Source organism: Xenopus laevis, chromosome 7L (genome assembly GCF_017654675.1).
Source record: "Xenopus laevis strain J_2021 chromosome 7L, Xenopus_laevis_v10.1, whole genome shotgun sequence".
In the NCBI taxonomy this organism is placed as follows: domain Eukaryota; kingdom Metazoa; phylum Chordata; class Amphibia; order Anura; family Pipidae; genus Xenopus; species Xenopus laevis.
Window position 1 is genome coordinate 109,980,065 of NC_054383.1, and position 274,014 is coordinate 110,254,078.

The 274,014-nt window shown below is 40.8% G+C and overlaps 8 protein-coding genes and 1 long non-coding RNA gene across 32 annotated transcripts; 4 read left to right on the plus strand and 5 right to left on the minus strand.

Annotated features, from left to right (window-relative positions):
• Positions 1-19,129: 19,129 nt before the first annotated feature.
• On the plus strand, positions 19,130-60,821 carry cnot3.L (CCR4-NOT transcription complex subunit 3 L homeolog). 22 transcript variants are annotated; one of them, XM_018226248.2, is made up of 21 exons: positions 19,130-19,524; positions 27,304-27,360; positions 32,586-32,616; positions 32,734-32,808; positions 33,844-33,918; positions 39,094-39,161; positions 42,093-42,167; positions 42,255-42,344; positions 42,563-42,691; positions 43,566-43,661; positions 44,888-45,107; positions 46,298-46,440; positions 46,552-46,611; positions 47,743-48,076; positions 50,601-50,706; positions 52,645-52,825; positions 57,605-57,704; positions 57,900-58,098; positions 58,745-58,877; positions 59,149-59,274; positions 60,015-60,821. In XM_018226248.2, exons 5-21 carry the CDS (start codon positions 33,894-33,896, stop codon positions 60,111-60,113), a joined length of 2,184 nt encoding a protein of 727 aa, XP_018081737.1. In that variant the 5' UTR covers positions 19,130-19,524; positions 27,304-27,360; positions 32,586-32,616; positions 32,734-32,808; positions 33,844-33,893; the 3' UTR covers positions 60,114-60,821. The 22 variants fall into 22 exon arrangements, with proteins under 22 accessions (XP_018081737.1, XP_018081740.1, XP_018081749.1 ...); XM_018226251.2 differs by having other exon boundaries at positions 46,298-46,431; XM_018226250.2 differs by having other exon boundaries at positions 19,131-19,524; positions 44,885-45,107; positions 46,552-46,602.
• Positions 60,822-65,143: 4,322 nt separating this feature from the next.
• leng1.L (leukocyte receptor cluster (LRC) member 1 L homeolog) lies at positions 65,144-68,174 on the minus strand. Its single transcript, NM_001174022.1, is given in 4 exon segments — positions 65,144-65,414; positions 65,619-65,872; positions 66,711-66,896; positions 67,974-68,174. Coding segments are annotated over 4 exon segments (786 nt in total). The 5' UTR covers positions 68,106-68,174; the 3' UTR covers positions 65,144-65,200.
• A 3,337-nt stretch (positions 68,175-71,511) lies between these two features.
• tmc4.L (transmembrane channel like 4 L homeolog) lies at positions 71,512-92,109 on the minus strand. 3 transcript variants are annotated; one of them, XM_041569507.1, is made up of 17 exons: positions 87,703-88,061; positions 87,549-87,625; positions 86,760-86,982; positions 86,038-86,186; positions 85,737-85,898; positions 84,818-84,897; positions 83,893-84,038; positions 82,657-82,804; positions 81,918-82,091; positions 81,410-81,567; positions 79,957-80,083; positions 78,114-78,211; positions 77,310-77,493; positions 76,822-76,952; positions 75,007-75,162; positions 74,588-74,666; positions 71,512-72,499 (listed from the first exon to the last, which is right to left on the minus strand). In XM_041569507.1, the coding sequence occupies exons 3-17, from the start codon at positions 86,870-86,872 to the stop codon at positions 72,458-72,460; spliced, it is 1,947 nt and encodes a 648-aa protein (XP_041425441.1). In that variant the 5' UTR covers positions 86,873-86,982; positions 87,549-87,625; positions 87,703-88,061; the 3' UTR covers positions 71,512-72,457. The 3 variants fall into 3 exon arrangements, with proteins under 3 accessions (XP_041425441.1, XP_018081750.1, XP_041425442.1); XM_018226261.2 differs by lacking the exons at positions 87,549-87,625; positions 87,703-88,061 and adding an exon at positions 91,742-92,109; XM_041569508.1 differs by lacking the exon at positions 87,549-87,625.
• LOC121395604 lies at positions 88,195-89,799 on the plus strand. The gene is made up of 2 exons (XR_005962584.1): positions 88,195-88,922; positions 89,477-89,799. It is a non-coding gene; the product is annotated as an uncharacterized LOC121395604 (long non-coding RNA).
• Positions 92,110-94,660: 2,551 nt separating the features above from the next.
• On the minus strand, positions 94,661-122,719 carry mboat7.L (membrane bound O-acyltransferase domain containing 7 L homeolog; the record flags this gene model as incomplete). The annotated part of the gene is given in 9 exon segments (NM_001095137.1): positions 94,661-95,313; positions 95,314-98,860; positions 109,132-109,314; positions 110,212-110,572; positions 112,299-112,455; positions 114,511-114,637; positions 114,911-115,040; positions 119,727-119,812; positions 122,700-122,719. Coding segments are annotated over 7 exon segments (1,425 nt in total).
• Positions 122,720-128,396: 5,677 nt separating this feature from the next.
• On the plus strand, positions 128,397-137,375 carry LOC108696677. The gene is made up of 5 exons (XM_018226262.2): positions 128,397-128,891; positions 130,657-130,825; positions 132,789-133,042; positions 133,745-134,272; positions 136,292-137,375. The coding sequence occupies exons 1-5, from the start codon at positions 128,778-128,780 to the stop codon at positions 136,814-136,816; spliced, it is 1,590 nt and encodes a 529-aa protein (XP_018081751.1). The 5' UTR covers positions 128,397-128,777; the 3' UTR covers positions 136,817-137,375.
• Positions 137,376-139,159: 1,784 nt separating this feature from the next.
• Positions 139,160-146,415, minus strand: rpl18.L (ribosomal protein L18 L homeolog). The gene is given in 7 exon segments (NM_001089214.2): positions 139,160-139,277; positions 139,638-139,707; positions 141,954-142,077; positions 142,332-142,430; positions 145,198-145,305; positions 145,400-145,486; positions 146,372-146,415. Coding segments are annotated over 7 exon segments (567 nt in total). The 5' UTR covers positions 146,375-146,415; the 3' UTR covers positions 139,160-139,201.
• A 3,300-nt stretch (positions 146,416-149,715) lies between these two features.
• On the plus strand, positions 149,716-175,286 carry sphk2.L (sphingosine kinase 2 L homeolog). The gene is made up of 6 exons (XM_018226264.2): positions 149,716-150,226; positions 159,982-160,810; positions 168,641-168,790; positions 168,889-168,983; positions 171,290-171,405; positions 173,904-175,286. Exons 2-6 carry the CDS (start codon positions 160,402-160,404, stop codon positions 174,913-174,915), a joined length of 1,782 nt encoding a protein of 593 aa, XP_018081753.1. The 5' UTR covers positions 149,716-150,226; positions 159,982-160,401; the 3' UTR covers positions 174,916-175,286.
• Positions 175,287-199,699: 24,413 nt separating this feature from the next.
• Positions 199,700-245,463, minus strand: LOC108696680 (D site-binding protein). The gene is made up of 4 exons (XM_018226265.2): positions 244,822-245,463; positions 235,892-236,224; positions 204,477-204,697; positions 199,700-203,630 (listed from the first exon to the last, which is right to left on the minus strand). The coding sequence occupies exons 1-4, from the start codon at positions 244,985-244,987 to the stop codon at positions 203,415-203,417; spliced, it is 936 nt and encodes a 311-aa protein (XP_018081754.1). The 5' UTR covers positions 244,988-245,463; the 3' UTR covers positions 199,700-203,414.
• Between the last annotated feature and the right edge of the window lie 28,551 nt (positions 245,464-274,014).

A 274,014-nucleotide genomic window follows, 5' to 3' on the forward strand; every position in this document is an offset into this window, starting at 1 on the left:
AAACTGAAGAGCTGCATGGGGAAAACATTAGCAAGTTTGCTGTGCTTTTGAAATGCTCCAATGAAGGGATGAAGGGAGGGATGGAATTTTCTGCTGCTGTTCTGCTGTTTCCCCCCTTGCCCCCCCCCCCAACTGTACAGAGAAAGGGCAGGTAAGAACAACTACTTCCTGCTACTTAAAGTGATACTGACATGAAAAAATACACATACACACACACACATACATATAATACTGTTCATCTAAAAGTTATAGGTTGATGATTATTTTTTGCTTAAACTTTTGCTTTGCTAGTAATTGATACCTCAGAACCTGAAACCCAACTGCTTTGGATCCCGACTGCCACTCATCCTATCTGTTAAACAGCATCTTCATTGATATGGGTGGATCTATTTAGTTTTTCTCTAACTTCTATGCAACTTCATTATCTCTGCATGTGACTATGTACATTTTGAAATCTGCACTGTGTGAGTTAGCTGTCTATTAATCATATAAATGTTGCCTTATATGTTAGAAAAAAGTGTTTTTAGTTTATTTTTGGGAAAGAATTCTTCATTTGCACCTGTGTAGTAACAAATTACTTGTGTCCTACAGATATATGTGTAGCAATAGTGATATGGAGCAAACAGTGGTTAGGAGGAATTAAAACATTCTTTATTAGATATACTTTAAAATCATCAGTACATTATGTGGATATGACTTCTCCCCCACACTTGATGCGTTTCGTGGCATCTCGCCACTTCCTCAGAAGCATAGGTCTATGCATATGCCTATGCTTCTGAGGAAGTGGCAAGACGCCATGAAACGCGTCAACTCTGTTATGTCATGATACTGATACTATCACTGCACAGTTTAATTATTCACAGCAGTCTTGCCCTGCTTTATGGCAGCTGAGATTCTAGCTATCTATGTGCAGTTTTCTATGCAGGAGATGGCAGGCTTTGGGCATCTGTTCACAGATTTTTATCTAATATTCCCCTGTATAATTGTGTCCAAGGAATGGATTAAAAAAACTTGCTCCCAATAAAGACTAATTATATCTTAGTTTGGCTCAAACTACTGTTTTATTACAGAGAAAATTAAATCTTTTAAACATTTGGATTGTTTGAATATAATGGAGTCTATGGGAGATGGCCTTTCCTAATTTGGAGCTTTCTGCAAAATGGGTTTCCAGATAACCAATCCTATACCTGAAGTGGGCTGCTTTGTTTTTTTTTGCCAGGGCTGCTTTTTTCTCCCAGTCCGGCCCTGCTTCACATACTTCTTTAGGGCTGAATGTGTAAATAGACGTACTGACGTGCCAGTACAGTAAACTATGTGCCAGTATGTGTCTATTGCTAACACCTTCAGCACACAGGCAGTAGTATATGACAGATCATTTCACTAATGTGCCCAAATATTACTGCTACGATTACTGGATTCCTTGTTTAAATGTGTTAAATTATGTTAATGGTTCAAAGAATGTCAGGCTGAATGGTCGGCCCCCACACATCTTCACCTCACCAAATCTGGCCCTTGTTGCAAAAAGTTTGGACACCCCTGCAGTAGCTCTATACAAAATGAAACTGTTGCCACAAGGAAATAATTTACCCTCAACCTGTACAGAATAGCTGGCTATAGAACACCTACCAACTACTGGCATAAGCCTTCCATAACCCTATCATTAATGGGCAAAAATCAAGTTTGGATTGTATTTTGAAATACATTGTGCCTGTGAGTATTTAGGCGGGAGGGGGAGCACTGTGCTGGACCCTTACCTGATACATAACTCACATTTCCTTATAATTGGTAATAGGATTTTGAAAGCTTTCAACTATACCATTTGTGATACACTATTAATGTGGGCATATCAGGGAGAGATCCAAACGAGCGGATCTCCCTGTGTATGGCCACCTTAAGAGCGACACCCTTTGTTTGCGTTTCAGTGAATTCTGATAAACTTTCTCCGATTTTTCTCCCATAGACTTTAAAATTTTTAAAAATGATTTTCCTTTTTCTCTGTAAAAACAGTAGCTTCTACTTGATCCAAACTAAGATATAATTAATCCTTATTGGAAGCAAAACCAAACTATTGGGTTTATTTAATGTTTATGTGATTTTATAGTAGCATTAAAGGGTTGTTCACCTTTTGAGTTAACTTTTAGTATGATATAGAGAGGGATATTCTGAGACAATTTGCCATCCGTTTTCATTTTTTATTATTTGTGGTTTTTGAGTTATTTAGCTTTTTATTCATCAGCGCGCTAGTTTACAATTTCAGTAATCTAGGTGCTAGGGTCTGAATTATCCAGGGAACAACCAGGGACTGATTTGAATAAGAGACTGGAATATAAATAGGAGAGGGCATGAATAGAAAGATTAATTATAAAAAGTAGCAATAACAACAAATCTGTAGCATTACAGAGCTACAGTAACCCCCATTTAAAAGCTAGAAAAAGTCAAAAGAAGAAGGCAAACAATTTAAATACTATAGAAAAGTAATAAAAAAACAATTAAAAAGTTTCTTATAATAATATAATTGCACCTTATGGTAGAAGCACTAGTGCTACAAACACTATATTACTAGCTAAGTTTACACGTTGCAGTTACACAGGCCAAAGATCATGAAAAAGGTTATGGAGTAGAAAAACTATTTTGAATTTGTTAAAAACGTGTACTTTCCAGACAAATATGGTTTTCTGGGCTAATTTTACTGCCGGGGGTTTTAATACACATATGTCTTCATTGTGTGTTATGAAATACATTTGGGAACCTTTCAATCTGTCGTATTATTTTAATGTGGATGTGAGATGATTTCTGGAAAGCTGATTTCTAGAAAAGTTGGCTTGCAATATAAAATATGTTGTTTTCCTAGTGCAGTGCTTTAAAAAGGTCGTTCATTTTTGGGGTTTATGATTTGTGCAAGTCAGGAATCAACATAAAACTACACATTTGCTATGGACAAGCTCAGGATAAATGGGCCTTTCCGTATCACTTGAATTTTCACACATATATTAAAATATGTTGATGTGTTTACACATAGATTAAAGAGATTTATATTTTAGATTTGTCCTGAATAAAACCGTTTATTGTTATAGTATACTCTCACTCTACTTGCAGTAAAATAGAGGAGCTGAACTACAAATTGGTCTCACATTGAGAGCCCCTGCCATATAAGCAAAACTATAGCTAAGCACTTCTCCCATTTGGATGTAATGGAATTCATGTCTTCTGGGGATGCAGAGTTCTTTGCTGACTATTGAGAGACAGTAAAAGATAGAACCCCTGCTCGTATTATTGCTTCTTAAAGAGAAGATAAAAAAAATTCACAATATTTTCAAATCTGTACCCACTGCAATTGAGTGTGATGGGTCAAAACGAATGCAATTTTGCAAGTTTAGAGTTTTAAAGTGGGTGAAAGTTGCGCCTAGAGTGTGCATTGTGTCAATTCAAGAGCTCAATTTAAAAATGGTGTCCAATTTGCTGCGCACAAGCCTAATGCACTTATTGATGAAATCCACTGTGGTTTTAGGGTGGCAGTAGCTCTAGGACAGGGGTCCTCAAACTTTTTAAACAGGGAGCCAGTTCACTGTCCCTCAGACTGTTGTGGGGCCGGACCAGGTCCGGACTGAGAATTAAAATAGGCATTTCAGGTACACAAAGGCCCAATCAGCCCACAAAGAAGCCCAAACAGCCCCTACCAGCCCACTAAATACTGACTTTCTATGGCACCTTATAGCAGCCCCTCTGGCATTTGCCAGAACCCACAGATTGCCGGGCCGGGCACATCACGTCACTACGTTCCCTTCTTCCAATTTTCAATTAACTCCCATCAATGGAAGCCACTGCTCTCCTCAGAGCATCATTATGGACAATTATGGAACTACTGTACATATTCAAGGTGCATACACCAAGACCGCATCATTCTGGGGCCCTTAAATACAATAATTTGTTTTGTTTGTGATTTACATAGGCCCCAAATATAGAACTTGTTCAAGGCCACAGGTGGTCACAGGGTTGAACTGTGCCAGAGGGGCACAAGAGAAAACCCAGTTGGCCCTGCCACCCTAAGCCCCCTGCCTGCCCAGGACTAGGGCAGGGGAAAGGATTTTTTGGTGCACAAAGTGGGAAGGAATTTGCAAAGGAGTGGGGAGTTGCCACGTCTAGGGTGGTGATGTCTTGAGGAGGCGGAAACTCCAGTACATCACTGAATGTCCATGCATATAAGCAGCTACAATCATACAGTGCTGTATTTCGGTCAGGTGCTGATGTAGGCACCTGACCTCAGGGCACCCCAATGGCGCATGCTCAGAATGTGTGTAGCATAATGCGCATGCATGGAAGTGACCTGACACACGCACACCTTACATCGCTTCTGGTTGCTCAGGAGCCCACAGGTACCCCCAATCCCTTCGGGGCCAGATTTAGTGAGGGATGTGGTGTCGCTGGACCAGGCACAGCTTCGCTTTCGCAGCTGGGGCCAGGTAAATCACTTGGAGAGCCGTAGTTTGAGGACCCCTGTTCTAGGATTTTCCAGCGTTTCCAGTTGTGCACAATTCCTCATGGGGGGGTTATTTATCAAAGGTCGAGTTTTACAGTATGCAAGCTTTTTAGAAGTCACAACTGGAATGGTTTCCGATTCAAGAAAGAACTGCAATGGAAAAAACCTGAATGACCGTGTTCGGGGTTAACAACACGAAAAATCGAATGAATCGAATTTTCTGCAGGAAAAACCTCTAATGGATTGGATTATTCAAGTTTTCGTGCGGAACCCTCCAAAAAAAAAAACTCGAACATCATGAAGGCCATAAACATTTTTGGTTCAAGGGACCTCAATGCCTCAATGCCATTGACATCTATATGACCTCGACAGGCTTCAGATGGTGTATTTTTGGATTTGAGCTATTTCCAGGGTCAGGGTATATTAAGGGGCAGATTCATTAAGGGTCGAATTTCGAAGTTAAAAATACTTCGAAATTCGACCCTCGAATTGAAATCCTTCGACTTCGAATATCGAAGTCGAAGGATTTAGCGCTAATCCTGCGATCGATCGATCGAAGGATTTTTCGTTCGATCGAACGATTAAATCCTTCGAATCGAACGATTCGAACGATTTTAATCCAACGATCGAAGGAAAATCCTTCGATCAAAAAAAGGTTAGCAAACCTATGGGGACCTTCCCCATAGGCTAACATTGACTTCGGTAGGTTTTATCTGCCGAAGTAGGGGGTCGAAGTTTTTTTTAAAGGGAAAGTACTTCGACTATCGAATGGTCGAATAGTCGAACGATTTTTACTTCGATTCGTTCGATTTCATTCGAATTCGAACGAATTTAACCAATTCGATGGTCGAAGTACCCAAAAAATACTTCGAAATTCGAATTTTTTTCATTCGAATCCTTCACTCGAAGTTAGTGAATCTGCCCCCAAATGTTGAACATTTATTTATTTTTTCGAATTTTTCGTGGAAAACACAACTCGACCCTTAATAAATCTGCACCTAGATGTAGGACGAGCGCAGTGTCACATAGTGCAACTATTTGGAAGTAGTGTTTGGAAGCAAGTAATGAAAACAAGTAACATTTGCATTTATTTTAGCAGGACCACACTTGCACTTGAGGATGTAAATCACCCTTGAAGATTCCTAAAAAATGATAAGAGATGATATGAGTCATCAAATCACTTCCCTCCTCAACAACGTCTCTGCTTTTCCTTTATTCCCCCTTTCTGCCTACTTTATCAAATACTGCCTGAATGGCTGTGTATTTGGGTTTTCCATTTGTGTATTATTTTATTATGTCTGTACTTCCTCTGATAGAATTAAAAAAAATATCATTTAAAAATATCATCTGGCAGAATAAAGTGTAAAATTTGTCTGGATTTGAAAAGGGTTTATATCGCTAACCAGTTGCCTAGTTACTCGCATACCGGAAATAACCAACTGGATCTACCAAGTGGAAGATGGATGCGACCCGATGAAACAATCAGAGCTGTGGAGGCGGAGTCATGAGTCGGAGTCAGAAGCAATTTTGAATATTTGGAGACTCTGACTCCTAATAATTTTAAATATAAGCACTGAAAATAAATCAGATTTAAGAGCTTCTATGAAGTAGGATATGGCAAAAGCAATTATATTTATACAAACAATACTTCAGTCAATTTTGGATTGTATTTAACAACTATTCTACAGCTACAGTATATACCAGGTTCAATTAATATATAAGTTGTTCTAGGTTTTGCAGTTGTTTTTGGTTTATGTAGTTTAACTTTGATTTGATTTAAGAACTAGCAACGGATATGGTTTATATTTTTGAGCTTTGGCAGTGATAAAATGCCTTTTATGTTGTCTACTTAACTTCTTTCAACATGGAAAATATATCAGGGTAAGGGCACACCTGGCGATTCAGGGAGATTTAGTTACCTGGCGACTAATCTCGCCCAAACGGCTTCCCCTGTCTAACGCCGGCTATAAAGAAAAATTGCCTGCGGCATGGCACACGTGGCACTTCGTTTTCCAGAGTCGCCCGAAGTTACCTCACTTCGGAATATGAAGCGTCGCGTGTGCCATGCCGCAGGTGATCTTTCATTATAGCTGGCGGAAGACAGGGGGAAGCCGTTCGGGGATATTAGTCGCCCCAAAGAAGAGGTGATTAGTCGCCAGGTGACTAAATCTTCCCGAATCTCCAGGTGTGCCCTTACCCTTAGAGGAGCCATAGATATCATACATTGAGGAGTCGGTGTCGGAATCAAATGATTCATGTACTCCACAGCCCTGGAAACTATACGGCTGAGTTTTTGTGGAGAGTTCTTCTTCTGCAATTAAAGGACAGAGACAGATGAGAAGATTCGGGGAGATTTAGTTGCCTGGGGACAATTCGCCTCTTCTTCGGGAGACTAATCTCCCCGAACTGCCTCCTTGCCGGCTAGAATATAAATCGCCAGCAGGATGGCACTCAGAGTGCTTTGTTTTCCAAAGTTGCCTCTCGGGGGAAACTTCGGGCGACTTTGGAAAACGAAGTGCTCCAAGTGCCATCCCGCCAGCAATTTAGATTCTAGCCGGCAGGGAGGCAGTTCGGGGAGATTAGTCGCCCGAAGAAGAGACGATTTGTCGCCAGGTGTCTAATCTACTCAAATCTCCCCATGTGTCTCTGCCCTAAAAGGGAAGAGAAAAAAAATTGCGGTTGCTGTCCCTTTAAACAGTATAACAGCAGCTTCACAACACAGCAGAAGGATGAAAGTGTACGGTGTTTGTACACAAATGCTATTATTGTGGCTGGCTTCCCTTTGAGATTAGTCGTAACCTGACATTTGCCTTCATACAATGTACACTGTCTGCTCTTTGTTCTCTGCCTTTGTAGTGACTAATTCTCACACTAATGATTTTGTATGCACAACAACAGCAAATGAAATGTAAACCACACGAGGTCTATTGCAAAATCTGATCATAAAAGAAGATCTGTTCAGATTGTGTTTAGATTGTACATTAAGGCATTTAGGTGGCACGACAGGGTGGTGCAAGTACCAACTGAATTCCTGTTGTCATAGGAAAATAAAAAGCACAAGCTCATCCACTACAAGATAAAATCTGCCACCATAGCAGTTTTCCAAAGATAGAGGAAGGGATCAGAAAGTGACCCACTTGGTGGCTATTAGTAATGTCTTGTACAGCCATATGGCTCTAGTGCTATAATAAAGATTGGTGAAACATGTGCAAGTTAAGGCAATTTTTAGAACCTCATAGCAGGTTAGGCTACAGTGCTTCAGCGCTCTCCACAATTATTAGCAAGTAGGGCTGCACCGAATCCAGGATTTGGTTCGGGATTCGGCCAGGATTCGGCCTTTTTCAGCAGGATTCGGATTCAGCTGAATCCTTGTGCCCGGCCGAACCTAATCCAAATTTGCATATGCATATTAGGGTCTGGGAGGGAAATTGCATGACTTTTTGTCACAAAACCAGGAAGTAAAAATCTTTTCCCCTTCCCAGTCCTAATTTACATATGCAAATTAGGATTCGGTTCGGTGTTCGGCCGAATCTTTCGCAAAGGATTCGGGGGTTCGGCCGAATCCAAAATAGTGGATTCGGTGCATCCCTACTTGCAAGTGTAACTTTACAGGGTACCCTTTATTAATTGAGGCAATGTATGCTCAGTTTGCTCCATTTTAGCTCTTTGCACTTGTATATCATACAAGGCATCAGTTTACGAAGGTGCTATAAGCAGCGATAATTGTCTGCGCCAGAAAAAACGCCAAAAAATCCGCAAGAGCATATTTACTTAAAGGACAAGGAAAGTTAAACTAAAGAAGTACTCTAGAAATGTTGTACATTGTTTTGTGCTTCTGTACCAGCCCAAGGCAACCAAAGCCAAAGATCTGTGTCTCCAAAAATGCCCCAGTAGCTCCCCATCTTCTTCACATGCTCGGTGCTGCGGTCAGTTACTGATTTTAGGGATGGACTCAAAATATACAGTACACATATAATATAAATGTCACAGTATAAGGCTGATTAGTAATTAATATGGATAATTACTACATGGCAGCACAGAAACCAGTACAATTAGCATCAGAATTTAATAATCAGCCCTGTAGCATCAGCTTATATTACAGACCAACCTCATTTTCTGCTGGATAATTAGTGACGACCCCTAAGCTTAGCTTCTCAACAGCTGCTCAGAGCCCACTGAGCATGTGAGTGTCACAGACACTTTCCAAAATGGTGACCCCCTGTGACAAGTTTGAAGTCCTGGATCATTGCTGCTATTGACAAGCTGAAACTTTAGGCTGGTGCAATAAATTCAGTACATAAAACATGGCATTTTTAGCCCTATTCATTTTTAGGGTTTAGTTCTCCTTTAAGTCCGAGCACTTCCGTCATTGCAAATATTCTGGCAAACATATATATTAATGCCTATTATCGCATTCCTGCTACGTAAATTGTCTCGCAATGTTTACTAAAGATTATGACCAGAATTGTCGCTGTCAAGGATTAGGTAGGGGGCGCTGTAGAGTCTGAAGGGAAAGGGCGAGTCCTTGAGGCAGGGGCTGTATGTGCCAAGGGGAAACTTGAAGGGAAGCAGGAACAGGTAGATGAGGGCGAAGAGTCAGACTGGAACAGGAAGAAGAGGGCGACGACTCAACAGGAAAGGACTGGACGTGGCAGGAGTGGAACGGCTTGGATGGGACAGGACGGTGCGGGCGTAGATCAAACTGGGGGATAGCAAGAGAGGGAGACTGGAGCAGGATAGCAAGAGAGGGAGACTGGAGCAGGATAGCAAGAGAGGGAGACTGGAGCAGGATAGCAAGAGAGGGAGACTGGAGCAGGATAGCAAGAGAGGGAGACTGGAGCAGGATAGCAAGAGAGGGAGACTGGAGCAGGATAGCAAGAAGGGACTGGAAGCAGGATAGCTAGAGAGCTGGAAGCTGGATAGCAAGAGAGGAGTACAAGGTAGGGTTGGAACAAGGTCGAGGCTAGAAAGGTACAAGATAGGAAAGGTAAGCAGGACAAGACAAGGCAGACTAACAAGGGAGAAGGGGCAAGAGCTAGAAACCTAGTTAGGGGCGATGCCGCAGTACTAGAAAACCATGCAATGCTCTGGCAAGGAGTGGTCTGAGTGCTGCCCTTAAATAGGAAGGAGTCAGCCCTGATTGGCTGATAAAGATAGGCAGCAGCTGAGCTGGGGCTGGAGAGGCCAATCAGGCGGCAGCTGGGCTGGGACTGCAGAGGCCAGGTTACACATAGTGAGCAACCCTACAGGCTGCTCACCTGGCCAAATGGTTAGGGCATCGAGCCAGAAACCCAAAGGTCCCCGGCTCGACTCCCAGCAATACCTGACAGTATCCCCCCCCTCACAAGGCGACTCCCAGGCGCCACAGTGACCAACATTTTTGTGCACCTGGGGAACTGGCAATGCTATGGGCAGAACTAACCACATGGGTGCCCAACTAGAAGGTAATGCTATTGTATTAGCCACCCTGGAACTTGGCAGAGCCACCCTGGCGGGTGCCCTGATGCTCGGCAGAGCCACCCTGGCGGGTGCCCTGGGGCTCGGAAGAGCCACCCTGGCGGGTGCTCTGGGACTCGGAAGAGCCACCCTGGCGGGTGCTCTGGGACTCGGAAGAGCCACCCTGGCGGGTGCTCTGGGACTCGGAAGAGCCACCCTGGCGGGTGCTCTGATACTCGGTTGAGCCACCCTGGCGGGTGCTCTGGGACTCAGAAGAGCCACCCTGGCGGGTGCTCTGGGACTCAGAAGAGCCACCCTGGCGGGTGCTCTGGGACTCAGAAGAGCCACCCTGGCGGGTGCCCAGGTGTTTGGCAGAGCCACCCATGCGGGTGCCCTGGGACTTGGCAACAGTATAGGCAACTCCACCCTCGCGGGTGCCCTCCACATGAGTGCCTGGGTTTTGAATGTTATTTTAAGGGTTGGTACAGTCACTGTGTTAAGACACTGCAGAAGCCCCACCTCTGAGGGCACAGGACAAGGCAGAAGCCCCCATCTCGGGGCACAGGATCAGGCAGAAGCCCCACTTCTGGGAGCACAGGATCAGGCAGAAGCCCCCACTTCTGGGAGCACAGGATCAGGCAGAAGCCCCACTTCTGGGAGCACAGGATCAGGCAGAAGCCCCACTTCTGGGGGCACAGGATCAGGCAGAAGCCCCACTTCTGGGGCACAGGATCAGGCAGAAGCCCCACTTCTGGGGGCACAGGATCAGGCAGAAGCCCCACTTCTGGGGGCACAGGATCAGGCAGAAGCCCCACTTCTGGGGGCACAGGATCAGGCAGAAGCCCCACTTCTGGGGGCACAGGACAAGGCATGGGTACAGGAGGCAGCTGCTGTTGAGCCGGCACAAGTGCAGGAGGCAGCCAGTGGGGAGCCAGTCGCCGGGGAAGCCTAGCTGAAGCCATGGGCAGCGGAGGCTGCTGGGGAACCGGCTCTGGAGCTGAAGGCAATGGCGGTTGCAGGGAAGGCCCCACTGGAACTGTAGGCAGCCGATGCTGCTGGGTAGACCCCTTTGGAGCTGTGGTCAGCCGATGCTGCTGGGTAGACCCCTTTGGAGCTGTGGCCAGCCGATGCTGCTGGGTAGGCCCCTCTGGAGCTGTGGCCAGCCGATGCTGCTGGGTAGGCCCCTCTGGAGCTGTGGCCAGCCGATGCTGCTGGGTAGGCCCCTCTGGAGCTGTGGCCAGCCGATGCTGCTGGGTAGGCCCCTCTGGAGCTGTGGCCAGCCGATGCTGCTGGGTAGGCCCCTCTGGAGCTGTGGCCAGCCGATGCTGCTGGGTAGGCCCCTCTGGAGCTGTGGGCAGCCGATGCTGCTGGGTAGGCCCCTCTGGAGCTGTGGGCAGCCGATGCTGCTGGGTAGGCCCCTCTGGAGCTGTGGGCAGCCGATGCTGCTGGGTAGGCCCCTCTGGAGCTGTGGGCAGCCGATGCTGCTGGGTAGGCCCCTCTGGAGCTGTGGGCAGCCGAGGCTGCAGGGGAAGCAGTTGCTGAGGGGTGGCAGGCCCGGGAACCGAAGCAGACTGCAGAGGGATAGCCGGCCCTGGAACTGGAGCAGACTGCGGAGGGATAGCCGGCCCTGGAACTGGAGCAGACTGCGGAGGGATAGCCGGCCCTGGAACTGGAGCAGACTGCGGAGGGATAGCCGGCCCTGGAACTGGAGCAGACTGCGGAGGGATAGCCGGCCCTGGAACTGGAGCAGACTGCGGAGGGATAGCCGGCCCTGGAACTGGAGCAGACTGCGGAGGGATAGCCGGCCCTGGAACTGAGGCAAATTTATCTAGGAATGCCAACAGAAACTGAGCAGTATCGTAGATTATAGGGGATTTACTGCACAGTAAGTTCTCGGCCCAGTAACGAGCTTCACCTTCTAGCAGGAAGAAAATGATTTCCGAAACTTGCTCGACTGGAGGAGCACTTAGATCTGTGTCTCCAAAAATGCCCCAGTAGCTCCCCATCTTCTTCACATGCTCGGTGCTGCGGTCAGTTACTGATTTTAGGGATGGACTCAAAATATACAGTACACATATAATATAAATGTCACAGTATAAGGCTGATTAGTAATTAATATGGATAATTACTACATGGCAGCACAGAAACCAGTACAATTAGCATCAGAATTTAATAATCAGCCCTGTAGCATCAGCTTATATTACAGACCAACCTCATTTTCTGCTGGATAATTAGTGACGACCCCTAAGCTTAGCTTCTCAACAGCTGCTCAGAGCCCACTGAGCATGTGAGTGTCACAGACACTTTCCAAAATGGTGACCCCCTGTGACAAGTTTGAAGTCCTGGATCATTGCTGCTATTGACAAGCTGAAACTTTAGGCTGGTGCAATAAATTCAGTACATAAAACATGGCATTTTTAGCCCTATTCATTTTTAGGGTTTAGTTCTCCTTTAAGTCCGAGCACTTCCGTCATTGCAAATATTCTGGCAAACATATATATTAATGCCTATTATCGCATTCCTGCTACGTAAATTGTCTCGCAATGTTTACTAAAGATTATGACCAGAATTGTCGCTGTCAAGGATTAGGTAGGGGGCGCTGTAGAGTCTGAAGGGAAAGGGCGAGTCCTTGAGGCAGGGGCTGTATGTGCCAAGGGGAAACTTGAAGGGAAGCAGGAACAGGTAGATGAGGGCGAAGAGTCAGACTGGAACAGGAAGAAGAGGGGCGACGACTCAACAGGAAAGGACTGGACGTGGCAGGAGTGGAACGGCTTGGATGGGACAGGACGGTGCGGGCGTAGATCAAACTGGGGGATAGCAAGAGAGGGAGACTGGAGCAGGATAGCAAGAGAGGGAGACTGGAGCAGGATAGCAAGAGAGGGAGACTGGAGCAGGATAGCAAGAGAGGGAGACTGGAGCAGGATAGCAAGAGAGGGAGACTGGAGCAGGATAGCAAGAGAGGGAGACTGGAGCAGGATAGCAAGAAGGGACTGGAAGCAGGATAGCTAGAGAGCTGGAAGCTGGATAGCAAGAGAGGAGTACAAGGTAGGGTTGGAACAAGGTCGAGGCTAGAAAGGTACAAGATAGGAAAGGTAAGCAGGACAAGACAAGGCAGACTAACAAGGGAGAAGGGGCAAGAGCTAGAAACCTAGTTAGGGGCGATGCCGCAGTACTAGAAAACCATGCAATGCTCTGGCAAGGAGTGGTCTGAGTGCTGCCCTTAAATAGGAAGGAGTCAGCCCTGATTGGCTGATAAAGATAGGCAGCAGCTGAGCTGGGGCTGGAGAGGCCAATCAGGCGGCAGCTGGGCTGGGACTGCAGAGGCCAGGTTACACATAGTGAGCAACCCTACAGGCTGCTCACCTGGCCAAATGGTTAGGGCATCGAGCCAGAAACCCAAAGGTCCCCGGCTCGACTCCCAGCAATACCTGACAGTATCCCCCCCCTCACAAGGCGACTCCCAGGCGCCACAGTGACCAACATTTTTGTGCACCTGGGGAACTGGCAATGCTATGGGCAGAACTAACCACATGGGTGCCCAACTAGAAGGTAATGCTATTGTATTAGCCACCCTGGAACTTGGCAGAGCCACCCTGGCGGGTGCCCTGATGCTCGGCAGAGCCACCCTGGCGGGTGCCCTGGGGCTCGGAAGAGCCACCCTGGCGGGTGCTCTGGGACTCGGAAGAGCCACCCTGGCGGGTGCTCTGGGACTCGGAAGAGCCACCCTGGCGGGTGCTCTGGGACTCGGAAGAGCCACCCTGGCGGGTGCTCTGATACTCGGTTGAGCCACCCTGGCGGGTGCTCTGGGACTCAGAAGAGCCACCCTGGCGGGTGCTCTGGGACTCAGAAGAGCCACCCTGGCGGGTGCTCTGGGACTCAGAAGAGCCACCCTGGCGGGTGCCCAGGTGTTTGGCAGAGCCACCCATGCGGGTGCCCTGGGACTTGGCAACAGTATAGGCAACTCCACCCTCGCGGGTGCCCTCCACATGAGTGCCTGGGTTTTGAATGTTATTTTAAGGGTTGGTACAGTCACTGTGTTAAGACACTGCAGAAGCCCCACCTCTGAGGGCACAGGACAAGGCAGAAGCCCCCCATCTCGGGGCACAGGATCAGGCAGAAGCCCCACTTCTGGGAGCACAGGATCAGGCAGAAGCCCCACTTCTGGGAGCACAGGATCAGGCAGAAGCCCCACTTCTGGGAGCACAGGATCAGGCAGAAGCCCCACTTCTGGGAGCACAGGATCAGGCAGAAGCCCCACTTCTGGGGGCACAGGATCAGGCAGAAGCCCCACTTCTGGGGGCACAGGATCAGGCAGAAGCCCCACTTCTGGGGGCACAGGATCAGGCAGAAGCCCCACTTCTGGGGGCACAGGATCAGGCAGAAGCCCCACTTCTGGGGGCACAGGACAAGGCATGGGTACAGGAGGCAGCTGCTGTTGAGCCGGCACAAGTGCAGGAGGCAGCCAGTGGGGAGCCAGTCGCCGGGGAAGCCTAGCTGAAGCCATGGGCAGCGGAGGCTGCTGGGGAACCGGCTCTGGAGCTGAAGGCAATGGCGGTTGCAGGGAAGGCCCCACTGGAACTGTAGGCAGCCGATGCTGCTGGGTAGACCCCTTTGGAGCTGTGGTCAGCCGATGCTGCTGGGTAGACCCCTTTGGAGCTGTGGCCAGCCGATGCTGCTGGGTAGGCCCCTCTGGAGCTGTGGCCAGCCGATGCTGCTGGGTAGGCCCCTCTGGAGCTGTGGCCAGCCGATGCTGCTGGGTAGGCCCCTCTGGAGCTGTGGCCAGCCGATGCTGCTGGGTAGGCCCCTCTGGAGCTGTGGCCAGCCGATGCTGCTGGGTAGGCCCCTCTGGAGCTGTGGCCAGCCGATGCTGCTGGGTAGGCCCCTCTGGAGCTGTGGGCAGCCGATGCTGCTGGGTAGGCCCCTCTGGAGCTGTGGGCAGCCGATGCTGCTGGGTAGGCCCCTCTGGAGCTGTGGGCAGCCGATGCTGCTGGGTAGGCCCCTCTGGAGCTGTGGGCAGCCGATGCTGCTGGGTAGGCCCCTCTGGAGCTGTGGGCAGCCGAGGCTGCAGGGGAAGCAGTTGCTGAGGGGTGGCAGGCCCGGGAACCGAAGCAGACTGCAGAGGGATAGCCGGCCCTGGAACTGGAGCAGACTGCGGAGGGATAGCCGGCCCTGGAACTGGAGCAGACTGCGGAGGGATAGCCGGCCCTGGAACTGGAGCAGACTGCGGAGGGATAGCCGGCCCTGGAACTGGAGCAGACTGCGGAGGGATAGCCGGCCCTGGAACTGGAGCAGACTGCGGAGGGATAGCCGGCCCTGGAACTGGAGCAGACTGCGGAGGGATAGCCGGCCCTGGAACTGGAGCAGACTGCGGAGGGATAGCCGGCCCTGGAACTGGAGCAGACTGCGGAGGGATAGCCGGCCCTGGAACTGAGGCAAATTTATCTAGGAATGCCAACAGAAACTGAGCAGTATCGTAGATTATAGGGGATTTACTGCACAGTAAGTTCTCGGCCCAGTAACGAGCTTCACCTTCTAGCAGGAAGAAAATGATTTCCGAAACTTGCTCGACTGGAGGAGCACTTAGAAAGTGTTTTTTCTCTGAAAGGAGCAGGACTTCCTCTAGAAAGATAGGAATTTTACTTGGGGAGCCATCACAGTATCTGCGGGTCAAAATAGAATATTCAGTCTTTTTGGGAATCCGGTCAGAAGGCACAGGAACAGCCCTTGCAGACTCTTTTGGCCAGAGCATTCTGTCAAGGATTAGGTAGGGGGCGCTGTAGAGTCTGAAGGGAAAGGGCGAGTCCTTGAGGCAGGGGCTGTATGTGCCAAGGGGAAACTTGAAGGGAAGCAGGAACAGGTAGATGAGGGCGAAGAGTCAGACTGGAACAGGACGGATAGGACGACGATCAGGACTGGACAAGACAGGAAGAAGAGGGCGACGACTCAACAGGAAAGGACTGGACGTGGCAGGAGTGGAACGGCTTGGATGGGACAGGACGGTGCAGGCGTAGATCAAACTGGGGGATAGAGTGCAGAGGGAGACTGGAGCAGGATAGCAAGAGAGGGAGACTGGAGCAGGATAGCAAGAGAGGGAGACTGGAGCAGGATAGCAAGAGAGGGAGACTGGAGCAGGATAGCAAGAGAGGGAGACTGGAGCAGGATAGCAAGAGAGGGAGACTGGAGCAGGATAGCAAGAGAGGGAGACTGGAGCAGGATAGCAAGAGAGGGAGACTGGAGCAGGATAGCTAGAGAGCTGGAAGCTGGATAGCAAGAGAGGAGTACAAGGTAGGGTTGGAACAAGGTCGAGGCTAGAAAGGTACAAGATAGGAAAGGTAAGCAGGACAAGACAAGGCAGACTAACAAGGGAGAAGGGGCAAGAGCTAGAAACCTAGTTAGGGGCGATGCCGCAGTACTAGAAAACCATGCAATGCTCTGGCAAGGAGTGGTCTGAGTGCTGCCCTTAAATAGGAAGGAGTCAGCCCTGATTGGCTGATAAAGATAGGCAGCAGCTGAGCTGGGGCTGGAGAGGCCAATCAGGCGGCAGCTGGGCTGGGACTGCAGAGGCCAGGTTACACATAGTGAGCAACCCTACAGGCTGCTCACCTGGCCAAATGGTTAGGGCATCGAGCCAGAAACCCAAAGGTCCCCGGCTTGACTCCCAGCAATACCTGACAGTCGCCAAATATAGACAAAATTGTTGGCAATTTTTTTCGCCAGAGAGTGGCGTTATGTGAAAAAAAAGGCAGAAATTTTATAGTAAAATAGGAGTACAGTCAGTTTTTTTAAACATAAGCAACAAAAATTAGTAAATGCGCTGGGGAAGAATGATACTCATAAATGTACTTTTAGTGAATTGAATAAGAAATTATTTTATATAATTAAACAATAATTTATTCCTGATAGTACTTAATTGGTCATCATAAGTATATTTAATAGTATTCCTTACCACTTTATAATGTATTATTTTATATAAACTCATCCGTATATATATTCATTAGTGTGGCCATTGGCAGTGGTGCCAAACAAATCTGCAAGATTTAAAGCAGATTATGCAGTTAACCTAAATGAGCTCCAAAAAAACTCGCAATTCGCCAGAAATAATGCTGTAACAAACTGCTACGCATACATAATTAACTGCACTAACGGCAAGAAAAATCTGTCTCATCGCACTTTAGTAAACATGCAAACGGTGTTGTTTGTCACAAGAATATTCTCATCAATAATGGGTGATGGGTTATAGACAATTTTTACGAACTTTAGTAAATGGATCCCATACTGTCTTCATATCGCTTTCCATGCATCAGTCATTGCCATGTCTCCTCATCCAATCTCTAATCTCTTTCTAACATACTTTTTGGGTTGAAGACCTGCTTTGCAGTACATCATTTTCTCAGGCACCCTTTATCTTGCAATAAGGATACAAAATATTATATGATAGTGACAGTTCCCCTTTAAGGGCAAGCCATCTTACTCATGACAGGGTCAAATATTAATTTGTTCTAAGTTGCCTTCAGGTAGGGTCTATCAACCCATCAATTATGGAACTTCTACCATCAGCTGCTCTACTGGATCAACATGGCGGAAAATCCCATTAACCAAGTAACCATCAATAAGGAACAGAGATAACAAGGAATAGGAACTAAGAAGGATTATTTTTTTATTCTCCAAGAAAGAATATAATAGATACAAGAAGCATGACTAACCCTTAGGGCAAGGCCAGACGTGGCATGGTTACATTGCTTTTTTAAAAAAGCTCCGTTGGGCGTAAATATCACACTGAAAAATGTTTTTCATGCATTTTTCAGCACGTAGGTTTTCCCAACATGCAGTTCTCAGGAATGATCATCAATACGCAAGGTAATTATGTCACCGGCCTAATACGCCGTAATGTGCCATTTATCTCGAGAGAATTTGGACGCCATATTTAAAATACGCTGTGTATTTACGTAAAGTGTGGTTTCAAACGTGCAGATCCCATAGAGTCTAATGATTTGGTAGTTTCTTGACATATTGGTGTTTCTGCTGAAAAACAACCAATACTGGAGCCCCGTGGCGGATTTCGGCTTGCAATCGACCTGTGCGAATTGCCATAGTGCGTTTTGCATTGATTTCAGTGGTAGTGCAGTTTATGCGTATTTACACCTGACTGAGCTTTTTTTTTTTTTTAAAAAAAAACAAAAAAAAACGCCACGACTGTCCGTGCCCTTAGGCAAAACAACAGCAACATTACACGTCCATCATTGACCCCCCCCCAAAGAGGACCGCTAGCTCTTATTCTCCCTTTCAGAATATATTCTCATACCAGGCTCTGGAAATAATGATTCGATAAGCCCATATAATACACAAGAGCCATGAATATCCTGTAAATTATATCCTTATCAATGGTGACTAGTGATGTCATCAGTTATAAACGGTGAGTAGTGATGTCATCAGTTATAAACGGTGAGTAGTGATGTCATCAGTTATAAACGGTGAGTAGTGATGTCATCAGTTATAAACAGTGACTAGATGTAATCAGTTATAAACGGTGAGCAGTGAGGTCATTTTTGTCACATGACTCACTAAAACTTGTGTATTATAATAAATAATGTAACCCTTGTTGGAAAATATGAGGATATTAGAAGTAACCTCGGAGTTTCCAGTTCATGGAACTCCTAAGTGACTTAAAAATATCCTTATATTTTACAATAGGGGGTACTTTATTCACTATATAAAAGATGCAGCATCAGCGTGTTTCTTTGCAAGGTAGTATTTATCAGCCAAAACAAGCTACTGTGACACAATGGTTTGGTCCAACTTTTTGCTCCACTTGCAGCCACGCATTTCATACAAACACGGTTAACCAATAGCTTTGCGTTTACCGCTCTTGGTATGCTGCTGAGTCCAATCACAGCTCTGCCCAGCCTTCCGTGTGATTCTCGGAGAAGTCATAACACTTCGGTACCCCTGTTTCACCAATCACGCTGCGCTTCCTTTTCTCGATTTTTTTGATTGGCATGTCTTTCATCAAATCATCGCGTCCGCTGACAACGTCTCCCTAAAATGACGTCCGCATTCACCAATAGCAAACCTCGCCCACCTTCACGCTCGCTTCCACATTTCACTGATTGACACATTAGTTATCCAACAGGATAGTCGAGACACGCCTACTTAGCTGTCTTTGCCATCCAATAGGTATAAGTTAGGGAGGCGGGATTAAATGATCTACAGCAGGCTTGACTAACTAGATTTCGGGATTCCAGAGACTGACGCCCGTGGCAGCCAATAATGTACCAGAACACGTGTGGAGGGGGTGTGACTCGACTTCTCCGCGGAGGAGAGTGAAAGACAGGGAAAAGGGAGCAAACGAGTAAGAGAGGGGGAGGCCGAACCCGTAGCCGCCATTTTGGATCCCACCGAGCTGTGGACGGAGAGCAGAAAGAGGCATTTAATAAGATTCGCCAAAGCCTATGCAACGAACCAGTTCGTTAACTCGCCCTCCTCCAGGAAATGAGCGGACCCGTATTTAGAAAACAATTACTGAAAATACAGTAACGTTGGAAAAATAGACCCCAAAACAACCCTGAAGCCGGAAGCGGCTCCCTCCACCATTCTCCATCCTTCTGGGGGCGGTGAGAGCTTCTTCTTCTCTTATGTGTGCGTGTGGGGAAGTCGTACGGCCGAGTGGTTACGTTGTGTGATGTGAGGGAGCTTGGCGGGATGTTGCACAGGTGTATGGGCCCTTGGCACTCAGGAAGTGGGTGTTGTTGGCCCCCATGGGCTACCTACATGGTATATATGGGGGAACAGGCGGGCGAGACCATTATATTATCGACGGGGGTAGATAGCACTTCATTTCAGTACTTAACCCTGGTGTAAGATGGGCATGACTGAGCCCTGAATCCAGTATAGTAATACTATTCTATAGTTAGGCATTAAGGATTAAATCAACTGCTGTGATTAAAAAAAAAAAAGAATTTAAAACAATTGTAAATTTCTTTTTTGATTTTGTAGCAATTAGCAGCAGCACATTCATTTACATCTCCTTCTCTCTAAACCTCCTTGTTTACCAACTTCAATTACAATGGCAGCCCCCTTTACCACCACGTTGAAGTTAAAACATTGAATAGAAACAATATATTTGGCAGGTACTTTTTCCCCCGTCTCCCTAAAATTGCATCCCAGCAGAGGATCGGTGCCCCGTGTTGCTTATGTAGCGGTCCAAGTTGGCTTTTAGTTGGTATTGAGACGATTCTACTGCGTCTGGGCTGCTGCTGCGATCTTAATTTATCCCCCTAATCAATACCAATAGATTGCATAATGTTCAGAGGCCTCCAAAGTGTGGCCCTTCAGCTTGTATTGAACTACAACTCCCAGGGATGTTGGTAGTTCAGAAGCTGAAGAGCTACATGGTGGACATCCCATGCATTAAATGTATGAACTCGGGCACTTTGTTCTTTGTTGCATAGATGTTGTTGTTACAGTTCTGTATCTTTATAGAGAACAATATCGCTTGAGCCTGGTTGTAGTCTCACATGGTATCAGACTTGCTAAGGCTACAATTGAAGATGTCATTTAGTGTTGACATGGAAACTATTTTAATTGGCAGTGACTGCATCTCACAAATATGGTCACTGTCTGAGATGCGGGGTATTCCACAACCGGAGTGTTCTGTATGGCTCAAAGCTAGACTTTATATCGGTTGCTGAACTGCAGCTTCCTGTATATATATTGACAGCTGGAGGAATGTAAGCGACCCTTAATAGATTAAAACATCTGTGACTCTTATTGAGTGCTGGCACTGTGGATATCAAAAAGAGCAGTTGTATTGTTAATTATTGACATTGTGGATCAGTACTTTATATTGGGAGGGTCAAACTCTGAGCAGCAAATCGTTACAAACTTCGATTCCCAGTGATATCCTTGTCCTCAGCTGGCACAGGATGCTGGGAGTAGCTGTTTCCATCTGGAGGACCATATGTTACATACTGGATCTGGTAAAAGCGTAGCACTTGCTTTCAATAATGGTCATTCTATTGTTAAACTAAAACTTTCAGCATCTTGTTACAAGCCTACTGGGTTGAACAACAGCTGACTGGGCTGAGGGATTTCATGCATTGATGAACTTCAGCTAGCTAGAGCATACTCCCCATACACATGCATGCAGCACAGACGTCTGGAGCCAGTGCTTCAAATATGCATTGTACAGCTACTGGAGCATTGACTTTGTCTAGTGTTCAAAGGTAAGGTAGATAAAGCCTTCTGATTGGCAACTCCTTCCATGTGTTTAAATCTTTCTGTATTGCAATTTCATAAATCAGATTTACAAAGCAACAGATATTTTCCCTCCTATTAGGGGGAAATAAACGTGATGGCCGCTCTTTTTTATATCTTTTTCAAACTCATAATCGCATGTTTCATTGAAAACACACATGTAAAACTCAGCGAGGAAGTTCTTTAGCAAGATAGCTGGATCTATCTATTATCTAGCTTATCTATACATTTTTTTTCTACTGTTTACAAACAGCACACATTTAATATGCTGACTTCTGATCAGCGTAAGCAAAGGAGCAGGTAACCATTTACATGTTTAGGGCCCTGGCGGAATTATAGCAGTGCTGTGAGATACATCTGAGCATCGAGGTAACATTCTTGGTTTGCACACTGCCAACCTTAAGGTGCAGCTATTGTAATAATTTGGAGAATATAGTTTCTTTGGGTAAGATATTGGTTTTCTATAAACATCTAGATCACTCTCATTCCCATTGCTGTGTTGATGCAACAAATGGAAAGTGCCACCCATGGGAATGAGATAATCCTAATGTTTAATGTGTTGGCTCGGTATTTATAGCTTCAGTTGATAATGTAGTAGCGGAGATTAGCCAAGCAAGATATTTAAAACTAGAAATGGATCTGGTGAATCTAATTTAATGGTTCATAAATTAGATTGCTTTAAAAACATATTAAATAGACTAGGTGAACCTCAAGTATAATGTTTTCCTTTATAAGAGTACCCTGTTTTTTTGTTTTTTGTTTGTTTACCTTCTGATCAGGTGTCCCACGGATGTGTTGTAGATGTCCTTGCTTATAGGGCTGCATTGTGTGTCAGTTCTGCCTCCCGGAATATAAAGATGCCCCTATATGCACACAGGTGTAACAATTGCTGGTCATTTAAGCTTAAATCACCTGTGCTCATGGGAGGAATCCTTAAAGGGAAAATATCCCTACACTAATATAAAAAGTTTGATTAAAGGCAACTTCTTTCTATTATAGATGATATATCATGAAAGTTATACAGCAACCATAAATATAACAGGGATGAAATAACCAGTAGACATGCACCTTGTATGATATTTCATACACAAGCTATGTTTCTCTGAATTATCAGGAATAGCCGATCACGTTTATTTCATACAAATAAGACGTTCAATCTGGTTCAGCTGTTGTCGATCTACATCCTCAACCTTTGACTATATAGAGTTGTAGTTCAGCGATAGCTGCAGGGCCTTCGGGTCGACATCCCTGATAAATGAATGTGTACAGACAAGGTGCTGGATGAGTCTATAGCAGAATGCCAATAAATACATTTTAATGAAGCATGTTGTGTGCACACCTATAAGTTTTGTTGCATCCTCTGCGTTCAGAGTGAATCTGCTCCTGATGTAACTTGCTAAATGAATTAGGCTGATGATCTGGTATCAGCTTGTATTGCACTCATCCATTCACGGCCAACTGTACAAGCAAGAAGAATGAAAATGGTAGACATGGGCTGCTGACCATGGCTTCACTGGTATGGATCACAGCAACGGTTACATAGTTTTATACTTGCGTAGTCTTTGAGGTTGCATAAAGCCTTAGGGTCATTAAAGGGATTCTGTCATGATTTTTATGATGTAGTTTTTATTTCTAAATTACACTGTTTTCACTGCAAATAAATCACTCTACAATATAACATTTTATTCCTGAACCAACAAGTGTATTTTTGGTTTAGTTGTAATATTGGTGTGTAGGAGCCATGTCAGGTCATTTTGCCTGGTCATGTGCTTTCAGAACGAGCCAGCACTTTAGGATGGAACTGCTTTCTGGCAGGCTGTTGTTTCTCCTACTCAATGTAACTGAATGTGTCCCAGTGGGACCTGGATTCTACTATTGAGTGCTGTTCTTGGATCTACCAGGGAGTTATCTTGTGTAAGGGAGCTGATATCTGGTTACCTTCCCATTGTTCTTTAATATAAAAAAAAAATCTGTTTGCTCTTTTGAGAAACTGATTTCAGTGCAGAATTCTGCTGGAGCAGCACTATTAACTGATGTGTTTTGAAAAAAACATTTTTTTCTCATGACAGTATCCCTTTCACCTTTCTAAACACACTCTACTAAACAAAGGAGAAAAAGAATAGTAGCACATTCGTCTGCTTAGTCTCATAAGTGAAAATAATTACTTCTTGACTTGGCAATAGGATAGCATTCTGGATAAACCAAAGCTAGTTTTATCAGTCATAGCTGCACTTTTTTTTTTTTTTTTTTTTAACTAAAACATATCCCAGGGATCATTTGGGTTTGCACCTTAAACAGCTGTTTCCAATAGTACATAAGTAGTAACACACACTAAGGAAATAAATCACATTTTCTGCAATTTTTATCCGTTCAGACACTACCCCAAAATCTTAAAGGAACAGTTCAGTGTAAAAATAAAAACTGGGTAACTAGGCTGTGCAAAATACAAAATGTTTCTAATATAACGAAACATTGTAAGATGTACGATCGTTCGAATCCCACTAACCGCACAATAATTTGACGGATTGGTTGGACTGCTTTGAAATCGGTCGTTCACCAAAGAAGAATCGGTGCATCTATGGGGACCTTAACTGACTATATTAAAAACATTTATTTTGCACAGCCGTAATATTTACCCAGTTTTAGTTTTATACTGAACAATTCCTTTAAATGCAAAACTGAGACACAGTAAATGGATCCATGACGAGATGTGGCCCTTGACTAACACGGTTTTTAGTGTGGCATGGTTATGTATTGACTTGAGCTAATATATCCATAGGCCCATACACGAGTCGGTGTGCGGTAGACTATTTGTGACTAGATTAGCAGGCAGTATTTGCAGCATGCTTGAGGCAATGCTCTGTTGTTTGTGCATCAAAACAAAACATAAAACTTGTTTCTCTTTAGGCTAGTGGCACGTGGGTTTGTTGTATCATGGTTTTCCTCTGGGACAATTGTTGCTTATCAAGGAGTAATTGTCTATAGCGTCTTGAGGTTGACTGAGATTCTTCTATAAAACATGTTTTCCCCTCTCCCTGTAATAATTGAGCCAATAGCCTATCATTTTCCAATGCTCACAATTGGAAAGCCTCGCATCAATAAACGGGTTTCAAATACAAAATCATTCTTCCAATCACATGTGGCATTGTGACTAGAACCACTAGAATGGGGCAATCAGTTTTATATCTGTGATTATAGCTGCATTTATCAGTGAGTGTAATGAGCAGTACCCCACTAACTGCCTGTCATTGCATCCCAAAGTAATCTATGGAAAACCTACTCTTAAAGCACGCATGATGGTGACAGTCTGAGTGGTATTCATTGTTGCGATTTTCCCGTTTGATTGAGCAGAGTACAAACTGATCACTGTCTGCATAGAGTATGTATGTTCCCCCCGTGTCTATGTGGGATTAGTCCAAGTACTCTGGTTTCCTCTCACATTTTAAAAACATACAGGCTCATGATTAAATTGACCATAGTGATAGTATGCTTAGTCTGTAAGCTTTAATGGACTAGGGACTGATGTATAATCTGTGTAATGCGTTGTGGAATTTGTCCGAGCTAGATAAATAAAGAAGAAGAATTACAGTGACCGTCAAAGTGCCATTAGTTTTAGGGCAAGGGCAGACGGAGTGTAGGCCCTGCTTCTCTCAGCCTGTGAATTATTTGCAGGCCAGGAGAGGAGGATCCTCTCTGTGTTCCATCTCTTTTGATTTTAATAAGATCTGCTTGTGTGCAGTCACACGCAACGGAGTTGTACTGGGGTCGGCCCAAATATGTGAAAGCAGACAATTTCAGGCCAACCTCCATTGTGTGTGACTGCACAAAAGCGTAATTTATTGACATTAATAAAAGAGATGGGGCACTGAGTAGATCCGCTTCTTTCAGCCTTCAAAAAATACGTAGACTGAGAGCAGCGGAGCCTATGCTCCATTTGCCCTTAGGCTAATGCCAGAAAATCAGCCGGCTGGGGTACACAAGCCAAGAATCAGCCCCTACATTTGCATTGAATCCAGGATTCGGTTCGGGATTCGGCCAGGATTCGGCCTTTTTCAGCAGGATTCGGATTCGGCCGAAACCTTCTGCCTGGCCGAACCGAATCCGAACCCTAATTTGCATATGCAAATTAGGGGTGGGAGGGAAATCATGTGACTTTTTGTCAGAAAACGAGGAAGTAAAAAATGTTTTCCCCTTCTCACCTCTAATTTGCATATGCAAATTAGGGTTTGGATTCGGTTCGGTATTCGCCCGAATCTTTCACAAAGGATTCGGGGGTTCGGCCAAATCCAAAATAGTGGATTCGGTGCATCCCTATTTGCATTAGACTCCTGTCCTGCCTGCACCCAAAGCAATTGTCAGCCTGTGTGCAGGCACATGCGGCTGGTTTTGCCGCAAGAATGAAGTATCTCGTGTTTCTTCGCTGTGTGCTTTCACATTTCAGTCTCTGATCATTGCTATGAGTGTCCCTGGGTCTATTTCACTGAGTGGAGGTGTGAATGGAACAGATGGCAGCTGCGGACTGCACATGAGAAAAATATGTGGGCCAAAGGCTTAACACTCTGTGTTTTCCAGTTTAAAGAGATTTCTGGGTGTTATTAATGGCAGAATGGAATCTAATTATTTTCAAGGCAGAACTTGGGGGCACCGAGAAGGACTTGAACTTGACATGTAAAATTGGAGTATTTCCAAGAATTGTTGCAAGTATGTTTGTATGTGCCATATGCTGATAATTGTTTTAACCCTTTGCCTTCCAAGTACCTAGGTTATACCGGCCAGGTTGCCTATGGCTAAATAGCTCTGAACTCTAATTTACGTATTTACATTTGAGCTTATTCCTTGAATCATCTAAATAACTGTCTGCTTCTTTTGTGCTAAAAAGTCACATCCCATTTGTGAGTTTGCTTTAGCAGGTTGGATTTAAATCCTGCAAAAAGTGCTGGGATTTAGGAGAATTATGGATTTGGTACCTCCCTACTTTTAAGCGATATCATCGAGTATTGCATACAGATGGTCCTATGAAATTTGTTCTGATTCAGTTTAAATATGACATCATTGAGGTCCTAGGCAGTGTGATTGTTTGGGATCAGTATGGCCTCGGTTGAGCTGTTTGGGAAAAGAGGTTAACTCCAGGTTGCAATTAAAATTTGTGTAGTTGTCCCTTTAATGTTGTGTTGGGTTTCAGCTGGGGCATGTTCCTGTACATATACAAGGTTTTAATTGGCCTGGTCATTGAATCTGTTGGTGACATACAAACATGCATCTGTAAATCTTATTTGGGACTAAGCCCTCAGCAGAGCTGTTATCAGAGCCTGTTATCTGGAATAAAAAATGTAGTGGCCTGTATTGAAACACTTCTGACTGTCGTACAAAGGAGCCTGTGAAGAACATGGGTAATTTGAGTCGAAAAATGTTGCTTTGGTGGGCCCCACCCAGCCCAAGATCTTTTCATTGGAAGCCTTTTATTACTGTGTCCAATGTCTCTCTTTAGTTTTTCTTTAGTTTCTAGTACTCGGTGATGTTTCTGACTTGTGAAAAACCTGAGTGTCCTGGCTGACCATATTCACTCATTTTGAGATAACCAGCTGTATTGGGTTTAGTTTTCACACTTAAGCATTAGGGTAGAACTACATGACTTCTATGCGTTTTTGGCAGATCCGACGCGCTGCGACAAAACGCAGGAGTCAAATCGGATGCGATGGAGAATAAGGTAAGCAATAGCAATGTCGGATGGTGTTGCAGCGTTCATCCGACACGACTGTCGGATGCAGATGCAGCTGATTTGACGCCTGCGTTTTGGTGCAGCGCCTCAGATCTGCCGAAAATGCATAGAAGTCGTCCGTATAGTTCTACACTTATTTTTTGCCCTTGAGTTTTAACTCAGGGGTATTAAATAATATTAAATTAAATCTAAAACGCAGATTATATTAGATACGATTAGATTGTTACTTCACAATTAACAAGTGGTATAATGTAAACCATGTTATTCTTAGGGGCCTAGAGTGTAGGTGGCTTTAAATTTACTTGGTGAATAAATTAAATTAATTAAATTTTTTAACTAACCCAAATTCATTCCATTCAGTAACAATGGCTTTTGTTCATTACTTCAACTTAATGTCTTCTCTGTTTTTCTACTCTAGGTAGGCTGTGTCCCAATGCACTTAGGAGACATATTATCCATGCACCTAGAATCACAGGTAGGTATTCGTTTTATTTTTTAAAAAAACTGTGGAAAGTCCATATTCAAAGCTCTGTTTTATTGATAGGTCATTAATTAACTATACAGTAATAAGAAATGTATTAGGGATGCACCGAATCCACTATTTTGGATTTGGCCGAATACCGAACCGAATCCTAATTTGCATATGCAAAACATTTGGATGAAAACATTTTTTACTTCCTTGTTTTGTGTCAAAAAGTCACTCCGTTTTCCTGCATATGCAAATTTGGATTCGGTTCAGCCAGGCAGAAGGATCCGGCTGAATCTTGCTGAAAAAGGCAGAATCCTGAACCGATCGGTGCATCCCTAAAATATATACATTTTTGTACAACTGGTTTGGATGGTCAGTGAAACATTTAACCCCTTCATAACCACTGCATTCTGTGCAAGCAAAGGGATTTCTCTGGGATATGTTCATGTGCTGTTGCAGTTCTATATAGAGGCCCTAAAACAAATGTTAACAGTCCTGGTCTGCAGCCATATTTGTTTAGTTTCTGAGGCCCTGGATTCTGTTCTTTTTGGAGTTGCCACCAACATGGCAGTCCGCGTTATTGTACGTCTGCCCTTGAAGAATTAATATGTGCAGCACAGGGTGATTATCGGTGCTTTTGCTTCTTTTTCCATTCACTAGGACTGTTTGCTGTCTATATCCAAAGTACCAAACCAAGGATTGTACTGTACATTATTCTATAATTATATCTTTGCAGAAAATGGAATACATGTATGGGATTCTTTATCCGGAAACCCATTATCCAGAATGCTCCAAATTACGGACAGGCCATCTCCTATAGACTTCATTTAATCCAAATAATCCAAATTTTTAAAAATGATTTCCTTTTTCGCTGTAATAATAAAACAGTAGCTTGATCCCAACTAAGATATAATTAATCCTTATTGGAAGCAAAGGTTTATTTAATGTTTACACCATTTTCTAGAAGACTTAAGGCACGAAGATCCAAATTATGGAAAGATCTGTTATCCGGAAAACCCCAGATCCCGAGCATTCTGGATAACCGGTCCCATACCTGTATTACCTCTCATGTTTTATTATATAAGTTATCCTTGAGGAAAATACTCTTTATGATTTAAAGGGGTTGTTCACCTTTCACATTAATTGTTCACATTAATTTATAGTATGATGTACAGTGATATTCTGGGACAATTTGCAGTTGCTTTTCATTTTTTATTAACTGTGGTTTTTGAGTTATTTAGCTTTGTATTCTGCAGTTCTCCACTTTGCAATTTCAGCAATCTGGTTGCTAGCATCCTAATAATCCTAGCAACCATGTATTGATTTGAATAAGATACTGGAATATGAATAGGATAGGGGTTGAATAGAAAGACGAGTAATACACAGTAGCAATAACAATACATTTGTAGCTTTACAGAGCATTTGTTTTAGATGGGGTCAGTGGCCCTCATTTGAAAGCTGGAAAGAGTCAGAAAAATAATTGAAAAGTTGCTTAGAATTAGCCATTCTATGACATACTAAAAGTTAATTTAAAGGTTAACAACCCCTTTAAATGAGAATTCAACCTGTTATAACCCCCCCCCCAGGCAACTGCCCCTAATTTTTTACTCACCCCTCCGTGCAGATTCCGGCTTCGGCATTCACAGCAGCCATCTTCATCTTCGTGTCTTGACGGCATTTTCGCCGCATGTGCAGTTGGAGTAAATTTCCGGTACCGAACCACTGTGCATCTGCTGAAAGTCACAAAAGTTTCCGTAAAATTTTCGGAAATTTTCGTGTCTTTCAGTGCATGTGCGGTGGTTCAGTAACGGAAATTTACTTCAACTGCGCATGCGCCGAAACTTACAAAAAAAGACCGAAGAAAGAAGATGGCGCCTGTGAACTCCGAGGCCAGAATCTCCAAGGAGGGGTGAGTAAAAAATTAGGGGCATTTGCCCGGGGGGGGGGGCAGGTAGGCTGGGAGGGAGGGGGTTCTACCCAGGGTAGAGGGGAGTTTTTTTTTATTACTAGTTGAATTCTCCTTTAAGTAGCTTTTTGCCTGATGCAGACTATATGCCCTTGGACTAAGCACTATTAAACGGTTCAGTTGAAAGGATAGTTTCTTTAGGTGTCTGCTACAGTGTCTAATTAGCTTTCCCGTAAACTGTAATATATTACCCTAAACTCTCAAACCCGATTCATCTGCTTCTGTGGAAACATATCTAGAGATTTGTCAATGGAAGAAATTGTGATCTGTTGCCTTGTAGTTTGACCATTGGTGTAGCTAGATGTTACTGGCCCCACAGCAACATTATTGTAGGGCCACCCAAACTATGGGATAGTACTTTTAATGAAAATAAATTTGAACCACTGAGTTCTCTATAACTCTGGGCACCCAAGTAGTTGCAGGGTCTGCTTGCTCTATAGCAGTGATCCCCAACCAGTAGCTCGCGAGCAACATGTTGCTCTCCAACCTCTTGGATGTTGCTCCCAGTGGCCTCAAAGCAGGTGCTTATTTTTGAATTCCAGGCTTGGAGGCAAGTTTTATTGCATTAAAACCAGGTGTACTGCCAAACAGAGCCTCAATGTAGGTTGACAATCCACATAGGGGCTACTAAATGACCAATCACAGCACTTATTTGGAACTCCAGGAACATTTTTCATGCTAGTGTTGCTCCCCAACTCCTTTTACTAATGAATGTTGCTCACGGGTTGTAAAGGTTGGGGTTCCCTGCTCTATAGTTACACCCCTGCTCGGGTCAGTAATCTGTTCCATCGAGGGTGGTGTGTCTGCATGATCCCTTTTATGTCGTAAGCTCAGTTGCATCATTAAAGAACTAACTCTTTTGCTTCCTATATTTTGGCCCACATCACAAAACAATTACAGATTCACAGTCATATATATATATATATATATATATATATATATATATAAAGTTTGAAAATCTAAAATGGAATCATAAGATGGGTTGGCTTAGGAAAGAATCGAAAGATTGGTGCTTATGATTTGCTAAATCGTTATCATTTGACCCTCAAAGTAGCGGTTCCAATTTTCTATTCCCTGCGCAACCCAAATCAGATTTATTAAAGGGGTTGTTCACCTTTGAATTAACTTTTAGTATGATGTAAAGTGATATTCTGAGAGAATTTGCATTTGGTTTTTATTATTTTTGTTTTGAGTTTGTATTAAGCTCTCCAGTTTGCAATTTCAGTAATCTAGTTGCTAGGGTCCAAATTACCCTATTAACCATGCCTTTAATTGAAAATAAGAAACTGGTATTTCAATAATGAGTAATAAAAAGTAGCAATATAAATAATTGTGTAGCCTTACAGAGTAGCTGTTTTAGATGGGGTCAGTGACTCCCATTTGAAAACTGGAAAGTGTCAGAAGAGAGGCAAATAATTCAAAACCCATAAAAAAAAAAAAAGAAAAAAGGAAAACCAATTGAAAAGTTGCTTCGAATTAGCTATTCTATAACTTAATAAAAGTTTATTTAGAGATGAAACACCCCTTTAAAATGTGAGATTAGAGCTCACCACAGAAAAACTCACCCACTTTCTGTTCATTCCTATAGGGTTTTTAAAAGCATATTTATCAAATGGTAAACTCTAACTTTCACCCATTACTAAATACACTTCTAAATTCCATAGGAATGAATAGAAAGTGGATGCATTTTTCAAACTCTAATCTCACATTTGATAAATCTACCGCTTAGTATGTTTTAATAGAAGACTTTTCTTCCCCTGTGTTTATTAATCTTGTGGTACAGTAACATCTGGAAACAGGGCCTTAAGGGTCTGGCCACACGGCGACTAATTTCGCCGATCTGCTTTCGCCGGCTAAAATGTAAATCGCCTGGGGGCAGGCAATCTGAGCTCTTCGTTTTCCGAAGTCGCCCGAAGTTTCGTCGTGAGGCAATTACGGGCGACTTCGCAAAGCGAAGTGTTCCGTGTGCCTGCCCCCAGGCGATTTACATTTTAGCCGGCGGAAGGCAGATCGCGGCGATAAGTCGCGGCAAAGAAGAGGAGATTTGTCGTCTGGTGACTAATCTCCCCGAATCTGACCGTGTGGCCAGATCCTAAAGGGGTTGTTCACCTTCAAACAACTAGTTGTTTCCTGATAGATCACCAGAAATAATGACTTTTCCAACTACTTTCTATGTGTCACCGTTTTTCTAATATTGAAGTGTAAAGTTTAATTTTTCACCTTCTAAAGCACCTCTGGGAGGGGGGGATTGACCCAATAAATTGTTCTAAATTAATACATTGAGCTGATACATTTCTTATTTTTGTCCCTGCTGAGTAGAATCCCTGGGTTTCATTTTAGGCAGCTGTTAGAATTGATACAATAGTTGCTAATACTCCAGAAAGTCTGCTGAGAAATTTATCAACTAAATATTGAAGAATTGTAACAGTTTAGAGTCTGAATGAAACACCAGACAGGCACATTCAACTTTAAACTTAGTTCTTGCAAAGACAGTAAAAATGGAAAGTAATTGAAAAAGGTCGTTATTTCTGGGGAACAATCTGAAAACAACTGAACTGAAAAAAAAGTGTTTGGAAGGTGAACCTTTAAGTTAACTTTAAGTATGTTATAGAATGGCCAATTCTAATCAACTTTTCAATTGGCCTTTTCTAGTTTTTGAATTATGTGCCTTCTTCTTCTGACTCTCTTCAGCTTTCAAATGGAGGTCACTGACCCCATCTAAAAAAAAAAAAATGCTCTGCATGGCTAAAAATGTATCATTATAGTTACTTTTTATTACTCATCTTTCTATTCAGGCCTCTCCTAGTCATATTTCAGTCTCTTGTTCAAATTGATGCCTGGTTGCTAGGGTAATTTGCACTTAGCAACCAGATTTCTGAAACTGCAAACTGGAAAGCTGTGGCATGAAAATAACTCAAAAACCACATAAAAAATGAAAACCAATTACAAATTGTCTCGGAATATCGCCCTACATCTTATTAAGAGTTAATTTAAAGGTGAACAACCCCTTTAAATGTTAAAGCTGCATTCTTTTATTTCCTTTCATTATTGCCTTCTTTATTGATTATGTCTTCAAAATCATGTCAGAATGTTGCTTTTCCTTCAGTTAAGCTCTTCGTCAATATTCCAATGTTTTATGACCTAATCTGTTTTACTTGTACAAAGTAGTTCTAAAATAATTGTCAGCTTAGCTTTCAATTCAAGGGGCCTGTGATGCTTTGCAGAGAACAGACCTCAGCTGATAGCTATTTTCTCTCGCTTACAGCATCAAGTGTAAGACCCTGCCTGTCAAATAGGTAGGTATAACAACAAGTTGCTTAATAAAAGGTCCATTTTAAATCCAATAAAGTAATGTCCAGTTATTCTTATAGAAAGGAAAGCTAAGGAGGATCATTCTTTTTCTTTTTTGTTAGGCTATCATCGGCTCTCTCTCTCTCTCTCAGGTCCCTGTGGTCAAGTCACTTGGCTTCTGCTGAGCAAGAGAAAAGGTAAAGGCAGAGAAGCCAAGAGAGTCAATTTTTCAGAATAAGCCATGTGGCTGTATTCTAAGGTTGTGGGTTCTACACGAGCATTTTAACGTGCACCTTTACCTCTTTTAGGGGCAGATTTAACAAAGGTCGAATTTCGAATTCAGGTGAGTTTTTAAAAACTCCCCTAAACTCTCATAAATTTGAAATTCAACCAATCGAAATGCATTAAAAAAGAAATCAAATTTTTTTTAAATGCGGATGGATTAAATCGACCCAAAAAATCGAATCGAATCAAATTGACTTAAACAGCAATTGAGCTGGTTTTAGGTGGCGAATAGTCCAATTTGAATTCTTAGAGGACCGGTAACATCAGTTAGTACAGAATGGAAAAAAAACACAAAGACAAATTAAACTTTTAAATCGCTAAGGCTTTATTAAGAAATAACTTCCCAAAACTCCACTTGCGCTCCTCTTCAGAAAAGGCGATCCATCGCGTGGTGCTTGATTTCTCCTCCCTGCCTTCCTTATAGGAGATACCCAGGGAGGAGAAATCGAGCGCTGCATGATGGATCGTCGCCTTTTCTAAAGAGGAGCATAAGCGGAGTTTCGGTAAGTTATTTCTTAATAAAGACTTAGCGATTTAAAATTTAATTTGTCTTTGTTGTTTTTTTCCCGTTCTATACTAACAAATTTAATTCGTGTTACTGGTGCTTTAAATGGCCAGAGTATGATAAATCTCAAAAACTGAATTTGACAGTTTTTAAATTGAAAGTTTTGAATTTTCAATTCGACCCTTGATAAACCTGCCCCTTAGTGTCTGGGTTGAGGAACGCATTTGTTCCTTGACCAGCCTTCAGGGACTTTGAGAGCAAAAGGAAATGCAACTTGTAAGATTAATCCTCAAATTAATCTGGACATTGCATTTATTATTATTCATATCTATTTATGTCCACACGTATTTGTGCATGTTTTAAGTTTATACAGTTTGTAAGTATTTTTTATAAAATACCTGTATAGTTTAGCAGTTTAATATCTGCCTGTTTTGTTTTTCAGAGCCCAGCCTTCTTAAAGTATGAGGAGAACCTATCTCTAGTGAAGGAAATATGGCAGATAAGCGAAAACTACAAGGTAGTTTTTTCCCTGCAATCCAGCAAATTCACTTTCTTTATGTTTAGCAATTGTCTTTATCATTAAAACATACAGGAAAATACTTTAATACATGTATACACTAGATATGAAATGTGGAAATGGTCTTTGGCACGCCATTGTGCTTTCCTGCAATTCTAAAGGTGTCTTAAAAATGTCATTGGTTTCTGCATAACTGATCTTTCCGTTATTTGGATCTTCGTTCCTTAAGTCTACTAGAAAACCATGAAAACATTAAACCCAATAGGGTGGTTCTGCTTCCAGTAAGGATTATTGGTGGTTCTTCACAGTCAGGACAGTGAGGTTGTGAAATGCACTGCTGGGTGATGTTGTTATGGCTGATTCAGTTAATGCCTTTAAGAATGGCTTGGATGATTTTTTGGATAGACATAATATCAAAGGCTATTGTGATACTAAGCTCTATAGTTAGTATAGATATGGGTATATAGAATTTATGTGAAAGTAGGGAGGGGTGTGTGTATGGATGCTGGGTTTTCATTTGGAGGGGTTGAACATGATGGACTTTTTTCAACCCTATTTAACTATGTTACTATGTACTTATATCTTAGTTTTGATCAAGTACAAGGTACAGGTATGGGACATATTATCCAGAATGCTTGGGACCTGGGGATCTCCGGATGAGGGGTCTTTCCGTAATTTGGATCTTCATACCTTAAGACTACTAGAAAATCATATAAACATTAAATAAACCCAATAGGCTGGTTTTGCCTCCAATAAGGATTAATTAAATCTTAGTTTGGATCAAGTACAAGGTACAGGTATGGGACCTATTATCCAGAATGCTTGGGACCTGGGGATTTCCGGGTAAGGGGTCTTTCCGTTATTTGGATCTTCATACCTTAAGACAACTAGAAAATCATATAAATATGAAATAAACCCAATAGGCTGGTTTAGACTCCAATAAGGATTAATTAAATCTTAGTTTGGATCAAGTACAAGGTACAGGTATGGGACCTATTATCCAGAATGCTTGGGACCTGGGGTTTTCCGGATAAAGGGTCTTTCCATAATTTGATAATTTGGATCTTCATACTTTAAGACTACTAGAAAATCATGTAAACATTAAATAAACCCAAGTTTCTGGTTTCGCCTCCAATAAGGATTAATTATATTTTAGTTGGGATCCAGTACAAGGTACTGTTCTATTATTACAGAGAAAAATGAAATCACTTTAAAACATTTCTATAATTTGATTATATTGGAGCCTATGGGAGACTGCCTTTCCATAATTTGGAACTTTCTGGATAACGAGTTTCCGAATAACGGATCCCATACCTGTACTGTTTTATTATTTGGATAAAATCGAGTCTATGGGAGATGGCCTATCTAATTCGGAGCTTACTGGATAAGTTTCCGGATAACGGATCTTGCACTAATTTATATTATGTTTATTATTAAAATTGTTGAACACAATATAGGTGTGCTTTAAGACGCAACTTGAGTGATTTGCTATGGCATATATGTGCTTTCAAAGAGCTGTGTATGTGCACAAATAAACGTCATTTAATGTGGTTAAAATAATTCCCTGCTTAAATATAATGTTGCTCTGCAATTACCATGGGACTTATCCAGTGAATGGAGTAGGTGGGTTGTGATTGAGAGGTTCCTTAGCCAGGGAACAGAGAGGTGTGGGAGCTGAAGTGGGCACAGAGGGAAGCCAGTACTGTTTGCAAGCCTAAAAAGGCAGAAATTATGATGGCTGACACTTTAAATTCCCAATACAGGTTTTTTTTTTTCAAAAGCTTCTCAAAACAGCGGTAAAAGCTTCAGATAGTGGTATTATTATAGCATGGACATATTCTGCATCTCTTTTTAGAGTTTATATCTCATTCTCATCAGTACACACCCCTGGAACTAACAATCTTAAGTCACTACCGCATTCCCACACACTTTACTGTTTGGAATGTTGAGGGAGAAAAACATTTTTTAGACCAACATAAGTAGTAAAGGGGTTGAGCTTATGTAAACGTTCACAGATTGAAAGGAAACTATTATGATCTGTCTGTGTGTTTGCCAGTTCACCCACCCCTAGACCTTCCTTCACCGTGTGTAATTGTGAAGTGGTCTATCCTGGGACTTAAGCTGGCCATAGATGTAAAGATCCGATCGTACGATGATTCGTACGATCGGATCTTTGCATCTATGGCCAGCTTTCCCATCTCCCGACCCTCCACTAACCATTCAGATCAAAGTCTTACCAGTCAGATTAGTAAAAGAACAGACCAGCAATGTTCTGCCCCTGACAGCAATCGTACGATATCTATGTCCAACCAAAGCTAGTGACAGTCTCCCACTGAAAATCGTACGATCGGCAATACACAGAGATATTATCGGCAGCCGACAGAAATTTTCTAACCTGTCCGATCGACCAAACGACCGATCTCCGCCGGACGAAAAATGTCGGGACTCTCCACACACGGTCCGAAAATCGTACGAATCCTCGATTCGTACGATCAGATCTTTGCGTCTATGGCCAGCTTTAAAGTCTCTCTGCTTTCCATAGAATCCATGCATCACCCCCTATGGGAAGCAGAGGGACTTCAAGTCCCATAATCCATCACTACACATTTGAACTAGATGTGGGCAGGGGTTTGCATAGACTGCATGGTCCCCCAGGTCCCAAGTATTCTGGATAACAGGTCCCATACCTGTATTTATTAATTTGTGGCTGTTCAGATAGTGTTTATGCACCTTTTCTAGATTTTTTCCCTTTAAAGGAACAGTTCAGTGTAAAACTGGATAAATGGATAGGCTGTGCAAAATAAAAAAAAATTCTACTATATTTAGTTAGGCTAAATTTCAATATATTAAGGCTGGAGTGACAGGATGTGTAACATAACATAATAGAACATAACTTCCTGCTTTTCAGCTCTCTAACTCTGTGTTAGTCAGCAACTTGAAGGGGGGGCTCAACATCTTTGGCATAGACGGTGGGGCTCAACATCTTTGCAAATTCTTGTTGGTCTATTGATGGGGCAAAATGTTTTGTCCAGCAAAAATAAAAACATGCACAACAAGTGCAAAATGTAGAAATCTTGCTGTATGCTTTATCTTTTCTATTACCCTGCTTAGACATGACTGAGATCCTGTGAAAATATTTTAATTGCATTTAATTTGGCACAGTCCTGTTTAGTTGGTTGAAAAGACAACTGATAGCAGTACCTCCCAAAAGTTGCATCATAAAGCAAGACATCCACATAATTAACCTGCCAGGTGCCCTTAGGAACATATTGTACATGTTTTTGTAAGTGCAGATCTGTCCGTCACCTTCCAGTTGTTACTCAGACTCATATATATATATATATATATATATAGAGATAGAGATATAGATATATATCTATAGATATATATATATATATATATCGTGGCCAGATATTGATCGGGAAGACTGTCGGAAGCCCCCGTACATGGGCAGATAAATTGCCGAATTGGTCTAAAGGACCGATATTGGCAGCTTTATCTGCCCGTGCATGGCCACCTTAACTCTCGGTCAGCGACTTTAAGGGGGGCTACATGGGACATAAATGTTCAGTAAGTTTCCAATTGATCTTTAGCATTCAGCTCAGATTCAAAAGCAACAGTTATGACCCATGTGCCCCCCCCTCAAGTCACTGATTGGTTACTGCCTGGTAACCAATCAGTGGAAACCAAGTAGTGTTCTGGCTATTATGTTAGACATCCAGTCACTCCAGCCTTTATACATTACATTTTTGTCTAACTAACTATACACTTAACCATTCATTTAAATGCAGCTGTAAACTGAATAGAATCTGAACATTAATGTGCATATGCAAATCTAAACGCAGCTGACAACTGCATTGTCTGTCAACAAAAAGGTTGCTGCCTTCAGTAGTCCCATGCTTTGAGGTCACGTGACCAGAGATTTTGTGGGTCAAATTTTGTTGCATGTTTAATTCACAATGCCAACAACAAATTAGCCAATAGGAAGCTTTACTCTGAGTTTACACACAGAATCCACAAACGCATCAGAATCTGATCAACAGAATTATTGGTGCGCCCAAGCACTTATTGGTGCAATGTGGCTGCACACTTATAAGGTTTGTTCTTCTAGGAAACTGGAAAGCAGCATTGTTGTATCAGAACAAAGGTGGTTCACCTTTAAGTTAAAGCGATACTGACACGTTCCTGTAAAAATCATAGGAACGTGTCCTTATCAAGTAGGTGCTGCACCCGCAATAGTTCCCCCTCAAAGTCGCTCCAGCCCCTCGAACCTGCATTAACCTGACCCTTCGCCACTGCTCCAAGATCTTCTGTGTTGCTTCAGTGACACTGGGTTGTGGGTGGCACGATCCTTCCATAGGCCAATTACTAAAGAAAACAGGACTTCAGCCTATGGAAGGATCGCTCAGCCCGAGCACAGCGTCACTGAAGCAACACAGAAGATCCATTAGTAGTGTCAGCGGTTTGGCTGCACAAAGGTTTGCCGGGTGCTTTGAGGGAAACTATTCCAGGTCCAGCAGCTACTTGATACTGACACGTTCCTATGATTTTTAACTTTTAGTATGTTCTAGAATGGCTAATTCTAAGCACTGTTTCAACTGGTCTTCATTTTTTCTTTTTTATAGTATTTGAATTATTTGCCTTTTTTCTTTTGACTTTCCAGCTTTCAATTGTGGTCACTGACCCAATCTTAAAACAATTGCTATGTTAAGCTTAAATATTTATAGTTATTGTTACTTTTTATAACTTACCTTTCTATGCAGGCTCTCTCCTATTCATATTCCAGTCTCTTATTCAAATCAATGCATGGTTGCTAGGCTGAGTGGGACCCAAGCAACCAGATTGCTGAAACGGCAAACTGGAGAGCTGCTGAATAAAAAGCTAAATAACTCAAACCCCAAATAATAAAAAATGAAAACCAATTGCAAATTGTCCCAGAATATCACTCTCTAATATCGCTGCACATGCTCTGAGCTGTTGTCTGTTAAATTCTCAGACTCTACAGCAAGACACGTGATAAGAGATATATATATATATATATATATATATATATATATATATATATATATATATATATATATATATATATATATATATATATATATATATATATATATATATTTCCAGTGTGCTAATCACAGTTCTATTTTTCCATGTGTTTTTTTATTTTTGCAGGCGAGATTGATCGGTGTTTGAAAAAGGTTACTGAAGGTGTAGAGCAGTTTGAAGACATCTGGCAAAAGGTAAGATGTTTTCTGTGTGGGACTTTTTACCCAACTTGCTATATGATTTGTTTGTTGTTTTCTGGAAGTATCCCAGGTTGAGCTGTTTTGCTGTATGCTAATAATACTGTGTGCCTGAGGGCATTTACGGGTTTCTACTCTGCTATATGTGTTGGCAGGACTTATCTGCCTCTTTTCTCTATATAACATACTATATTCTTATACATCAGAACTAGAATAGATGGTATGTTCAAGCAGACTTTTGTTTCCTTTTAGTCTAGAAAAAGCCTCTCTCACCCATTTTATATGCCAGCTTCTTGTGTGACAAACAGACCACTGAGTAGGCAGCTGATATCAGACTTGGGCAAATTGTTTCACAAAAATAGGAGTGTGAGAGTAGGGATCTGTAATTCACAAAGGCATTGGCCAGAAAAGGTGAGACAAGAGGAAAATGAGTTATGTCTGAGCTGTGCAGATGTGCTTAGTGTTTTTTTGTTCTTTATTATGCTTATAGCAGCCTGCCCCAGCAGATTGTAAGCTACAGTAAGTAGGTTCTATGAGTGTTAACAAGGGGGCTAGATTTATTTCCTAAATATTTATCTAATTGTCGGTGGATCTGTACGCCTAGGTATTTAAATGTGGGAGCCCACTGTAAATTTGCTTGAAATCTTTGGTTTTATACTTGAAAGTAGTGAATGGGGAAAAGTATAGATTTAGCCCAATTTATCTTAAAGGGATTCTGTCATGATTTTTATGATGTCGTTTTTGTTTGTAAATTACACTGCAAATCACTCTACAATATAAAATTTCATTCCTGATCCAGCAAGTGTATTTTCTTTAAGTTGTAATATTGGTGTGTAGGCAGCCATCTCAGGTCATTTCGCCTGGTCATGTGCTTTCAGAAAGAGCCAGCACTGTAGGATGGGACTGATTTCTGTCAGGCTGTTGTTTCTCCTACTCAATGTAACTGAATGTGTCACAGTGGGGCCTAGATTTTACTATTGAGTGCTGTTCTTAGATCTACCAGGCAGCTGTTATCTTGTGTAAGGGAGCACAAGTCACGTGACTAGGGGCAGCTGGGAAACTGACCATATGTCTAGCCCCATGTCTGATTTCAAAATTAAATATAAAAAAAAGTTTGCTCTTTTGAGAAACTGATTTCAGTGCAGAATTATGCTGGAGCAGCACTATTAACTGATACGTTTGAAAAAACCTTTTTTCCCCATGACAGTACCCCGAATACCTAGTGTGTTGATTTATTACAGTTAGTGCAGATGTGAGGGCATCATCGGGGTTTTTCTAGGAACAGGATAGTATCGTCAGCATACATTGCTACAATTTCTGTTATAGGACCTAACTTCAAACGTTTGACCCCTTTCATGGATTTCAAGAGCCAGGCCAGGGGTTCCATTGCAAGTGTAAAGAGCAGGGGGGAGAGGGGGCATCCCTGCCTTTTACCCCTACTGAGCGAGATTGGTTGAGATATATTTTGATTGGTTTTAATTTTTAATACGTGCTTTAAGATTAAGGCAAACGAGCGTTTATATATGCGCACATTGAGGTGGGTGATATGGGGCTGTGATCAGATCATAATGCTGCCAGTACGGGCGGTCGGATTGCGGGACTGCATCTACGAATAGATCCAACCGCGATCTGATGGGATTTTTTTTTACCCTGCCCGGTCAACATCTGCCCGATTTTCAGCCATATATTGATCGGGGGAAGCCCGTCTGAGTGCCCCACACACGGGCCTTTTATCGGCCTGTGTATGCCCACCGTAAGGGTTATGGTATAGGGCTTTGTACCTCACCTCTTTTATTGTGATTGCAGAAAGGCACACATTCTCTGTTGTGGTTCTGGTTATCTATTAACCAAAGCATGAGCAGCTCAGCACTGATGTTGGAAAATTATTTGCTATTCCCTTTTTGATTTAGTGTTACAGTGTGTATTTCTGTTGGTCATGGACTTTAGCATTATCCCAAGTAACAATGCTGTTTGTTTTGTTTTTGCTTTTACAAACAGTCGTAGGAAGGAAAACGAGAAAAACAGATATAAAGGATAGAGTAAAATAGGGGGGAAACGTATATTATTGTATCATGTGATTTCGTTTTATTCTTGCAATAAAAACAAGTTTTAAAAAAAACAAAAAAAACAGGGGGGCTGTATTCACTGGAGCCAGTGAGTCATATAGCCATTCACATTATACAGTTGGATCTATAGAGTCATGGAAAGAAAACCAAGGGCCCCACACTGCCAGTAATCTATTTGGGCAGCCTTTCACTAGATATGTCAGCTTTGGGTTTGGAAGGATATAATCAGCCAAGTTCCTTCAGAAGGGAAGAGATGGAGTAGTTAGATTTCCAAGTAAAATATCCTCTGAAGCTCATGTATATGTACCACTTTTAAAGGATCTTAGCAAATGGGTCTGGATGAGCCTGCCAATGGATAGTGAAGGACCAGGACAGGGGCTAACTATTTCTGTTGGTCTAGTATAAAATTGAGTCCAGAAAGCAAGTAACTTATTTTGGCTCAGATTTTGTTTTGGTAAAGTTTGTGCTAAGATCATAATTTCTGATAATGGACCAGTTACCCCAAAAATGTAGACGATTTTTACTCTATTTAGTATTTATTTTTCATGTAAATGTAAGAATATATTAACATGTTTTTATTAAAGTTGATTTGCAATCTGCTCTGTTCAGCCATCTTTTATATTACCAGCTACAAAACATACCCCCCCAAAAAAAACAAATGTATTTTACAATGCAAATATCATGTTTCATAATCATTATGCACTTAACCTTCATATGCTTAACCAATACAAACCTTGCTATATCACCTGTAGGTTTATCTGATGTATGGTATTACATACTGCTTTCTGTACCTGCTGTGTTAATATCCATTGTGCATATATAGAATGCTCGGCTTACCCTGCTTGCATTTTTTTTATTATAGCTTCACAATGCAGCTAATGCAAACCAGAAAGAAAAATATGAAGCAGACTTAAAGAAAGAGATTAAGAAGCTACAGGTAAGAATACATCCTCTTTTTTTGTATGAGTTTGAATGTTTAGGGCTGTCTGACCTAACAATTCTCCTACGTTCTTGCTCTGTACAGAGAATGCGGGACCAAATAAAGACATGGGTAGCATCAAATGAAATCAAAGACAAAAGGCAGCTTATTGAAAATCGCAAGTTAATAGAAACGGTGAGGGTAATTTGTTTGGTAAATGTAATAAGCAAGACTGGGAACTGCTATTGTACAGTGGAATTGTAGGGTTGCTATGGCCAATGTTGTATCTGTCATAATGTAGTAACACCGCATCTGAGCTTTCCACTGCTGGACACCTCTGCTCATGAACAGCTTGTATTTATTATGCATTACAGAGAGTATTGTTCCTCAAGTGAGCCTTTTCTTAATTTCAGCAAATGGAAAGGTTTAAAGTGGTGGAACGAGAAACAAAGACAAAAGCCTACTCTAAGGAAGGACTAGGTCTGGCTCAAAAGGTGGACCCAGCCCAAAAAGAAAAAGAAGACGTTGGCCAGTGGTTAACGGTAAGTTTTTAAAGACGTTGTTTTATGCTAAAGCATTTTAAGCCTCTATACCCTGTGTCCATAAATTTGAGATTATATTCTGTAGCAGCATACCTGAAGTTTGCTGCATTTATTGAGCATTATGTCCTGAGGCCTTTCATAAGAGTTGGCTCTGCATTTATTCAGCTACACATTCTAGGGCAGTAACATAGTAAGTTAAGTTGAAAAAGGACATACATGCATCAAGTTTAACCTTTTAACTCTATTTTAACCTGCCTAACTGCTAGTTGATCCAGAGAAGGCAAAACAACACAAAGCCTGTCCAATGTGCCTCAGAGGGGAAAAAAATCCTTTCTGACTCCAAGATTGCAGTCGGACCAGTCCCTGGATCAACTTGTACTATGAGCTATATTTAATAACCCTGTATTGCTTCACTTGCCACATCGTCACAGCTCTCACTGTAAAAAACAGTTGGACAGTGATGTCTAACTCTTTCCATATAGTGGGCCAGTTTACATACTAAATGGTTGTGGGCAGCATTATATAGAAACAAAAATTATCATATGGAGCAGTCTATGTAGTTCATAGACAACAGCCGATCATAAAAAAATACCCTGGAGGGCTACAACCAGCCCATGGATCTCCAGTTATTCAGCTGTGTGGTTAAATATCCATGCATTTTTGGGTATTGTACATTGAAGCGTGTGCACCATTGAATCTATTGTTTTAAAGATAAAGTTGGTGATGCACTTAATCTTGCATACGTTTTGGGTGTACTGTGCTATATAGTTCTGGTGATGATATACATAGTAGTTATGTTGTGGTTTGGGTGGTGGTGCACTGAATTACTAATGAGCAACAAACTATCAAAAAAGTATTTTATCTCTCCTCACAGAACACGATAGACTCATTAAACATGGGAGTGGATCAGTTTGAAAGTGAAGTGGAATCGTTGTTGGTACACACAAAGAAAAAGAAAGGAGATAAGGATGTAAGTTTAAAATTTCTCATTCATTCAAGTACTTGATAGCTTCGTTTTCTTCAAAGGGCAGTTCACCCCTAGCTCAACATAAGTTGATGAAAATGGCTTATGTTGAACATACACTTTGCCTACTGTTTAATTGCAAGGAATCTGTAGCTGTGTGACAGGCTATGCTCAATATTTCAGCAATAAGTTTCCTTACAGGTATATGTATTTTATGCATATCAGTAGGACTGCAACAAAGCATACTAAAAATGTTAGAGCAGAACATGTGTAGAGGTTGGGATGCGAAGGTGGCATATGTATCAGAATCAACAGCAAGGGAGAATGTGCCATATGAACAGTGGAGGGGCCAGAAGAGAGGTGAAACTGATAGGAGAAGCGCCGTACCTGTACAAAAATAATATATGTTGTGAGGAAAGGAAGAGTTGGGAACTGGCAGTGGGTAGAAAAGCAGAAATATGAGGCACTTGATGGTGTACAATGGAGGACTGGAGGGAATGCAGAGATCTGGCAAATAGTGAGGAGGGAGTGAAGAAGGGAATTACACAAGTTATTTTGCAAAAATCAGGCATACTGATCCTGTGTGGTGGTGAGGGACTTGTATTAAGTCATCAGTATAGAAGGGCTTGTAAATTGAACAAGGCTAAATTGCCTTCTCCTGTTTTTTTCAGATGATAATTAACTGGTTTTCAAGTGCCCTTGATTAATTGGGCAAGACATACGTCCACAGTGATGAGGTGTGCAATGGTATTAGAGTAGTGTGAATTGAATAGGTGGCATTGATAATATGCATTGCCAGGGGAAAGCAAGAAAAAGCACTGGGCTGGTAAGGTGTAGCCAGGGAAGTGGTACTGTTAGGAAGGGTGAGCAGAATAGAGGTTTGTTAAATGGAGAGACATGATGACAAAGAGCTAGTAACCGTAAAACTAAAGGTATTGACCTATATATAGCCACTGTATGGAGTTACATTTAATGGAACACATGTTGTGTTTGTGATACATTTAGTGTGGCTATCATTCAGTGGTGTGTTGGCTGCAGACTCTATAAACCAACACATCATACTTATAGTAACTACAAAGAACCAGTCATAGGGCTACTCACTCAGGAAGCTCACACTTGTTACAGTTCTCATTAAACGGTGTTAATCATTTGTTAATTGGGTGCAGACTACCCTGCTCTGTTTTGCTTTTATTCACTTCTTTTTGTGGCACTCCTGGTGCTCATGTTAGCAGAAGCAAGACAGGATCGAAGGATTGAAACGGCACATAGAGAAACACAGGCATCACATCCGAATGCTGGAAACGATTCTGCGAATGTTGGACAATGACTCCATTAACGTTGATTCCGTTCGGAAGATTAAGGATGATGTAGAGTATTACGTGGACTCCTCACAGGACCCAGACTTTGAGGAGAATGAGTTTCTGTACGATGACCTAGATTTAGAAGACATTCGTAAGTAGTTCTAAAACAATCATTTAAAGTCTGACTTTTGCTTCAATGTATACTGTAGTTCAGTAACCTTCGAATAATGTTTAAAGGCTGCTTATCACCACCCCCCTAAAAAGATGAGGCATTACATGTTATAGCCCCAGATGCAAGTACAAAAGCACTAAGAGGTGAAAAATCTTCGCTCTGCAGTTATCGGATTAAAAATCTGGTACATGGTGCAGAGCACAGTCTAGCTCTATACTTGGCAGGGAGTAAGTATATGACTTTTGCTTCTGAATGCTACTCAAGTTCGGTTGGATTGGGACACCTGCATATTCAGACACTCAACTCTTTTCACTTGCTTTGGTGCACAAGCTGTATAGACTAGGGCAAAGTGCAAAATATGGCTTTGCTTACCTTGCCAATGAATAAAGAATGAGGCCTAGTTATCTGTTTGTAGCATTAAATGGATTGTTCACCTTTGAGTTAACTTTTAGTATGATGCAGAGAGGGATATTCTGAGACAATTTGCAATTGGTTTTCATTTTTAGCTTTTTATTCAGCAGCTCTTCAGTTTGCAGTTTCGGCAATCTGGTTGCTAGGGTCCAATTCCCTCCAGCAACCAATGATTTGAAGACTGAAGAGACTGGAATATGAATAGGAGAGGCCTGAAGCGGAGGAATAAAATGTAGCAATAGCCATAAATTTGTAGCTTCACAGAGCATTTGTTTTTTTCGTTTGAGAGCTGGATCAAACGAAAAAAGCAATTAAAAAAAAAACTATAAAAAATAAATAATGACCAATTGAAAAGTTGCTTAGAAGTAGCCATTCTATAACATACTGTAAGTTAACTCAAAGGTGAACCACCCCTTTAATACTGATGTGTAAACATGCTTGACATGCTTCTTCTATCCGGACTGCTGATTGAGAAATGGACTGGACAGGTGCAAGATTGTGAAATTATATATATATATATATATATATATATATATATATATATATATATATATATATATATATATATATATATATATATAATATATATATATGATTTCACAATCTTGCACCTGTGCAGGGCTGTCTTGTATTTCACATGGGCTTCTTGAAACATTTTTAATACATTGTTTTTAGCCTCAGTGCTCGTACATGTGTTTTTAATATTCAGTAAATTTTCCTTGTATCCTTATCAATTCTTTTATTTCTTTTTTTTTTAGCACAGGCGCTGGTAGCTACCTCCCCAACAGGTCACAGTCACATGGAGGATGAGATCTTTAATCAGTCAAGCAGCACTCCCACCTCCACCACCTCTAGCTCTCCGATTCCACCTAGTCCTGCCACGTGTACCACAGTAAGTGCTGTAAGTCCGGGAAAGCTCCAGTTCTATGGTGGCGACTTCAGGGGAAGTCAATATGTCTTTTTGGTCAATTTTATGGGCTTAACATTTTTTTTTTTTTCTTTCTCTCTTCAGGAAAACTCTGAGGATGACAAGAAAATTCGTGGTCGATCTACTGACAGTGAAGTAAGTCAGGTGAGTTTAAGATCCTTCCAACTGTTTCTATTTCTTAGCTTTCTCTGTCAAACTGTCCTGGTCAAGCACTGCTCCAATGTTTAATATATCTACACGTGCCTTCCTGCCCCCTCTTGTGAGGTTGGTGGGCCGGTGTAGGTTTATAAGGAATGGTGTTGTATCTACCCAGGTTGGGAGAGGGCGAATTAGGGTCGACATGGGTTGACAATTTGTTGGCCTGCGCATCACTACTACTATTCCCCTTTTTGGTTCTGTTAAAGGAAAATTATACCCCCGAACAATGTAGGTCTCTCTAAAAAGATATGGCATAAAAAAAAGCTTGTGTAAAACCCTTCTTCATGTAAATAGACCAATTTCATAATAATATAATTCTTTAATAGTATGTGCCATTGAGTAATCCTAAATAGAAAATTGACATTTAAAAAAAAAAAGGGGGGGGGGGCGCCCCCTGGGATTGTAGGTATCAATTTGGTAAGTTGCCACTTAGTTTATATCATGTTATCTGTTGATTTAATATTCATTTTGGGGGTAAAGTTTTCCTTTAATTATAAAACGTTCAAGGCTTTGTGAAAATTGGAGACTTGGTTAGGTGCAAGATTACTACTGCAACATTGTTTCAATGTTTTATATCATTTTGGAACAGCAGCAAAGAGAATAGCAATTGTGTTTCCATAGAATTTAAAAAATTTAACATTTTAAATGTAATACATACTAAAAATTTGCTTTTGTCAAGCAAAATAAACATACTGAATGATGCATTCCACTACCCACAACTGTATTGTGATGCACCTTCATCAAAAATGCAAACCCAAAAGTAATTTTTTTTTTTGCGTAATGAAAGAAATTGTAATTCTGGGCCACTTTTCTCTATACATTCATTGCATATTGGCAATATAAGCAAGTAACAAGATAGATTAATTGGTTAATGAGATGCTTGACATGCCATTAATTCATGCATAACAGAATGGCATCAATCTGTTTTAAATATGCCAACTTTTATAGCAAATTTTACATCTTTTTTAGGCACACAAATAGTTTATACACCTTATAAATAAGGCCTTGTAAATTCAGCTTCTAGAAGCATAGTTTAGCATAGTTAATGTTTGTGGGGTTCTTTTATTTGTTTTAAAGTCACCAGCAAAGAACGGTTCAAAAAGTGTCCATAATAATCATCATCCACAGTCCCCAGTGACGCCAAGTTACCAAATAGGAAGCAATTCCAGTACCTCCTCATCACTTGGAAACGGGCCGGGTACAAACAGCAACGGAGGAATGTCCAGCAGCAGTAGCACGAACAGCAGCAGCAGCAGTAACAGCAGCAAAAATAACCCAACTTCTGGACACACGCCTGGCACACCAACGCCTTATGCACAAGCAGTGGCTCCCCCGTCATCCAATACAAACACTTCTCAGCCTAGGCCGCCCAGTGCTCAACAAAATACAAGCAAGCAAAATGGAGCCACCAGTAAGTCCTTGCAGCAATGCATATTTTACTTATTGCTTGTTCTATACATTTTAGGTGATTACACTATACCAGAGGCTTTCAAATATGAGACTTACCCTCCGTAGCAAGCCCGAGAGTTGTAGAAGGGGCCAATGCTGGACACCAGTCTCCCCTTGAAGGCATTTAGCGTGATTTTTTTTAGCATTGTTTCGTATATATCATTGCAGTGTGCAATGTTTTCCTGTACGGTGTATTTATAACCCCAAATAAAGGGGGTCTTGACAAATGTTAGACCACAGAGGCAGTGGTTTGGAACAAAAAAGGCTGTAAACCACTGAATTATACTGTAATGATTTTACCTATGGCTAGTGAACTAAGCAGGTGGGTGCCAACATGTTGTTTAAAGGGGAACTCAAAACACACACACACACACTCACTCTTCATGAAGACCTGTGACCGGACTCCTTCAGATACCCCTTTGCAGATGGTATTTGCAGTCCTTAAAGGAAAACTCAACCCCCCCCCACGGCCATTACACCTCCCAAGCTTCCAGTCATTGCTTCCCTCCCCGCAATGTGCTTTAGTGTAAAAAAAAAAATATTAAAAATGTTTCACCCTTAAATGAAGAGAAGTGCAGCGGAGCTTCTGGTAGCCATCTTGGGGATCTTTGTGTAGCCTTTGGATCTCATCGCTGATGCGCAGTTGAAGCCGAGTTGGTCCCACAGCACATGCGCCGGCAGGCTTCGTGAAGGCGTTGAGACCCAAAGACTACACGAAGATCTGCAAGATGGTGACAGGGAGCTCCGCTGCTCTTCTCTGCATTTAAAGGAGAATTCAACCATTTTCCCAAAAAAAAACCCACCCCACGTAGTCCCCTCTCCCTAGCTGCCCCCCAGAGAAATGCCCCTAACTTTATACTTACCCCTCGGTGCAGATTCAGGCATCGGAGTTTACCACAGCCATCTTCCGGCAGCTAGGTTGGGGGGGGGAGGGGGGTCTGTGGGGGTAGGGGTTATTTTGGAAACCAGTTGAATTCTCCTTAAAGGGTGAGGATTTTTTTTAAAGGGTTTTTTGTTTTTTTACACTAAAGCCCGTCTGGATGCTTGGGGGGGGCTTATGGTGGAGGGGTTGAGTTCTCCTTTAAGGACTGCAAATACTCTCATGTAAAGAGGTATCTGAATGAGTCCGGTCACAGCTTGGCTAAAGGCTAAATTTGCACCCAGTAGCAGGTCATGTGTTGGTACATTTTAGACAAAGTATATGAAACCTGCATGCCTCTACACTTTGGCATGTGTAAGTGAAATACTGTACAGTTACATAGGTTTAGTTTTACATGTTTTAATCAGATAAGTGTAGCTATAGCATTCCAGTTGTATTCTTTCTGCCAAGTGACATGTTGGTTGATGTGTTGCTCAGTGTCAGATGTGCACATTTGTAGTAAATAAAGGGGTAGTTAAATTATTTTGTATCACCAGTTTGCAATTGCTCTTGGTTTTTTATGCTTTGTGTTTTTAATAATTATTTAGCTTTTTGTTTAGTAGCTCCAGTGTTGGACTGGCCCACCGGGATACCAGGAAAACTCCCGGGGGGCCCAGGTGTCAGTGGGCCTCTTGCTTCTAACCATTTGGTCTTTTTCATGGTCATTCCCTATTTCTTTATAGGAACAATGAGGCTTAATAATGTAATAATAGAGTATAGTATGTAGAGAAAAGAGACTAGTAGATAAAAGTGGTAGAATGAGGAGTGGAGATATAATAGTTTGGAAAGTGGGCCCTCAGCCTAAGTTTATCTGGTGGGCCCCTGGCATCCCAGTCCGACACTGAGCAGCTCTCTTTCTGCAGCTCTTTGGTTGCTAGGGTCCAGTTTATCCTAGCAACCAAGCAGTGGTTTGAATGAGACTGGAAGACACATAAGAGAAGAGCTAAATAATAAAAAAAAGTTGCTAGGGTCCAGTTTATCCTAGCAACCAAGCAGTGGTTTGAATAAGACTGGAAGACACATAAGAAAAGAGCTAAATAATAAAAAAAAGTAATAAGAAGTAAAAATTGAAAGCCTTGCTCCTGAGGATAGTGGATCCCTATTTAAAAGCTGGAAAGAGGTAGAAGAGTATGACATATGATACAGAAACTCTAAACATATATTATATTATAAGACTGATTGTCCCATTTTCTTTTAAAGCTTTTCATTCTATAAGATCCTAAAGGTTAAAGGTAAAAACCCCATTTAAATCATGTCAGCACTTTAATAAAAGGGGGTTCTGCATCAGTGCAGTGGTCTGGATTACATGTAATAGCAGGTTGTCAAAGTTTTGGGTGTTGCTGTCTCAACAAAAGAACATTTTGGGCAGTGTCTTTTTCGCAGGTCTACTGAATAGCATTAGATTTTTGCTGACCACACCCACTTCTGTCAGGTTGAAATAGTCAGCTTAACGAGCAGCATAGTTCTGCGGGGGGGTGTGTGCCGGCAGTTGCAGCAGGAACTTTCTCCCTAATCACAGGAGAAAATGTAACCTTACAATCAGTGGCTTCTTTTCCTGCCTTCACAGGTTACAGCTCAGTTGTAGCAGAAAACTTCATGGAATCTTCACTCAATAATAGTAGCCAGACACAATCAAGCCCGTCTGTCATTCACAACCCACCAACCAGCTCTCCGTAAGTACAACCAGCTTCTTTCATTGCCCCACAGATTGACTCCTTCCAGATCCAAAGTAACATTCATATTGAGATGCAAAAGGTGCATGTGCACCGTGGGCTAAAGATCATATCCCTATAGGTAGGAAACTTAAAGGAACAGTAACACCAAAAAATGAAAGTGTTTTAAAGAAACAAAAATATCAATTACTGTTGCCCTGCATTGGTAAAACAACTTATGTGTTTTATGGCACCCCAGAAAAGATTCGGAGGATGGGCGGACAGACTGGAGGTGAATGTCCAAGCTGTGGGGAGGCAGAGGCGTCCTTTTTGCATTTGGCATGGAGTTTCCCCCGAGTGCATATATTTTGGGAGGAGGTTATAAAAATACTTAGCAGACAATCTGAACCTACCCCAAGTGTGCTCCCCTGAGGTTTGTCTACTGGGGCTGGTAGAGGATCTGCTCCCCCTGAATAGGACTTTATTACTCATGAGAATACTGCTGCACTATGCTAAAAAAGTTGTGGTGATGGGCTGGATGGGAAAGGTTACTCCGATAATAAATGTCTGGGTCAAATTAGTAAATAATAAAGTGCTACCATCCATTAAACTTACATATGTGGCTTGGGCTGCCCGGCAAAGTTTGATAGTATATGGAGCCCGTGGTTAGAAGTAAACCTGGTGGAGATTCCAGATAAGCACCCTTTGACAGAGCAGGAACTAGCTTCATCCTTCAGTATAAGATCCTCAATGCCCAGGGCTAGAGATAAGATAATAGTATTGCATCCTTAACACAGGTTTGTTGTGATATTGTACTGTGGTATATTGAGACACTGAGAAAAGATATGTGTAATACAACTATGCTTGTGAACCATGTTATGTTTTGTTTGGTTTTAATCCCCTTGTACCCTCTTTCCTGGAAAATTAAACATAAAAACTTAAAAAAAACAAAAAAACTAATGTTTGCTTCAGAAACACTTCTATAGTTCATATAAACAAGCTGCTGTGTAGCAATGGTGGAAATTGAAAAAAAGGCTGTGGCACAGGTTAAATAGTGGATAACAGATAACATCATTATGTTTTGCTGTGTAACTGGAGCCTTTTCTCCTTTGAATGGCTGCCCCCATTGCTACACAGCAGCTTATTAATATAAACAATAGTAGTGCTTCTGAAGCAAACACAGCAGTTTTACCAGTGCCGGGCAACACTGTATTATATTTGTATTACTTTAAAACACATTTTTTTAATGTCGATGTTCCTTCCTTTCTTTATTGCATAACTCATTACTGCTGTCTTTGTATAGGAAAAGTCAGGGTCGGACTGGGGAGCCCGGGGCTTCTGCCTCAGGGCCCCCCTCCGGACCCTAGGGGCTGCTGCCTCAGGGCCTTCCGTCCGGCAACAAACCCAGCTGCGTGTGTGCGTGCAAGTGCGCTGATGCGCTCGCACATGCGCGTCAGAACGCGCACTCACATCAGTGCACCTACTGCTAATTGCCGTAACTGGGGAAGGAAGAAAACCAGGGTGTGGATCTGGGTCGGCGGGGCCCACTAGAGCCGGCGCCCACCGGGTTTTTTCCTGGTATTTCGCCGGCTCAGTCCGACCCTGGGCCATGCAGTGTGTATCATTCATGCATAACTATGTAGTAACACACAAGGAGATTACCTAGTGATTGCTTTCCTTCTCCTTTATGCCTCAGGCTGCTGCGTTTTAATACAGGATGGGAAATATGCTGTCTATAGTATAACATATCTGCTAATTCCAGAGGACTGACTTACCATAGAATCCCTAGCCTCAAGTTGCTAGGAAAATTTAATTCCAAAATAACTTTGATTCTTAACCTTGTTTTCACTAGTGTGTTGGGTCTGTTAGTGAATACCAAGAAAGTAAACGGTGCCCTTTATTGTGATTGTTTCCCAGAGTTCTGCAGAACAATGAAGTTGCATTTATTTTTGTTTTCAGGAAAGATATCAGCAGTTCATCTCAGCCAGCTAACAGCAGCAGTACCAGCACTGGACCTAGTTTATTGTTACCATTAAATGTAAACCCTCCTAGTTCGCCAACACCAAACTTCAGTGATCCAAAACCCAGTCAGCCATTGCTAAACGGGCCACCTCCGTTTGCATCTACAGCAGAGATTAAGGTAAAGGATTATGTCCTGTTCATTATGTGTTGTCCTTAACATCGACGACGCGTTTGAGATTATTTATCAATATCCGTTCCTGCCTAAGAGGATAGATAACTTATTGTATGTTTTCACGGTTATCATTATTTACAGCATAACAAATAAATCCGTGGTTCAGGGTTGTCCAGGTTGGCGGGTTTCCAGACAAATTTGGCTACTAATTTAAAACCCAGGCGGGTTTTGTAAGTACAGACTAGCCAAGGTACAGGTTTGGGCTACTTTTTGGGCTTTTAGCTGGTTTGTACTTTGGAAACCAGCCAAAGTTTTTTTTTTTTTTTTTTTTTTTTTTTTTTTTTTTTCTTGCCCTAATGTGCCAAGCCTGCGTCTTCCAGTGCATGTTGGGTAATGTAGTTTTCTTGGGGGACAAAGGGACAGTGGGGTATAGTTGGTACATCCAGGAGGGCAGGACACAATAGTAGGAAAAAACTAGCCCCTCCCCTACTGGCTATACCCCCAGCAGGCGGAGCCTAGACCAGTTTTTGTTGTGTCCTCAGGAGGATAGGACGTTATTCTACCCACTCTTCATTATTTTGTTTTTTCTGTTTGACACCTAGGGAATGCCCAGGCCCTCTACACAGAGCAGAGGTTCCCCATAGGCATTCCCCAACGTGGGACCTGTCTCCGGGGTCCCTGATATTCAGGACCACCCAGTCTTATTCAGGTCCCCCCTTTTTCCCCATAGGTGGCAACTGACTGGCCAGATGACAGGAGAGTATTCAGGACACCGTGAGTAAACTATCTGTGCTGCCTTCTCTCCTCACATATCCCTCTCCCTACCTTAGGGAGCGGGTTTCAGTCTCCTAATGGGCCCCCTGCAAGCCCTAATGCACTGCCTGCATGAGGGGAGAGCTTAATGGAATTGTAAAGCCTTTACCTATATGTAGCTGTTTGCCCTTATCCCTTCCATGCCATGTGAGTGCAGCCTCCTACTGACACGGGTCTGTGGGGAGGAGCGCTAATCCTAAGAGGACGCATTAGGCTGTGAGTACAGGGGGAGGACTGTATGGACTTTTCAGTTCTGACAGATATTTATTAGGTGGAAACGGGGACACTGGGGCCCAGGGATGGTAATGGCCACTTGAGAGGGAGCGCCGACGAGCTGCTGGTGCGCATTCGTTTTTTGGCGCATAATCTCAGCGCGCGCCCTCAGTCGCGGCCGCCATTTTGACTCCGCATTCAGTACTTAGTCAAACAACTGTTTATTGTCTATATTCTATAGTGCCTGTCACTACCATGTCTGAGGGAACTACTGACAAGCCTTTTTCCAGGGGGGGCATCTACTGCACAAGTGAGATATTTTGCCTGTGCTACGTGCCACAAACGTTTGCCCTCTGCGCACAAAGAACCTTTATGTAGTAAGTGCAAACCACCTGAGATTGGTCCAGAACCTGCTCCTCCCCAGGAAAGCCAAGTCTGTCAAGGAGAATCATCAGCTTTGCATAGAGATTCTCCACCTCATAGACAACCTCCCACCCCTGAATGGGCATCACAACTGGCTTCTGGGATACCAAAATTAGCCCAGTCGCTGGATAAATTGCTTTCCCGCCTTGACAAGCCCAGGGCAAGAACTTCTAAGCGCAGCGCTCCTTCTCCATCCGAGGATGAGAGTCTTTCCCCTCCCACTATCTCTACCAGATTCTGGAGAGGATTTTGATCGCTCAGAGGGTGAGCTTTCATCAGACTCAGACAAGGAGGGGGAGGATTCACACAGGAATTATTCAGAGTCAGTGGATGCCTTAATTTCCTCGGTACTTGAGACCCTTCATCTCCAAGACCCAGGAGCCTCATCTGACACCGCTAAGAGCCTGTTCAAATGTCACAGTAAGACTTCACCAGTTTTTCCCTCTCACTCGCAACTAGATCTGATCATCCAACAGGAATGGTTTAATCCAGAGAGACGTTTTCAAACAAATAGAAAATTCCAGAGACCCATTTCCCAAGGAGCTTACTTAAAAGTGGTCAATGCCACCTTCAGTTGACCCGCCGGTATCCCGGCTCTTCAAGAACACTGCCCTTCCCGTCCCAGATGCCTCTTCTTTCAGGGACACGATGGACAAGAAGTTAAGTCTTCTACAATCCGCATTCTCTGCTTCAGGCACCTCTCTACGCCCTGTCCTAGCCATGGCATGGGTTAGCAGGGCAGATCAGTCCTGGTCAGACTCTTTACTCACTGCCATGACCGCCGGGGCAAACCGACAGGAGCTTTCTCAATGGGCATCCCAGATAAAGGAAGAAAACGACTACATCTGGGAAGCTTCACTCAATGCCGTTCAAGTCATCAGTAGATCATCGTCCCTCTCAGTGGCAGCCCGCAGATCACTCTGGATGAAACTTTGGTCAGCGGACGTTTCCTCCAAGAAGTCTCTAACATCCATCCCCTTTAAAGGCAAGCTTCTTTTTGGGCCCGACCTGGATAAGATTATCAGCCAAGCCACAGGGGGCAAGAGTACCCTCCTGCCTCAGCCCAAGGCTCGCCCCTCCTTCCGCAGGGCTACGTTTTTTCGTGGCTCCCAAACCAAGCAAACAAGATCGTCACCACCACGAAAGTCATTCGCAAACCGAGGACAGAGCAAGAAGCACACTCCTAAGTCCGGGTCAAGACTGCCTCAGCATCACGGTGTCGAACCGCTGTCAGTCACAGTGCCGATAGGGGGCAGGCTCGGCACCTTTGCTGAAGTGTGGACCACACTCCTTCAAGACTCCTGGATCCACGAGGTGGTAAAGCAGAGCTACCACCTGGAATTTCCCCCCCCCCATCGGTTCTTTATGTCCAGAATGCCACAGGACTCAAACAAAAGGACAGCCTTCCTAGGCGCTGTTTCCAACCTCCTATTATCACACCCGATCATTCATGTACCAGCCGCAGAACTTTTCAAGGGCTACTATTCAAACCTCTTTGTAGTACCCAAGAAAGACGGACGGTAAGACCCATTTTGGAAAATTCAAGATGGAGTCTCTCAAATCAGTCATTGCAGCCATGTCCCCGGGGCAATTTCTGATCTCTCTCGACATAAAGCAGATACTTGTGACTTAAGGCATCTTTTATCAGTCCTTTTTCAAAGACGGCTTGCTCTTTTGCCTGATGTCAAAGACTTTCATGCAAAGAGTAGCACATATGGCTCCTCCAGATCGAGCACCAGCTCCTCTATGGGACCTCACCTTAGTTCTACGAGCCCTTCAAGACCCTCCATTTGAACCGGATCAGTTACCTGGAAAACTGTTTTCCTTCTGGCTATTGCCTCTGCAATACGTGTTTCAGAACTCGGCGCACTGTCATGCAAACCACCTTTCCTCGTTTTTCACCATGATAGGGCGGTCCTACGCACTATTCCAACTTTTCTGCCCAAAGTAGTATTTGACGTTCATCTGAACCAGGAAATTACGATACTGACTTTCTGTCCTTCACCTTCCAATCCTAAGAGTCCGGGACATTCGCAAGGTGGACTCCTTATTAGTCATTCCTTCAGGCCCCCACCAAGGAAAGGCGGCCACAAAATCGTCCATTTCACGCTGGATCAAGCAAGCGATTCAGCGAGTGGCAAAACGCCACCAGCTAGACTCACAGCCCATTCTACTAGGGGGATGAGTACGTCCTGGGCGTTCAGGAACCAAGCATCCGCAGAACAGCTGTGCAAGGCAGCTACGTGGACCTCGGTCCACTCTTTCTCTAAATTCTACCATTTCGATACCGTTGTGGCTTCTGACACTTGATTTGGCAGAAAGGTGCTTCAAGCAGCAGTGGTCACTTCCACTTAAGCCTGACTCTCCCACCCGGAGGTATTAGGGGACAGCTTTGGTACGTCCCAACTGTCCCTGTGTCCCCCAAGATGACTTGGAGAAAAAGAGATTTTGTATACCACTGTTAAATCTTTTTCTCTTCAGTCACATGGGGGACACAGGGCTTCTCCACCCTGGACTGAGGCCTCATTTTTCCGTCAGACATGTTACGTTTTAGTATTAAGTTGTTTACGGTTAATAACATTTTTCCTGTTGACTTTGGAACAAACTGGTCTAGGCTCTGCCTGCTGGGGGTATAGCCAGTAGGGGAGGGGCTAGTTTTTTCCTACTGTTGTGTCCTGCCCTCCTGGATGTACCAACTATACCCCACAGTCCCTGTGTCCCCCAAGTGTCTGAAGAGAAAAAGATTTAACAGTAAGTTTACAAAATCTCCTTTTTAACAATTTGCCAACTGCTAAGTTTAATCTAAGACTACAATACCCAGCATGCAATGGGGACTGACGATTTTGTGCTCTGTACCCCAGTCTCCAGTCACGCTTAAACATTTTCCGGTGACTTTCCTCAATTCCAGACAATTTTGGGGCAAAAATCTGCTGGCCACCAAAATGTCTAGAGGTATGGCTGTTTTACCAATATTTATTTAAATTGTATATGTATTAGGGCCTTATGGGGCCCCCTCTGTAGTTACGCCCCTTGTGATGGGTGAATCTGTCCCATTTTGCTTTGTGGAAAAATTTGCAAAGCAGTGAAAATTTTAAAAAGGAGTTTTCACATGTTCATTTATTTTTTTAGACTTGTTTCTATATTGGGCTACTTTTGAAGTGCCTCTTGGCTAGTTTTGGGCTGGTTTTGTAGCTGTCTCTGGTTGGTTTTAAAAATTAGACCTGGCAATCCAGCAGTGGTTAATATTTTGTGTGCTGGAATTCCAGCATTCCCTAGCAGGAGTTGTTTGTTACTAGGATGGAGTACCAAATTTCTGTTCTTTTTTCTTCCATTAAGGCTCCAGAGCCATTAAGCACCTTGAAATCCATGGCTGAAAGAGCAGCTATTGGGTCAGGTTTAGAAGACCCAGTTCCTACTATTCACCTGGCTGAACGAGGTAAATGTTCATGGCTTATTATTTCTGAACTAAACTAATAGTCATTTCATTCTTAGACTGATTACTGGTGGATTCTGAATTCAGAATCCTTTCAAGTATAAACAATTTACACTTTGATCTTTCAAATGAGTACTTTTTTAAATGCATACATTTTCTTTTAAAAGTGCCCTGCTTAATTTTGTATCTTCCTTATAGAAATACTTATCACTACAACAACAGCTCAGCCGCCTTCCAGTCAGCCACCCACGCAGCTTTCAGAAGTGAACATCCCTCTTTCGCTGGGCGTCTGTCCTTTGGGTCCTGTCCCCCTCACCACAGATCAGCTTTATCAACAAGCAATGGAAGATGCAACATGGCATCATATGCCCCATCCATCTGACTCTGAGCGAATACGGTATGCTCTTACATAAATATATTATATATGTATTAATACAGATTAATAGCCGGGCAAAAACAGATGCCATTTTTCAAACTTCGGTTGGAGAGAGTCAGAATAGACATACCCTAAATAGCAGAGATGAGATTCAAAGCTGATTAGTTTACATATTTCAGCAAGACTTTAAATTTGAAGGGAAACTTCCCTTTTTTAGAGTACAGGTATGGGATCCGTTATCCAGAAAGGTCCGCATTACGGAATGGCCATTTCCCATAGACTTCATTACGATGAAATGGTCCAAATTTTTAAAAATGATTTCCTTTTTCTCTGGAATAATAAAACAGTAGCTTGTACTTGATTCAAACTAAGATATAATTAATCGTTATTGGAAGCAAAACAGCTTTTTGGGTTTGTTTAATGTTGAATTGATTTTCTAGTGGACTTAAGGTATGAAGATCCATATTATGGAAAGATCTGTTATCTGGAAAACCCCAGGCCCCTGGGTAACAGGTCTCATACATGTACAACATTTATCTATGCACAGTTCTGGGTGTATTGAGATATTTTTTTATCATTGCTGGTATCCATTCTGATGTGCCCCATAATACTTGAAAATCAATTTACCATGTAGTTAAATAGTGACTTTTTTTTTTTTTCTCCCTAGGCAATACCTCCCAAGGAATCCATGTCCCACACCTCCATATCACCACCAGATTCCACCTCTGCATTCAGACACCGTAGAGTTTTATCAGAGGCTTTCCACCGAAACTCTCTTCTTCATCTTTTACTATCTTGAAGTAAGATACAAAAAATTATTTAGCTCTTTAAATTCAAATTTGTATAGTTACACGTGGGGGGAAAAAAGAGCAGAAGCCATTATAACCAAGCCAAAATACTGCTTTGGAAAATTTGGGTTAAAGGTTTAAACTGGATTGTGACATGTTTGTTCACTTCTCAGGATTCTGTGGTTGATCCCAAATCTGTACATTTTTGTTAACCCCACTGTAACTAGTATGGAGCTGTCTATTCCATATTATTTCATCCTGTTTTACCCATGTTGTATTGCAGGGCACTAAAGCACAGTATTTAGCAGCCAAAGCGCTAAAGAAACAGTCTTGGAGGTTTCACACCAAATACATGATGTGGTTTCAGAGACATGAAGAGCCCAAGACAATAACGGATGAATTTGAACAGGTATGTTTGTATCAGTTATTGTCTCTTTGTATAATGGCTAAAGGTAACATGGGACCGATGCAGAGTGCTGTTAAAGTGGTAGTTCATCATAAATCGGACTGTTTGCAGTTGGCCTACTTTATATTTTGTTTTCCTTTATCAAAAACCGCTCCATCTGTTTGAAATTTCAGCAGCTATCTGGTTGCTAGGTGAAATTGTAGCTTCACAGTGCTGTAGGTTCTTGGCTGCTGGGGCAGTGACCCCCGTTTGAAAGCTGGAAAGGCAGAAGATAAAGGCAAATAATTCAAAAGCTCCAACAAATGAAGACACTATAAAAAGTTCTAAGAATAGGCCATTGGATAACATATATACCTTACTTAAAGGTGAACTTTTTTTCAGAAAACCCAGGGCAATTCTGGCAGTTAGTTTTGCAACCCTCGAACTCGTTTAGAATGCATTTTATTCATTTTCATTGCAATTGTCTATTGAAGGAAGAGTTACTTTATTAAAGGGATCTTGAAATATTGAGTATTGGCGTCTAACCTTTCTCATCCGCTCTCCTGAGATCACACGTTTTCTGTGGATGCAGCCAATGTATACATAAATAAGATGTTTGACTTTTTTTTCTGCTATCAACATGTGAACCTTATTAGAATAGTTAATTGCCATAGTTGTCCTTATTGTCTTTTTTTACTGAACCTCAGACAATTTAGTAATCTGTCAATTTGGAAGAAAAAAAAAATGATTTGTTCTTTTTCCAGGGGACATACATTTACTTTGATTATGAGAAATGGGGCCAGAGGAAGAAAGAAGGATTTACATTTGAATATCGTTATCTTGAAGATCGTGACTTACAATGACCTCTGACCATCACACTCAGCCTTCCAGTTTCACACGGGCAAACAGCAAGCGGGGGAAACGAGGGGAGGGGGCAGATGATTCATTTCTGTCCCATACCCAGGGGGAGTTGGGAGGAGGGAAAATTTGGACAAACACTTTAATGCATGCAGTTACAAAAAAAAAAATGTAATAGGATTGAGGTTGACCTTGAAGGGAGAATGGAAGCATGAAGAACCAGGAGTCTAAAACCTTTTGAGACTCAGACCCTCCTCATCTGCAGAAGGTTTTAAGGAAGCGAAGTCCATTTTATTGCATTTGGTTCAAGAACAAAGTGCGTAGATCTTTTGCAAGAGGAAGGAAAAGCTAATCTTCCCCCTCCTGGATATTTCTGCAGGCGGGAAGTACTTGTCTCCTACCCAGAGGGGTTTCTACTGGCTGCCATTTGGTTTTTTTTTTCCCCCCTCTTTAAAAACTTTTGTTTTCTATTCTAATTTTGTCCTTTTTTGGCAGATACTGAATTTTTTTTTTTTTTGTTTTGATAACAAGTGCATCAAGATTTAAAGTGTTTTATTTTTTATTTTTTTTCCACCTGCCCTTCCCAACCCCTCCCTTTCCTCGATACATTTATCTGTACCGATGGAATTTATGGTATGGAAAGCTGGTTTAAAATATTTTTCGTAACCTATTTTCATTTTGGAAAATATTTATGAATAAATAGTTTTATATGATGTCTTCTCATGCAAGAATATTAATGTGGTTGATGTTTTTTCCAGTGCTCACGAACAGGTGGCAGTTGGTCATAACCTTCATCTCTCTCATGTTCTAAGTGGCCTGAAAGGCCAACGTATCTCAGAGCTTCCCTAGATAGACAGTTACTCTAAGGCAGGTCTGTCCAACTGGAGGCCTGTGGGCTGGACGAGGCCCTCCGAAATATGTTTATTGCCCCCCCCAATCTAAACAAGGGATACATAGACTTGATTATATGACATCGCTTTAATTAAACCAGGCCCACAAATATTCTCTGAGACAATTGGACCATGACGTGTAATAAGTTGGACAGAGCTACTCTTTAAGGTATGCTGTACTGGAACACTGATGATCTATTACTGGTTAAAGCACTATTCTAGTTGTGGGAACATACAAGTTATTATGCATTAATGAAACTGCTAATGTCTACAGGAATACAGCTAATGCTCCACTTTTTTCTGCTCTTATCTTCCACCCTGCAGGAGGATTTGTGGTGAAATGGTAAGATCTTTCTACTCAGATTATAAATGTTACTTCCTTGCTATCTGTTAGCACAATGCGGTATTGCCCTACACCAGTGATCCTCAACCAGTAGCTTGTGAGCAACATGTCGCTCTCCAACCCCTAGGATGTTGCTCCCAGTGGCCTCAAAGCAGGAGCTTATTTTTGAATTCCAGGCTTGGAGACAAGTTTTGGTTGTATAAAAACCAGGTGTACTGCCAAACTGAGTCTCAATGTAGGCTGACAATCCACAAAGGGGCTACCAAATGGCCAATCACAGCACCCCAAGAACATATTTCATGCTTGTGTTGCTCTCTAAAGGTGGCCATAGACTCAAAGATCCGCTCGTTTGTCGACATCGCCAAACGAGCGGATCTTTCCCCGATATGCCACTAACGGCATGGCTATATCGGGGGTAATTCGAACGTTCGGCCGTAAGGCCGAACGATCGAATTACGATGCGCCAAGGGGCTTCGACGGGTCAGTCGGTTAAAAATCAAACCATCCCGATCAATATCGTGGCCAGATATCGATAGGGAAGACCCGTAGGAAGCCCCCATACACGGGCAGATAAGCTGTCAAATCGGTCCAAATTACCGATATCGGCAGCTTTATCTGCCCGTGTATGGCCACCTTAACTCCTTTTACTTCTGAATGTTGTTCATGGGTTCAAAAGGTTGGGGATTCCTGCCTTACACTATGCATGGGGGGGGGGGGGGTGCTGTACTACTGCATAGTAACAATACCCATGCTAGTCATGAACTCTTACTCTGAGTGGGCTCTGATCTGTGCCTTGTTGCCATGTAACCCAAAACAGTAAATACATCTAGCTCTGCTATATTGTATAGACATCAGCTGACTGGTTGCAGTGAGTCCAGCTCTGCTGCTTCCTCCCAACAATGGACCCCAGTTTAGACAAATATTAATTCATGACAAAACCAGAAGTAGATAATTTGTGCTGCCAGAATCACACCAATGCATTTGTCAGCAACTATTTCTGCATGCTGGCAATCACTGTGATACTTTTGGAGCCCAAAATTTAAAAAAGAAAACCCGTGTAAACGTTAAAGAATACTAAAAGGACTTTACATGCAAGGCCTGGTATGAGGGTCATATAGAATGACTGTATAGTGACCATCCGTTGGTGGCTTGGAATAAGCAGTTTCTATTTCTGAAGCTGTACAGACTCCTGTGCCTGTCAGTGGGGTGCCAATAACTTATTCAGGTTGTCTTCCCAGTAAATATCAAGGTACAGGTATGGGACCGGTTATCCAGAATGTTCGGGACCTGGGGTCTTCAGGATAACCGATCTTTACGTAATTTGGATCTTCATACCTGAAGTCTACTAGAAAATCATGTAAACATTAAATTAACCCAATAAGATTAATGTTATCTTAGTTTAGATCAAGTACAAGTTACTGTTTTATTATTACAGAGAAAAAGGACATATTTGATTATAATGGAGTCTATGGGAGACGGCTTTTCCGTAATCAGGATCTTTCTGGATTACAGATCCCCTACCTGTAGCACCATATTATGCGCAATATGAATCAATATAAATGATGTGAATACGTATGCATTAGCAAACAAATGTTAGGCGACTTTATTGGGTATGAATGTGATTTAATCAAATACAGATTCATATCCCTCTAATGGGGTTCTATAGTAAAAGGTGCAACGTTTACTAGAACTCTAGTTACCTATCAGCAAGCACCATTTACTATTTTGTGTAGCTTCTTTTGACCACATAGAAGGTAGTGAAACAAAGTGACTCTTGCTAATACCTGTACAATTTTCCGTGGATGACTGCTACCCGTTGCAAGAGAGTTAATATCAGGCTGGGTGCAAGAAGAGGCCCATCCTAAAACCCAATGAGGTTAAAAATGTATTACGTAAGCACAACGGGAACCCTTCTTTTTACAGTGTAAAGCTGGCCATAGACACAAAGATCCGATCGTACGAATCAATGTACGATCGGACTTTCCCATCTCCCGACCCTCCCTAACCATTCGGATAAAAGTCTTACCATTCCGATCAAATAAAGTAGTAAAAGAACAGATCAACCAATGTTCTACCTCTGACAGCAATCGTACGATAGTTTTGTCTGACAAAGCTACTGACAGTCTCCCACTGAAAATCGTACGATTGGCAATACATGCAGAGATATTATTGGCAGGCAACAGAAATTTTCTAACCCGACCAAACGACCGATCTCCGCCGGGCGAAAAATGTTGTGACTCTCTACGCAAACGGTCTGAAAATCGTACGAATCCACGATTCGTACGAACGGATCGTTGCGTCTATGGCCAGCTTAAGATTGCACTTGAAGCAAGGCATGGTGGACGAGTCAATTGAAGATGGCTACAGCATGAACAAATTTTACAATTTCAGAATGCAGCCGTATGTGAAGCTACAACACATTTCACAAAAGTTTAAAATACTTTGTGCACAATCCATTTATTATGGAATAATTTTATTCCACAGATCCTACACATGCAACATCAGTATTCTTCCCAATTTTAGTAGAGCACTTACAGATTTCCCCATGGCTAGGGAAAGATAACTGATGGGATTTTTATTCTGTTTAAAAGAAATAACCAGTAAATTAACAGATTTTATAATATGCTTTATGGTGTGTTCAACTGGAGCAACCCAGGATTCTCTAAGGACAATGATACACAGGGAGATTTGTGACCCTCATTAAAGATTCGCTATCACAGGTGACAAATCTCTCCAAAAATGCCTTGCCCTTTAAGTAATGTAATCCTCTTGTGGCAATTACAATGTAAGCAAAGGGCAAGGCATTTGTAGGGAGATTTGTCACCTGTGGTAGTGAATTTTTAACGTGGGGTAACTCATGTTCTGTGTCATTACCCTAAAACATACTTCTCTGAGAAAAAGTCTGGTATCCCCAAGTTTGAGAGATTCATTTTCAAATGTCAAGTGGAGAAAGACCAAACATCTGTGCAGTTTACAACCCTAATTTTGGGTTGATGTACCTCAAAGGGCAATTCAACCCCAAAATAAAAATCTGTCTAATAAAAGAAAAGCAACTTTCCAATATACATTAACTTTAAAAGCACCGAACATGTTTAATTATTTGTAAAAACAGTTGCTATTGAAACAGCATTGGCTTAAACTCCTGGTTGTTACTTTGAAACACTGTTGCAAAACTCTTAGTTCCCCAGCAAAGCAGGTCTGTTACTCAGTTGCCTTGTCTTACATTGTATCAACAGTTTGACATCAGGGCAGAGAATAGAAAGGGACAAACACTGCTTGCAATTCATATAAAAATAACTTAGCAACCATATAAAAATTGTAATGAATGTATATTTCACAAGTTGCTTAGAATACATTTTTTTTTCAATAGGCAGTTTTTTGCCCCTTAAGCCCTACATAATGTCTTAGCTCTTGTGTTTACTGTGCGCATTCTTCCTAAGACACTCAGCCCTAGGTAATTAGCAACCTCCCTGGATGTGCCTGCTTAGGTGTATCAATAAACGGAAGTTTTGATCCATCTTTCTAGTATCAAACAGCCAGTAGAACCCACACAAGTTGTAGCGTACCCTCACTTTAACCTCATGAAGAAACAGGCATAAGAAAAAAACATTGTTTTCTGCAGGGGAAAAAAGTCAAGGACCAGTTAAATAATATGACTGGATAAAGTTTTACTCCACTGCAAACAAGAAGACAGCCTTGGTGTAAGTAATCGGTGCTTTACAACCCTCCAGAGTAGTTTAAAAAGCGAGTCCTCTTTCTATTCACAGTCCATGAACCCCACTAGGAAATTAGACTCTGCACAGGGGATGCATTAATTTATTATGAGACAATTGACCTATAGAAACATTGGCATTAGTCTTTAATATCGCCACTCCTGCTCTTCTCGCACCTTAGGTTTTCGTGCCAGCTTGGGGTTAAACTGAGAATTGTAACTGCGTTTTCGGTCATCCATTTCTTGTTCTGGTGCTGCAGGCTCCTTTTTCCCTGACAGCAAGGCTTCAGTCCGCGCTCTCTCTGCTTTCTCTCTCTTCAGTCGTTCTTGTCTCATTTGCTCTAAGGATTGCTTGTTGGGTCTACAAGGCAGAAAGATAAAAAAAAAAACCACTGTAAATTATGCATGATGTTTATGTCAATAATCAAACTTTCTATTGCAAGGATGTGATAGGCCGGAGGCCCTGCCTGCATCACTACTGCAGCCCAACTGATTCTTTTACAATAATGAGCAGCAAGAATACCTTATCTAGCAGCAATATATCATAATATACCAGCTTTCTTGCCTGGATTCATTAGCTTTGCCTTTGCGCTGCTTTTCATCTTTGAATTTCCTCTTTTCTCCAGATTTCTTCTGCAGATATTTCTCCATGTTATGTAAAGGATCTAGCAGCTTTTTCAACTTTTCATCCTTTGCGGTGTCATCTTTTTCCTTACAGTTACGACCAGGGACTTCCTGGTACCATGGGCGACTGGTTTGGGCTTCTGCAGCACTTTGTCCTAAATATGTAAGAATGCCCAGGGCTTTTTCTTGCCGCTCCTGTGTAAAAAGAAAATCCACGGAAAAGCAAAAAACACCAAGAAATTAAAGGAGAAGGAAAGGTTAAAACTAAGTAAGCCTTATCAGAAAGGTCCATCTAAATATACCAGTAAACCCCCAAAGTAATGTTGCTCTGAGTCCCCTGTCAAAAGAAACACTGCATTTATTTCCTTCTATTGTGTACACATGGGCTTCTGTATCAGACTTCCTGCCTTCACCTTAAACCTCATTGCCCTGGGCGTGAGCATGCTCAGTTTGCTCCTCTTCCCCCCACCCCTCCCTTCTCTACTGTAATCTGAACCCAGAGCAGGGAGAGACTCAGGCAGGAAATGATGTCACACCACATTAATACTGCAGCTCCTATTCTAAACAAACAGAGAGTTTCTAGAGCTTTTTACTCAGGTATGGTAAAACATTCTACAGAATAAATATAGCATTCTAGCTTGCACTATTGCAGCTAATCTATTGGCAATACAATGCCTCCATAGCTTTCCTTCTCCTTTAAGTGAAAGACACAAAGTAACATTTAAAATACTTTTAAGGAAACGTTAGGAAAAACTATCCTATTCTGCAGAAATGTACTATAAACTGCTACTAATAGATATCAGTCTGGGCCACTTCTTGAGTCTCTGCCATCTTATGTTCACATTGATATTGTGCCGGCAAGGTGTATACAGTGGCATTGGGGAAAGAGTGGTTTAAAGAGGGGGAATAATGTGGATAACAGCACTTTTAAAATACGTTCTAGTTGATGAAAATAAGACTCGGGACACAATGACTGGCAGTAAAACAGTTGTGTATAGGTTGAATTCCCCTTAAAAACATGGCAACAGCAGACCTTCTCTTTCCGTTTTTCCTCTTCATATTCTTTGTTGCCTTTGTTGGTTCCTTTGCCCTCTTCCACTTCTTGAAAAAAATTGATGTGGGCAGAATCTCTGGAATGTTCCACCATGGACGACCCATCGCTCCTGTACTCATCCGGCAAGGAGAGACGAGCCTTTTTACGCAGGAAATCTGTCCGAGCCTGAAACCGTAAACAAAAGGTTGGAAATGAGCCCAGATAACCTCCGTCTAACACAATGGCACATATTGTAATATGTACTGTGTAACAAAGATAAATATAAATGAAGTAATGTGCTACTGGCCAGATCAATGACGCTTGCTATTTTATTTGAACCACTGCAGCCTGAAAATAGCAGAAAATCTGCAATTATTATAAACCAGCATCAGGCAGATCCGGGGCAGCTGTTTTCTGGAGCCAGATCAGGAAGGGGGAGCTGTGCAGCTGCTTTTTGCTTACAGAATCTTTCCTGAAAGGGTTGTTCACCATTGAGATAACGTATGATGTAGAGAGTGATATTTTCAGACAATTTGCAATTGGTTTCTATTTTTTATTATATAGTTTTGGAGTCATTTAGTTTTTCATTCAGCAGCTCTCCAGTCTGCAGTTTCAGCAATCTGGTTGCTAGGATCCAAATTACCCTAGCAACAATGCATTGATTTGGATAAGAGACTGGAATATGAATAGTAGAGGGTCTGAATAGAAAGATGAGTAAGGAAAAAGTAGCAATAACAATAGATTTGTAGCCTTACAGAGTATTTGGTTTTAGGAAGGAGAGGGGGGGGGGTCAGTGAACCCCATTTGAAAGCTGCAAAGAGTCAGAAGAAAAGGACAAATAATTAAAAAACTATAAAGAATGAAAACCAATTAAAAAGTTGCTTAGAAGTGGCCATTCTATAACAACAATAATAAGGTGAAGGGTAAGGGAGGACTTGGGTGGTGACAAGGCCTTAGTTATTATTAACCATGTGAAGAACAGAAAATGTCGCAAAGCAGGATCCTTGTCAGAATTGAACCCAAATCGTTCCTGCGCCATTAAAAAGACAAACTTTAGGCTAGAACCTAATAAACAATATCAGGCCGGGTTTTAGTAGCAGTTTAAAGATCACAGGGATCCTGAGCATGTTGCGCCCTCACATTAAAGCTTGACTCAAGGCGCACTCGCTGTCAGTATGCGGTAGAACATGCACATTCTTTGCGATGCTGCCCAGTGTAGCTTTCGATCATGGTACTACCGTATTCTCCCAGCACTGCGCTCACCTCTTGCTCCGCTAGTTCCACCCGTTTCCTACGCACTCGCTCCTCTTCTGCAGCTTGAGCCTCATCCTTTCTCACTCGGGCAACGTTATCTTTGTTGCGCACATGCCAGCTCTTCTTGGGCAAGATATTCATGTTGCCTGTGATTGCTTTCTCCCAGCCTGCACTCTCGTAACACTGTTTGCCTAAAGTCTTGATTCCTTCCGGGCAGCTAAACCATACGTCACAAATCTCATCTCGCGAGTCATCAACGTCACACTATACGTGGGCACGCTGTGCTGTTGGAGGGGAGTGACGAGGTGTGATGGCGTCCGTGACGTTACGTGAGTGTCACATAAGGATAAATTGCTGGTGACGTCGATGATAGGTCCTGGCCACGCCTACCGAAAGCTCCTAGTTTTCTAGTTCAGGGCAAGAAAAATACCTGATTCCACCGACTGAAGTGATGTGTTCTCTGGACTTGACATCCCTCTGTTTTCCTGGGAATCTGAGCAACAGCCACTATAAAACTCAAGTCCATACCTCGCTCCAAACCCCACAATTCACATGTTTATTTTACACAGTTTGTGAAAGTCTGAACACATTTCTGTGTTTTTTACAGTTTTGCTAATGAAGGTGAATTGCCCTTTAAGCTGCAAGTCACAGTTTCCCCAAGAGACCTGATTATCTTAAATTGTTACAATTGTTCTATGCTTATCTTAAATCATTCCAACAGTATCTAAATGCACCTGCCATGTATTCTATGCTCTCTGCCAACAAGCCAATTGAGTTTTAGAAACTTTGTATCTTTTTCTGGCTGTTCAGTGTAGGAGAGCAAAGACAAAGTCAGGACAATTCAGTAACAATCCGGCACTGTGGGTTGAACTTTCAAAATGGGGACTGTCCCATGAAAAAGGGACAATCCCACAAAAAAACAGTTGGGAGGTATGCAAGTCCCTGAATTCATCACTTCACAATGCAAAGTATAGGAGGGGTTGTATGACACTGTGAGCCTAAGGGGGGTGGAAAATAGTTGCAGCAGGGCGGGTTAGGGTCGGGTGCGGGACAGGAAAACCATGACCCGCACATCACTACTGGCAACCCTATTCCTACAAGTATTATAAATAACATTTCTCTACCTTATTTTTTTCTGGTTATTTCAGCCTGTGCTACAGCTAGCAGCAGCATCCCAGTAATCATTGACACTCACACAGTTCTGAAATCATTTATACTCCACACCGACATCTTCCATAAAACGGGGCTATTAATATGAGGGATTTTATGGGAAATATTAGAACGACGTAACTAATTGTTTAGTAATAATTTTGTATTCACAAAATGAATTTTGCTGTTGCTCATAAACTCTTTTTTTAGTTCCAAATTTATAAATGTAATTATTAGCACAAAATGTAAATGTAGTTTTCTTTGCAAATGGATATGTTTGTAGCAAATATGTAGTCGACAAACAGCAGACAGAGAAATTCAACTTTTATTATGTGGAGTTTTTCCTTTCACTTGTCCAGATACATCTGCTAGAAACCTGTAGTGTAAAACTACTAAACCTGTTGCTGGACTTACAGTATATATTTGTTCTCAATTCTATAAGCCAGAGGCAACTTGTGAAATCATGACAAACTTTAACATTGTTATCCAACAAAGTAAAGGGCAATCCCTGCCTCTCCTTACCTGGAGCCTCTGCCAGCTGCAAACTCTTGCTTTTTTTTTTTTACAGCGATTCTTTTCCATGCAGAGGCAGAAATGAATTTTTTTATAAACACAGGAATAAACACAAATCTTAAAATTAATTTATTTCAATAAAAAAAGCATAAGGAGTATCAGTTACTCAAAATTATATGTAGTATCTAGTAAATTATATACAGGTATGGGATCTGTTATCCAGAATGCTTTGGACCTGGGGCTTTCTGGATAACGGATCTTTTCGTGGGATCCTCATACCTTAAGTCTACTAGAAAATCATGTAAACATTAAATAAACCCAATAGGCTGGTTTTGCTTCCAGTAAGGATTCATTATATCTTAGTTTGGATCAAGTACACGGTACTGTTTTATTATTACAGAGAAGGAAATCATTTTTAAAAATTTGGATTATTTGGGTAAAATGGAGTCTATGGGAGATAACCTTTCCCTAATTCAGAGCTTTCTGGATAACAGGTTTCTGTATAACGTGACCTGAATATGTACACAATGCCTAATGGAAGAGTCAGACATTAACCAATTTTACTGGATAACAAATCTACATTGGCATTTTGTTTTTGAAATGATGAAATCGCTGTGAAATGGATTGGAATCAACGGGAAGGCCAAATTACATTGCAGTTAAGGGGGATTTCTGTTTGCAGTAGCATATACATTGCCTTACATTATGTAATATAAGTAATTTTAAAACATTGCCTTACATTGTTAGAGAATTTCCTTTTCACTATGTCACAGTTGTTCTTCATAGGAAAAATGGCTCCCACTTTGCCAATTCCTTCCAAACACAACAGTGACCTCTCCATCAATATTGTTTAGTATCAAGTCTGGACTGGGATTTAAAATAGGCCCTGGCATTTCAAGTACATAGAGGCCCAAACAGCCCCCACCAGCCCACTAAATAGTCACTGTCTATGGCATCTTACAGCAGCCCCTCTGGCATTTGCCAGGACCCAAGTTTTCTGGCTTTTGTCTCAAATGGGTTGTTCACCATTCGCTTTTAGTTAGAGATGCACCAAATCCAGGATTCGGTTCAGGATTCGGCCAGGATTCGGCCTTTTTCAGCAGGATTCGGAATCCTTCTGCCCGGCCGAATCCTAATTTGCAAATGCAAAATAGGGTCAGGGAGGAAAATCGCATGACTTTTTGTCACAAAGCAAGGAAGTAAAAAAATGTTTCCCCTTCCCACCCATAATTTGCATATGCAAATTATGATTCAGTTCGGGCGAATCGTTCGTGAAGGATTCGAGGGTTTGGCCGAATCCAAAATAGTGTATTCGGTGCATCCCTACTTTTAGTAGGATATAGATATTGATATTCTGAGACAATTTGCCATAGTTTTTCTTAGAGTTATTTAGCTTTTTGTTGAGCAGCTTTCCAGTTTGGAATCTCAGCAGGTTATCTGGCTGCTAGGGTCTTATTTACCTTAGCAACCAGGCTGTGGTTTGAATGAGAGACTGGAAAATGAATACGAGAGGGGCATTCATTTACACGACTACAGTGAAGTAAGGGGGAATTTGCATTATGCTGCAGGGTTGCTTTTCATTAGCAGGGAATGGGCATTTAGTTTAAAATAGAAGGGTTAATGGACACATCCAAAGCCAGGTAACTACTCAAGAACTGCCCAAGCACAAAAAAGGTAAATGTCCTGCAATGGCCCCAGTGAACACTGATTTCGACAAATAGTAACTGAAGAATGAGGAGTACAAGTTGCATCCGAACCTAAAAAGCCTGGAGCAAATCTGACGGTAAGAATGGCCCAACATCACCACATTTAAAAATATTGAGTTTTAGTTCTTTGGATTATAAATATGATCATATAATTTCGGTGTAGAATTATAGAATCAGTCATGGTATGTATATTTATTTAAAAACATCCCAATTATATTTCATTTTAAGTGCTGTAATATTTGTAGGGATGCGGTTTGGGATTCAGCCAGGATCCAGCCTTTTTCAGCAGGATTCGGCCGAATTGAATCGGAATCCTAATTTGCATATGCAAATTAGGGACGGGGAGGAAAATCGCGTGACTTTTTGTCACAAAAGGAAGGAAAAAATGTTTTCCCCTTCCCATCCCTAATTTGCATATGCAAATAAGGATTTGGTTTGGTATTCGGCTGAATCTTTAGCGAAGGATTCGGGCGGGTTCAGCCGAATCCAAAATAGTGGATTCGGTGCATCCCTAAATATTTGTAATATACCTGTACACCTGCCATACTGATGCTTTTGTTTTTGAAATGTGTATTTTTCTTTATGGAATTATCTCCTACAACCACAATTAATATTCAATTGCGCAAACAGTTCCTCATTGCTCTTCCATACTAGTATTGTTTAGTGTCATGGAGAACGGAAGCTGTGAAAAGGGCGGGGATGTGGCTGGTCACTTTTACCGGCAATGCAAAATATACAGAAGGAGAACATAATAATCACCCTGCTGCCTGGATCCCCATTTCTGCTGCTTTGGTTCCCACTAGGGAGGCAGATGCACAGTTTGGGAATCAACGTGCAAGTGACTTTTATGGAGCAATGTTTATAAAAAGGATCTATGGGTGAAATCTGCACTGATTTGCCATGCAGCTTTCATGCACCAAACAATCCCCTAAATTCATCTCAGGGGGGACCCCAGAATCACAGTTACAGTTAACCAAAGCTGCAAGTTGAACATCACTGATGTATATATGGAAAATACATTTCTCTAACGATCCATAATCTGTATATAATTCTGTGCTGCTAATAATTGTATTTCCTCTATTTACAGCAAATACATAAGTACGACGGGTGAAGTCCAGAAGCTTCCTCAGTAAGTCACTTGTCTTAGGAACATCTTCCTGCTTCTTTCCTACAAAGTAAGAACATTATATGGAGTCACCCTGGGAACTAATAGGCTCTATAGAGGCATTAAAGGAGAACTAACCCCTAATAATGACTATGACTAAAAATGCCATATTTTATATACTGACCTTATTGCACCAGCCTAAAATTTCAGCTTCTCAACAGCAGCAATGGTACAGGACTTCAAACTTGTCACAGGGGGTCACCATCTTGGAAAGTGTCTGTGACACTCACATGCTCAGTGGGCTCTGAGCAGCTGTTGAGAAGCTAAGCTTAGGGGTCGTCACAAATTATCCAGCAGAAAATGAGGTTGGCCTGTAATATAAGCTGATGCTACAGGGCTGATTATTAAATTCTGATGCTAATTGCACTGGTTTCTGTGCTGCCATGTAGTAATTATCTATATTAATTACTAACCAGCCTTATATTGTGACAATTATATTCTATGACAGCAGCACAGAGTGAGTGCAGTAAATCAGCAGAAAAGAAGATGGGGAGCTACTGGGGCATCTTTGGAGACACAGATCTTTACCGCTAAAGGGCTGTGGTTGCCTTGGGCTGGTACAGAAGCCCAAAACATGAATTACAATTTACAACACTTCTAGTTACTTCTTTAGTTAGGCATTAGTTCTCCTTTAAAGTATAAAGACAAGCTGCTCAGGTTATGACATTCAATGATATACAGTACAGGTATGTTATCCGGAATGCTCAGGACCCAGGGTTTTCAAGATAATGGATCTTTCCGTAATTTGGATCTTCATACCTTAAGTCTACTAGAAAATCATGTAAACATTAAATAAACCCAAGAGGCTGGTTTGGATAAAATGGAGTCTTTGGGAGACAACATTTCCATAATTCTGAGCTTTCTGGATAACGGGTTCCAGATAACAGGTCCCATACCTGTATATTCCAAAGGGTTGAACTGTACATTTATAAAGTTCTATTTTTGCAGTTTTAGTAGACGGGAAATATATGTTGCAAGGGTTTCCTATTAATCACATGGGGGGTCAAGTGTGCAGGGTTGGGCAATAATATACTAAGAAGCACATTTATTAATGGAGAAGGAAAGGCTTGGTGCACTTGCGGCTGCCAAATGTTAGGCACCCCCAATGATTGTATTGACTTACCTGAAACCTGAAAACTGCACCGGCCCAGGGTTATACCAGTGAGAACCACAGATTGCTTTTCTTCCGCCTTCCGCTTTCTTTGCGCGGCTGCATATGCGAAGTAGAACAAAAAGCTGAACTTTAACTAAAAAGTCCGCTATTTTGTTCACCTATGCACGCGTTTGCCCCGGGAAATTTGAAGCAAAGAGAAACCGGAAACAGGATCGCTCCGTGGTGCTCACTGGTATAACCCCGGGCCGGTGCAGTTTGCCTTTCCTTCTGCTTTAAAGTAGAAGGAAACCCCCTGGGCGCAAAAACCCTCCCCTGTGTTGCTTCCCCTCCCTCCTCCCCCCTGGCCTACCTGTCCCGCTGCGGAGGTCCAGTCCACGGAGTTCACAGGCACCATCTTCTTCCACGCGATCTTCTTCCTGCTTTGACCGGCATTTTGGCGCATGCGCAGTAGGAGCATTTTGCCGGTACAGATCTACTGCGCATGCGCCAAAAGTCACAAAGTTTTCCGATTTCACTTCGTGACTTTTGGCGCATGCGCAGTAGATCCGTACCGGCGAAATGCTCCTGCTGCGCATGCGCTGGTCAAAACAGGAAGAAGGTCGCTTGGAAGAAGATGGCGTCGGTGAACTCTGTAGACTGGACCTGCGCAGAAGGGTAAGTAACAAGTTAGGGGCATTTGCCCAGTGGGACAGGTAGGCCAGGGGGGAGGAGGGAGGGGTTTTGCACCCAGGGGGTTTCCTTCTCCTTTAAGGGTCAATTTTCGAGTTCATGTGAGTTTTGAATTGAAAATTCTAATTTTCAATTTGACCCTTAAAGAATCTGCCCCTAAATGTTGAATCAAAGTTTAACTATCCCTTTAACTTCCACGATGGCTCACAAGAAAGCAGGAAACTGGTGAATGAAACAAAAACCATATATTTGTCATGATTAAAACAAAAGGCAATATGTTTTAATAAGATTGTATGTGCTCTGCTTACCATCTGTAGCTGATCCTTCAGGGTCTTCACCAGTTCCCCATATGAACTTGCCAGTGCAATGAGGTAGAACATTAAAATGCTTGTTCGATAAGAAGAGTGAGAAAGAAAATGTACATTAACATGACAGTTTTGAAACTGAGAGATAGAGAGGCTGATTTATAATTTGTTGTTATTCTATTACAAACAAGCATTACAGCACTAAACTGCTATAAAAGCCAATATTTGTAAGCCAACTGCATCAAATGGGTGTTAGTATCTAGCACTGCTGCTGAGCTCCACTGAGCACTAACAACATATTGTTGAAGAACTGACACAGGTATCTTCTTTAATAAATATCTAAGTTAAAGAACTTTACTGACTGTCAGTAGGTATACATCTGCCCCAGTTATTTTGTATTCAAAGCACCTGATCAAGCTTACCAGCACAAAAAGAACAAGGGCACAGCAAAAGCCTGTGATCCGATGAACAAAAAGAATTCTGCCGCAGTCTTGGGGAGGGTTTGGATGGTTATAGGAATTGTGTCCCAGATGTTGGTCTGTCCATTGAATGGCCCACAGGCTCTTGATGGTGTCATTCTATTAAGAAACAAAAACAATAGATCTCCTGTGTAATGCACATGGTTTATGACGATATGTTGTAAAACCTAGCAAGGATTTTACCTTGACTTTTCTCATAACAAACTAACCACAAGCAGCATCTCTTTACATTAACATAGACAAAATAATAGTGAAAATAAAACCATATGGTCATTCGTATTCCTAAACTGGTTTAAAATGGTTCAGGCTCCTGTGGGTTAGGGTTGCCACCTTTTCTGGAAAAAAATACCGGCCTTCCTATATATTTATCTTTTTTCCCAATTAATAACATTGGGATCAACCATCATTTTTACTGGCCAGGCCTGTAAAATACCGGCCGATGGCAACCCGCTGTGGGAGAAGTGGTTGTACACATAGGTTTAGTTCTAATTTTTCTATTAAGCTAGGGCCACACCATAAGGACGCAGGCCGAGAATCCGCTCCCCTGCTATTCCTCTGCTGTTGCTCTGTCTGCACCCAGAAACATTACCTCCGCTTGGGTGCAGGCAGACATAGTGGATTTCTGCACTAAAACACAAATTTTTCATTTTTAGCCAAAATCCACAATGTCTGCCTACAACCCAAACGGAGGTAATGTTTCTGGGTGCAAGCAGAGGACCAGCACGGAAGCAGATTCTTGGACTGCGTTCTCTGAAGGCCGAGATCTGTATGGTGTGACCCTAGCCATATTGAGCATTTTTCTTAGGCACCTAGAGATATCTCATCTCGTTATTCAAACTTTTGTTTTCAATTATTATATTTTAGTAACCTTTATGTTTTCTGTATAACCTTATTCTTTAGTAACCCAAATGTTAAGCCATCTTTTCAGTCTCTTTTAATGGCTACATCTGTTTTATTAGGGACCACACAGAAAAGGGGCTGCAAGAGAAGAAAAAATGCAATTTGCGGTTTATGAAGGGGCAGGGCTTGTGCATGGAGTGCAGATCGTGGGCTCTGTTTTCTCATATTTGGCATAACTGCATGTAACAGGGTAATTTTTTTCCCACTGAGGCCCCGTTCTTGTAAGTATGCAATCCATTTTCCAGAATCCCATTATCTAGAAAGCTCTGAAGACAAGAAGGCCAGCTCACCTAGACTCCATTTTAATTAAATAATTAAAACTTTTTTAAAATAAGAAAATGGAGCCTTACTGGAGTATTGGGTTTAATTAATGTGTAAATTATTTTAGTAGACTTAAGGTATAGAGATGTAAATTACAGAAAGATCCCTTATCTGGAAAAGCCCCAGGTCCCCAATCATTCTGGATAACAGATCCCATACCTGTAGTCTGTACAGTGTTCCTTCCAGGTGACCAGTGAATTAATAACTGTGGCCCCCAGGGTGTGGCCAATAAGATATGTCACAGGGTAAATCTGAGCTTTTTAAGAGTCAAATTGTAATCTCATATTGAGCAATTTTATGGCTGCGAAGTATTATGTGGATATTTGTTGTGGCGCCTAATTAAGTAAACGTAATGGCATTAAGGAAATGACATCTAGATATGTGCAACTCGTATAAACTTGCAGTCACCTGATATATCACTTTGTCATTAACCAATAACCAGTGCCAGAGCAATGCTGAAATGTTGGCCTTTTATCAGTGAAACAATACACTTATAGACTAGTTAGGTTTCTCTTATCATACAATGAATATACTTACGCAAATATGCTGTACAGGACTGGCACCCACGATATTGCGAGGCCCAGGAGCAGAACCAACATGAAGAAAAAGTTGGCACTCGACGCTCGGAATGTTCGATCAGCAGGGCGACAGTTGGTAAAAAGCGTCAGCTGGAAATGTTGATTAACATAAAAATGTTAAAAGTGCATGTTGGGGGTTAAGAGTGAATAGGTGAGTTTTCATGTTCACATGGTAGGCAATAATGACATATTATTTCAGTAGGGGGTCCCCTGATGTCTAACAATAAATACCAAAACATAATATCCCTCCTTTCTGATATTTGAGAGTGTAATTATCAGTAAGTCATAATATACAATTATTATCAGTGGAGGGCAGGATTTTCACTAGAGAAAATAACATTGCATATGATAACTGAGAACTTGAAAGAGAAGAGTTTAATGCCCTGTCTGCACTTAATAAAAATAAATCTGAGGCCATGCTGAAAGTACAGTAGAATATATATGTACCCTCTTCATGTAGAAGATGATGAAATATTTAACAGTGTTGAGAAGGGGAAGTAGAGGGCAGAAGAAGGTTCCAATCCAGCAGACAGTCTGCCCATAAACAATGTCCAGCACGTTCTGGGGCACCAGGAACTCCTGCTGGCCCCAGAACTGAATGGGTTTGCACGAGCAATGGTCAACCATCATTCTGTAATGAAGTGGAGAAAAGGGCATGTTAATCCCAAAGGAACCCAGACAGTACAGATGACTGCAATATATCTTTAGTGCTTTGGCAAAAAAAAAAAAAAAAAACATTCTAGTTTATGAATTAATCTATTCATGAGGATTTGTAAATGTACATTTATTCTATTGGAATATGCAACATGATATCTCTGAATTGGAAGCAAAACATGCCTAAAATAAGGAGTGCCTCATGTAAAATTATTATTATTACTGGCCCCACCAGGGCTGACGAACCCTGTTGTGCTACTTTGCATTTCTTAGACTGCTAAAAAGATGGTGTATTTGTGCGACTCTCTGGTAGGTCTGTTTGGGAGAGGGTGAGGGTCATGGAGTTGTCAGTAGGCTTTAGTTCTTATTTAAGTTAGGGAACATATATAGTAAAGCATGAACATGTGCAAACAGCACATTCTTTAGTCTTGGGTTTGTTATTATGTGAGGGCTGAAGAATTGGGGAAAATAGAGGCCAAGTTTTGGGAAGTGGGTAGATGTTAACATGGCAGCAACTGCTTGGTCATCCCTAATAAAACAGCTATACTTAGTGTTTTTACAATTAATAAAGTATGCCAAGGTACAAATGCTTCTTACTTTCTGGGAAAGTCCACCAGCAGAATGACCACAAGAACAGTCAGAAAGTCAAATATCAGCAGCTTGTACATCTCCTGCCCCACACGTGTCTCCCAGCACTGGAAGACAAATACAGTATATAGTATTGCAAAGGCATGGAACTATGGAGACATGATGAGGCACTAGGTGCTAATGTGCAGGATCCCAGGCCATTCCATACCAAACAGACTCTGCTTTCAATAACAATTACATTCACAAGTACTTTATTATTGAAACCATAGCTATTTTCCTTCCCCTTAAAGGACAAAGAAAGTTAAAATGAAAGAAATAGGCTAGAAATGTTGTACATTATGTTTTGGGATTATGTACCAGCCCAAGGCAACCACGGCCCTTTAGCAGTAAAGATCTGTGTCTCCAAAGATGCCCCAGTAGCTCCTCATCTTCTTTTCTGCCGATTCACTGCACATGCTCTGTGCTGCTGTCACTTACTGAGCTTAGGGACCAATTCAAAATATACAGTAAGGATAGAAAATAAATGACACAATATAAGGCTGATTAGTAATTAATACAGATAACAGCACAAAAACCAGTGCAACTAGCATCAGAATTTAATAATCATCCTTGTAGCATCAGCTTTTATTACAGACTAACCTCATTTTCTCCTTGATAATTTGCAACGACCCCTAAGCTTAGCTTCTCAACAGCTGCTCAGAGCCCACTGAGCATGTGAGTGTCACAGACACTTTCCAAGATGGTGACCCCCTGTGACAAGTTTGAAGTCCTGGATCATTGCTGCTATTGACAAGCTGAAACTTTAGGCTGGTGCAATAAGTTCAGCATATAAAACATGGCATTTTTAGGTCTATTAATTTTTAGGGTTTAGTTCTCCTTTAAAGAACCCAATGAAAATATGTGTTGCTTTCCCTTTGCAAAGTGTTACACAGCTCTGGTAAAGATGCAACACTGCTGTAAATGTTGCTGCTACTGAGTAAATATAAGGTTCTGCTGTGCCATTGGTATAATACTTAGTCTAACAACCTCCAGTGCCCTGAGCAAGCACACCATTCTTCTCAACTAATGGAAGGCTCAGAATGTTGGGGCAAGGGGTATAACCTGTGTCCTACCTGATTTAGGGCTAGTCCACATGAGGAGATCTGGGGAGATTTTATCGCATGGCGACTAATCGCCTTGTCTTTTGAGCGACTATCTTCCCGAACTGCCTCAGCGTTTTTCCCCATAGGCTACAGTGAAAAGTCGCCTGTGCGAATGCAAACACGGCGATGCGTTTTCAATAGTCACCCAAAGGTGCCTCAGGCAGTTCGGGGAGATAGTCGATCAAAAGACGAGGCAATTAGTCGCCAGGCGACAAAATCTCCCCGAAACTCCTCGTGTGGCCTTACCCTTAATAAAAGAAATACAAGAATTTGCTAATTGACTCTGGTAGTAATAAAAAAAAATAAAGGTGGCCATAGACGCAAAGATCCGCTCGTTTGGCAACATCGCCAAACGAGCAGATCTTTCCCCGATATGCCATTAACGAGCATGGCTATATCGGGGGTAATCTGATTGTTCGGACCAAAGATGTCGGCACACGCCACACATTATCCGAAAATCGTACGAATCCTCGATTTGTACGATAGGATCTGTGTGTCTATGGCCACCTTTAGCCTGACCAGGTACAGTAACACATAGCACCCAATCAGCAGGTAGAATTTACTGACCATCCATTTAAATGCAAACATAAATCACAAATTGCTATGGTTTACTGCAATTGTGCAAACTTAGTGCATTTTATTACATACAGTATATGGGGGCTGAGCCCACAACAGCAATCATGCAACTAGTTTAATAGCTCTTTTCTTACTTTGTACTCGTCAATGTTGTACCCACAGGTCACGCATTTAGCATCGTGAGGTTTTCCACTGCACGTGATCTTGTCCCAGAGAGAATAGAGCAACATGCCCAGGCTGGTCAGGCGAAGGAATACACACCTGCAATGAGAGGAGCCCCACAATAGCAGGTAACAAAACTTGGTTCCTAGGTAGTAATGAGAAAGTGCTGCCTCTGCATTTATTGTATTTAGAGTGACTCCGAGTTGGCGCTGGTACTGAACACAGTGGATTAAGTGGGCATTAAGTATTTGCAGGGAATGGCTCCACGCTAGAGGCTACGGTTAATACACAAAAACTTTGGCATTCCCATGTGTTCACCCATGTGTTCACCCATGTCTACATGGGCTGTTATATCATGACTGTCCTCAGAATTAAATGGTCCTCAGAATAAAGCTTTCGTTTTTGCTTGGAAACAACTGTTTAAAGCAGTGTTATTTGGGCGGGGGGAAGGCAAGTAGGTTCTTCAAATTTCAATTAAAGATAAAACATATTGGCATAATCCATATCCTGTTGCATATGTGACTTCCTTTTTCGTTTAAAATGATTTTTTATTGTTTTTCCAAGTTAAACAAGCAGAAACTTTGACAAAAGATGAAGGCCGAACAGTGAAGCTCATTCAGTTATAAAACAGTAGATGGAGCCATCTTGATTGTTCAAGAGATTAAGACACATGGGTTACACCAATCATACAACCAAACTACTAAACTACCTAACCTTAAAGTGTGACTTCCTTTTTAGCATACAACATAAATGTGGCCTTGCTTTATGGCAAGGAGGCACCCAAGACACTGCAGGATAAATCACTATTGATCTGAATGGCTGATTAAAGTTTACTGTACTGCAGTTTGGAAATGCTTGCGGCTGATTTAACAGTGAAAGAGATGAGAAAGCTAAACTGGGACAGAATTAAACGATTGTGTTGGACAATGCTTGTAATACATTGATGGGCAAACCAAATTGTCTGCACAGCACTGCAGAGCAACGTGAATACTGTCATTCATTTTGCAGCATAAAAGAAACTGTAAGTCTAAGCAACTTCCCTGTATATATTTACTAAGAATGTTGTACTACATTTAGTTTTCAGTTAAAGTTATTTGTAAATGTAATTGCTGCATTTGTTTAATGCTGTTTTAATTGTTTCAGGCGCCAAAAGCAGCAGTGCGGACAATATAAACTCAACTGCTTTCCGTGCCAATTCCATTTACAGATACTTTTAAAGCCATTAATTATTTTCAGTGGAAAGTTGGTTAGAATAACATTTTCTTTCATTATGAAAAAAAATGGTTTTGGGTTGAAATTAATCTTTAATTGGGTTTTAGTGTCTGATTATGTGAGGAAACTGTGGCACAGGCTCTTTATGCCCAGTGTCAGCGCTGGAGCAATGTATTCTGAGCATTCGGTGCCATGCAGTGAGCTTCTACTTACCTTACTAGTGTGAGCCTGATCTCCCAGTTGAGTGTGTACTTCTCCCATAGGATAATGATCCCAAAGACAATGGGGAGGAAGAAGTTAGCGGCTGTGATGGTAATGGAGGGAAGGTAACCAACCAGTAACTCCAGGATAAAGTTCCCTTTGACCGAACTCTAAAACAACAAGAAATAACTGTTATTACTAATAGGACCCCTACCCCCAACACTGTTCCAAAATGTATTGCAGGTCTATCCAGCTAATGCAACTTCTGTACTGTTTTAGCTTCTCTCTTATTTAAATGCCAGGGCCTATATTGAATCCCAGTCTGGGCCTAATGACAGATAGTTGCTGCCTTCCCCATATTCCCAGTATACCGATGGTTCCACCAGTGTGTATTATAAATAAATGTAAAAGGAAGATGGCTGGTATGGTGGCATAGTTTGCACCTACTACCATGGAAACCAAAGTTCCTTGTCCCCACACTGCCTGGATTTATATCTTTGGAAGCCTCTTTTGGATTTACATTTATGAGCAGCTCTTGGGAGTTGACAGTAGACAGGTAGATGCAGTAGAAAGCTGCTCCTGTGAGACAGATCACAACCAGGTTGAGGAAGACCCGCAAAGAATAGATGGCGGCGAGCTGAGATGTTGTGCGCTCGGCATGCTTGCGCCTCATGTTTTCCTCTTCCAAATCCATCTGTGGAAATCAGGGATAAATCAGTATTCACAACTAAGCTCAGATTTGTTTGTCATGATTTAAGGGTCAAAGCTTTACATTTTCAGTTCATTCATTTGTCTTTACTATGGGACTAGTGATAAACAGCAGTTACTGTATTGTGAGCTGCATATTTATTTAATGGGTCCTAAGAGGGTAGTGCAGCCCAGGCAAGTTGGGGGCCTGGAGATGTTGAAGTTCCAACCTTTGTTCAGGCCCCCATTAGCTCAATTAATGGGTACAGTGTATCAGTCATTAAGCCATAGTTTCAAGAATATGTAGGACAACAAATACATTTTCACCCCAAATCTTACCCTAACTGCCCTGCAAACTGGGCTTCGTAGTATATCAAGGAGAGCAAATACCCTAACTGATCTTCAGATTGAGCCCCCCTGCCACAACAGTTTATCTAGGGGAAGCCAGTAGGACACCTGGTCCTAAAGTCCCATATAATTTGGAGTGACATTCCACTAGAGGAGGGTGCAGCAAAGACAAATGAGCATGAATGATCCCATGAGCACCGTTCCCGCTTCCGTTCCATACTGACCTGCAGCTCATACCGGATGCTCTTTTGTTTCAGTTTTATAATCCTGGGGTCCTTAATGCAAAAATCCCAACCCACAAATATTTTGCTGGTGTAGTTGCTTAGCTCTGTGTTCTCGGTCAACAGGCTTTGCTTAAATCCCTTGACAGATCTAGGAGAGAGACAAGTGTTTTTATACAATACAGGCCTCATTAAGGTCCAGTAATTTCTAGCTACATCGTAGTTAATTGCATAACTGCACTAAAACCAGGGCAGTTTGTAACATTTATAATTGCTAATTAGCTATGCAGTATGATGATTTAATACACATTTTGGGTGGGCAATATGTCGACCATAGTTCATAAATCAAACATTGGCATTTTTTTTTAATAAAGTGCTACCACGACATGCATTTCTTTTCTACTTTCACACCACTTTCCCTGAACAATAGGGTGTGTGGGTAAAGGTTTTGCTAAAGTTAGACATGGAGAAATGCTGCCTGCACTGAAACCAAGCTTTTCCTTTTGCCACTGGTGTCTGATGGTATAGAGGATAATTTGGGCTTAAATGTTCTATTAAACATTTTTACCATCATTTTGTTAAAAAATGCATCATTGGTCCATAAGAGTTTGAAATATGTGTATATGATATATCTTCCTGGAGTAATTTCCTATTGTGCTTTATTGTAGTGTTACATTAGGACCATGGTTATTGGACTTTTTTTATGGTTTAAGAACCCTTGGAGGACTGTTTTTGTTCAGGGGCCTCCTTAGCGCAACAAGGTTACGGGAAAACATTGCTTGATTAGTCATTCATCAGTGATATTTAGGGCAGCAAGTATTCAGCTCTAAATCTTAACTGACGTTGTGATGGGCTTTCAGGGCAGGTCTGGACTGGGAGTCCACTCCACAATGACTGTCTATCGCAACCAGGTCCGGACTGAGAATTAAAATAGGCCCTGCCATTTCAGGTACACAGAGGCCCAAGCAGCCCCCACCAGCCCACTAAATACTGACTTTCTATTGTACCTTATAGCAGCCCCTCTGGCATTTGCCATAACCCACAGATTGCCAGTCGGGCCTGATGGCAACTTACAGCAGCCCCTCTGGCATTTGCCAGAACTCACAGATTGCCAGTCCGGGCCTGTTTCAGGGATAATCTAAAGTAGCAAACAGGCCCCCATATTTTACCCTAGGTGAGCCCCCCAACTTGGTACTAGTGGAAGTGAATGTCCTTTCAGGGGCACCCCTTTCCCCTTACCTGACTACGATCCACACCAAGCTGAGTAGAAAATAAAACAGAGTAGTAGTGAGATATGCCAGGGGTAAGTTGTAGTAAAATGCAGCCAGTATTACTAGCGTATTCTTGTAGAAACCATAGAACATATAGGTGAGCTCCATGAAACCCTGCAGAAGAGAATTATACATAACATCAGTTTACTAATATCATTTTCATTATCTGAGATGAAACTGACACAAAGAAAATGGCACAAAAAGACTTTGCGGTTTGTAAATTATCTAAAAACAGCCCCCAGGCAGTACACTAGACAAAGTCCTGCCCTCTGACACTATAAAGAACCATCCCCTAACGAACTGTAGGAAGACCTACCAAAAAAGGCCTGAAGAACAGAAAGAAGGCACTATAGCAAAAAAGGCATGCAACCCAACACTCTGAAAATCAGAAAGAGGATTCCAGACCAAAAGAAGACCTTCATTCTATTCTCTGAAGAAGAGAAAGAAGATTATACTAAAATAAGATCTTTAAATAATAGAACTACCAAAAAAATGCCCTCTGTCACTTTGGGGAAAAGCCATTGTACCAAAAAATATGTGCATGTCTCCATGCAGTTCATGTTTTATATGGCCTGTCAAACACAGTACAAATCCAACTGCACAGAACATTCCTCCTTAATATATTTGTATTTAGGAACACTACTGATACACACATTTCCATACATACACCTACATGTCAGTGTTTGTACACAAGCCTTCCATTGACAAGTAAGGATATTCTGAGAGGTTTAGTAGTCAACCTCTAGAAGAACATCACTGTTTCTTCACTACAGGAAGGAGATTAAAAAAAAACAAGTTGGAAAGTTTTTGGTCAAGGAAGTAAACCCTGTGTTGCAAGTGGAACATTAACTTTGAGTTATCTAGGTGCAAGTTACTGATTAATAAGTGCATACCGTTCCCATCAGGATGTCCATGATGAAGGTGTAATATCTCTCGAGCCCTTGTGGGTTTGGACTGTATTTCAGACACAATCCTGACAAAAGAGGGAGTGTAAAGGACAAAGTTGTAATGAAATTATTAATGTCAAACTGTGGGTCTTGGAATGGTAACATGTGGTCATTTTTGGTCTGCTGAACCACTCATAATAAATGCTCTCAAGCTTCCCTAAAAGTCCAGCCTTTGGTCAGTGCCCCCTTAGTGCATAAGAAGATTACTTCTACAGGTACTTCTGGTGTATCAGCCACTCAGCCACTATCCCAAGAATATCTAGGTCAGCAAATAAGTGTTTGTCTCAGATTCTAACTGACCTTCAATAAGAGTTTTGCCCATATCTCCCCCCAACTAACCTTCAGACTGGGCGGCCACAGCTCAAGGGGGCACCAGTCCCACAGTTTGGGTACCACTGATTTCCATCATCAATATAACACCTTACACCACCTGATCCCCTGATTTAAAAAGCTGATATGTTTATATTCTCTATTCTAATGTCTTAATGGAAATATTTCAGCGTGAGAAAGGGGTGAGGTCTTCAGTCAGAAGGATACAATAGATCTTTGAGTGGGTAGATACATTGAACTCAGAGGAAATATCCACATTATGACCTGTAGTTATTGTAAAGAGAAATCTACACAATTCCTGTAGTTCTCAAACCAAGTAAGTCAGCAGTATTTATAGGCGAAGAGAGAGGGGACATTGTCCTCTAACTATTGTGTAGTAGCCCCTTGTACCCATAGCTAGCACTTACATGAATGATGTAGATATGCAACAGCTCTAGTACAGCAAGTCTGAAAATGATGGATGCTGAGGTTAGGCACTGAACAACCACAGCTAAAAAAAATCCCTCGAAAACAGCATTTTGTGTCATGGACTTACCGGTTGTGTTGGAACTTTGTGATGTCTGGACCACATTCAGCTCTTGGACAACAATGTTGGGAATTACGATAAATCCTCCAATCAAGAGAAATGTCACAAAGTTCATCAAGATCAGGAATCGAAGGAAAGTGAAGTAGGAGGCGATCCCTGTGCCAAAGTTCCCTGCAGAACAGTGTTAGGGTTTAACAACTCATATACAGTGCGAGGTTACATTCTAATACATGGCTTCTTCTGCAACTGGTGCTAGAGCCACATGTTTACATTCTGCCATGTTTTTTTTTTTAATTTGAGACTAACTTGCCTCCTATGGTATTGATTGTTCTCCTCCATAACACCAGGAACTGTAGGGACTCAGATGCTTTGCTTTGGAACTGCCGGAAGGATCGTTTGTAATCCCGACTCCATGTCTCCCAGGTGTTTTTCTTTGCACCCTGCTTCTCCTGTTTTATCCTGTAAAGAGTAAGAAACTAGAAGTAGAAACAGAAGGTCTTGTGCTGTACATGATTGTCATATCCATATGCACAGCAAAGACCAGCCCCAACAACATTACTGGTGACACCTTTCTAAACTTTTCAAACCCCCTTTAATGCACGCAGAAGATATAACTAAGCTAGTACTGGCTTTAACAAAAGACCATTGAAGACCCTATATTGGAGATCTCCAACCAGTGACTTGTGAGTAACATGTTGCTCACCAACCCCAGTAACCTCAAAGCAGGTGCTTATTTTTTAATTCCTGGCTTGGAGGCAAGTTTTGGTTGAATAAAAACCCAGGTGTACTGTCAATCACAGCTTTTTTTGGCACCCCCAGGAACTTTATTTTACATTTGAATGTGGCTTATGGGTACAAAAGTTTGGGGACCCCTGCTCTATATATTGTTTCAGGGGATTTCCAAGGTTCAGAACGTGCAAAGGTTGTGGACCTCATGGATGTAAATTCTCTATTGGCTTCTGCAGGACCTTCTTAGACCTTTTGCAAACATTTTCCAAATGAAACACTTGTACTGTCGTGAGGATATTTTACCTTATTTCCCTTTTCCTTTGCATCGAGAAGCAAAACTCTTTCACGGGTTTGTCCTCATCCTCATCTTGCAGATCTGTATCTGACCAGGGCTGGAATGACCTGCTCTGCTGCATGGGCTGAATGTCTGTTGCCCCCCACTGAGACTCACTGCCGCGGTGGCGGAGTCCGTTTTTGGGGGAGAATTCATTTGCAACTGGGGATTCAGAGGTTTTCCAGAGCACCCCTGCCAAAGAAGCAAAATTAGCAAAAAAATTCATTTAGTAGAGATATTTGTGTACCTAATTATGATGGCAAAAGTGCTGTGTGTGCAGTGTTTTTGCCCAAAATGTTGAACTGCAACAAATTATGTCTTTCTCTAGGAGCAAGCGATGCATAAAATCTGCACCCAGTAGTAAATTGCTAGCAAAGTGCCTGTGTCTTGCACTTGAATGTAAATGGTTGTCACTATGGTTTAGGCAGGTAAAAACTACAATATTGATTGATGTAGAGTGGCTTGGTGCAAATGTAAACTCTAAGACTTTCAATTAAATTTCAGTATGATGTAGCGAGTGATATTTTGAGACAAATAACAATTGATTTTCATTTTTTATTATTTGTCATTTAGCTTTTTATTCAGCAGCTCTACTGTTTCAGCAATCTGGTTGCTAGGGTTCAAATTAGTAATTCAAATGTGGTAGGGTGCGCTGAGGCAGCAGTGCATCTGTCCCAAAAACCTGAAAGAAAAAAGGATCTGATAGTGCAGCAAGCCTGTGAAGGTAAAATGTACTGTTTTACAGAAAAACTACTCACAATATTCTTGTGATAGTTATGCCAATCAGGTGTTCTCATACAGCAAAAACGAGGCAAGTCTCCTTTTCGAATAGTACCTACAGGGAAAAAACCTCGGATAGTGCAATAAGGTAAGTAAGAATGTGTGGGACTGCAATGTACAGTCCACGCTTACCCCTTAAACTTGTAAGATAGGAGTAAATGAGTAGTGATGATCCGATCGTCCGGGATCTGCCTGTGTGTAGGTATATATTCAGAAGCGCTGGGGAAACACCGGTTAACCCTCCGTAGGACTAACAGCGCTGAATCAGAAAGGTTGCGCCGAGGTGCCGGATGGAACTCCGATTGGCTCTCCACTGGGCTTCACTGAAACGGCTGCACTGAATTAGGAGCGGACCCTCTGGACACTCGGATCGGTAAGGCCGGTGGTAATCCTCTGGACTGGCTGCACTGCATCCAATTCGGAATCGCTGAACAACAGAAACAGCGCCACCGGTGGGATTCTCCAGTCAATGGCCGCCTCCTCTAGCGCAATAGGTAAGCGCTTCAGCGTGGCTTCTTGTAAGACGTAATTTCTTTAACAGGTTCTGCATACACTATCGATTGTATGGAATATAGGGACAAAATGTACGATGCCAAATAATTTAAATATATTAAGAAGTCTTTATTTTGACAAAGTTACAGCCCAACCTTTGCCCCTGAGGAAGTATTAACAATACGAAACGCGTTGGGCTGTAACTTTGTCAAAATAAAGACTTCTTAATATATTTAAATTATTTGGCATCGTACATTTTGTCCCTATATTCCATACAATCGATAGTGTATGCAGAACCTGTTAAAGAAATTACGTCTTACAAGAAGCCACGCTGAAGCGCTTACCTATTGCGCTAGAGGAGGCGGCCATTGACTGGAGAATCCCACCGGTGGCGCTGTTTCTGTTGTTCAGCGATTCCGAATTGGATGCAGTGCAGCCAGTCCAGAGGATTACCACCGGCCTTACCGATCCGAGTGTCCAGAGGGTCCGCTCCTAATTCAGTGCAGCCGTTTCAGTGAAGCCCAGTGGAGAGCCAATCGGAGTTCCATCCGGCACCTCGGCGCAACCTTTCTGATTCAGCGCTGTTAGTCCTACGGAGGGTTAACCGGTGTTTCCCCAGCGCTTCTGAATATATACCTACACACAGGCAGATCCCGGACGATCGGATCATCACTACTCATTTACTCCTATCTTACAAGTTTAAGGGGTAAGCGTGGACTGTACATTGCAGTCCCACACATTCTTACTTACCTTATTGCACTATCCGAGGTTTTTTCCCTGTAGGTACTATTCGAAAAGGAGACTTGCCTCGTTTTTGCTGTATGAGAACACCTGATTGGCATAACTATCACAAGAATATTGTGAGTAGTTTTTCTGTAAAACAGTACATTTTACCTTCACAGGCTTGCTGCACTATCAGATCCTTTTTTCTTTCAGGTTTTTGGGACAGATGCACTGCTGCCTCAGCGCACCCTACCACATTTGAATTACAGATCATACAAGTGGATTAGTGGATCCACATACCAGGGGTGCAGCGTAGTTAGGTCTAGAAGCGCGGTCTTTTCAATTTTCACTTGCAATAGGGTTCAAATTACCCAAGCAACCATGCATTGATTTGAATAAGAAACGGAAATATGAATAGGAGAGGCCTGAATGGAAATATGAGTAATACAAAGTAGCAATAACAATACATGTTTAGCCTTACAGAGCATTGTTTTTAGATGACCCCCATTTGAGCTGGAAAGTTTCAGAAGAAGGCAAATCATTCAGAAACTATAAAAAGAAAAAATGAAGGCCAATTGAAAAGTTGCTTCGAATTAGCTATTCTATAACCTACTAAAAACTAGCTTAAGATGAACCCCTTTAAATTTGAATTATTATTATTATTAATTTTTGCATCTCATCCTTTTATCAGGACTCTGGGTGTCAGTGACAGCTGCACGGATCAAGTTCTGTCCCCTGAAGCTGCTGTTTGGTTTAGCCCGGGGGGCTGCACAGTACAGTCCCATGAAATTCATAGGAGCTTCAGCCACAGGAGTCAGACTAGTAAATGTTGTGGGGACGGGATAATAAATGACAAATGAAGGTGTAATGGTCATAAGTAATGAGATACCAGGAAATAAGATGAATTAAAGTCTCCATTTCCTGTATGCAGAGGAGGCGTGTACTTGCCACAGCCGCAGTGAGGACATTTACTGTAAATTTTAATAAACACAACCACAGCGTTTTTGCTATTGAGCAGTGCTCTCCTCATTCTTTAATTTTTGACATTTACTGTAAATGTAACTCTGGGGTGGGGGATTTGTGTATTTTGCGCACATCTAATAATAAGAATATATTATATAAGGATGTATAAGATGCTGTAATACAGTATATATCTGCAGTGTTACAGGCTGTGCAACGACATGATCTTGCTTACTTTATAATAGGCAGGGCTGCAGGAAAGTCAATAAATTACAGAGACATATAGAATTAATGAAAAACCTTAATTTTGTAGGCAATTATGAATAATATATGGTGTTGCTTTTACATGGTGATAAAAATTAATATTATCTTTAAAAATCCAGTTAATCCAGTTGCCGTCGGCTGTACTGTTTTAGTAGTCAGAACCAGCAGTGAAGAGAATGTAAGGGCAGAGACACAGGTGAAGATTCGGGGAGATTTATTTGCCCCGGTGACAAATCGCCTCTTCTTCGGACGACTAATCTCCCCGAACTGCCTTTTTGCTGGATAGAATCTAAATTGCAGGCGGGATGGCACTCGGAGCACTTTGTTTTCCGAAGTCGCAGGAAACTTCGGGAAATAACAACGTTGAAACCACAGAAAATGTTCAACGCATGAAAGTTGCTTAGCATTGAATGTTTCATTATGCAAAAAAAAAAAAATATTTTGGATGGACCCCCCCTTTAGGGTGAAGACACACAGAGCTACTAGCAGCAGCTACTTGTTACAGCTACAAAATACCCTGTCATAGACAATACTGAGAATTGCCGCTGCTGAGGCACACCTAGGGGCACATTTACAAAAACTCAAAAAAATCTAATTTTTTTCTGAAAACAAATCCGAGCAAACTCCCTTCCACGATTTTAACTCATTTATCAATCATTTTTCTTGAAAAAATAGGAGGGAGAAAATGTCACGGCAAAATCGAGCATCAATTTGAATCAAACGATTGACGCTGATTTTTTTTAGAGTTTTCATTGCGAAATCGTTTTTAGATTATCGCCCAAAAACCCTGAGTTTTTTGGATTATCCGGAGCATATGACGATGTCAAGAAACAAATTCAGGGACATCTACCATTGACTTGTACATGACCTCGACACATTTGAGATGCAGTATTTTCCGAGTTTAGCAGCTTTTGGATACAACAAATCTCTAAAAATCGGAGGGTTTTTTTCCATGAAAATTGGAGTTTTCCCCCTAAAAACCTCAACCATAAAAAATCACGGTTTGATAAATGAGCCCCATAGTGTCTTAGCAAAGCCATTTATCACTATTGTCTATTTTGTAGCCGTGACAAGTAGCTGATACTAGTAGCTCTTTGTGTCTTCACCCTTAATGTTTGACGTTTATAAGCAAGGTTCTTTAAAATGCTATTCTGCGAAAAATATGAAATTCATATTTTAGGGCAAAATTAACAATACAAATGTATCGACTTTTCTACTAAATGTTTATATGTCCCCCCCATTCCCTAACTGTACGATGCTACAGAATAGCGTGGTGTTTCCCCGAATATAGTACAGGTATGGGATCCATTATCCAGAAACCCATTATCCAGAATTACGGGAAGGCCTTCTCCCATAGACTCCCATTTTATCCAAATTTTTAAAAATGATTTCCCTTTTCTCTGTAATAATAAAACAGTGCCTTGTACTTGATCCCAACTAAGATAGAATTAAACCAGACTATTGGGTTTATTTAATGTTTACATGATTTTCTAGTAGACTTACGGTATGAAGATTCTAATTATGGAAACCATTATCCAGGAACCCCAGATCCTGAACATGTGGATAACAAGTCCCATACCTGTAGAAAGACTGCCCGGCCTTCACTAGTTGAACCTCCATATTTAGCGCAACAACAGCCGGACTTTAATCTTGTCCATTAACACATTTTTCTTTTACACAATAAACAATCACCCCTTTCTAGCTAGCGAGCCCTTAATAAACAACCCCTTACCTGTACCCAGTGGGTGTATGTCCTCATCTGTGATGCCATCTTCAGCATAATACATGGTAATAACAAGCTAAATCCCTTTCCCCCCTGGGTCGGTAGAAGTGTCACCAGCAAACCATACGAATCTCTAAACAAGGAAGTTGATCCCCTGTTGGGGAACGTCTGTCATTGTAAAAGTGTTCAGCGATTTGTTCCTGCTATTTACTGTGATTGTAAAACCCTAAGGAGTGGCTCTTGAGTCAAACCCATTGCCCAGAAGCCAAGACAACATTTATAAACAGACAAGTGCTAATAAAGGACTGAGAAGAGATTGACAGTGGGCGGGAACCACCCAAACAAAGGCAAAGAATGTAAAGAGAGCGGCATGTGTGAAACCGCACACCTCTAAAATCATCCACAGAACTTCATTTTATACCAGCCTTTTCCTCAAGAGTAGCACAGCTCCATTGGCTTATATATATATATATAGGTCCGGGATCCATTATCCTGAAACCTGTTATCCAGGAAGCTCCAAATTACAGGAAGATTGTCTCCCATAGACCCTTTTTTCCAAATAATAATTTTTCTTTTCCTGGTATCCCGGTGGAATAGAGACAAGAACCAAGGCTCACTTCATAATGGTCTAGAAAGCATCAAGCGATACTGGCGGAGAGCAAATGTTTGCACTAAGGTTAATAAGTATCTGCTTTATAGATCCGTTTCTGTTGTATTCTATTCATTATCATTTAAAGAGATACTGACACCAAAATTTAAACCCTTTTTTTTACGTCTATCATAATATCGCCCTTGAAATCTACTTATAACTTTGCCATAAAGTGTTTGCACAATGCTTTTACATTACCTGTCTGATGCCCCATGTTCCTGTATGAGGGGGCTGCCATATTTGTGCAGCAGGAGTCCGTTAGCATTAGAATCTCTAACTGACGGGCTGAGATGGGACAGTCAGGTTGGCAAATACAGTCAGGTTTAGGAACTTCAACTAACAATTACTTACAAAGTCAGCCCTCTCAGCAAAAAGCATGACAAAATCAGCATGACCTATAGGTAACTTTTAATGTACTTTCATATTTTAAAAAAAGTGGTTTTTTAGTGTCTGTATCACTTTAAAGGGTGCTCTTATCTGTGTAATGGCAGTGGGCCCATTTTCCCACCTATTGTTGTAACTAATGGGCTATTGCATAAAAGTTGATTCTTACCCTATTTGCAAAGCATTTTGGTAGGTTGAATATGGCTGATTCAAACATCTGAACCTCATAATAACAATCGGATCTCCTAAATGAGCTGCCTCTGACTGACAGTCCTACTTGCTTCTTGTAAGCGCGGTTTCCCAAACACTTAAAGGTGAGGTCCAAATGGTCTCCTTGCACCTCATCATTTTTCATATCTCTAAGGGTAGAACCACATGGACGATTTCCCCGCGATTGTGCTGGTTTCCGATGCGCTGCACCATAACCGCAGGCGTCAAATCAGATGCGACGGAAAACAAGGTAAGAAACACAAGTGTCGGATGGTTTCGCAGCATTCATCCCACACGACACGACTGTCAGATGCAAACGCTGCATCCAACAGTCGTGTCGGAAGAACACTTAAACACCATCTGACATTGCTATTGCTTACCTTGTTTTCCGTGGCATCTGACTTGACGCCAGTGTTTTGGCGCAGCGTGTCAGATCCGGCAGAATCGTGTCCAAAATGCTCGTCTAGTTCTGCCTTATACTGCACTTAAAGGAGAACTAAAGCTTAACTAAAGAAGTAGCCACAAATACTGTATCTCCAAAGATGCCCCAGTAGCTCCCCATCTTCTTTTCTGCTGATTCACTGCACATGCTTTGTGCTGCTGTCCCTTACTGAGCTTAGGGACCCACTCACAATATACAGTACACATAGAATTGAAATGTCACAGTATAAGGCTGATTAGTAATTAATACAGATAATTACTACATGGCAGCACAGAAACCAGTGCAATTAGCATCAGAATTTAATAATCAGCCTTGTAGCATCAGTTTATATTACAGACCAACCTCATTTTCTGCTGGATAATTAGTGACAACCCCTAAGCTTAGCTTCTCAACAGCTGCTCAGAGCCCACTGAGCATGTGAGTGTCACAGACACTTTCCAAGATGGTGAACCCCTGTGACAAGTTTGAAGTCCTGTATCATCGCTGCTATTGACAAGCTGAAACTTTAGGCTGGTGCAATAAGTTCAGTATATAAAATATGGCATTTTTAGCCATATTCATTTATAGAGTTTAGTTCTCCTTTAAATGGCTTCACACTGGATACTATAATAGAGATTGCAGCCTCATTGCTTGTAAGATAAAACAGTAGTTTGGTAACCCAACTGAACCCCTGTGAGATGAATTGAAATGCTGACTGCGAACCAGACCTGACCCCCAACATTGGAGCCCAATTTCACTAATGCTCTTTTGGCTGAATGGAAGGAAATCCTACCAATAAGGGAAATCCTTCCCTGGGGAGTAGAGGGAAGCAACAAAGGTGGAGCAACTTTATATTAGTACGCTTGGTTTCGGAATAAGATGTTGAGCTGTCAGGTTTCTGGATAATTCTGGTCATACAGGGGTCATTTAACAAAACTGTGCAAATGTGCCCATGGGCAGTAATCCATGGCAACCAATCAGATTGCTGCATTCATTGTTCTACTTACAGCTAGCTTTAAAAAACTAATCACTGATTGGTTGCTATAGGTAACTGCCCATGGGCAAATTTGCCCAGTGTTAATAAATGAGCCTGTGTGTGTACACTAAAACATTCATCCATACAAATCAGCACAAGAAGGAAGGCTTTCCACTAGATGCTGGAACCTTATTGGTCAGATTGGTTTCCACTTAGTTTAATCTACTCGCAATCTGTCAACAGAATAAAGAAATCTGCCGGACCCAAAAGACAAGTCAAAATACACGGTTTATTGAGAGATTTTTCTTTTTATATAAAATGTATACTTTAGCAAGAAAAAAGTTCCTGTGATATCACCAGTACTTGACATATACAGTGTGTCCTGGTACCGCACTCATTCCCTTGATAAACAGATTCCAAAACCTAAGACCAAAATCTGTCCTGTGCACATGAACCAATGAGCAGCTGGGGGAGGAGGAGGAGGAGAAAGATGGAAGGTCACAGTGTCTCATGTCCCTGGTTTATGTCCATCCCTCCGACAGCAATACTAAATCACAGCATTTTCCTTGTTTACTTCTTTTACAAATTTGATCAAAATATAACAATTTAGAAGAAAAACTGGACCTCGATTTACTAAAAGTAGTTTTGAAGGATTCTCAAAAATTCGTCCAGCGTAATCATGGCAGTTATTCTGCAATAAGGGAATAGTGCTTACAGGTTATTTTACAAAAAAACACAGAAAAATTTACATTTCCGGATTTATTTTGCCAACTGCACATCTGGAGGCGTTCAGTACGGACTATTGATGTAATCTAAAGGGATGTACAACTACAATACCCAGCAGCCACAGTGCATCTTATGCAAAACTTATGGGGAGTGATTCATCCCCCCTCAACAGGCAGCAGAGTTTTCCAAGCCTAGTGCTTCTGAGGTGGATCCGCTTAAGGATGTCATATGTAGTTTTTGGCATGAGGTTTACTTCTTCGTGTAAAGATAATGGAGGAACTAGGCAGCCCCAGTTGGCCCTCAAATTAGAAAACCCTCCTATGAGCAAGGTTGGCTGCAATGTTTTTTTCTCATCTAACAACCTTATATTAGTTTATTTATGCCCCTCCTGTTGGACTAGATTGTGCTACTAAAGAGCTGGAAACCAAAAGAAACACCTATGAATTCCATCTACTTTTGGGTAATCTTTCTCTATGATAAAAACAAACTATGCCTAAACAGTCCTAATGCTGAGGTGCCCAGATGGGTTTAACGTAACTGGCGTTTTCATTTCAAGATCACTCCTAGTTCCTCAAGGCAGGGAGCTATTATGGTGCCATGACAGCGGGTTAGGCTGAAAAAACTAAGAGAAATTCAAGTTCAATTCTTCTAAATCTAACTGTTCTCTCACCTAAAGGTGGCCATAGACAACGCCAAACTAGCCGATCTTTCCCCGATATGCCACTAACGGGCATGTCTACTGTATATCGGGGGTAATCTGAACGATCGGATTAAGATGAGATCGCAATGGGCTTCATAGGACAAAATCAAACCTGTCCGATCGACCAAACGACCGATCTCTGCCGGAGGAAAAATGTCGGGACTCGCTACACACAGTCTGAAAATCATACGAATCGTCGGATCCTTGTGCCTATGGCCATGTTAAGTGACCTACCTACCCAGCTGCTGATTCAGCCTCACAGGGAGGATAAAGGTCTTTCCTGACCCCCCAAAATGGCATTGTTCCCACAATCAATTACTTATTAATTCATGCTTAAAAACATAATTATGTGGGCCCTCTTGTGCTAGAAATGCATCCAAACTGGTTTTAAAACTCATGTCCATGTCTCTTGGTAGGGAATTGAAATACTTTGGCCCCTTCAGTACCACAGTTATATCTACAGTCTACTCTGAGCTGCCATGTAAACAAATGCAGACTGAAAAAATGACCAGAAATGTAGAGGGAGGGCTGGCAATAAGCTCCTTTTTATGTGGATGCATAAGTCTGCTAGCACTTAAAGGAGAAGAAAAGTAATTTTACCTTGGGGTAAAAGGTTAGGCACCCCCAAGTGATTATATTTACTTACCCGACACCCAAGGCTGGTGCTCCTATCAGCAGAAAACTGGTCCGACCTGGGGGTCTCTGCCAGCGAGCACCACGTTTGATCGTCTTCGTCACTTTATTTTTAAAATTTTCCGAGGCAGACGCATGCGCAGTAGAACAAAATAGCCGTCTTTTTTTATTTAAAAGTTTAGATTTTCACTCTAATGTGCATGCACAGCCACAAGAAGAAGCAGGAAGACGATCGCTCCGTGATGCTCACTGGAATAACCCCGGGCCGGTGCAGTTTTCTGCTGATGCAGAATGAAACCAGCATGGAGGCGCATGTCTCATTCCGAATATTACCGAAGTGGCTGAAGATGGCTGCCGTGAACTCTGATGCCTGAATCTGCACCGAGGGGTAAGTAAAACATTAGGGGCATTTGTCTGGGGTAACACTTAGTCTGGGGGGAGGAGGGAGGGGTCTATTTAGGGTAGGGGTTTTTTAAGTTTAGGGTTTAGTTCTCCTTTAAAGGTGTAAAAAGTATTATGGTCTATTTATAGGCAGTAATAACCGTTACATTTGGCATTTTTACATTATTTCCCAGTATTATTTAGCCCCCCCCCCCAAAAAAAAACCTGCCTTACAAATACAGCCGATTTGGGAAGTTTCATCCTATTTACACAAAATATTAGGACATTTTGCAGAAAATTACATGTTCTCTATTTCAGAATTGGCAAAAGCCAAAGGCTAAATCACCATAGCGATCACCACTACTTTACATTTCCCTTGATTCAGAATGTTTTTTGGATTCTTTATAATTACGCAATTCTTCTTCACTATTAAATGTCGAAATATAATTCAAATGTATCTCAACCATTTATAAAAAGGGCCTTTTATGTTTAAATATAGATCTATTTCTTCCATTGTGTTGGGTTCTTTGGCAATAAATATGTATTATTAGCTAAAGCTCAGTTGAAAGCAATGGCTCTGAGCCTTATTGGGCAGGGTTTGCGGCAGGACCAATCATACAGTGATTAAGCAAGTCCAGCAAGAGTCAATTTAACTGTGATGATTAGTAAGGATGCACCAAATCCACTATTTTGGGATTCGCCCGAATCCTTCGTAAAATATTCAGCCAAATACCGAACCATACCGAATCCAAAGGGCCAGGAAGGGTGAAGAGAAACATTTTTTGGCTTCCTTGTTTGTGTGATGGACAGTCATGTGATTTTAAAGATTCGGATTCAGGCCAGGCACTTGGATTTAGCACATCCGAATCCTGCTGAAAACATCCCAATCCTGGCGGCATCCAGAAACGAATCCTGGATTCGGTGCATCCCTAATGATAAGACTGTATGTGATTATATATATTTTTTGTCATTATTTTTCAGAAACGTTATACCTGAAATAGTTAACGGTTCCCCACTGTGATGAATAAGCACAAGGCATATATGTTCATATGGTGAAACAGGATACAAATGAATCTACAGCATCATGTACCTTCCTTATTCTCCAAGTATCACTTTTTGTTCCTGGGCTTCACTGCGAATTCCATATACAGAAACGGCCTTTCCGTTGATATGTTGAAACTGCTGAAATGCCAAAAACAAGCGGAGTGTCCCAGGTTTGAATAGCTATAGAATTGGTAAAGAAACCCCTGTCCCAGCCAACTCCTTGCTGAAAGAGAGACCAGGGGCACTTTATAGCGGACTGAGGAAGATTTGGCTGCCAGCAGAAATACATTTTTTTGGATGATAAAATGACAAGCATTTGGCTTAGGATTTGCCAATATAACGCAGGCAGTGCTCTTGCCGAAAATCCTGATGTGCCGCAATCCAGGACCGTAGACATGTGACTTCACGAGGAAGCATAAAAAAGGATGATGTGAGGGACGCTCGCAATACACTGTAAGACCGGACGGTATTCCTGTAGGAGGAACATATGAAGTATCGGTTACATTCCGGGAATCTGAAGCAGAGGAAGTGGGAGAGGGCTGTAAATCATCAGTTTAGCACGAGTCACAGGGTTTTCTATGGCCGACAGGAGGATCCAGGTACTTTACTGTGTTTATTCTTGGAGCCTGTTCTCTTGTTTGGCCTCTGCCTTCTCCTCCTTCGTGTTTCTTGGCCTTCGGGGAGACTTAAGTGCCAGCACGCGGCCTAGAAGGAATAAGCTTATAGCCAGAACGTGCACCGAAAAGTAGATGGACTGCCAGTAGCGATAGGTGTCGGTGAAGGTCAGCAACACAAACCCCATGCACATGTAGTCATAGGCTCTCATCTTAAGGAACCAGTGCACCCAATCAAAAATCATCTTTCCAGAATCGGACACGTGACGCCTCAGGCCAGCCTCCATGGACCCCTCTGCTGCCAAGCATAATGGTATGGTCAGGAAGCTCATGTAATATCCAGGGTGGATTCCATGCCAGTAGGCACTTACAAGCATGGTCCATGCACTCCTGCAATGGGCACAGAAAATGTGATGAAGTATAAATAATGAGGAAATGCACTTACTTTCTTTAGATATTCTCTAGACACACTGGGAAATTCACCTGTAAGTTACCTTTTTGCAAAGGCTTAGAATGGCCTTTTCTTAGCAACTTTGTCTTTGAATTATTTCCCTTCTTCTTCTGACTCTTTCCAGCTTTCAAACGGGGGTCACTGACCCCCGCAGCCAAAAAACTATTACTCTGTAAGGCTACATTTTTATTGTTTTTGTTTCTTTGTATTTATTATCTTGCATTCAAGTGTTGTTGACCTTTAAATTAACTTTTAGTATGATATTGACATTCTGAGACAATTTGAAATTAGTTTTCATTTTTTGTTATTTGCGTTTTTTTTTTAGTTATTCAGCTTTTTATTCGGAAGCTCTTTAGTTTGCAATTTCAGCAATCTGGTAGCTAGGGTCCAAATTACCCTAACAACCCTGCAGTGATTTGAATAAGAGACTGAATATGAATAGGAGAGGCCTGAATTGAAAGATAAGCAATTACAATAAATGTGTAGCCTTACAGGGCATTAGTTTTTTTGATGGGGTCAGTGACCCCCATTTGAAAGCTGGACAGAGTCAGACAGAGTCAGAAGAAGAAGGTAAATAATTAAAAAAAACCTATAAAAAAATAAATACCAATTGTTAAGTTGCTAAACATGCTAAAAATTTCCTTAAAGGTGAACCACCCCTTTCAGGCCCCCTTCTATTGATCTTTCAGTCTCTCATTCAGACCACTGCCTTGTTGTAAGGATAATTTGAACTCTAGTGATCAGATAAATGGCCACAAAAATAAAAGCCAAAGCTATAACGTCTTTGGAGTTTAACCAGTTAATCTCTCTGGAATATTTACAGACAACCTTCTAGATCAGTGATCGCTACCCAGTGGCTCTGGAGTAACATGTTGCTCACCAACCCCATGGATGTTGCTCCCAGTGGTCTCAAAGCAGGTGTTTATTTTTTAATTCCAGGCTTGGAGGCAATTTTAATTGTATTAAAACCAGGTGTACTTCCAAACAGAGTCTCCTATAGGCTGACAGTCCACATAGGGGCTACAAAATAACCAATCACAGGCCATATTTGGCAGGAACTTTCACAGGCTTTCGATGTTCTCTAACTTCTTTTACATTTGAATGTGGCTCACAAGTAAAAAAAAATTGGGGGTCACTGTCCTAGATTAACCCTTTAAGTGCCACAGAACGTAGAATCTACGTTCTGTGGATCAAAGGACCAAAGTGCCACAGATCGTAGATTCTACGTTCTGCAGCACTTCCGGGTTTGCGAGCGGAGGAGCGGCTGTTAGAGCCGCTCGCTCCGCTCCTTCACGATCCCCTGCCCCTAGACAACGAGCAGAGCAGGGGATCGTGTGGCCCCTGGGGCGCGATCGCCCAGGGGCCCCAAAGCAGCAGCAGGGACGCGTTTCCTATGCGTCCTGCTGCTGCCTGCGCCGCACTTCCGCCCAGCTCCGCCCCCACATGGCTGATGATCGTTGGAGCTGGAGATCTGCTGCGTGGGACCCTTTCTGATCGATCTGCAGCATCTACCCCAGGTAAGTGTAACATTTACACACACAAAAACACACAAACACACCAACACACACTTATTACAGTAATATACACTTACATTCACACTTACACACACTCACACATAGATTTTTGGGGATTGGGGGGGTCACACACACTCACAGCACCCATGTACACTTGCACACGCGCACATGCGCAAATAACATGCAATTTACCCGTTGTGCACACGCATATGTACATATATGGCTTTGTGGCTTTTTTTTTTTTTTTTCTTATCGCATCGTCTCTTTTTGGGCTAAAAAAAATGTTTTATTGCCGTTCCGAATAGCGTATTCGCTAACCGTACTGTGCAATAGCTTTTGTATGTTATTTTGGTGGTTATATTGCAATTTTGGGTATTTTGGTGCATTTTTAGCCATTTTATTGAATTTTTAGCCATTTTATTGCATTTTCAGCTCTGCATTTGTGTTGTTCACTTGTTTCTGCCCGTATAATCGATTTGGCCCAGCTAAAATATTCAAACGGTAATTCTGGTGGCCGATTACACTAGTGTGAAAAAAAAAAGCATTGATTTTTGTGGTTTTATTAGTTTTTGGTGATTTATTTGCATTTCACACTGTTCTGTGTTATTTTGTTTTGCCTATGTAAATTTTATCTACTATATATCCATTTGGGGGTCTCTGTGCGCCACATAGTTTGGTATATCTATGCATATTGGGCATCAAAGTGTTCAGTAGACCCCTGTCATTCATATTTAGGATGTTTTATGCTGATACGTTACGAAATGTGGGGCACATAATGGGGTAAAATTCAAGCTTTGTGACGATTTTCAGAAATTTGATAAAAACCGTTATGTTCAGCATTGCTTTGCAGTTTGGCAGTTTGCTGTAGAAACACTTATTTACCCATTTTGGATTCGTCAGAATGTGTACTTTCTGAAAATATATGGTTTTCTGGGGTCTCTGTACTGTTAGGGGGGTCTAATGTCGCATAATACACACACCAGGTGCTTATATTGCAGCAGCCAGCGCGTCAGCTGTGAAAATGTCTATACATATTGTCATTTGGGGGTCTCTGTGCGCAACATAGTTTGGTATATCTATGCATATTGGGCATCAAAGTGTTCAGTAGACCCCTGGCGCTCATATTTAGGATGTTTTATGCTGATAAGCTACGAAATGTGGGGCATATAATGGGGTAGAATTCAAGCTTTGTGACGATTTTCAGAAATTTGATAAAAACCGTTATGTTCAGCATTGCTTTGCAGTTTGGCAGTTTGCAGTAGAAACACTTATTTACCCATATTGGATTCGTCAAAATGTGTACTTTCTGAAAATATATGGTTTTCTGGGGTCTCTGTGCTGTTAGGTGGTCTAATGTCGCATAATACACACACTGGGTGGTTATATTGCAGCAGCCAGCGCGTCAGCCGTGAAAATGTCTATACATATTGTCATTTGGGGGTCTCTGTGCGCCACATAGTTTGGTATATCTATGCATATTGGGCATCAAAGTGTTCAGTAGACCCCATGCGCTCATATTTAGGATGTTTTATGCTGATAAGTTACGAAATGTGGGGCATATAATGGGGTAAAATTCAAGCTTTGTGACGATGTTCAGAAATTTGATAAAAACCGTTACGTTCAGCATTGCTTTGCAGTTTGACAGTTTGCAGTAGGAACACATATTTACCCATATTGGATTCGTCAAAATGTGTACTTTCTGAAAATATATGGTTTTCTGGGGTCTCTGTACTGTTAGGGGGGTCTAATGTCGCATATTACACACACCAGGTGCTTGTATTGCAGCAGCCAGCGCGCATCAGCCGTGAAAATGTATACACTATTGTCATTTGGGGGTCTCTGTGCGCCACATAGTTTGGTATATCTATGCATATTGGGCATCAAAGTGTTTAGTAGACCCCTGGCGTTCATATTCAGGATGTTTTATGCTGATAAGTTACGAAATGTGGGGCATATAATGGGGTAAAATTCAAGCTTTGTGACGATTTTCAGAAATTTGATAAAAACCGTTACGTTCAGCATTGCTTTGCAGTTTGACAGTATGCAGTAGGAACACATATTTACCCATATTGGATTCGTCAGAATGTGTACTTTCCGAAAATATATGGTTTTCTGGGGTCTCTGTACTGTTAGGGGGGTCTAATGTCGCATATTAGACACACCGGGTGCTTATATTGCAGCAGCCAGCGCGCGTCAGCCGTGAAAATGTATACACTATTGTCATTTGGGGGTCTCTGTGCGCCACATAGTTTGGTATATCTATGCATATTGGGCATCAAAGTGTTCAGTAGACCCCTGGCGTTCATATTCAGGATGTTTTATGCTGATAAGTTACGAAATGTGGGGCATATAATGGGGTAAAATTCAAGCTTTGTGACGATTTTCAGAAATTTGATAAAAACCGTTATGTTCAGCATTGCTTTGCAGTTTGGCAGTTTGCAGTAGAAACACTTATTTACCCATATTGGATTCGTCAGAATGTGTACTTTCTGAAAATATATGGTTTTCTGGGGTCTCTGTACTGTTAGGTGGTCTAATGTCGCATAATACACACACACCGGGTGGTTATATTGCTGCAGCCAGCGTGTCAGCCGTGAAAATGTCTATACATATTGTCATTTGTGGGTCTCTGTGCGCCACATAGTTTGGTATATCTATGCATTTTGGGCATCAAAGTGTTCAGTAGACCCCTGGCGCTCATATTTAGGATGTTTTATGCTGATAAGTTACGAAATGTGGGGCATATAATGGGATAAATTTCAAGCTTTGTGACGATTTTCAGAAATTTGATAAAAACTGTTACGTTCAGCATTGCTTTGCAGTTTGACAGTTTGCAGTAGGAACACATATTTACCCATTTTGGATTCGTCAGAATGTGTACTTTCTGAAAATATATGGTTTTCTGGGGTCTCTGTACTGTTAGGGGGGTCTAATGTCGCATATTACACACACCGGGTGCTTATATTGCAGCAGCCAGCGTGCGTCAGCCGTGAAAATGTATATACACTATTGTCATTTGGGGGTCTCTGTGCGCCACATAGTTTGGTATATCTATGCATATTGGGCATCAAAGTGTTCAGTAGACCCCTGGCGTTCATATTCAGGATGTTTTATGCTGATAAGTTACGAAATGTGGGGCATATAATGGGGTAAAATTCAAGCTTTGTGACGATTTTCAGAAATTTGATAAAAACCGTTACGTTCAGCATTGCTTTGCAGTTTGACAGTTTGCAGTAGGAACACATATTTACCCATATTGGATTCGTCAGAATGTGTACTTTCTGAAAATATATGGTTTTCTGGGGTCTCTGTACTGTTAGGTGGTCTAATGTCGCATAATACACACACCGGGTGGTTATATTGCAGCAGCCAGCGCGTCAGCCGTGAAAATGTCTATACATATTGTCATTTGGGGGTCTCTGTGCCCCACATAGTTTGGTATATCTATGCACATTGGGCATCAAACTGTTTAGTAGACCCCTATGTTTATATTTAGGATGCTTTATGCTGGTAATGATACATGGACAATACGATGCTGGAAAGTTGAAGCTTTGAGGCAATTTTCAAAATATTTTACCAAAACCGCCAAATTTGGCAAAGCCTTGCGACTCAGTAGTTTGGGGCAGAAAGGCATGGGTACCCATTTTAGATTCTGTATAATGTGTACTTTCCAAAAATATATGGGTTTGGGGGGTAAACATATATTTCTGTGTTTTTACCCCACAAAAATGCAGTCAATGTGTTGATTTTTCATTAGCTGAAGTTACCCACAGGACTATTTGTATGCGCTAACTTCATTTTGGGGCCTCTAACTGCCATATACTTTGGTAAACCTATGCACAGTGGGCACCAAACTGTTTGGAAGACCCCTGGCAATCATATTTAGGGTGTTTTTTTTTGGTGCGTAACGATACGTGGGTGATATGGTGCTGAGAAGTTGAAGCTTTGAGGCAATTTTCAGATATTTCACCAAAACCGACAATTGTGGGAAAGCCTTGCGACTCAGTAGTTTGGAGCAGAAAGGCATGGGTACCCATTTTAGATTCGGTAGAATGTGTACTTTCCAAAAATATATGGGTTTGGGGGGTAAACATATATTTCTGTGTTTTTACCCCACAAAAATGCAGTCAATGTGTTGATTTTTCATTAGCTGAAGTTACCCACAGGACTATTTGTATGCGCTAACTTCATTTTGGGGCCTCTAACTGCCATATACTTTGGTAAACCTATGCACAGTGGGCACCAAACTGTTTGGAGGACCCCTGGCAATCATATTTAGGGTGTTTTTTTTTGGTGCGTAACGATACATGGGTGATATGGTGCTGAGAAGTTGAAGCTTTGAGGCAATTTTCAGATATTTCACCAAAACCGACAATTGTGGGAAAGCCTTGCGACTCAGTAGTTTGGAGCAGAAAGGCATGGGTACCCATTTTAGATTCGGTAGAATGTGTACTTTCCAAAAATATATGGGTTTGGGGGGTAAACATATATTTCTGTGTTTTTACCCCACAAAAATGCAGTCAATGTGTTGATTTTTCATTAGCTGAAGTTACCCACAGGACTATTTGTATGCGCTAACTTCATATTGGGGCCTCTAACTGCCATATACTTTGGTAAACCTATGCACAGTGGGCACCAAACTGTTTGGAGGACCCCTGGCAATCATATTTAGGGTGTTTTTTTTTTGGTGCGTAACGATACATGGGTGATATGGTGCTGAGAAGTTGAAGCTTTGAGGCAATTTTCAGATATTTCACCAAAACCGACAATTGTGGGAAAGCCTTGCGACTCAGTAGTTTGGAGCAGAAAGGCATGGGTACCCATTTTAGATTCGGTAGAATGTGTACTTTCCAAAAATATATGGGTTTGGGGGGTAAACATATATTTCTGTGTTTTTACCCCACAAAAATGCAGTCAATGTGTTGATTTTTCATTAGCTGAAGTTACCCACAGGACTATTTGTATGCGCTAACTTCATTTTGGGGCCTCTAACTGCCATATACTTTGGTAAACCTATGCACAGTGGGCACCAAACTGTTTGGAGGACCCCTGGCAATCATATTTAGGGTGTTTTTTTTTGGTGCGTAACGATACATGGGTGATATGGTGCTGAGAAGTTGAAGCTTTGAGGAAATTTTCAGATATTTCACCAAAACCGACAATTGTGGGAAAGCCTTGCGACTCAGTAGTTTGGAGCAGAAAGGCATGGGTACCCATTTTAGATTCGGTAGAATGTGTACTTTCCAAAAATATATGGGTTTGGGGGGTAAACATATATTTCTGTGTTTTTACCCCACAAAAATGCAGTCAATGTGTTGATTTTTCATTAGATGAAGTTACCCACAGGACTATTTGTATGCGCTAACTTCATTTTGAGGCCTCTAACTGCCAGATACTTTGGTAAACCTATGAACAATGGCCACCAAACTGTTTGGAGGAACCCTGGCAATCATATTTAGGGTGTTTTTTCTTGGTGCGTAACGATACATGGGTGATATGGTGCTGAGAAGTTGAAGCTTTGAGGCAATTTTCAGATATTTCACCAAAACCGACAATTGTGGGAAAGCCTTGCGACTCAGTAGTTTGGAACAGAAAGGCATGGGTACCCATTTTAGATTCTGTAGAATGTGAACTTTCCAAAAATATATGGGTTTTGGGGGTAAACATATATTTCTGTGTTTTTACCCCACAAAAATGCAGTCAATGTGTTGATTTTTCATTAGCTGAAGTTACCCACGGGACTGTTTGTATGCGCTAACTTCATTTTGGGGCCTCTAAATGCCAGATACTTTGGTAAACTTATGAACAATGGCCACCAAAATGTTCAGAGGAACCCTGGCAATCATATTTAGGGTGCTTTTTCTTAGTACGTAATGATACATGGGTGATATGGTGCTGAGAAGTTGAAGCTTTGAGGCAATTTTCAGATATTTCACCAAAACCGACAATTGTGGGAAGGCCTTGCGACTCAGTAGTTTGGAGCAGAAAGGCATGGGTACCCATTTTAGATTCTGTAGAATGTGTACTTTCCAAAAATATATGGGTTTTGGGGGGTAAACATATATTTCTGTGTTTTTACCCCACAAAAATGCAGTCAATGTGTTGATTTCTCATTAGATGAAGTTACTCACGGGACTGTTTGTATGCGCTAACTTCATTTTGGGGCCTCTAAATGCCAGATACTTTGGTAAACTTATGAACAATGGCCACCAAAATGTTCAGAGGAACCCTGGCAATCATATTTAGGGTGCTTTTTCTTAGTACGTAATGATACATGGGTGATATGGTGCTGGGAAGTTGAAGTTTTGAGGCAATTTTCAGATATTTCACCAAAACCGACAATTTTGGGAAAGCCTTGCGACTCAGTAGTTTGGAGCAGAAAGGCATGGGTACCCATTTTAGATTCTGTAGAATGTGTTCTTTCCAAAAATATATGGGTTTGGGGGGTAAACATATATTTCTGTGTTTTTACCCCACAAAAAATGCAGTCAATGTGTTGATTTCTCAGTAGCTGAAGTAAAGTCCTGAACAATTTGGATGCGCTAACTTCATATTTGTGTCTCTAAATGCCAGATACTTTGGTAAACCTATGCATAATGGATATCAAACTGTTCAGTGGACCCCTGGCAATCATATTTCAGGTGCTTTTTCTTGGTACGTAATATAGTTTGGGATATGCGGAGCAGCAAAATAAAACCTTTGAAATGATTTTTCAAAATTTTGAATTTTATTTTGAAAAACCGCTATGTTCAGACAAGCTTTTCTGTTTGGTAGTTGGGAGTAGAGAGACATAGTTACCCATTTTGTAATCGGCAGAATGTGTACTTTTCAAAAATGTATGGTTTTCTGGGGTAAACCTATGGTTTCAGGATTTTTTGCCTTGGAATCTAAAGCATGCCGTTTTCTGCCTTAGTGCTTTCAAAATTCAGTAATATACTGCCGGGAGTTTTTGCTGTACAGAAATCCTAAATCTCCCTAAAACTATACATATCTGGTATTGGCACGTTCGAGAGACATAAGGCTTTCCAAATCAGTTGGATTTTCATCTGTAAAATGAAATATTTTTCTGGTATAAATTGATATACAATGAAAAATGGTAATTTTTCATTTTTTTTTGTTATTTAGCACTATAAATTTTTTTGCACAGGTGGAAATACATGAAAACTCAGGCAGATTTAGAAAGCTCAGTTTCTACCGAAAAAAACAATGTATAGTTTTCCTAGGTAAACTATAGGTTTCCCCTCAGAAAATGCCCCTAAAGTGAGAGAGCACAAAATGCTTAAAAACGGCTGGCATTTCGCGTAACCAAAATGTGAAATTCTGCTGGCACTTAAAGGGTTAAAAGAGACACACTGCATATCTTGATTGATATGTGTTAAAATTAAGTTTGTAGCAAACCCTTTGGATCCAGTTTCGCCATAAAGGCCACCACTCACATGGAGAACATGCTTTTTTGTCAGTATCCAATAGCCGGTATCAGCTGTCCGTCAGTAGGTATCTACAGGCAATTGTGCAAGTTACAGCTGGAGGGCACCGTTTACATGGAGGAATATGTTATTATCCAATAGTACATCAAAAAGTGGCCCTCCAGCTGTCTCTGAATAATATCTCTCAGGTAAAGGTGAGGCAGTTCTGATTGGATAATGAGAAGAAACCATGTTCCTCCATGTGAGCAGGTGGTCCTTCATCTTTCACAGAGCCAGTTTGTTGTTGGAAAGGCCGACATTTGGAAGGGCCCCTAGTGACAGTTTTTTGCCCATGAGCCACATTCAAATATAAAAAGAGTTGGGGAGCAACAAAAGCATGAAAATGTTGCAAAATAAGTGCTGTGATTGGCTCCCTATGTGGACTGGCAGCCTATAGGAAGCTCTGTTTGGCAGTACATATGGTTTCATGCAACCAAAACTTGTCTCCAAGCCTGGAATTCAAAAATAAGCACCTGCTTTTAGGCCAGTGTTGATATTTAATCACATTTTCTTTAACTAAAGTTAAATGAGAATAAGATCTAAAAGCCCGAATCCAAAAATCTGCACTCTCAGACCTGTCGAGGTCATGAATAAGTCAATGGGAGAGGCACCTATCTCAATTTGAAGTTATCGTGGTTTGCGCTGGGTTTAGCCCGAAAATCCGGGGTTTTCGGGCAAAAACACGGAAAAAAAATTGAGCGGGGAAAAAAGTCAAGAATCAAATGATTTGAGTTTTCACTCGATTTTATTGGGTTTTCCCCCCGATCCGATTAATTCAAGTTTTTTAATTAATAAATAAGTTCAATCTGGGCAGTGGAGTTTTAGTAAATAAACCCCTAAAAGTTACGGGGGGAATATAATACTAGGAGGTGAGGCTGAAACTATATGTCCCTTAAACGTTTCTTAACAAAAGACCCCGGGAACCATACCAGACCAAACGTTATACTTTCCCACAAATAAGCACAGGCCAGTTAGTCTGAATAATTGGGCCACTAATTACATCATCCAAGATGATCCGCCATAGGCTAATATTGTGCCCCCTCCCCATGCTATAATGTAGGTTTAATTGAACGTGGCCCTGGTGAACATTCTAGGAAACATGGCATCTGATATATAAAAGGATTTGCTGTAGCAAATGTATGATCTATTCATAGCACTGTTTATCTTACTGATCCACTTTTAATATTTAGTAACAGCTTGTGGTGCTAAATTGGAGTCTCTGCAACTTACCCAAACACCAAGGATTTAACAGGAGAATTTTTGTATATATATTGTGCCAGCCACCACTGTACACTCATGTTCCAGTAGCGCATCCCGTCCTTCACTTTAACACAGAAATCTGCCCCATAGCAGTCGATGTTCTTTATTGTCTCATAGTCGTACTCCAGCTCCACCTTAGCCCCCTCAGCGTTTCTGTTTTGGGACAAAGCAGAAAATGCATTAGACAAATAAAATATAAATAAAATAATGGATATCAAAGAATCTTTAGGCAAGAGTTGTGTATTTCCCATGAATGTAAAAGGGACTCTTACAGGTATGGGATCCCTATCCGGAAACCTGTTATTCAAAAAGCTCCAAATTATGGGAAAGTCCATTTTAACAGAGGTGGTTACATTTTACTATGTTATAGAATGGCCAATTCTAAACAACTTTTCAATTGGTCTTCATTATTTATTTTTATAGATTTTTTTAATTATTTGCCTTTTTCTTAGGACCATTTCCAGCTTTCAAATAGAGGTCACTGACCCCAAAATACAAATGCTCTGTAAAGCTACAAATGTATTGTCATTGCTACTTTTTATTACTCATCTTTCTACTCAGGCCTCTCCTATTCATAGTCCAGTCTCTTGTTCAAGCCAATGCATGGTTGCTAACTTAATTTGGACCAGATCAACCAGATTGCTGCAACTGCAATCTGCAGAACTGCAGAGTAAAACGCTTAATAACCACAAACGATTAAAAATCAAAAAACAAATGTTAATTGTCTCAGAATATCACCCTCTACATCATACTAAAAGTTAACTCAAAGTTGATAAACCCCTTTAAGCAAATGCCCTTCCCTTTCCCCTTTCTCTGTAATTATAAAATAATTTTATATGATTTTAAGTATAGGGTATGGAGATCCAATGGAAAGATCCCTTATCTAGAAAACCCCAGGTCCCAAGCATTCTGGATAATAGATCCCATACCTGTACTAGTGAAGGTACATTATTGCATCCCCTTTAAATTAGAAATGTAATCAAAATTACACATCATAATCAGTTGTTTGATTAATTAAATTTAGTAGCCCTCAAGGTGCTCCCCTCCTACCTCTCTAATGGAGCATATTCCACGGTTGGCCCTCCTCCAGACCGTGATTTAGCTGAAACAGGATAGGCTCCAAACGCAGCAGAAATACAGCCGCATTCAGCAAATATCCAGGCTACGTAGAATCGCATACGGAAGATGAAGAAGGTGGGGACCATATAGAAGAGACGATACAGGAAAGCCTGCTCGTAGAATTCATCAGTCTTCACATAATCCAGAGGGAAGTACTGGGAAGCTATAAGGAACAGGACTCCAAACACTGGAGCTGGTTTAAGCCTGGAAACCAGTGGCTTCCAGCTTGGGATAGAGGCCGGGTCGATTTGGTGCAGCCAGTCATAGTAGGTCTTGTAGCGATAAAAGGGACCTGGAATTCAGAATATATAAAATATTTACTATTGGGACATTTATTTTTCACTTACATTGTGTTCACTGGATATACATTACGTTTAGGAACTCAAGGAGAACTAAAGCTCAACAAAGAATAGGTCTAAACATATTAAACCATGAGCCTCATTCATGAAAGGGGTGGTTTACCTTTAAAGGGGTTGAGATAACTTTTAGTATGATGTAGACAGTGATAATTTGCGACAATTTGCTATGGTTTTCATTTTTTATTATTGAAGGTTTTTGAGTTATTTAGCTTTTTATTCAGCAGCTCTTCAATTTGCATCTTAAACAATCTGGTAACTAAGGTCCAAATGACCCTAGCAACTATGCATTGATTTGAATAAGAGACTGGAATATGAATAGGAGAGGCCTGAATAGAAGGATCAGTAATAATAAGTAACAATAACAATTTGTAGTCTTGCAGAGCATTTGTTTTTTTAGAAGGGAGTCGGCGACGCCTATTTGAAAGCTGCAAAAAAGTCAGAAGAAAAAGGCAAATAACTATAAAAAATAATGAAAACCAATTGAAAAGTTGCTTAGAATTGGCCGTTCTATAACATAATAACCTTAAAGGTGAACCACCCCTTTAAATTAACTTTTAGTATTTTACAGGTTACTGGCAACTTTTCAATCGGCCTTCATGTTTTTTTTTTATAAATATAGTTTTTTTTTAATTATTTGTTTTTTATTTTACAAATGCTCTATAAGGCTACAAAGTTATTGTAATCGCTACTTTTTATTATTCATCTTTCAATTTTATTCTATTTCTTATTCAAATCAATGCATGGTTGTTAGGGTAATTTGCACCCTAGTAACCAGATTGCTGAAAGTGCAAACTGTAGAGCTGCTGAATAAAAAACCAAATAACTCAACAAAAAAAAACACATAAATAATAAAGAATTAAAACGAATTGCAAATTGCAAATCTCTACATCGTACCAAAGGTTAATTTAAAGGCGCACAACCCCTTTAATGCCCACAGATGAGTGCTAGAGCGATAAGGAGAGCTAAATCACGCCCCATAGTGTTCTATCAGAAAGCATTTGCGTTTGAGGAATACCTGCTCCAGATTAAAAACGATTGTAAGGTACAGAGCCTGGTGGCGGCTGGTGTAAGTCTATCATGTTATTACCGCTCTCCATAGGGCTGTCCTTCTGCATCAGAATTTATTAATCAGGCCTGTAGCATCAGCTTCATTTTCAAAGGCTCGTGAGCTTAGTAACCCGGAGCACTCTGAGCATGTGCAGTGTCACTGGCACTCAAAAGATGGCCTAACAAAATGTAAGATAAGGAGCTCCTGTGGACAACGTTGAATCCATTTTTGTCAATCAATAACCACCAAAATAAAGGGGAGATGCCATCAGGCCCGGACTGGCAATCTGTGGGTTCTGGCAAATGCCAGATGGGCTGCTATAAGGTCCCATACAAAGTCAGTATTGAGTGGGCTGGTGGTGGCTGATTGGGCCTCTGTGTGGGCTGATTGGGCCTTTGTGTACGTGAAATGCCAGGGCCTATTTTAATTCTCAGTCCAGACCTGGATGCCATACTGCAAAGTAACAGGTGACTCCGTCTCCCGCATTAGGTTTAATCATCATCAAGGTGTATTTGCATGGCTTTTGCAGGTACAGTGCTCCTAAACGCAGTCAGAACTAAAAGAATATGAAATGTAAAGGCCAAGAGAAGCCTCTCCCCATTCAGGTGTACCTGTCATCAATCCAATATAACAGTAGCTGTAGTAAAACATTTCCCGCAGACTCGGAATGCTGGGAATCGTGCTGATTGCCGAGGGCTTTGAAAACGACGTCACCTCCTGTTTTTTCGCTCGGTAAAAGTCCTGCACTTCATTTGCTAAACTCACCAACTGCAACAAAAGAGCAAGTGAATCGAGACTGTACTTACATTCATTCAGGAGTTATTACGTGAAATTGTTATCAGCCGGGGGGTTAGGGCAGAGAACTAGAGCATTATTTTCAACTGGTAAACACAGATAATGACGGTCGGTATTATGGTTGTCATTATTGACCCTATTAAACTGTAGAATGCAGATACAGGAAAATGTACAATATTTGTAACTAAGCATAACTAAGTGTCATACTGCTTCATGTAGGAAATCTCAGCCTTCTAAAGCTTTAAATCATCAAAGACACAGTGGGGGTCATTTATAAACAATGGGCAAATTTGCTCCTGGGCTGTAACCCATGGCAACCAAGCAGATGATTGCTTTTAGTCTTTAACTTGCAGACTGAAAAAAGCTAATCACTGATTGGTTGCTATGGGATACTGCCCAGGTGCAAATTTGGCCAGTGTTTATAAATGAGCCCCACAGTAACTCCCGGTACCAGAATGCTTGTTCTTTAACATAAAATACATACATCGTTCAGAATTGGTCATTATAATATCCCTTTAAAAGAGAACTAAACCCTAAAAATGAATGTGGCTAAAAATGCCATATTTAATATCCTGAACTTATTGCACCAGCCTAACGTTTCAGCCTCTCAATAGCAGCAATGATCCAGGACTTCAAACTGTCACAGGGGGTCACCATCTTGGAAAGTGTCTGTGACACTCACATGCTCAGTGGGCTCTGAGCAGCTGTTGAGAAGCTAAGCTTAGGGGTCGTCACTAATTATCCAGCAGAAAATGAGGTTGGTCTGTAATATAAACTGATGCTACAGGGCTGATTATTAAATTCTGATGCTAATTGCACTGGTTTCTGTGCTGCCATGTAGTAATTATCTATATTAATTACTAATCAGCCTTATATTGTGACATTCATATTCTATGTGTACAAGTGGGTCCCTAAGCTCAGTAAGTGACAGCAGCACAGAGCAGGTGCAGTGAATCAGCAAAAAAGATGGGAAGCTACAGGGGCATCTTTGGAGACACAAATCTTTCCTGCTAAAGGGCTGTAGTTGTCTTGGGCTGGTACAGAAGTCCAAAACATAATGTACAACATTTCCAGCTACTTCTTTAGTTAAGCTTTAGTTCTCCTTTATGGACCTGGTTATAAGGATGGTTCATCCTTCTCTTGTATTTAGTGGCATTAGCATGTGGCCTGACTGAATGCTGCAGGTAGGGGATGGGCAGGGCCTATGGAAAAGATAAGACATTGAGCTGGTATACAATATGACAATGTCCTCTGTTTGATGCACAATTGAGCTTATTACACAACTATACATTAATGCTAGATCTCTGTACAGGATATGAAATCATATAGGCAGTTGTTCCTGCTATAGAGAACCACGAAAAACGAAATTGATTTGAATAAGAGACTGGAATATGAATAGGAGAGGCCTGAATAGAAAGATGAGTAATAAAAAGTAGCAATAAAACTTGTGGCCTTTCTGAACATTTGTTTTTTAGATGGGGTCAATGACCCCCATCTGAAAGCTGGATAGAGTCAGAAGAAGAAAGCAAATACTTAAACTATAAAAAAAGAAATAATGAAGACCGATTGAAAAGTTGCATAGAATTGGCCATTCTATAACATACTAAAAGTTAACTCAAAGGTGAACCACCCCTATACGTTTCCCTTATACAACCCATATGGGAGTAAGTTAGAGAGGCCCTGAATTTACATATAAAAATGACATTATAGTGGCCCTTAAATTAGGCTTTAATATTAGATAAAACTATAAATGCAATGTTTACTCCCACCACTACCCTGCTTTCTACAAAGGTGTTTCAAATGATATTTATGCTTCCTTGTATCCATCAAATAAGAATCCATCATCCCATTAATATGAGAATAAGAAAGTTATAGGAGCAGTGGCTGAAGTATTTCCCCTATACTAAACAAAATAAGCAAAGAAAAGTCTGTGTTTAATGTCCCGTACACAATCAGTACTTCAGTAAATACTATGTATAAATATACTATTTATCATGCCTAGGAGACATATGGATAGCCCAGGCTCACCTTTAATGTTAAAAGCAGCTGAACTGCATTGGTAAATGGGGTTGGTGCTGGAATATCAAAGTACGTTATAGTCCTGAAGAAGAGCAGGTAGGTGAAGGTCCAGCCCAGTGTGGGGAAGTGGCAGGATCTGAAAGCAAATGGAAGAAATACAAAAAAGCATTTGTACATTATTTCATTCAGGAAAACTGACAATTTGCCCTTTAATTTTGGTGAACTACACCTCCCAGTATTACCGGCCAATAAAGCAGATAGGTTGGAATAGCTATTAAATATGGAGTTAAAAAAATAAATGCACACAAAGTCTTTCTTCTTACAGCTGCCTGTGGCTTGTTTTAGCATAACATTCATAGCGTTGTGCCTGATGGAAGTGACATGACAGTGGCTGGAGCATGTAACACACCTGGGGAGTATTTTTATGATGAGCCATGTGCCCAGGATAGTGATGGCAGAATGCAGGCTGTGGATGTGACAGGTTATCAATGTGAGAGCCACTCCAACTGCCGCTGATCCTCGCTGTTTTACTTGTGGGCCTGACAGATAAAGAGAGAGAGAGGGAAATTAGCCATTTGTTCTGCAATTATCATCATTAGTAGAACACATTTTACCAAATGCAAGATCTGCAATATCTGTTTGTCGGTCCCCTGAGCTCAGTAATGGCTAGAAAGACAACATACATAGAAGATTATTACAAAAAGACCACCCATTGGTATCATACACACTAAAGATATGGGACAAACTGAAAACAACATATTTTCCAACTAAATACCCATCGTTACTTATGCCACTTTTAAACAACCCAACCTTCCCAGTTAGCCTAAAGGTGGCCATACACGGGCCGATAAAAGCTGCCGACAGACCGTGTCGGCAGCTTATTGGCCCGTGTATGGGGGCCCCCGACGGGCTTCCCCGATCGAGATCTGGCCGAAAGTCGGCCAGATCTCGATCGGATGGGATTAAAAATCCCGTCGGATCGTGGCCGCATCTGTTCGTTGATGCGGTCCCGCGATCCGACCGCCCGTTTGGCGAACGCTAGGATCCGATCGTTGGGCCCTAGGGCCCACGATCGGATCAGCCCGATATTGCCCACCTCAAGGTGGGCATATCGGAGGGAGATCCGCTCGTTTGGCGACATCGCCAAACGAGCGGATCTATCCGTGTATGGCCACCTTTAAACCAGGATACTTTCAACATTGGTTCATACAAGGAAACCTACAAATAATACATTTTATGGAAAAGGGCGAACTCATTAGTAAGCAACAATTTCACAATTTCAAACCCTTCACTACCCTTGACCACCTAAAATGTACACAAATCACTCGCTACTTCCATACCCTAGGAGGAGCTAAAACACTTTCACGTCCATTATCAACATTTAAAGGAATAGTTCAGTGTGAAAATAAAAACTGGGTAAATAGATAGGCTGTGCAAAATAAAAAATGTTTCTAATATAGTTAGTTAGCCAAAAATGTAATATATAAAGGCTGGAGTGAACAGATGTCTAATAAAACAGCCAGAATCCAACTTCCTGCTTTTCAGCTCTATAACTCTGAGTTAGTCAGCGACTTGAAGGGGGGCCACATGGTACATTTCTGTTCAGTGAGTTTGTAATTGACCCTCAGCATTCAGCTCAGATTCAAAAGCAACAGAAATGACCCATGTGCCCCCCCCCCTCAAGTCTCTGATTGGTTACTGCCTGGTAGCCAGGGTAACCAGTCAGTGTAAACCAAGAGATCTGAAAAGCAGGAAATAGTGCTCTGACTGACATGTTATACATCAAATCACTCCAGCCTTTATACATTACATTTTTGGCTAACTAACTATATTAGAAACATTTTTTATTTTGCACAGCCTATCTATTCACCTAGTTTTTATTTTTACACTGAACAATTCCTTTAAAACATATTGCACTTTAGATGACCCACCTAGGCACAACATTACCATGATTTATACGTGATCCATGCATGGAACACCGAGCTAAACCTTGCATTGTCAGAGGAACAAGAACAATCTTGTGCTAAAACTTCTCCGCAGTTCTAGGTGCAGTCGCCTCCAACAGTTGAATTATAAAATCCTCATCAGATAGTACAAACACCTGCAAAGCTCCAACGCTTATCCCCTCAGATCTCTGATTAATGCTGGAGGCAAAGGGCACCATGATACACATTTTTTGGGAATGCCCATTAATAAAGACATATTGGGATGAAATAATTACTCTATCTGAAGTACTGTATGTTAGATAGACATCAGGCATACTACTGGTTATTCCACGTAGAGAAACCTATCTCCACTTTTAAAAACTCCCTAGAACCATATCTATTTAATGCAGCAAAATATCAACAATAATCAGACTGGTTCGCAAAGATGGAGGAGCTCTATGTCTTTGAGGAACTCTCAGCGGGCACAGAACAACAAAACACAATTTTTACTGCCATTTGGTGGAGATGGTTAGCGTTTAAAAAAACAGATTGGTATAAATCGCTCTTCCCCCCCCCTCAAGAAAACAGAGAGGTTTTTTTTTCCCTCCTTGATATAAAAAGTACAGAGTCATTCTATTGTATCTACGAAAATATACGTTTATTATGCTGTACTGTATTGGAAAATTCAATAAAAATATAATACGAAGTAATGGCTAGAAATGGGGAAGGGGGAAAGTGCAGCAACCGATTTAGTCAACTACATATACACACACACACACTCACTTGGCCAGGTAGACAAAAAATCCCCATACTTGGTGTCTCATAGATTGTAAGCTCTTGAGCAGGGCCTATGAGTAAGTGCCCCTATTAGGCATGAAACGCATTTGGCTCTCTGTGTCCTAATAAATCCTTTTTACTTTTATAATCATTTGTTTCGAACACTTTTTTTCTTTCCATATTCCTGTTTGCAACTGTGATTTCACCCTTTAACAGGGGCCATGTACACTGGACCTCAAGTATTCTCTTCTTTTACTTATTGACTAATTGCTATAATTACAATCAATTTTTTTGACTACTTCAACACCTTCATTATTTGTAGTCCCTCTTTACTGTGTGAATATAATCTGTACGATCAGTGTATTCAGCCATTTCATTTATTATACAGTACAGTGGCATATGATGTTGCTTTATAAATATGTGTTGTTAATAATAATAATAATAATAACGATGATGATAAAACACAGACACAATATTGTTCAGACTTCGTTATATGGATTTATTGTAGCCGCAGAAACATTGCACTATAATTTAATAGCGGGGGGGGGGGATATTGGCTCAACTTCATTTAAAAGTTATTATTGTAAATGCTTTAGATCATTCAAAAGCTTTAGCTGGAGTTGCTAGATGGCTCCCACTGGACACACTGCTGGGCTCTCTTGTCCCATTTCTGTATTACGCTTAGTCACATGCAATCAATAATTAGTGTCACTACTTCTGATCTGTGCTATAGATAAAATAGTGCTGTACATGAGCCACAATCAGTTATGCTTAAAGGGAAAATATACCCAATCCCTGCACAAGGCTTATTATCACTTATGTTACGTGTTCCTAAAAATGATTAGTAGAACATAATGAATAGTCTATATGAGTGATCCCCAGTGGCTCATAAGTAACATGATGCTCTCCAACCCCTTGGATGTTGCTCCCAGTGGCCTCAAAGCAGGTGATTATTTTTTTATTACAGGCTTGAACCAGGTCTACTGCCAAACAGAGTCTCCTGTAATCACAGTCACTCCACATAGGGGCTACTAAATGGCTTATCGTAGCCCCTACTTTCCCCCCAGGCACTTGCTCTCCAACAAATAATTTGGGCACAAACTGCCTATGGCTGTTGGGTGGGCCCCTCAGGTGGGGCTGCTTTAATGCACTGATCCTATTGTTTGCTTCCCACCACCCACACACGGATCAAATCTGTATCACTACTAGGGTTGCCACCCAGCCGGTATTTTACCGGCCTAGCCGGTAAAACACCTGCCAGGGCCGGTATTACAAATTTACGGGCAATGTAGCTGCCGGTAATTTGTAATACCATTTACAAAATTCCCTGCCCGCCGATGAAAACTTACATTTTCGTTGGCTTTGGGTGGTGGCCCCGCCCCTTTTGTGACACTACTCCACATGGATCCGCCCTCATCGGCTCTGCCCCTTTTTGTGTCACACCCCACCCCTTTCCTTTCCGCCCCCCGGTAATTTTTTTTTTAAAAAAGTGGCAACCCTAATCACTACTGCCCCCAATACTCCCTTCACATATTTCCATAATACTTATGATAGAGAAGAGCTAAGCTATAAAGCAATTCTTTAACCTCTAATGTTGGACCAGATGGCACTTTGTATGGCCAACCAGATGGCACTTTGTATGGCCAACCAGATGGCACTTTGTATGGCCAGGTTTTTACACCTGCCTTGTTAGCAAATTAATTCCCTGTTAGCCTATTCTGATCCTTTTTCCCTGGCTGAGCTTTTACTTTGACCTGTGAAATAAACACTAAGCTTGTGTTACAGGTCCTGGGCTTTACAAGTCCTTTATCAGCTCTCACGCATCCCCGCAGGTAATTATATCTAGCTCTAAATAAAATATTCATTTGCTACTAATGAAAGAGATAAGAGCTTTGTCATGGAGTGGTCTAATGGACTTCCTCAGTGACGTTTGCAGCTCATTCATCCCTTGAAGGTCCAGCTTTTTGGTCAATCCCCCCCTCCCAGTTTATAACAAAGTTACAGGTAAAGGAAAATACTGATTTATCATAGTCTAGGAGAGCAAATAAGCAATCAGTATCAGGCCCAGATTTGTGAAAAGGCCACATACAGCCCAGCCAAATGCGACAATACACCCAGTTTCTTCTACATTTATGAATATTGTAGAATTAGGTGCGCAGTATAATAAATCTCCTGTGCATGGTCCAGAAACTGGAGGAGTGTGTATTCACAAAGGGGAGCAGAAGCGAGCCAAGCGAGAGTGTGGGGGCAGATGGACCATCAAAGGGGGCTTGGCCTTGGGGAGCCTGACTGGCAAATCTGGGCCTGATCAATACACAGAGGGTCTGATTTACTTACATATGTGCTAAACTGCAATGCAGTTACCAATCAGCAGTTGAATTCGATCAATCTACTATAAGTGACAAATTACAGGAAAAGTTTGGACGCCTTACTATGGTGCACTTCTCCTTTAAGTGGCAACAAACAGAGCATAGCTAGCTTTTTAAAAATCTATAGACTGAACAAAAAAAACTGGTTACTCACTTCCATTCTTGAAGAGAAATCCAAGTGGTGCGGAACCGAGCAGGATAGCAAGATAGGTCAGCTCATTGGGAGACATGCTCACACTCCTGCAAAAGTCACATTAGTGCAAGTGTCAACAGTGCATATTTACTTAGGTCATTTAACCTGTTTGGCTTCACTCAGCATTGTGTCTCTGGATTTGTGTTAGGGCAGAGACACAATGGCAGATTCAAATTCTTTCAGGTTGTGGACAATCAGGCTCAACAACTGCAAATACTGTGTTGCAAGTTTATTTAACACAACATGTTTCGAGCGGTGGCTCTTTTTCCACCGCTCGAAACATGTTGTGTTAAATAAACTTGCAACACAGTATTTGCAGTTGTTGAGCCTGATTGTCCACAACCTGAAAGAATTTGCAGCTGCTCTAGCCTCTAAGGGACAGAGGCCGTGGCACAGGCCTTGAATCGTGGGTGTTGGTACACTACCTTTTTTTTTTTTCCAGTACAATGGCAGATTCGGCGAGATTAGCCGCCCGGCGACAAATCTCTTGTTCTTCGGGGCAACTAATCTCCCCGAACTGCCTTCCACCGTTTATAATGAAAATCGCCAGCGGGAAGGCACTCAGAGCACTTCATTTTCTGAAGTCATCTGAAGTTGCCTCATGGGGAAACTTCGGGCGACTTCGGAAGACAAATACCTGCAGTATTTTTATACCATTGGAGTGTGAAGGCCATTAATAATAAATATATATCATACCTCCCAACAATTTGAAAATAAAAAGAGGGACAAGAAGTTTTGCCACACAGAGTGTGGCGAACATTTTGACTACGCCCATTTTATGTCCACACCCCCTAATTATCATGTACATTTTACAACATGTTTTTATGTGTTATTACAGTTTTGCTTATAAAGGTGAATTGCCCTTTAAGCTGCAAGTCACAGTTTCCCTAAGAGACCTGCTTATCTTAAATTGATACAATTATTTCTTTGCTTATCTTAAATGGTAACAAATGTATCTAAGTGTACCTGCCACGTATTCTGGGCTCTCTGCCAAAAACCAATTAAATTTTAGAAACTGTCTATTTTTCTGGCTGTTCAATGCAGGAGATCAAAGAGAAAGTCGGAACATTTCAGTAACAATCCGGGACTGCAGGTTGAGCTGTCAAAATCAGGACTGTCCCATGAAAAACGGGACAGTTGGGAGGTATGGTATATAGCAGAATGAGAACTAAAATAGGAGATGGTAGTATGTCTACAAATGTTCCTTGTTACTGTTAGTATATAGGAAGCTTGTTTAACTTTATGCTTACATCACTCTTGGCCATGATAAACAAACTAGTTAAACAACAGAAAGCAAATCATTGTTCAGAACACCATACATTCAGAATAAACGACTAGTGGTTGTCTGGTTGTTGATACAAACTTATAAAGAACTGTTTGCCAAGTAAATAATGATTCTTGAACAGTGGATTGTTGCCATGGATAACAGGCAGAAAATTGAGACGGACGAGTATAAACGACTATGGGGTAATTTGTTAAAGGGGTTGTTCACCTTTACATAAACTTTAGAGAGTGATAGTCTGAGACAATTTGCAATCAGTTTCTATTATTTGTGTTTTTTTAGCTTTTTATTCAGCAACACTCCAGTTTTCAATTTCAGAAATCTGGTTGCTAGGGTCCAAGTTACACTAGCAACCATGCATTGATTTGAATTAGAAACTGGAATACGAATAGGAGAGGCCTTGAATAGAAATATGAGTAATAAAAATAGCAATAAAAATAAATGTGTAGCCTTACAGAGCATTTGATTTTTACATGGAGTCAGTGACCCACCTCCCCATCTGAAAACTGGAAAGAGTCAAAAGAAGAAGGCAAATGTTTAAAAAAAACTACACAAAATAGTTTTTATCTGTTTATTTATTTCTGCCTTTTGGTTCTGAGTTATTGCTTCAGGAATCAGAACTAGGAGTGTCAGCCAGACAGATTTTTCAATAGCAATTACAGGTATGGAACTGTTATACAGAATGCTCACGGGGTTTTCCAGATAAGGGGCCTTTCTGTAATTTGGATCTCCACACTTTACATCTACTAACGAAATCATTAAAACATGAATTAAACAGAATAGCCTGGTTTTGCTTCCAATAAGGATGTTTATATCTTAGTTGGGATCAACTACAAGATACAGGTATGGGACCTGTTATCCAGAATACTCGGGACCTGGGGTTTTCTGGATAATGAATCTTTCCGTAATTTGGATCCTCATAACTTAAGTCTACTACAAATCGTGTAAACGTTATATAAACCCAATAAACTGATTTTGCTTCCAATAAGCACTAAATAAATACTGTATATCTTAGTTGGGATAAAGTAAAGGTACTGTTTTATTATTACAGAGAAAAAGGAAATCATTTTTAAAAACTAGAATTATTTGATTAAAGTGGAGTCTACAGGAGATTGCCTTCCCATAATTCAGAGCTTTCTATAAACGTATAATGAATGAATATGGGAAAGCTGCTTAGAATTACATTGCTTTCATTGTTCCCCTTTCTTCTGAATGTAAAGGTATTTTCAATGCTGTGTTGCTTGTGGAGGAGTCCAGTCTGTTCATAACTGCTAATACAGCTCTGGATTGGGGATAGTGGTTATCACAGAATAATGCCATTAATTACAGATCACGCTGTTTTTATGTAAAAGCACATGTTAACAGCTGTTGTTAAACTACAAATATCGGCGTGCTGTTAGGGGATGCTGGGAGTAGTAGTTTAGAAGTGACAGCTGGAGGGTTGATTGATCTAGTCGTGATTACACTGTCTGAAGGGAGTTCCTTCCTGTTCCTCAGTCAATAAGCTGCTTCCATTACAGATATATATATATAAATATATGAGTGAGGTGTGTACGACTGCAAGGAGAGGAGTTATTACCCCCCATTATCAGCCCCCAGAACAATGTATCCCTCCCTTGCAGCCATCCTTCCCCGTCGGTTGCTCCCCTTACCGTGTGATCACTTAGCTGTGGCCTCTGACTGTTCAGTGAAGCTCATTCATAGGAAGCTCAGGAGCACAAGGAAACGGCAAGTCTCAGCAGCCCCACCCCTCCATACGATACTACTTCCTAGTGGGGAAAAGATCATCTGTGATGTCACTGTCATGTGATCCCCCATGTGATCTCTAGGACCTCAGGAGCTGGTGTATTCACCACTTGCTAGATCCCTGACTGACTCTCTATGTGCCCAGTAACTATATAGTCATACTATTTACACCCCCCCCCCCAAACAATGTAGGTCTCTATAAAAATATATTGCATAAAACAGCTCATATGTAAAACCCTGCTTCGTGTAAATAAACAATTTTCATAATAATATACTTTTCTAGTAGTATGTGCCATTGGGTAATCCTAAATAGAAAATTGTAATTTTTGGGATCGTATGATTCATGGTGCACACAAACATACCAACAAACCATATATGTTAGGTCACATGAACCAATTAACAGACAGAGTTCTGTATTTTGCTTCCCACACTTCTTCCTGTTACAGTTAGTGTTGTAGTATTTCTGGTCAGGTGATCTCTGAGGCAGCACACAGACCATCACAAAATGGGGGTTCAAGGCAAGAGATATAAAAGGGCAAGATTTACTTAAATATATAGACCAGTTTGGTAAGATTCTTTAATATGCCACTTAATATGATGTAAACCATCTGTTGCTTAAGTGTTTATTTTGGGGGTATAGTTCTCCTTTAAAGGAACAGTTCAGTGTGAAAATAAAAACTGTGTAAATAGATAGGCTGTGCAAAATAAAAAATGTTTCTAATATAGTTAGTTAGCCAAATATGTAATATATAAAGGCTGGAGTGAACAGATGTCTAATAAAACAGCCAGAATCCAACTTCCTGCTTTTCAGCTCTATAACTCTGAGTTAGTCAGCGACTTGAAGGGGGACCACATGGTACATTTCTGTTCAGTGAGTTTGCAATTGATCCTCAGCATTCAGCTCAGATTCAAAAGCAACAGATATGACCCATGTGGCCCCCCCTCAAGTCTCTGATTGGTTACTGCCTGGTAACCAGGGTAACCAGTCAGTATAAACCAAGAGAGCTGAAAAGCAGGAAGTAGTGTTCTGACTGACATGTTATACATCAATTCACTCCAGCCTTTATACTTTACATTTTTGACTAACTAACTATATTAGAAACATGTTTTATTTTGCACAGCCTATCTATTTACCCAGTTTTTATTTTTACACTGAACGATTCCTTTAACAATTTAGCTGGCTGTAGATTTAAAAGATCTGCTTTTCAATTTGAGCCTAGGTAATGAGGGAATATTTTCCTGATAATGACAGGGATACAGACTATTGAGGCAGGAGTGCGTCAACAAACGATGCCAGCCTTGCCTCATGGCATTTTTAATCCTGCTGGATCAATATAAATTTTTGGCCAGATATCGGTTAGTTAGACCCCTCGGAGTGCCCCATACAAAGGCAGATGAGCAGCCAAGACTGAAGGGGCCACATCGGCAGCTAGAATCTGCCAGTTAGGGTTGGCACCTGTTCAGTGGTGACCCAAACAGTTTGGTATAGTATAGCTCCCAACTGTCCTGTTTTACACGGGACAATTTCGATTTTGACAGCTCAACCCGGATTGTTACTGAAATGTCCCTACTTTCTCTTTGATCTACTGCACTGAACAGCCAGTTCCTATGTGCGCTTAGATACATTTGTAACAATTTAAGATAAGCAAAGATACAATTGTAATTATTTAAAATAAGCAGGTCTCTTGGGGAAACTGTGACTTGCATCTTAAAGGGCAATTCACCTTCATTAACAAAACTGTAATAACACATAAAACCTTTCCATAACCGGACACATTTTGTAAAATAGTTATGGTATTTATGGGGTGTGGCCTTAAAATGGGTGTAGTTAAAGAATTTTGCACAGCAAATCTTTTTTTCCCTCTTTCTATTTTCCAAATGTTGGGAGGTATGGTTTGGTTCGGGTCCCAACTGCCTGTTTGGGTTTCAGTCTTGTGAAACCCGAACAATAATCTCACCAATAACCACTTCTGAAGTCACAACCCTAGCCACACAAGGTACAAGTATGCCCCCAAATGTCACTGCTCTGCCGCTGATGCCATCATCCTGTCCCCATTTTTGGTTTTTGCTGAGGTCAAAGGTAGCAACCCTACTGCCAGTGTATGGCCACCTTTGCACATTTTCCCTCAAAGGGCAAATACCCTCCCTCTCCCAGTCCTGACTAAAGCTGGCCATAGACACAAAGATCCGATTGTACGAATCGAGAATTCGTACGATTTTCAGACCGTGTGTGGAGAGTCCCGACATTTTTCGTCCGGCGCAGATCGTCATTTGGTCGATCAGACAGGCTAAAAGATTTCTGTCGGCTGCTGATAATATCTCTGCATTTATTGCCGATGGTACGACTTTCAGTGGGAGACTGTCACCAGCTTTTGTCAGACATAACTCTCGTACGATTGCTGTCAGGGGCAGAACTTTGGCTGATCTGTTCTTTTCTACTTTATTTGATCTGAATGGGTAATGGCAGGTTGAGAGATGAGAAAGTCCGATCGTTCGAGGATTCGATTTTACTTTGACTGAAAACTGCCAAAAATTCAAAAAGAAAACTTTGACTATCAAATTTGGCCAACTCGATGGTCGAATTTAGAAGTTTTTTAACTTCGAAATGCGACCCTTGATAAATCTGCCCCTTAGTGTCCAAATTACCACAGCAACCATGCATTGATTTGAATAAGAGACTGGAATATGAATAGGAGAGGCCTGAACAGAAAGATGAGTAATAAAAAGTAGCAATAACAATACATTTTTAGCCTTACAGAGCATTTGTTTTTAGATGGGGTCAGTGACCCCCATTTGAAAGCTGTAAAGAGACAGAAGAAAAAGGCAAAATAATTCAAAAACCACTGTGCGTGATTGCTGATTTATTGCGTATTTGTTGCCTTTGAGTATGCGATTAATGAACTATCTGATTGGTCACAAGAATTCAACCTCTCTAACCATTCTGCCAATAGCAGTTCAATAAAGCGGATAATGGGCAGAGCAGGCCTGAGTAGAAAGACAAGTAGCAAATAGCAGCAGAATAAATGTATGGCTTTACAGTTCCTTGCTTTATGGCTGCAGGGGCCCTGATCAGAGCAGAGCTGATTATGGGAAGCAGATACACGGGATATACGCAGAAGGAAGGGGGGGATTCTATGGCAATATGGCGATGGTCCCTGTATTAAAAGAACAGAAACATTACAAGCTTGGAGGGACAATTGTCTAATCTATTCCAGTGATATCCCTTCTGAGCTCTGGAGAACAAAACTGCATTGAGTGTGGTTCCTGCTGATGGATGAATGTGATTTTGGGTTTACTTCTCCAAAAAATCCAACCTTTAGATCAAATCAATCTGACCTTATTTCTTACATACAAAGATTCTCTTAAATATGCAGCCTATCTAAAGCCCATGCACAGGGCTTCCATTACAGGCATTACCATTACCATATTTAAAAGGGAGACTTGCCATATTTGTCTATAGAAATCAATACAACAGCCCTCGTGGTAATAATTACACACTGTTGTGCTATTTCTCTCTATGGGAAGAAACTGGATTTAATACAAATTGCTTAAGGCCTTAATGTTTTCTTTAGGAAAAAAAAAGCACTAGCGAGGGGACATGATTACTCTATACAAGTACATTACAGGATATTGTAGACAGATAGCGGGAGGATATTTATGTCCCATAAAAAGGATCAATGCAGCAAAGGCCACCCAGTGAGGGCAATATGGTTGTGCGAGATGATTCTGTTGTTGTTCGGAACCACTGTCACTAGTCAATACAACTTGTCTCGCCATCTAGTGGGAGGTTTTAGGTAACCCAGTGCTAAAATTTTTAAGCACAAGAATTTAAACATGCACACTAGTGATGTGCGGGTCGGGTTTTTCCCGAGCTGGCGCACGTCTTTAAAAGTTCAAACGGGAAGTCGGCATTTGTAAGGTTGGAAAGGGAGGTGCGATGTCGGCCCGAACCCACCCGTCCCGCGGGTATCGGGCTGGCCCGCACATCACTAATACACACCTGCACACAATTAATTTAAAATCTCAGCTGTCAATTATATTTTGCTTTCCCCCACTCGTGCCGTATGCTCTAACTGTAGATCCCAAAAGAATGAAAGAAACTAGAATTAAGTCATATATATATATATATATATATATATATATATATATATATATATATATATATATATATATATATATATATATATATATATATATATATATATATATATATATATACATAGAGCAAGTAAAGTTTATTTTGCTCAGCTAACATGATAAATAGAATTTGTAATTATTTGTTAGGGTTATAGGTCCTCCTTCAGTTTTAATCCCCCCTATGTATCAACGCCCACAGAAACAAATAAAATGATATTTGCAGATCATTTGAATTGGCTTTTATCCCACTGGCTGCTCAATGTGTAATGTCGGATTATCACCAGATATTTTTGTTCTTTTTCCCCCACTCTCTCTCTCTATATATCTATATATACTGTATATGAGTCAAAGAGGAAAGAAGTGAGAGCTGAAGCAAAATAAGAGGGTTTGGAGCAACAGAGGGAGACAATTAGGGGGTTATGGTCACATAAAAAAGTGGAATGCCAAAAAATAAAATAATGCAAAAAGGAGTCAGGCAGACTACAGAGCAAAAAGGGAAGCAGAACAGCACATGGTACAACATTAGGGAGTGAAAGGCATACCTCCCAACATTTTGGAACTAAAAAGAGGGACAAAAAGTTGCCTTGTGTAGCTCGACGACATTTTTGGCCACACCCCCAAATTACCATGTTCATTTTACAAAATTTGCCAGGTTATGAAAGTTTGAACATATTTCTATGTTTTTTTTCAGTTATTCAGTTTTGCTAATGAAGGTGAATTGGCCTTTAAGCTGCTGTGGCTAGGGTTGCTATCCGGCCGGTATTTTACCAGCCTAGCCGGTAAAACACCTGCCAAGGCTGGTATTACAAATTTACCGGCAATGTAGCTGCTGCTAAATTTATAATACCCTTCAAAAAGGCCTGCCCCCAATCCCCTGTAACTTATCGTTTCTGACTTTGACCCTGTTTGAAAATCACTGCCCCGTCCCTTTTGATGTCACTATCCTCCCCTTTTTTTGTTCCCGCCACCGGCCGGTAAAACATTTGGGAAAAGGTGGCAACCCTAGCTGTGGCTGTTCTGGGCTCTCTGCCAAAAGCCAATTAAGTTAGAAACTTTGTTTCTTTTTCTGGCTGTTCAGGGCAGAGAAAAACAGGATTTTCCAGTACAAATGAGGGACTGCGGGCTGAGCTGTCAAAAGAGGGACTGTCCCTCTAAAAACAGGACAGTTGGGAGGTATGGGTGGAAAGTGGAAGGGTGAGACTCATGTACATGTACAGATGGTAAAATGAGAAAGTAGGCACTTAAAAACAAGTACGATTCATTGGTATTTGAAGTTTTCCTTTATTTTACATTGTTGTTTTGTGGTCCCACCTTTATATTATGCATTATACATTCCCCTAAATTTACATTTTCTTGGACCATTTTTTACTGGTCCCTGAAAAACATAAAATGGGGGTTCTACTGTATTGTGCTATTTCTGGGCTGGTTTTGAAAATTAGACCTGGCAACTCTGCTGATAAATAACAGAACCAGAACACAGCGATTTGGACTGTGAATCTTCCCCAGCGTAGTCCAGCTACATTTGTACCTCCTCGTCCAGCCTACCTTCTTCCCAATATCCTTCGTTCTGAGAGCGCGACACACTGATCAGTTCCGCCTATGGTTATATTGCGCCATATTTGTCACTGGCGCTGCTTTAATATAGGGTAAGTTCACGTCCGCCATGTTGGCTTCAGAACGAGGCTGGCACCACTTCCTTTTAAAAAAAAAAAAAAAATCATTAAACGCACTTTTTCCCCCAATTAGTATTCTCTTTTCACAGTTATCTATTCATTTTCCTTTAATACCGCCCGAGTTAGGCGATAGATGGAATAGGGTATATAAAGCGAAGAATAAAGTACCGATTCATGGAGACGATTTGTGCAGCAGCTGCTGAGGAGGGAGACAGAGACAGAAGTGCGAGGGACTCGACTCTTGGTCTATTCAGCGATGAAATGTCAGCTAGTGTGCAACACGCACAGGTATTTATCCGCCACTGTAATTGCTGACACGTGTCTAAATTACACTGTACTATAATTGTCTGTAAGTGAATGCTGGGAGATGTAGTCACCTGTAACTGTAGCTACAGCTTCATGGTCTGTCCCTACAACATTGCTAGCGCCTTGTCATCAGTTTTGAAGTAAACAAATTGTCTAGAGAGAGAGATTTGTAGGACAGTCGTTCTGTTATCTTTGTATTGAACAGGTACATCCATAGCACAGTCACAGACTTTCTCTTATTCCCTATTGCCCCTGAGACTTTCACTCTTTCCCCAGAATGAAAATTGTTCCTGAAATTGTATCCCATATTCACACTCTGCCCCTGGAAGTCTCTTTTTTTTAAAAAATTGACCAACTGCACAGTAGAAGTGATTTTTCAAGCCATAATCAGTATTTATCTCCCTTTAACCCGTAGTTAATCATTTTTAAGAATGTATGGTTTTTGATACATCTAGAAGTAGAGAGGACAAACAACCAAACCACTTCATGATTCCAAATTCCAGTTCTTACATGGTAGATAATCAGATTAACCGGGGCAAAAATAACCCCTACATAATGTCTATAAAAAGTAGACTACATGTAGTGCATGTAGTGCGTCAATAAAAACTACTTTTTTCACATTTGAAGACTCTCCAGTTTCCTTCATACTTCATGTTACTGTTGTGGAGATGGCTACTCCGCCAACCTGTTGAAGAGTCTGACTATTAAGTCATTTGGAGGATTTTTCAGAACAGAGACTGAAGGGAGGAGGTTGTTTATGCAGAGTTTATTATCTCTAGTTAGGGTCGCCATACAGGGACCAATAAATCTTCTGATTTGGTCCAATTGGAAGCTTATCGACCCATGGCCCTCAGGAGGCAGCAAATCCCTTCTCAACCAACCACCCAAACACCATCCCCGTTTTGGTATCTCTTTAGTGTGTTAACCAAAGTGAGAACCAGGGCAGCGGGCAGCTTTTTGCAAGGATAATTATGGGTTACAAGACCTTTTTACTGGTTTGCATTAGCCCTTTGGCTATGTAGTTTCCACTATATACCCAAGCCCAGCTGGGTTAAAACATCTCATTCAATAGTGTTTTATCATAGCCAAATTCATTTTGTTTGGTTGATTCCTCTATCATAACACTAGAAAGGATGGATGTTTTTTAGAACCAATATCTGACCAATGTTTTGTCACTCTTTACTGCTGTACTGCAAGTTGGGGTGATATCACCCCCTCTTCCCCCCAGCAGCCTAACAACAGAACAATGGGAAGGTAAACAGATAGCAGCTCCCCAACACAAGATAACAGCTCACTGGTAGATCTAAGAACAGCACTCAATAGTAAAATCCAGGTCCCACTGCGACACATTCAGTTACATTGAGTAGGAGAAACAACAGCCTGCCAGAAAGCAGTTCCATCCTAGGTATGGTTGTCACCTTTTCTGGAAAAAAATACTGGCCTCCCTATATATTTATCTTTTTTCCCTATTAATAACATTGGGATCATTTTTACCGGCCAGGCCGGTAAAATCCCGGCGAGGTGGCAACCCTAATCCTAGGCTAGTGCTGGTTCTTTCTGAAAGCACATGACCAGGCAAAATGGCCTGATATGGCGCCTACACACCAATTTTACAACTAAAAAATACACTTGCTGGTTCAGGAATTAAATGTTATATTGTAGAGTGAATTATTTGCAGTGTAAACGGTGTAATTTAGAAATAAAAACGACATCATAAAAATCATGACAAAATCCTTTTAAACACCAGGGCACAGATAACTCCAGCCTTGTTACCCTTGACTTTGGCCCAGAAGAAGAAATCAGAGCAGAGAGGCCGGCCTCAAAAGGAAGGCTGAGTAGGACACTGAAGAAGAAGCCTGGAAGGAATGAAAAGAAAAGAGGCCAGCAATATTCTCCAAGGAAGAGGGATGAAGGAGGTGAGCATACAGAAGTGTAGGAAGTGTCCAGAAAGACCCAAATATAACATCAAAGTCCCCAAAATGTGTGTAAATGTAGTGTGATCCCCATTTAAGTCAGTGCCCCATTTGCTGTTACCCTAAATGACTATTTTACATGCACCATTGACTTGTTTATCTAGTTACAGCATAGATGGTCAGTGTTTAGACTGATTTTAGACATTATAGCTATATCTAGTATAGGCAGGGCCGCCATCAGGGGGTACAAGTGTACCGGCCCCCCAGTGCTGCACTTTTTAAAAGAGCTGGGCCCCCCTTAAAGGAGAGTGATAATCCCGGGCGCTCCCGTCCGGCCTGTCCGCAATGGCACGCACTACCACCCGCATCGCTACACCCCGCCCCTTCCCGCTCTACATCCAGCTCTATCGGCTATACCTCTGCGCCGCCTACCTCATTGGCTGCACTGCCTACCTGGGAGCCGTCCCTATACCCCAGCCGTCAGTCTTGCCCCTTCCCTCGTGAGATATTAAAAATAAAACTTAGCTGGCGCGCTGCCTGCCTGCTCTTCCTCCTGTACTTCCGCCTGCTCTTCTGCCTGTTCTTCCGCCTGATCTTCCTCTTTTTCTTCCTCCTGTTCTTCCTCCTGCTCTTCCGCCTGTTCTTCCACCTACTATTCCTCTTGCTCTTCCACCTGCTCTTCCTCCTGTTCTTACTCCTGCTCTTCCACCTGCTCTTCCTCCTGTTCTTTCTCCCGCTCTTCCGCCTGTTCGTCCTCCTTCATTGGGCACTGTCACTGTAATATCCTTGTCCCCAAATGAAGTGGCAAACTTGTTCCTTATTGCAGCATAAGTTTAACCCTTACAACATGCCTGGTGCAGGTTCTGCATTCTGGGCATGGAGTAGGTGGGGTTTTGACAAATTTGGCAGGGGAGTGGGTGGGATCTGAGGTGGAGCTTGGGGGGGGCCTTGAAAAATTTTTTGTACGTGGGCCCCGTGATTTCTAATGGCGGCCCTGAGTATAGGTAAATCTAAAAACAACTGAACTTGCTGAGTAATCAATGAAGACGTTTCACTACTCATTCGAGCAGCTTCTTCAGTTCAACTGACTGGTGTGGGAAATTCTCGGCATATAAACTCTTCCACTAATCCAATCACAATGGTACATTGTAACTCTTCAAAGAGGTGACATCTGAAGAAATTCACAGAGGTTTTGATTCTGTGTAGTGTTGCATGAATGGATGTGTGAAGTATTCTGAAACCGCCGGGGTACAGATGTTAGAACAGCATTGTATGTAGCAGACAGGTGGTGTCGAAGGCCCCCGCCTCTGTTCAGGGATGGTCTCTCCACCTTGACATGAATGGCCTCTTTCACGCCTCGTTCAAACCAGCGGTCTTCTTTATCAAGGTTTTGGACCTTGCTATCTTCAAAGGAGTGTCCCTTGTCTTTTAGGTGTAGAAAGACAGCTGAGTTTTGCCCTGTAGAGTTCGCCTACTATGCTGAGCCATTCGCTTGGTGAGCAGTTGTTTTGTCTCCCCAATGTATAGATCTGCGCACTCCTCGCTACACTGGACTCCATATACCACATTGCTTCGTTTTTTTAGGGATGCACCGAATCCAGGATTCGATTCGGGATTCGGGCAGGATTCGGCCTTTTTCAACAGGATTCGGATTCGGCCGAATCCTTGTGCCTGGCCAAATTGAACCCGAATTTGCATATGTAAATTAGGGGAGGGTTAGAAAATCACATGACTTTTCATCACAAAAGAAGGATTTTTTTCCACTTTTTCCATTCCTACCCCTTATTTACATATGCAAATTAGGGTTCGGATCCGGTTCGGTATTCGGCTGAATCTTTCATGAAGGATTCAGGGATTCGGCCGAATCCCAAATAGTGGATTCGGTGCATCCCTAGTTTTTTTTTCAGAACACTTCACACATCCCATTCATGCAACTCTCTTACTAGTTTTCTTCACACCTCCACAGCAGAGGCCCAGTCAAGCATTGGACATCTTGTTTTGGCTGCTGAGTTAATGGAGAAAGCAAGTGAATGTCAGGATCTAGGTGATATAAATCAAAGTATCCTGCACGACCATGGCGAATACTGTGTCCCCAATGACCCTGAACTCTTGATGGAGATGGTGAGGGAGCTGAAGAGGACAACCCACCAGCAGAGCCAGCTCTTGCTCTCAACTCAGGAAAAACTGGATTGTAAGGAAAAGCACTGTCAGGAACTTCAGGTAAATGCCTTATACCCATTTGCAAAATATATCAATTGAGATATATGTATAGATTTAGGTATAGATTTCCTTATATTGTTTGTTGGCATAATGACATAGTACTTAGCACTGCTGAGTTTCCCCTTGGAACTCTCGTTTCCTCCCACATGTGAAAAACATGCAGGCAGGTTAATTGGCTCCTATTAAATTAAACTATTTTTTTATAGGTTTTTTTTTTTTTTTAAAAGATTAGTAAACTGTAAAATTGATGAAAATGCTATTCTAAGAACTTTTGCAATGTATATTCCTTGTTTTTTTTTTTGTTTTTTTTAATTCCAAGATATAAAAGGATTCATGTACTGTTAAAATGAATGAATTTTGTTACAACAGCGCCACCTGCTGGTCATTTTCTGACCAGTCTGACAACCAAGTAGTCAAGGAAGTTGTCAGGAGAAAGAAAGAGGCTGCTCTGATGTTCTTTTGGCTAGTAAAAAATTAGAAACCTTTCTCAAATCTTTCCTAACTAGTAGAACATCAGAGCAGCCTCTTTCTTTCTCCCGACAACCTCCTGACAATACTTTCATGATTTGCCTTCTTCTGACACTTTTCAGCTTTGAAACTTAATTGAAACGTGAACAACCCCTTTAACTTTGACTTTCTGAACAGCAATAGAGCTATATAATGATAGTCTCCATTTCTGTTTTCTGTCCCCCCAAAATAAAGGAGAAGTGGGACAATGAGAGGTGGATGTTGCTGACAGACATGGGGCAGCAAATCACTCAACTTGAATCAGACGTTAGGAATTTACACTGTGAGAAGGAGATTCTGGAAAAGAAGAACAACGAGCTGCAAGAGCAGTTAGCCAGAAGCTCCAGAACAGTCCTGTACTTGAGTCAGCAGGTAAAGAGTAAGGAGACGGACAGGAATGAGACCTCTTTCTGTTTGAAAAGCATTAAAAATGAAAGCAAATGGGTGCGCTTCTATACCGGCTTTGATGGATACGAACAGCTGAGCAACTTCCTTGCTTTTCTCACCGCCGACCCAGACCTTTGTACTGGTAAGATACGCAGGAGAACAGAGGTTGGACCTCAGAATGCCCTCGGCTTAGAAGATCAGCTCTTTCTTGTCCTGACAAGGCTTCGCCTAGGCTTATTGCTCCAGGATCTGGCTTTTCGATTCAGAGTGTCAGAGTCCACGGTTTCTCGCTACTGGTTGAACTGGACGGAGCTCCTGCATGCACGGCTTACTCAGGTAGGCTCACTGGTCTCACATAATCCAAGTTCATATCTACCTCTTGGACCCATTACAGTTTAGGTCTTTGAAGGGTCTCTTATTAAACGAATGGTACTTAGTTTTGGATTTTGAGGACTTGCCTTGGATATAGAATGCCAGCTTTAGCTCACAAGGATGAGTTTACACAATGCTATATAGTAACATAGTAAGTTAGGTTGAAAACAGACACACGTCCATCAAGTTTAACCTTTTAACTTTTTTTTTAACCTAACTGCCAGTTGATCCAGAGGAAGGCAAAACAACCCCATCTGAAGCCTCTCCAATTTGCCTCAGAGGGGAAAAAATTCCTTCCTGACTCCAAAATGGCAAAGACTAATCCCTGGATCAACTTGTACTATGAGCTATCTTCCATAACCCTGTATTCCCTCACTTGCTAAACACCATCCAACCCCTTCTTAAAGCTATCTAATGTATCAGCCTGTACAACTGATTCAGGGAGAGAATTCCACATCTTCACAGCTCTCACTGTAATAAACCCATTCTGAATATTTAGGCGGAAACTCTTTTCTTCTAGTCGGAATGGGTGACCTCGGGTCAGCTGGAAAGACCTACTGGTAAATAAAACATTAAAGAGATTATTATATGATCCCCTTATATATTTATACATAGTTATCATATCACCCCTTAAGCGCCTCTTCTCCAGTGTGAACATCCCCAATTTGGCCAGTCTTTCCTCATAGCTAAGATTTTCAATACCATTTATCAGCTTAGTTGCCCTTCTCTGTACCCTCTCTAATACAATAATGTCCTGTTTGAGTGATGGAGACCAAAACTGTATGGCATATTCTAGATGGGGCCTTACAAGTGCTCTATAAAGTGGAAGAATGACCCCCTCCTCCCGTGATTCTATGCCCCTTTAATACAGCTCAAGACCTTATTGGCCCTTGATGCTGCTGACTGGCATTGCTTGCTACAGCCAAGTTTATTATTTACAAGGACTCCAAGGTCCTTTTCTATAATGGATTTGCCTAGTGCAGTCCCATTAAGGCTTTCCTCTGTAGCACAGAACTGTCAAAGTCCAGAAGTTAAGGATGTTTACAAAACAAGTATTTTGTTTATTCTCAGTCAAGGGCAATTCCTTACAGCCAACCTTCACTTACTACATACAATCTTCTTTTATTGCATGCATGTGGCTGAAGATTGAGACCCCCCTTGTGCCTACTGCTTAAAGTGGACCTGTCACCCAGACATAAAAAGCTGTATAATAAAAGCCTTTTTTAAATTGAACATGAAATCAAAATTCTTTTTTTTTTTTTATTAAAGCATCCATAGCTGTTGTAAACTCATTTGAAAATCTCAACTGTCAATCAAATATTGTCTGCTCCGCCTTAGGCATAGAGGCGGGGCAGGCAATTACTTTCACTTTACATTCAGCACTTCCTAGATATCACTGCTCTCTTTTCAAAATGGCTCCTGCCTGCTTGCTATAATTAGGAATTGCCAGAGCGAAGGAAACAAGATTCAAATATTTTATACAGTGTAATTAAAGTTTATTTTGCTTGATTAACGTGATTAAACAGGATTCAGAATCATTTTTTCAGGGTGTCAGGTCCCCTTTAAAGTGATACTGACACTAAAAAATTTCTTTCCAAAATATGAATCTACGTTAAAAGTTACCTATAGGTCATGTTGATGGTTTTTCGCTGATAGTTCTGCTTCTGTAAGTGATTTTTACTTGAAGTTGCTATCTTAACCTGTCTGTTTGAGTTTATAATTCTAAAACGGACTACTGCTGCTCAAATATGGCAGCCCCCTCATAGTGGAACATGGGGGTAAGAAAGGTCATGTAAATCGGGCAAATACCTTTTATGGCAAAATTCTAAAGATAATGTTATGATATAAAATAATTATTTTCTGGTGTCGGGATCTTGCATACGATATCCACTCTTGGGGCACATAAATGTTGTGTGCATTAGCTTAGCAAGTAACAACTCAAAATTTGAATTGCTTTTGTTGAGCATGTATTCCATTTCACAGGTCCCAGTCTTATACAGTACCAGGTACTTGGATCTGTTTGAGCCCAAAAGACTTGAGCAGTATGAAGGCCTTACATGCACAGTTATGGACTGCACTGATCTCTTCTTTGAAGTTCAAGCAAAGGACCGCTCTAAACCAGCTTCTAATCACCCCCGTAGGAATCATTACCTAAGACGGGGTTACGCCATTGCCTCATCGAATGGCTTTATGACTTTTTCATCTAGTTTACCTTTTGGCATAGCTACAAAAATAATGGACAGTCAGCCCCAAGAGGAGATACGTGGTGGAATAACGTCACCGTTGCAGTTTCCACCTTTCATGCAGAATGACCCCGTGCAGCTAACACAGGAGCAACATGGAATGAGCAGACAGGTACTCAGCCTTCTGAGTCTTACTGATAAAGCTCTAAACTTTCGCTTTCTAAAGGGAGTATACCCACCGAATATGGAAGCTCAGGTGGACAGAGCCTGGATCATCTGCTGCTACCTAGCTTGCCTTCTACATGAGCCAATGGGGTTATCATAACCAACCTATCACCTTGCAGAATTTTTTTTTCAACACTCCTGCTTTAAGGACATACAGTGAATACATAAATATGTATAATAGGATGAATACATGACAGGTACCAGTGAAAACAGGAATTTACTTAATGCTTTTGTTCCATACATTTACTTATAGCCAAGGGTATGTAAAGTTATTTTCAAAAAAACTGCAGCTAAAAAAACCAGATGGCTAAAACAGCCATAATAAAGGAAACGCAGGTGACATCACTTAGGGGCACATTTATCAAGGGTCGAATTTCAAATGAGTTTTTAGATTCAATCTTATTTTTAGATTCGATCTTATTTGAAATTCAATTGGGGGGTAAATTTATTAAAAATATTGAATATGTAAAACTCGGACGAATTTTACTGACCAGAATACTCTAATCTAATTCAATTAGAATTAGACCAAACTAGATCAGTTTTTTTCTCCAAAAAAAACTTGTTTGTAGCCTTCCTGACATTCATCTCCAAATTGGTCACTGGACCTCTCCACATGAATTTGGCAGATTTTAGGCAGCAATTATTTGAATTCTTAAAGGGGCCAGAGTATAATAAATATCAATTTAAAAAAAAAAAAAGCGAATCAAGTTTGGATAATTCCCTAGTCCAATTTGACAGTTTTGACCATAAAAAAAATAAGTTTTCAATTCGACCCTTAAAGGGGTGGTTCACATTCAAACACTTTTTTCTGTTCAGTTGGTTTCAGATATTTCATCAGAAATAAAGACTTTTTCCAATTTCTTTCTATCTTCTATTTGTGACCTTTTTCTAATATTGAAGCTGCTAAAGCAGCTTTGGGAAGAAGGGGTCGCCGACCATGTAAACTGTTATAAATTGATACATTTATCTTTGTCCCTGCTGCGTTCCATTATAGGCAGCTGTTAGAATTGATACAATGGTTGCTAATATTCCATAGGTGCTGCTGAAAAATTATATCAAGTAAATGTAGCAAATTGTAATATATCAGAATGCTCTTGGGTCGTTGAGTTGCCAGACAAACATCAGAGACAAGCATTAAACTTCAATTTTTTGAAAATGGTAAAAAAGTACTTGGAAGGTTAACAACCCCATTTAATAAATCTGCCCCTTAGTCTAAAGTATGTAGAACATGAATGCCATCAGTACTTTATGCTTCTGTTTACAGGGCGTGATGAAGAGTAATTTGTAGACAGACATGTGAGTAACCTAGAATCAGACTTACAATATACCTTAGGAGGCTGTGACTAAGCCACGGCATGACTTTGGACCCCAGGCCTGACCATTTTTGCTCCTAGACCCCAGTGTCCATCCTCCTTCAGAGGACACAAACAAAACAGAGCAAGTTAAAAAGGGCAGGGGATTAGATTTCGAGCAAGGGAGGAGTCACTTTAACCTTAGTGTCCCTTCTCCAGCTGTATGATCTTTATGTCCACGGTGCATGTGTCCCCCCAAGCTAAGCAAGAGACTAATGTATTCACTGAAGTCAAGAGTATATGGCATAAATCTAGGGTCCCCAGTCTTTACCTATGAGCAACATTCAAATATAAAGTGCTGGGATAGGATATTTGTAGCCTATATGTGGACTGACAGCCTACAGGAGACTGACTGTACACCTGGTTTTTATGCACCAAAACTTGCCTCCAAGCCAGGAATTCAACAATAAGCACCTGCTTTGAGGCCACTGGGAGCAAAATGTTACTCACAAGTCGCTGGTTGGGGACCACTGGCACAAAGGAAGCATTTGGTACATAAGCATTAAGAAATGGACAGACAAGGGCGTGCCTCCACAGGTTGTGCCACTTCAAACTGACAAATGGGCAAACATATGGTTGACTTAGATAAATCATTCCCAAACTGCTAGCTTGCCCTGCTGATGGGTGCCTGGAGCAGATGACTGTAGTATGTGTACATTCAAGGACTTGATTACAGTAAGGAACATTATGCCACATTAAAAGCAAGTCATGTGAATGCAATCCTATCAAAAGTACTAGATTTATTTTGCAGGCCCACATTGTTACATTTAGTTTATATAAGAGAAAAGGTTAGTGTGCTGAAAACACAGGGTTGAAACTAAACTCCTATTTTACAACATATTAGTAAAACTATTGGTGACTATACACTGACTGATTGAAGCTGCAGACTCCACATCAGACAAAGATAGGCCACGGCATGATCTGATCAATCACATGGTAAACAATCACATCAACCAGATTTTGGCGGCTAAGTTAGAGATAATTTGCCATCTAACTAAGCTAAAGAAAAAATATGTTTAGCATAAAGGCAGTGATTGAAAATAAAATCAAGGTTGCCTGCTTGATTTGATAAAAAGAAAAGCCAGTGTTGAAGTCCAAAGAACTTTATTGAGTATAAAGCATAAACAGTGAATTTAGTTCTTGTATCCTCTGCTGGCTCTGCGTCCTCTGGCGCGCTCAAACTTTCTACCCTTGGAGAGCACATAAGGCCTAGGGGAAAAAAGTACAGGGATTAGTAAGAGCACAGCACACAAACTGCTGCTTTTGTTACTTTATGAATCAAAATGTATTAACAGAAGCCCAGGACAGAAACGGTGATCATAAAAGGCTTTTGAAACAGCAATTTCTCAGACATGGAAACATTAAACACAAAAACTGAAATGCTTCATCTTGTCACAAAACAAGGTTCAAACATGATTGTACAAAATGTGGGGTGCGTGTGAAATTAAATGTGACATAAAAAATGTGTATATCATCCTATCAGATAAAGGCATGCAGCAATCATCCTGTAGCTAGACAGAAAGAATAAATAGATGCAATCTTGTGTATAATAAAATGTAGGCAACTTACTTAGTGCGACTGTGTGGAGTACCAGGTGCCTTCCCAAAGTGTCTGTATACTTCACGGGCCTTACGAGGTCCTAAACAAAAATCACATATACAAGGTTACAAGATGCCAAAAATGGTTTCATTTTTTTATTTAAAGAAAACCAATTTAAAAAGTTCAGTTATTTCCATGTAAAATGGCTCATTTATTATTGCTCCACATACAAAAGCACAACACAGACTGGCACCCCACTGAATACCACATGTTATGTCCTTGCAGTCAGGAGAAGCCATGATGGAATCTTACATTTACAAAAATCAACATAGATTTTTTTTTTTTTTAACATATACTGTATAGTTGGTTAAAATTTAAATTGAGTTTTTAATTTTCCCAAAATTTCCATAGAAAGGAAACACAGCCTAATAAATCTGATCTTCCAACAATGCACAGCACAACAACAGACCCTTCCTGAACAGTAACCTAATGATGGATCTTGCCAGCTGGGAAAGCCACACACTTAGGGGCAGATTTACATATGGTCGAATATCGAGGGTTAATTAACCCTCGATATTCAACTGCCAAAGGTAAATCCTTTGACTTTGAATATCGAAGTCGAAGGATTTACCGCAATTAGTTTGATCTAACGATTCAAAGGATTTTAATCAATCGAACAAACGATTTTTCTACGACCCAAAAAAACCTTAGAAAGCCTATAGGGGCCTTCCCCATAGGCTAACATTGAGGTTCGGTAGGTTTTAGGTGGCGAAGTAGGGGGTCGAAGTTTTTTTTTTTTTTTTTAAAGAGACAGTACTTCGACTATCGAATGGTCGAATATTCGAACGATTTTTAGTTAGAATCTTTCGATTCGAAGGTCGAAGTAGCCAAAAAAAAAAACTCGAGCAAAGTAAATGTGCCCCTTAGACATCACGCTTTTCCTAAGCAAACCTTATGTGAATACACAATGCCATTCTATGAAGAAGCCAACGTTCAGTTTGCTTGTCACAATTCCACATTACCCTTAAGGTTATGTCACACTGCATTTCCTCCATTTAAGGGGTGGGTCACCTTTAAGTGAACTTTTAGTATGTTATAGAATAGATAATTCCAAGCATGTTTCCAATTGGCCGTTGTTTATTTTTTATAGTTTTTGAATTATTTGCCTTCTTCTGACTCTTTGCAGGTCTGAAATGGAGGTCACGGACCCCATCTTAAAAACAAATGCTCTAAGGCTACAAACGTATTGTTATTGCTACTTTTTATTATTCATCTTTCTATTCAGGCCTCTCCTATTCCAGCCTCTCCTATTCCAGCCTCTTATTCAGATCAATGCATGGTTGATAGGATCATTTAGACCCTAGCAACCAGATTGCTGAAACACAAACTTAAGAAAAAGTTCACACAAAAACTACAAATAAAAAAATTAAAACCTATTGCAAATTGACTCAAAATATCACACTACATCACACTTTCACAATTCATTTAAAGGACAAGGAAAGTTAAACTACAGAAGTAGCTAGAAATGCTGTACATTATGTTTTCGGAAATTGTACCAGCCCAAGGCAACCACAGCCCTTTAGCAGTAAAGATCTGTGTCTCCAAAGATGCCCCAGTAGCTCCCCATCTTCTTTTCTGCTGATTTACTGCACATGCTCTCTGCTGCTCTCACTAACCGAGCTTAAGGGCCATCTTAAAATATACAGTACACAGAATAGAAATGTCACAGTATAAAGCGAATTAGTTATTAATATGGACAATTACTACATGGCAGCACAGAAACCAGTGCAATTAGCATCAGAATTTAATAAGCCCTGTAGCATCAGCTTATATTACAGACCAACCTTACTTTCTGCTGGATAATTAGTGACGATCCCTAAGCTTAGCTTCTCAACAGCTGCTCAGAGCCCACTGAGCATGTGAGTGTCACAGACACTTTCCAAGATGGTGACCCCCTGTGACAAGTTTGAAGTCCTGGATCATTGCTGCTATTGACAAGCTGAAACTTTAGGCTGGTGCAATAAGTTCAGTATATAAAACATGGCATTTTTATACCTATTAATTTTTAGGGTTTAGTTCTCCTTTAAAGGTGAACACCCCTTTAAATATGAATATTTAAGGCAAGATAAAGTTGATCATTAAGGACACTCCAACTTCATGGAGGCATTGTAATATATTTCAAAGCTGTATATTATTCAAACTCAGGTCAAAAAATACACAGATAAGCTTATAACCTGGAGCAGTATCCACGCCAATATCTTTAATAAAACAGCAACAAAAATTATCAATATGTGGATTTTCATGTAAAAAAACACAATGAAGCACAACCCAGCCCACTCCAGTTACCTGAAAGAAGAACAGTGTTCTGGCCTTTAGGGGCCGCAAGGGCGAGCTGATCAAACGTCATAATCTGACCCCCAGACTTCAGGATTCGGCTACGTGCTCCGCTGGTTATTTTAAGTGCGCACACCTGAGAAAGGACAGATCTTGTGTTTGTATACAATATAATATGGCCTATGTAGCTACAAGATTGCAGGAGTTTAAGGTATACAGTTGAATAGCCCTATATTAATGTGAAATATTTACATTTGAAAAGAGTTTTCAAATTAAAGAAGGTATTTAATAGCACTACAGCAAACCAAAGTCCATGCTGATCTGTCACAAGAAATCTGCTTCTCTATGTAAGTGGCACTGGATTCCTGTACATCTGATGGCACTCTTTACCTTCAGTTTGGGGATATCATGGATCCTGACATCATCTGTGATACAGCCCACCACCACTGCAGTCTTGTTTTCACGTCCTTGCAATTTCATTTTGCGAATCTAGGAGTAAAGCGAAATTAAAAAAATAAGAACCTTTGTTTAGTTCACTTTAAATGAAATTAAAAATGTTCTAGGAAGGAAGTCTGAGCAAGACAAAGATTAGATCTAGGAAAGGGGGTGCCTAACTGGTTAGCACCTTAGATTATAGTAATTTAAAGGAATTGTTCAGTATAAAAATAAAAACTGGGTAAATAGATAGGCTGTGGAAAATAAAAACTTTTCTAATATAGTTAGGCAGAAATGTAATGTATAAAGGCTGGAGTGACTGGATGTGTAACTTAACAGAACACTACTTCCTGCTTTTCATCTCTCTTGGTTTCCAACCAGTGACTTGGTGGAGGGGGGGGGCACATGGGTCATATCTGTTGCTTTTGAATCTGAGCTGAATGCAGAGGATCAATTGCAAACTTAAACAGTTATGTCCCATGTGGCCCCCCTTCAGGTCACTGACTAACTCAGAGTTATAGAGCTGAAAAGCAGGAAGTAATGATCTGGCTATTATATTAGACATCCAGTCACTCCAGTCTTTATACATTACATTTTTGCCTAACTATATAAGAAACATTTTTTTATTTTGCACAGCCTATTTATCCAGTTTTTATTTTTACACCTAGTGCTACACCTGTGTGTCCAGTCTTATATGAATGGCAGAAACAGAGCTGTAACAGTGAATCTACACCCAATACAAGAGGAGGAATCGCTCAGCTTCACAAGCAGAGTTTCCTTAGGTCTAACAGAACACAAAGATGGACTGAACTCTGGAGACAAAAGCCTTGGCTCCTAAAATTTCCCTCTGGTCCCATTTGGTGTAGGCATGTGTATCTACCGCTCAAGATGCAGTTATTTATATCTTACACCTTTGCTAGTTGTCTTATTGGCACCCAATTGCCTTTGAGTGTTATCAGCATTATTTGGTTACAAGATCACAAACAGGTCTGAGGTATAGTTTGGCATTCATCCAGGTTACCCAACTGTCACACTTAAAAGTGCCTGCTCACCTGCCGTCATATACAACACTGACAAGGTATCACAGAAGAGTTTATTCAACCATACTAAGCAACAGAGTCCAGGAACAAAACACATATACGGGGTGTTTATTCCCTAGTTATATTAAACAGGTGTTGCTGCTCGGCACTACGTAAACAGAAACCATTCTGTAATTAGCACTAAACACAGACATTACACACTTGGAAGATGCTATTTATATGCCATACGTTCTACATCTCTAAGAAAGCTGAAACAGACATTTTCAGCTCACAGACAATTGGTAGCACAAGTCCAAGGTGCTCAGTATCTTCACAAAATCAAGTTAAAGGAAAGGCTAAAATTAAGTAAGCTTTATCCTAAAGGTCTATATAAATACACTAGTAAACTGTCAAAAGTAATGCTGCTCTGAGTCCTCTGTCAAAAGAAACAGTTTTTCTTTCCTTCTATTGTGTATACACATGGGCTTCTGTATCAGACTTCCTTCTTTCAGCTTAAATGTCCAGGGCTAGGGCTTGAGCATGCTCAGTTTGCTCCTTTCTCCCTGTTGTAATCTGAGCCCAGAGCTATGAGTGAGCAGGGAGAGAGCTAGGCAGTAAATTATGTCACAATAAGCTACTTTGGCAGCTTCTATCATAAACAAACAGCGAGAACTTCTAGAGCGGTTTACTAGGGTATGGTAAAGCATTCTACAGAATAAATACAGTGTTAGAGCTTGTATTATTGTTATCTATTGGCATTAACTGATTTAGTAGCTTTCCTTCTTTAAAAAGGCATTCCATTTGAGAGAGCAAAGGATAAGGCTATGGCTACATGGTTATGTTTACTCACATTTGAGCTTAGCGCCTTCCACTAGCATGCATACATACCCATGTAATAGTGGACCTGTGTAAATAAACTAAATATATCTACTTTATCTAAACCACTTGTGAAGGGTTTGTAAAACAGGAACAGACAGCAGGATGAGTTTAGCTGGGTGGTTGACATCCACCCAAGTGATAAACATGCTGCCGTTCATTACAGAACAAAACAGCAATAACGTACATGAGAAAACACCTATACTGCAATAAGAGAAGTGCTTGGAACAATAATGAGCTACATGGGGCCTTTAACATGTTACAACTTCCAAGCACCTGGACAAGAGAAACTACAGATTTCTTTCTGCAGTTCCCCACTTTGAATTCGAAAATGCTGAGGCCACTGACCCTATAACCCAGCCAGTAGTTTGCATAGCACAATTAAAAAGGAATACTTATTAAAAAAAAATAAGTAAATTCAAATTTACAGAAACATACGCATTGTAAATGCAAACCGTACTTTTTAGAACCGCCCATGGGCTTTTAGTTTGGCCATGAGAGCAATATGGTTGTGGCAAAGAAATTGCAATGCAAATCACTTTCTTGTAAAACGATAATTTAAAAAAAAAAAACGGTGTACACACATTTCTGATTATACCTAATGGACTAGTGATTTGGCGAAAAAAAGCATTAACAATCCCAAAAAGCCAAACACCAATTGCCCTTGATAATATGATGGCTGTTCTTCACATGTGCACAACTGGTAAATGAGACTTTGCTGTGATACTACATAGACTGGGATGAGCAAATGTTGCCTTTATCCTGTAACCCATAGCAACCAGGTGTTCATTCAGGTACCATTGCCCTTGCCAAAAGCCCACTCCGACTAGATTTTAAGCCACTCTACACCAATTTGATTTTATGAATTACCTTACCAGCAAAATACATACAAGTTACATGCGGCGTTTTAAACACATTATACTTACAAGACGGGACATAGATAGGGGTGGCCTGTTGGTTCGGCTCATGAACAGACGCTTCAGAACCACCCGGTTGAAACTGGAGTTGGTACGACGAGCCAAGAATCGATAAAGCTTTAAAAAAAAAAAAGCAAGATACATTTTTTAAGTTGGTGGGAGATGAACCGGAGACATTGATAAACGCTGGTCACAAAACCATTAACACTACCTTTACTAAAAGCCTCAGATAGATATCCTGGCTCTTGGGCTCCTTTCGCCGCACCTTGCGGTCCTTGTTGTGACGGATATCTATTCCCTAATGAGAAATAGGAAGAAAATCTAATTAAAAAATCATTCAAATAAAACATCAGGCAAAACAACAAGTATCTTGCTAGGCCCTGCTGGAATTGAAACAACTTATCTTGAGTTCAGCTGCACTTCTGGAATAACTAAGAAAGAGGGCTGGATTTTAGATTGGGAAGCATTGTCTGACAGCTAAGTGACATGGCTTTACCCACGTGTAATTGCAGCTGAAAGCAACAATCCTTTAGCCTTTTCTGTTGTCTGGTTTAGACCATTGAAACAATGTAACAGAAGTGGGCTATCAGCTACAATGTTACAGGAGTCAGAACCAGCAGTGCAAAAGGTCCTATGAACAAGACTACTCTACACAGTAAGGAAAGTGGAGGAGCTGCCATAGAGACAGACTGCGATCTACAGGTAGAAAAAAAAGCGTGAAATCCAGAGCAAATCGTCCGACGCATCGCAAGGGCTGCTCCAGGCAAGGCGATCTGGTTAAGCGGTAGCGATGGACGAACTCACCTATTAGGGTCGCCAGTGGTATCATGTGTTTAACCAGTTCAGGTTCAGAGGGGAGTGACAGTGATTTTAATGTCTGGCTTCCCGCTCTGGTTCTGAAAAGGTTCTTTAATCCCATGTCTCGGCCACTGGAAACATGCCAGGTCCGCTTACTTAACCAGCAGCCATAGAACAGTGTGTGCGCCCAGTCCCAGGCCCGAAGCTGAACGGAGGAAGAGTTACACATCCTTTATTTAACAACACTTCTCGCACACATTCACTCCCAACACTGGCCCGGTCTGGTAGCCCACAGTCCTAGGATGCCAGCCATCCCCTGATTGTGAGTACGCGCTGGAGAAGAAAGCGGGATTGCAGCGGATTATAAAGTAGTCTGGTTTCTCACCATGATGGCGGCTGTAGCAGCAGCGGCTTCTCGGGGAGGAAAGGAAAGAGACAGGCGCGGCGAACAGGCTTATGGGAACACCTGATAACCGGAAGTTTGTGGTGGCCGCTCTAGCCTGAACACTCGGTGGTGGGCGGAGGACTGAAATGTTGTGGCAAGGGCAGGATAAATCAGTTGCACAATGCGAAGTTGTTTTTGTTTACCGAGTCCACGCTTATAGTAATAAATAGTAATACATGTGTGGTTGCACTGTGGGCATTGAAGCTGGGGTTTTAAAGGAACAGTTCAGTGTGAAAATAAAAACTGGGTAAATAGGCTGTGCTAAATAAAAAATGTTTCTAATATAGTTAGTTAGCCAAACATGTAATGTATAAAGGCTGGAGTGACTGGATGTGTAACATAATAGCCAGAACACTACTTCCTGCTTTTCAGCTAACTAACTCTGAGTTAGTCAGTGACTTGAAGGCAGTAGTGTAACTAGAGGGGGGCGGGCCCTGGTGCGTGACGTGCAGCCAGGCCCCGACCCCCTCCGTACTTTCATTTTCAGTCGCGTGCGGGCTGCCCGGTAGTTCCGCCACTGCTTGAAGGGGGGCCACATGGTACATTTCTGTTCAGTGAGTTTTCAATTGATCCTCATCATTCAGCTCAGATTCAAAAGCAACAAATATGACACATGTGCCCCCCCTCAAGTCTCTGATTGGTTACAGCCTGGTAACCAGAGAGCTGAAAAGCAGGAAGTAGTGTTCTGGCTATTATGTGAGACATCCAGCCTTTATACATTACATTTTACAAAAGAGGGACAGTCCCTCTAAAAGTGGGACAGTTGGGAGGTATGCAATCGGCCGATATCGCCAAGTTATAGCCCCGCAACTGATGTCACAACCCGCCCTGCAGCGTCACAGCCCCACCCCCATTGTGTTACAGCCTCCTGCCCGGATTCAACGAGGCCAAAAGGTGGCAACCCTGCTTGTGGGGTGCTGCCATCTGAGGCGAGTTCACTACTGCATATATATATTATATTGCGTAATAGTTGTTAGATATTTTTATTATACATATACATCAGTCCTCCAATTCTCCTGTTTTTCATTGACCAGAGCTGGTAAATTGCAGAATAATAAAAGTGAAACTCCTGAAGACTGGTTAGCTCTGAACTGTGTGACTCTAGCCCCTAAAGGGTAGAGTCGGCAGCTTAGTGGCCCATGTGTTGGGGGCATCAAACGAGAGTCAATATCTTGCCAAAAGTCAGGCATGGTAAAAAAATCCCGTCAGGTTGCGGCCACATCTGTTCGTTGATGCGGTCCCGCGATCCGACCGGCTGTATTGCCTCCATTCTGGTCCGATCGTTGGGCCCTAGGGCGCACCTCAATGTGGGCATATCGGAGAGAGATCCGCTCGTTTGGCGACATCGCAAACGAGCAGGTCTCCATGTGTATGGCCACCTTTAGCGGAGACCCTCAGTTTTCCTGAAATGCCAGGGACCCTACCTTCTCCAAACCTGGGGGTCTTGCCTGTTGTTTTAATCACGAAAAATCTATGGTTTATGTTACTTCCGGAGCTAAATAAGAAAGGCGAAGCTACTCCATGTTTGATTCTTGCAAAGTAGATAAATGTATTACCAGTGGCCAGAAAACAAGTTCCATTATGCAGGGGGATTATCTGTGCACTGGTAATCTGATTATCTACCGCCAAGAAGTACCAAGCACAGAGGATGGAGTAGAGGAGGATATTCTGGAAAAACTGCACTGAGCCAGAGTAGTTGCAAAGTGGCGCACTTCTCCTTTATCTTATTCCCAGGCATTTATGGTTTGGGCTTGCGCATGTGCTATTTAGCTATGGTACCTGTTATCCAGAACGCAAGGGACCAGGGTTTTCCAGATAATGGGTCTTTCTGTAATTTTAATCTTTGTACATTGTCTACTAAAAATAATGTAAACATGAATTAAAGATAACAGGCTTGTTTTGTCTCCAGTAAGGATTAATTATATCTTAGTTTGGATATAAGTACAAGGTAATGTTTTATTATTACAGACAAAAAGGAAATAATTTTTTTAAAATTTTAATTATTTGCTTATAATGGTGTCTATGGAAGACGGTTGTCCTGTAATGTGGTGCTTTCCGGATAAATAATTAATTAGGTACTTAAGGCATGTGACAATAATATAGCAGAGATTTACTGTTAAATTTAGTCACTTTTTTTCTATAGGGGGCCTTAATTGCTTTTGAGACCCCAAATCCACTATTTTCCACTGTAAATGGAAGCTATTCTTTTGCACCACAAATAACAGAAATCTGTATTTTGTTTGATACACTAATGGCAAGTTCTGCAGTTTTTCTCACATCTGTATTATTTTGGGGCAGATTGAGTTGAATTTTTGAATAAAAAAAAATTCTAATTTCAAGCTATTTTTTGTTTACTTTGATTATGGAATAGTCCAAATTCTATTCAAATTTGAAAAAAATCGAAAAAACAAATATCGAAATTCGACTTTGACCATTCGCCATCTAAAACCTGCCAAATTGCTGTTTTAGCCTATGGGGGACCTCCTAGAACCTATTTGGAGTCAATTGGTGGACTTTGAAAAATGTGTTTTTTTTTGGTGGGGAAACTTTGAATCAAATTCGATTGAATGCGCTATTCCTTCGATTCGTACGATTCAAATTTGGCTGAATACGGAACTATGCGATTGAAAAATGACCTATTCGACCAAAAAAAATTTGACTTAATTTCGGTTTTGAATTCGAATTTCAAAGTTTTTTCAATTCGAAATTCGACACTTGATAAATACGCCCCTATGTGTATGTAACTTGTATACTGTGCTGGTGCCATAAGTACAGAGAAATTAGAGTTCCCAAGGACCTGGTATGGGTATTAAAGGATAAATAAACCTTTAAAAATTAAAGGTCACCTTTACATTACACTTATATATTCTTTTTTTTTTTTTTTTTTTTTTAAAGCTTCATAGCTATTAGTTATTAATCTGTTTTAATTACTAATCAGCCTTATATTGTGACATTTCTATTTTATGTGTACTGTATATTGTGAGTGGGTCCCTAAGCTCAGTAAGTGACAGCAGCACAGAGCATGTGCAGTGAATCAGCAGAAAAGAAGATGGGGAGCTACTGGGGCATCTTTGGAGACACAGATCTTTACTACTAAAGGGCTGTGGTTTCATTGGACTGGTACAGAAGCCCAAAACATAATGTACAACTTTTCTAGCTACTTCTTTAGTTCTCCTTTGACAGAAGTATTTTTAGGTGCCACAGCGCTACCTGCTGGTCAGAACAGACTAACATCTGAACAGTTCTCTGTTAAATAACTGTAACAACAATAATAATATAAGATATGAGCTGCTTACTGGCCTACGCCACTAGTCCGGAGACTCTGTCTGCACCAGGCAACCGCTGCAAAACAAACGCCCCTCCGTGCAGTTTTTGGAAGACGCCGATTGGGCAAATGGCAGCCGGTGCTTTCACGCGATTGGCCGCCAAGGCTGCTTCTCATGATCGCCTCGTGAACTAGAGCATTCTATTCTTGCTCTAACAAATTGCAGTTTCTTATCACTTCCTGTTAGGCAGCGCTGAGTCAAAGCTGTGGGAGTAAAGTAGAGTCGGTGCAACGGTTTAGCTGCCCATCATCTCATCTCCACCTCTTCACTAGTTGGTACGCGCCGGTGTCTCCTAATATCACACGCGTTTGTCTTATGTTGCTTCCGCTCAGGGGGTGCATTGTACCGTAATTATCCTATCCAGCGCATTCAGTAACATAAGGCAGAAGTACACAGAGCCGAGGAAAGCCGAGGGTCCTCCTTAGGTGTCGTTACTTGGGCACCATCCCAGCACTCTCCTTTGTGCAAGGTCAGTATGATGCACACACACACACATATATAGATATAGATATAGATTATATCTGATACAGCGAAGTATTCTGCATTCATGTGCTAGACACATTCTAGCTTCCCATCCCCTAACTAGAGTGTAAGCTCTGTGGATCAAGGAGTGTTCTCTCCTAGCACAAGGTGGTAAACAATTGTTATTTACAGTGTGAGTGTGGTAATAATACATTGTGCTGAATAAGTAGACTTCATGAGAATGATCCTGCATTCATGGGACAGTGGAAATTAAGAATTTTTGGGGTTTGTTTAGCTAGTTGGTTATTCCATGTTCATTCTGAAGAAGTACGTCATTATTTGTTGATTCTTCCTGTATATAACCTGTATATAGTATACAATTGTGAGTTTTTGGCTATATAGCAATCATGCCAATCAGAGCCCATTTAGTTTTGTTTTTATGAAAGGAGCAAGTATCTGGGTTTTTTTTGCACACAATAATGCTGTCCTGGCTGGGCAGTATTTGTTCCTTAGAGAAACCCCCAAGTAAACGAGCCCTTTAAATTGTCCGTTTTGTTTATTATAGTGACCAGGCAAATTCAATGGCAACTTTAGAAAGCAAATTGGGTGTTACAGGAAACCTTATCATGTCTGGGGTGTCCTGCAAGTAATCCCCTCCAGAAAAAAATCTATAGTTACTCTTAGAAGGGGTTTATATGTGGATATACACTCTATTCCTATATAATGCATTGATGAGTTTGTTCAGTGATTGGGGACAGTTGCTTTGGACTGAACCAAGAGGGTTGAGTATTGCAGAAGCCCCTAAAGTTCCTTATTTAAAGTGGTGGTTCACCTTCAACCAGTTGTTTTTCACCAGAAATAACTTTTTCCAATGACTTTCTATTTTCTATGTGTGACCGTTTTTCAAATATTGCCATGTAAAGTGTCATTTTTCAACTTCTGAAGCAGCTCTAGAAGGGGGGTCACTGACCCTGTAAACTGTTAAACTGCTAAATGGATACATTTATTGATACTCTTCTTTTCTTTGTTCCCGCTGAGCAGAGTCTCTGGGTTTCATGTTAGAATTGATACAATAGTTACCAATACTGATAGTCTGTACCTGAATTACTGAGCTGCCAGACTCAAACACCAGAGACACGAATACTCAAAATACAGCAAAAAATATATAATGGGAAGTATAATTGAAAAAGTCTTTATTTCTGGGGAACAACCAAATTGAAAAAAGTGTTACTTTAGTATGTTATAGAATGGCAAATGCTAAGCAATTTTTCAATTGGTCTTCATTATTTATTGTTAATAGTTTTTGAATTATTTGCCTTCTTCTGACTCTTTCCAGCTTTCAAATGGGGGTCACTGACCCCATCTAAAAAATAAATGCTCTCTAAGGCTACAAATGTATTGTTATTGTTCATTTTCTATTACTCATCTTTCTATTCAGACCCTCACCTATTCATATTCCAGTCTCGTATTCAAATCGATGCATGGTTGCTAGGGTAATTTGGACCCTATGAACCAAATTGCTGAAATTGCAAACCAGAGAGCTGCTGATTAAAAAAATGAAATAACTCAAAAACCACAAATAAAAAATGAAAACCAATTACAAATCACTCTCTACGTCATACTAAAAGTCAATTTAAAGGTGAACAACCTCTTTAAGTGTTATTGTCCTCCCATATGTCTGTAGTGTTTCTTTTTTTCTACCCATAAAAGAGACCAAAGTGAAAATGTACTGTCCTGCAAAGTTATTTAGCTGGACTAATAGAGCCTCATGTTGCTCAATGCAGTGGATGACTACGCTTTTCTTTTAATCCCCATTTGGTGATCAGTACAGAACATTTTTTTTATCCAGTAAGGAAAAACTGTGAGTGCGAAAACTTGCAGTGAAGCAGAACAATAAGTCTGTGTGTTTTGGCCACAATGTGAGTCAACTCATGGTCATGTGTCTGTGACCCATTTACAATTGTGCACAAGGATTTAGTCACATACATAAGTATATCCAGCATGTGCAGCCACTGATTCATAGCATAGTCTTTGGGGAACTGTCTGTACATCTAAGAGAAACACCATCACTTTTAAATATTTGGCTCTGATAAGGTTCCCCCAAGGGGGTTTCATATACATTCCAGCAAAGTGTCACTTAGAACTGTCAGGGGGTTATTTACTAAACTCCGAATGCAAAAATCAAGATTTTTTTTTTTTTATAAAATCGGACTTTTAAAAAAAATCATGAATTTTACGGAATTTATTAATCCCTGAGAGGGTGGAAAAAGTCAGAATCTGAAAATTAGGGATGCAGCGAATCCACTATTTTGGATTCGACCGAACCCCCGAATACTTCACAAAAGATTCAGCCGAATACCGAACTGAATCCGAACCCTAATTTGCATATTGGTGGGAATGGGAAAACATTTTTTACTTCCTTATTTTGTGATAAAAAGTCAAGCGATATCCCTGCAAATTAGGATTCGGATTCGGTTTGACTGAGCAGAAGGATTCGGCCGAATCCTGCTGAAAAAGGCCGAATCCTGGATTCGGTGCATCCCTACTGAAAATCCAGCATCTCAAACTAGGGATGGGCGAATTAGACCAGTTTAGTTTTGCTGGCGAAATGTCGCTGACGCCCATTAAAGTCATTTTTTTTTTGACGCATACAGCCATACAAGTCTATGGGCGTCATTTTTGCGGCGAAACATGGTGAAAAAATTCGCCCATCCCTATCTCAGACCTGATGAGGTTGCATATAAGTCAATGGGAGAAGACCCGATGATTTTTTGATGTGCGCTCGGTTTTTGGCAATACCCCGTCGTTTTTGGGCAAAATTCTGAGTTTTCGGGTGAATAAAATTTTCTGGAAAGTGTATTAATAAATAAGCCCAAAAAACCCGTGCGGATTTGGTCGGAGTTTTTTCAGAAAAATATTGAGATAAATTCTCAACAACCCCCTCAGTGTTGTTCATATTCTAGATTGCAGACTCGAGTCAAATGGCTCTATTGCCTAATCATCCAGGACACACTGTTATTATGATTATTAATTGTTTATTTAGCGCAGCACTTTACAGAGATCACACAAATATTTATCATGCACATGATAAATATGATCATCATTTGAGGCTCCAGATTTTTTTTTTTTTTGCCTGCCTCTGGATCAACTAGCAGTTAGGCAGGTTATATACACAGACATAAATGGTTGAACTTGATGGACGTGTGTCTTTTTTCAACCTAACTTACTATGTTACAGCAGTCCCTGCCCCAGTGACACTTGAGCAAAAGTTAGCAGCTACAGGTATGGTATCTGTAATCCAGAAAGCTCCAAATTACGGGAAGTCAATCTACCATTAATCAAATAATTCAGATTTTTAAAATTGGTTTCCTTTTTCTCTGTACTAAAGAAACCATACAGATATGGGATCCGTAATCCGGATACTCATTATCCAGAAAGCTCCAAATTATAGAAAAAGGCCATCTCCCATAGACTGCATTTTAACCAAATATTCCAATTTTAAAAATGATTTCCCTTTTCTCTGTAATAATAAAACGGTACCTTGTACTTTATCACAACTAAGATATAATTAGTCCTTATTGGAAGCAAAAATCAGCTTATTGGGTTTATTTAACGTTTACACAATTAGTAGTAGACTTAAGTTATGTGGATCCAAATTAAGGAAAGATCCGCTATCCGGAAAACCCCAGGTCCTGAGCATTCTGGATAACAGGTCCTATACCTGTACCTTGTACTTGATCCCAACTAAGATATAATTCATCATTATTGGGAACAAAAAAATCCTATTGGGTTTAATTAATGTTTACATTATTTTTTAGTAGACTTAAGGTAGAGATGATCCAAATTACAGCAAGATCCCTTATCCGGAAAACCCCAGGTCATGCGCATTCTGCCTAACCAGTCTCTCTCTCTCTCTCTCTCTCTCTCTCTCTCTCTCTCTCTCTCTCTCTCTCTCTCTCTCTCTCTCTCTGCTGCCCCAAAATGGGAAGGAAATTTAAATATTTATTTTTAACCTTTACAATTTTCCTTCTTATTCCCAGGATAGCAGGAATGTTTCCGACCACGCAATGACTATAAATACTGTTTTACTTTGCAAGTGTTTGCTCTCAGAAGTTTTTAGAAATTTCTTGATGGGGTTGTTTGTTCCAGGGTTTTGATAATTTAGGTACTTTTCTTTCATGGGCAAGAAAGGGATGGAACTGAAAATGTCATTTAGATCCCATGGGCCAGTGCACAGCTGCGACTCTTTTGTGACTAAATACATTGATTCTGTGGACACTAATGTCACTCGACCCAACCACAGCCAATCCCCTGCTGTGAAATTAGAGTACAGGTATGGGATCCGTTATCCAGAAAGCTCCATATTACGGAAAGGCTGTCTCCCATAGACTTAATTTTATCCAAATAATCCAATTTTTTTAAAATGATTTCCATTTTCTCAGTAATAATAAAACAGTAACTTGTACTTGATCCAAACTAAGATATAATTAATCCTTATTGGAAGCAAAACCAGCCTATTGGGTTGATTTAGGGGTTATTTATCAAAGGTTGAGTTGTGTTTTCCTGAAAACTTTGAATTTTTTTGAGGATAGTTTTCAGTCAAAAACTCACATTTCCGGGTTAAAAAAAAATTGAATTTTTCGGGTTTTCGTAAAAAAAATAAATAAAAACTTTCAGTTTTTTAGATTTATTATATCCTGAAGCTGGAAATAGCTTGAATCGGAAAACACACCAGCTAAAACCTGTCGAGGTCATGTAGAAGTCAATGGCAGAGGTCCCGTGAACCATTTGAAGTTGTTAATAACCTTCATGATGTTTTGGGTTTTTTTGATGGGTTTCACTTGAAAACTCGATTTAATTTGAGAAATTAGAGTTTTTAACCGTGGACAAGTTGATTAATTTGAGTTTTTGGGTTTTAAACCACGATTTCACTGATTCAAATTTTTTCCATTCAAGTTGTTTTCTTAAATTGGAAAACATTCGAGTTGACGGTTCATTCGAGGTATTAAAAAACTTCACATAGCTCTAAAATTTGACCTCATGTAAACCCCTTAATGTTTACATGATTCTCTAGTAGACCTAAATTATGAAAATCCAATTTATGGATCAACCTGTTATCCAGAAAACCCCAGGTCCCAAGCATTCTGTATAACAGGTCCCATACCTGTGTATGATAATACACCAAGTCCAAAAAAAGCATGACAAATGTTTCCAAAAATTTTGGAGATCAAAACAACTTTTACTTCTCTGTGTAACAAGCTTCAAAGAAGAGCTGCCACAGAACTGGTCATTCCTGTTTTTCAGCCTTAAAGGAACAGATCAGTGTAAAAATAAAAACTAGGTAAATAGGCTGTGCAAAATTAAAAAAAATTCTAATATAGTTAGCCAAAAATGTAATATACAAAGGCTGGAGTGACTGGATGTCTAATATAACAGAACAGAACACTACTTCCTGCTTTTGAGCTCTCTAACTCGTGTTAGTCAGCGACTTGAAGGGGGGCCACATGGGGCATAACTGTTCAGTGAGTTTGCAATGGATCCTCAGCATTCAGATTCAAACGCAACAGTTATGACCCATGTGACTCCCCCCTCAAGTCTCTGATTGATACTGTCTGGTAACCAATCAGTGGAAACCAAGCTTTACATTTTTGGCTAACTAACTATATTAGAAACATTTTTTAATTTGTACAGCCTATCTATAAACCTAGTTTTTATATTTACACTGAACAATTCCTTTAAAATGAGTTACATACTTTATACAGTGAAATAAAATGAACAAATATATCAATGGCAATACAATCAGTGTGTGATATGGTATTGGGGTGCAATGTGCCGTGGTCCTTTACGGCTATGTATAGGGCATCTGTGCCAATTTCAATGTCCAGAATTTCTATTCATTATAGGGGAAATCAAAGGTCAAGTTTTAGAGGTTGAATTAGTGAATTCGGGGTGACCAACCCAAAAACTTGAATTAATCTTCAGATGTTTCAAGGCATCTCTGCTATTGACTTCTACACGACCTTGACAGGTTTTAGATGGAGTATCTAAAGCTATTTCCTGCTTTGGTGTATGATAAATCTCGAAAAATTTGAATTTTTACAAAAACCCCCTCAAAAAATCCAGGGTTTTTTCAACCTGAAATTCGAGTTTTTGACTATAAACTACCCTTGAAGAACTTCAATTTTTCTGGTAAAACACAACAAATGCCTAAAAAACATAAATCTAAAAAAAAATGCTCTTTAAGGCTACAAATATATTATTATTGTTAATTGGCTCGTGTGACCTAACATGTATGGTTTGTTTGTTGCACATGAATCATACGATCCCAGGGGGTTATTCTATTAATGATTACCTAATGGCACATACTACTAAAAAAGTATATTATTATGAAAATGGTTTATTTACATAAAGCAGGGTTTTACATATGAGCTGTTTTAAACACTAAATCTTTATATCATTGTTTGAGGGGTATAGTTTTCCTTTAATACTTTATTCATGATGGAATTTGGCAGCTGAAGGGCAGTTGGTTGGACCTACCTACTAGATTGGTTCCTTTACCGCAGAGGCTACAAATGACCCTTTTTGGTGTGGACCCCATTATCTCATAGCAGGGTTACATAGATTAAGAAGAACTAGTTTTAACAGTCACCCAAGGTTTTCCAGAGAAGCAAACAATTTTTTACCCAAAATGACACCCTACTTGGTCATAAATAGCTAGAACAGCAAATAAGCTTTCAAGCCAAATCTCACCCTAACTGGGTAAACAGACTGGGCCTTCCCATTCATGGTTGTGTTCCCCAACTTGGGAAAGGGGCAAAGTACATATTGGCAAGGTCTTAAAGGAAAACTATACACCCAAAATGAATACTCAAGCAACAGTTTATATCATATTAAGTGGCATATTAAAGAATCTTACCAAACTGGAATATATATTTAGTAAATATTGCCCTTTTACATCTCTTGCCTCGAACCCCCATTTTGTGATGCCTGTGTGCTGCCTCAGAGATCACCTGACCAGAAATACAACAACACTAATTGTAACAGGAAGAAGTGTTGAAGCAAAAGACACAACTCTGTCTGTTAATTGGCTCATGTGACCTAACAAGTATAGTTTGATTGGTATGTTTGTGTGCACAGTGAATCGTGCGATTCCAGAGGGCGGCCCTTATTTTTTAAAATGGCAATTTTCTATTTATGATTACCCAATAGCAAATACTACTAGAAAAGTATATTATTATGACAATTATTTGTTTACATGAAGCAGGGTTTTACATATGAGCTGTTTTATAGAGACTACATTGTTTGGGTGGGGTATAGTTTTCCTTTAAGGCTGATCAGATCCACAGTGACGGTCCATTTGGACAACAAGTGTTATTGGAAAAGGGCCATAACGCTAATGGAATGAGACTGTAGCTGGAAGACTTTGATCCTAGCTAATGGTCTCTACTGTCACATTATAAAGCAAATGTGTTGTTTGGCGTGCGGCTATGGAGTGGATGTTGCTGAAATAGACTTTCTGTAATTAATAGAAGAGCAGTGCAATAAAATACTGAAGGTTGAATTATATTGCTGTAGTGCTAACCTGTACCAGTGATCATCTTACAGATCCCATTTTCTCCGCACTGCATATCTGTAGAAATATTCTTTTGCCGAAAATTGTGTTTGATTATGCAACTTTCTTTCTAATTATTTTGCTTTGGTTTTGTGGCTCTTGGCCTTGAGTTGATATTGCGCCAAATATGTTGTAGGCAGCGAATCCCTCTTTTCTTCTGGTTGGAGTTCGGTGCAAATCTGGCTAATTGGATTATACGGCAGGCCTACAGAGACCCATCAGTTAAGGTTCAGCTTTAAGTTAACTTTTAGTATGTTATAGAATGGCCTTCATTTTTGCCTTCTTCCAGCATTCAAATGGAAGTCACTGACCTCATGTAACAAAGAATGCTCTGTAAGTCTACACATTCATTGTTGTTGCTACTTTTAATTACTCCTCATTCTATAAAGTTAGAGTTGCCAGAGGACCTTCAGTTGTACCATCATTTAAAGGGGTAGTTTTGCTTTAAGGTAACTTTTAGTATGCTATACTGACGGATAGCCAGTTCTAAGCAACTTTTCAATTTGTCGTCATTATTTATTTTTTATGTTTTTTTCATTATTTGCCTTTTTCTTCTGACTCTTTCCAGCTTTCAAATGGAGGTCACTGACTCCATCTAAAACAAATGTTCTGTAAGGCTACAATTGTATTGTTATTGCTACTTTTTATTTCTTATCTTTCTATCCAGGCCCTCTACTATTCATATTCCAGTCTCTTGTTCAAATCAAAGCAAGCAACCAGATTGTGGAAATTGCAAACTGAAGAGCTGCTGAACAAAAAGCTAAATAAGTCAAAAAACACAAATAAAAAATGAAAACCAATTGCTACTGGTCCCACTATATCTAATCTAAAGCTGAACAACCCCTTTAATGTAATTTTCAAACCTGCCCAAGAGATATATATAGCTGAATTTTGGCAGATATCCGTGTAGCCGGCTGTCGGGCCTCATATTCAGTCCTGTAGGCTGTCTGCTCGGTCTGTTGGGGCCAGTTGGGCAGCTTTTATTAGCCCATGTATAACTTTAAGGTGGCCATATAGACACACCAATAATATTGTACAAAATACATTTTCGTACGATTTGCAGTGTGTGTATGGTGGGAGACAACCAATATCGGCAGAAGACTTGGATATTGGTCAGCTCATCGATCGGGCTGGAAAATTTAGATTTTTGAAGGCACATGAACATCAGCCATTGTTGCTGAATCATCAGATACAGGTAGAATTCTATTCTATTGTTTCTACCTGTATATCTGACTGTTCCGCTCTACACGCGTGTATTGAAACAAACGCTCTTTCCTGGAAATATTTTTTCCAAGAAAAATTCGCAATTGTTATGTCTATGGCCTCCTTTACTCTAGCTCAGTTACTTATTGGTGTGAATGACAAAAGAGGAGACCGCACTGCTTCTAAAAGAGGAGTAGGAGAAACTCTGAATAGAAAGCTTAGCAATAAGTTTTGAACTAGTCTTCAAATGTCTTTCTGGTTGCTATGAACTGCTTACCAAAGCAACTAGGTAGCATTTTTTTTTAAAAGGCACACTGCCTTGGAATATATAGGTTAGCTGCATAAAGCTAATTCTACATAGGAAGAATAGAATGCCAATGTATAAGTGTACAAAGGGACACTCCCTGAGACTTGTTCCTGACTCCCCTATTTCCCTTAGACTATGGGCATTTTGGCCACAGCCTCTGCAAGGAATGAACTGCAAGTAATGTCACATCAGCTTTGCTATGTTGTTTTTTTAGTTTGGAAGCATCAGGGATACTTTAACTACTGAGAGGTTATTGGCATTACAGCACATGCAGGAACTCCTCTGATTGTCTTAACAGACTGAGGAAGGATCTTTTTCCTCTCCAGGCTCAAATCAGAGGCTGATTCAGATGGGTTTTATTTTTCTTCCCTCTGCATCAATCAGACACTAAGTAGTCATTTGAGAACCAGGGTGACTTTGGGTGTCTTTGTTTCACTCCCAGCCACTGTTACTATGTTACATTCTATCCACAAGCTCTAGTCATTTAACCAGAATCTCTAGTTTCCCTTTGCATTGCTGCTCCACTGTGGCAAATCCCAAGACATCCATTCCCTGCAAGGAAAAGGTCGTTTCTGATGGATAAAGAGCTAATTGTTTTTCTAAATCTGCTTTGTTCTTTTTTTTTTCTTCCCTTTTTTAGTTCCAAGCTGTAAATCCATAAGGCTGCACATCCCACAGAAGATCTGCCTTGGAACAACGTGTGAAGCTGGGATATTTATATGTTCCAAAGGGGAAGATAAATTAAATTTGTTGGCTTACTCTTAAAGACTGGAAACAGCGGGGCCTGTCATTATTCTCACAGAGGAGTTTTTGGAGGCTGTATGTAATTATATCTCTTCATCAAAGGCATGTGCCAAATTTGGCAGGATAAGGCCCTAATTTGCATTGGATCGTTATTAAACTTTAAAGCATTGAGTTTGCAATGTGCTTAAACAAGGCTCTGTTTTAGAGAGTGACATTGAGCACCTTTCCTATATGCATTACACGGGCACATGTGATGCCCACTTTATTCACTGGATTTCAATAGCAATAATAGCCAGACTTATACCTCCAACCCAGAATGGAAAACAGACAGTCATCCGAAACCCTTCTCCACGGAGAATTCGGAGTCTACCCGTCCAAAGGTATTCGATATGCACTTAGCCTGACCCACACAGGCCTCCATATCCAGAGACTGGTCCCAAAGCCGGAGGATGACCAACGCCTCGTGTTGCCGCTCAGCGACATGGTGGGCTGTCACACTCTGCGCAGTCATAGCTCCGGGGATGCGTTTGCCTATTTTTCCATTTATTACTATCCGCTCAAGAAGAAAAAGGTCACCATGGGATCCAGCCGCATCCGACAGAGATTGGTCCGGACATTCCGCGTGGACGAAGAATCAGAATATAACAAAAACCTTGTTGTTGCTGAGAAGTGGGCAACTGCGATAAAGTGCCTGATTCAGGAAATTCCTATAGGCAGTGAAACAGGTAAGCAAGATATTCAGCATTATTATTATTTATACAACATATTTATAAAGAGGCAGCCACTGGGCCCCAACCTGTTAAGCTAGCAGGGTACTGCCCTCAGGGGGCCCCAGTTATTAAAGGAACGGTAACACCAAAAAAAGAAACTGTTTAAAGCAATGAAAATATCATGTACTGTTAAAACTGATGTGTTTGCTTCAGAAACACTACTATAGTTCATGTAAACAATCTGCTGTGTAGCAATGGCAGACATTGAAAAATAGGCTATATGGCACAGGTTAAATAGCGGATAACAGATAACACCATTATGTTCTACAGAGCTTATCTGTTATCTGCTGTGTAACCTGAGCCTTTTCTCCTTTGAATGGCTGCACCCATTGCTACACAGCAGCTTATTTATATAAACAATAGTAGTGTTTCTGAAGCAAACACAGCAGTTTTACCAGTGCAGGGCAATTCTGAATTATATTTTTATTACTTTAAAAAACTTAATTTTTAATGCTTCCTTTGACCCATCAATCACCTGGGCACCTGGGTGCAGGACCCTGTCAACAAGTAGAATGAGGCCCCTGTGAAATAAATTAGCTCAGTGGCTCACACATGCATGCACCCAATCATGTGCCATTATGATGCAATAGCACCCATGCCAAACCTTACCCGATCCTTCACAAGCTCTGCCCACAAGTCACACTTTCACATCTCACGGGGGCTCCTGACTGCAGTACCTTCTGTACCACATTGATGGTGGCCCTGGAGTCAACATATTCCATATTGCAGAATGTTGTATGTTTCAAACATACTTATACTGATTAATGTAGGGGGTAAAGCGGGCCTTGGCCATTAGAGCTTACATTCTTATAGGAGAATGGGGTCCAAACTTGACCCTCTGACCCCTGTGCATCCTCATGTGTTCAGCAGGATTAAACCTCTTGTGACATAATCACAAAGTGCAACTGTATTCCGTGCACAGTACATCTTTATTGTCCCCTGTAGCCGTAATGCTCAATCTGTAGTCATTCAGCTGTTACTGAACTACAGTAACCTCAGTGCCCAATCGCACACTTAGGGGTATAATGGGAAATATAATTCATCAAATAATTCTGTAGCAGGATACTTCCAAGTGCCCCATCTGAACTTTCCTGCAGTGCCACTGTTTGTCCCCCCCCCCCATATCACAGCTGCCTCACTGCGAACCCCACATTTGCAGGACAACATGCAATTCTGATAGATGAACACGTATCCTGGAACTGTAACACTTACAGCGCCTGTAGTAAGTACAGGGTTAATGTGATCTGTGCTGTTTGTAAACACTTTGAAGCAAAGCTAGTACTTGCCTCTGGGGCTTTCTTATGCAATCCGTTGGAGCTGCCTCCAGCAAATACAGCAGCTAAATGTCGAAAATATTGACTGTTTGTTTACTGCCATCTACTCTTGCATCAACCTAACCCCGTGACTGTACCTGAAGCCGCTGTGTCAGGCCAGGTGCAGGCACACGGAGCATATTTGGTGTTGAAATGAATGCATTCCGATGCCAAAATGCCTGGGGTGGCAGTAGCCGTAGGGGTGCTCATCTCCTATGTCAAGTTCTGGTCTCTAAGGATGCACTAAATCCAGGATTCGGCCTTTATCAGCAGGATTTGGATCCCGCCAAATCCTCTTGCATGGCCAAAACAAATCCGAATCCTAATTTGCATATGCAAACTTTTTCCCTTCTCTTCTCTAATTAGGATATGGGTTCTGTATTCAGCCAAATTTTTATAAAGGATTCAGGGATTTGGCCGAATCCCAAATAGTGGATTCAGTGCATCCCTACTGGTTACAGACTTTTTTGACTGCCACTCTTTCTCCGTGAATAAGCCTAAAGCAAATTCTGAGTAGAATACGGCCAGTGTGAATGAATACTGAATTTGTTGCTCTGTGAAGTCCTTCTCAGTGTCTGCTTGCTGTATTCTGTTACATGATCAAAAGCCTAAAAAGGGACATTTTCTATTCAAATGGAACCTAAAACCCTCTTTTTTTTTTTTTTCCAATTTTTCCTTTAAACTGAGAGTAATATGTAGCATGAAAGGACAATACTACTTCTTCATTTCTGTCTTCACACATTTTTACTGTCTTGTAGTGATGTTTGGGTTGACAAAATATGACCCACACCCCACCCTAGCGCAAACCCTCCCAACTCCTTGAGCCCATGAATAAGGGCCCTGAGTGGGTGCGAAACACGTAGGGTGGATGGAGATGCAAATAAATATTTTTATTTATACAAAGTTAAAAAAATGTGTATAACTAATTTTCTCTAGTCCTGTGGATCCATTTAAGTGCCGACCCTGCTTCTGCTTTACCTCCCAACCCGGCACGGCAGCTCTATTTACAGACCTGCGCCTGACCCAGGGCCACTCCTGCCATGAGGCAAGGTGAGAATCTTGCCTTAGGCGGCACGGAGCGGCTAGTTACCAGGGGCGGCAAAAAGCAGCCTCTGGTAACTTTAAAAGACACATTTCCGTTTTTTTAAAACGGAAATTCTGCTCTTCTAATGCAGCCAGCGCAATATCGCTCACTGCACTAGCGATGTGGCCCTTCCTCGACTCGCTCTGACGCTAAAAGTTAGAAGCATGGAGCGGGAGGGGGGGCAGCATCAGGGCTGCTGTCTCAGTCAACCCACCATGTCAAACAATGGGACGGGGTGGGGCAGGCACATGCCATTGACCCAACAATCATGTGGAAATCCAGTGTCCATGGCAGGTGACATTCATTCATCACTGCCCAAATTTTTGTGCCAAAATCCACCCCATGCAGGCATATGTCAAAGCCTTACTACAGGCTACTACATACACGGGTTGCAACTCAATAGTAGTATTAACCTCGCCAGCAGAGCAAACACCTAATTTGACATTGGTCAAAGAAATATAAGGATCCAAATTGTAAATCTAAAGTGCAGCACAACTTCAATTTTACATTTTCCAGTGGACCGTGTCAAAGTGGCAATAAATTCCAGGAACATATAAAATCCAGGAAAGAAAGAATGCAGTTTGCCTATGTGGTACTAAGGGGGAAAAACTCACTCACTTGAAGGATACAAAGGAAGTTGAGTCTTTGCTGAGACTGCTGTAATACTGGGGCTCATTTATAAACTTGCAGGTTTAACAGTGAAAACAAACCTTTGGTTGCCATGTGTTACTACCCAGGTGCAAATTTACCCAGTGTTTATAAAATGAACCCCAGTAGCTGCTCTGTTCCACCTTGACTCAATTAAAGCATCACTAAGATTCATCCAAAGGCACTTGCTTGTGCCTTTTAGGGTCAGGGCACAAAATCTTCTAAAACCACTAAAATCAGAGTGTTGATAAATGGGCCTCCCAATGTTTTATCAGAAACGATTCTTAGTGCAGGTATGGGGCCTGTTATCGAGAATGCTTGGGACCTGGGGCTTTCCAGATAAGGGGTCTTACCATAATTTGATTCTCTGCTCCCTAAGTCTACTAAAATATTAATTAAACTCAATAGGATTGTTTTGCCTCCTATAAGGATTAATTATATCTTAGTTGGGATCAAGTACAAGGTATAAGATCCATTATCCGGAAAGCTCTGAATTACGGAAAGGTCGTCTCCCATAGACTCCATTGTATCTAAATAATCAAAAAATTTTAAAAATTATTACTTTTTTCGTTGTAATAATGAAACAGTACCTTGTACTTGATCCCAACTAAGATATAATGAATGCTTATTGGAAGCAAAACCAGCCTATTGGGTTTATTTAATGTTTACATGATTTTATAATAGACTTAAGGTATGAAGATCCAAATTACAGAAAGATCCGTTATCCGCAAAACCCCAGGTCCCAAGCATTCTGGATAACCTGTCCCATACCTGTACTCATTTATTATTATTATAGAGAAAATGGAAATCATTTTTAAATATGTGTATTATTTAATTGTAATGGGCTCTATGAGAGATGGTCATCCCATAATTTTTGGATAATGGATTTCCGGATAAAGAATTACATAGCTATATTATCTATGGCAGGGTATTTTCTGGCATTGTGGGCAACAAAATGCTGAGAATCTAGAGATCAACACGACTTTGGAACATCGCCGTCACTGACTGTTTTATTCATGGGTTGTGTTTTTATTGGCAGTCACATAGGAGTTGGGTGATTAGCTGCATTTCTGGAGGGAAGGAAGTTCCTTCTCATTTCAATCATAAACCTGGCCAAAGTGCGTTGTTATTCACATAGCAAAGGTCGCTGTGTATTTGGGAGTAGCTGGGAAAGCTGCAGCTAATAATCACTGGATGAAATATAGTTGGGATAGTTGTGATTTTCAGTAATATGGTATTGGCTACCAGTGCGGCTTATGCTTTGTTATATTTTTGGCATCTTCTTTTTATGGGAGCCGTAAGCAACCTTGGCACAGCATGGTGGGTGGGGGCTGGCAAACTCTGGGGTATGTCTTATACTTGTCTGGAATCATTCACAGCACATTGTATTGACCTTTATTCTAATGTACTGCTGCCTGTTATGAAGGGCATAACTAGGCACCTGAGGGTGGCAGATCAATATTAGATAGACCTCCTTTTTGCTATGGCCCAAACACCTGTTGCCTAAAAGACAGTTATAGATAAAAAAGCGAAAAAGGACCGCACATGCTCACCGCTCTCCCCTCAGGTCAGGTGCTCAGTCAGACAGTGTCCCCACTGTAAACACGACAAAGACTCGAAAGGCAGACGGCACTTCTGAAAATGGGGTTTATTGGAGTTCCTGCTGGAAGAACCTAACGCGTCCCGGGAGTTATCCCTTAGTCATAGGTACCTATGACTAAGGGATAACTCCCGAAACGCGTTAGGTTCTTCCAGCAGGAACTCCAATAAACCCCATTTTCAGAAGTGCCGTCTGCCTTTCGAGTCTTTGTCCTAAAAGACAGTTAGTTTCTTTGTTTCTATTCCATTTCCCACTCGTATCCTTCAGGCCATTTATGTGGGATTATCTTTACCCTTCAACTTGCATTTCTTCCCTTCCGTGGGTCCCTCTCAGTATACCTTCTGCACCCATAGTCAGGGTGCTCCGTTTAGCAATAAATGCTTTTTTTCTGCATGCTTATAAATTAAGCTGGCACCACAGGAGGTTTTTATATCCATTCGTGTGAGGGCCAAATCGGTGTGTTGATGCACTATTGCTTAATATTTCCCCATAGGCCGACAGAATAATTCAGTCAATGGTCCCCTGACCAACAATAGGATCAGCTCAATTTGACCTCACGTGTGGTGGCTAAATTAAAAGGCACCAGGTCTGAACTGGGATTCAAAATAGGTCCTGGCATTTTAGGTACACAGAAGTCCAAACATCCGCACAGTAAATAGTGACTATCTATGGCAAGGGTCCCCAACCTTTTTTACCTGTGAGCCACATTCAAATGTGAAAATATTTGGGGAGCAACACAAGCATGAAAAAGTCGCTTGGGGTGCTAAATAAGTGCTGTGATTGGCTTTTTGGTAGCCCTATGTGGACTGGCAGCCTACATGAGGCGCTACTTGGCCCTATACTTAGTTTTTATGCAATTTGAGGACACTGAGAGCAACATCCAAGGGGTTGGAGACCATCATGTTGCTCACGGGCTACTGGTTGGGGATCACTGGTCTATGGCATCTTACAGCAGCCCTTCTGGCATTTGCCGAAACCCAAAGATTGCCAGTCTGGGCCTGCCTGTCACTCGAAAAATGCTTCCCTCCTGGTGCGGGTGGCCTAGTGCAGGCAGGGGGCATTCCTTTAATTTACATTTAATTATGTTTTCCTCCAACCCGAGTAAAGGCTCTATTAGCCTGCACCTGTAGCGGGAAAAAAAATTGTCTGGATAGGTGCCCTTTAAGCAAAGCTAGTGACCCTACCAATCAAGGGCATCTTGAAATGTATGGCAACATCATTCACAGGCATGGGTGTCCGCAGAAGGGGGCAAGAGGGGACAGTTGCACCACCCTGACTTCTTCAGCTGTTCCAAGAAATTGCTTGTAAATTTAATTCACACCCCAAGACAGACCTACTTAGGTTATATACAGTAGAACCCCCATTTTACATTTTCAGGGGACCAGGAAAAAATTATGTAAATTCTGGGAAAATGTAAAATCAGGGAAATGCGTTAAAGAAACTTTCTTCAAGTACTGAAAGGATATAAGCACAGGAGTCCGTTTTACTTTGAGATACACTATTTACTGTGTTAATAACAAGGGTTAAACATTTGCAATGTTAATATTACACTATGGGGGGCATATGCAAGACTCTGTCAGTCACATAAACAACCTGAAGCAATAAGTGATTGGTGCAGGACTGTATAAGGGGCGGACTCATTGGAATTGACTATTTACAGGCAGAACCAAGGCAAAATATACATCTGGTTAGTATTTTAAACCTCTTTATTTCACAAATTATAACATTCATAGAGGAAAAAGAGAGTTTTTTTTGGGTACATCAGGACAAAATTTTGTAAAATCCAGGAAAACATTACTTAAAATCTGGGAAATGCACCCAATGAAATGCATTATAAATTGGTGGGACTACAAATAAAAAAAATGTAAAATGCGGGGAAACTTAAAATTTGAGTACTTAAATTGAGGTTTCACTCTTCAGCATTGTCATGAATAGGTTCATCTTCAGTGGGATGCTACCCTATATGATTTTAACTTGCTTGCCCCCCCACTGGAAAATTTTCTATGAACACTCCATGTTCACAGGTGATGCTTTTGTCCTAGAATTGAATGAACTGTTGCCTGTGATGAAGGTGTGCTTGTGAACATGGGTGAAACCCTGTTGAACTAAAACTAAATGTCCTTGTTATTCTAGCCTGACCTTAAAGGAGAAGGACAGGCTTGGTGCACTTGGGGGTGCCAAATGTTAGACACCCCTAAGTGATTGTATTGACTTACCTGATACCCCCGGACCGGTGCTCCTATCAGCAGAAAACTGCACCGGCCCAGGGTTATACCAGTGAGCACCACGGAGAGATCCTCTTCCGTCTTCCTCAATCTTCGAGCAGTAGAATAAAAAGCTGAACTTTAACTAAAAAGTTGGCTATTTTGTTCAACTGCACATGCGTTTGCCCTGGGATATTCGAAGAAAGAAGAAGACAGAAGTGGATCGCCCTGTGGTGCTCACTGGTATAACCCCGATGCACCGGCCCAGGGTTTTAGGTAAGTACATACAGTACAATCACAATTGGCACCCCCAAGTGTACAATGCCTTTCACGTTACAGACTGTTCTTGTTTCCAGAGATCAGATATTTGTGAGAGCCGTTACATAAAAGAGAAGGACTGATTAGTGCAAACAATAAGCTTCTGAATGTGTTTGGTGCCTTCACCCTACCAACAAGGATTGGGGACTGTTCTCTTTGGTTTATTGTTAAGTGCACAAAAGGCCCATGCAAAAAGACTGCTCATTTGAATGAGGTTTAACAGCTCCCTTTGCTTATCCACATATTTCTGTATGTAATGTATTTCTGCATTTTTGCCCTTTGATTCCACCAGTGCCTACAGTTATGTGAGGGAGGGTGAGATGTTTGCCTGGGTGGGTGAAAGGATTTGTCTTACACAGCTGAGAAAACTATTAGTGTATTAAATCAAATGGCAATACTTAATGACTGATAAGTCCCTGTGGGTAGGCAAAACTTGAACAAGGAAAAATGGTTCCCACTGCAAATATTTTTTTCCCCCCTTTTTAATTTTTATTACGCTCCTCAATATAAATTTGATGTTTTTGATAAAAGTTATTTACCATTCAGTTTAAATTAAGGGCATGTTCTCAGTGTATTAAAATACCACTATTTTATTTTTGTTCAACCCATTGTTCACAGAATTTGTTCCTGAGCTTCTGCCCAGAGCCCGCAGATTAATGCTTTTGCTAAATCCGTGTGGAGGAAGAGGGAATTCCCTCCAGCAGTGTCAGACCCACATACTGCCCATGCTGACGGAGGCAGAAATCAGCTATAATCTCGTACAGACAGGTAGGTGCAAGCACCCATCTCTTGGGAACTGGGAAGGGTAAAATGTGCAGTGTCTAATGCAGATCATCATACAGTATATCTCTTCTCTATTGTTTTAGAGAGACAGAACCACGCTCGAGAGCTAGTGCAAGGGATCAATTTGGAGGAATGGGATGGTATAGTTGTCATCTCCGGGGACGGACTGCTCTATGAGGTAACTTCCATTAGCACTCATCTGATGGCACTTCCATTAGTCTGGACACTTCATTTGACATTGCAGGAGCTGTTTATGAGCTGGAGAGGGAGGAAATAATCTTGTTCACATTTCTCATCATGGCTTTTTCTCTTTTTCCATAAAACAACTTTCCAATATGCATTCATGACATATTTTTCAGTGGTTTTAAAGTTATTTGTAAATTCTATTGAAAGCAGTTTATATCTGTCCTTTGCTATTCTGCGCACCACCAGTTCTGGCTACCAATGAAACAAGGTTGGCAGTAGTTGGCTTTCCTTCAACCAAAACTCTATTTCCCTGAACATGTAATAAATATATATTGGAAAATGTTATTTCAATTTACCTTTAATATGCAGATGGTTATATTAGGCTGATGGCATAGGCTGTCTGCAATGGAAGTGAATGGCATCTGACTTTATTAGAAAAGAGAGCTCCATCTGAACCACTGAAGCAGATATACAGTTTGTTCTAGTAAAGGGTAACTATACATTATATTTAAATGCAAATAAAATGTTTTAGCCTCCCCTGAACCACCTGCTCTTGCAGCCTTTTCCATTGGTTCTACACTGAGTACATGGAATCCCTTCTCTCAGTGTCCCCCCAACCAGTGACTTGCAAGCAGCATGTTGCTCACCAACTACTTGTATGTTGCTCCCAGAAGCCTCAAAGCAAGTGCTTATTTTTGAATTCCAGGCTTGGAGGCAAGTTGTGGTTGCATAAAAACTGTGTATTGCCAAACAGAGCCTCCTGTAGGCTGACAATCCACATAGGGGCTACCAAATAGCCAATCACAGCCCTTATTTAGCACCCACATGATCTTTTTTTTTTTTTATGCTTGTGTTGCTCCCCAACTTCTTTCATTTGAATGTGAGTCCTGGGTAAAAAAAAAAAGGCTGGGGACCCCTCCCTTATCTGGAAACTCCTTATCAAGGAAACTCCAAGTTACAGGAAGGCCCTCTTCTATGAAGTCCATTATCTGTAACCTGCAGCCTACTGCTTTTGTTTTTAGAAGGTTATAATGAGTTGTAGATCAACAAGAGCTGGAAGGCAACTCATACATTTTATAGCCCATAGTCTCCCCCATTATAATAAACAGCGGTCTTTCCTGCCGGTCTGTTGTATTGCTAATAATGGGCTCAATACTTGGACAATGTTGGACAGAACTGGATTATAAATATTCAAGTAATATTGTTGGGTAGCCATGAAAAGAAATGTACACCCCCCCCCCCAAATGTCTTTATTAATCCCATGACCGCTCTGTCACTCTGTTTAACTGCTGATTTGTGAATGTCGCTGTTATAAGAAAGTTAAAAAATATTAGCAAAAGTTGACAATGAAACATCTGTTCTGGCCTTTTTAATTGTTGGAAGCCAAGGCATGCAAAATATTCCTAATTCTTTAAAATCAATGACTTCTCTGTGCTGAGGTCAAGAGTGTTCCCATGCTTCATGCAAATGAAAACATTTTATCCTACAAGTTCTACAATTGCTCCTCTCGGATGTGGTTGACATAAGGCTAAGCAACGCAGAATCATTTGGATCATGTCGGGGGAAGGAAAAGCCTCTTTAGCTCCATTACGGGCGTTTGAGAAGTCAATTCCCCTTTAACAAGAGTCTACTGTTAAAAGGAACCATGCCTCTGAAGTCTGTCACTCTTTTTGATGCTTTCCTTGTTCTGCCCAGTGTTGGTGAATGAGCCTGAGTCATTCATAAGAAGGAAGGGATTCCCCTAGGCTTCGGTAGAGGGGTAGCTTTGGATGTGTTTGAGACCTATCCTGGCTGTCCCAAGCCATTATTCAATAAAATGCTACATCTCACTTCCAGTTCATGGTACAGGTATGGGTTCCATTATCCAAAAACCTGTTATGCAGAAAGCTATGAATGCTGTCTCCTATAGACTCCATTTTATCCAAATAAACCAAGTTTTTATGAAAGATTTCTTTTTTCTTTGTAATAATAAAACAGTACCTTGTACTTTATCTAAACTAAGATATAATTATTCCTTATTGGGAGCAAACCAAGCCAATTGGGTTTATCTAATGTTTACATGATTTTCTAGCCGGTATGAAGATCCAAATTATGGAAAGATCTGTTATCCGGAAAACCCCAGGTCCCGAGCATTCTGTATAACAGGTCCCATACCTGTATAGGTTTTCGTAGTTCTTGAAGTAACAATATGCAGACTGCTATTTTTTTTTTTTCTCTTATCACAGTTTTCAACTATTTGGGGGCAGTGTACAAAGTCTCAAGGGTTCTACATTATGATCGCTCTGAATCTTTATTTAGGTTATTAACGGTTTGATGGAACGCCCCGACTGGGAAGATGCCATAAAAATGCCGTTGGGAATTCTCCCCTGTGGCTCAGGAAATGCTTTGGCGGGAGCCATCAACTACAATGCAGGGTATGGGCATGTTTCTTGTAAATGTTAAAGTCATGTAGATGGATGTAATCTGAAAAGATTTGCAATTGCCCTTCACTTCCTATGTTCTATGGTTTTGGAGAGGTTTTGCGTTCACTGTCCTCCTCTTCCAATGCTGGAACCAAAACAAAAAAGCTGATCGTGAGGCTGGATTTTTGTTCTTATTAATAATAATTTATAATACAGTTATTACATCTGATAACTGGAAACCCATTTTTGAATAAGTTTCAAAATACGGCAATACCGTTTCCTATCGTTTTCTACTGAAACAATTCTTCATTTGTCACCAATTTATGCTTTCTCGGAAATGTTAATACAGTAATTTGTTTTGTCTAAGCTAGAATAAAGGAATGGTAAAATGATCCTGTTAAGAGATGGTTCACCTTTAAGGGTCAAGGCACACAGGCAGATTTGGGGAGATTAGTCGTCACAAATCTCCTCTTCTTCTGGGCGACTAAACTCCCCGAATTGCCTTCCCGCCGGCTAAAATGTAAATCACCGGCGGGATGGCACTTGGAGCGATACGTTTTCCGAAGTCGTCTGAAATTTTCTAGTGAGGCTACTTCGTGAGACTTCAGAAAACGAATCGCTCTGAGTGCCACCCCGCCCGCGATTTACATTTTAGCTGGCGAGAAGGCAGTTTAGGGAGATTAGTCGCCCTAAAGAAAAGATTTGTCGCGGGGCAACTAATCTCCCCGAATCTGCCTGTGTGCCCTAACCCTTAGTGTAGCTAATTCAAAGCAACTTTTCAATTAGCCTTTATTTGTTATAGTTTTTTTTTATTATTTGCCTTCTGACACTTTCCATCTTTTAAATGGGGGTCACTGTTTGCAATTTCAGCAATCTGGTTACTAGGGTCCAAATTACCCTAGCAACCATTCATTAATTTGAATAAGAGCCTGGGATATGAATAGGAGAGGCCTGAATAAAAAGATGAGTAATCAAAAGTAAAAAGAACAATAACAATAAAAATCTAAAGAACTCAAAAACCACAAATAATAAAAAATGAAAACCAGTTGCAAATTGTCTCAGAATATCACTCTCTACATCATACTAAAAGTTAATTTAAAGTTTAACAACCCCCTTTTGATATCACTGTGTTCTAACTGGCAAGCCCAACCCAGTTTAATATTGGTTCAGTGCAAATTAAAAGGTGCTCACACCTTGAGGAAATGCTAGGAGAATGCATAAATCAAAGGCATTAGGGTGGTGGCACCTGCTCAGATTCGGGGGAGATTAGTCATCCAGCGACAAATGTCCTGTTCTTTGGGCGACTAATCTCCCCAAAATGCCTTCCCTCCAGCTAGAATGTGAATTGCCGGGGGGTGGCACTCGGATCAATTCGTTCCCGAAGATTCTTAACGAGGAAACTTCAGGCGACTTCAGAAAGCCGAAGAGATCCCACATTCTAGCCTGCGGGAAGGCATTTCGATGAGATTAGTCGCCCGAAGAAGAGGAAATTTGACGCTCGCTTACTAATCTCCCCCGATTCACTACGTGTCACCAGCCTTGGGGTTCTAGAAAACTGCATTCAAAGGGCATAAATGATGCCATAAAGTGAAAAGGGGAACTAAAACATGAAAGTTTTAAAAAGCAGGAACTGAGCAGTATGTGGGCAGTCGGCTGTTCATCTGTAGTCTGGTTTTTAACCCACATAACCTGACATTGTGGCAGAAAGTGGTTCTGCATTAATAGTAATGACAAGCAGCTGCTCTGTGCCTCAGTTTAAAATACCAAACTGAAGAACTTGCAGAACTTTTAAAAAAACAACAAATAAATTTAGATATTGACCAGCTGTTTTTTTCCCAAAGCAAATATTATGGGGAAGATTTATTACGGGTCAAATTGAAAATTAGAATTTTTTTAAAAAAAATTACGGTCAAAACTGTCAAATTCGTCTAGGGTATTATCCAAACTCGATTTTGAGTTTTTTTAAAAAAAATGTAATTAGATTTTCGAGCTTTATCATACTCTGGCCCTTTAAGAATTCGACTTCGCCACCTAAAACCTGCAAATTACTGTATAAGTCAATGGGAGAGGTCCAGGGATCAATTTGTTGATATTTGTAGCCTTCCTGACATTCAAGGTTTTTTTTTTTTTTTCATTTGAATCGAATTCGATTAGAGATTTCGGATCGGTAAAATCTAACCGAGTTTTAACAATTCGATTTTATTAATAAATTTCACCCAGTCAAATTTTGAATTCAATTGAATTTAAGCAAGTTTAAAAAAACTCTTTGCTAAATGTTTATGATATAGGTTTTATAAACCCCGTAGCAAATACAATGGGCAAGGAACTAGAGTATAGTAGTGGCAAAGACAGTCTGTTCTGTATGCTTCAGAGGAGCTCTGGGGCATTTTGCATGCAAGGAATGGAAGGGCGAAGCTTTTAATTATTGATTTTTTTAAAAATTGTATTTATGATATCATAGCTAATGTTTATATATATTTTTAATTTGTATTTGTTTTTTTTGCATGTAGGTTTGATCAGGCAATGGGGTCTGAGCTGCTGCTGAACTGCATCTTGCTGCTGTGCCGTGGTACTGTTATTCCTATGGACATGGTGTCTGTGACAACCTGCTCTGGAATCCGTTCTTTCTCATTCCTTAGTGTAGCCTGGGGTTTTATCTCTGACGTGGACATAGAGAGCGAGAAGTACCGTCACATGGGTTCAGCTCGTTTCACAGTCGGAACTATGGTAAGGGTAGCCTCACTGCGGACTTACAGAGGCCGCCTGTCCTATCTGCCAGTTTTGGATGCTCACCGCCCCATTTGCAGGAGCATCACTCTGTCTCCCAATGGGAGTTTAGCTCCGTTTCAGCGCTCCCAGTTGCACCGTACAATATCAGACATTGGACTGTGTGAGGAGCGGAATGTCATGTATAAGCGAAGTTCTGCTGCTCTCGACACCAATGAGTTGCCCAGTTTTGAGACTTCGCCATCTCCAAGTTCACCAACAGCCTTGCACTCCTCCAGCTTCAACTTTGACTCCCTCTCGGATGACCCTTCTGATCAGGATTCTGTGTATTCCAAAGACTTAAAGCCTCAAAGGCACCATCAGGTAAATGGACCCAAGGACGATCTCTTGCCTCCTTTGGGGCAACCGCTGCCCAAGAACTGGATAATCGTGGAAGACGATTTTGTCTTAGTGTTGGCCATTTATCAGAGCCATTTAGGGGCCGATTTGTTCACAGCTCCATTTTCCACTTTTGACGATGGTTTAATCCACCTTTTCTTTGTAAAAGCCGGTATCTCTCGTGCAGCCCTTGTGCGCCTCTTCCTGGCCATGGAAAAAGGTACACACTTTGAGACTGAATGTCCATACCTCACCCATATTCCCGTTCGAGCCTTCCGCTTGGAGCCGCTCACACGAAAGGGAATTATTACTGTGGATGGTGAGCGGGTAGAATACGGGCCTATCCAGGCTCAGCTACACAAAGGACTAAGTAACCTTATCACTGGATCTTGCAAAGTCCGTATGGCTCCATTCTAATAGTCTAGTCTATTTTGTGCAATATAATATTAACTGTAGCTTTCCTGAAGCTAATAATAGTTCTCATTATTAAGCATACTGCCTACAAGGGAAGTTTAATGACAAAAAAAAGTGTCATTGAAATGTAAGCATGTGCCTATCCTTTTTAGTGCCAGCCACTAACAGAAGCATGTACAGCATAGTTAGGTTCCCTAATTGTAGTTCCCTGCTTCTCTACCCTCTGGGACACAGAAAAGGGAGCCAATTAGGCATTGTGGTGGACCAGAGTGGCTACTAATATTCTCATATAATATAACTCATGCCTAGCTATAATGTCCAAACGAGCTTCCTATGCATTTGCTGATGATGCAAAATAAATGGCTTGAATGAGATAGAATTAACTTTATTTCTTAGAAAAAATATGTGCATTGGTATGTTTGTATTTCCAGGCTATAGGCCATATTTATTTATGCAAGAGAGAATCTCCATTCAGATGTTTCAGTTCTCTAGGGGCTCCAGCACATTATACCTTGCCTTTCTTTATGCACCTGCAAAGCTACTCCGACACACTGACTGCAAGAGGATTGCAAACTGGGTTGTATCGATCTTGCTGACAATGTAAGCAGCCATGACACTTCACTGAGCCATTATCTCTGGCTTTGTCAACATTTTATTTTAAATGTCTTAGGAAAATTTGGGAGAAGATGGACAATTTGAGAGTTTTTTTTTTTATTGCTGTTTGCATTCCATTAACTTGCAATATATATTTACATCGTTAAATAGTTAAATCAGGTTGAAAAAATACCAAAGTCCATCAAGTTCAGGCCCTCCAAATTAGGGATGCACTGACTCCAGGATTCGGTTCGGGATTCGGCCTTTTTTAGCAGGATTCGGATTCAGCCAAATCCTTCTGCCCACCGAACGGAATCCTAATCTGCATATGCATATTAAAGATGTTTTCCCCTTCCCACCCCTAATTTTTATATGCAAATTAGGGTTTGGTTCGATATTCGGCCAGATATTTCATGAAGGATTCTGCATCTCTACTCTAAAACCCAGAATCCATACACACACTGACACTGATTTAATGTGACAAAACCTTGGCCTTGTAGTTGAAGGCCTGATGGCCTTGGTAACGTGGAGCATTTACATATCATAAAATACTGACATCCTTTTCAGTTGAGCCAGCATCAGACTGGTGCATGACCCCCACTGGAACCTGTAGGAAGTCGGCAGCCATCATGCAATGGCATCTTTTTTATGTCTGTGGTGTGATCAGATGGTTTAACCAACTAATAGGATAACTATTATATTATATCCAAATTTCACTCAATCCTGTCTTTTTTAGCCTTCTGGGAAAGTGACTTTTTCAATTGCAAAATCTTCTATTACAAAGTTCCTCAAGTTCTGTCTCCTGAGCGTGAAATCATTCCCCCATCGGAGGCACTTCATCCATCCTTACCAAAAAAATGTGCCTTTTCGAGCGTATTCTGGACTGCAGACCAGTTGTGACTCTATTTGGGATGGCTTTGTATTGTTTTCACTCTTCCCTTTTGTTATAATCACAAAGTGGCGGAAGGGCAATTGTATTAGGGAAAAGCAACAAAATCCCTGGACTCGCATGTCATTTCCTTCTTGAGAGAGAGCTGCCAGTAATGAGATGTGGGCAGGATGCCTTAAAACGGACTTGAGGGGCTTTACATTGTCTGGATTCTTTCTCGTATTAATCAGTACTCGCAGAACTTTTACTCCTTCTGTAAACTAGCACAGTGTGAGGTTTTATATGTGCATGCCAAACGCTTGGCACAGCTCTGAATGAGTGGAGCTGCATGCGAGTTTTGTTTTAGTAAAATGGGGACGGCATTAGGTGATCAGTCAAATGAGATGGTTCATGTACTTACAGACAGAACTAAAGCTTAATAAAGATTTAGGCAAAAAATGCTACATCTTATATATATATTGGGCTTCTGTACCAGCCAAGGCCCCACAGCAAATTCATTTTAGGGCCCCCAACGTATCCAGAGGCTGTCCTGTTTTACCAATATATATGTTGAAATATTTCTTTATTTGGGCCTTATGAGGCCGACTATACTATATCCTTCTTACAATGAAGATCTGTGACCCCAATTAAGGTGGCCATACACAGGCAGATAAAGCTGCTGATATCGGTTGTTTGGGCCAATTTGACAGCTTATCTGCCCGTGTATGGGGGCTTCCAACGGGTCTTCCCGATCGATATCTGGCCACGATATCGATCGGGAAGGTTTGATTTTTACCCGACCGAACCCGTCGGAACCCCTTGGCGTATCGTAATCCAATCGTTCGACCATACGGCCGAACGTTTGGATTACCCCCGATATAGCCATGCCGTTAGTGGCATATCAGGGAAAGATATTCTCGTTTGGCGATGTCGCCAAATGAGCAGATCTTTGAGGCTATGGCCAGCTTTACTCACCATCTTCTAATGATTCATAGTAGAAGTCTGCTCATGTGCCCCCCCCCCAGCATACTACACCCTTTAACAGCTGAGCCACAATTTTTCTAGTCTCTTGAAAGGAAATAATAACACAACAAGAGCCCTGTGGTAGGCGATAAAGAAGTTTGTGGTAGGCAATAATAAAAATGCAAATAATAGACTGCAATATCTTCATGGGAGGGGGCGAAAGAGACCTTAATACACATTAAGCTCCAAATATTTTAGTATATATATATATATATATATATAGTTTTATTGTTTTCAAGCAAGAGAGTCACTGAAAACAAAACTATTGCTCTGCTAAGCTGCAATTTTATTATTTGTTACTTTTTTAAAAACATTATCTTTCTGTTCAGTCCCTCTACTATTTTTAGGCTAGTCTCTCTCTCTCTCTCTCAAGCCACTGCCTGGTTTCTTGGGTAATTGGACCCTAGCTGCTGAAATTCCTACCTGGACAGCTGCTAAACAATAACAAAGCTAGATAATTAAAAAGCCATAAAAAATGACGACCAATTGCAAATTGTAGCAGAATATCATGGTCTCCATCATGCAGAAAGATACGTCAAAGAAGAATTCAACCCTTTAGCAAAAAAACCTGTACCCCCACCCCATGTAGACCCCCTCCCTCCCCCCCCAAGTTAGGAGCATTTCCCCAGGGCGGCAGTTAGGCTGGGGGAGGAGGGAGGGGTTTGGGTGGGGGGTATGGTTTTTTTTTGCTACAGGGTTGAATTCTTCTTTAAAGGCAAACTACCCCTTTAAATCTGAAAGCTGGAAAGAATCAGAAGAATAAGGCAAATAATTAAAAAAATGAAAAAATAATGAAGACCATTTGAAAAGTTATGTATTGGTCATTCTATAACATACTAATAGCTGTTATTCTGGCAGCATTCACTATGTTGAATGGAAGGATTCAATGTACTAGTATTCATTGCAATACAAGTCTGGGGAAATATTTGTTTTCATGCTTATTATTTATAGCATTTCTTTCCGATGGTTGTTTTTTTTTGTTCTGAGGGCAGTTCTCAAAAACCATTTTTAGCTGTGAATTCATCTCCAAATTAAGTGAATCTGAAAAATATGCAAAACTTTCAGTGCCCCAGTTGCTGCAGAATTGAATTGTAACTGCTGATCTAGGAGAGGGGATGCTGGGAGTTGTAGACTGTCTCCGATCTAGTGGGAATGTTGGAAATGTCTTTGTGCTTCCTCCCTTGTTATTAGGAGACTGGCTTGCAGATGCCTCTGTGCAGAACAATGTGAATATGAACTAATGTGAATGTGCAGCTCATGTCTAATAATGCCTAATATAAACCTCTCTCCAGCTGACCTTGGCGTTGTGTTTTCTTTGCGCCCAAACACCTCTCTTGCATAAATCTCACTCTTATCCATCATAAATATTGTTAGACACACAAATTATTTTATCTACTTATTGCTGCAGGCAGGGCCGCCATCAGGGGGGGACTGGGGGGACAAGCATACTGGGCCCGGGCATTTTTTTTTTACATTTTTTTTTTTTTGGGGCCCCAATTTTTTATAAGGGGACCCTGACCATCAATAGCTTTCTCTAACTTGTGTGGGGGGGGGTTACTTTTTTAGCGCTGATGTCTGTGTGGTCTTTTAACTGCGATGTGGAGTGGGCGGCATATGGGGTGGAGCTTGGTCGTCAGTGTGGGCGGGGCCCAGATGAACTATCACGTAAATGTAATATAAGCTTCAGCATACTGAAATAAGAAACTTTCTAAATACAATCAATTAAAAATTCTGTACTGTTCCTGAAATAAGTTCATCTTCACAATTTCTCTCTCAGCATTTGTTTCTCTTCATTCTCTCTTCATGCAGGAGTTGGGTGTCAGATAATTATTGACAGTTAGATCCAATATATCTCATGGGGGGGGGGGGCTTCCTTTTGCCTAGAAGATGTATTAGAGCTCACTCTATTAAAATCACCAGGCATCATGTCTTTCTACATGCAGAATTTGTGCAAAAGGCAGTTATTTTGTTAGATTTTGTTTGTACTGGAATCAGTTATTTGAGTGAGCTCTAATACATCTGCTAGGAAAGGAAGCTCCCCTATAATATATATTGGATCTAACTGTCAATGAATATCTGACACCCAACTGCTGCATGAAAACAGAATGAAAAGAAACAGATGCTGAGAGAGGGATAGTGAACAGAAACTTGATTATTTCAGAAACAATGCAGAGTATTTAATTCATTGTATTTAGCAAGTTTCTTATTTCGGTATGATGAAGTTTATCTTAAATTTTCATTTTCGCTATAGTTCCTCTTTAAACGTGTCCGTCCTGCCTCCTTCAGTGATGTTACATCGATGTTGGGTTTGGACACCACCACAGTCCGCTGCCTGCAACTTGCCACATGGAGTAAATTGCTAAGCCACACCTGACTGACCCACAGGTCTTAGCCAGCCCACACATCACTACAGCGAGTCAATGGTGGAAAAGTGAAGATGAACCACAGCATCACTTGCCTTTCTGGAGTTCCATCCCACACAGCCAACGAAATGTAATTATAGAAAGGTGCCCATTAACGTATAAGGATACTTGTATGGTGTCTGTCCTTTCAGCCCATGGGCCGATTGTTAGGATCCAAGAGTAAAGGTGGCCATACATGAGCATGGATAAGCTGATGATTTGACCCCTTTGGACCGAGTCGGCAGCTTATCTGTCCCTGTATGGGACCCTCAGCTGACCTGCCTGACCAATATACGGCCAAAAACCAGCCAGATAGTGATCGAGCAGCTTTAAAAGTCTCCGCTTGAGAAAGGCCAGGAGTAAAAGCCCGAAAACGTTACCTGGTTGTTTGACCTAATTTCGGGACTGCTTTGCACCCAACCTACAAGGTTAAATAAGGTGTTTGAAGCACAAACAATATTGTCTATCTTGTATGGAACCCTTGGCTGACCTGCCTGACTGATACCTGGCCAAAAGCCAAATTCCCATCACTGTGATCCAATTATTTGGCCCCAGGGCATATCAGGTAAAGATCTCCTTGTCTGGCAACCTCACCAAAAGAGCAGATCTTTCATCTTTAGACTTGTTATACAGAATAATACACCCACCGTAAGACTTGTTATACAGAATAGTACACCCACCTTAAAGGAGAACTAAAGCCTTAATGAAAAAAACCTTACCCCCCAACCATACATAGACCCCCCCTCCCGGAGAGAAGAAGATGGTGTCTGTGAACTCCTATGCCCTGAATCTGCACCGAGGGGTAAGTAAAGAGTTAGGTGCAATTACCAGGGATAGCCGCTAGGCTGGGCGGGAGCAGGGAGGGGTATATATAGGGTTGTGGGATAGGGGTTTTTCATTAAGGGGTTAGTTCTTCTTTAAGACTTGAACACAGAATAGTAAGCCCTTTGGATAATTAACTACTCCTGTTTGCCTGGGGACTTTGTGGTGCATTGGGGCTCAGTACAACTCCTCTCTCTGTACTACACCCAGAAACTGGCCCTGGATGAGTGTTTAAAAAGGGCAAGGAGCATGAGACCAATGTCTGTTAGTGAACTAATATTAAATCACATTAAAAACATGTTTACTCAGCTTGATTTCCACTCTGAGTCACTGCATCTCTAGGAATGTTGGGAAGCCTAATTCCAGGCATATTTGTCTTGAGCGTCTACTGGAAACACCTGTTTCCTTTGGCAGAGGGAAATGAATGGATACTTTTGATAATATCTGGACATTTTTGGAGCCTAAGTTAGCTTCTATTTTCTTCTCCCCCCCCCCCAAAGTCTGCATTCTTTATAACATTTTCTTTATTTTTAAGAACAAGTGACTGGACAAAAGTGTGGGTGCAAAGATCTGGCTAAATCCATCATAACTTCCTGTTTGTTGCAGAGAAGGTCGTTCCTGTACTGGCTCACAGCTAGCTGAGAAAAGAAAACACTGTAACATATTCCACTTATGAAAGTTTCATGAGGAATTTCCAAGGAAAAATAGCAGCTTGAGGTTTGCTGTGTCTGGTGCATCTTTATTTGCTGGGATAATAAAGTTCAGGACCGCATTGCTTTCACTGTATTAAAGGGGTTGTTCACTTTTCAATTAACTTTTAGTATCATGTACCGAGTGATTTACTGAGACAATTGGCTACTTCTAAGCAAATTTTCAATTGGCCTTCATTTTTTTTTTTGTAAAATACTTTTTGAATTATGTGGCTTGTTCTGACTCTTTCCAGTTTTCAAAAGGGGGGGTTACTGACCCCATTTAAAAAAAAAACCAAAAGCTCTGTAAGGCTACAAATGTATTGTTATCGCTACTTTTTATTACTCATCTTTGTATACTGGCCCTCGCCTATTTATACTCCAGACTCTCATTCGAGTCAAAGCATGATTACTAGGGTCACTTTGGCCCTAGCAACCATATTGCTGAAATTGCAAACTGGAAAGGGGCTGAATAAAAAACTTAAAGAAAAGAAAAACACAAATAATAAAAATTGAAAACCAATATTGCAATTTTATAACATACTAAAAGTTAAAGTAAAGGTGAACCAGCCCTTTAAGGGTAGGACTACAGGGACGTTTTCGGCGAGATCAGATATGCTGCAACAAAACGCTGGCATCAAATCTCATGCGACAGAAATAAGGTAAGTGAAGACATTGTCGCATGGTGTTGCATCGTTGATCCGAAACGACAGTCAGGTGCAGACGCTGCACACTGCGTCTGCATCCGACAGTCGCGTCACGTCGGAGCAACGCTGCAACTTCACCCAACATTTCCATTACTTACCTTATTTCCTTTGCATATGATTTGACGCCAGCGTTATGTTGCGGTGCGTCAGATCACGCTGAAAACGTCCCTGTAGTCCTACCCTAAGGGGCAAATTTACACAGGGTCAAATATTGAGGGTTAATTAACCCTCGATATTCGACTGCCGAATGTAAATCCTTTGACTTCGAATATATCGAAGTTGAAGGATTTACCGCAATTCCTACGATCGAAGGAAAAATCGTTAGATCGAACGATTAAATCCTTCGAATCGAAATTTTTTAATCCATCGATCGAAGGATTTTCCTTCGATCAGAAAATTGTTAGGAAGCCTATGGGGACCTTCCCCATAGGCTAACATTGGCCTCGGTAGGTTTTATTTGCCGAAGTAGGGGGTCGAAGTATTTTTTAAAGAGACAGTACTTCGACTATCGAATGGTTTTATTTGCCGAAGTAGGGGGTTGAAGTATTTTTTAAAGAGATAGTACTTCGACTATCGAATGGTCGAACGATTTTTAGTTCAAATCGTTCGATTCAAAATCGAAGTCGAAGGTCGAAGTAGCATATTCGATGGTCGAAGTAGCCATATTCGACCATTCGAAATTCGAAGTATTTTTTCTTCTATTCCTTCACTTGAGCTAAGTAAATGGGCCCCTAAGTATTAAAAGCTCCTTGGGGCTGACTAAAAAACATAGGTGCTAAATTGCACAAGTGCAGTTGCCAAGTACAAAGTGAAGGGTGCAAAGACACCGCACAGTTATCTCCAGGGCTCCCTTTGCTTGTTGTCCCTGCATACAACCAGCACAGGAGACTTTCTGCAGGTGCCTGAAATGATGCTTAATTCTGGAAATAATACTGCTTGCATAGGGAAAAAAATATCCAGAGCCATAAACTCTAAGCACTAAGGGACCCAGTCATCCTCAAAGTTATTATTGGTGTCCTAAACACATTGTGTAACTGAGATACCCTGCTAAAATATCACACTTTTCTCTTTCTTGCATACGGGAGCAAATTTCCTAATTCTCACGTGGCAGTGTCACCTTCCCTTTAGAATCTGTTCTGTCATGCTTTTATGACTCAGTAGCTGCCATTATGATTAAGTAGCTGTCAGTATAACTGGCTCCTTTCTTTCCTGTAGGGCTGATGCACATTACTGAAGGCGCAGCTGACATAGACCACTTAACGTTAAGGAGCATTTTTCATGATACAACAATATTTTTTTGAAAGCTAGAATAGATGTGACTTAGTGAAGATTAAACAAGCATGAAAACTTGCAAGAAAAAACAGGTTTGTATACAACTAGATATTACTTGGCCCCACAGTAAATTATTTTTCTGCCCCCCAAAATGTCTAAAGGTTGACTGGTTTTACCAATATTTATGCCTCTATAGTTACGCCCTGTACAAGAATTTGGGAATGGTATCAGGCAATTTTATTTTTTTTCCTAGTTTGAAAAAATATAATTTTTAATACAAAACACAAACTTTGTTGGTGGCAATAGAGTCCTTTTGGGATTAAATAATGTTTGAAGGGATTCTGTGATAAATTTTTAGGATGTCGTTTTTATTTCTAAATTACACTGTTTACCCTGCAAATAATTTACTCTGCAATATAAAATGTAATTCCTGAACCAGCAAGTGTATTTTTTTTAGTTGTAATATTGGTGTGTCTCAGGTCATTTTGCCTGGTCATGTGCTTTCAGAAAGAGCCAGCACTTTAGGATGGAACTGCTTTCTGGCAGGCTGTTTCTCCTCAATGCAACTAAATGTGTCTCAGTGGGACCTGGACTATTGATTCTTGTTCTTAGATCTACCAGGCAGCTGTTATCTTGTGTTAGGGAGCTGTTATCTGGTTACCTTCCCATTGGTCTGTTGTTAGCAGGCCTGGATTTGTGGAGAGGCCACCAAGGCCTGGGCCTAGGGCGGCAGGATTTTAGGGGACAGCATGCTGCCCAACCACACCCTGGGGATGTGTTGGAGATAGAATAATTTTTTTAATTTCCCGTGCGCCAATCCCCATTGCTCCTGCCCCCCTGGAGGGGACAAGGGCAACGAACGCTAGTGGGCCTAGGGGTGCCCACTATGTAAATCCGGCCCTGGTTGTTAGGCTGCTGGGGGGAAAGGGGGGGTGATATGACTCCAACTTGCAGTACAGCAGTAAAGAGTGACTGAAGTTTATCAGAGCACAAGTCACATGACTGGGGGCAGCTGGGAAACTGCCAATATGTCAGATTTCAAAATTAAGTATAAGAAAAAATCTATTCGCTCTTTTGAGAAAGCAGCATGATTAAATGTTGTGTTTTGAAAAAAACAAAAACAAAATTCCCATGACAGTATCCCTTTAAATTATTTTTTTTTAGCAGACAGAGTATGGAGATCCACATTATGGACCCCTTATCTGAAAAAAACCCAGCTCGCATAGCTAATAACTGCATAGCTAATTATAGCGACTAAATTCTTGTCATAGCTGTATTTTACCTGTAACCTTTCAGCACTCCTTTCCTGGGCACCATTTATATATTCTTGTTAATATTTACCATCCTGTGTACTTGTTATTCATCACCAAGGGTTAGATTCTAATCATCTCAGCAGGTAATGATAATCCTATGCACTGACCTGTATCATACCTTCCTCTCCGTGGACATTAACAAGGCTGCTGAAGTCTATAGGAATACATTAAACCTATTTTTTGGCCTGTATTAATCTGGGCATGTGACAACTTTGTTTGGCCTGCCAGTGATATGAAACAAAATCTTACCTGCCCTGTCTCAGCCTGGGACACCCTTCCTAAATTTCTAACTAATCATAGTTACCCCTCGTTCATTTATCTGTGCACAAATGACATGTGACTGAATAAAAATGAATGGATAAATGGCTTATGTATAATTATTTGCTGACTCAGTGCCTAGTTTGTGTGCTCCTTAGTTCTGTGCTGCTACTTTAATATATTTTATTATTTTATTGCATACATATGGGGATACATAATAAATGAATGATGCAACCAGTCGTATGACTAGATGTTACTGGGCCCCACAGCAGAATAATTTTAGAACCGCCAAAATATCTAGAGGTTGAGGATATAGTAAAATGACTCATTAATAAGGGCCTCGTGTAGCCTCCTATACCATCTGGACCTCCCTGCAACCACAGGGTCTACTACCTCTAAAGTTCTGCCCCTGGGTGCAATGTTTGCTACAGGTATAATCACCTAGGTCAACCAATCAGACTTTGTTTATCTGTTTCAAACCAAAAATCTCATAGGTTCCAAAGGAGTATTGCACCTGGGCAAACTTTGTACCTCCTAATACCTCCTAATAATAAATGGCCTTAAATGTCACCATGTCGGACCTTAAGGGTAAGGCCAGACGAGGAGATTCGGGGAGATTTTGTCGCCTGGCGACTTATCGCCACGTCTTTTGCGCGACTATCTCCCCGAACTGCCTCAGCATCTTTTCCCCATAGGCTACAGCGCAAAATCGCCTGCGCTAATGCACACACGGCGATGCGTTTTCAATAGTTGCCCAAAGTTGCCAGAGTCTTTTTGGGGAAAAGAGGCTGAGGCAGTTCGGGGAGATAGTCGCGCAAAAGACGTGGCGATAAGTCATCTGGCCTTGCCCTAATAGAGGTGGCGACTGGGACCATTAGTCTTTGGAGACCATAAAGTCTCATGGAGCTTAAGATAGTTTCTTTGATGAGAACGCAGCTTTCAGTGGTTTCTTCATCCCTTTCTGATGGCTTCTGAGCATACAAATAGGATTTGGATCTACACAGAATAAAGCTATTGTGGGGAGAACAACAGGAATTATTTTGCTAAAACCACACCAGGCAACAGTCCAGCAGCAGCCATTAACCCCATCGGTGAATACAATCAAAAAATTAAAGCAATACAGACACATTTTCATAAACAGGATGTCATCCATTGGGCCGGATTTCCTGGCGTTTTTTTCTTTTTCAAAAGTCACTATTTTTAGATGTAATTCTCCCAGATTTCCTGCATCGGCTCACCAAGGAGCACTTAGAAATTTGGGGTTCTATATACTTCCATATGGTTAGCAAGCAGCACGACTTTGAATTGGGCCTAAACGAGAATATGTTCCCTTTACCTTAGTGATTTCATATATAGTGACTTCTAATATCCTTATGTTTTACAATAGGGGGTACACAATTCACAATATACTGTAAATAATAAACCACTGGATGTGCTGGTGGAGAGAGTAAAACCATTTTCTGCCTCCACTATCATTTTGCAAATGGAAAGCAGCCATGCATTTCTGCCCCCAGAACAAACCCAAGGTCCCACATAATTGAGTCACGGAGCAGCTGCCAGACTACAGATGAACAGCCGACTGCCCACATACTGCACAGTTCCCGCTTTCTAAGCTTTCATGTGTTTTAGTTCCCCTTTTCCCTGTGTGACTTCTTTTTTTCCATTTGAATGCAGTTTTCTAGAACCCTAAGACATTTGATTTATGCATTGCCCTAGCATTTCCACAGGGTATGAGCACAGATTAATCTGCACTGAACCAGTATTCAAAAGGGTTGGGCTTGCCAGTTAGAAAACGGTGATCTCCAAAAAATTAAAGGGGTTGTTCACCTTTAAATTAACTTTTAGCATCCTGTAGATAATGATATTTGGAGACAATTTGCAATTGGTTTTCATTTTTTATTATTTGTGTTTTTTGAGTTATTTTGCTTCTTATTCAGCAGCTCTCCGGTTTGCAATTTCAGCAATCTGGTTGCTTGGGACCAAATTACCCTACCAACCATGCACTGATTTGAATAGAAAGACAAGTAATAAAAAGCAGCATTAACTATAAATTTGTAGCCTTACAAAGCATTTTTTTGTAGACCCCCCCACATTTGAAAGCTGGAAAGACAAATAATTCAGAAACTATCAAAAAGAAAACATGAAGGCCAATTGAAAAGCTGCTTAGAATTAGACATTCTAACATACAAAAAGTTAAAGATGAACCACCTCTTTAATGCAGCCAATTGCAATAGGAAGACCAGCAGATACTTAAAAAATAAGCCCTTTTTCTTTTTCAACTTCCTCTAGTGGGTACAGAATGTTGTGTGAGTGTCAGCAGTGCAGAAAGTGATTTTTGTTAAACAAGCAGGAACATTGTCTCTTCTGAATGTCAGCTGGCTTGATGGGGGGGGGGAGATCACACTTCCCCCCCCCCATGCTTCACAGGTTGGTTTATTCTATCTGTCCATAAAATAAATGTGCCCATAATGGTAATTACATCTGCCAGCATTGTGGTTTCTTCATTTTTATACAGACACAGATTTCAATATCTAATTCTGTGTTTGAATTGGAAGGTTCTGAATTCTTGGTTTCAGGTATGGGATCCATTTTCTAGAAACCAGTTATCCAGAAAGCTCCAAACTATGGGAAGACCATCTCCCAAAGACTCCATTCCAGACAAATATGTTTAAACATTATTTCCATTTATTCTTTTTTCCCTATTTCCTTATTCTCTGTAATAATAAATATACATTCTACAATATAAAATTAAATTCCTGAACCAACAAGTGTATTTTTTTTATTTATAATATTGGTGTGTAGGCAGCCATCTCAGGTCATTTTGCCTGGTCATGTGCTTTCAGAAAGAGCCAACACTTTAGGATGGAACGGCTTTCTGGCAGACTGTTGTTTCTCCTACTCAATATAACTGAATGTGTCGCAGTGGGACCTGGATTTTACTATTGAGTGATGTTCTTGTATCTATATCTATCTTGTATCAGGGAGCTGTTATCTGATTACCTTCCCATTGTTCTGCTGATGGGCTTCTGGGGGGGCAGGGGAGGGGGCGTAAGGGAGGGGGTGATATGAATCCAACTTGCAGTACAGCAGAAAAGAGTGACTGAAGTTTATAGGAGCACAAGTCACATGACTGGGGGCAGCTGGGAAACTGACAATATGTCTAGCCCCATGTCAGATAAAAAAAATCTGTTTGCTCTTTTGAGAAATGGATGTCAGTGCAGAATTCTGCTGGAGCAGCACTATTAACTGATGTGTTTTGAAAAAATGTTTTTCCCCATGACAGTATCCCTTAAAGCTTCTTCAGAAATAAGTGCTGTCAGGCCTACCTCTATTTAAACAGAAGTCTTGATGGGCGAATGTCTTAATTCAACAACACAGTGTCCTGTCAGAGCCAATGCACCGCTAGTTATCTTATTTACATGATATCTTTACTGAGTCAAGTATGTTCAGCGTGAGAGCAAATATACACTACACAATCATAGGTGTATATATATATATATATATACATATATATATATATATATATATATATATATATATATATATATATATATATATATATATATATATATATATAGTATAGACCTTGAATCTTATCTCTTATCGGATACTATTTGTAACATAAAATATCTAAACGAACAGCTGTTGCTGAATAAAATAGGCCATAGAGCGGCAACAAAATGTTACTTAGTATTGTTTTTAACCATTTTTACAGTGTAGAGTGTAGGAGAGGTTTAATTTAAATGTTAGTGTGTTTTGTAATAGTCAAAAATAGTCAATGGGGACCAAAACGTTGGAAATAGATACTATGTAATAATAGAAATTAAATTTTTTTCACTAAAGGGAGTGCTGGTTTGGAAACTATTGGTGTATGCAAAAATTACTGTGCACCCCTCTCTATTTTTCATTGCCGTGGAATGCGGATACTCACTGTATATATATATATATATATATATATATATGAAAATTATAAATTTATGTGCTCCATGTTCCTTTTTAATAAATAACTTTTTCAATTTTTTAAGACCTGTGAGTGCAGACATTGCTGTTTGATTATTCTATTTTTTATGACTGCACCCAGGCATTTTTTTTTTTGTAATGTGAGTACAGGCTAATCTTGATGCTGTATATACTGTATTTACTGCTAACTGGCAATACACATATAGGACCTTTTATCCAGAAACCCTTTAACCAGAAAGCTCAGAATTATGGGAAGGTCATCTCCTATAGACTCAAGTTTAAACAAATAATTCTAATATTTAGAAATGAATCCCTTTTTCTCTGAACTAATAAAACAGTACCTGTATCCTAAGATATATTTAATTTTTAGTTGGGGCAAAAAAACAATCTTATTGGGTTTGATTAATGTTTAAATTCTATTTTAGTAGATAGAGTATGGAATTTTAGATTTAGATGGAGATCAAGAATACAAAAACTTTACCTGGAAGCTTCTACAGAGTTTAACAGTCCCCCTACCGCTATCACATCAATTTTACCCTGGCCAAAAGAGCAAAACCTTGAAGAAGTGCCAAGTTCAGCAGAACAAAGGACAGTGAACAGCACATGTGCAACGGACAAGGCTAATGGGCTTGTGTAATGCTAGTGATATATCCATATACAAGGGCCCCATCCCAATTATTAATGTGCAGTAATAAACAAAGTGTTCTATCTTGTACAAGGCTTTGTAGTCTGATCCGCACTACAAATGTTGGCATTATTGTGAATTGGGGCACAATAAGAGGTTTTGCAGACATGGGTGTCCGCAGAAAAATTTCCAGGGTGGTCAAGTAAGCTCATATCACATAGGGCAGCATCCCACTGAAGATGAACCTATTCATGACAATGCAGAAGATAACCTAATTAAGGCTTGCTTTGGGGTGGGAAGTTTAAAAAATGTTTTTTTGTTGTTGGGAATTTACAAATTTACAAACAATTTCTTAGAACTAGCTGGAGAAGTCAGGGTGGTGCAACTGCTCCTGTTATGTTGTGGTAGCCGAGGATGAGTAGAGTATAACAATGCTTTATTAGCAGGCTCATGCAGTCATTACACAACAGTAAGCAACTCTAACACCACAAGCTGTATAGAACGTATGCACAGTATAAGTCTTGAGCACAGTGACATCTACAGGCCATTTGTATAAACACCACAGCCCCCTCTTGCCCCCTTCTTCGGACACATGCAGATATTTTAGTACTTTATTTAGAAGCTGTAGTATTCAGGCCAACATATCTAGCAATAGAAAAGATTAATATTTACCGAGTTGAGTTGTTGTGTTTCCTTCCTGGTTTTATCACATACTCCTAATTGCATCCTTAACACCATATATTCATATACAGTGTCAGGCTGGCCATCTGGGATACCAGGAAAACTCCTGGTTGGCCCAGGTGTCAGTGGGCCTCTTGCTTCTAACTAGTGAATGGCGAATTTGTCCCGTTTCACTTTGGCGAAAAGTTATCGAAACCCGAATTTTCTTGCCCGTGTCAATTCTGACCCTTGCTTAAATTTTGATGCCAGTGTTAATGTCAATGGGTCGTCCAAATATTGTTGATGCGCAACGGTTTTGATGCGAGTAACTTTTCTGACGCACGTCCAAAAAATTTTGACGCCGGCGAATTTTCGCCGCAATTTTGTGAATTTAATCACCGCCATTGAAACACGGAAATACGCAGCGAATTTGCGCCTTCCGAATATATTCACCTATCACTACTTCTAACCATTTAGCCTATTACATGGTCATTCCTTATTTCTTTAAGGGGCTTGATAATGGAAGAATAGAGTATAGTATGTACAGATAAAAGACTAGGAAAATAAAGAGGTGGGTGAGGAGAGGAGGAATAATAGTTTGAAAAGTGGGCCCATAGTCTAAGGTTTACTACTTTATTACATATATACAGATCTGAGGTTCCTGCACGGTGGGGCAGCCTGAAGGCCAGGCAAGATCAGATTTGCTCCCCTGGGTACCCCTAGAAGCCCAGCCTGTACACAAAGCTAGTTTGTATGAGATCTGGTTTGATCACTTATTTGCTACCCTAGAATTGTGACAGAGTGATTGTTAGAAAACAATGTTTCACATATATGTACCTTGTAGTAGAGTGTGAGCTCATTGAACAAAAGTTGGACAAAAATGGAGAGCAGGTGCTTGTTAAAATAATAACAATACTTCCAAGTGTCTGTATATATCTATTGACCATCAATAGACTCAGTGGCTTAACTAGATGTTACTGGGCCCCATAGCAAATTCATTTTATGGCCCCCAACATAACCACAAGTTGCCCTTTTTTACCAATATATTTTGAAATTGCTCCTTAATTAGGGCCTCATGGGGCCCCTATACCTCCTGGGCCCCCCTGCAGCCGCAGGATCTGCTTCCTCTGTAGTTACGCCCCTGAATAGACTGAAATCTATGGATCGGTTTTAAAAATAATAACCAGACCAAAAATTTAATTTCCACAATTTTTTTTTGCATGACATGAGCTCTGCCTTCAAAAATATTTTAGCTAGGTGTCACCAATCAATCCTCTGGAAACAAATTTGGGTTTTGGGGGTTATAAACATTGCTGAGCTTCTGATTGGCTGAGAGTTTACAACCTATTCCAATAAGCAAGCAAATGTACATACACGTTTAATACACACCAAATATTAAATATTAAAGATATTAAATATTAGCATACATTTGAAACTTTATGCCCATCCTGATGTTTTCTTGCAGTCACTCATCAGAAAAAAGTACAGAATACTGAATAGAGAGATCCATTAAATCTGTTCTGCTGAGAGAAACTACCAGTAGGATTGACTAGGGATGGCATGTCCAGCTGTTTTAAGATGATAAACTTTTTTAGTAACTTTTGATTTTTTTTTGGGGGGGGGGTTTCTGTAAGTGTTCTCATGTAAAAACCATCATAGGATATAATGATCTGCTCCAGGTATAGGCAAAAGAAGAATTCATGGTTCAAAAAACAAAATAAAACGCTGTGTTTAAATGTTGGTGGAAAACAAAAGTAAAAAAAAAAAAGGATCTATTGTCCAGAAAGCTCAGACATTATTTGCCATTTTCCCTAGAACCATATTCAAGCAAACAATTTTAATTTTTTTTAACCTTTGATTTTTTTAGACCTTGATCTTGATGGAAATTAAGATGCAGAAATCCATGTCGGTGGCAAGAAAATCCTATTATTTTTTTTGTTCAGGTGTAAATGATCTTTAGTAGCCTTAATGTATGGTGATCCAAATGATGAGAAAACCCCAGGACCCAAGCATTCTGGAAAATAGATCCCATAGCTGTACTACCAATAATCGCCTGTAGTAGTTTAGAAGGGCCAGCAGATGGCACTCAGAATTAGTAACATATTTTAGCAACTGCTCAGCACTGAGGCACAAATGTAACTTTAATTCGGTATTTGACTTTTTGTTTTACCAGTCAATGTCATGTGCATGGCAGGCCATTATGATATAGTGACAAAGCGCTCTGCTTAAAATCTTCCAATGTCCTACTGAATTATTGTACAGATATTTTAACCATTTCTCATGCTTGGATTGATAGATATTGTGCTCCTGAGATCTCTATGTTCATTACGCTCATTTATTCACCGTCCTCAGGCCTGAATTTCATGCTGCAGCGCCCTCAGGCCACTGGGTCCTTGTGCCGGCACCTGGGCTCGCACCACCCCCACCCATGTGCGCCAGCGTCGGAGAACTACTACGCATCGCCAGTGTTCCCTTGGATTGCGGCTGAGTGGCATGCCGCCCCTAAAATCGTGCCACCCTAGGCCCGGACCATTGTGGCCTCACCACAAATCTGGGCCTGACTGTGCTGGTTAAGATCACAAGAGCTGTGAATTTAAGGGCTGAACTCCACAAAGTTTTTTGACGGATGGTGTTGCCGTGATAAAATGCAGGCAACAAGTCGGATGTATCCAAATGTAATGTAAACGCAAAGGATGCGTCCAAATATAATGTGACTGACTGACTGACTGCGTTTTTTCGCGGCAACACCATCCATCAAAAAACGTTCATGGGGTTCAGCCAGTGTCGAACTGGTCCACAGGGATACCAGGAAAAGTCCCGGTGGGCCCAACTGTCAGTGGGCCCTCATGCTGCTAAACATTTGGCATATTTTATGGCCATTCCCTATTTCTATGAGAACAAAGAGGCTAAATAGGTGGAATAATAGATTATAGTATGTAAAGAAAACAGACTAGGAGAATACAGAGTGAGGAGAGGAAGAAAATAGTACTGAAGGCGGGCCCCTGGTCTAAAAACTTTTGGTAGGCCCCTGGTCTAAGGTTTCTGGTGTTCCAGTCCTACACTGAGTTCAGCGCCAAGTGGTGTTGAGGATTGATGGCAGTTGGTGAAGTTGCCAAACAAGTGGATCATTTCCCCATATGCCCACCTTGAGGTGGGTGATGTTAAGATGATGTTTGGCCCTGGACCGAGTTGATGTGTCCTCTCTCTCCAACAGGATTTTCAAATCTGCCCAATTAATTTCTGATGAATTTTTGGCCAGATATTGGTCGAGGAGCATGGGTGTCCGCAGGGCTGTATTTAGATGCACCGGACCTTACAGCATCCACATATGGAAGTGACAGTCACTTTCAGCCTATGTCACTTGAAATGTACCGAGGCCTGTACCCCTAACCACACCCTGCCCAGCAGATTTATACAGTAATTTCCACCTAGGCAGTAACACATAGCAACCTGTGATTAGACTTTTTTTATCCAGAGCAGGTAGAACAATGAAAGCAAACATCTGATTGGTTGCCACTGGTCACTGTCCAGACTGGCCCCAATGCATTCACCTTCATCTGCTTTATACAGAATAGGACTCCTATTTGGGGTATACCTTTAAGTTCCATTCAGAATCACTCATTTATCGGTTGGTTTTTGAGGATGCAACTCCCCACCCCCCACATAACACACAGAAGAAAAAATGAAAGACTCCCAAGTTTTGTCATTTTTTTTATTGTTTCTTTACAATTGTAAACAGCTTTAAAAATCTCCATTAAAACAGATTTTGACCAAGAAAAAGAAAATAAATGGACATACATACCAAGTTTTAGGTATTTTTCTGTTTTTATTTTGTCTTCTCAAGCATATCGGGGGGGATCTTGATTTTCAAAAAATACAATTTTTAGAATACTATCCAGTTTAAGGGGGAGATTTGTGCTGAAATAACTACAACAGCCAGGCAACGGTGTTGGACACAAAGGTAAAATATCCAGAGTACAAAAAGTAGGAAGATATAGAAGGTAAAAAAGGAAAATCAACCATCCACCTTTATTCAATTATATTGTGCAAAACCCGTTTATGATCAGTGGATTCACTTTGACAAATCCTGTACAACCACAATCTAATTATCATACAGGGCGGTTGCTCTGTACCAAAAATATACTCTGTAAAAGTTCTGTAAAAATTGTTTTAAAGAATTTTTTTCTGAAATTTCTTAAATTGTGGAGTCTTTTCGTCATGACAATATTTGATCATTTTAAAAAACATCCCTGTTTATATACGGCCACTCTACATATCCAGCTGCTAATACATGGCATTTGTAGGCACTACACGGGTGGGCAAGAAGAAGACTTCTTCACTGGTCACTAGAGACCACATAATGTAATGGACTTGCTCTTAATAGATTATTGGGCAAACAAGAGTCCAGGGCTCTTTTATAAGCACTGGCCAAATTTGCCCATGGGCAGGAACTCATAGCAACCAATCAGTCAGTCAACTGCAGGTTAAGCAATGAATGAAAGCATTTGATTGGTTGCCATGAGATACTGCCCAGAGCCAAAATTGCCCATGGTCTTTAAAAGGGGTTGTTCGCTTTTCAGTTAACTGTTAGTATAATGTAGAGAGTGATATTCTGAGACAAGATGCAATTGGTTTTCATTTTTTATTACTTGTGGTTTTTGAGTTATTTAGCTTTTTATTCAGCAGCTCTCCAGTTTGCAATTTCTGCAATCTGGTAGCTAGTCCTTACATTTGTTTTTTTTAGATCGGTCATTGACCCCCATTTGAAAGCTGGAAAGAGTCAGAAGAAGAAGGCAAATAAAAACTAAAACAGATATATAATGACAACCAATTGAAAAGTTGCTTTGTTACTAAAAAGTTAACCCAAAGGTGAACCACCACTTTAACATGTTTAGATGTTGATTCATTTTTTGGGGGGGTTTTGAGACCTCTGCCCTTTAGCTGGGACAAGGCTACCCTAAGAGTCATAATTTGTCCACCCCTGTTGTACAGTTAAGACAATAGATGACTTAAGAATTTGTTTCTGAGCTGCCAGCACTCATTCAGTTTATTTGTTCTCAATGGTCTTCACCTGCATATGTGACATCATTGCTGTTATGACATCAGGTATGTGTCAAATGGTATAACTGAGTCAGTTAAGGCATCACATACCTAGAGAATAAACTGCTTGTTTACTGGATGGTTAGCACTGAAAGAGGCCTGGGAAATAACAGTTGGTGGGTAACTATGGGTCACTGATGGGTAGCTCAAAATAAACCTAGAGGCACTTGGTCATACTCAGTATTGTGTTTAGTGCCAAAACTGTGGATATTTTCTATATAACAAAAAATAACAACAATTCCATAAATGGATAAATGGAGCCCAGTCTTCCCAGAAGAGAAGGACATGTCGTTAGATTTTGAAGTTCAAGGAGATCTTATTTTTTATTTTAGTAAATAGCATATAGACACATATTTAGTTTTACAGATTCATTAAAATAAAAGGTTCAGATTTACAAAATATTTCCTAAAACTATATTTTCTTTAAAGATATACAATGTATCCCTACCTGCTAAAATGTGTAGTTTGCCCTGGGGGTTGCTTAAGTACCCAATGGGGGTAGAGAAGGGTTATCAAGCATTGGGCTATGGCCTGCGTGGATCTGGCATTTGATTAGAAATGTGCTAAATTAGGGGCCATTAGCATATTTGTGTGGCCTGCGAATATTGGAGGTTTGGTATTTTTCCCAACACAGAAAAAGCTTTTTGCATTTGGATCCTGTACATTTAAATCAGTGCTGTTATGACGTGACGGATTATTTGTAATAAATGAATCTTGTATCCCAAAGTTATGAGAACAATCCTTATTTTACAAACTGAATACAAATTTTGCATTTAGAAATGGACTGTATTTACAAAATGTGTCCACAGATGCCAAGGCCGAACGATATACTTCGGATAATCATGTTATAGCCATTAGGCATTATTTGCCATTAAAGGGTAAGTTATTAACATCAGGGATATCATATATTTCTCTATCATAGGCAGTTTGCAACAGTCTGTTCTGATTTGCCTTGTGACCAACGTTTCCTTCTGTACAAAAATAAAACATTCTTACATTTCTAGCTAAGCTGAGCTTATACCGCCCACCCAAAGTGCCGTAGAGTGCAAAACTTGCAAAATATATTAGTTTTCTTTCCAAAAACAAAAATAGTTATTATATCTCTCTCATATATTTTCTTTGTCCTATGGAAACAAATGGCCTTTAACCCTCTTAGCAACAGACTGGTCTTAGTAACAGGTTAAAGACCTTTCTACAACCAAAGGGTAGTGATTGTCATTTTTATAAGGAAACGCATCAAAAATGATGTTCAGCGATCCCCCTGGCTGTCCCATCACAGCAACAAAAGTATTAGTCTGTTAAAACCCCACTTTTAATTATTGCAGTAGACATTGTTTTCCCAATGGCATAGACACAGAGGTTGGGAGGATTAGACATGGTCCCTAGAGGGGCCCATGTACACAAACAAATATATAGAACTATTGCCAGAGAAGCCAAACACAGGGCTAATTCACAATGCCATGCTCAAGGGATAAGAGGATAAAGATGGAGGGAGGATACTCGGAAACTGTGTTGGGTATATTGCAGAGTTTTGCCCAAGTTGGGGCCCTGCACCAAATCGAGCACCGGGGCCCACTGGCCTTTAGTTATGCCCCTATCTTTACCCACCAGCACCTGTGTAAGATCAACTGGAATGCTGCATAAATCAAGTGAATCCCAATTAGACAGCAATTACCTATTTTATATTTTCTGATGTCTTGTTTAAAGGGATACAGTTACTATCTGCGATTTCCAGGCTTTGTCTTGGCACTTGCTGTAGAACAACATCTCCCAGCACCCTAACAAACCCGTCAGCAGGTTAAACATGGAGGGAGGTGTCAATGAATACAGGTAGGACCTGTGCAGTTAAGCCAATGGCAGGTACTTGTTATTTCTGCCCTCGACTTTCAATGATTGTCTAAAGTAGAGGAAACCAAGCTGCCCCTGATTCTGGGGCAATGGCATTTTCTTCATTCCATTTAAAAGATTCCATTACACTTTTAGTGGCGCTGTCCTATAAAATGGACAAATGGGATTGCCATAGAAAACCTGATCAAATGATCAAACAAAGCATCTTCCTGAAATGCCCTTCACAACATGTCATGTAATTTAAAGACCCAAAACACAGCCCCAACATAAGGTGTAATGATGTTTTTGGTCTCACGTGCCACAACGCATTTATTTATAGATAATCGGAGTTCTCCCAGTGGTTCTAGATCACACATAGCAGAATGGGTTCTAGGCATATTTCAGGATTGCAGAATACACACCGCACAATGAACTGAGAATGGAAGCTTGCTCTGAAGAGTTCTATGCAATATATCTTACCATGGACAGGTGTAAAAAGTTCAAATACATAAATGCCAACCAAATGAGGATAAAGAGTTTCCACCTTCGAAACATTAATATCCAGGCACACTCTCCTCCTTGGTCAATTTGAATTAATTACATGCCGGCAGTTGGGCACTAGTATTCCAGTTCAGTTTTAAGCACTCCTTTTAAATAACTAAATCTGGCCAGTTGGTCAGTTTTATAAACTTGAGACTTTTCCAGGGACAAAACTTTCCTCTGACAGAGTCAAAAATAGGCCCCTGGAAATCAGGTCCCACTGCCAACTCTGAGCAAGGTGTAACCTTTATTGCTTACAAATATAAGTTCTGGACCAAAAAATAAATATATATATCTTTCTATAGTATATAATATATATATTGTCTTTTTCTCTACATATATAGTTTCTTGTGCTAAATATAATCATAGTTTGGCAGCTTTAGGGGAAAAACGAAAACACATATATTTAGAGATACCATAACACATTCATTCAATTCCCAGCATTTTCCCATCAGACTTCTAGCAGAGGGCCGCTGGGTATTGCAGTTCTACAACAGCTGAAGTGTCAATGGTCGTCTGTGGTTGCTGCACAGAATTGCCTGAACCAGTATAATAAGCATTGCAAGCTAAAATAATTCTGATTAGTGGCATAATGATGCTGAGAGTAAAAAACAGGCAGGGTACTAGAGGGTCCCATGCTTTCATCTGCACTTCCTAAACTTCTCTCTCTCTCTATTCAAGTGAATGAGATCTCAGTGTCATTAGCCTTGGCTTGCTGCCCATAAATCAAGCAGAATTATCTAAATAAATGGGGAAGTGATCTCTCTCTCTCTCTCTCTGATTATACTGAATAATATTTATATTCACCCTTGATTGGAATGGATCAAAGAAACAGGCAGCATGTATGGAAAAGGCGCACAGGATGATTGTGGTACCACCTTTGGAACAAACAAACATCACGGGCACCCAAGATCACCTGTGTGTGCCCCTGCCCTAAAGCTTGGGCTGTTAGTGATTGTCCAGTCACACTCAATAAGCAACTTTATTTTGCTCACCACAAGCAGCCAATGAATTTATCATCAATGTGCCTAATATGATCTTTTAGGATTTGCAGTGACTGTAAGTTTTGAAGTCAATCTGGGATCTAAATAAATGTCTGTTGCCCCGTAGCTGAAGTTAATATTCTTGTCCTTTATTTATATAGTGCCGGCATACTCTGCAACGCTGAAAAGATAGTGACTGTCTATGGCAACTTACAGCAGCCCCTCTGGCATTTGTCAGAACCCACAGATTGATAGTCAGGGCCTGCCCAGCAGCTAAATAATGTGCCAAATAAAATAATCTGCAATAGGGCCATAATGATTATCTACAAAAAGTTACTCCCGGTATAAACGTTCAAAAGAAAAAATGACTACTGTGTCAGGTGACACCTTGTGGCCAAAATACATATTAAAAAGTGCGTTCAGTGTAACCTGTTAGAAGTGTTCAGTGAATCCCACTGTGTTACAAAGTGCTACATGCAATATTAGTTTCTCTGTATAGGGTCCCAGATTTGTACATCTGAGCAGGTAGCAAACATAATTAAAACAAGGGGCCTTCAAATGATACAAAATAAAAGCTTATGCTGTCGCTTCTCGATTATAAGGTTAAAATCACACACCATACTCCTCATTGGCCATTTAAACTAGTGCAACGGACAAACATCCCACGAGTACCGCTATACGCAACCTTCACTGCATGCCAGATTTTAGGAATGAGACGACAGAGGAACAGTGTGGTCTCTTAGGTAGTAGAATAAAATAGAACAAAGCCAGATCTGCCAATTAGCTGCATGGATACAATTATTGGATCATTGCATATGATTTAAATGCAGCATGGTCCAATCAAAAGGGAAAAGCACCGACAAATAATTGTATCAGACTCATTGCTCGAAAACCTATACCTAGTGTGACCCCTTTGACGCACTGTACGCATATTAAAAGTAGACACTAAATAATTGCCAATTAATGTACAGGTATGGGACCAGTTATCCAGAATGCACGGGACCATGGTTTTATTTGGATAACGGAACTTTTCTTTAATCTTAAGTCTTCTGTAAACCTTAAATAAATCCAATAGACTGGTTTTGCTTCCAATAAGGATTAATTATATCTTAGTTTGTACAAAGTACTGTTTTATTATTACAAAGAAAAGGGAAATCATTTTAAAAAATGTGGATTATTTGGATATAATTCAGAGCTTTCTGGATAACTGGTTTCTGGATGACAGATCCCATACCCGTATATGCACTCTAGCTTTGCAAGATGTGGATATAATCTGAGTCCAGTTTTATAGAGGTGGCAATGCAAAATGGGACTGGTTGGATCAGACCATACTCACTGAAAAAATATATGTGCACCAAACAATTAAACTGGCACTAGCAGTAAATTGAGGTTTTTCCACCAAACAATGAAGAAGTAGAAGAGGCAACTAGCTGCACATGTCAAGGCTTTGTAGTTAGGGGCTATTCCTTCCTTAATTGGAAACCACTAAGCCACAAGAAGGGGTGCATGCAAAAAAAAGCCTTTAACTAGCATTGGAAAACTGAGATGCTAAGCAGCCTAACACTTCCATAGACAGAGCATGTGCCCTAGCACCAGGAACACAAGGCACCTTGCAAACATATAGAAATATATATTCTTTTGAGCATACACAGGGGATGAGAGTTGAAGAAATAGCTACATCATATTTCCCGTTCCAGCAAGCACACAGTCAAATTCACAAAAAGGGGAGTTAGCTGAAAAGTAGACTTGAAGTGTTCATACGCCCTAAAATACACTAATACCAAAGTCTTTACTTTATGCCACTGTTGTCAATAACCCCACAATTCCTAACAGAACCTGTCATCGGTGCTTATGTTATAAATCCACAGCTGTGCCATTCATTGTTTCATAAGGGCATCTACCCAAGGCTGACAAGCATTGAGATCTATAAGCTTTTACAACCTAGCTCCCTGCTGGTGAAAACGGGTGTTTTATTTATTACTTTCACAATACAGTTCACTAGCAGTACCTGTGCAGATGTGCAAAAAAGATCATGTAAATGTGCGCATCTGGTACCCGCAGCAGAGTGTGGCAGCACTTCAGTAGCATAAGCTAAGCCTGTAAACTAATACAACATGCATTAGCAGTGGGTACATGCCCTAAAGGAAACAGAGGACGCAGTCCCCATTCTTTCGGGGGGGGGGGGGGGCTGGGCACATCTGCTTTCACTGTAGGGGGGGCACAGATGAGAACTGAGAAATGTTACAAAGTTGTGTCAAATTTAAACCACATATTTTGAGCAGCCCTATAACCGGTAATTTTCCAGTCTCGGATAATATTAGCCAAGCTACTGCCACAGACAGACCTATCCTAAATAAGGATACTGTGCAGCTTCCCAGTAGCAGTGGGTGGGATATGTAAGTGATGCTCTAACTGCGGCCCTCCAGCTATCGCAAGTATTATAAATCCTGCCATAGAGCAGGAACTGATCAATTAATCGATTAATTAAAGTGCATACATGTACTCCAATGCACAATCTATATATATAGCTTTGATTCACTGAAGCTGAGATCAATAATCTATAACCTGCTTTTCTGATATAAAATACACACACAAATCTAATTCTACCCAGCTTTTTCCATTTTGTGTAATGGAGTCATATTTTGCAATCTTGTATACCCTGCGTGTTTCAAAGCAACACACATATAGGCCCCAGAAGTAGAAACAGTGTATGCAGAGGAATAACATATCTGCGCAGTCATAGTCCCACTCCCCCCACCATACATAAGAGGTTTTTTACAATTATACCATATTTATAAGTGGATCTCTTGCTCTTATTAATTACCTTTTTTACCCGTTGTACCTAGCATTGCTACCTCACCCCTAAAATTTCAAACCCATGAAATTCCTATGTTGTATGGCCGATTAGCAATTATTTTAGATGCATATTGAACAGCTGCAGAAGGAATCTAAGCCCAATTTTCCAAATCGAGGGGCTGGTCACTTTCTTACCGCTCTAAGTGATGATTAGGAGCCCAGTCTGCTAAAAATAAGTTATGCTTTCTGATTTGCTGTCATGGATACTTTAGTAGGTAATATACTGATTTGTTATGAGCTGTAATAGGCCTGACCACATAATGGACCACAAAGGAAGGCTTAAAACCAAAAAACTTGCTTAGGCAGGATATTGATTTCATATGCGTTGGCAAGAGTTATACCTTATCTGCTGTAAAACATTCCAGTGAACCCAACACAACACAGCTGATTTATAAATATGTAATTGGCAAGTCCACTCGTGCAATTTAGCACCCAGGTCAGTAAATCAGCCCTAATATACAATTTCAGAAATGGTTTGCAGCTTATTTTGCAGATCCAGTACATTCAGTACATTCAGCTGAGAAGGGGCTTTGTATTTGTTGTGATAAGTTGTTTCTGTGGAACCCTGCAAACATCTTGTAAAGCTGCTATTAAGTTTCAAAAGACACATGGGCCGTCTCCAGTAGTACTCAGCTAATATTTACCTACGTGGAAAGTTCCCTACCTGAAACGTCAAGGACAGATATAGGCAGGGTGTTTCTCTTTCAAATGAAAAAGAAGAGGCTTCAGAGAATTTTGGCTGGACGGTTCTCCTTGAAAGGACCGTGGCAGTCAAAATGCTGATGGTGACAATCCTAAAATAAGATAAATAAGTAGAAACGGCCAGACACTGGAAAATAAATCAAACCCCTGCAGTTCATATGTAAGAACTTGTCATCTATAACATCTAGTAAAGAGATGAGGAAGGTGAGAGGAAACTAGTAATGCCCCCAAATCATCTATTTACCCAGAGAGCACCCAGAAGATGATGCAGCCTCTTCCATTTGTAAATCATGACCTTATGAATTGAAGAACACTAATTCTGTTTCCTCTTAATGAATGCAAGCTCTCCATCTAGTTCTGAGCCTTTCCTCTATAAATGGGTTATTTCTAAGCCATCCTAGCTGAGTCATAAACCATCTGAAAAAAATATTCCTTTCCTCTGTATATGGTGGAATAGAATTGTAACAGTTGTGTAAGGCTCAAGAAAGGGTCAGGGATTGGTTGGTGCTTATAAAATATAGTGGTTCACAACCAATCCCCTTTAGCAGAATGTTGTTGGTTTCGTTAAGAGATATAGATTTTGGCCTATATGACATTAAGAATATAAATACAGCATTAGCAAATCCTTACACCATCCCCCCAACTTGTTTATCCAAAGACTGCAATGAATGCCTTAATGAAGTTGATTCATTTCAAATGACAGAATCTCTCTGTTAAATTATCAAAAGTTATATATATAGAAATATATATATATATATTTTTTTTTTTCAAACAATGATTAGGTACAGTAGGTGTCTGTACCATTGGGTTGTACCCTCAACACTTTTGTCTTCAAAACGAAAACCCTAGAAGAGAAATCTAAAGAAAGAAAATGCTACCAGAGAGTTGTGTGCAAGGAATATTTGATACCAGGTAAAGAACCTTGACGTGCTCGCTGGTGTATTGGTTAATGCCTTTGTACAATATGGCAGAATCAGCTCTTGGCTTCCTCTTCCCTGTTAAATGTTCTCTTTTCTTCAAGTTGCTGGTGATACCCCATTTAGCGAATTAGTTCAACAATCTAAGCACCCTCTTCCTTGGAAAACAGGAAGTCCTGACGGAATGTTGAAATTCAGAGGAAGCAAAACAGAGCGAAGTGCTAAACATCAGTTGCTTTCCATATGTCCCTCGTGCCCTCTGTATCTTCTTTAATAGTCAGTGAAAAAAGGGGCAGATCTTGGGGAGACAAAGTATGGGATGGTGGGGGAAGATTCTTGTGAAGTTGTGTTAGTCCGTGCAACAGCTACACAATAACTCACATCTTTACAAGGCTCCATGCTGTGACTCGTATTTGGAGAGGATGTTTCGGTAGCGAGAGAGTTCTTGACGGATTCTGGACACTTCTTGACGCAACACTGAATTCTCTTTCTCCAAGAAGGCAGCCCGCACTGTGATCTGGTTCTCCTTGAGCCGACGAGCATCACGAGAGCGTTTGGCAGCCTCGTTATTTTTGTACCTTCTATTCCAATATTTTTCATCCTGTGGGTTTAATAAGATATGTGTCAATGCTAGAAGACATTTAAATCAGTAGAACATAAAATCCACATCAATTTTGTGCCAGTTATGAAACCTCATTTATTAAAATTTGTGAAACTGGGCCCATAAAGCTCCAAAGTTTTGCACATCTTTCCACCACCCTCTGTGCATTCCCAAATAGGAACTCATACAGAGCCTGTGCAAAATCCAGTACATTTTCTGTGCACATGCATTTACAGAAAGGTACACAGCATATGTTCCATGCCTGCCATTTTGCTTTACTCACTCAGTCACTGCTAAACCTAAATAGACACCAGCTCTGTTAATATAAGTAAGGTTAGAAGTAATATTGTAGGAACTATGAACTAGGGCAAATTCTGACCCACAACAGGACAGGGACCAAGATGCTCTTAAACTGCAACTGGAATCTTTTGATTCCTTGAATAAAAAGGTCATAGCATAGTTCTGGTCTCCAAAAATGTGCATAATTAATTTCAAAGAATGTTAACTGAAACCTATACATTATTCCTTGATTTAAGGCATAAAAGGCAGCATAGTGGTAAATGGTCTTACCTGTTGTTAACCTTTTGCATTAAGATGGCTCAGTGATTTGCGGAGCAGCAACTTGCCAGATACATATTAGTGTGGGATAGATCTAAGAGCCATCTTGTTAACCAGAAATGTAGAATCTACAGCACTGGCGCTATGATAATTTAGAACCAGCCCCCTAGACTCTACCCAGCACTTTAAGAGTTAATTAAAGATGTCCTGACTTCTGCATATTTGACTTTATTGTGCATATCAATGTAGCTTGAATTGTATTAAGTTTAGATAATTTCCTGTCCTTACCTTATGATTGTCCGGCACCTGAATCTTTCTTGCTTTTTTCATTATTGGCTGTGGTTTTAGCTCTTCTTCAGAAAATCGATGCTTTCTGGGGTCAAAGGTCTCATGTCCAGGCACACTTGACAAAGCGAGATCGGCGGGATCTAGATCAAACTTTGAAATGACTTCTATAGATTCTGGATCCTCGGGGCTTGGGCTGTCACTGGACACAGGAGTCATCTGACCTTCAGTGCAAAATAGACTCAGTTAGGAACAAGGCACACAGTAACAGTGGTAGAACATAAAGAAGAGTGCAAAAACATCTGGATTATAAGACTGATAGTCTTACAAATAAATTAGCAATCCAAAACTGCCAATATGTATAAAAATTTGTGAACACCAAAGATATGTGCATCCACCCAAATTACCCATTAACTAAAACTCAGGCTGCTAAGTGCCTCCCTAGGTTGGTCAAGTGGGATCCCTTAACTTAAGATATGAGGACATGTGTGCTCACATGTCCTAAGATATGATATGTGTGCTACAATTGATAGTCTATCAAATAATATATAATATCATATAATAGCCCCTGATGCCCAACCAGGAAGCATTATAAATGCCAAGTCAGAAACAATAAAATCACTAAAAAGACATACAAAAAAGAGACCAAATGCATAGCTGCTTCTTGGTGATCATTATATGTTCCTGCCATAAAGTCTACAGCAACAAAAAGTACAGAACTCCGCTACATTATAACAGGTTCTATATCTTTTACCACTCAAAGCAGTCTGCACGAAAAAAATGGGTTACCATGGTGACCATGTCAATCTTCCTTTTCTATCAGCTGCACAAAACAGATACAATACCAAGGATTTTAGCAAAAACCTCTTTGTCCATTGTAAAAGCACTGTACTAGAGATCATTTGTATTAGTATGTGCATTACAAATTAGTTATGAAAAGTAAGTATTTGGCACAGAACATTCCTAAAGGCAGCCAGCATATGCCTGGGCCAATTTACACTCGAAATGTTGAGATACTTCTGATACGCAGCAAGCAGAAAAGCAATTCAAGTGTACAAAATTGAGAAGAAGCAGTGAAAATGGACGACAGGTCTATTTTTACTCATTTGCTTGAAACTGAGCACTCCCACGCCACAGCACTGGAGCCGTATGTGATGAAGCTTCACTCTTGAATATATAAATACTGTCACATTATCTACCACCCACCCTGCAGCCCACAGCCTTCCTAATAAAATATGCACCCCAACTTTGTCTCTCTCATGTCCATTCACCCAATTAAACTGGAAGTGCAACTGTCTTTTTGGTGGTCTAAGCAGTGGCAAATGTTTGGCCCCACAGAAGAGCAGTTGTAAAGTATTAACACAAATATAATCTCGACTCTGTGAACGTCCCTGCCTATAATAGCCATTTTGTTCTATAATAGCAGTGGGAAGGCACTGCGGCTGTAGGATAGTAGGGAGATATGGTGCTCCAGCCAGGTACCATTTTTGCTGCAGTCCCAGGTGTCCCTTGGCCTGTACTGCACTTGTGCTGAGGCCAGGGTTCCAGATTAGAGACTTTGGATACTGGGGGTGACTAAGAAATTGGCACACACAATTTGCATTACTTGTAATTTAATATCATAATAATTACATTAAAAAGGGGTGGGGTAGGAGAGAAGCCCTCTGATGCCTGCCAACAAATCCCACAACTTCACTTAATCTGTCTAGCAACCGAAAAGCGATTACTTACTTTATATGAACCTGATGTTAACCTCACAATGTGCCTTGCTTGGCTGACACCCCCAGGGTCAGTCCCTGAAATTATATGCACATCTGACTTCTCTGTACAGGTATGGGACCTGTTATCCAGAATGCTCAGGACCTGGGGTTTTCCCCGAATAATGGATCTTTCCATAATTTGGATAATCATACCTTAATTCAATTTAAGGATTAATTATATATTAGTTTGGATCAAGTACAAGGCACTGTTTTATAGAGCAAAAGGAAATAATTCTAAAAAATTTGGATTATTTGGATAAAATGGAGTCTATGGGAGACTTCCTGATAATGGGTCTCATACCTGTACCTTAAAAATAGTGTCCGTTTCAGGAAAGTGTAAAATATAGCTATGTATAACAAAGATCTGACTCTTTTTCATCTCATAACTGGTTTCCAGAATGTCATCTTTTAAAACTAAAGGTGCTAAAACACAGGTAGATATTGATGTTGGCAGCTTACTGGCCCATCCCTAAGGTCAAATTGATTATCTCCCCAACTGACAACTCATCGAGATTCATTCAGGTCATGGGTCTAACTGCCACTCACTCTGGTTCGGACTGGGATTTAAAATAGGCCCTGGCATTTCAAGTGCACAGATGCCCAACCATTTACATGACCAAACCTGTCGGAAAAAGTATACCTTCTATCACTGGATTCTGTATAATTCCAAGTCCACCCACTCCGAGAACCTATGGTGAATGAATAACCCGTGCTATAAATAGGGCAGAAAATGCACTTGGGACACAGGAGGGATGGGGCTCGGGAATAATTTCTCTATAAACAGTTACTGGGGATGCTGCAAAAATCCATTTACCCTAGCAAAGACTGAGAAGCACCGCAGGGAATGATCCAGACCTGTGTAGTGGGTATGCCAGAATAACAGTGAGTTCCATTGCTAAATCCCTAGTGATGGTCTGGGCTGCAGAAGGCAGAGGAACAGCTGGGCAGCTGTCAGATTAGTAGCAGACATGGGAATGCACGTGTGTGGGAGGGGATCAGTCAGCAGGAGCAGGCACACACACCAAGGATGAGCAGGACATGATCTTCTGCCGTCCTACCTCAACTTCTAAGTCCATAGACACCCATAAACACGGGATGTCCTATGCTCTAATGCTTGCACACGTTACACACATCCGCTGGCATTCCGTACAGTCACCAACACAATTGCAGATTACTCTAAATTAATCCACAGGTTTTACTGATTACAAACTGTGTTTCTGCCATTCCTAATCATAACATATCAGGGCAGGAGGGCACGTAGGGGGCAGAAGATGTAAACAAAACTCAAAGCTAATGGTGTAAGTACAATACACAGACCCTGCTTGTCCTGGACTACGGGGTCTGCTTTATTGTAATACTTTAAACGTTGCTGCCCGCTACAATCTTGCAACAGTGGGCCTCAGCGAACAACCATGAGCGGAGGGATCTGCAAGGCCCCTCTGAAGATTTTTTGCAGGGGGCCCTGACGTATTCTAATAATGGCAGGTTGACTATCCCTGGGGGTCAGGATACATCACGGCCTTTATACTTGTTTTATCTCAGTACAGCTCTGTGCAGAAATATGTTCCTTTGCATTTGAGGAGGCTGATGAGCAGGCCTAAACACCATACTGGTGGTTTGATATGAAATTGCTGATAAAAAGGCATCAATTTTTTGGGGGCTGTATAGTGGTGCTTTCCAGCATCAGCAAGGGGGTTGTATTTTCTCTCCATGTGTGAGTGAGACTTCTTTAGGACCTGCTGAGAGAGATGGGACCCATATTAACCTGCTCTTCCCATGACTATGTATCACTAGCCAACAGCAAGGGGGTGGGGTGAGGGCCCCAGGGCTCTGACAGGCAGGTTAATTGGCCCCTGATAAAGCTAAACATAGTGTGTGTGACTATCAGGGATGCACCAAATCTCCCTCTCCCTGTGTATGGATTGGCCACCTTTAGACTGTAAACTCATGTAAATGATATTTTATCTCTGTACATCTCCACAGAAAACATACAGGTGCACAGAACATGTGATATCACTGGCCCTTGTGGGATAGCGGGACATTTATTTACTTTATTTACATGGTGACTAGTATCTCTGTGAACTCAGTGACACAAGCACTTTACTACCCATGATTCCGTGCGTCCGTGGAAGGCGCTTCCATTTAATGGGGGGGGGCGGAGTGTGTCACTGCACGAGCCTGGCTCCTCTAATCTGCTCCTGCACCAGCCCCACCCCTACTCGCACATGTACAGCTCCCGCTGCCTGTGAGTGGATTTCCCCGTCTGGGAGGTGGGAGGGAAGCGAGCACGTGGAGCAGGAGTGTGAGCGGGCCCCGGGGAAGGGAAGGGCGGTGCTTGGGAGAGGACTCGCACAAAGGGATCCGGCCGAGCGATGCTAATTGAAGTGAAATCCTAAATTCCTTAGGGGGCAGGGCTGGCTGGATGCGGCATATCCGAGCTGCTGCAGAGCATTTGTGGCTACAGCTGAGCTGCCGTATAAACTGCTAGTCGTACACACTGTCCAGTTTCAGCCTTGGCAAAAGATTTATAAGGAATGTCCAAATGTCGGCTGTTACTGAACTACTCTTCCCCACAGTCTCAGCGAAGATTTGTCTCACTACTGACAGGATCCATTTCTCAGCACTTTATTGCTCTATTATTATTATTATACACCTGGGGAAATTATTCTTCCACTTAACCCCTTCAAACCTGGATCTCCTTGAGAAAGATACCCCCCCTCCTTTATTTTTTTTCTTCCCTATTAAAGGGGTGGTTCACTTTTAAGTAAACATTTAGTATAAGATAGAATGGCCATTTCTAAGCAATTTCTCAATTGGTCTTTTTAATAGGTTTTTAATTATTTGCCTTTTCTGACTCCATCTAAAAAAAAAAGCAAATGCTCTTTAAGTCACACTTATTTTTATTACTCCTCTTTCTATTCATATCCCAGACTCTTTTTCAAACAAATGCATAGTTTCTAGGCTCATTTGTGCCCTAGCAACCCGATTGCTGAAATTGCAATCCAGAGAGCTGCTGAATAAAAAGCCAAATAACTCAAAAAACACAAAAATAAAAAAACAATTGCAAATTGTCTCAGAATATCGCTCTCCGCATTATACTAAAAGTTAACTCAACCTCTTTAATAACGTTGGCATCCGGCACTGTTTTTACCAGGTGGCAACCCTACATAGAAAAAACACAAATGCTAATAACCAAGCTTTAGATGCAGCATACATGGCAGCATGGAAACCAGCAGGGTCTGCCGCTTAAACCCAAAATTAACTGCTAATTGAAATGGCATTTTTTTTTGTTCCCCCAGTTTTAGGCCAATGGCACACACTGTCCTGTTCCTGTGCCACTGCTCCTAATATTACTGAATATAAAGTAAAAATTAATATATTTTAAAGGATTGACAGTATAATGTACTGTCGGCTCTGCACTGGTAAAATCGGTGTGTTTGCTTCAAACACTACTATTGTTTATATAAACAATCTGCTGTGTAGCTGTAGGGGCAGACATTCAAGCACAGGAGACTCAGAAGATAACACCTAAGTGCTGAAGAATCCCATTGTATACTACAGAGCTTATCTAATTGCTGTGTATCCTGTGCGTTTCTCCCTTTTCAGTCCCCTTGATTACTCAACAGCTTGTTTATATGAACTATAGTAGAGTTTATGAAGAAAACACACCAGTTGTACCAGTGCAGTGCAATCTGTACAATATGTTTTAAATTTTTTGGTGTTACTGTTCCTTTTACTGCCACTGCTTTTGGCAGTAGCTATCAAAATGCCCCATGTGCCATTTGCCTTTAGGAGGTAAGGTAAAGCACCTAGCAATTGCCTCATCACAACTGCCAACAACCTTAGGCAGTGGATGGTGGGGCCTATGTTGGTTTGTCTGCTGCTTCTCCCTCTCTGCCCTAAAGAAAGTTCTGGTGTCAGTAATGCTTTGGGTCCCAGTGGATTTTACAGTCTAAGGCCCCTATCACAAACATATTATAGTCAAAAACATCAGGATCCAATTACCTGCCTGTATGTATCAGGAATGTGGGAGGGAACCCTCACGGAGAACAAAAGGGTTAAGGTTAGTAAATGGCACAGATAAACAGCCTTGGAGTGAACTGTGCTGTGGTTTGGGGTCTGTTCCAGTTTCTAAGCGTTTCTTTCTGCATGCAATCAAGTCACAGGCAGCTGCACACAGCAGTGTTGCACAGGCGTCTTTTGTTTCTCTTTATGGAAGAAAAACCTCACAGCACAAGAGCTACCACCATCATGCCTGTCTAAGTGCCAACTATGGGAACAAGGACCCGGATGGGTCTCTGCAGCAGAACTGCTGAACATACAGGCACTAACAGATATGAATCTGGGCCACTATACAGCAGCATTCAAGGGGTTGTTCACCTCTGAGTTAACTTTCAGTATGATATAGAGTGATATTCTGAGACAATTTGCAGTTGGTTTTCATTTTTTTATTATTTGTAGTTTTTGAGCTATTTAGCTTTTACTTCAGCATCTCTTCAGTTTGCAATTTTAGCAATCTGGCTGCTAGAGTCCAAATTACCTCAGCAACCATACATTAGAATAAGAGACTGGGGACTATGAATAGGAGAGGCCTGAATAGAAAGAATAATAATAAAGAGTAGTGACAACAAAACATTTGTAGCCTTAAAGAGTTTTTGATTCTATATGGGCTCAGTGGCCCCCATTTGAAAGCTGGAAAGAGTGAGACGATAAAGGCAAATAATTAACAAAAACAGAAGACCAGTTGAAAAGTTGCTTAGAATTCGCCAATCTATAACATGCTAAACTTGAACTTAAAGGTGAACCACTCCTTTAAATAACAAGGCAAGGCATCCCATGAACCTGAATGGAGTAAGTCATATTAGAATAAAATAAAATTAGATATTCTATAAGTAAAGGGCTCGCTTTTGAGCTATGTACCAAATTGCCACATAAGGCAGTACCTGCTCTCGAGCAACAAAATTGCTGTGAAACAGGATCAAAAAGTCTGCTCACTTCTGTTACTCATTGAGTTGCTCTAAGGTGACATTGGGCAAGAGATGTACCAGGAGACATTATATATTAAACAGACGGACATATAAAATTGTTCCAAGAGCGTAATACTTTGGCCCCTTTCATGAAATGTTCATTTTGGTTGCCAAACCCTTGCCTGATTTAGGCACCCAGAAGGTGGGCAATCAGGCTGATTCTATCTTTTACTCCCATGCCAAGGATCAGATCTGTGCAGATTAGTGATGTGCGGGCCGACTCCTGCACAAAATCTTCGGGGCGGGTGCGGGTCGAGCTTTTCTCCTGCTCTCTCTGCCCGAGACCTAGTACTGCCGGCTTCCGGTGACAGAATTTATAGACTTCCGCCTGCCTCCGCCCAGCCCCTCTTGTGACGTCACTGCGGGCGAGTCCACAAAAAGAGGGCAGGAGCGGGCCCGGGTCGGGTGCGGTTCAGGAGGGGACGGGTTAGGGTCGGGTGTTGGTCAAGAAATCCTCGACCCACACATCACTAGTGCAGATGGAGAGAAGTTTAAACAGGGCTGATGAAGTGGTGCCTGATCCATATCTGGTTGAGCACTGAACAGATAATAAATAAATGGCTGACTGAGTTGAGAGTGACCACGGCAGCACCAGAATCCTACACAGAACCAATTTTTGAAACCCAACATGGACTGGCATTCAGAACAGTAATCACAACCCACATTTTTACCTGCTAACCAACATCCGCTTTATCTGCCTTATTTGCAACCCAGTGACCACCATTAAACAGTAAGTGCTGTTGCTGTAAAATTAAAATGATATCATCAGAAGTGGCGGGAGCAAGAAAAAAGCTCCAAAAAAAGGGAACTTGTAAAACTTGCTAAACCCACAACTCGATCCACCAACCTGCATCCAAAAGTTAAACCCGCAGGTTACCTGTTTTTTTTCTGGGTAACCCGCGGGTCCCTGACCCACTGCATCAGCCGGTTTAGCACACAAAGCAATTAGGGTTGCCACCTGGCTGGTATTTTATCGGACTGACCGGTAAAAATTATGTTTGATCCCAATGTTATTAAAAGGGAAAAAAGATAAATATATAGGAAGGCCGGTATTTTTTTCCAGAAAAGGTGGCAACCCTAAAAACAATGATCTTACAGTAGTACAATGAGAACTTTCACTGCAAATAATATGGATTACAGTCTCACATAGGTCCACTCGGGCAGACCTGCTGACCCACAACCTGAACGACACCCGCATCCAAAATGTCCTCCTACCCAGATCCGCTATCTGATCGGGACCCAAATAGTTAACTGATCTTCTGACCCGGACCCGCAAAACCGGAAGTGACATCATTGTGGACAAAGTGACATCACCCCAATGCCAGATACGAAGGGTAAGTGAAAAAAACTTTCTGTATCCTCAGGGGAGGTTTTACATGTTGTGAATCAAACACTGGCCCTCAAAGTGGCCCCCCTCCCCTGTACATTTTCTTATCCATTTAATACATTATTAGATGCAGTGAAACAGAATTAAAATGGAGCCCACAATATCCCATGCAAATGGACAAGATGGAGCGCCTCAGGCTCCTTGGCATTGTGTTCTGGAATATGCACATTTGCTCATGGGCACTTCTCTGGATAAAAACCAGTAAAAAAAATAAATCCTTGCAGTTAAATCTGCTTTTTTTTGGATTTTGTCAGCATCAATGCTGTGTGTAACTGGATAACTGAGGGTTGTAGCCAAAGTGCAAAAACAAACTGCGTGTGATTAACTGCACTTTGTTTAAAGATCCTGTAAGATGGACGAGACTCTTGTGCAAAGGGACATTGAGTGCCAACAGAAAGAGAACAGTTCCTTAGGTGCCAAATAAATGACAAGGTACAAATGCAGGTTTTGTGCTTTATTATTTCAGAGCTCAATGCCACACAGGCAAACATCTCTGCTCAGTGCTTCACATAACAAGAGTGTACCATATGTTCCCTCTATCACAGTTCTCTGGAGATGTTAGTGGAGAATTATACTGTTAACACTAAGGGCTCTACACAGAAATATCCTAGCCCATAGTTAGGCGATGAGTTGGTCATTAGTTGAACAGTCTGCATGGCTCTGCTATTACACTGGAATGCTGGGTAAAAATGCTTCATTGAGAGGGCAACATGCACTGGATTTTGGCATTTCCTAATATACATTCTATCCCACAGCCACTGCTACAATAGGCACCATCTCTCCCTACTACACCTGCCATCCCACAGCCAAAGTCCCTTCCCAGAGACTATTATCCCACTGTTACTATAGGCACCATCTCTCCCTACTACACCTGCCATCCCACAGCCAAAGTCCCTTCCCAGAGACTATTATCCCACTGTTACTATAGGCACCACCTCTCCCTACTATACCTGCTATCCCACAGCCACACTCCCTTCCCAGAAACTATTATCTCACTGTTACTATAGTCACCATCTCTCCCTACTATACCTGCTATCTCACAGTCACAGTCCCTTCCCAGAGACTATTATACCACTGTTACTATAGGCACCATCTCCTCCTACTATACCTGCTATCTCACAGTCACACTCCCTTCCCAGAGACTATTATCCACTGTTACTATAGACACCATCTCTCCCTACTATACCTGCTATCCGACAGTCACACTCCCTTCCCAGAGACTATTATCCCACTGTTACTATAGACACCATCTCTCCCTACTATACCTGCTATCTCACAGTCACACTCCCTTCCCAGAGACTATTATCCCACTGTTACTATAGACACCATCTCTCCCTACTATACTTGCTATCTCACAGCCCTAGTCCCTTCCCAGAGACTATTATCCCACTGCTACTAAAGGCACCATGTCTTCCTACTATACCTGCTATCTCACAGCCCTAGTCCCTTCCCAGAGACTATTATCCCACTGTTACTATAGGCACCATGTCTCCCTACTATACCTGCTATCCCACAGTCACACTCCCTTCCCAGAGACTATTATCCACTGTTACTATAGGCACCATCTCTCCCTACTATACCTGCTATCCCACAGTCACACTCCCTTCCCAGAGGCATTTATCCCCACTGCTTTTATAGGCACCATCTTACCCTAATATACATGCAGTCACATTCCTCACCCAGAGGCTACTATATGTAATACTGCACTGTCAAGACTGGCGGTGTATTACCCCCCCATATTGTGCCTACATAAACTCCTGCTCTATTGAGCCTATAGCAGTTGCTCCTTGTTGGACCCTCTCAAGTTCTGCCCTTCCCTTGTAAACTCAGTTTTAGTGCTAATAAACTCTGGTGCAATGGTTACTCATGGCTTAGCATTAAGCTGAAATGTAGCTCATCTAAAAATGACTGACCAGTCCAGAATAAGCAAGGTCATACGAAAATCATTTTAATGTCTGTGTTTATTTGCTTGCGCCACAGCCAGTGCCCCTTTCTTAACCTATGCTTGCGCTCATCATTCTCTTGTTGAGTGAAGTTGGCCTACTAACCAGAAAAGGCTGCCAAATCTCAAGCCAAGATGAAGAGCAGAAAGATTTAAATGTCATATCATCTCTTCTTAATGTGCAGTAGAACAAACATAGGGGGCTGAACACAAGGCGGATATTTTACTACCCATGAATAAAATAGCTCTTGATGGCAATGTTATTAAATGGAGAGAAAAATAATAGATAGGAAGACTGGGAGGATTACATATTGTATTTACAAATCTCTCACACTCGTACCAGTATTAAGAGGGTCATTTAAAGGAGAAGGAAAGGCTAAAACTAAGTAAGCCTTAACAGAAAGGTCCATCTAAATATACCAGTAAACCCCCAAAGTAATGCTGCTCTGAGTCCCCTGTCAAAAGAAACACTGCATTTCTTTCCTTCTAATGTGTACTCATGGGCTTCTGTATCAGACTTCCTGTTTTCAGCTTAAACCTCATTGCCCTGGGCAAGAGCATGCTCAGTTTGCTCCTCTTCCCCACCCCCTCCCTTCTCTACTGTAATCTGAGCCCAGAGCAGGGAGAGACTCAGGCAGGAAGTGATGTCACACCACGTTAATACTGCAGCTCCTATCCTAAACAAACAGAGAGTTTCTAGAGCTTTTTACTCAGGTATGGTAAAACCTTCTACAGAATAAATATAGCATTCTAGCTTGCACTATTGCAGCTAATCTATTGGCAATAAAATGCCTCCTTAGCTTTCCTTCTCCTTTAAGGTCGAGTTTTAGAGGTTTGTGAGGTTTTTATAAGAAATACTTCATGAAGGCTATTAACATCTTCAAATGGTTCAAGAGACCTCTGCCATTAACTTCTACATGACCTCGACAGGTTCTCGGATTCAAGCTATTACCAGCTTTCGGGGTATAAAAAGGATTTCTTTAAAAAACCCTGAAAAATTTGAAAAAAAAATTTTTTTTTGATACAGTGCCCCACAAACGACTGCTTTCTAAACTAAGGGCTGTTGGGCTTAAAGGAATAGTAACAGCAAACACAACCAGTTTTACCAGTGCGGGGCAACACAACATTATATTTTCATTATTTTAAAACACTTTCATTTGTTGGTGTTACTGTTCTTTTAATGAGGGCATTTGCACATGAATATAAAACTGGCTACATGATAGGTTACAGAGGGTTTATTGTAAGTATCAGTATATTTGCAGATGACACAAAACTGTGCAGCCCAATTAATTCCATCCAGGATGTGGCATCCTTGCAACAGGATCTTGACAAACTGGCAATCTGGGTGGCAGATGGGATTCAATGTTGATAAATGTCATGCAGCTGGGATGTAAAAATATCCAAACCACTTATACCCTTAATGGGACTGCACTAGGCAAATAAATCCATTATGGTAAAGGACCTTGGAGTCCTAATAGATAATAAACTTGGCTGTAGCAAGTGATGCCAGTCAGCAACATCAAGGGCAACTAAGGTCTTGAGCTTAAAAAGGGGCATTGATTCACTGCAGGAAGCGGTCATTCTTCCACTGTATAGAGCACTGGTAAGGCCCCATCTAGAATATGCCGTACAATTTTGGTCTCCATCACTCAAACGGGACATTATTGTATTAGAGAGGGTCCAGAGAAGGGCAACTAAGCTGGTAAATGTTATGGAAAACCTTAGCTATGAGGGAAGACTGGCCAAATTGGGGATGTTCACACTGGAGAAGAGGCGCTTAATGGGTGATATGATAACTATGTATAAATATATAAGGGGATCAAATAAAATAACTCTAATGCTTTATTTACCAGTAGGCTAAGTATTCCAAAGGGGTTTATTATAGTGAGAGCTGTGCAGATGTATGTGGGGACCCCTCACCTATACTATGGGATGTATTTATTAACTTTGGAGACAAACCTCAGCAGTGATGTTACCCATACCAACCAAACAAATCTTTGCATTTGTTTTCTACTTAAAGGTGACTGTTCAAATCTAATTACTGAGTGGTGGCTATGGGCAACATCACTGGTGATGTTGTCTTCAATGTTAATAAATACCCCCACTATATTTTGGTCTGGCTGCAATGAGCACACAATGCACAGCTTCAACACTTACTTTCCATCCTATATTGGTTACCTACCTGCAACAGTATGCCCCAAGGACATGTGTCTGGCTAAAAGTCTAAACCACAACAAAGAAACACTTAAAAGAAGCTAAGTTTACTTAGTTCTAATAGCCCATGGCAATGGATTATATTTATGTTTTTAAAAAGCTGACCTTGAATGCTACCTGCTGATTGGTTGCTGTTTGTTACTATTCAACCATTATTACATTACCTGGTGCTAAATTGGCACACTCCCCTTATTGGCTCTTCAGTGACTCAATAAGGCAATATTTAACCTGATATGTTATAGATTTATTACCTTTCCTTAAGCAAGAATTACAGTGTATTTTTGACACCTGCTAGAGAATATTGTGTTTTTTAATTGCAGAGATACTTTTTTGACTATATTTTTAAAAAACAAACACTTTTTAATACTTCTACCTTTGTTTACTGTATATTTAAAAGTTTAATTCCTTGCAAACGAGTGCATGTTCTACAAGCAAGGCCACCATCAGGGGGCACAGGCGGTACAAGTGTACCGGTCCGGGCCTAAAGGGGGGCCCGGCACTTTTCGAAATAACCGGGCCCCCCCTGGTAGCGCTGAAGCCGTGCCGCTTCTTCGGAAGTCCCGAAGCCCTGAAAAGACCCAAAGACACAGAAAGAGCGGAAGTTGAAGTCCCGAAGTCACGCAAAGAGCCGAGCTTGAAGTCCCGAAGCAGAGAAAAGAGCCGAAGTCACAAAAAGAGCCGAAGCTGAAGTTCCAATGCCGCGAAAAAGCCCCCAAATCACGAAAGGAGCCGAAGTTGAAGTCCTGAAGCCACGAGTTCAGTTTAACTGACCACCAATGTGTGTTCTTTTATTTTTTTAAAACCCTAACTACCAATGTAATACTAGGCCCCTCCCACCAGTGTTTTTTTTTAGCGCTGATGTCTGTGTGGTCTTTTAACTGTGGTGGGATCTCCCTGGGCCCCGAAAATTTTGTTGTATGGGACCTCATGATTTCTAATGGCGGCCCTGACTGCATACTTCATGTTCTCTCTTCTTAGGCCTACAGGAGCATGTTGGTTGCTCACTTTCTGTCCAGAACCTGCTCTATGGGGGCTAATGCAGCAGAAGAGAAGGCTGAGAGCTGGGGATATCAAGTAAACAGCAAGCAGGAGGACCGTTGTAATTCATGACAACAAGTAGAGCAGGCAGTCGTTTGTAGTGACCTGCTGCAATGTTGAGTATTATATACTCATAGCTACACAAACCAATCACAGACCTCCTAATTGGCCCTGCCATAATATGTACTTTCCTTTTGTACATACAAAAATAGCAAAGTCAATGAGTGGGGGTTTCTAGGTCATACTTTCTGCAGAGGCTGTAAGGCTAATCCAGTAAAATTTATAGGATACAAATATCCTTTTGTGAGGATGCACTAACCAAACATAATATGCCACAGTATGGATGCTAATGTATTGCAAACATTTATTTTATATGAGAGAATCTTGGCACTCCCTTATTACTTGGCCTTAAGGGTTGGTGCCCCACGTAAGCCTGTGACATGCCAGCCGGGCTGCTGGGGGCATGGGTTTAGTGACAGTTCTAACGCAGAACAATGGTTTAAATACCAGTTACAACAAAACCGTGTTAGTGACAGCTCTATAGCTAACCAATACATGAAGGTCATTCTATTTCTGTTATAACCAAACCTACAGCTCCAAAGGAAAATAATGACCAGTGATATGTCTTCTTTCTTAGTCACCTACTTTAGCTGGTTAAACTCAGCGCTACAGGCATATACTACATTGTATAACATTTATATATCAAGACTGATAAATAGCACCAGAAACCACACCAATACTGGCACTGCCAAGCAAGTCAGTGGGAGGCTAAAGAGAGGTTTAGTGGTTAATGTTTTAATTGTAAATGGTGAATTTCAATGTGGAACCTGGGCTAGACAGTGTTGTCCACTTCTGTCTTAGGTACTACATTCAGTTTGTGCCATCTTCCTGTCAAACTAGACAAGAATAGCCCTTGTGCCAATCACCCTTAAAGAATGAAATGCAGCAGACGCCCAGCACAGGTCTGAATGTCTGTCTACACCAATTCATAAGTAGATCATTACTGTAACATTTATAATAAATGAAAAGTGGTTCCTGATACAGAAGGTTTCAAAATTCTGGAAAGAGAAATATATATGATGCAAGATAATGCCCAATCTAGTCTTCCTGGAGCGTATTGTACACAGAAGAGAAGTGTATCATTTTATGAGGGTGATAGAGTGAATACATTATGAAGAAAGGCTTTCCAAATTGAGTCTGAGGAAATCTGAATTATTGTCAGATTACTACATAGATTTCCAAAGGAACGTTCCCATTCCTAAAATAATGCAAGAGATACTGGGCCATCCTTAAGTGAGCAGAAAAAATCTATGAATTTGTAGATACATTTAAGAAACTATTAGATGAGTTCTCTAAGATGTTGACCGGGTTCCGCCTTTTAGAGATTTTAGATGATTTGTCCTGGGAATATTGGAATTCCGTGTTGATACCCATGCCCAGTTTGCTTTTTTGTTTTTCCCTTCCACTAGACCAGTTCAAGATTTACCATGCTGTGGGTCAATTACTGCATATTTCACAGGTTTGGGCCATGTTATTATAAAACAACTCTCTACTGGTCCAAGGGCCCAGAGAAGTCCTGTTGTATATAGTACTGTTGAACTCTTTCTGTGTAACAGAACAATTATTAGTTTTAATATATATGAAGGCCATATCATCCCCTACAGAGCCCTTGGGGTAAGCTGTAAGCATTCAGATTGACAGCCCTACTCCAAATATAAATTAATTGGGTCCCTGTAATTTTGAACTTGATAGACTTGTATTGGTTGTGGTGTGGATGTTAGTGAATTTGTTTGCTATCATGGAGAGACCCTTAACCCATACAGTTCATTCTGGTAGAGGTGGATTGTTTGTTGAAAAGTGAACTTTATCTGTATTTTAGACATTAAAGTGACCCATGTGATGCTCATGCTTCACATCATAAATTTATTTAGCTACTCCAAAAGTACGAGTAAAGAAAACTTCCTTCTTAGCGTGAAACAGATACTGCTCTCTGTATTATATAACAGGAAATATACTCCCAAACTAAGTTCCTTGTGTAATATCTACACCACAGGTGCCTTTCTATTCTCAAAGGTGTTCTAAACAGGTTTAATCCCATGTCTGAGGGGTATAAGGGTTCATTTTCAAATGCAGTGCCATATTGAGGGTGCCTCCCCTTGCATATGCTGGGCCACATTTGCACCTGCTTTCTATTGATCAGACATGTATTTAGCTACACCAAACGTACATGAGTAAAGAAAAAAATAAATAAATAATACAGACCAATTGAAAAGTTGCTTTGGAACTGGCTATTTTAGAACATCTAAAAAGTAACACCTGTTTAATTTATATGTTTTTAACCAACTGTTTTGATGAGAAACAACATGGCTGCGCCCAATCATTTAAAAAAACACCCTTTTCCTGAGCAGAGTAGGCGAATAATTCATTAGTTAAATAAACAATGAAGATTTTAAATTTACAGCGAATGTAAAATACTTAGAAACAAATCTGAAATTAACTCTGAAATAAGTATCAGCCAGTGGAATCTAATGGAGGTAATAAAACAAAAGGGGTGGAGGAGTAAATTCCTCTGACCTCAAATGAAATTATAAACTACCTGAAACCTCACCTGAATGAATCGTTATAGTAAACAGATTGAGTCTCCTGTAACACAAGACAAGTCCATGTGGCATAATTACAGATAAACTGAGTAATCTGGAGCAGGTGGAGTGTGCATGAGGGAGTATACAGCGTGTTCTGCAACTTTAGAAGCACTAGAGCAGTAGTAGATAGTGGTGAGTTGGCAGGGCAGTGATATACAAGCCAAGGAATCTCCATGTATTCCCACAGTCTGCCACTGCAAAGGGTTTTTTTTTATTATACTGACATGACTGAAATCAGGATGACTTTACTGGTGTCAAGTAGCCAATGGGTTACGTGACTTGGGAATGCTATAGAAGTTACTCTATGACCCCTTGGAATTAAAACTAAAAACTTCCTCCTGTGCAAAATCCAGCATAACATTCCTTATAACCAAGCATGACTACATTTTTACACAAGAAAAATCTAATTTATTCATTTGGCAGCCAAAACTCTATGAGCATATCACCAGGAAAAGCCAAAAAAAATTCCATATGATAACACGCTTGTTGGGGAGGTGTCACTGCAAATTATGTGATCCAAAATACATTCCAAATATTGGGCCAGATTCAATCCAGTGAGAAAACGTTATCTCATGGTTTATCATGTGAAAACTCATGGAGGATATTCAATTTGAGGAGCAAAAAAACTTTTTCTTCTAGTTCAGTTCCAGTTTTTTACCATAGACTTCAAAAGAGTTTTCACGTGATAAATTGTGAGATAAATTGTTCGGAATTAAATTGCATCTCAAATTAAATCTCATTCATGACTTTTCACGTGATAAACCTTTTTCTCACTGAGAAGTAGCTCTTCTACTACCAATATATGTTTCTTTTTTTCTTTCTTTGGGACATATTTAATAAATGAACTTCCATCTTACTCCAGTTTGCTACTGGTTTCCTTTCAGACTGGTATACTTCAGACTGATACATTAAAAATGGTAACTGTCCAAGCAAAAACGCACTCTGATCCGAGCATTACTTAACCCACTTTGTCAACTTGAAGTTGAAATGAAGCTATAGTAACTACTACCATTATTCTACGTAATGGATTCTTAGCTTCAGGATAGGTAAACCTTCTTGCCAGCTTCAGTACATGAAATTATATATAATTCCTATCAGGGCTTCTTATTCTTCCTAGTGCCTTTTGATCTACCACTTGCAGAACCTTCATCCATAACCCAAACTCTTTAATCTCCTCATACCATACTTTTTAGCTGAAGGGTTACATTTTCAAGATTAAAATGTGTTCCTGATGCCCGCCTCACCCAGGTATGTACTTGTGTATTTCTGAGATCTATTCCTGCCAGCTCACCCTGTATCACCTCTATAGGAATATTACGATTTTGTTTGCTACTGCCAGAGAAGCTGTAGGCACAGGTTGAACTTCTACTTGGCATGTAGATACACATAAGCAGCCACGCAGGGGCACATCAATGCTTTGTTCTAAATACACTTTCTGTGGGAGAATACAAGGCAGCCACACACACAAGCGCTCACACATTCACGCGGTACTAAGCCTCTTGCCATCTGTTCCACCCTACGGTATGGACTATAAATGCAGACTATAATTCAGAGTTGCATCATGAGTATGAATGCTGGAAAGGCACGTGGACTGAGCACTACTGTTGGCACCAAGGCATCTACTTTTTTTGTCTCACGTTTTAGACACAGACACAGGGAGGGGCCAAGTCAAAGGGTTGGACATATTTTAAAATAGTAATTAATGATTGTAATTAGCGGTGCAAAATAAAAATAGGTTTATGCAATACAACCTACTGTGTGCAAGGAATACATAATGAGTTTATCTCTCCACATAATAATCCTGTGCAAATAGTATGAGCAGCGCCTTCTCTCTGCCTTCAGTATTGATCAGTAATTCTATATAATTTGTAAGTAACCAGTTATCCAGAAAGCTACGAAGTACGGAAAGACCATCTCCTATGGTCCAGTTAGGCAAATAATTCTAATTTTTATATATGATTTCCTTTTTCTCTGTAATAATAAAATAGTGAATGCATTCATATTGGTGGCAAAACAATCCTATTGGGTTTATTTAACCCTTTAAGTGCCAGCAGAATTTCACATTTTGGTTACGCGAAATGCCAGCCGTTTTTAAGCATTTTGTGCTCTCTCACTTTAGGGGCATTTTCTGAGGGGAAACCTATAGTTTACCTAGGAAAATTATACATTGTTTTTTTCGGTAGAAACTGAGCTTTCTAAATCTGCCTGAGTTTTCATGTATTTCCACCTGTGCAAAAAAATTTATAGTGCTAAATAACAAAAAAAAATGAAAAATTACCATTTTTCATCGTATATCAATTTATACCAGAAAAATATTTCATTTTACAGATGAAAATCCAACTTATTTGGAAAGCCTTATGTCTCTCGAACGTGCCAATACCAGATATGTATAGTTTTAGGGAGATTTAGGATTTCTGTACAGCAAAAACTCCCGGCAGTATATTACTGAATTTTGAAAGCACTAAGGCAGAAAACGGCATGCTTTAGATTCCAAGGCAAAAAATCCTGAAACCATAGGTTTACCCCAGAAAACCATACATTTTTGAAAAGTACACATTCTGCCGATTACAAAATGGGTAACTATGTCTCTCTACTCCCAACTACCAAACAGAAAAGCTTGTCTGAACATAGCGGTTTTTCAAAATAAAATTCAAAATTTTGAAAAATCATTTCAAAGGTTTTATTTTGCTGCTCCGCATATCCCAAACTATATTACGTACCAAGAAAAAGCACCTGAAATATGATTGCCAGGGGTCCACTGAACAGTTTGATACCCATTATGCATAGGTTTACCAAAGTATCTGGCATTTAGAGACACAAATATGAAGTTAGCGCATCCAAATTGTTCAGGACTTTACTTCAGCTACTGAGAAATCAAAACATTGACTGCATTTTTTGTGGGGTAAAAACACAGAAATATATGTTTACCCCCCAAACCCATATATTTTTGGAAAGAACACATTCTACAGAATCTAAAATGGGTACCCATGCCTTTCTGCTCCAAACTACTGAGTCGCAAGGCTTTCCCAAAATTGTCGGTTTTGGTGAAATATCTGAAAATTGCCTCAAAGCTTCAACTTCCCAGCACCATATCACCCATGTATCATTACGTACTAAGAAAAAGCACCCTAAATATGATTGCCAGGGTTCCTCTGAACATTTTGGTGGCCATTGTTCATAAGTTTACCAAAGTATCTGGCATTTAGAGGCCCCAAAATGAAGTTAGCGCATACAAACAGTCCCGTGAGTAACTTCAGCTAATGAAAAATCAACACATTGACTGCATTTTGTGGGGTAAAAACACAGAAATATATGTTTACCCCCCAAAACCCATATATTTTTGGAAAGTACACATTCTACCGAATCTAAAATGGGTACCCATGCCTTTCTGCTCCAAACTACTGAGTCGCAAGGCCTTCCCACAATTGTCGGTTTTGGTGAAATATCTGAAAATTGCCTCAAAGCTTCAACTTCTCAGCACCATATCACCCATGTATCGTTACGCACCAAGAAAAAACACCCTAAATATGATTGCCAGGGTTCCTCCAAACAGTTTGGTAGCCATTGTTCATAGGTTTACCAAAGTATCTGGCAGTTAGAGGCCTCAAAATGAAGTTAGCGCATACAAATAGTCCTGTGGGTAACTTCATATAATGAGAAATCAACACATTGACTGCATTTTTGTGGGGTAAAAACACAGAAATATATGTTTACCCCCCAAACCCATATATTTTTGGAAAGAACACATTCTACAGAATCTAAAATGGGTACCCATGCCTTTCTGCTCCAAACTACTGAGTCGCAAGGCTTTCCCAAAATTGTTGGTTTTGGTGAAATATCTGAAAATTGCCTCAAAGCTTCAACTTCCCAGCACCATATCACCCATGTATCATTACGTACTAAGAAAAAGCACCCTAAATATGATTGCCAGGGTTCCTCTGAACATTTTGGTGGCCATTGTTCATAAGTTTACCAAAGTATCTGGCATTTAGAGGCCCCAAAATGAAGTTAGCGCATACAAACAGTCCCGTGGGTAACTTCAGCTAATGAAAAATCAACACATTGACTGCATTTTTGTGGGGTAAAAACACAGAAATATATGTTTACCCCCCCAAAACCCATATATTTTTGGAAAGTACACATTCTACCGAATCTAAAATGGGTACCCATGCCTTTCTGCTCCAAACTACTGAGTCGCAAGGCTTTCCCACAATTGTCGGTTTTGGTGAAATATCTGAAAATTGCCTCAAAGCTTCAACTTCTCAGCACCATATCACCCATGTATCGTTACGCACCAAGAAAAAACACCCTAAATATGATTGCCAGGGTTCCTCCAAACAGTTTGGTGGCCATTGTTCATAGGTTTACCAAAGTATCTGGCAGTTAGAGGCCTCAAAATGAAGTTAGCGCATACAAATAGTCCTGTGGGTAACTTCATCTAATGAAAAATCAACACATTGACTGCATTTTTGTGGGGTAAAAACACAGAAATATATGTTTACCCCCCAAACCCATATATTTTTGGAAAGTACACATTCTACAGAATCTAAAATGGATACCCATGCCTTTCTGCTCCAAACTACTGAGTCGCAAGGCTTTCCCACAATTGTCGGTTTTGGTGAAATATCTGAAAATTGCCTCAAAGCTTCAACTTCTCAGCACCATATCACCCATGTATCGTTACGCACCAAAAAAAAACACCCTAAATATGATTGCCAGGGTTCCTCTGAACATTTTGGTGGCCATTGTTCATAAGTTTACCAAAGTGTCTGGCATTTAGAGGCCCCAAAATGAAGTTAGTGCATACAAACAGTCCCGTGGTTAACTTCATCTAATGAAAAATCAACACATTGACTGCATTTTTGTGGGGTAAAAACACAGAAATATATGTTTACCCCCCAAACCCATATATTTTTGGAAAGTACACATTCTACTGAATCTAAAATGGGTACCCATGCCTTTCTGCTCCAAACTACTGAGTCGCAAGGCTTTCCCACAATTGTCGGTTTTGGTGAAATATCTGAAAATTGCCTCAAAGCTTCAACTTCTCAGCCCCATATCACCCATGTATCGTTACGCACCAAGAAAAAGCACCCTAAATATGATTGCCAGGGTTCCTCCAAACAGTTTGGTGGCCATTGTTCATAGGTTTACCAAAGTATCTGGCATTTAGAGGCCTCAAAATGAAGTTAGCGCATACAAATAGTCCTGTGGGTAACTTCATCTAATGAAAAATCAACACATTGACTGCATTTTTGTGGGGTAAAAACACAGAAATATATGTTTACCCCCCAAAACCCATATATTTTTGGAAAGTACACATTCTACAGAATCTAAAATGGGTACCCATGCCTTTCTGTTCCAAACTACTGAGTCGCAAGGCTTTCCCACAATTGTCGGTTTTGGTGAAATATCTGAAAATTGCCTCAAAGCTTCAACTTCTCAGCACCATATCACCCATGTATCGTTACGCACCAAAAAAAAACACCCTAAATATGATTGCCAGGGGTCCTCCAAACAGTTTGGTGCCCACTGTGCATAGGTTTACCAAAGTATATGGCAGTTAGAGGCCCCAAAATGAAGTTAGCGCATACAAATAGTCCTGTGGGTAACTTCAGCTAATGAAAAATCAACACATTGACTGCATTTTTGTGGGGTAAAAACACAGAAATATATGTTTACCCCCCAAACCCATATATTTTTGGAAAGTACACATTATACAGAATCTAAAATGGGTACCCATGCCTTTCTGCCCCAAACTACTGAGTCGCAAGGCTTTGCCAAATTTGGCGGTTTTGGTAAAATATTCTGAAAATTGCCTCAAAGCTTCAACTTTCCAGCATCGTATTGTCCATGTATCATTACCAGCATAAAGCATCCTAAATATAAACATAGGGGTCTACTAAACAGTTTGATGCCCAATGTGCATAGATATACCAAACTATGTGGGGCACAGAGACCCCCAAATGACAATATGTATAGACATTTTCACGGCTGACGCGCTGGCTGCTGCAATATAACCACCCGGTGTGTGTATTATGCGACATTAGACCACCTAACAGTACAGAGACCCCAGAAAACCATATATTTTCAGAAAGTACACATTCTGACGAATCCAATATGGGTAAATAAGCGTTTCTACTGCAAACTGCCAAACTGCAAAGCAATGCTGAACATAACGGTTTTTATCAAATTTCTGAAAATCGTCACAAAGCTTGAATTTTACCCCATTATATGCCCCACATTTCGTAACTTATCAGCATAAAACATCCTGAATATGAACGCCAGGGGTCTACTTAACACTTTGATGCCCAATATGCATAGATATACCAAACTATGTGGCGCACAGAGACCCCCAAATGACAATAGTGTATACATTTTCACGGCTGACGTGCGCTGGCTGCTGCAATATAAGCACCCGGTGTGTGTAATATGCGACATTAGACCCCCCTAACAGTACAGAGACCCCAGAAAACCATATATTTTCGGAAAGTACACATTCTGACGAATCCAATATGGGTAAATATGTGTTCCTACTGCAAACTGTCAAACTGCAAAGCAATGCTGAACGTAACGGTTTTTATCAAATTTCTGAAAATCGTCACAAAGCTTGAATTTTATCCCATTATATGCCCCACATTTCGTAACTTATCAGCATAAAACATCCTAAATATGAGCGCCAGGGGTCTACTGAACACTTTGATGCCCAAAATGCATAGATATACCAAACTATGTGGCGCACAGAGACCCCCAAATGACAATATGTATAGACATTTTCACGGCTGACACGCTGGCTGCAGCAATATAACCACCCGGTGTGTGTGTATTATGCGACATTAGACCACCTAACAGTACAGAGACCCCAGAAAACCATATATTTTCAGAAAGTACACATTCTGATGAATCCAATATGGGTAAATAAGTGTTTCTACTGCAAACTGCCAAACTGCAAAGCAATGCTGAACATAACGGTTTTTATCAAATTTCTGAAAATCGTCACAAAGCTTGAATTTTACCCCATTATATGCCCCACATTTCGTAACTTATCAGCATAAAACATCCTGAATATGAACGCCAGGGGTCTACTAAACACTTTGATGCCCAATATGCATAGATATACCAAACTATGTGGCGCACAGAGACCCCCAAATGACAATAGTGTATACATTTTCACGGCTGACGCGCGCTGGCTGCTGCAATATAAGCACCCGGTGTGTGTAATATGCGACATTAGACCCCCCTAACAGTACAGAGACCCCAGAAAACCATATATTTTCGCAAAGTACACATTCTGACGAATCCAATATGGGTAAATATGTGTTCCTACTGCAAACTGTCAAACTGCAAAGCAATGCTGAACGTAACGGTTTTTATCAAATTTCTGAAAATCGTCACAAAGCTTGAATTTTACCCCATTATATGCCCCACATTTCGTAACTTATCAGCATAAAACATCCTGAATATGAACGCCAGGGGTCTACTAAACACTTTGATGCCCAATATGCATAGATATACCAAACTATGTGGCGCACAGAGACCCCCAAATGACAATAGTGTATACATTTTCACGGCTGATGCGCGCTGGCTGCTGCAATACAAGCACCTGGTGTGTGTAATATGCGACATTAGACCCCCCTAACAGTACAGAGACCCCAGAAAACCATATATTTTCAGAAAGTACACATTTTGACGAATCCAATATGGGTAAATATGTGTTCCTACTGCAAACTGTCAAACTGCAAAGCAATGCTGAACGTAACGGTTTTTATCAAATTTCTGAACATCGTCACAAAGCTTGAATTTTACCCCATTATATGCCCCACATTTCGTAACTTATCAGCATAAAACATCCTAAATATGAGCGCATGGGGTCTACTGAACACTTTGATGCCCAATATGCATAGATATACCAAACTATGTGGCGCACAGAGACCCCCAAATGACAATATGTATAGACATTTTCACGGCTGACGCGCTGGCTGCTGCAATATAACCACCCGGTGTGTGTATTATGCGACATTAGACCACCTAACAGCACAGAGACCCCAGAAAACCATATATTTTCAGAAAGTACACATTTTGACGAATCCAATATGGGTAAATAAGTGTTTCTACTGCAAACTGCCAAACTGCAAAGCAATGCTGAACATAACGGTTTTTATGAAATTTCTGAAAATCGTCACAAAGCTTGAATTTTACCCCATTATATGCCCCACATTTCGTAGCTTATCAGCATAAAACATCCTAAATATGAGCGCCAGGGGTCTACTGAACACTTTGATGCCCAATATGCATAGATATACCAAAGTATGTGGCGCACAGAGACCCCCAAATGACAATATGTATAGACATTTTCACAGCTGACGCGCTGGCTGCTGCAATATAAGCACCTGGTGTGTGTAATATGCGACATTAGATCCCCCTAACAGTACAGAGACCCCAGAAAACCATATATTTTCAGAAAGTACACATTCTGACGAATCCAATATGGGTAAATAAGTGTTTCTACTGCAAACTGCCAAACTGCAAAGCAATGCTGAACATAACGGTTTTTATCAAATTTCTGAAAATCGTCACAAAGCTTGAATTTTACCCCATTATGTGCCCCACATTTCGTAACGTATCAGCATAAAACATCCTAAATATGAACGCCAGGGGTCTACTGAACACTTTGATGCCCAATATGCATAGATATACCAAACTATGTGGCGCACAGAGACCCACAAATGGATATATAGTAGATAAAATTTACATAGGCAAAACAAAATAACACAGAACAGTGTGAAATGCAAATAAATCACCAAAAACTAATAAAACCACAAAAATCAATGCTTTTTTTTTTCACACTAGTGTAATCGGCCACCAGAATTACCGTTTGAATATTTTAGCTGGGCCAAATCGATTATACGGACAGAAACAAGTGAACAACACAAATGCAGAGCTGAAAATGCAATAAAATGGCAAAAAATTCAATAAAATGGCTAAAAATGCACCAAAATACCCAAAATTGCAATATAACCACCAAAATAACATACAAATGCTATTGCACAGTACGGTTAGCGAATACGCTATTCGGAACGGCAATAAAACATTTTTTTAGCCCAAAAAGAGACGATGCGATAAGAAAAAAAAAAAAAAAGCCACAAAGCCATATATGTACATATGCGTGTGCACAACGGGTAAATTGCATGTTATTTGCGCGTGTGCGCGTGTGCAAGTGTACATGGGTGCTGTGAGTGTGTGTGACCCCCCCAATCCCCAAAAATCTATGTGTGAGTGTGTGTAAGTGTGAATGTAAGTGTATATTACTGTAATAAGTGTGTGTTGGTGTGTTTGTGTGTTTTTGTGTGTGTAAATGTTACACTTACCTGGGGTAGATGCCTCAGATCGATGAGAGAGGGCTCCACGCAGCAGATCTGCAGCTCCAACGGTCATCAGCCATGTGGGGGCGGAGCTGGGCGGAAGTGCAGCGCAGGCAGCAGCAGGACGCATAGGAAACGCGTCCCTGCTGCTGCTTTGGGGCCCCTGGGCGATCGCGCCCCAGGGGCCACACGATCCCCTGCTCTGCTCGTTGTCTAGGGGCAGGGGATCGTGAAGGAGCGGAGCGAGCGGCTCTAACAGCCGCTCCTCCGCTCGCAAACCCGGAAGTGCTGCAGAACGTAGAATCTACGATCTGTGGCACTTTGGTCCTTTGATCCACAGAACGTAGATTCTACGTTCTGTGGCACTTAAAGGGTTAATGTTTAAATTATTTTTAGCAGACCTCAAGTATGGCTATTCAAATTATGGAAAGATAGATATCTGTACCTGATGTATACCTCCTTTCCACTGCTCCACCCTAAATAATTTGCATGTCTGCAGGGCCATATTTATCATATAGGTACCCAAGGGTCTTTGCCTAGGGCAGCAGCTTTAAGGGCATGACCCTCTGGTGCCTATATGGAAAAAAACATGCTTGGAAAATAAAATTTACCCCAGCCTGTTGGCAGGTAATGGCGCCTCAATCTGGCTGCAGACTTGAGGGGGTACCCCTTACTTCTGCAATCCATACATGCCTAGGGCAGAACCGGCCCCTGTGTGTCTGTCCAGCTTCTTGAACAGTTTAATGGCAACCAGACCAGGACTGGCAATATGTGGGTTCTGGCAGAACCCACAGAGGAGTTGCTTTAAGATGCTATAGACAGTCATTATTTTCGCCTCTGTGTACTTAGAATGCCAGGGCCAAATTTGACTCCCAGTCCAGACCTGGGGCAATGCAGAGATCCTTATTTGTTGGCACCAGCACTTGGCACCAGCGCTGTAACCGACAGAGCAGTTATCAGACTCTCAAACAACTGAAGCAAACCTATAAGGTTTTAAGGAGACACAGGGTCAGGCCTACTGAAAAAAGCCTCTGATGGCTGTCATACTCTGCAATAAATAAAGTACAGTAATATGTTATTTAGTATACAGAGTTTATGCTTTGCAACCTGCAGCCGTCCAGCAAGAACAACCAGAGGGTTTCAGGTTGTTATTTCCTGCAGTGGTAGCTGAACAACAGCTGGAGTGCAGCAATTTGGAAATAGCTGATATAAACTGAATTAGAAGCAGGCCAGCTAGGAAAGGTTCATTGGCATGTACCTAACATTTATCACAATGGAGCTTACAAATGTAATGCAAGATGGCACAAACCCCATCTGCCACAACAGAATAGGTCTCTTGTTCATGTTCCTGCTCAGGCCTTAAGATCTGATCTTCCTGCACACAAACGTTGGCATTTCTGGCTAACATAACATGGCAAACCGGTTACGTGTTTGTGGTTGGGGCGGGTTTCCTTTGGTTCAACTCAAAATAAGACACAGGCTTGGCCTTTCTCCCTATACATGTACTTGCCAGAGAAGCAGAAAACACAGCAGTTTCCTCCAAACTTTGAAGCTGGATGTAATTAATGGTAACTCTTTCATGCAGTTATTTTACACCCACACACAAACCCTGCAGGATTTTATTTAACGTGATGCTAGCATATAACGGCAAATCTTTACTGTCCCCCAATCGGCCTATAAACGTGATTATATTGCCAATAACTGAGCACGCTGGAAATACGGCTGCAAAGCTGTGGATAACTGGGAGTTATCCACAATAATAATAATTAGCTTGCAAATACAAATTAGCTTGCCAAAGCTGTAGGAGAGATCACCAACTGCTTTTTGAACCACCTTAAATTTCTCATAAATGTCTGTAGCAGCAGACGTATGATTTTAAATACGCTGCACAGTGTAGCCTAAGAGCCTCATTCATTTGGCAGAAAGAGAATATATACATCTGTAGACCACCACCGGCTACAACAATTGCAGTCCTTGTCTTTGCTGGGGTGGTCCACATGTTCTTTAATTAGATTGTAATTAATATTTTGTATCTATTCAGATTCTTTAGAGCTGTGAAGCCTCATAAAAACATGCTGGATTCTCGTGGCCTTTTGACTACTGCACTTTTTCCTTCTTTAAAACCACAATGGTCCTGATAATAACCCCCCAATATTATAGTTTGCCACAATGACATGCAATGCTTGACCCTTTGGAGACTATTTGCTCTACTTTTAGTGATGTTGTCCCATTATAATCTACATCCATAAAAGCTTTGTGTTCCATGGAAAATATTACTTAAATATTATATTGATTGATGGGAAAAGTTATACAGGTATTTCTGTGTTTAAGAATTGTATCATTTATTTTATTTAAGAAACAACTATTTCTCTATGTAACCTTAACATAATAAATATCTGAATAAAAAGAATGAAGCAGAAGGGTGATTTAGACAAGGTGTTTGTTGACTGTGTCTTGAGATATCTACTGATCACCAGCTAAAGGTCTACTGGTTTTTTGGACACCCCTGCTTTAGATGATAAAATCTGATAACAGCCTTATTTAAGGGTAAGGTCACACTGGAGCTTCTTTGGACATCAATGCAGATTGGGGGGGCCTGAACTTCTATGTACAGGTACAATTTCAGTTGGGGGATTTAGCGAGAAAATGAAAGAAAACTAGATTATGACCACTTCCTTTTTATTTGATTATACCTAGATCTATTGCTTTTTCTGAAGGTATCAAAATAAACCTTGCTGATGAACTGCTGATTTAGGGTAAGGTCACATGGGCGTTTCGGGGAGATTTAGTCGCCTGGCGACTAATCGCCTCGTCTTTGTGGCGACTAGTATCCCCGAATGGCTTCCCTCACTCTTGCGCTGGCTAAAATGAAAAATCGCCGGCGCTAAGCACACGCATCGATTTATTTTCCGTAGTTGCGGAAAATTCGGAAAATGAATCGCTGCGTGTGCTTAGCGCCGGCGATTTTTCATTTTAGCCAGCGCAAGAGTGAGGGAAGGCGTTCAGGGAAATTGGTCGCCGCAAAGGCGAGGCGATTAGTCGCTAGGCGACTAAATCTCCCCGAAACGCCCATGTGACCTTACCCTAAATCAGCAGTTCATCAGCATGGTTTATTTTGATACCTTCAGAAAAAGCAATAGATCTAGGTCTAATCAAATAAAAAGGAAGTGGTCATAATCTAAATCCCCCAACTGCAATTGTACCTGTACATAGAAGTTCAGGCCCCCCAATCTGCATAGATGTCCAAAGAAGCTCCACCACCCATACCATGTCTCTGTAACTTCAGGGTTGTGTTAACAGGATTAGTGGCCATAAGTTAGGGCCAGATGATCCTTATGAAAGGGGATTCACTGCAGGTGGAGAATCTGCTGCACTGCTGCTCCCATTGGGTACTCCTAGCTGGGGGGGGGGGGGGCGGCTACATTTTTGTTTACGGAGTGTAAAACCAATAGATAGTGCACAACAGCAAAGATTTCAATCCTATATAGGTATGGGATCCGTAAACTCGTTATCCAGAAAGCTCCAACTTACAGAAAGGCATGTCCCATAGACTCCATTTTAATCAAATAATTCAACGTTTTAAAAATGATTTTCTCTGTACTAATAAAACAGATATAATAAATCCTTATTGGAGCAATAACAATACTATTAGTTTTAATGAATGTTTAAATGATTTTTTAGTAGACTGTAGGTATGGAGATTACAGGAAGATCCCTTATCTGGAAAACTGCAGGTCCTAAGCATTCTGGATAACAGGTCCCATACCTGTAGTTATACATTTGTGGTGGGGATGCTATCTTTGTTATTATTTGTTCCATTCTTCTACAAATTTATGGAAGATCGAGCACAAATCTATAAAGAAATATATAAATACATCAAGAAAATATAGACCTAAGTAAATATTAGAAAGTGATGGCTTTAAAATCTTACCCACGTGGGAATCTGAGTGAAATTTTGCTTCTGGACAATGACGCTAATTCCCATAAAAAGCTTTTAAAAGAGTTTTAAAATGTCTCTGCTGCAAGAGTGAAGACAAGCTATTAGATGTAGTCCTTGCAGTGGCCTCATTTCAACTTCAGCAGATAGCGTAAAACATTACTTTCCAACTCTTCCTTATCTCTGGGAAATCAAATCCTCGTCTCTGAGGCATCCAGTTTAAATAGGCATTGCTTCCTATCTGTTTCTAGCTAGTTATCTAAGGACACTACACTGATTGATTTCAGTCTGTCTGCTGTCAGGGAGCATTATACTTTATAAGTTGCTTCCTCTAAAGGGGATCTTATGTCTAAAAACAGTATGATTAGAAATGCTGTATTTTATACATTAAGGGCAGATTTATCAAAATTTGAGATGATCACAAAAATTCACCCACTTTTTATTCATTCCTATGAGATTTTAAAATCATATTTATCAATGTGTGAAGTTAGAGTTCACCATTTGATGTATAAAATTCTGTAAACCCCATAGGAATGAATAGAAAGTGAGTGGATTTTTTTGTGATGAGCCCTAAACTCACATTTTCATAGATCTGCTCCTAAATATCTTCTATCAGCCATTTGTGCAACCTGTAAGGGTCAGGGCACACGCTCAGAATCTGGGAGATTAGTCACCCGGCCACAAATCTCCTCTTCTTTGGGGCGACTAATCTCCCCGAACTGCCTCCCGCAGCTAGAATGTAAATCGCCGGCGGGATGGCGCTTTGTTTTCCGAAGTCGCCCAAAGTTGCCTCACGAGGAAACGTTGGGCGACTTCGTAAAATGAAGCGATCTAAGTGCCATCCCGCCGGCGATTTACATTGTAGACGGCGGGAGGCAGTTCGGGGAGATTAGTCGCCCTGAAGAAAAGGAGTTTGCCCCCCACGCTACTAATCTCCCGAATCTAAGCGTGTGCCCTGACCCTAAAGGCCGGGTATTACAGCAAAAAATCTTTTGGTGGCCCAGGGCAAAATGCACCACCCCCTACCCAGACACTTCTACTGGCTGCTAGCCCTATTTGTGGTGGACAGCACAAATAAACTGGCACAACTGGCTAGGGAGAAGGGCTACCATGCAGCAGACCCAGTGGGCAAGGAACCCATCGCGGTTGTGGAGTCTGCTGTATTGTAGTTATACCACTAGTACCAGCACAAAGATACACAGCGCTATACCTTCTTCTGATCCTGTTAGGCAATTATTTAAATAACAGTGGCACTACACATGCTCAGTGTGTTCTAGGCTGCTATTGAGACGCTAAGCTTGGGGAGGGGGGTCTTCCAAACATTAGCAGAAAACATCTGCCATCAGTGTCGGACTGGCCCGGCAGGAAACCGGGAAAAACCCCGGTGGGCCCCCGAACGGGTCAGACCCCTCTCCCGACCAGTTTGTTAAAAAAAAAAGATTTCTTTCAAGCTGGAGCATCGAGCGGCGCCCTCACGCAGAGCGCATCACGGTAGGGGGGCGGGGGGATCGGAGGAGGCCCTGGACAGTAGTCCCGGTGGGCCCCATAAAAGTTTACGCTACAGGGCTGTTTGTTAATTCTGATGCAGAATTACAAATCTGAAGAAATTATTACTTTAATGGGATTATGTAATAAAAAAGGCACTAAGTTTGCCCAGGTACAGTAATTTATAGCAACCAAACAGCAGGTAACATTTTCTGGTCATCTATTTAAAGGGTTACTGCTCCTGGGCAGTGTCTTTTTTTATTAAATATAGGGGTAAATATATACATACCGTGGATGGCTAGACATTATGGAAAACAGTAGAAGTACTGCTAGGTGACAGCAGAATTTCAACTACTGAAATGCCAAACAGTTTCTGCACGTTGTACTTTAGTGATGTGTGGGGCGGCCCAAAGCCCATGGGACCCTTGAGTTGGGCGTGTTCGGGCTGACTTTTGCACACTGTTCTCCGACCTTCTACTATTGCACTTGTTTATTAAATAAGTAAAGGGTTAAAGATGTATTACTTGGTTTCCACTCACAGTCTCAAGCTCAGCTCCATTACATTTGGAAACAAAAAAGTATTGAAGGTAAATAGGTGCAAACATAGCACATAAAAAGGCTGTACCTGCTTTGCTGCTTGGATGTTCATATTCACTGTCCATTATGCTTTGCACAGGAGAAGAACAGGTGGAGCTAGAAGAGGCGCAGGAGGCCGGCCGACTAAGATCGACCACTGACTGGTTAGAAGGAGGTGGTGTCAGATTCGCTGGTGAGAAGGGCTGGTGAGGTGGGCTTGGTGGGAGGCCATTTTCTCGTAGGAACTCATCCAGGTCCACATACTCAATCTCATTACATGGCAATGCGCGTTCCCACAGTAGGGAGCCAAATAACGCACAGTGAGAAGGACGAGGACCAGTCATGTCATCTTCTAGTTTCCTCTCCTTGTCCTTCATTATACCTTTGGGAGAGAAAGGAAGAAGTTGGAAGAGAAATGACTTCCTTGTGCTTCAGTTCTGACATCATGTTTTAAGCAAACGGGTCACTTGTTAAAATAAATCCAACATTAAAACAAGCTAATTTTTATTTCATAAAACAGATTGCTCTTTGTTCACACATTGCAGTTCAAAGGTACTTTTAGTATCCCAGAAATTGTATATTAATGGTAGGTGGGAGACAACCTATTACCCTTTAGATGTTGCTGAACTTCAACACTGAGCATACCAGCTTAAATCTCCCCCCCTCGCACATAATAATTCCTTCAGGACAGCATCCAGTTACAAAGCAACATCCACATGGAACAGCAAGCTGCAAAAAAGTAAATAAATAACAGCCCCTTTGTATGCGCATGGGATAATTCACACTTCATCTGGAGATCTGCCAACCTAGCCACAAATATTGCTAATAGCCTGAAATTTTCTCCAAATTTAAACGCCCAATACAAGGATCGGTAACATTTGTCCGCCAGCTGTTGGACAACAACAACTTCCAGCATCCTCCAAAGGCTGCATGTAGCATCAGTTGCTCTGCCATCACCTAATGATCAGTGATCGTGTACTGAAAACTGTAGGATAATTTTCCTAGCAATTAAGTGGTTGTTCACTTTTAAATTAACTTTCAGTATGGCGTAGAAAGTGATATTCTGAGACAATTTGAAATTTGTTTTAATTTTTTATTATTTGTGTTTTATGAGTTATTTAGCTTTTTATTCAATAACTCTCCAGTTTGCAATTCAGCCATCTGGTTGCTAGGGTGCAAATTACCCTAGTAACCGTGCACTGATTTGACAGAGAGACTGGAAAATAAATAGGAGATGCCCTGAATAGAAAGACGTGGAATTAAAAAGTAGAAATAACTATACATTTGTAGCCTTCCAGAGCATTTTTTAGATCGGGTAACCCCCATTTGCAAGCCGGAAAGAGTCAGAAGAAGGCGGCAAATAATTACAAAACTATAGAAAAGAAAAAATGAAGGCCAATTGAAAAGTTGCTTAGAATTACCCATTCTATGCCATACTAAAAGTTAACTCAAAGGTTAGGGCTGCATATAACAGTAGGATTGCCAATCTATTTTGGAAAAAACTGGCTAGCTATTTAGCTATTTATGATGCCTTCCTATTAACGATAGGATAGGATTTAGTCCATTTAGCCCTATTTCAAATGCCTCCATTGCTACAGAGCAGCTTGTTTATATTCACAATATTAGTGTTTCTGAAGCAAAGAGATCAGTTTTACCAGAGCAGGGCAACCATACATTATATTTTAAAGGGGACCCGTCACCCAAAAAAATTATTCAAAATCCTATTTTATCACATTAGTCAAGCAAAATGAACTTTAATTACACTGTATAAATTATTTGAATCTTGTTTCCTTCAGTCTGGGAATTCATAATTATAGCAAGCAGGCAGCAGCCATTTTGTGGACACTGTTTTTAAGGAAAGCCTTGCATCATCTCAGAATCTTGTTTTGCACCAGAATGGGGGACCCGATGTCCATTCCAATGCACTGGCTACACAATTAAATGGTAAAGAGAATGGGGGAATGTGTGGAGAGCAGTGACATCTAGGAAGTGCTGAATGGAAAGTGAAAGTAATTGTCTGCCCCGCCTCTATGCCCATGGCATAGAGGTGGGGCAGACAATATTTGATTGACATCTGAGATTTTTAAATGAGCTTACAACAGCTATGAATGCTTTAATAAAAAATAGAAATTGGATTTTATGTTTAGTTTGAAAAGGACTTTTATTATACAGATTTTTGTGTCTGGGTGACAGGTCCACTTTAAATACTTTAACTAAAACACTTGTTTTGCTGATACTGTTCCTTTAAAGGGGTTGTTCACCTTTCAAAACTTTTATCAGTTCAATTATTTTCAGACCAGAAATAAAGATTTTTTTCATTTGCCTTCCATCTTTTATTATTTACCTTTTTTCCAAAGTTTAATGTTTAATGTTCCTGTCTCTGGTGTTTTTTTAGTCTGGTAGCTCAGTGATCAAGGTTAGTGATGTGCGGGTCGGGCAGGATTTCCACGACCCACACCCGACCCTAACCCGTCCTCCCTTAGCCCGCGCCTGCCTGCATCCGACTTCTGGATTGCTTTCATAGACCTGCGCCGACCCGTTCTGCCGATAACATCACAAAAGGGGCAGAGCAAGCACAGAACCCAGAAGTTGGAAGCTGGCATTTGATGGTGGTCCGCGAGGAAAAGTGTGAGGTTGGCCTGAACCTGCCCGACCCACAGGTAAACACGCGAGTCCCACGGGTATTGGGCCAGCCCGCACATCACTAATTCAGGTGCAGATTCTGAACTGTTACAATTTGCTCCATTTATCGATACATTTCTCAGCAACATCTCTGGAGTATTATCAACTATTGTATCAATTCTAACAGCTGCCTGTAAAGGTGTGGTTCGCCTTTACGTAAACTTTTAGTAAGTAATAGAAAGGCCAGTTTTAAGCAACTTTTCCACTGGTTTTCATTAATTATTTAGTTATTTGCCTTTTTCTTCTGACGCTTTCCAGCTTTCAAATGGGTGTCACTGACCCCATCTAAAAAACAAATATTCTCTAAGGCTACACAAGTATTGTTATTGCTATTTTTCATTTCTCAACTCTTTGGTAAGGTCCTCTTCTATTTATATTCCAGTCTCTTATTCAAATCACTGCATGGTTGCTAGGGTAATTTGTTTATAATACAAATTTTAGAGCTGCTGAATAAAAAGCTGAATAACTCAAAAACCTTAAATAATAAAAAAAGAAAACCAATTGCAAATTGTCTCATAATACCACTCTCTACATCATACTAAAAGTTAACTCAAAGGTGAACAACCTCTTTAATGAGTCGGCCACCCCCAACCTGAGCTGCTTTAGAAAGACTTACGAAGGTGAAAAATTAAACTTTACACTTCAATATTAGAATCGCAAATAGATAGTGATTGGAAAAAAATTCTTTATTTCTAGTGAACTATCTGAAACCAACTGAACTGAAAACAGTATGGGAAGATATGAACAATTCCTAAGAGGTACAGTCATAAATAGGGCCAATAAACATGATTCAAATAATGAACACCTCTCTGGGCACATAATAAATCCTGATGCCTTTGTAACTGTCACCGTACAAGGTCTGTGACCCTCAGTATGACACAAGATTTTATATAGTAAACTAATGTCCTCTAGCAATCATTGGGCAAGCATTTAGAACAGTTAGAATATTGACACGTCACTAACAGTTGGGAAACTTCTAGATTTCCAGAAACACTTCCTTCATGATGAAGATTTTAGCATTCCCTTTCCAGTTAGAGTTGTACTTAGTCATGATGCTCCTCACATTCAGTCCTATGTGACTTGGTAACTGGATAATCAGCCATGCCCTCTCCATCATATTCCTCACATTACACTGTTTTATGCCAACTTTAATGACCAAGTGTAGTTATTTTTAGATTTTATATTCTGATTTATATTTACATGGCTCATTATGGCCCCAGTCACTGCATCTCTCAATGAATAGCCTTAAATAAAGCACCACATGGTCTTGTCAGCAAACAGCCGATACTACACGTGCAGCTCCCAGTCATCAAGTCAGGTGTTGGACAGGTTGGATCCAACTCTAAACACTAACATCCTCTCTTACCTGAAGTGAACCCTGCCTACGCCCTGCCTGCACTGTTCTAGGCACTATGCCACTTTGCCTTCCAATGAGCAGTAAGACTGGCACAGCTATACTTGCACAGGTCTAATGGACAAAAGGTCTCGGCCGGGTAGGAATGCCACACATGAGCGCTTCTGTGTAAACTTCCATTATAGCAGCTCTAGAAGAAAGCAAATAATTATGCCCCTATAAAAGTGAAAATGTTTCAGATATTATAGAAGGAATTCCTTGGTGTATATCTCACCAATTTAATAGACTCCACAATAACTATATGGAGCTCAGTGCTAAAACAACACTTTAGCATTTAAAGCCCTCTAAATGAAAAGAACAAGAAAAGAAGCACTTAAAGGGGTTGTTCCCCTTTAAATGAACTTTTAATATGATGTAGAAAGTGATATTCTGAGACAATTTCCAGTTGGTTTTCACTCTTTAATGAGTTCTCAGCTTTTTATTCAGCAGCTCTCCATTTTGCACTTTCAGCAATCTGGTTGCTAGGGTCCATATTACCCTTTTAAACCTGCATTGATTTGCATAAGGGGCTGGAATATAAATAGTAGAGGGCCTGAATAGAAAGAGGAGTAATAAAAAGTAGCAATAAATATACATTTGCAGCCTTGCAGAGCATTTGTTTTTTTTTAGATGGGGTCAGTAGCGTCAGCAGAAAAAGGCAAATCATTCAAAAACTATAAAAAGAAAAAAAAATGAAGGCCAATTGAAACATTCAATAGCACACTAAAAGTTACCTTAAAGGAAAAGCAGAAAGGGAACACAGAAATCAACATAGAAAAACATTCGACCACTTTTTCATCAATATCTGACCTTAAAAATGTGTAAGTTTCAGTATTAAACATCACAACTGAAGCAACCATTATAAAAGCTAAAGTGAAAATAGAAAAAAAAGATCAATAAGGTCCTTTGTGAATGGGGAATAGCTTATGCCAGCATTTTTAATTAAGCATAGTTTTAACCCTTTCCTCTAGGGACCCATATTCTTCTCTGCAAAATGTGGTGAATTGAATGTGCACACTTTGATAAATGCACCTTCTAAATCTGGGGCTCAGTTTGCAAGCCCACAACGGGTTCGAATGATTAAATACATTCTTTGTTTTGATGATTATCCTCTACTGTAAGAAGACACTGTCCATACTATGGTATAGTATTGGTGTTCCCACCAATTATGGTTTTGATATAAAGCTGGTTAAGGAAAAGTGTTTCTACTACTCCAAGACTTTCATCATTCTTACATATAACAGACTAGGGTATGATAGATGGAGTGTGATGGAAAACTCAAGACTTGCTCAGACACTAACACTGATCCTAAAATTGTGGCCCAAAAGATTGTCTCAGATGTTATAGTTTTTAAAGCAGCTTTAAAAAAACAAGAGAAGAGCTTGGAGCTGCTTAAAGGAGTAGAATACCCACAAATTCAACATGGTTCCATGAACACGGCATGTGCTGAAGGTCCTTTTTATGGTTATAAAGAAATTTTACATGTTTGTGTTATTTCTTTCACTAAAAGGGCTAAGCCTAAAATTTAAAGTAGTTTCACTTTGCAACCCTAAGTTGTTCTTCCAGGCAACAGTAGTGTAGTTAGTAAATCAGATCATCCCTTCACTGAGCCAGACTCCAATGAGCCCAGACAGGGCACTCACGTGCAAGGAATTAATCTGTCAGAAACACCCACAGCTGAAAATTGCTTGGGCGACAAACCACTACCAATTGCCTTGAGCGCCACTGCCCTAAGGGAGAGTTTGTTAATGCAAAGCAATTTATCTCTATTTTTATCAAATTATCCTGCTTCCAGTGGAGGAAAGGGGAAGTAGTAAAGATAGAATCAAAACAAAACAATCTATTAGTGCTTTATCTACAAACGAATTATCCAAAGGCACACAGAACTGATGCAAGCAAGAAACACCTTGCCCGTTTAATGCGGAAGTGCAGTGCAACGTTTCCGGGTCAAGCATGCCCCGCTGCACTTCTGCATTAAACGTGCAAGGTGTTCCTTGCTTGCATCAGTTCTGTGTGCATTTGGATAATTTGTTTCTAAAAATTGGATTTGGGGTTGCCGGACCTCTACCATTGTGCACCAGACAGCACTGAACTAATTTTGATAAGGGGGGAGCTGCTGAATAAAAAATGGAGTAAAAACAACAAATAATAATAAAATTGCCTCGATAGATCACTCTCTACATCATACTCAAAGTTAATTTAAAGATGAACAACCCCTTTAAAGTAAAACAATAGGCAGAATGCTCAGCACACATCCTTTTTATTCATATTGAACAGAGCTGTATAGAGGTGTTTACTGCCCCTTTTAATAACCATATGGAGCGCTCATAATCTGTAATATTGCTTTACACATGCAGACCACAGCCTTTCCATGGGCTGCAAGCACTTAACCAGTTTTTTGTGTTTTGATGCATGTATGGGTATAATGTCACAGATGTTGCAAATACATACACAGATTTTAACCTTGCAGTTTTTGTTCATCCAATTAGAAAATGTTCGAATTAACGATTCACCTAACAAAAAAGAAGCCTGCCAGAATTTAAAAAGATTCTTTGAGAGTTACCCTGCAGCACAATACGGCCACCGATGTGTCCTTATATCACCCCTGCTTTGCACAGGTTCTGCACTTTCCATTCCCTGCAGTCAAACAAACTTATAATATGGCTGTGCTGAGCTAGTTCTCCAGTGAGAGCAGAAAAATAAGAATACATTTAGCCAATCTGAACATTTTCACCCATTCCAAGAAAGTGTTGCATATAGACCTGTTTTGCAGAATCACCATGGATAAAACAATTGTTGCAGCATATACACCTATTCCAAGGTACAACCTTCATTCCAACTATAGCTCCTTATGGTACCTTCAAAGTAAAGGTACAACAATGGGCTATTTCCTATAATAGCAGTCAATTGTATTGTATTGGAAGCAATTGGAATATATCAATCCTTGCTCATTACCTATCGGTTTGTCTGGGGGCATCCAACACTTTAGAATTAGTTGAGTTTGGGGGGAGTTTAAACATTATGGTGTGGGCCTGATCTTGAGAAAATGGGGCCCACCCAATGCAGGAAATATGGTACGTGCTAGACTGAGATAATTAAGAGAGGGGTGATCATTCTCTAGCTCTCCAGCTAAACCTGCATTTCAACAGCACCTTAAAAGCCTAGTTACTAGACAATGCAATGTGTAATATTAATAATGTACAATGTATCTCCAGGCTAAGGGGTGCCTTATGAGGACAGTCATGGGGGGAGCTAGTGGTACAGTGGTTGAAGGGCCTGTTGTTGGGCATGGCAAATTAATATAATTGTTAGCTTGGGGTGGGTGGGGGGCGAGTATGGGGGCAAATATTACACCTGCCTGCTCCTGGCCCCAGAGAAAAATCTGGAAATGTCCTTGGTCCCCTTGTCTTCCCTAAAACTAGCCCTTGGTGCAGGATTACTTCAGCTGATCCTCTAATAGACCAGGCAGAAATACAGAATCACCATGGATCTAATTGGAGCCACAGCAAATGGATGTTCTGCCTGTCAGCACAACAGTGCACACACAGCTGCTATAGACGGGGGGAAGAGTTTTTGGCAAAATGCAGCCACGCTGTAGCAGGAAATGAGAAAGCTACAGGGGGACACAAAGCTCATATTATATTGCTTACATTATATTGCTTACAATGTATTCCTTATATTTAGGAAAGGATAAACAGAAATGGCCCTCGTGTTTCTGCAAATCTAATCTGGAAAGCACAGCTGTCAGTTGCTGTTGTGTTTTACCCTGCCCAGTTATTATAGGGTGCTGAAAGTGGGTGTGATAGCCTCACTGCCAAGCTGTTCTGCAGCAGATGACTTCCCATGTTGCATAAATGTTTTTTTTGCAGATTTGCAGATGCTTTTTTATATCTTACCCATAATGCATACACAAAACGATGCCTCTGCTAGTGCCCCAGCTTGCATTCAAGGCCAGAGTTAGAGAATTAGGGACCCTTGCCAACAGGCCCGGACAGCCAGAGGGGCTGCTGTAAATTGCCATAGACAGTCACTATTTAGTGGGCTGTTTGGGCTGCTGTGTATTTAAAAATGCCAGGGCCTATTTTGAGTCCCAGTCCAGGCCTACTTGCCAATACAGGAAGGCAGGGGTAGTGGTTACTTAGCCCCTCCAGCGGTTAACTCCCGGCATACATCTGGCTGCTTTTGGGACAGTGTCGGACTGGCCCACCAAGAAAACTCCCGGTGGGACCAGGTATCAGTGGGTCCTCATGCTGCTAAACATTTGGCTTATTTCATGGCCATTCACTATTTCTATGAGAACAAAGTGGCTAGATAGACAGAATAACAGATTATAGTATTATAGTATGTACTGTAAAGAAAAGAGACTAGGAGAATAGAGGTAGAGTGAGGAGAGGAAGAATAATAATACTGAGAGTGGGCCCCTAGTCAAAGATTTTTGGGTGGGCCCCTGGTGTCCCAGTCCGACACTGTTTTGGGATGAATGTTGCACTTTACCATTGCTATACATCCCTGATGCATAAAGATATGTATGGATGGCAACCATAAAACACTCTCTCTCTTTTTCTTTTCTTCTGTGTTTTATTTTAAATTTAAAAGTTTGCGTATAAAAAAATATCCATGGAAGGAGAATGATATTTCCATCCTCCCTTTGCCCTGTTTTTTTTTTCTTTAAAATAATTTATTTAAAAAAAAAGATATGTATGGATTGCTGGGGCTCCAGCTGGGGCGGGATGTCTAATCTGCTGCAGCACTCCCGGCAACCTTTGGGACAGATGCTGGGAGTTGCAGCTGAAGGGCTGCAGTTTGGCCATAATGCATTTTTGTATTTGAATTTACATTTAGCCCATGTATGGGGTATCAAGAGGCAAATAGCATCTGTAGTCCACACCCTGTTAGATACTTACAGTTAGACATCTCTCTCGTTCTGCGATCCTGACCCTTTATGGGTCCTTGCAGGAGGCTCTTTAAACTCACCATCCCCGACCCGGGGACCCCAATGGGAGGCGTAGGGTGCAGCAGATGCCCCTGTAGCTTCTCGCTGGCAGGCAGTTGGGTAGTTGGCCGAGCCATAGCCTTGGCAGATGCACACGAGCCAATAGAGAAGTGAGCAGCAGCAATAACCGAATATCAGATCGATATCGATGATCACCGACTATATCCAGGGGTAATTATAGAAAGTCCCAGTGAGTGATCGAATGAATGGGCAATTTATTCAGGGTCTCTGCAGGCACTGGGGGCTCAGCTCGGATTCCTGGCTGGGTGGGTAACAAGATCCAAGTTTCCCCATTTCCCGAATGTCCCTTCTTCCTTATGCTCTTTCTCTATGGCAAGAAGATGAAGCAGAAGAAGATGAAGAGAGGAGGAGCCTGCAGGGAGCACAGAACGAGTCTTCTCAGTTGCAGCCAATCGGACTCGCGCGTCCCCCCTCCCCGCTCTATTTATTTATTTATTTACAGGATTATTTCGTGTTAATATCCCAGCAGGAACTGCGCAGCGTGCGGGAGACCGAAGCCCTGCCTGCCTCTGTTTGTGTTTTGCAAGTTTCTCTGGGATAGTCATGTGCCAGTGACATGAGGAGAGGCAGGTGGGACCCTGACCTATTTTTAACCAATCACACCGTCACCAGGAGGGGCTTGACCTAGTTATGGCCAATCGGCGGCGAGGAGGAGGCGTGGCCCGAAGCGAGGTACACATGGACGGGCATGTGTCACCTGGCAGTGCTATTAGAGGCGCTTGTGTGTGTGTTTGTGAGTGTGTAGAGAACCGCCGCGCCGGCTGCTTTCCTTAAAGGGACACTGACTCAGCCACGGGCAGGCAGGTGACAGGGAAACACACGGCTTAGGGTCACGTGGACACATTGCTGGGATCTGCCCGCTCAGGAAATGAATGAGAAGCAGGGGATGCCGCTTGTGCTGCGGAAGGATTTCTCTCGCTGTAAGCTGGTTGCCTAGAACAGCTCTTTAATATTTAGCAGCTGAGCCGATTTAGTCGCACGGGCCGTCCCTGAGGCTGAGTACACAGATGCAGGCTGCACTGATTTCTGTAAAGGAAGGATCAAATGTATGACTGGGTATAGTTCAGCAATGCTGGTCTGCGGTTCTTTTCCTGCTTCTTCCCTTACGGCTAAACTACAAGGGAGATTTTGATCGGATTTTGTGGGTCAGATTTGATCTGATTTTGCCAGTTCAACAGCACGAGATTTGAAGGATCCTGCAAAATGTGATCCCCCTATAGTTAGACTATAAATTCAGCTGGCCCGGCTTTGTGTCGAGGCCACAAAGGGCCTGGTTTAGGGCTGCACGATTTTAGTGGCAGCATGCCGCCCAGCCGCAATCCAAGGGAGCACTGGGGACTCCGGTAGGCATTATCTCCAGTTCTCCAATGTATGTTCACGCTCAGGGGCGTGATGCCAGCACTAGGACCAAGTGGTCTCGGGGGGCCGCAGTCCGAAATCGGGGCCTGAAAGTCAGATCAGATAAAGTCAGACAGTGTAGTCTACGTCCAACACAGGGCCGCTATTAGAAATCACGGGACCCCGTACAACACCCAAAGTCCCACCCCAGATCCTTCCCACTCCACACCACAGTTAAAAGACCAAACAGACATAAGGGCCAGATTTCCCCCAGCGCCCTTAGGCCGACAGCAGACCTTCTGCCCCTCCTTTTCTGAAAAAAAAATACCGGCCTTCCTATATAGTTAACTTTTTTTCCCTATTAATAACATTGGGATCAACCATCATATTTACTGGCCAGGCAGGTAAAATACTGGCCAGGTGGCAACCCTAGCCCCGCCCCCGGGGCACACTCATCCCCTATCGGCACAGAGGTCTGCGCGTGCCCAATAAGTAACTAGGAAATTTGCCATGTGAGTCCTCTGTGCTTTCGCAGCTGGGCGGGATGCTGCCCCTATAATCGTGCCGCCCTAGGCCCTGGCCTTTGTGGCCTCGCTATAAATCTGGGCCTGAGCGCTAAAACACACACACAAGTTATAAAAAGCCATTGATGGTCGGGCCCCCTTACAAGTTAATAAAAAACTATGGCGCCAGGGCCCCCCATAAAAGTTTTGTTTTAAAATGCTAAAAAGTGCAGCACAGCCCCCATTTAGGCCTGGGCCCGATACAGTAGAATCCCCTGTACCCCCTGAGGGCAGCCCTGGTCCAACATACAAGGTATTTATAAAAATAAATAAAAAATTGGTCAGACACCATCTCGTCGGATGAAGACATGCAGCATGCAGCGGTCGCATGGTACAGTTATGTTGTGTTGGATGGCAAATTTTACATGTAGTTTACACATACAATTTATGTATCAGTCCCCTTATATTTTGACCCATGCGACTACATTAGACTTTTAGGATGCATTTTGTCGATCCAATACCATCCTACAAAATCTGCCGTGGAGTAGGTTTCTACTATATGAATGATAAATTAGATCTCACAAGGGTCACGTAGGGCCGTTAGGGTAAGGGCACACGCTATAAGACTCGGATCGCTTTGTTTTCCGAAGTCGCCCAAGTTGCCTCATGAGAAAACTTCCGACGACTTCGGAGAATGAAGTGCTCCAAGTGCCATCCCGCCAACTATTTATATTCTAGCCGGCTAAAATAGTTTTCGGGGAGATTAGTCGCCTGAAGAAAAGGTGATCAGTCGTCGGGCGACTAAATCTCCCCGAGTGTCTCTGCCAGGAATAGCTGCCTGCAGAGAAAACGTGTTGGTGGTGATGGGGGTTGTAGTTAAATACAAGCTATAGGGCTGGTACATGCTATCTGATCTCTTTAGTCAGTGCTATCAAAGATAATATCAATGTTAGTCCACCTATCAGTGAAGGCTTTTATAGGATGCAGGGGACATAAACAGGAATTAGATCTTCGGAACTGAAAGAAGAGGAGCAGTGGAAAAGCTGTAGCTGCAGGCTGAATGTACACAGTTAATTTACACTGCCCGTGCTGATCTATGGAGCCAGTGATTCCTGACAAATTTTTTGGTGGGCTCAAAGTTCATTATATTAAGGCAGGCAATAAAGAAAGTGTTTTCCCAAAGTAGAAGTGGGGTCTATGCCCTGGACCAACAGCTGTGGGAGTGGATAGATAGACCATAATTACAAAATGGGAAAACAAACAAAAAAAAAAAACAGTCTTTAAGGGTTGGACTACACGAACGATTCTGGTGCGATCCGACGCACTGCGACAAAATGCATGTGTCAAAACGCAGGCGACAAAAATAAGGTAAGTGATAGAATTGTCTCATGGCGTTGCAGCATTGATTCGACGGGACAAGACTCTCGAATGCAGACGCAGCACGTTTTGTCACAGCGCGTAGGATCGCGCCGGAATAGTTTGTGTAGTCCTACCCTTTCAAAGACTTTAATCGTACATGGCAGATGAAAATTATTGGATGACCCTAAACAAATGCACCTTTTGCGCATTTATTGAAACAGCCCTGGGCTTAACCTATGATAAACTTCATGTATTAAGTAATTTCTGGCTTAAAAAGATCCTTTTGGCACAGTTTATTTTCATGCTTCTTTTACAGCACAATTTTCCACATAACCACAAATTCTTATAAAAGGAAGTTAAGGTAGCGCTGTCATAACCTGAACAGTATAATGCAAATTTTCTGTTGTAACATAGTTATTAACGTATAAAGATTAATGATAATTGCGTATCTGTAGGAAAACACATCACCTCAATGATCTAGTCAACTATATAACAGCATATAATCTTTTGTCAAAGGCAGTAGGGCAATTCAGATATTTTTGGCAATCTATTAATTTACTATGGGATTACAGTATATATTATATAAGTAAAGTAGGTGTTCTCACATATGGGAGTTTGTTACTTTCAATACCCACTGACCATGTGCAGGAGTCAGCGAGGTTGATTTGATGATTGAGTCTAGGTGAGTACAAAATCAATGGCAGCACTTAAAAGCTACCTATTGCAAGCATAGGTATCACAATTTTAACAAGATAATGACCCCTGGGGTTCCTTCTTGTGATTTTAGGACATGGGTTATATCAGAGATTGGTGACCCTTTAGGGTGGAAGATCTAAAAAATATGTATTATACTTTTTCCTCTGTGTTATTAGAGCAGACTTGCATGGGTGTCAGCTGAAAATTTTCCAAGGGGGCAAGTAAGCTCATATCACATAGGGCAGCATCCCACGGAAGATGAACCTATTCATGACAATGCAGAAGATAACCTAATTAAGGCTTGCTTTGGGGTGGGAAGTTTAAAAAATGTTTTAAGATGTTGGGAATTAAATTTTCAAACTGAGAACTTAGAATCTCAATGTTGTACCATGACTAATGTTACTGTTTAGACCAGTAAGGTGTGATAATGCTTAGCTATTATCAACTAAAATCATAATAAAACAGGTATGGGACCTGTTATCCAGAATACTGGAGACCTGGAATCTTCTGGATAATGGTTCTTTCCATAATTTGGATCTCCATACCTTAAGTCTACCAGAAAATCCTTTAAACATTAAATAAACCCAATAGGCTGGTTTGGCTTCCAATAAGGATTAATTATATCCTAGTTTGGATCAAGTTCAAGGTAATGTTTTATTATTACAGAGAAAAAAGAAATAATTTTTAAAAATTTTGATTATTTGGATAAAATGGAGTCAATAGGGCAGATTTATCATTTGATAATAGAAAGCCCCATAACGATGCAGTAAAAGGCCTTGGGTAATTTACCTAGCTTCATTTTTTCAGTTTATAAATATGTCTTCATTGTTTAAATTTTAAGACATTGGCCTTTTGCTTGTTAATTATGTAACAACCTGGCTTTATGAACTAATGCTTTGCAATATATGTGGGTAACAAGGAGAGTGACCCCTAGGGGAGTAGCAATAGAGACACCAATCCCAGCCCTGAATCATTCACAATTTCAATATATTTGTGGGGTACATATAATTTTAAACAAGGTTTGGAGGATGAGAAAAAATCTCTTAGGGCTTAACAACTTCTCTTTACAGCACTGGGTGCACCAGTCTATTCATAAGAACTATGTTGTTTGGTACAGTATCTGATGAAACGTTAAAGGTATGGGTCCTGTTATCCAGAATACTTGGGACCTTTGGTTTTCCATAGAAGGGGTCTTCCAGTAATTTGAATCTCCATACCTTAAGTCTACTAAAAATGAATTAAACCCAATAGGCCGGTTTTGCTTCCAATAAGGATAAATTATATCTTAGCTGGGATCAAGTATAAGGTACTGTTGCATTATTATAGAGAAAAAGCAAATCCTTTTAAAAAATTATCTTATTAAAATGGAGCCTTTGGGAGATGTGCTTCCCGTAATTCAAATCTTTCTGGATAATGGGTTTCCAGATAATGGATCCCATACCCGTATACCAGTCTTTTATAACCAGGGGCCAATTAATTATGGTTGACGTACATCTCACAGCACCCACTGACGATAAAAGGCTGTCGTTGCCCACAGCCAAATTTGATGTCCTCGTCCATATGCTGCCATGTTAGGGTCTTCTAAACCCTGTGGGGTCCCCAAGAGCTGATAGGGTCTAAAGAAGAAGCCCAGTGAGCCTTGTATATACTGCTTTTTATTGTATGATTTACAAATAGATGTGTAAACAATGCCATGGTTAGAGCTTTATCGCAAGTTTTACTTTTCAGCAGTCTGGGATAAAAGCTTTCCTTCTGCTCTAATTATTTATTGGCTGAGTGATTCTAAGCGGCCTTGGCAATAAACCGCAGGAAGCGAGGCACACTAGGAAAAAAAGCTTCCCCACACACGCATTATCATATAGCTTCACTTCTGGAAATCACTGGAAACTTTTAGATAAATTTATGGATGCTGCAGCAAGATAATTAACATAAACATCTGTTTCAGCTGTAGTTACAATGAAAACAGTAAAATGGAGCTACGCATACAGGCATCATAATGAAAAGAGAAAATATTATGTCATGCATCTCTTAATTTTCATTTCCCAGGCTCCAGGGAAACAGCAGACTGCACAATATTTAATGCCCACTAGTGGGCCCAGTACATTAGGGTAAATCTGTTCTGTTCGCTATTGAGATACCCACAACCCTGCCTGCTTCTCTGTAGCACAGCCAATGTGGCAGTGGAAAAAACAAGGGAGGGGTTGCCTTGTCTGTTGTTTTCCTTGAAGTCCAGTAAAAGAAAACTGCGGTTCATATACAACAACAAATGCAAAAAGAAAACAAACGTTTAATGAGAAGCAGCTCAGATACCCAATGCTACCACTCTACAAAGCTACTCAACTCTAACCAAGAGGCAGAGATATCTAGAATCACCTGCATATGCTTTGTATTCTCTGCAAGTAGGTTCCTGCTCAGTTTTATGGAAAACAAGAACCAGAACATACACCTGTGGGCCCCAGTATAGGAAAATTCCTATTAGCTTGTGGATCCCCAACCAGTGGCTTGGGAGCAACATGTTGCTCATCAACCATTTAGATGTTGCTGCCAGTGGTCTCAAACAGGTGCTTGTTTTTGAATTCCTGGCTTGGAGGAAAGTTTTGGTTGCATAAAAAATAGCTATTCTGCCAAACCGTGCCTCCTGTAGGCTGCCAGTCCACAAAGGCTACCAAGTATACAATCACAGTGCTTATTTGATACCCCCAGGAACATTGTGGATGCTTGTGTTGCTCCCCAACCTTTTTTTACATTTGAACATGGCTAATGAGTAAGATATTTTGGGGACCCCCCATATTAGCCCTTTCATATTTCCACCAAAAGCTCCCTGACCCTCTCCCAAACCTCCCCATTGTGGCCTCAAGCAGGAAATGAATGGTTAGTGCTATGTGGTGGAAGCTGGGTTAACGCTTGGAGGACCTCGTGACTGGGATGGAGGGTTGAGATGGCAACCCCGGTGAGGCAACTGTTTCATTTCTTCAAATCCAGAGTTGGGTGAAACAGTGACTTTAACCTGCAATTGGTAATCCAGGACAGTCAGGTTTTCCCATGAATAGATGATTGATATTCCTCGTCTACCGCCCAACTTCCACAATGTCCAATATTTATTCCTTTATTATAACCATTCTTTAAACAGTTCTCAGTGCACCACTGTTCCTAAGAGTCCAGAGATCTCTTTACACCTGTAACAGTGACAGAACCTGGAGCACTCTCATAAAAATAAAATCTTTGAAACTTTTTCCCATTCACCACTGAACTTGGAATATCTCACCAAGCTGAAAGACTAAATGACCTTCTGTTAAAATCATAAAAATAATGGTAAGTAGGTGGATATGAAATATTGTAAAATTGCTTCTCTTCAGATGCAGCATTTGCATTGGGTATACACTTGCATGCCCTTCGATAAAGTAAGATTCAACTGGAGCATTATGTCCTCTCCTTACCCCTTTCCAAGCAGGTGTTATGTACAGGGCTCCCCAGTGCCACAAAAAGTACAAAGTTGCTAATGTTTAAAGGTATTTTAAAGCGAACAGTTCCATTTTAGCACCTTGCAATGTGCTTAGACATCATAAATTAACCCTAATAACTCTTATCTTATGTGCAAGGTCACAAGTTGGATCTTTGCCCTAGGCAAAGCAAATATGAGATATATCCCATGTTAATCAAAGAGTTACACAGATATTTGCATACAATAAAGTTACGCTTGAACAGAATGTCTAAGAAAAACTTCAATTTCAAGCAAAAGTGCAGAAATACTGTCCTAGAAATTCATGTAGCCACTGTTTCAGGATTGATTCTTGGTCAATGGTATTTAGAATGAAGTAGTACTAACATTTATACACAGTGTTAGTAATTAAACAGACCTGCCTGCCACTATTCTTCCGAAGATTCTTTATTGCTGTCACGTTAATGAAAGCAATACTGAAAGCATGTTACAATAGGCTCATTATTATTGTGGAGATCCTTGGGTAGGGGTTAAGAACAGATATATATATTTGTGGAATGATCTGCGCTTACTGGACTTTTCCATGAAGACAGGGCCCGAAATAGGGGTAGGCAGAAGAGACACGTGCCTAGGGAGCAATGGTGTGGGGGCGCCAGGCACATATCTCATTTATATCCTAACCCTAGTCTAAACTCTTTTGCTCCTTACCGCCCGTAACTTTTCCCTCTCCCCCCTCCTATAGGCAAGACAAGCAAGTGGTTCGCGCGTGCATGTGGGCATGTCCGTTCAGGTGCGTGCGCAGGGCCGGCCTTAGGCCTATTGGACCAATTGGGCCCCGCACCTCTGGGGGCCCCGCACCACAGGGCAGCACAGATAATATTTCCCTCAGCACATGATGCTGCCTGGCCTGCCCCCAACTTTAAAAGTCCAGCCCATCCCCAAATCCATAGGTCCAGCCCACCCCCAACTCTGATAAGCCAGCCTATCCCCCAACTCCATAGGTCTAGCCTGCCCCCAATTCTCATAGGCCCAGCTTTCCTCCAACCTTTATAGGCCCTGCCTGCCCCCAATCCAACCAAGCCTGCTCCCAAGCTGAATCGGCCCAGCCTGCCCCAAACTAATTGGCCCAGTCCACTCTCCTATTTCCTCCCTCTCTCTCTTACCCTGTGTGCCCCTATTATGTGCCTCTATTTCATCCCTCTCACTCTCGTACCTTGTCTGCCCCTTTCCTTTCTATTTTGTGCCTGTATGCCCTTATTTTCCTAAATACTTGGTGTGTCAGTAGCCAGCAACACTTTGACTAGGGGCCCCGCCAACATGGTCCCAATTGGGCCCCACATTTGATAGGATCAGCCCTGTGCGTGCGGATTGTGGGGAGATGTGGCTGGCCAGGTTGCCTAGGCTGCTGCATGAAGATATCCTTTTCCTAAAACATTTCCTTGCCCATATAAATTGTATGGAGCTGCTTCCTTATCCACTCAGAGCTAACTAATTTGTTAATTCAGGCCATTAGGCCACATAGTACGTAATGATAAAATCCATCTCTCTGAAGTAAGATCAAACCCTTATTATAGCAGAAGTACAGGTTTATGTACATTGCATCGAATGGAGGCCAATAAGTGTTTGGCTTCCATAAAATGTTTTGCCAAAGGACTATCTACGTTTGCAGTATTTAATGCATCTCTGTGCTGTGCTTTATGTATATCTGTTTACACGTTTAAAGGTAATTAGAAGATTTACAAGTCACCATAATTCTATATGACAAACAATGAATGCATTTAACAGTTTACTTTACTAATTATATAAGGTAAGTACAGGTTTAGGATCCATTATTTGGAAACCCATTATCCAGAAACCTCTGAATTACGGGAAGGTTGTCTCTCATAGATTAAATTTGAATAAAATATTTCAGCATTTTAAAACATATTTCCTTTTTCTTTGTAATAACAAAACTTTACCTTGCATTTGATCCCAAATTAAGATATAATTAATTCTTACGGGTGGCAAAACAATCCTGTTGGGTTTATTTAATGCTTAAATCATTTTTAATATCAGACTTAAGCTGCGAAGTTCCAAATTAGGGAAGACCCCTTATCTGTAAAACCCCAGGTCCTGAGCATTCTGGATAACAGGTCCCATTCCTGTATTCAGATCTGATTGCTTAGCCCAAGAAGTCATAGCAAGTCTACAATGTAATTTAGACACGATATGTAATTATACATATACAGTATATATATATATATATATATATATATATATATATATATATATATATATATATATATATATATATATATATATACACACATACAGTAGGAAATTTGTGTGTTTTTTTTTTTCCTGCTATTCAAGTAAAAAAATCCAGCAGCTAAAAACTGGTGAGCGTCTATAGAAATCAATGGGAAGTATATTTTCAACATTCAGACTATTTTGATATTCAAACTTTCTTTAGAATGAGTAAAGAATGGAACAAGACTTGCACATTGGTAGGTATTTCTAAGACTTACCAAACTGGCTAAACTACCAGCATCCATGAAAAAGAATTTTTTTTAACAAATTTAATCAAGTCAGGTTATAGTTCCTCTCCCATTTACAAACCTTGCTCTGATTTTAAAAAAATCACAAATTTTTCATAATTTCTTAAACCCCGAGGGCTAAAAAGCCCGAATATAAAAACACGGAATCTCAAACCTGTCGAGGTTGCATAAAAGGCAATGGGAACAGTCCCATTGAATTTTGGTTGTGTCGGGGGTTATGGGCAATTTCACAATGTTTTCGGAGCTGTCGGGTGAAAAATCAGAAAAATTCAGAGATTTCAGGGGGAAAATTCACGAAAAAATTGTGAAAGACTGAGCTTTTCCCGCAAATCAAATTTTCAGGAAAATGTAATAATAACTTTTTGGCAGCTGATAATGAGATAAATTCAGACCTTGATAAATAACCCCCATAATATTGTGGCTTTGGTAAACCTTGCATGTTGTAAGGTCCATGCATTTTTATAACAGCATTTTCTATAGCAATTCCCTATGTTTCAGTTCCACTGGTTGCTATAGGCGGTGTGTTACCCATTCAAACGAGTGTGAAGTTGCTGCTAGTGGGAGAGAACATTTAGAATTTAGTGGTCTCGGGGGTATATTTAGTAAATATCAAAATGTGAATTCTGATGTATTTTCATCAAAACAAAAATTTGCCATGACATGAGAAATTTACTAAAACATGAATATGAATAATAGTTTTGGCTTAATTTCACTGAACATTCATGTCCTTTAGTGAAACTTGAAAAAGATGGCAATTTATCAAGAGCGTTTTTTTCACCAGGTTAAGGCTGGCAAACTACTTTTATTAATATACAGCAGACACTTTAGCCTCTCATTATTTAAGTCATAACCTCCTTGTTAATCATCATACATCATTGCTTTATGGCATTAATGCAGTACTATTTTCCACTTACAATTGTAGGGGGAACGACTATGGTCAGGAGACACTTTCTAAAGATAGTGCACGCAGGGACGCACCAGCCTATGAAAAATGTGAGCCAAGGTAAATAGTTGGGAGTGCCATATATGCTTTCCTTCAATGTGGTATGGTGGCTTAGAGATGTTGTGATTAAACTCTTCTAACTAAAACCTTTTGTATTTGTTGATTTTAGGCATGTATTTTTATCATTAGGGCAGAGACACACGTGAAAATTCGGGGAGATTTAGTCGGCCAGCAACAAAGTGCCTCTTCTTCGGGCGACTAATCTCCCCGAAAAGCCTAGTTTCCTAAAAACCAAGCGCTCCGAGTGCCACCCCACCGGCAATGTAGATTCTAGCCGGCGGGTACGTTTTTGGGGAGACTAAATCTCCCCGAATCTCCACGTGTGTCTCTGCCCTAACAGTGTCTCCGATGATAACAGTGTAATGACTTGTAGAGCTGAGGCGTGTCTCATGAAATGTCTCAACTTTTTTTTGGAAGCCGAAAGAAGGACCTTGTCTGACGAGCTCAACGTATCTCATACTGCTGGTTTGGTAACTTATGTGTATTGGTGTTTAGGTGCATTCCACTTGGGTTATCTCATAATGACATAATGCATAATACTATATGCATTCATGCAATAACTGTATATCAGTATGAATATTCATGAACGTTCCAATCGATGAGGGTTATAGCTTGTAGTTCAACATGTAATAATTTAAAAAACTTGGTGAATGTTTTTAAGGTGAATACAATGCTGAGTAATATTTACTTACATTGATGTAAAAAGAGCAAATACATTTTTTGTTATATGCAGTGCACCATACAAATACACTTTTACCATGTTATAGATGCTGCTATTATGGTACAGTTAGAAGTTTTTCTTTTTCACTGTGGGGTGGTAGTTACCTACTTTACTAAAAGTATCAGTAACCTTTTTGCTTTATGATTTTTTTGTAACTCATCCCCTTTATGCATAAAAGATGAAATATGAAAGTATGAAAGATTAAAGTACAATTTATTGCAGTTCCTAAAGTTTATTGATAGTAAGAGAGTACCCAGACAATCACCAGCCACACCCATGATCCCAAACTGCACCCACTTTTTGTTATGTTTCATCCTTATGTCTCTGCTCTGTTTGGACTGTGCTCCACAAATAGATGGGTGTAATACCATTACGTGTGTTTTCCTGCTCTGAACCAGGATATACGAGTAGCTGAGCAGTATAGAATGATACCGTATCAGCAAAAATATTTTTGAAATTGTTATTTAAAACATGCCAAAAACACGTAGAATGTGTCCTGTGCAATTCTGTCAAATACAAATGTTTCAGTTTTGAAAAGGAAACATTATTTGCCCCAAGAAACTGAACAACAAAGTAAGGTATTATTTTAAATTTTTATTGGCCAAGAAAAAAAAACCTATTTCATGCATCAACAACTTTTTATTGTTGTTTTGAAGTCATTCTGTTGCTTTAAAGTTAGAACAATTTGATGCCTTTTTAATGCCAAAGCTGTTTTGCATCACTAGAAAGACACCTTCCAGCTATCAGCAAATTATTTTAATTAATAATAAATGAGATAGCAGCCTCATGTCAAAAATTGAATTATTTTAAAAAGGCAAAATAAAAAAACACATTTTCATAAATATATTTGCATATTTATTTCTTATCCGTGTGGCTGAAATAATGAGGATGTTGGTTTGATAAGTATGTTACTGACAAACACAAGTGATCTTGATCTAGACTGCTAAAATAAAATATTTGTCATGCATCCTATTAATCCGCCATTGAGGCTGATTTAAGGGGGTACTGTACCCTTTAAGTTTCTGAAGAACCTGTGCTGGAATAGAGATCACGAAGAACGTTACTGGTGCAAGGAGATACACATTTACGCAAAACACATTTAACCCATTGACAGTCAATTTTCCACAAACACACAGTGCAACTGCCAAGCAAGCTTTGTGGGACTTATAGATTGCCCAGAGCAATTGTGCATTCATTTTTTTGGACAACATAAGCTTTATAAATGTAAATCATTTATTTATTGTGTTTTATTTATTGTATTATTTTCCACATGATAGCGAAACATACCAGAAATATATTTCATTATATGCATGAAAACATAATTGTTTTTTAAAGCTTCAGGTATCCTGAGCAGGCCAAAACCAAATATGTATAGTTTTATATAGATATTTCAGTACTTATAGAGCTCAAACACTACCTACCGAATTTGCACAGCACAGGGGCCCGGGAGATATAGGGGGCCCCATGAGGCCCTAATTAATTAGCAATTTCAGCATATATTGGTAAAACAGGGCAACCTCTGGATATGTTGGGGCCCTTAAATTAATTTGCACACCTCCCAGCATTTTGTAATAAGAAAGAGGGACAAAAAGAATAAACTTAGCAAAACACACAGGAGGTCCCCCATAGGCTAAACAGCAATTTGCCAGGTTTAAGTTGGCGAAGTATTGAAGTTTTTTTTAAAGAGACAGTACTTCGATTATCGAATGGTCGACTAGTCAAAACAATTTTTACTTAGAATCGAAGTCAAAGTAAATTCGAAGTCGTAATATCCTATTCGATGGTCGAAGTATCCAAAAAATTACTACATTTCGAATTTTTTTTTACTAACTGTAACAGGAAGAAGTGAGGAAGCAAAAGACAGATCTCTGTCTGTTAATTGGCTCATGTGACCTAACTTGTATAGTTTGTTGGTATGTTTGTGTGCACAGTGAATCGTACGACGCAAGGGGGTGGCCCTTATTTTTTAAAATGGCTATTTTCTATTCAGGATTACCCAATGGCACATACTACTAAAAAGTATATTATTATGAAAATGGTTTATTAACATGAAGACCTACATTGTTTGGTGGGTATAGTTTCCCTTTAACACATTTTACTGCATTTTACATCCGACATGTCTTTAGGTATAAAGATAAAAAATAAGTATCTAAAATTGAATGTTACAAACAGTAAATTAACCCCATTTATTTTTGAAAAGTACCCATTGGGACTAATTCAAAATGGGCAAATATGCATTTATTCTCCAAACTGCCTAACTACAAATATTGCTAAATTTAGCCATATACAAAATGTTCAATGTGCATATGTGTACACATTTAAAATTGTGTGTGTGTGCACGTGTGTTTATGTAACTGTGTTGAAATTTGAAAAAGTATGCAAAAAAGTTTTTACAATATGTGTGTTTGTGTGTTATACATGTGTGCAAATTTGTAATACCTAAAGTTTCATGTGTTTGTGCAGAAAGGAGTGCTTGGTTTGTGGCAGCGATTTTGAATGATGATATTTGGGCGTCCATGTCACAAATACATCATTAGAGACTGTCTCTTTTTGTGCAGCTTTCCCCAATGGGCATGAGCCAAGCCAATGGATTGCAGTTAGAGGGATCATGGCAGCCTTGCAGTCTTTATACATGTGCCAGAGAGGAAATTGCTTAACAGGTAAGGTTCGGACTGGTCCACCAGGATACCGGGAAAAATCCCAGTGGACCCTGATCCTGTTGGGTCCCACAAGTTAGTCATCAAAATCAAAGATGCTACTGTTGCCACCTAGCTGGCATTTTATACCTGGCCTGCGAAAATAATGCTTATCAATAGGAAAGAAAGTTGAAAATATAGGAAGGCTGTTATTTTGTTCCACAAAAGGTGTCGGTCCTTCCTGTGGCCTGATTGAAACAATTGTGGAACTGGAGCAGGGCTGGGGGTGGACAGAGGGGTGGCGATGGCTGGGTGGTGGGTCCTTGACTCAGGTCCCCAGTGGGCCCTGGGTACTCCAGTCCAACTCTGGTTAAAGGGGACCTGTCGTCCAGCCATAAAAAGCTGTATAATAAAAGGTATTTTCAAATTAAACATAAAACCCAATTTTTTTTTTAATAAAACATCCATAGTTTAAAAGTCTCAATTGTCAATCATATATTACTTGCACCTCCTCTATGCCTTAGGCATAGAGGCGTGTCAGGCAACTACTTTCATTTTCCATTCTCTAGATGCCACTGCTCTCCCCACATTCCCCCTCCCTCCTCACCATCTAATTGTGTAGCTAGTGCATGGGCATGGACATCAGGTACCCCATTCTGGTACATAAACAAGATTTTGGCATGATGCAAAGCTTGCCTTAAAAGGAACAGTAACATCAAAAAAATGTAATTGTTTTAAAGTAATACAAATATAATGCAGTGTTGCCCTGCACTGGTAAACCTGCTGTGTTTGCTTCAGAAACACTACTATTGTTTATATAAATAAGCTTGGGGGCAACAATTCAAAGGAGAAAACTCTCAGGTTACTTGCTCAGCAAAATTCTCAGGTTACACCGCAGATAGCAGACAAGCTCTGTAGAACATAATGGTGTTATCGGTTAGCCACTATTTAACCTGTGCCACATAGCCTTTTTTCACACACTGGTCTTGTGGCACTGTTTTGAATAAAAAGGGTCCCGTATATTAGAAAGGTAATAGGCTTTGAACATCAGAGAAATAACAAGATACTGTTGTTATTGCTGTCTACCGAAATATGTTGAAAATGCAAATAAAAATGATAGAAAATAAGGGTAAATAGGCAGTGTAGGAGCCTGGTCGTGGCACTGATCTTATATATTTTGACCAAAGTGTGGTACTCAGGGATGCATATACAAATGTATATAGTCACCTGAGGGCCTGTGCCTAGGGCGGCCTTTATAGTGGTGGTAGACATCAAGTTCCAGCAAACAGCATGCCAACTTCATTCATAATAGGAAAAGGTCTTAATAGGGCCTGACACTTTTAATACACAGTGAAAGTAAATTCCTGCTGTTGCTGGAGTTTTCCAGTCTTTACCATAGTCATTTGTTTTACTTCCTCCTTCCTCCTTCGTCTAACAAGGGGTTATTGAGGCTACAGGTTCCACACATTTACACAAAACTTCCTTGTAAATAATGAACATAGGGATGTATGCATCCTCTTTAGTAAAAAAAAGGGGGTTTCATTTGAATCCATGTGGTAGAGCTACAAGATGCTTTCTTGAAAACAACAAAAAAAGCTTTCAAATGTTTTAACTTTTGCCCATCTTTATTGATATATTTCAGTTACCGTAAGCTTTCTTTTACTACTTGTTCTACCAGTGACATTCTTAAGAGATTTGTTATGCTTCCACATGTTCATCGGTTATGTCTCGACTCCACCTTTACTAATTGGCTTTGATTTTGTACTTGTTTTTCTGCAGTCAGTGTATATAGTTAATTAATCCATGGTACTTGGCAGCCAAGATCCTTGACAACCAGCATTATAAATTCACTGATCTGCCATAGGTAAGGGATTCATTACACATCTTGCACCTCTAATTGTAAGAGTATTTTCTTTATCTCTAGGTTGCTTCTGAAACCCTCAGTGTTTTGCTGCCTTATTTTCATTTTGTTCTTGTATTTTGTTACTCTCATTTATATATCTGCAATAGTATTTGTTGAACACCTCCTTAAACTTTCATTTGCTACTGTTCTTTGTAAAACAGGCCTGTATTTGTATCCTCATACTTGGCCTAAATGCCAGCTTCATGCTCTGCTCCTTAAAGAGACAGTAGCAAGCAGTTTCTCAACAAAATTGTTATGATCCAAACTCTCTTACTACTGATTTGGGGGAACTAATAATATCCATACAAGGAACAAACTTAACTATTTTCTTTCTGGACACAAGTCTTTTTGTTCATTATTCTATCCAAGCCCGGATTTGGGGAGAGGCCTAGGGCAGCAAGATATTTAGGGGGGGCATGCAAGCACCCCTAACTTCTATATATCTTACAGGATAAGCCAAAACAGATCACTTGCTCAGCTCTGTGACTGGTCACTGGTTCTGCAGATTTTGACAAAGTTTGTATTAAACAATACAAAAACTATAAAATCCAAATTAGATTACATGACAAAACAGGACCCAGTGCAGTCTGCATATTCTGATTATTAATCAGTCTTGCTGTATCGGCTTCTGGCAGATATTATTTGACTTGTGCTGTGTTTGTGCTAATAATTCATGACAATCCCTAAGCAGACCAGACCACACTGAGCATGTGCACAGTCTTGGTCTTGCAAAAGTTACAAGATGGTGACCCCCTGTGACCAACTTTGAAAGCATAAATCATTTGTTTGATTAGGCTTGTGTTGCAGTAAGTTCATGTTTATGTTAAGTTTACAAAATACAGCATTTCTAGCCTTATTGTATTTTACTTTCACTTTAAATGGTTAATTAAATACATATGCTGTGCTGTCTGCTGACTTATGTATTGTGAACTAAATAGATTCAAGTGCTGATTTTGAGGGCAGCCCTTCATGCTGGGTGGCTCTGTACACCCCCACTACAGATCTTTGGCAGGTATTTCCATGCTGTATCAGAACATTTTATATAGTATTATTTAGATCCAGCTGTCTCTCCTAATCTTCCTGCATGTATTCTACAACTTTAGGCTCATTAGGAAAGAATTGTCATATAGGCTGCCTTAAGAACATAGCCCATAGCCTTAGGACTGTTTGGGCAATCTGTGGCAAGCCCTCTACATTTTAATTGCCATTACTTTTTTAAGAAATAGTTGCCAGACACAGTGTCCCAAATTATGAATCCAGAAAACCCCAGGTCTCAAGCATTCCAAATTGGTCCCATACCTGTACAATTACTCTTGGGTATCATACTGCATTACCTTAGAATATCATGGCACGTGGGCTTTGTTTAACAGCATAAGCATCCAATTAGCTTTCAGGCAGTCAATTTTGGATGTTAATGCGACTTGCTAAGGGAATCCTATAATTTTTACCAGCTCCACATCCATGGCAATTTTCAGGGCTTCCTTTCTGTTTAAAGTAGAATGACCCACAGGATTCTAAATGCCCCTTGACTTTGCACTTTATGCATGATCAATATACCAGGGGACAGCCATCCACCAATGGAACCTCTCTGCTGTGCTCCTGGTACTACTTACACATGGAGGAATATAACTGGCATGCTATGATTTTTTTGTACAGCACACAAGCTTTTAAAGGAAAAAAAAAACAGATTTTTTTTTTAGATTGTTAACTTTGTTTTTATGTTCAATTTAGAAATTGGCTTTAAATTGGCAGAAACATTTCTACTCCAACTTTTTGACAATGTAAAATCCATTTGTGAATGATCTTTTGGTGTAAATATACTTTACATCACTTCAACTGCAATTGTGGCTTCCACAGATGCTTTTCAAAAGGACACAAGTTTTAAGGGAGTCTGGGAGATGCAGAGCTTAGCCTCAGTCACTGACAAAATAAAATTCAACAAGCTGTTGCATAGTAAAATAGTCCATGGTCTGTTGAGAAGCCATTGTCTGAGGGTTTCTGTCTCCTATTGCTGATGCTCATGCAGCCATGGGGTTAGTAGTTAATAAGCTTATCTAGTCTTTGGGTGCAGTTGTTTGTACCTGTCCCTGCAGGGATTATTACCGGGCAACAATTAAATTGTCCAGTGCAGAGTCATTTTGTATATTTGTGTTAATCAGTTATCTCACTGTTTAACCTTCTCCTTCTGAACTTGATTGTCCCGGACCTCCCAATGTCTCACTATTATTCGGGGGAGTGCACTTGCTCAGAGGTGTGTTCCTATGTATGAGTTACTAGCATAGGGGCAGAGGTTAAATTATATTTTGCTACGAAAGTAAGGTTATGTCTGCCAAATGAACTAGACCTTTACTTTAGATAGGTAAATCATCAAGTACCATGGTTCAGTATTTTAAACTTTATTAATTGGAATCACAGGCTAGAGCAAGAAACACAAGAAAGCACTCTGCTAAATTCCATTAAAATCCCTATGCTGTAAGGTTGATATGCTTAATGCTTTCTGCAGACTACATGTATAGGGGCAATTCTGCACCACTGCTTTCTGAATACTGCCTCCTCTCACCACTTGTGTTGCCTTTTCTTCACCTTCAAGATAAATGGGGGCCTCATTTTTTTTAGAAACATAGGCAATGAGTCAGTGACCCTAGCCCTTAGAGCACCTTGTTTCAGCCTTAGCTACATTCTCGGTTCTGACCTCGGCCTGGCTGACCACCCCTCTGACTCTATACTCCTTGATTCTGACCTGTGGCTTTCAATATGGCTATCACTACCCCAGGCCATTGGACATTGTACTATCACAACATCCTCATCTGACTTCTTTTTGATGTATTTGACTGTTTTGAGCAGTTAGGTGGTAGTGCTCAGCAACAGGGATAAGCGTTCTCACTTGTCCAAATATTACTCAGCAGTTTTAATTGCATGAAACGAGAAAGAAATATTACGAACTGCTAAATCCTAACGTGGCGGAAAATGAGTTGGAACTCCCACTACTACTCTGTAAGTAACATTTTGCCCCAATATTTAGGGATGCACCAAATCCAGGATTCGGTATTCGGCCAAGATTTGCAGATGTTAATTATGGTTTGGATCCTGTTCGGTATTCGTCCTAATCTTTCATGAAGGATTTGGGGTTCAGTCGAATCAGAAAATAATGGATTTGGTGCATACCTACAAATAATACATCAGCCCTGAGTCCTTACATTTTTTATTCCTAACCCAAAATGACCTTTAAAAAAAACCAATTTGATCCTGAGGGGCACATGGTCATCCCAGCTTTAAATTACTCTTGGAATTAACTTTTTATTTGGTTAAGAGTACAGTAAAGGCACTATCTTGACTAACATACATTACCAACTTGGTTCTCTTCCAAAACTCCTGTAATCTCTTTAACATACATATAGGACACTGACAGCAGGGACAATATAAGTACACACTGTTGTGAACTTTTAGCTATTTTGTTTCAAACAGAATCATCCAATGCTACTATATATTACATTCATATATGTTGTAAAATAGAAAATAGAAAATTTTGAAATATTCTTACAATTTTAGTTTGACAAAATATTCCTAAATATGATATGTTTATGACAAGTGAGACAAATAGACTTGTTTTACCTGATGCTTAGATGCAAAGACCAGGGTTTTCTATATATTTCCCTCATTATAGACTTGCTGAGCATGTATTTATTTGCTACGCCCTGCTTCCAAAGCAAACAGCAATCTGATACTGACTCAGGGGTAAAAAATGTATAGTAGATCTGCCTCAGCAAGTGACCTTGTTTGTTACATAACAGAATGTATATTACACGCTTTTACGTCACATTCTTTTCAGTGTGACAATACTATCACTAAATATTTAAAATTAATAATATATTAATAACTTGATACCAGGCCCAGGCAAAGCAAGGTGCCCAAGGCAATCCAAGCAGCCACTCCTCCCCCTCCCCGGCTCGGATGTAATGATGGGGGGAGTGCCTTTTGGGTAACAAGGGTCCGGACCAGGGGTCGGTGATAGAAGAGGTACGTGTTTGGCACCCCCACTTCATTGCGCCCTAGTCAGGTGCCTCTTCTGCCTACCCCTAGTTCTGGCCCTGCATGATACTTAGATGTATGGATGGGGAAACGGAAGTGTGACTAACCATTGTGCTTGCCAGTATTGTACTGTTTTGATCTATATCAATTTTATGTGAAAAGGCTACAGAAACAAATATTTGCCCCCCTTTCCTAAAAATGTTTCCTTATGCCTTTTTGTATCTACAGTAATTCCACCTGGTATTAATAAAAAGTGGTCCATGGTGATTCATTGTTTTTTGAGAACCTGTTGAAAACATGGCAGTGATTGATATGCCCCATGGACCATGAGATTTAGATTAGAGGTAAATTGAGATTAAAGTTTTGTTTTAGTGCCCTTACATCTTTTAGGTTTACCTGGTTGTTCCTATAAGAAAGGGATGAAACAGAGGCTACTGGGTCATCAAAAGCTGATTCTTTAATTGCTTTGGGTGTTTCTAGATCTTTGGCTTTTAGACAATGCATTGAGAAAATAGCTTTCCTTTGCAGTTATTCTGCAGTATTTTTCAGAATGTAGTTTATATTATTAAATGCCCATGCATTGACACAAAACCCAATAAAAGAGACTAAACAAGATAAAGTGAAGCAGCCTGGGCATGTTGGACATATTTCAGAACATACCCGAATTCTGTATATCTGTGGTTCATTGAACAGGTGCTCAAACACGTTGTTTTTAGACAAAGTTCAAGCCTATTTCAGATAATATGCATTTAATGAATGCCTCCTTTTTTACATAAGGTAGATTGAAGTCAAAGTGATATTATGCATATGATTAGTGCAGAAGGAAATACTTGACTGCTTGCAGTTGACAGTTGCATCAGGGCTTAGAATGTTGATTACAAATTAGGTAATCTCTTTGTAGTCATGATAAAGGCCATTAAATATTTCCAGCAAACAATGATTCATACATTCCACCACAATCCTGTCTTGTTCAACACCCAGGACTCTTCTTCCGTTTATGTCATTAAAAATGCACATTAGTGTGCATTAGACTTTCTGGGGCAAATCTAGCCTCTGTTCCAACCTGGGACAGCGTAACTTTTCCCCTTGGCTTACATTTTCAGAATTGGAGCTGGTTGTGGTGGGTGGGCACATTGCTAGGGTCTTAACGTTACCAGAATAGGCTTTCTGTCTGCCCTTGCTTGCTGGCAACTCAAACCAGCTCTTTGTGGAACACTGAAATAATATATAATAAGGCTGAAATGGGATGGAGGGGCAAGTGTAGTTCCTGGATTGGAACACAAATAATTGGGGCAAACCCTGCCTGCATGCAGCACATCAGCATAACCTGAAATGCCCCTAAGCTTGTGCATTATTTAGAAATCATGGGAGTGAAAGAGGGTGAACTAGGGAACCCATACTGACACTAACAAATTATTCTTCATAATATTAATGTACATGTGGGGGCCCATTCACTAAGCTCGAGTGAAGGAATAGAGGAAAATAGAGGGAAAAAAATTCTATTTTCTAATGATTTTTTTGGCTACTTCGACCATCAATTGGCTACTTGGACCTTCGACTACGACCTTCAACTTCGAATCGAACGATTCGAACTAAAAATCGTTCGTATATTCGACCATTCGATAATCGAAGTACTGTCTCTTTAAAAATTTCTTCAACCCCCTAGTTCGCCAGCTAAAACCTACCGAGGCCAATGTTAGCCTATGGGGAAGGTCCCCATAGGCTTTCCAAGGTTTTTTTGATCGAAGGATAATCCTTCGATCGATGGATTAAAATCTTTCGAATCGTTCGATTCGAAGGATTTAATCGTTCGTTCGAACGATTATTCCTTCGATCGTTCGATCGAAGGAATTGCGCAAAATCTTTCGACTTCGATATTCGAAGTCAAAGGATTTTAATTCGGCAGTCAAATATCGAGGGTTCATTAACCCTCGATATTCGACCCTTGATACATCTGCCCCTAAAAGTTACCTATGGCTCGTGTTGATCATTTTTCACTGATTGTAATTGTAATTGTTACTCGAGGTTCCTAAACCTGACTGACTGCCCTTTCTTAACATGTCAGTTAGAATTTCTAATGCTAACAGACTACTGAAGCTCAAATATGGCAGCCCCCTCATAGAGGAACATGGGGGATCAGATGGGTAATGTAAATGCATCAACAAATACTTTTATGGCAAAATTATAGATCACAAGCAAAAATGTTATGATAGATGTAAAAAAGGTTTATTTTCTGGTGTCAGTATCTCTTTAATGCCTTCCATATGATGTATTTTCCCAATCCTGTCTCACCCCCAACTTCTCTCTATTTCTCCTTACTGTCCTTTATATTACTGTGCTTTTCCAATCCACATCCATCTTTCTCATGCTCGCTTTCCTTTTATCTTCTCTATTCCATTTAGAGACTTATGACAATATCAACTGAGCAACCAAATGTCGACATGCTACTGATGAAGGTGTGTTCGTGCATCCAGTGTTTAAATAGGGTTATTGGCACCTTATTAATGGGTCAGGGAAGAGGACACAAAGGCACCAGGGTCTGCAGCAGGGTATCTTTACATCCCTTTAAGGAACAGTAACGCTAAAAAATCGAATTATTCTAAAAGTATGACAATATAATGTAGTGCGTTTGCTTCAGAAAAACTATTATAGTTTATATAAACAAACTGCTGTGCAGCCATCGGGGCAGCCATTCAAACACAAGATGCACAATGGATCACAGATAATTTCTGAAGAATCCCATTGTATACTACAGAGCTGATCTGTTATGTATCCTGTGCCTTTTCTCCTTTTTCAGCTTTGAATGGCTCCCCCCCCATGGCTATACAGTGGCTTGTTTATATAAACTATTGTAGAGTTTCTACAGCAAACACATCAGTTGTACTAGTGCAGCGTAATCAGTACATTATATTTTTATTATTTTAATGCACTTTCATTTTTTGGGGGTAGATTTATCAAGTGTCGAATTTAGAGTTTATTGGGGTTTATAAAAAGTCCTATTAACTCCCATAAACTCGATTTTTGAGTTAAAAGCCATCAATCTAAATTTTTTAAATTCTGGTGAATGGGATTGACCCGCAAAATCGAATCGAATTAGAATTGAATTTGATTCTAGTTTTTTCTCCAAAAAAACCTAGATTTTCAGGATGCCACCGTACAACTCCAAATTCCAGGATGTCCCCCATAGGCTAAAACAGCAATTGGGCAGGTTTAAAGTGGTGAATAGTCAAATTCTTAAAGGACTAGTACATGATAAATTTCTAAATTTTAATTTTTTTTTAAAAACTCAAATCGAATTTTAACTATTCCCTAGTTGAATAACACTAAAATAAACTCGAAAATTCGAATGTCTAAATTCGAAATTCAAATTTTCACTTTGACCCATGATAAATCTGCCCCTTGGTGTTACTGTTCTGTTACCCTGCCATGCATGGTTTACTGGAGTCTATGACCGTTCTTTCACTAATCTCAGGCAATGGGGCAGTTCCACTGGTGATGATCCCTGATATCCCTGAATCTCATCACGGACAAGCCCACTCCTGTGTGTACTTTAAATATGATTATGCAGTGTTTATATGCAAGTGGGCATAGCAACTAAGGCATTCATCTCAATGCTGTAATGCTACACTCCTAATATAGAAAGTACATGCATTAAAAATCAGTAATTGCTGGATACCAACAGCTTTTTCAGGTCCTGCTTTTGTTACCATAGAGACTGAAGCATCTTTTATTGCTGCAGCTAAAACAAATTCGGCTTGAAATCTAGAACTACGTTTCTATGGGAACTCCAGGGCCTTCTGAAGCGAACAGTTGGGTATATTCATTTTCAATTCAATTTTGAAACTTTTACATCCAAATTTATGGTTCTATACCATTATATAGGGAATACTGTTTAATATAAGAATATCAAATGACATAGAACTGAGAGGTGACACCAAAAATGTAGATACATTTTGTAGATATGTAGATACACACTGAATGTGGCATATTTAGAAGCACAATATGCTGTATATATCCCCTTGACTGATTTTGTATTTTTGTCATTTTATCTCCCACCAATGAGAAATGCAACCAGGTACAACCATTTTACTTTGTATGGAGCTTTGTTCTTAAAAGATACTCTAGTATAATATTTTTATTGGAAAGTATATATGTTGCAAGAGATCTATGAATAAACAGTTAAATACAGTACAGTGCTTCATTATGTTGTAGGTTCCAATCCTTCTGCAAACAGACCCTTTCTGTTGCCAATTCCCTTTGCCTAACTACTGATCATTGTGTGATTTAATGCTCTAGCCACTCTCTTACTCATCATCTCCAACTATCCCTAGTTGTCCCTGTTTGTTGCGCAGTTACAGTAAACATTCATAGTTTTATCATTATTGTAAATTAAATTTGCTTTTGACCATCTTGTCATCCTTATGGTAATATTAATGCATGACATGTTTGGGCTTTGCAAACTTCTTAGTCAATAAATTTACCATTTGTAATTTGTGATCAATGGAAATTTGCTATCCTGGATTATCCTGGAAATAAAAGAGGTTGGTGGCAAAGCTTATATACTACTTATGATATGCAAGTGGACCCATGAAGACTGAACAGGATGGTGAAGGTACATTACATGGTTATGATAAGAAAAGGATTATGTCCCAGGGAGTTATGTGTAAATGTAGTAGTAGTGGCTAGGGGTCAGTTATGTGGTTGAGTTGTGGGAGGGTGCAGACAGTGAATTTCGTTTTACTGTCATGTACCCTTCCCTTATCAAGGGAGTTTATGAGATATGGAGAAATGTGTTGCATTTATTAGTTTCAGCCAGTTGGGATTGGTAGAAGGTGAGGTCTGAGGCTAATTCTCGTGGCTGTAAAATGGTGTCGAAGGGGGAGTGGTGTTAAGTGAAAGGGGGCTAGCCTTGGAGTTTGGAAAGCAATCGCTAGATGCAGCTTGTTGTGCAGCTTGTTATGAATCAATTGGATGCAGCCTTTTCAACCCAAAGAGGTGTCTGTTTGAGTAGAAAGGGGTTGTAGTGATGGATAGTTTAACAACACGATCAACGATGAGCTGAAAAGATAAGCTTGAACCAATGAAATCTGAAAACCACTACTATAAATTGTATTGGGTGCAAAAATGATCATACTGCAATGCCAAACTTGATACAAATTACTATCATTACCCACATACTTGGGTTATGTAGAGTAAAACCACAGAATGACCATTGTCCATTAGTGAGTCTAATTGGGAAGTAGGATAAGCATACATTTCCCCTCTCTGATCACAATATGCTCACATTTCAACTCTCACTAACTCCCTCCTCACCCCCTGCCATTCCCCAAACACGTACTTACCGTGACTTGCAAGCTGTAGACGTGTCACATCTCTCTTCTTCCTTTGACTCTCTTCACTCTAATATCTCAGCCATCTCATGTCCTAATGTGGCTACCTCTGTCTACTATAGTACTCTCACCACTGCCCTAAATGAGCTTGCTCCTATAAAAACTAAACGTTCTAGACCCAAACCACTTCAACCTTGGCATACTGCTCATACAAAAGCGCTCCAAAGACACTCACGTGCACTTGAGCGTCGCTGGCGCAAATCTCGTTCAGAATCAGACTTTTGGAGCTACAAATCTGCCCTGCGCTCCTTTAACACCAGCCTCTTCCAAGCCAAACAAACATACTTTACTTCACTCATTAACTCCCTTTCTAAAAAACCAGTACAACTTTTCTCCACCTTTAACACTCTCCTTTCCCCTTCTCCACCCCCTCCATGCACATCTGTCTCTGCTCAAGATATTGCTGAGCACTTCAAAAACAAAATTGACACTATCAGAAGTGACATTACACTACTCAACCCCCCTAGACTTCCACCACCCTCCCTCCGCACTCCCCAGTGTCTCCTGTGCTCCTTCACCCCTGTCACTGATGAGGAAGTCTCAAAGCTTCTGGCCTCTTCTTACCTTACCACCTGCCCGCTTGATCCAATTTCCTCAAAACTTCTCCGCAATACCAATCCTTGTCTAATCAAAGCCTTAACTCACCTATTTAATCTTTCGCTCTCAACTGGACTGTTTCCTTCTCAACTAAAACATGCTCTTGTCACCCCCATTCTGAAAAAAACCCTCTCTTGATCCCTCCAATCTTGACAACCTCAAACCTATCTCTCTGCTACCTTTCATCTCTAAACTACTTGAGCGACTAGTCTACAACCGACTAACCTCATTCCTCTCTGACAATAACCTGCTGGACCCCCTACAATCTGGTTTTAAGCCAAAACACTCCACGGAAACTGCCCTGACTCGACTAACTAATGTCCTTTTAACTGCTAAAGCCAACAATCATTTCTCATTACTAATACTGCTTGATCTCTCAGCCGCATTTGACACTGTAGATCACCCTCTCCTCCTCCAGTCCCTCCAGTCGCTTGGCCTTCGTGACACAGCCCTGTCCTGGTTCTCTTCTTACATCACCAATCGTTCCTTCAGTGTCTCCTACAATGGAGTATCATCTTCTCCCCTACCTCTTTCTGTTGGAGTTCCTCAAGGCTCTGTCCTGGGACCATTACTATTCTCCCTCTATACTTCCTCCCTTGGCAAATTAATAAATTCGTATGGTTTCCACTACCACCTCTATGCTGACGATACTCAGATCTATCTCTCATCTCCTGATCTGAACCCAGTACTCCTAACTCGCGTCTCCTCCTGCCTGTCCGCTATCTCTAACTGGATGTCGCAACGCTACCTTAAATTAAACCTCTCTAAAACTGAAATGGTTCTCTTTCCTCCAACTAACACCAGTAGCATCCCCGAAGTATCCATCATAGTTAACAATTCCACTATCACCCCCTCTCCCCAGGCCCGGTGCCTTGGGGTTATCCTAGATTCTGCCCTGTCATTCACTCCTCATATCCAGTCACTTATTAAATCATGTCACTTCCACCTAAGGAACATATCTAAAATACGATCATTTCTCACCCAAGACGCTGCCAAAATTCTTATTCACTCTCTCATCATATCGCGTCTAGACTACTGTAACTCTCTTTTAATTGGCCTCCCCCTCCAGAGACTGTCACCTCTCCAGTCCATAATGAACACTGATGCGAGGCTCATACGCCTCAGCAACCGCTCCTCCTCTGCCTCGCCATTCTGTCAATCCCTGCACTGGCTTCCGTTACCTTTCAGAATCAAATTCAAATTAATGACACTGACTTTCAAAGCACTTCCTAACTCTGCCCCACCCTACATCTCTGAACTCATCTCTATATACTCACCCACTCGCTTACTACGCTCCTCTACTGACCTGCTACTCAACTCTTCTCTCATTACCTCCTCACATGCTCGCATTCAAGACTTTGCAAGGGCTGCACCCCTCCTCTGGAACGCTCTCCCACGGTCTGTCCGACTTTCTCCCAACCTTTCTGCTTTCAAAAAATCTCTGAAAACTCACTTCTTTCGAGAAGCCTACCCTCACTCTGCTTAACTACCAAACGCAACACCACATACAATACCACATTTCTCACCCACTTAATTCGATCTTGCCCACTCCCACACCTTGTGTATTACTCCCTTCCCTTTAGACTGTATGCCTATGCATAGGGCATTCCTCACCTTTTTGTACCCGTATTGATTGTGATGTTTGTTACTCCATATATTCTATATATGTAATTCATGTGATGTAGTTGTATAATCACATTTACTTTACAGTGCTATGCAATATGTTGGCGCTATATAAATACATGTTAATAATAATAAAAATAAATAATTATTAGTCAATTGATTGTTATTATTATTAATACTACTACTACTACTACTACTACTACTACTACTACTACTACTAATAATAATAATAATAATAATAGTAATAATAATAATAGTAATAATAATACTAATAATAATAAAACATGCTAACTGATATTAAATTGCCATAAATAGTTTAATATATTGACAGATTGATACATTACTTTAATAATACAATTTATTATTAATTCATATAAACTATTCATTAGTGATATCTTTGGCATAATTCTGGGCACTGCATTAATTTTAGAGTTGAATTCAGAGTTACTGGATGATGAGTTATAGACAATCTTAATGCAATTTAGTAAATATATGCCAATTCTGCAAAGACCAAAGGCTCTAAGCAAGACAAGCTCATTGAAATTTGCTGAATGTTGCATGTACTTTCAAAAGAACAAGGAAACGACTATCTGCTTCTATCAGGAGAAAACTGCAGGGCCCAGGATTCTTCCAGCAAGCACCATGGATAATCGTCTCGTGGCTCCCCACGCTTCTGCCCTGGGAAATTTGAAAAAAGAAAAAGCAGGAAAACAGTTGCTCGCTCGTGGTGCTCTCTGGAAGAATCCCAGGGCCAGTGCAGTTATCTCCTGATAGGTGCACCGGCCTGGGGTTTCAGGTAAGTAAATGCTATCACTTGGGGGTGCCTTACTTTTGCCACCCCCAAGTAAAAAGGATTTTCTTTCTCCTTTAATGGCACATGGGGAGATTAGTTAACTGCGTTTAAATTTGTGCTAAAGTGGATGACAAATCTACCTGAAATGTTTACCCATTGACAATAAAGTAAATCACAGATAGGAAAACATACTAGGTGCTTCATTATACAAAGTCAATCGAGGTTGACTCTCAATAGTTGAAATGTAAACACAGGCAACAAATCTCCCCATGTGCCATCACCCTAAACTGTACCTGCACAGCTACTAAATTACTAATAAAATGCAAGGGCCTGGCAATATACACTTTTACTGTTTACTTAGCAATGGACACATCCACAATCATGAAGCCCTAAATTGTACAACTGAAGCAGTACATTGGCTCAGCGTGGAAAAGCTGTACCTGAGTTCTGTGTTCTTATATAAAAGTGAAGTTTACTCTTTAGAAAATGGATGTGAAGCCAATTTTAAAGATTTGA

What these genes read in the sequence shown, in the direction of transcription:
- tmc4.L (XM_018226261.2), bottom strand. Translation starts at nt 91,796, where the DNA reads ATGTATTATGCTGAAGATGGCATCACAGATGAGGACATACACCCACTG. An exon ending in TGGACATCCTGATGGGAACG is followed by an intron (nt 84,039 to 84,817) that starts GTATGCACTTAT and finishes TCTCTTCTGCAG; the next exon opens with GGTTTCATGGAGCTCACCTA. An exon ending in ACAACATTGACGAGTACAAA is followed by an intron (nt 78,212 to 79,956) that starts GTAAGAAAAGAG and finishes TTTGTCTTCCAG; the next exon opens with TGCTGGGAGACACGTGTGGG.
- sphk2.L (XM_018226264.2), top strand. Translation starts at nt 160,402, where the DNA reads ATGGAAAACAGACAGTCATCCGAAACCCTTCTCCACGGAGAATTCGGA. An exon ending in TCCTATAGGCAGTGAAACAG is followed by an intron (nt 160,811 to 168,640) that starts GTAAGCAAGATA and finishes CATTGTTCACAG; the next exon opens with AATTTGTTCCTGAGCTTCTG. An exon ending in GGGACGGACTGCTCTATGAG is followed by an intron (nt 168,984 to 171,289) that starts GTAACTTCCATT and finishes ATCTTTATTTAG; the next exon opens with GTTATTAACGGTTTGATGGA.
- cnot3.L (XM_018226241.2), top strand. Translation starts at nt 33,894, where the DNA reads ATGGCAGATAAGCGAAAACTACAAG. An exon ending in TATTCACCTGGCTGAACGAG is followed by an intron (nt 57,705 to 57,899) that starts GTAAATGTTCAT and finishes TCTTCCTTATAG; the next exon opens with AAATACTTATCACTACAACA. An exon ending in TAACGGATGAATTTGAACAG is followed by an intron (nt 59,275 to 60,014) that starts GTATGTTTGTAT and finishes TTCTTTTTCCAG; the next exon opens with GGGACATACATTTACTTTGA.
- LOC108696677 (XM_018226262.2), top strand. Translation starts at nt 128,778, where the DNA reads ATGGAGACGATTTGTGCAGCAGCTGCTGAGGAGGGAGACAGAGACAGA. An exon ending in AAGGAAGAGGGATGAAGGAG is followed by an intron (nt 130,826 to 132,788) that starts GTGAGCATACAG and finishes ACACCTCCACAG; the next exon opens with CAGAGGCCCAGTCAAGCATT. An exon ending in AGCACTGTCAGGAACTTCAG is followed by an intron (nt 133,043 to 133,744) that starts GTAAATGCCTTA and finishes CCCAAAATAAAG; the next exon opens with GAGAAGTGGGACAATGAGAG.
- LOC108696680 (XM_018226265.2), bottom strand. Translation starts at nt 244,987, where the DNA reads ATGGCTCGGCCAACTACCCAACTGCCTGCCAGCGAGAAGCTACAGGGG. An exon ending in AACGAGAGAGATGTCTAACT is followed by an intron (nt 236,225 to 244,821) that starts GTAAGTATCTAA and finishes TCTCTCCCAAAG; the next exon opens with GTATAATGAAGGACAAGGAG. An exon ending in ACATCCAAGCAGCAAAGCAG is followed by an intron (nt 204,698 to 235,891) that starts GTACAGCCTTTT and finishes TTTGCACTGAAG; the next exon opens with GTCAGATGACTCCTGTGTCC.